This window comes from Taudactylus pleione, unplaced genomic scaffold (assembly GCF_031769625.1).
Source record: "Taudactylus pleione unplaced genomic scaffold, aTauple2 ptg000755l, whole genome shotgun sequence".
Lineage (NCBI taxonomy): Eukaryota > Metazoa > Chordata > Amphibia > Anura > Myobatrachidae > Taudactylus > Taudactylus pleione.
The window spans coordinates 692728-981085 of NW_028285157.1; the positions used below are offsets into that span (position 1 = coordinate 692728).

At 43.3% G+C, this 288358-nt stretch overlaps 1 protein-coding gene across 1 annotated transcript; it reads right to left on the bottom strand.

Moving 5' to 3' along the window:
* Window positions 1-20363: 20363 nt before the first annotated feature.
* Window positions 20364-186546, bottom strand: EPS8L3 (EPS8 signaling adaptor L3). The gene is made up of 20 exons (XM_088457304.1): window positions 186489-186546; window positions 133256-133298; window positions 129861-129943; window positions 129692-129756; window positions 129307-129462; window positions 127747-127890; window positions 125414-125490; window positions 104298-104416; window positions 86937-87040; window positions 72104-72179; window positions 71919-71989; window positions 51354-51428; window positions 51134-51282; window positions 49852-49951; window positions 45762-45796; window positions 43658-43748; window positions 28070-28168; window positions 27862-27947; window positions 27590-27722; window positions 20364-20586 (listed from the first exon to the last, which is right to left on the bottom strand). The coding sequence occupies exons 2-20, from the start codon at window positions 133279-133281 to the stop codon at window positions 20581-20583; spliced, it is 1695 nt and encodes a 564-aa protein (XP_088313430.1). The 5' UTR covers window positions 133282-133298; window positions 186489-186546; the 3' UTR covers window positions 20364-20580.
* Between the last annotated feature and the right edge of the window lie 101812 nt (window positions 186547-288358).

Sequence of the window (288358 nt, forward strand, 5' to 3'; positions counted from 1 at the left end):
ATATTTTGAAAGATTTGAAGTTAACAACCCTATTCCCGATACTATTGGTCATCCCGGGGGGTTCGTTGCATCCTTATGTAATTTTGGTAAATGGTATAGTGTTGGGATCTTCAGGTTTTTTATGTTTAAAAACTCAAATTCCTTTTTGTTAATTTTTTGCAGTTGTAGTCCTTCCATTAATTGTTTCTGGAATTTTTCTGTTGGGTCGGAGTTCAATTTCATATATGTTCCTGTATCTCAGCGGTTTTCAACTGGTGTGCCGCGGCACACTAGTGTGCCGTGGCCGGTTGTGAAGTGTGCCGCGGGGCTGTCAGAGCCACCGTGCACATTTTACTGTACTTCAGCATCCCGGGCCGCTGAGCTCCTCTGGGAGACTCAGGCGCGACCGGGTAGTGACCTGCAAAGATGCGGCGGCGTGACATCACAGGTCACGCACGCCGCGTTGTCCACTGCCCTCCAGCCCACTCTGCCAGTCAACGCCCTGCGCCAATCAGCCAGCCCGCGCTCTGTCCAGGCAGGCTCTGCAGCCTGCCTGGAAGCCCGCCGGCATGCGATACTGCTGCAGTGTGAGTGACAAGGGGGAAGAAATGTGGGTTTTGTGGGGACCAGACATTTTTTTCTTCTTCGTGGGTACCAGCCATAGTTTATTTTTTCGTGGGAACCAGTCATGTCATTTTTTTTAGTGAGAACCAGCCATATGTTATCCAGCCATATATTTGCCTATTTAGTGGGGAACAATGTGTTTTGTTTTGTTTTTTGTTTCTGTGGGGCCAGCCATAGATTTCTTTTTCTGTGGGGAGCAATTCTGTGGGTTGCAATGTGGTATAGTTGTTTTTTTTGTGGGGAGCAATGTGTTTTTTTTTTTCTGTTAGGCCAGCCAATGGAATTGTTTTATTCTTGTGGGGGCCAATGTAGTGTGTTTTTTATTCTTGTGGGGGCCAATGTAGTGTGTTTTGTTCCTGTGGGAACTAATGTAGTGTGTTTTTTCATAGTCCGCGCACACCGCATCGCCGGATAGTGTGCCTTGGCAATTTTAAAATCTTGTGTAGTGTGCCGCGAGTTAAAAAAGGTTGAAAATCACTGCTGTATCTGATAGAAGTTTTTCTGTTTCCTGTTCATATTTTTCTTTGTCCAAGATGACCACTCCTCCCCCTTTGTCTGCGGGTTTAATTATTATTGTTTTATCTTGCTTGAGTTCTTTAAGGGCCTTCCTTTCTTGATTTGTGAAATTGTAAAATGATTTGATTCTTTCTGGTAATTCATTGATATCTTTTTCTACCAATCTTTGGAAATTCTCAATATTTGCTCCTTTAATGTATGATGGATAAAACGTAGACGAAGGTTTAAAGGGAGTATGATGATATTCCTTACTCTGAAAAGTTGCTTCTCTTGTGACAGGATCCTTTGCATAATATTTTTTGATACAAAGCTTCCTAATAAACTTCTGCGTGTCAATATACAGTTCGAATTTATTTATAGAAGAGTATGGTGCAAATTTTAGTCCTTTGTTTAAAACACTAATTTGATCTGTAGTTAGAATCTTTTTGCTCAAATTAAAAATTGTTGTGTCTTCCACATTTTTTGTTAGATTTATTTTTTTGTTCCGGCTGCCACCTCGTGTGCCTCTTTTCTTTCTGGTGGTGTGTTGCTCCTTCTTTTCTTGTGGACTATTGTGAATGAGTCTGGGGGTTTGTCTGATCCCTGTATAAGATCTAAAAAATAATTTTCATCTTCCGAATCTTCTAAGAAATTTCTTTTCTGTGTTTGTTTCTGATTCCTTTGTGTGGGTATTGTATGTTCTCTCTTTTGAAATTTTGTCCAATTCTTTTGAAATTTTTTTTTTTCCATTTTCCAATTTTATAAGCTCAATGTTCTCTTCCTTATCTCTTATAAATTTTCTTTGCTTCTAACCCACAATATAATTCTCTATTTTCTCAATTTTCTCATTTGTCATCCTGATTAAATTTATGTAGTCATCCATATTTTGCAAAGGTTCACATTTTTTTCTATTTTTTCTATGTTTTCATTTATTTTTTCAAGAGATTTTTTCTTTCCTCAATAATTAGCTGAATCAATCTATTGGAACACTCATCCAAAATATTGTTCCATTTTTTGGAAAAGTCAATCTGAATAGGATCAAAGGTGGGATTCTTTTGGAGTCTTCATCCTCTCGGAATGAACAGGAAACAGAAAAACTTCTATCAGATACAGGAACATATATGAAATTGAACTCCGACCCAATAGAGAAATTCCAGAAACAATTAATGGAAAATTTAGAGGAAGGACTACAACTGCAAATAATTAACAAAAAGGAATTTGAGTTTTTAAACATAAAAAACCCAAAGATCCCAACACTATACCATTTACCAAAATTACATAAGGATGCAACGAACCCCCCGGGACGACCAATAGTATCGGGAATAGGGTCGTTCGCTTCTTTGTCTCTCAACCAGTGGCTGCAGGAAGAAATCAATATATTTTGAAAGATTTGAAGTTATCTACGAGACACCATGCATTTACTACAAGCAATTGAAAAAATGGAATGGAAAGAGAACTATTTTTTATGTACCAGTGACGTTAAGTTGCTGTACACGTGCATAGGACATGAAGATGGATGTGAGGCTTCTAGGCATTACTTATCCACACAATCAGACATCAATAATAGTCAAATCAATTTTATTATGGAAAATATAAATTTTATTCTTCAAAAAAACTATTTTTGGTATAACGGAGACTTTTTTCTACAGACAAAGGGAACGGCTATGGGAACATCGTTTGCTCCCAGTTACGCAAATCTATTTGTGGCGTACTGGGAGGATCAAAAAATTTGGAATAATAACACACATCTAAGAAATTTAATTTACTGGTATAGGTACATAGACGACCTTTTTTCATTTGGGGAGGATCAGAAGAAGAATTACAGGAATTCATTAAATATATAAATATGAATACAGTGAATCTTGAATTTGCAACCACTTTATAGTAAAGAAATGGTTGTATATTTGGACCTCAAAATTTTTATAAAAGATCATTACATTCAAACAAGGGGTCATACAAAAAAAGTAAGTGGAAACAATATGCTACTCTACAATAGTAACCATCATCGGAATTGGGTCAACAACATTCCTGGAGGTCAATTGTGCAGGATTAGATGCAATTGTACAGAGCATAACACCTTTTTGGAACAAAGTAAACTACTGAAACAAAAATTTATACAAAAGGGATACAAAGAAGATTTTATACAAAAGAAATAGAAAAAGCATCCAATTTTAACAGACAAGAATTAATTCAATATAAAAACAAAAAAATAACAACAAGGAAGCAACTAATTTTATGACCAGTTTTATCACACAGTTCAATGCAAATCATAAAGTAATAGAGAATATTTTAAATAAACATTGGCATATTTTACTTTTAGACAATGATCTCAAAACACAGATTCCTCAAAAACCCAAAGTAATCTATAGACGAGCAAAAAATCTTAAACAAGAATTAACAAACAGCTATATCCCTGTAGAAAGACAACAACAGGTTTCAAATAAAACAAAGGGATTTCACTTTTGCACACAATGCAAAGGATCAGCAAGAATCAGCAATCAGGGACAAAACCCACAAGTAAATTTGCCTCTAATCAAGATAACAAGAAGTATCAAATTAAAGAGCAACTTACATGCAATACAGAGGGAATGATTTATCTTTTGGAGTGCCCATGTGGGCTCCAATATGTGGGACAAACTAAAATAAAAATAAAAACTAGAATTGCTGAGCACATATACAACATAAGGAAAGGTTTAAAAACACATAGTGTATCCCTACATTTTTCAGAGAAACATAGCAATGACCCATCAGGTCTAAAATTCATTGGTATACAGAAAATTAGGTCCCATTGGAGAGGAGGAAATATAGTAGATACATTAAAAAGAAATGAAACTAAATGGATCTACTCTTTAAAAACGCTCCACCCGCTAGGACTAAATATAGATATAGAACTTAATGTTTTTCTATAAAAAATTGCAAATCAATTTTATTTTTATATTTAGGAAGAATTTTTGACCTTTAAGTACTATTATTATATGTATTTTGTTGCCCTGTCTTGTTTTGTGATGTTTTGCCACTGAATCATATATTTTTTATGAACCATCAGGTTACCGCCAATTTCGGCCATTTTAATGATGACCACTTCCGTTTTTTTATCAATTTTTCAATAAAGTTTTGTCAATATAAGGAAGTAAAGAATGACCAGAATACATCCTTGAAAAAGTACCATGGCAGGTATGAAACGCGTTGGACCCACTATCTAAGTGAAGGCAGAGGAGCGGAACTCGTTGCCGACTGACTCGCTGGCTTGCTGACGTCACTTTGTGCCGCTACATACACCCACCGCCGTCCTTCCAATACATTGCACGCCTATCGGCGGTGCACTGGCAAGAGGAAAATACACGTTGCCAGCACTCAGGATTAAAGACACAGGTAGGGACAGATAGTCTGCTTTGGACTTTGCATCACCATTGCTTACTTGTCTGGACCTGCTTTTTAATATCCCCAAAAGAGCTTAAACATCATTCATATGTTCAATGGTGTGTATTGTGTGTTGGTGTTCATGTTTGTTTGTTTATTTGTTTGTCCATTCCATTTTTAACAGCGCTCATTCTATATGTTAAAAAAAATCATTCTTCGTTTATAATTGAGCTGCTTTCTGTTACATTATTACATACTAAGCGCAGTCCATTAAAACCATATTTCTTTAGGAAGAATATCCAAGTAATAAACCTGTATTAGGTATAATGACTGTATATCATTCTAGTATAAGGCAAAAAGTAAGTTAGTAATCTAAGCAATAATGGTGCAGTAAATGACTGAAAAAACCTGAATGATGGTACAATTGGGGCTTATCACAGGGCTCCTTAGGATAGAAGATTACACACTGAATGAAAGGAGAGGCCGGCCTGTATCAGCAGCTGAATAACTGAGAATAAGTAAACAAAAGCAGCTGCTTCCATACTTACATGCTGCCGAGACACAGCTATGTGTGATGTGTGAGCCTGTCACACTGTATTGTCCCTGTAACTACAGTATCAGCAGCAGAGATCATGATATCCTCCGGAGCAAACCTGGAAGATAGGGGAATGCCAGAACTCCCAGGAGCTGTCTGGCTGCTCTACAAGCACGGCAAACTCTGCAGACAGCCTTCCAGCTTTCAGGCTGCTATTCCCCAACTTCACCAGCAGCGTGTGCAGCTATGTGTGATGTGCACAGTGCTTAATGCAGCTGATCTCTTGTCCCCGGCTCAGAGATAGCAGGGGTGCCGACAAATAAAGTGTACTTCTTTCTCTTGTCAGTGAGTGCTGCCCTCCAGGTGCCGGCGCCCTTAGGCAGCTGCCTAATGGTAGTGCCGGCCCTGCTCTCACCAAATGAATAAACAAGTATTCTGCTACCTCTAATATGCAGAGGTGACTGGTTCCGGCAAATGGGGGCAGTTAGGGAATAGAGATCAGAATAATGTTTCTGAAAAGTATCAGCAATTTGTTTAGTGAGTAAACAAATAGCCCCAGGGAATTCTAAAAACAAGAGTCACCAGGTTTATTGCCCCTTTGAAAATATTTATTGTGGCTCTTCCAAAAGGCTAGCCTTGTCTTATTGGAGAGGAGCTTAAAGCCAGTTCAGTGCCCACCGTGGTATCCAGAGAGGATTTATTAAAGAATGAATCCTAAGAAATAGTGCCTGTATTTGAGCTTCCCCATTTTTTAGTTATAGAAGCGAGTTGTATACGTTTCCCATGGATCACACACATGTGAGACTCCCATAGGGAGCATTTGCTGATATCAGAGGTACTACTGAGGGCTATGTAATCTTCAGTCATTTTATTAATGATGTCTTTATACTGGAATCTGAATTATACCTTCATTAATTTTCCAGGACCAACATTTAGACTTGGTAAATTGTCTGTGGGGTGCAGACTAGAAACACAATAGAGCAGAGGTTCCCAAATTCGGGCCTCAAGGCACCCTAACAGTCCAGGTTTTAAGAATATCCATTATTGACCACAGGTGACATAATTAGTACCTCAGTCAATTTGATTTAACCATCTGTGCTCAACCATGGATATCTCTAACACCTGAACTGTTGGGGAGCCTTGAGGACTGCGTTTTGGAACCTCTGCTACAGAGGGTGCATGCTATATATCCATGTTATCCAGTTCATTCACATGTAATCCCAATATCTTCTTACAGTAACTGTGATGGTGCAATTAAAAGAGAGCATTAACCATAAAATGCAGCATTCAAACCTACTGAAATTAGACCAATGATAGTGACGCACATAAGGTTTCTGAGTATTTGGAACATCCACACCCTACTCCTGTCAGACCATTCTTTTAATTCTTTGTTGAGATGGAGACGTGATCTTTGTCTCCATATGTAGTGGCCGCATTCAGAGCTTAGATCAGGCCGCGATGAAAGGTGCTGCGCATGCTCGGGACACCACCTCATTTGATTTCCTAAAACTGGCATAGGGGGAGCTGCTGATCATGTTTAACTGTAGGAGCTCCTCCTATGGGCTTTATTATTAGTCAGAGTGAGACTGTCTGCTCAAGGCTCTGGCGATGGCACTGGTAAAGGTTGCACTGCGTCACTGATATTGAAAAGCATATTTACTTATTGCCTTGAATTAACTTGATGTGTGACCATGTACATGTGCATATATTCACTATTTCCCATTTCTGTGACTATACTGACTTTGTCATTACAGAGTGTAAGGTGCATATGTTTTATCAATGATCAATGTCTACTTCGACACCTGGGTTGAAGAAATATATAAATATAGCTAATGTTCCAGCTACCAAACAGAAATGTTACAGATTGTCTCTAAATTGTAACAAACTTCTCCATTAATGGATACAACATGAAGCCTCAGCTGAAAATGTCAGCCTATTTCTCAGTCCTCCTTATGAGCCAGAAAGGCATTATATTGCTGGCACATAGAGCAAGTATGGCAACAGTCTGACTGTAAATACCTGCAAAGGAATTCTGGGCCTAATTCAGACCCGCTCACGAGCCCTGAGCGCTCGCAAGCGGGTCGATGGTGCCCTAGTGCGCATGCGCACAATGGAGGGAGCTCCGTCGTGCGCATGCGCGAGACCCAGATAGCGACAGCCAAGCTGTCGCTCCGGGTCTCACACCAAAGGGGGCGTGCTGTCGATGTTGGGAACGCCTACCGTCTGGGTCCGGCCCCACTGACATCACTAGTGATGTCAGTGGGAGTGATTTTGGCTCTGATAGAGCCAAAATCACTCCAGGGCTTGCGGTCACCGAGACCCTACCACAGGGTATCATCGCGACCATCATCATGGACGCTCGCATAAGCTGTGGGTGGTAACCCACAGCTATACGAGCATCCAGGAGGACGCTAAAAAAAAAAAAAAAACACTCTGATTCAGAGCGTGCGCTCGTTCAGAGCATCCGGCTCTGAATCAGGCCCTCAGTTCATGTATAGCTGAAAGTATTTGCAGAAGGAAATTCCTTTGTGATATTCACTAATCTGTTTCCGTTTCCAGCCACAGTTGGTAATCAGCGGGAGCTCCAGTGGTATGACCCTGCCGATGGATAGTACATACCAGACTGTATATACTTTATAAAGAGACGAGCACCTGTAGACTTTGTTGAAGCTGGATAATTGGCTGACACTGAATTAGTTTAAAATTAGATGGGAACGATGCCATCTTGCGAATAGCCACAAAATACCATCTTAAAAATGAGATCTGCACGATGCCATTTTGCGAATGGCCGCCCAGCGCCATTTAAGAGAAACTCATACTTAAGTACATACGGTGATGCTATTATTAGCATCATGTGATCGCATATTTCACCATACCCCATACACACATTAAATATGCACATTAGCAAATGCATAATACCGCGCATGCGAACGCTGTTACGCATCTGCCCCAAGTTAAAAGTCCTCACTACATAAATACAGAAAGTCACTGATACATACAAATGGATCAACCCTGCAAACATGTACCATGGTGAACTCTAACTAGCATCCTTTCCCAAACCCCTCATACTTACACACTGCACACTCACATAAAAGGTTCCATAGCTTCAAAGTGTAATATTCAAGTTTATTCATTTATTACTAATGTTGTGAAATAAAGACTATTTGATATCTATGGTTTAGCACATGACAAGCAAACCGTGTTTGGTGTTGTACTGATCTACTCTGTCTCAACAGCTTTCCGGTGTCATCGGTGAGAAGATCGCAACATGCGTTCGCAACTTATGGACTGTAGAGAGTTAAAACACTAAAATGTACTATGTAATGTTAGCAGCTTAGATTTGCATGCGGCGGGAAAAAAGGAGACTAAAGGCTGTTGGAGGCTCGCCTGTGTCCATTTGAAGTGACCTGTTAAATGTCCTGTAACAGAAGCACCGAGACGGAGAACCAATGGAATCATGCCAAACTTGCCTATTGTATTGCCTCTTTCTGTAAGGGTATATTTGTGCGTTCTGACCCCAATCTGGAGTCTTCTTGCTGATGCTGTTGACGGAGGTTTCTTGTTGATGCTGGTAACTGGTCCCAGAGCGCGTGCGTATGTAATAATTGTACCTTGGGTCTGTATGATTTCTTTGCGCTAAATTGTCTTTAGATCACAGCGTGTAACCTACTGTTTTTATGTTGAATAATAACCTTTGTGCATTGGAAACACATTTCAAAGTCTGAAGGCATTTATTTACTGTATGACTGCGATGCAAATAGCGACAATTGTAGAAGGTATAGGCAGGATTTAGAAGGTATAGGCAAGGCAGGAGCGTATAGAGGTTTAAATCCAGTATCGTTAACTTCAACGTGTTTCTCCGTATTCAGATGGTTTTCTCAAGTAGCAGGTGCATAGATCTCTGCACCTGCTTCTTGAGAAAGCCGTGTGAGTACGGAGAAACTATCTCTATTCAATCACTGGCCCTGATTCAGAGCCGGACTCTCTGACAGAGCGCTCGCTCTGAATCAGGGACTTTCTATTTTTTTTTTTTTTAGAACGGCCTCCTGGCCGCTCGCATAGCTGTGGGTGACCACCCACAGCTATAGCGAGCGGCCAGGAAGATGGTCACGATGGTCAAGTTGATCGCGACCATCAGGCTTGCGACGAGACCCTTGTGGTAGGGTCTCGTTGCCGCAAGCCCCAGAGAGATTTCGGCTCTAACAGAGCTGAAATCTCTCCCACTGACATCACTCGTGATGTCAGTGGGGCCAACCCCCAAATGGAGGTGTTCACATGGGAACGCCTCCATTTAGGCAGCCAATCCCCCAGCCCGCCCACCAAAGGGGGCGTGCTGTCACGCAACATCGACAGCATGCCCCCTTTGGTACGAGACCCGGAGCGACAGATTGCTCGTCGCTATCCGGGTCCCGCGCATGTCCACAACGGAGCCAGCTCAGTCATGCGCATGCACTCTGGGCCACCATCGACCCGGTTGCGAGCGCTCAGCGCTTGTGACCGGGTCTGAATCAGGCCCTCTATTCAATGCACCACTTAATATTGAAGCCACCTCCGTCTTGAGCTATCTGGCTATTCAAGCTACCCTGGGGATTAAATATAGCCACACGGAGACTATGGTCCCCATTTGTTAATGATCACACTTGCAATGCGATCTGGGCATGTCAGTACTGCCCACGATCACATTGTCTGATGCGATCATAGCGCCGGTATGTATTATCCGGCACATGCAGGTAGAGGGGCTCCGAAAGGAGCCCGTCCCTGTGATGTGCCATAGAGCTGCTGGGGCTTCCGTGCATGTGCAGCCCTGATGACTGCACATACATTCCCGCCATTGCCGGGGAAGGGTTCCAGAGGAACATTCCAACTAACTATGTGGAGTGTAGCCCATGGGCCAATATCGAGGACAGCCACAAATATAGGATGACAAATGCTCCCCTATTTCCTTTGGACTGCTGATGCGGCCATACTCCCCAGGAATAACAGCTGTTGCATATAGGAGTGACCACCTAAGTGATTTTGAAACATGTTCCCTCTGTCCTGAAATGCCTATACACTCTGGTATGTGCTATCCATCAGCAGCGGCATACCACCGGAGTTTAGAGACAATGGGCCAAATGTAATAGGGTGTCAGTTTTGGTAAATTGCGAGTTTGGTGCTAAACTCGCAATTTTTCACAACTCTCCAATGTAATAGGGTGTCAGTTCACTAAAACGCATTTTTCAGAGTTACTAAAACTCCCCATTCTCAAACTCGCATCCAGATGTTTTCACATTGAAAACAATCAACTCGCCCAATGTAATAGGCTCGCAAAAAAAAAGATTACCAAAAGTCCCCAAATATTAGACCTGCTTCAGGATAGCGAGTATATCCTGAGCGGGTCAGATTAACCCAGAAACATGCACATATCCATGAGATACGTGCATGTTTCTGTGTGTACTTATGTAAAAGTTTGTAAATGTAAAAAAAAATTACGTGCACCACCTCCCCAAAAGCATAACCAGCACTGGGCTTTATAAAGCCTGTTCTGGTTCTAAAAATACAGGGGCCAAAATGCGTAGGGGGCCCCTGTATATTAAGAACCAGCACAGGGCTTTGTTGAGCTGGTCCTGGTTCTGGAAAATCGGGACAAAATGAGTAGGGGTCCCCTGAAGATTCCAAAACCAGCACCAAAGTCTTTCTAGTGGGGGGGATAATGCCACAGCCAGGGAAAACCTTTCACCGGGGAGTTGGGTATCCCCCCCACTCTTCATGGCACCCCCAGGCCTAGACTGATAGCCCGGGGCTATCCCCGGCACCCTATGGCCGTGGGTGCTGGGTTGATAGTGTTAGTGTAAAATGAAGGTTTCCATATTGTCTTTAGTTGTAGAACCACAAGTACCAGCAAGCCTACCCCGCATGCTGGTATTTGGAGAACCACAAATACCAGCATGCAGGGCATTACGGGCCCGCTGGCACTTGTAGTTCAACAACTAAAGAAATACGTAAATAAACAAACATACACCGTGAAAGTAATTTTAATAAAACATACATGCACACTCACACATACTCACCTAGTATCTGAAGTAATCCATAGGGGTACCTGAAAAAAAAATCCATTCTCACTTTTCCTATGCGTAGATCGCATCCACTTGTCCAAGTAGGCATTCCAGGGATTTTAAAAAAAAAGACATTGCAAAAAAAAACCGATCCATGCCGGACACAGTAAAGGTATGTGTATACACATACCTTTTCTCCACGTAAATGACCTGGGCACACGTGTGCCCAGTCATTGAAGAGGCCACGAGCCAATCAGGGAGCATCTCTACTTCGGAGCAGCTCCCTGATTAGCTGAATGCGGCCAGCCTGTGTGTCCCATAGACTTCAATGGTGAGAAATCCCCATTGAAGTCTATGGTGGGAACCACTACATCGTAGCCACAACGTTAACTCAGGTTAATCTTGTGGTAACATCACTGATACAATGTCGCGATGTAGCGGTTCCCACCATAGACTTCAATGGGGATTTCTCACCATTGAAGTCTATGGGACACACAGGCTGGCCACATTCAGCTAATCGGGGAGCTGCTCCAACGGAGATGCTCCCTGATTGGCTGGCAGCCTCTTCAATGATGGGGCACACGTGTGCCCCGGTCATTTACGCAGAGCAAAGGTATGTGTAATGCCCCGCATGCTGGTATTTGTGGTTCCAGCAAAATATTGCCTGATGCCATCACAGAGATTTCCAACATGTCCTGCACATAAACACAAAAGGCTTGGTCATTTCTCTATGAACACTATGGGAGTGAATGTAATATCCTCTTTTTTTGCACTCTCTTACATTTCCCCTTATGTGTTTGTGATTCGTATAAAGGGAACTGGATTATTTGATTATAATCCCTTCAAACCAAGACCATGATGTTAGCTGCCATGAATTAGGGCAGGGCAGCACAGACGGTGTAATAGTTAGCATTACTGGCTCACAGCACTGAGGTCGTGGGTTTAATTCCCCCTTCGGCCCTAACTGTGTGGAAGTTGTATATTCTCCCTGTGTTTGTGTGGGTTTCCTCCGGGTACAATGGTTTCCTCCCACACTCCAAAAATATACTGGTAGGCTAATTGGCTCTCAACAAATATTAACCCTAGTGTGTGTGTGAGCATGTGGAAGGAACTATAGATTGTAAGCTCCACTGTGGCAGAGACTGATGTGAATGGCCAACTATTCTCTGTAAAGCGCTACGGAATATGTGTGCGTTATATAAATAACTGCTAATATATAAAATGTATATGGCAGATTAGAGGTCATGCATCCACCAGATGGCATTTCTATGGTCGCTAGTTTGCAAGGAGTCATAAAAAGAGAACCTGTAAAAAACATGGTAGATATGTGGCATTTAGATTTTCTGCAAAGTATTAAATGAGTCCTTACAAGGTTCTGTTAAACCATTTAACACTTTATAAATAATGAGTCTTTTAAAATGAATTATTTTTTTTCTCCATTCCAGGCTCTGCCAGATATTGCTACATACATTAAATCGCCCTACTTTAAATACCCAAATTTAAAACCGAACATTATATTGTTGCAGCAAAAAATAATTTTGTATTTTACATTTTTACTTACTAACTTTTTTGAAGATTTTTTACTGCCTTTTCATACTCATCTCTTACTGAACTGTAGAATCAATGTAAAATAAAGGTGCATATAAGTAGCTACAGTAATAGAAGTATGTGTGTCTGAAGCTGCATACACACGTAAAGATTTTCTGTCCAACCATCCAACTAGTTGATTGGTTGGAATGAAAATCTGGTAACGTATGGGAATAACTGATGATCAGCAATTTGCTCCTAACTGCCAGAAAACAGATGAAAATGGTCGTCAGACAAGTTTATTAAACAATTTGTTCAATCAACAGTTTTTGTCCATTTTCGGGCATTTGGGAGCAAATTGCTGATTGTCATTTGCTTTCATACCTTACCAGATTTTCATTCCAACCAATCAACTAGTTGGATGGTTGGACAGAAAATCTTTACGTGTGTATGCAGCTTTAGGGGTATATTTACTAAAGGTCAATTTAAATCAATTTAAAATTGCTGAAAATTGATCAACATCAATGTTGTGTTGGGGTTAAAATTACACATTTACTAATACTTAAAAAAGCAAATGTGTGATTTAGCCCAAGAAACACAACATCAATGTTGATCGATTTTGATTGATTTTCATTGATGTTTAATAAATCAAAATCGATTAAGATGATGTATAGTAAATATACCTCTTAGTGTTTACATATAATATACATGTCTGCTCAGATCATTTTTCCACAACAACCTTTTAGGCTTTTCATTTGAAAGAAAACTGTAATATTTATTATTCAAAATTAATTATCATTCCAATAGAATAGTATATTTATGTGACCTATATTTTATTAAGTATATATTTCTAATTCTATATAAGATGCCCCTTTTCCCCAAATCAGCCTCAAATCATTGTGATGTGCAATCAGAGATGCACTTCTGTATACCACTGTCTTAATTCCCATTTCTTCGCCATTTTGGTGCTTGGTGTGAAGAATAACAGGAATTCTTGCCCATGTCTGCAGCTTTCATGCTTTGAATTGCTGATACATGATTAGCTTATTAAATATTTGCAGTATTGAGCAGGTGTACCAAATGAAATGGACACTGAGTTTATATAAAATGTGTGTAGATATGTATCCTGCTAGGACCAAGCAGGATGAGACTTTCCATGGGGCTATGCATGCTGGGAGGGAGTTCCTGTTTGTGATAAGTTCAGTTACTGATGTTGTTCTAAGTAAATGTGTTATTATGCACCCCTGAGTCCGTGGGGTAGATGTATGATAGCGGCACTTAACGTGCCGCTATAACACTTCCCGCTTCGCCTCTTTACCGAGGCGAAGCAGGAAGCACTACCGATGAGATGTAAGAACATCTCATCGGCCGGAGAGGGGGAGCGTTAACTCCCCCCTCTGGCACTACCCGCTAGAGACCACAGCGCATCAGCCTAGTCCCCGCATGCAGCATGGAGCCGGCAGCAGGGACAGCGCTGTCTCTGCTGTGGGGATAGGCTAGCACCAGGCTGTAGCTGTTGATAATGACAGCTACAGCGGGCCAAACGGTCAGGCAATCTGACCGTTCATACATGGCCCAGGCTATCAGCGCTGCTATCTTGTAGATAGCAGCGCCGATGACGACGGGGCTCATAGTGCCTCTGTCATTTACCGCCCAGACCCCCGATCATACATTGGGGGGAAGTGGTATCAGCACACATACCGCTTCTGGGCTTCATACATCTCCCCCCATGAGTCTTATCTGATATACAACACATCTACATGGTGACAGAAGCAGGATACCATGCATAGGCAAACGCAGGGGGGGTTTCCGGCTGCCTGGAAACCCCTCTCACCAGCCTATACCATGACCACAATAGAAATAGTAATATAATAGAAATGTACTATTGCTGCATGTTCTTCTCAGTATCACAAATGAAATAATTAGCACCACCTGTGGATCTTTTAACATGTATCAGCCAATAATAAATAACCTGTGCAGCAACTATGAGATTTGGAAAACATGCACTGTTAAGTATGTGCTGTTATAGAGCCCATTATGTACATATATGTCCAGGGCAGTGCTAGGTTCATCTGCTGCTCCCTCAGACTTCTGGACTTGCTCTAATACTCTGGAATGGTGCCCACATCTAAAATAAAAACATTCAGCTCAAGCAGGATGGCCCTACTGCTGCATATAATGGCTTACTGTGATCTCTGGTCCTGTATATGCTGGAATTATGATACACAATACACTTTGTATGACACATATTAAAGCTGTATAACTACTAATTCTGCCCTCTTCATGGATTGGCCACATTCACTCTAAAATCAAGCATTTGGAAACCCCCCTCTAGAAATCCTGCGTTTGCCACTGCCATGGCTCAAGGACTCCGCCACATCGACCCCCTCGTGTTTGATGAATCTATCGCTGACAGATGGGTGCAGTTCAGAAGAGAATGGGCTGTGTACCGCATGGCTGGACTGTCCGAAAAATCAAAGCAGGTACAAGCATACACATTGCTTAATATGGCTGGTGCAGAGGCAGTCACTAAAGCAGACACATTCACATATGCAGAGGAGGAAAACAAAGAAGACCCAGATGTATTAATTGCAAAGTTTGATGAGATTTGTATGCCTGTAAAAAATGTCATAATGGACAGAAACACATTCACCTCCACAAACCAGAACACTGGGGAAAATATACTGTCATACGTGTCCACCCTGAAACTAATGGCAAACAAATGTAATTTTGGAGCAAAACTGATGAGCTGATCAGAGACCGTATCGTATGTGGTACCCGTAGTGACGCAGTACGTGCACACTTACTACGAGAAAAAGATCTAACCTTAAACTCCACCATTCACATCTGCATGCTGCATGAGAAATCAGAGCAGGCCACAAAAGAGTTACGGAGGGAGGCTGAAATATGCAGTGTACAGTGCACACAAATGCAATACAGGCCATGCTACAACTGTGGGGGACGCCATGCATTTGCACAGGAGATGTGTTCTGCCTTTAACAAACGCTGCAACCGCTGCAATAAGCTTAACACTTTGCAAAGTGTTGCAGATCCAGACAAACCGTGACACACAATAAACCACAAGTAACACAGGTAGACAGACAGATGCATAAAGTGCATACCAATGAGACAGTATATTGTGAAAGTGTCGATCTAATTGCAAACCAAGGAGAGATTTTCACCAACTTATGTGATAAAAAGAGTGGCAATACATTGAAGATTAAAATTGACACTGGTGCCAAATGCAACGTGATGTCAAAGACTCTGCTGCACAAAACCAGCCCGCAAGCAACAATAGATCACACAGACACTGTAAACTTAGTGGCATAAGGTGGTCATATTATCAAGACTGTAGGCACCACCACCATCGAATATACGTGTGCACCTTTGCTATTCCACATATTAGATAGTGACGTTAGGCCATTGCTTGGACTGCCTGACAACATGCACCTTGGCTTGATACATTTGGGGCCTGAAGTACACATGATACAACAAGACACCCCAGAGTTACGCGACTTCAAGGATTTATTCACATGCTACACCATCGCCAAACTACCCGTCATATACCACATGCATTTAGATGAATCTGTCATCTCTACAGTGTGTGCACCCCAAAGGGTTCCGATCGCCATGAAGGATAAGGTCCTAGCTGAGTTAGAGTGCATGACTGCGCTTGGTGTTATTACCCCTATTGAAGAAGCGACCCAGTGGGTATCTGCAATGGTTGCTGCTATAAAATAAAAATGGGACTGTCAGGATCTACATAGACCCTGTACACCTCAATAAAGCGCTGCTAAGACCCCACCACTCAATGAACAGTAGAACAAGTCATTGCTGACATGCCAGAAGCCAAGGTCTTCAGCATGTTAGATGCGAAATGTGGGTTTTTTTCAAATCCTATTAGACAAAGAATCGTCACTCCTCATGGCTTTTATGACACCAGCTGGGAGATATGTCTTTCTACGCATGCCATACGGATTGAATACTGGCAGTGAAGTGTTTCAACGGTGTATAGAACAACTGTTTGCTGGATACCCCTGTGAGATTATAGTCGATGACATCCTCGTCTGGGGCCGTACTATGCAAGAGCATGACGAGCGTCTACGCCAGGTATTGGACAGAATACGTGCTATTAACTTAAAGGTCAACCCAGATAAGTGCAGATTCAGAGTGGCTGAAGTCCCATACGTGGGTCACCTCCTCACTAACCATGGTGTTAAACCCAACCCGACAAAACAGCAGCCATCCAGGACATGCCTTTGCCTATGGACAATCTTAGCCCCCAACGCTTCTTAGGAATGACTAACTACCTGTCAAAATTAATCCCCACTTACAGTGAGATCACTGCACCTCTGTGGTATCTTCTGCACCAAGATACGGAGTGGTGTTGGTTGGAACAGCACCAGGCCGCGGTATCAAAACTTAAATGCATACTCACCAGCCCTCCTATTCTGCAATACTTCAATGTACGCTTACCGGTGGTGATTTCAGCTGATGCCTCACAGCACGGGCTGGGTGCAGTTTACCTCCAGAACAATGGACCAATTGCTTTTCATTCCAGTGCTCTGATGGACACAGAATCTTGTTATGCGCAAATCAAAAAAGAGCTGTTGGTGTTTGCTTGCCACAAATTCCATGATTTCATCTACGGGCGGCCGGTCACCGTTGAAACTGACCACCCACCGTTCATTACCATCCTGCGAAAGCCCCTGCACATTGCATCTTCCCGTATTCAAAGGATGATGCTCAAATTACAGAGGTACCACCTAGACGTCGTCTATAAGCGTGGAAAAGAGATGTTCGTGGCTGATGCCCTCTCCAGAGCGTTCCTACCCCATTCTGCTCCACTGCAGGTTGATGATGACTATGATGTAATGACTATGCAATTGCTGTCCTCTGACCGAATGGAGGAGCTGCATACAGAATCTTTGGCAGATGAGTTATGTCAACGCCTCTCTCAGGTTATCCTGCGAGGCTGGCCACAGTCTTCCAGGGAGCTACCCCAAGTCTTACGCCCATTCTTTGCCATGCGAGATGAGTTATCACTATCATATGGGACTGTTTTGTGAGATCAGAGATTTGTTATTTGTTACATTGCAAAAGTACTACACCAAGCAACTGCACCAAGGCCACCCTGGTCTGGAGGCCATGAAGCACAGGGCCAGGGAACTGCTCTATTGGTCTACCATGTTTCATGATCTAGAGAAGGAGTCTCTGTTTACAGCCCTTGTGCGGCCCTTCATGTACACCAACCTAAAAAGCCACTGCATCCGCATGACATAAAAGATCTTCCCTGGACTGTCACTGCTGCTGATGTTTTTGAATGGAGGGGTAAGGAGTACCTGGTTCTTGTAAACTCTTACTCAGGATGTTTGAAATCGATCAATTAACCACTGTTACCAGCACCACCATAATTACCAAGCTCAAACAGCACTTTGCCACACATGGAATACCTCAGAAACTCATTACAGACAATGCCACACAGTTCATGAGCAATGAGTTCAAGCTGTTTGTTTGTACTTGGGATTTCACACACATCACCAGCAGTCCACTATATGCCCAATCCAAGGGGACTCACAGAAAGAGCTGTTCGTTCCGCCAAGCATCTGTTAGAGAAATGCGCACGAGACCAGACCGATGTTTGTCTGGCACTCCTTAACTCATGTAACATACCGCGAGATGCATTACCATCCCCTGTCCAATGGTTGTTATCACATCACACCAGAACCCAAATCCCAATTACCAAACAACAATTACAGCTGCAATTACAGACACAAGTGCAGGCAGTACTGGCTGCTCAGTGTATGTCTAATAAAAGGAATTATGACCGTACAGCACACGCTCTCCCTCAGTTAGTCCCAGGACAAGCTATTCGACTACAGACTGCTTGAGGATATGTCAAACTTGCTAGTGTTCTAAAGGAAGCCAACCGGCCCAACAGCTATGGTGTTCAAGCAGATGGAGCTGTGTATGAGCGTAATCATCGTCACCTCCTGAGTGTACCTGGAGAGACTATTACTGTGCCCAATATAACAGTGGACGGCACAAACCCCTCTCACATCACACCAAGCCCGGGGATGTCAGAACCTGTGGCTTCCTCAATTGATAATGAACCACCATCTGACTCAACAGCACCAACAGATATCCCTTGCAATGACCAGGCTCCCATGCCGCACATGTATACCAACAAGTCAGGACGCATATGCAGGCCCAATTCCCGATTCCGGGATTATGTCACATAATCTTCCACACCCATTCTCTCTCCTTTCGTTATTCTCTTTTTATTGTGTTACCTCTTCTCTATCATCTTTATGAAGGAAGGGATGTAAATATGTATCCTGCTAGGACCCAGCAGGATGAGACTTTCCATGGGGCTATGCATGCTGGGAGGGAGTTCCTGTTTGTGCTCAGTTCAGTTACTGATGTTGTTCTATGTAAATGTATTATTCTGCACTCCAGAGTCCATGAGTCTTATCTGATATACAACACATCTACAATGTTCTATAAATACTATCGAATAATATATCAATCTATCTATCCCCCTATCTAATCTATGTGAGGACTCAACAAAACCTAGACATCAGATCACCATGATCAAACAGCACATCTGTCCTTGTCCGAGTGCTGCTGTGTCAAGCTGCACTCAGAGAAGAAGGTTCAGGATATGTGGTGGCAGTCAGTCCTTCAATGAGCTTGCTGCCCTGACTGCTGACACTGTCATGTAATGGAGGCTGGGGGTGGAGGGGCTAGACTTGTATATGTACAATTTCCCTCTGAGGAAATGAATAAGGGAGAGGAAGTGATGGCAGGTTATTTCCATGATCCCGCTGGGAATTATAAGTCTGATACAAATAATGCATTTCTGCTTCCCTGTGTGTTTCATACAAACAATACATTTAGTAAGTTATTAATTGCTTACTATAGAATTGTGGCAGAGCCACAGTAAGAGGTGTTTTCAGGTATGGAAAGACACCATGTAGTGAAATAAAAATTTAGGCCCTGATTCAGAGCCGGACGCTCTGACCAGAGCGCTCGCTCTGAATCAGGGCCCACCTCCATAAATATGGAGCGTCCTCCTGGACGCTCGTATAGCTGTGGGTCACCACCCACAGCATATACGAGCCTGCAGGATGATGGTCGCGATGGTCTTGACCATCGCGACCCTCGCCAGGGCGAGCAGAATCCTGCGGTTGAGTTTCTCAACCGCAAGGCCAGGAGTGATTTTGGCTCTATCAGAGCCAAAATCACTCCCACTGACATCACTAGTGATGTCAGTGGGGCCGGCTTCTGACGGTAGGCGTTCCCTTGGGAACGCCTCCGTCTGGCAGGCACGCCCCCGGCACGACCACCAAAGGGGGCGTGCTGTCAATCAACATCGACAGCACGCCCCCTTTGATCAGACACTACGAGCGAAGGAAAGTCCTTCGCTCGTCGCGTCTCGCGCATGCGCACAACTGAGCTCCCTCCGTCGTTCGCATGCGCAGTGCAGACCATCGACCCACTTGCGAGCGCACAGCCGCTCGCGAGTGGGTCTGAATCAGGCCCTTAGATCCTTACTATATAACATTTTTACTACTTCATTCACAGTTCTGGTGATTAGAGAGGAAAAACTGTACTGCTCTTCTTTCATATGCATTCAGTCCCACATATCACCCTGTCTGTGTACTGACCTAATTCTGGCTTCAGTCTTTGTAATTGTGCACAAAACTAGAGGCTGTTTTGAACTTGTTTTCAATGTGATTATGTGGCAGGATATTTATGTAAATCTAACAAATGTTTACATGCTATACTGAATACTGAGAAGAATGTTTATTAAGAAGTAGATTTGCTGAGTAATCCGCATGGTCTGGATTCCAAACACTAATTATTGCAGTGCCTGTTTATTGAAGTAAATTGTGGATCAATAATAAATTATCACAATCTTTCCATAGATTATACTAATCATGAAAAGCATTCCTTGTTGGAGGTCTTTATCTGATGTTCCATTAGAAAAAGCTGGTGAAGGTACTGAGTCACATCAAGTTTTCATATCTGTAGGGAAAACAAATGAAGAAAACTGAGAAACCATATGATCCATGAAAAAAACTAAACAAAACTGGGTCTATTAGTACATACAGGGAGGGCGGGGGCTGCACATTCTAATCTTAAACATAATAAAAGGTGCTATCATACTGAGACCTCTAGTTCTAATGCAGAAAAAAGGAAAATGCAGGTGCACACTCTAAGCTATGGGTGATCAATAAGCCAGCAGTTTTGCTATTTAGCATCCCTAATACTGGCACATTAAATTAATTTATCTAGGACTTATCTTTAACAGAGCCCCTGTAAATGTGTGTATTGCAATGCAAAGGACCCATACCAATTAAAATCACCTGGGACAGGTGGGAGGAGTGCTAACCCAGGAGAAGGGGTCTCACATTTGAGTGTACATTAAATACTCTCATACACAGTGGGAAAAAAAGGGACGGCTGGGCTGCATATCCTAATCTTAAACATAATAAGAGGTGCTACCATATTGAGACCTGTAGTTCTAATGCAGAAAAAAGAAATGCAGGTGCACACTCTAAGCACTAAGAATTCTGATGATCAAAATATTTATAATAAACTCCAACAATTAACACTTGTTGGAGTTTATTATAAATATTATGGTCATCAGAAATCTTTGTGCTTAGAATGTGCACCTGCATTTTCCTTTTTTCTGTTAGTATATAGCTAATATAAAATACAGGACCTTTGTTATGACAGTGGCCCTGATTCAGAGCCAGATGCTCTGACAGAGCGCTCGCTCTGAATCAGGGCCGTCCCTCTGAATTTAAGAGCGGCCTCCTGGTTGTTCGCATAGCTGTGAGTGACCACCCACAGCTATAGCGAGCGGCCAAAATGATGGTCGTGATGGTCAAGACCATCGCGACCATCGGGCTTGCGACGAGACCCTTGCGGTAGGGTCTCGTTGCCGCAAGCCCTGGAGTGCTTTTGGCTCTATCAGAGCCAAAAGCACTCCCACTGACATCACTAGTGATGTAAGTGGGGCCGGCCCCAGACGGTAGGCATTCCCATCACCATCGACAGCACGCCCCCTTTGGAGCGAGACCCATAACGACGGCTTGGCCATCGTCATTCGGGTCTCGCACATGCGCACGACGGAGCCGCCTCCGTTGTGCGCATGCGCACTTGGCCAACTTCGACCCGCTTGCGAGCGCTCAGCGCTCGCGAGCGGGTCTGAATTAGGCCCAGTGTTACAAAAGTGACTTTACTCAAAATAGTTTCTGTAAGAAATGGAAACTATTTAGTCTACAAATAGTAAATCTACAGTAACTACTATATTTAATCTTTGTGCTTAGAATGTGCACCAGCATTTTCCTTTTTTCTATTAGTATATAGCTAATATAAAATACAGGACCTTTGTTATGACAGTGGCCCTGATTCAGAGCCAGATGCTCTGACAGAGCGCTCGCTCTGAATCAGGGCCGTCCCTCTGAATTTAAGAGCGGCCTCCTGGTTGTTCGCATAGCTGTGAGTGACCACCCACAGCTATAGCGAGCGGCCAAAATGATGGTCGTGATGGTCAAGACCATCGCGACCATCGGGCTTGCGACGAGACCCTTGCGGTAGGGTCTCGTTGCCGCAAGCCCTGGAGTGCTTTTGGATCTATTAGGCCCAGTGTTACAAAAGTGACTTTACTCAAAATAGTTTCTGTAAGAAATGGAAACTATTTAGTCTACAAATAGTACATCTACAGTAACTACTATTATTTAAGATTCAGCTCGTTACCTTGATTGGGGAAATATAAAATGGTAATTTTTTGTGCCCAGGCATTTCAGTGGACCAAAAAAGCCCACACTCCATTGGGGTCATTTAGTAACAGAATGCAAATGTGAAGTAAACCGCAGCAACCAATGAGGAAATTAAATACTGAAATACAGGTAGACTGCAGGTGGTTGATTGATTGCTAAAAGTAATATTTGTAATTTATTAGCATGTTAAGTTGAGTACAAACCTTTGCAATCATCTCACAGATCATAAGATTCACAACCTCTTGGTAAGATATTGTATTGTACACACCCAAGATTATGTTTTATCTGATGCAATCCAGTCACATCTGCTGATCTGGCTTTCTCTTCATCCTAAGGCTAGGTACACACTTATACAATCATACTTTTGATGCAATGTTACCTTCAATTACACTTATGTTCAGAAGTCCAGTTCAAAGTGTTGATTTATGTGTACACACCTTTACATTCTAACTTGTGATCCAGTAAACTCATCTGTCTAAAATATCTGCTGAAAAAAACCCCACACAGGCTGCGCTGCTGTAGGAGGAGTGTGGGCAATTGCATTGGTTAGAAAGCTCAAAAGTGCGTACACACTACAGTTTTTATCCGATATTGTACCATCGAATCGCAAGAGAATTAAACTGCACATAAAACTTGATCCTTTCCCCACCACATCCGCATGCATGGCATTGTCAGTCACATCTTCAGATTGAGAAACATGCAGGGCTGACCTGAAGATGCGACAGACAATGCCATGGAAGCGTGCATAGTGCGTACACATTTGACGATTTTTAACAATTTGTCATTACGATCTGTCAAAATTAAGAAAATCATTCAAACAATCGTCTAATGCAGGGATGGGGAACCTCAGGCCCGGGGTCCTTATCCCCGGATTCATTTGGTCTGGCCCTTGGAGCTTTTGTCTGCTAGCCTCATCTGGCTAGCAGGGTGCCTAGAATGGCACCCTGCAGCCAGAATCTATGCAGCAGTGCCGTCTGGAGCGTCCTGAGGATGCTTCAGATGGTCACACCGCTGCCCTCAAAGCTCCCCGGAGCATACTCAGTATGCTTCGGCACTGCTGTAATCGCGGGCGATTGTGGCCCCGCCCCATGTGACATTACACAGAGGGCGCGTGGCCTGCAACGAGCCCACGAATAATGTCATATATATTAAAATGGCCCTCAGCAAAAAAAAGATTTCCCACCCCTGGTCTAATGTGTACCCACCCTACACCCACTATTCTCACCCTCTTTCCAGAGCCACCTAACAATAGTATATAGTGCAGGCTGGGGTACTACCAGCAAAGGATAGTCAGTGAAAAGTAAAGTTGTATGAACAAACCCCCTAGAGCTACATCTGGCTACATTTGACTCTCTGCCCAGACAGCTACAGTACTTCAAATACTGATTGCCACTTCTCTTAGTAGGCAGGAACTAGTGACATTTGTAGCTGTTTAAGGAAAGAAACTAACTCTGTGCACCACCAAGCTCACAGTTTGGGTTTAACCCTTGAGACATTTTGTTAAGTGTAATAATCAGTTATACTGCAGTATAAAACTGATTTGAAAGTTATTTAGCTCACTGATAGGTTTTAGAATGGTATTGTGAAATGCATTTAGAGATAGCTTATGTATGTTAGATGATAGGGAGTTGGGTAAATTGTGTTACATATAAATTGATGAAGTTGTAATGTTTAATTATCTGTGTTGAATTGTAAAGTGTACTTGCATGTGTATTTAACCTCTTTCTCTGTAGAACGTGTTGACTAACAGGATGCCCACTGCTCTGTTCCTTCAAAATAAAATTGTACACTTTCCAGTCAAGTATTTCTTATCTGAGACTGCGATCCATTTCAAGATCAAGTGTTGACAGGTGAACTTGCCTCTCTGAAAAGGGAGTTACTAACCTGTGAGGTGTCTGAAGGTAAAGTGGGCTCCTGGGTGGGTCATTACACACAGTGGCGTCCCTACCTTGAGATGCACCTGGTGCGGGTAGCGGAGTGTGCCAGGAAAAGGGGGCATGGCTTCGTGCTAAGGGGGCATGGCCTAATGCGTGGAGGTGTGGCCATGCACCTAAACCCCAGTTTAAGTCTCTCCGGGGGTCCGGGAGGTGCGGGCTACCCCCGGGGACCACTGTACTTGTAGTGCCGGCTCCCTTACTGTGACAGGAGCCGAGTGCTGCACATAATTCTACAGGGCAGCACCCGGCACCTGTCACTGATGGGGAGTCTGCACTTTGGTGTCACCCCTTGGCGGGTGACACCCAGGTACGGCCCGCACCTCCCGCCACTGATTACATATAGCTTAAGACTTATGTTTGGGCTTTGAACTACTTATTACATATCTGAATTTTGTGGCATAAACTTCATCATCATTGTCCTAAATCTGACTAGGTTTATAGAGGAGTGTCAGGGTTCAGCCTAGGATCAGCCATCTCTTACCTCCGTGCCGGCTTCCCTTGACTTCTCATTCGGTCAGACGTCTGGTGCAGTGATGGGCGAGGTGCTGAGCATTCTGCCTTAGGTGCTTGCGGACTTCCATGGTTGGCTGTGTGTGTCGGGAATCGGAGTTCCCAGCAAGGGCGCCGCCATGACAGTTCCTATCATGTGACAGTATCCCAACAAATGGTAGCATGGTCTAGGTCAGCTGACACTGTGCTCTAATCATCTGCTACCCCTGGGTATATATCCGGCTCCTGAACTCCAGGAAGTGGCCTAATCAACAATTGTCACTCCTTGTGTGCTAGTAGAGTCTTGTTCCAGGTTCCCTTGGTTTTCTCATGTTCCAGTGTTTCCTCGAGCTACAGTGCGACCAACATCCCTGCCTGTGTGCCTAGTCTCCAGTGTCTCCTTTGAGTAACAGTGCGATCAATATCCCTGCCTGCGTGCCTAGTCTCCAGTGTCTCCTTGTGAGCAACAGTGCAACTTACATCTCTGCCTGTGTATTTGTTCCAGTGCACCCCGTGGTGCAAAAGTTCGTCCGCATGCCATTATCTGTGTCTTCCTCGAGTGCCACTCCGTGGTGCAAAAGTGTGTCCACACACCATTACCTGTGTCTTCCTCGAGTGCCACCACGTGGTGCAAAAGTGCGTCCACACGCCATTACCTGTGATTCCCTCGAGTGCCATCCCGTGGTGCAAAAGTGTGTCCACACGCCACTACCTGTGATTTCTCAAGTACCTGTCAAGTGCCAATTCAAGTGTACCTCTCAAGTGTCAATTCTAGTGTACCTCTCAAGTGGCAACTCTAGTGTACCTCTCAAGTGCCAATTCCAGTGTACCTCAAGTGTCAATTCCTAAGTACCTCTCAAGTACCATCCCTTGGTGTATCTCCTTGTGTAATAGTGCCTTTGTTAGGCACTTCCCCATGGCCACTGATTTTCGAGTCTCTATTCCCACAGGGCTTGGATACCTGGTCAAAGGACCGTGACCTGCCTGCAGGGTGCAGCTAAGCCCATATCCCACTTGGAGGGGTCATTGACGAACACCTCCCTGCAGCAGGTCTTCTCAACATCCAAGACCTGTGGATGAGAAGTTCTGATATCCAGGCCTGTCAACCCAAATTCTTCCTAAACCAAGATCACAACCCCCTCGTAGGGGATTCCAGAACGTCAAACCTGACAAGGACTGTACATTGATTGACATCAATATTGGTAGCATTCAGTAAAGATTCCAAATGTTTGTTATCAATGACTGATCTGTACTGCTGCTAATATTAATGGCAATGCTAAATGATCAGGCTGATTGTGAAATTACCAGTAACATTTTCATGATATCATTTTTATGTCTGTTGTTGACATCTCATCCAACCATGGGCCTGACAGTCCCTACGATCTGCTCACGTCCTTTGTTCCAGCCCCTCCACCTCATACTTCCAACCTCTACAACCTTACCCCATATCCTCATTACCCTCCCACACTGTTTCCTATATGACTTAAATCTATTTGTACCAAACTCTCATCCATCCATGATCTATTAATTTTGTAAATTCCTTAACCTTATTTTTACAGAAATAGCTTATCTCCTCTGACACTACCACTCTCCTTTTGTACAATCTTGTGTAATCAGTCTCTCAGTTATCCCACATTGATGTCCAAATACTACATAAAGCTCAACCAGAGGCCAATTTTTTCACATTAGCTAATTGTTTTGTTTCACCGCTGTTTGCTGAGATAACATATAAATTAATGTGCTAATTTATCATTAAATTCATGTCAGTGCAGTGCATCCAATAAGAGTTTGTCCTGGCAAAGAGTTTTCCCCATTGAAAGCTCCTTCGCTGCTTTCTTATCACAGTGATGAAGGAGGTATTTCTATTCTGCATATTTGGTCATCAGGTCATGCATATGCACACTCCAGGCTGCAGGGGAGGAATCCAAAGATCCCTCTACAAATATAATATGGTAGCTTATAGGCCACAGTAGCTAACTTCAGCTAAACAGTTGGATACATTGGTAAAGACCGCAGTCCCCATATAGACTTATGGATATTGTGGTGCTAAGCTGAATCAATGTAGGATATAGCTGTACTGTATTTCTCCTGTGTTCAGCCTTTATTAAATGGACCCAATACTAAAAAGATGCCTTAACCATGTGAAACAGGCATTTCTGCATGGCTTAATAAATAGGCACTCAAAACAGAAAATATAATGTCCTCTTGTTACTGAGGGGTCTATGTACTAAGCCTTGGAGAGAGAGAAAGTGGAGAGAGATAAAGTACCAACCAATCAGCTCCAAACTGTCACTTTACAGCCTGTGTTTGAAAAATTCCCTACCATGCCCAATCAGACTCCCCCAGAGGCTTCAAATCTTTAAACACTCTCTAAAAATCCAGATCTTGCACTACTTACACCTCCAGTATATTACCAATTCTAGTGCCTCTTCATAATTGTCAGAATATCCACTTGATATCTCAGTTGTTCCTCTTATTTCAGCTGAGAACATAAACTCTCTCATGAGGACCCTCTTTGCCCTTTCTTTTTATGTTTGCATTTATTTTGACTATCTTGAATAGTATGCCCTTATTTTATGCATGCCATATTCTTCCCTACTGTTCGGCACTGTGGAGCACGGTGACACCTTACAAATAATAATAATTAATAAGGATGATAATAATAATAATAATAATAATAATAATAATATCACCACACAGTTGGATGTCAGGTTGAGCTTATATAAGAAAGATATTAGCTATGCAGCCTTAATATATGTAACTGTTGTCAGCATTATGTATAAAAATGTATATTTTTAAAGAACACAATCTCACCCCCAAAGATGCTCGAACTTCATTGAGTTGGTTAAACACTTGACCACCTTCCTCAGGACAGACAGATTTTATGTCCTCTCGGGACAGGTCAAGTAGTTGCTCTCCACTTAGAACACCAAGACACTTCACAGTGCTGTAAATTGGATATTTGGAGGTAAATTAGATATAAATTCATAAGAAAACATTTTACTGAAAATGTAAATTAGTATTTTAGTGCTTAGAAACAAATGAAAACAAAATAGTTGGTAATACAGAGTTTAGAGTTAACTTACATCCTGGAGAAGCCCATGTCCTGTAGCCATGCTGTTACTTCCTCTGGTTTGGATCTTGGCTGAAGTGATGAGAAACGTACTGAATCCTGTCATGCAACAAAATAGGGGGTTATCTTTCTAATAGTCCTTAATTTACATTTATTATTGTAATGTAGACTATTACTTAAACCATGCCATCCTCACTGACCCCAGCCACACTTGGCTATACCTGGTCATTAGTTGAGGTCTCCAGTATGTTACTTGGTACAAATCCTCGCTGCTCATGATCATTTTCAACCATCCACCATTGTCTGCTCTGATCCAATACCTATAGAAAAATATTAAGCAAATTACACTGCTTATATTAAAAGTAACATAAATACTCCTCAGTAATCTATCATGGGGGTTTGTTTATTGTTCACCAATTTATTCTGCATTATTTTACATAATACCATTCGGTGGCTGCTCCCTTATTTACACGATAGTCATATGTGGCTGGTGACTTATCTACACTATAGTCATATGTCATTGCCCCTTATCTACAGTATAGTCATACGTGGCTGGTACCTTATCTACACTATGCTATAGTCATATGTGGCTGGTCCCTTTATTTACACTATAGTCATATGTGGCTGGTCCCCTAATTTACACTATAGTCATATGTGGCTGGTCCTCTATCTACACTATAGTCATATGTCATTGCCTCTTATCTACAGTATAGCCATACGTGGCTGGTACCTTATCTACACTATGCTATAGTCATATGTGGCTGGTCCCTTTATTTACACTATAGTCATATGTGGCTGGTCCCCTAATTTACACTATAGTCATATGTGGCTGGTCCCCTAATTTACACTATAGTCATAAGTGTCTGGTCCCCTTATTTACTTTTCAAATTTCTTTTATTCATCAGAGCAATAATGTAACATATATTTTACAAAAAATAATGGTATATAATAAATAGAATAAAGGCCCATTAAAGGCAATAATATACAAATAGTACAAAGTAAATACATAAAAATGTTGTCTTCGCAAAACAATCAGAGTAATCTAAACATGGCAGGCACCCCCCTCAAAAAAGGGTATTATCCAACAAAATGAAACAAAGAAAAAAAAAAAAGGTCAGGTAGCGCAACAGGCGGATCATCCAATAAAATTCTGTTTTCATACCAAGAAGTATTTCTGAAATATAAATAAATATGGCATCATAATTCCACCGTAGAGGTGTCTATAAAACCTTCCCACAGCTGAAAAAAAACAGCTGTCTTGGTCTCCTTATGTAGTGTGGTCTCCAGCCAGTCCATTTGAAAAACACAAAATAATTTGGCCCAAAATAAAGGAATGGATGGGGGATCTGCATGGGTCCACATCTGCAAAATGCACTTACGAGCCACCGTGGATTTAATCAATAATAGTTTTTTACTATCTCTCCTACCCAAAACAGATGGTGGTAAAATACCCCAAATCACCCATTCTGCTGATAATGGGAGGTAACTAACTAGGCACCTAGATGCAAATCTGTTAACTGATGACCAGAATCCTCGTATAAGGGGACATTCCCACATACAATGTATAAAGTTTGCATCAGAAGTCCCACATTTAGCGGAAACACTAGTATTGGACAGTCCCATCAAGAACCTGCGGTGGGGGGAAAGTTATCCATTATGGTAAATGTTATAGAACGTTTCTCTATACATGCTTGATGAGAGCACTGTTTGAGAATAGAGGAATGAACGTATTAAGCTTTCCATGGTAATATGGGGGAATACTGTACACCAAGTAGATAGCCCCGTAGATATTTTAGAATGGTCTAAAGGAATCTGGAGAATTTTGTAATGAAGAGAAATGACCCCCCCTTCCTCCCATAGGTCTAGCCAATAATAGGTCCAGAGAGTTGGACCAATCTGCTGGAGAGAGAGTACGTATCATGGAACTCACATAGTGCTGTGCCTGATATAGCGCCAAAGAGTGGGATTGAAGCAAACTATATTTATCCACTAATTCCGCCACCCGATAGGGACGGCAGTTCTCAATATCGACCAATTCCCGGACATAAGGAATCCCCATATCTGACCATAATGAGAAAGGCATAGAAGCTTCACCGTTTTCAAACTCAGGATTTAATAATAATGGAAGGAAAAGAGAATGGTGGCAATTTAAATTTCTTTGGTTTCTAGTATAGTGCCAAACTCGCCATGCAACCATCAGTAGGGGATTACTAATAATATTCCCAAATAAGTCCTGTTTATGGGAATGAAGGAACGCCAATATGTATTGATCAGGTATAAAAGACTGGTCCATCTGTGAATCAGTATATAAGTCAGTCTTGTGCATCCAATCCCGTATATACCTCAAGACTCCAGCATGACTATACAATTTTAAATTAGGTAAATTAACCCCTCCATTAGCCTGGGCTTGCTGAAGTTTTATCAAGCCTATATGAAGATGTTTATTCTTCCAAATAAAATCCTGAAATGTTTTATACAAATATTTTTCATCTGCCTGTGAAAGCAAAATCGTCAACATCTGTAAAGAGTAAAGTTATTTAGGGAAGATATCATTTTTAATAAATGAATACTACCCAAATAAGACAACATAAGGTGATGCCATCTGGACAATTAACCCACCACCTCTCGAATAAGTGATCTCATATTGAGATCATATAAGTCCCCAATATAATGTGGTAATTCAATACCCAAATATCTAAGGGAAGTGGGAGCCCATGCCACCGGATATAAATCACCCCAGTGTGGTTTCACTATAGAACCCAACTACAATGCTTCTGATTTATCCGAGTTAATGCTAAAGCCAGAAATTTTAGCAAAATCTGACAGCTTATAAAAAAATGTTGGTAAGGTTTGTTCTGGATCCGAAATATAAAGTAATAAATCATCGGCAAAGGCCTGGATTTTAAGCTCATGAGAACCCACCCGAATACCTTTAAAATCTGGCCAAGATTGAAGGATACGTAGCAATGGATCCAAGGCTATATTAAATAGCACTGGTGATAAGGGACAGCCCTGTCGAGTGCCCCTCGTCATTGTAATGGGGGAACTACAGGTGCCATTAATTATCAAAGTAGTTGTCGGTGCACTATATAAAAACCAAAACAGATCTGAAAAGGTCTACCAAAATCTTGTATCTCGAAAATTTTGAGCAAATGACTCCAAGACACTGTGTCAAATGCCTTTTCCACATCTAAACTCAAAAAATTTAACTAATTCTGGGTCCTTTTAAGGCTTAGGTATAACTATGGTGTAGGCTCCATTAACATTTTGATAGTGTAGGCTACCCTCCAATATATCCTTGTATAGAGTAGTAAGAAATGGGACTAGTTGGGGTTGCAACATCTTATAGTACTCCCCCGAAAATCCATCAGAGCCCAGAGATTTGTTAATATGAAGATTGGAAATAACTTCAAATATCTCCATTTCTGTAATATCTTGAGTCAAAATATTATTTTGGGTAAAAGTAAGTTTCAGTAGCCTCGCCTCATTGAGCAGATCCCAATGTAAACTAGGAAGCACTGGGGGGGCTCTATATAAAGACTCATAATAATCTTGAAATGTAGATACTATATCAGGAGTGGACACCAAGCGGGTGGATGTAGTGGGGTGACGTAATGTCTTAATAGTGTAACGAGTATTGTGTAATTTCGCCATGTTAGCCAATAAACGTCCAGATCTATTGCCCTATCTATAGTAGTGATTTTTCGCATAATCTGTTTGGGTCCTAGCATTGGTCAACAGAAAACGCTCTAGCAATTGACGAAGTTAGTATCAGAGGGGTCAACCTCATAAGTAATATAAGCTGTATGCATAGCACTATGTAAGATATCATATTTACACCGGTATTCCCGTCTCTTCCTAACCTGACAGGCCAATAAATGACCTCTCATTACCGCTTTGGAAGTTTCCCAAAAGAGAACTGAATCCTCCCAATGTTCTAAGTTGTCATCAACAAATTCCATCCATTTGGATTGAGGATACTGTTTAAAGTGATCTGATTGGCCAAGAAAAGACGGGAACCTCCAAAATCCACACGACCTTCCAGAAAACCTAGTTTGGATATCTAAAGAAACCGGAGCGTGATCTGATATGACTATACTATGGATATCACAAGAGTGTACTGAGGGAATCAGTCTATCATCCACCAATAAATAGTCGATTCGGGAAAAGGACCAATGTACTCGAGAGTGCTAAGAATGGGTCCTATCAGTAGGGTTAAGGAGCCGCCATATATAACATAAACCATGAAGCGAAAGTAATAACCCCACACCTCCCAATCCTGATATTGGTAAAGAGGTTGATGATCCAGATCTATCAAGTGCCCTATCAGCTACCCCATTAAAATCTCCCCCCACCAGCAGGTTCAGAGTGGGACGACACAAAAGTATATTGGAGATTGCACGAAAAAATCCAAATTAGGAGAGTTAGGGGCATAGATATTAAGGAGAGTATAAGGTTCAAACTGTAAAAGCACATCCAGCAAAACATATCGGCCCTCCGGGTCACATTCCGAACCATTTATGGAATAGTCTAAGCGTTTATGAAACACTACAACCACTTTGATCCAGGAGCTACATAAACACATGTCATCTGAATGTGCCCAATGTGTCTCCTGTAAAAATGCTATGTTTGATTCTAGGTGTTTAAGGTGTGTAGCCACCCATCTACGTTTGATAGGGGAATTTAGCCCATGCACATTCCAAGAGACCATGCGGATAGAATTATGAACCACAGAGGCCGGGGCAGAGTCAGCAACTGAAGACATTTATGCTAACTAACCCCAATCTATAAAATTAACCCATGCAGATACTATAAACCACCGTGCCATCCACCCATCCCAGCAAGTGGGGAAAAAGCCTAAAAAGCAAAAAGGGGGGTGCCATCTGCCAAATTCAGACAATACAGAATACAGACATTGAAAAAAATTACAATACAATACCATTAAGATACAATTTTGCTCTGAGAAACTCCATTTTCTATTTTCCTCCAAACATACAAACGAAGAAACATGTACATTGATACATATTTCCATAGCACAAAAAAATAAAACAACAACCTGAATGGGAAAAGTCAGAACCCAAAACCTAGGGAATCTGGTATCCCATAACATATTCTATACAGAATAGAACAATATGTGTCCCTCTTTTGTAAACAAAAAACTAGAAATATCAATATATCAGACATTTTACCCCATTGGGGTAACATATCTGGTACTCAGAGAGTGTACGTATGTCTTGGCATTATCAAAATCATCAAACATACGGACTACTCCATCCACAGTAACTTTCAATTTTGCGGGGAATAACAAAACAAACTGAATGTGGTTATCAAAGAGTATTTTACAGAGTGGAGAGAATTCTTTTCTTTTTTGAGACACTGCAGCCGAAAAAGAAACCATGTGGCCGGCGGTAATGCATATCACACCCGTAAGGGTCTATGACCATCAATAACCAGGGACCCTGACGTCTATAGGAGCGAAGTACCAACTCCTTTTCTCTGAAATTTAGATATTTGGCTATTACCAGATGGGGCCTAGAAACATTGGTGGATCTCTCCGGTCCCAATCGGTGTGCTCGTTCAATAATCATAGGAGGAGATGTCTGGGTTATACCTAAGCATTATTAAGACCATTTTGCAAATATTCAATTAGGGTAAATCCCTTCACAGTTTCAGGAATACCCAAAAACTGGAGGTTATTTCGTCAGTTCCTATTCTCCAAATCATCTATCTTATCTAGAAGGGCCTTAATAGTATCCCCTTGTGAGGTGGAGGATGATTGGAGGGCGACACACAGTGTCTTCCACATCGCTTGTGCGTTGTTCCACTGCATCAAGTCTCTTCTCATGAGACTCTATTTGTGAGACCACTGACGTAAGGGTGGAGCTGAATTCTTTAAATTGTTGCTCCATAAGGGGCTTAATGACCAGTAACATTTCCTAGGCCACTGCCGTAGCAGATGGGGCGGCTAAAAGCACAGAGTGCTGAGTGTCCCCACCCGAGGCCAAAATGAGTGACGATGGGGGAGTGATGGAGGGGCCAGGAGAATTAGATGGAGAGGACATCGTGGAAGCAGATTGTTGTACCTGAGAAACAGTGTTCTTAACGAATTTCCTGGTCATAGTGAAATATTTATGCATACACAGAATAACCACAGTAAAAAGAAATATAGATTGTAGAGGGACTACAACAGAAAATCAAAAATAATACATTACGGCATGAAGTACCTTAAAATAGAAAAGTGATCCAAGAATATAGGTAACAATACAAAATATGCAATCTCAGATAATTTGCAACTATTGCCACTAGATGGCAGTAAAATCACATTAAATAATACAAAATATAATCACAGCAGGAATAGTGAGTCCCACATGTAGAGACAGGTAATTGTCCTGAACTATGACATTTCACATTGCCATCGGAAAGTCCAAAAACTTTTCAGGTGTCAATAACAAAAATAATAAAAAAAAAATTCTGTGTTTGTGAATTGTGTGCACTGTGGCTGCACGTGCATCAACAAAGGAGCAGCGCCAAGCGTGCGCCTGTGTCCCATAAGTAAAGGGCTGGCTGGCTCATTTCTTAAAGGGTGGTGTAACCCACAAAGTGCACTAGTCTCCAACAAAAATAAAAAATTATTTTCTGTGTTTGTGTGCGCCTTAGCCGCACGTATATATCAATATAACATAAATGGAGGACCAAATTTTCTCCGATAAAAATAAAATAGGGAAAGATCAAGAACCACTTCCTCCTAGTGCTGAAGCTGCTGCCACTAGTCATGACATAGACGATAACATGCCATCAACGTCGTCTGCCAAGGCCGATGCCCAATGTCATAGTAGAGGGCACATACAATCCCAAATGGCAAAGTTCAGGAAAATGACATTGAAAAAAACATTTAAATCATCTGAAGAGAAACGTAAACTTGCCAATATGCCATTTATGACACGGAGTGGCAAGGAATGGCTAAGGTCTTTCCCTATGTTCATGACTAGTGGTTCAGCTTCACATGACAATGGAAGCCCTCCTCCCACTAAAAAAATCAAAAGAGTTAAGCTGGCAAAAGCACAGCGAAGAACTGTGCATTCTAAGAAGTTATCACAAATCCCCACTGGACGGGAAGAGGTGGCTCTTTCCACCATTTGCACGCCCCCTGCAAGTGCTGAAAGGAGCACCCACAGTCCACTTGCTGATATGCAAATTGAAGATGTCACTGTTGAAGTACAACAGGATGAGGATACTGGTGTAGATGGCGCTGAGGAGGAAGTTGGCGAGGAGGATTCTGATGGTGATGTGGTTTGTTTAAATCAGGCTCCGGGGGAGACAGTTGTTGTCCGTGGGATGAAAAAGCCCATCACGGTCATGCCTGGGCAGAAGACCAAACATTCCACCTCTTTGGTCTGGCAATATTTCTATCCAAATCCGGACAACTGTCTTGCCATATGTAAAGGTGAAATAAGTAGGGGTAGGGACGTTAACCACCTAGGAACATCCTCCCTTATACGGCACCATGCAGCGCGTTCATAAAAAGTTACTGTCAAGTTCAGAAACTTTGGCTAAGACCGTAAGCAGTCCAGGGACACCTAAATCCCGTTGTCCTGTTGTATCCAAGCGCCTGCAAACCACACCGTCAACTCCCTCCTCGTCAATTTCCTCCTTAGTCAGGATCGGAAGAAGTCCTGCAGGCCATGTCACTAGCATGACTGACTCTCCTTTCCGGGATTCCTCCGGAGGATCCTGCATTGCTACGCCTCCTGCTGCCGCTGCTGCTGTTGGTGGGAGTCGTTCATCATCCCAGAGAGGAAGTAGGAACACCACTTTTACTAAACAATTGACCCTCCAACAGTCCTTAGCGAGGAGGATGAAGTACGACAGCAGTCATCCTGAAGCAAAACGTATAACTGAGGCTTTGACTGCTATGTTGGTGTTAGACGTGCGTCCGGTATCCGCCCATTAGTGCAGTGGGATTTAGACAATTGATGGAGGTAGTGTGTCCCCGGTTCCAAATCCCGTCTAGATTCGACGTCACTAGGCAGGCGATACCAAGACTGTACAGAAACGTCAGAAAAAGTGTCCTCAGTGTCCCGAAAAATGCCGTTGTACCCAATGTCCACTTAACCACGGACATATGGACAAGTGGAACAGGGCAGACTAAGGACTATATGACTGTGACAGCCCACTGGGTAGATGTATCACCTTACGCAGCAACAGCAGCAGCGTCACCAGTAGCAGCATCTCAGAAATGCCAGCTCGTTCCAAGGCAGGCTACACTGTGTATCACCGGTTTCAGTAAGAGGCACACCGCCGACAACCTCTTAGAGAAACGCCACCAATATTGTGCGGGCATTACATCTGGGCAAATTCCAGCACGTCCCATGTTTTGCTCACACAATAAACTTGGTGGTGCAGAATTTTCTGAAAAGCAACTGGGGCGTGCAGGAGACGCTTTGGGTGGCCCGAAAAATTTCTGGCCACTTTCGCCATTCAGCGACTGCGTGCCGAAGACTGGAGTGCCAGCAAACCTGCCCCGCCATCACCTGAAGCAAGAGGTTGTGACGCGGTGGAACTCAACCCTCTATATGCTTCAGAGGATGGAGGAGCAGCAAAAAGCCATTCAAGCCTATACATCCACCTATGACATATGCATACCCCCTGTATGCACCTGACTCAAGCGCAGTGGAGAATGATTTCCGTGTTGTGCAAGGTTCTCCAGCCCTTTGAACTTGCCACACGTGAAGTCAGTTCAGACACTGCCAGCTTGAGTCAGGTCATTCCCCTCATCAGGCTTTTGCAAAAGCAGCTGGAGAAAGTGAAGGAGGAGCTAAGACGGAGCGATTCCGCTCGGCATGTGGGACTTGTGGATGAAGCCCTTCATTCGCTTTGCCAGGATTCCAGGGTGGTCAATCTGTTGAAATCAGACCACTACATTTTGGCCACCGTGCTCGATCCTAGGTTTAAAGTCTATGTGGTGTCTCTCTTTCCGGCCGACACAAGCCTGCAGAGGTGCAAAGACCTGCTAGTGAAAACACTGTCAGCTGAAGCAGAACGTGACACGTCAACAGCTCCTTCTTCATTTTCTCCCGCAACTGGGGCTGCCAGGAAAAAACTTAGGTATCCTAAGCAACCCGCTGGCGGTGATGCAGGGCAGGCAGGACCAAGTTTAGACATCTGGTCCGGACTGAAGGACCTGGCAACAATTTCTGACATGTCTACTGTCACTACATATGATACTGTCACTATTGACAGAATGGTGGAGGATTACATCGGTGACAGCATCCAAGTAGGCATGTCAGACAGTCCATACCTGTACTGGCAGGAAAAATAGGCAATTTGGAGGCCCCTGTACAAACTGGCTCTATTTTACCTGAGTTGCCCCCCCTCCTGTGTGTACTCCGAAAGAGTGTTTAGTGCAGCCGGGAACCTTGTCAGCGAAAGGCGTAGGAGGTTGCTTCCACAAAATGTGGAGAAGATGATGTTCATAAAAATGAATTATCAACTCTTCCAGGGAGACCAGCCTCCAGAACGTACAGAGGGACCTGTGGTGGTGGATTCCAGCTGGGAAGAATTAATAATCTGTGAGGATGAGGATGTACACAACACTGAAGAGGGTGAGGAATCGGTGGATGAGGAGGATGAGGACGACATCTTGCCTCCGTAGAGCCAGTTTGTGCAGGGACAGATTAATTGCCAGCTTGTTTTGTGGGGGCCCAAACGAACCAATCATTTCAGCCACAGTTGTGTGGCAGACCCTGGCACTGAAATGATTGGTTTGTTAAAGTGTGCATGTCCTGTTTATACAACATAAGGGTGGGTGGGAGGGCCCAAGGACAATTCCATCTTGCACCTCTTTTTTTTCTTTGCATTATGTACAGTTTGGTGGCCTAGTTTTTCAAACTGCCATCCTGTCTGCCACTGCAGTGTCATTCCTAGATGGGTCACGTGTTTGTGCCGCCCACTCGTGTCGCTTAGCATAGTCATCCAGCTACCTCGGTGCAACCTTTTTGACATAAAAACACTATTGTGAGGTGTGAGGTGTTCAGAATAGACTGGAAATTAGTGGAAATTAAGGTTATTGAGGTTAATAATAGCATAGGAGCAGAAAAACCAACACATTCTGTGATTTTAGCTGTTTTTATGCTTTTTAAAGAAAAAATACAGATCCAAAACACAAAACCCAGAACCCAAAACACAGAAGGGTGGTTTTGGCAAAACCAATCCAGATCCAAAACACGAAGAAAGATCCAGATCCAAAACACAAAACACGAAAAGTAGCCGGTGCACACCCCTAATTTACACTATAGTCATATGTGGCTGGTCCCCATATCTACATTATAGCCATATGTGGCTGATCGCCTTATTTACACTATTAATCATATGTGGCTGGTCCCCTTATCTACATTATAGCCATATGTGGCTGATCCCCTTATTTACACTATAGTCATATGTGGCTGGTCCCCTTATCTACACTATAGCCATATGTGGCTGATCCCCTTATTTACACTATAGACAAATGTGGCTGGTCCCCTTATTTACACTATAGTCATATGTGGCTGGTCCCCTTATTTACACTATAGTCATATGTGGCTGGTCCCCTTATTTACACTATAGTCATATGTGGCTTGTCCTCTTCTTTACACTATAGTCATATGTGGCTTGTCCTCTTCTTTACACTATAGTTATATGTGGCTTGTCCTCTTCTTTACACTATAGTCATATGTGGCTTGTCCTCTTCTTTACACTATAGTCATATGTGGCTGGTCCCCTTATTTACACTATAGTCATATGTGGCTGGTCCCCTTATTTACACTATAGTCATATGTGGCTGGTCACCTTCTTTACACTATAGTCATATGTGGCTTGTCCCCTTCTTTACACTATAGTCATATGTGGCTGGTCCCCTTATTTACACTATAGTCATATGTGGCTGGTCCCCTTATTTACACTATAGTCATATGTGGGTGGTCCCCTTATTTACACTATAGTCATATGTGGCTGGTCCCCTTAATTACACTATAGTCATATGTGGCTGGTCCCCTTATTTACACTATAGTCATATGTGGCTTGTCCTCTTCTTTACACTATAGTCATATGTGGGTGGTCCCCTTATTTACACTATAGTCATATGTGGCTGGTCCCCTTATTTACACTATAGTCATATGTGGCTGGTCCCCTTATTTACACTATAGTCATATGTGGCTTGTCCTCTTCTTTACACTATAGTCATATGTGGCTTGTCCTCTTCTTTACACTATAGTCATATGTGGCTTGTCCTCTTCTTTACACTATAGTCATATGTGGCTTGTCCTCTTCTTTACACTATAGTCATATGTGGCTGGTCCCCTTATTTACACTATAGTCATATGTGGCTGGTCCCCTTATTTACACTATAGTCATATGTGGGTGATCCCCTTATTTACACTATAGTCATATGTGGCTGGTCCCCTTATTTACACTATAGTCATATGTGGCTGGTCCTCTTATTTACACTATAGTCATATGTGGCTGGTCCCCTTATTTACACTATAGTCATATGTGGCTGATCCCCTTATTTACACTATAGTCATATGTGGCTGATCCCCTTATTTACACTATAGTCATATGTGGCTGGTCCCCTTATTTACACTATAGTCATATGTGGCTGGTCCCCTTATTTACACTATAGTCATATGTGGCTGGTCCCCTTATTTACACTATAGTCATATGTGGCTGGTCCCCTTATTTACACTATAGTCATATGTGGCTGGTCCCCTTATTTACACTATAGTCATATGTGGCTTGTCCTCTTCTTTACACTATAGTCATATGTGGGTGGTCCCCTTATTTACACTATAGTCATATGTGGCTGGTCCCCTTATTTACACTATAGTCATATGTGGCTGGTCCCCTTATTTACACTATAGTCATATGTGGCTGGTACCTTATCTACACTATGCTATAGTCATATGTGGCTGGTCCCCTTATTTACACTATAGTCATATGTGGCTGGTCCCCTTATTTACACTATAGTCATATGTGGCTGGTCCCCTTATTTACACTATAGTCATATGTGGCTTGTCCTCTTCTTTACACTATAGTCATATGTGGGTGGTCCCCTTATTTACACTATAGTCATATGTGGGTGGTCCCCTTATTTACACTATAGTCATATGTGGCTGATCCCCTTATTTACACTATAGTCATATGTGGCTGGTCCCCTTATTTACACTATAGTCATATGTGGCTGATCCCCTTATTTACACTATAGTCATATGTGGCTGGTACCCTTATTTACACTATAGTCATATGTGGCTGATCCCCTTATTTACACTATAGTCATATGTGGCTGGTCCCCTTATTTACACTATAGTCATATGTGGCTGGTCCCCTTATTTACACTATAGTCATATGTGGCTGGTCCCCTTATTTACACTATAGTCATATGTGGCTGGTCCCCCTATTTACACTATAGTCATATGTGGCTGGTCCCCCAATTTCACACTGTAGTCATATTTGGCTCCTCCACTGTGCAATATAAGTGCTTGTACCTTTCTTTTATCATGTGTGTCTGGTAAACTTAAGGTAGGTACACACCATATAGATATATCTGCAGATGATGGTCGTTCATACAAACTAAACGACCATCATCTGCATGCTGCAGCAGGACGGGCCAGACTGGGGGCGGGAAGGGGGCATTGCCTAATCGCAGAAGGCGTGGCCACATCCCCTTCAGGGAAAAAAAAACATTTACGAAGCGGCGCTGCGCGCTGGGGAGGTGGGCGCTGTGTGCCCCTCAGCCCAGTGCACAGCCAAAGGGGGGCGCGAACAGCATGATCGCTCTCCCCTTTGGCATAGAAGACTGCTTGGGTTGCTGGTTTAGCAGCCTCGGACATTCTCTCAGTGCAGCCCAGCACACAGCAGTGTGTGCTGGGCTGTTGAGGATGGGGAGCTGTGCCGGACCCGGGTAAATAGTACCTGCTCGCGGCACCCCCCCCTCTCTGCACCCCTGTGTACGCGCGATCGGCTGATCACCCATACACACTTGCCGATGGACAGATATGTCTGCAGACATATCTGTTAATTTGCTGTGCAGCACAGCCAATGCGATCTGTCTGTGATCGACGTTGTTCACAGACATATCGTCTGTACACACTGGCCGACTGGGGCACGATATATTAGCCGATTAATTGACTGGCCAGTGTGTACCCAGCATTACAGTATTACCAGTATTACCAGTAGTTCCACTGTTGAATACAGGCATTACCACCTTTAGCAAGCTATCATGTAGATATCGCTGAGGCAGCTGAGTAATATCTTCTTCAGATCTATAGTAAACATGACCCTCTTAAGTTTTGTTTCATTGCACATGTATTATGATTGTTGGTTGTTATTGAATATTCAATGTATTTTCCCCTGATTATACAGCACTGTAGAATTTGTTGCCACAATATAAGTAAAGAGACACTAAAAACAATACTGCAATAATCAAAAGGAGCACATGACACCCAGACTTTGGATGCAGATGATAGTTTTGTTCTTGAAGTCCAAGGTAACAAAGGTTGCAGCAGAGCAAGAGAATTAAAATTAATATGGATTTCTAACTAGTTTCACACTAAAAGGTAATTATTGCCAAGGTTTAACATGCTGCTTATCAAAAGCACGTTACGCATGGTGCAGTTTGCTGTATTTGTACTTCTATATACACTAATCGCTATTATTATACAGTATATTCACTGAATATGGTTATCAGGTACAGTTTTGTATTTTAAAAACAATTTTAATAAATAATAAATTGCAAGTTAGATATAAATCATTACACCCTTAAAACCATTTGCTTAATCATAGAATAAGATAGTCTGTAACCAACAGGTGTAATCAGCTACAGGGGTAGCTGGGATAGTATCTGCTGGGCCACATCATGATCTGGGGAATCCCCAATTGTACAGTTTAATCATGCATTACTTAAACAAGATAATTGTGTTTATTTCATTAAAAAGGTAATAGTACAGAGATTATAATCAATACTGTATAAACATTTGTAATAATTTAATTGGTGATTCAGGGGTAATTGAGAGGTTGCTAATTGCAATGCATTAACAAAAACTAAATTCTGCCAACTTTATGAAGCCAGTAAGATTTACACCGTTTATATTTATACGAACAGCAGCAATCACAATAAAGAGAATAGGAACTGCAGCCAGCCCCCATAAGACTGAATGCTCTCAGCTGATGGTTAGGGGTGGGACGCAGTCATATAGAACAGGTCTCAACACTCCTTCATTTATTGGCACTGTTCGCCATGTTCACACCCGCTGCAACCTGCCATGCTCATGCAGTGTGTGGCGAGACCTGCATAGACGCTCGCAGTGCAGGATGAGAGTTTCTAATGATAATGGTATGCGCTCTGGGTGAGGGGGTGAAGGAAGTGCAGCACAGGGTACACTGACTGCTGTCCTACTGTAATACAGCTCCGATGTTCGTCCAATACTGGACGCAGGGCGAGGAGTCACATAGAGGAAGCAAAGTTGTGGTGGTGCACATGTGCACTGCATGAGGCTGCACCTATGTAAATGACTCTGAGCTGCCTCTCTAAAGCAACAGGCAGTGTACAGCCCAGCTCTCACAGCCTAGTTCAGTGTTGGCTAACCTTGACACTCCAGCTGTTATGGAACTACATAACCTAGCATGCACTGCTACAGTTTTGCTATTAGGGCATGCTAAAACTGTGGCAGGGCATGCTGGGATATATAGTTCCACAACAGCTGGAGTGTCAAGGTTAGCCAACACTGGCCTAGTTGCCTGCCCATATTATTCAGTATGGAACCAGCTTGAGTTGTATATGCCCCAGCAGTTGTGTTTGGGTGGATTAATAATAGCAATATGTTATTTTGCATGCAGTAATTATGGGTGTGATTAGTATCTGCCAACAAGGCTCCAAATGATGGGTACACAGTAGGACAAAGGAGCGTTCAGCAGTCCAATCCACTGTCTGAGCGGCCGATACAGCTATAGCTATAAATACTTACCAATCAGCTTCTCAATATGTCTGGGCTGACATCACAACTAGATGGCATTTAAATTTGACAACCTGGTTGAAATATCAGTGTCGGCGGTTCCTGCAGCAAGTGTATGGGCAGTTGACGAGTCGTCTGTACACACATGCAGATATATCTGAAAGATATATCGGCATCGGCTGTGCCTCAGGGCTGACCTGATATGTCTGTGAACAACATAATTCACAGACATATCGGGTGTACCCACCTGGCGATGCACTCGCGATATATTGTTCATCAATCTACACACCTGTCGATAGATCGATAGGTGTGTACCCAGCATTAGTTTTATTTAAATTTGGTCTTAATTCCGATGTACAGTATTACACAGCCGCAGGGCTGTGCAAGACTGTACAACTAAAATGCAAATGCAACAACAGGTTTCTGTAGGAAATAGACACCTCTTGCATGCGTCTGGAATCCCAGTGCTGCGTCTGAACAAATTTTGTGGAATGGTCCTGGGCTCCGCCCCCCAAATGCAGCAGAATGTAAATCATGCTGGGGGTAAGAAGGGGCTGCGAGTGATCACACAGGACCTGTTCTGCATATGCACAGATCACAAAACATTGCATTTGTATCTAAACCATTGGGTTTGCGTATAAATCCGGATCAGGCCCCTAGTCTCCAAAATGACAACTGAAATCACGAAGGTGAACTAATCATTTTACTAATCCCTATGCTCAACTCTACAAAAATAAAAAAAATAAAAAATTGGAAGATTCATCCACATCATTCTAGAATTGTTGTCTTGATAGAGCTACAAATGCTTCATAGATCATTTCTTACCTTTACATTGTCTCCTTTCCTCACTGACAGTTCACGGTCATTCCTGGCTTCAAAATCATAAAGGACTTTAATGTGGAGTGGTGAGAAGTGTCTGAACGAGAGATAATTGTGACAGTTGACAACAAAATAATATTAGGAAGTTTTGGGTGCCATTGACTAGTCTTATGCTACAAATTCAAATAACAATTCAACATCTTTTGAGGTGGACTTATGTCAGTTTGTGACATATATATACTGTATGCATTTCCATACTGCGCATGAATACCAAAAAGTATACATTAAATTTGTGGCATTGTAGACTTGTGACCCCTTAGATCCACAGAGAAGGAAGGGTGCAAGACAATCTTAAATTGATTAGAATAAGGGCCTATTCATATAATGGTAGCATGCTCCCTGGAGTTGCGACCTAATAAAACTTGGATCCCTGGATAAGTATCTTAGGAAGCGTATCTTTTGGATATACTGGTGGCCTAGTATAAAGATTAGCTATTATGATGATAAGTGCACATATGAATTCATTATATGATTTTTTTTAAGTGTATCTTCGACTTGTGACTCCTCTTCCCTGGAATAGTGGAATGGGACTAGACTGTGGAGGAGATGCACTAATCCTTGGAGAGTGATAAAGGGGAGAGTGATAAAGTACCAACCATTCAGCTCCTGTCAGTTTAAGGCTGTGTTTGAAAACTGACAGTTAGGAGCTGATTGGTTGGTACATAATCAATCTCCACTTTCACTCCTCAAGGCTTAGTGCATCTCTCCCAATATGCTGAAAAAAGTAACATGCTTGCATAATTATAATATAATTAGGTGAGGACCAGTTGCTAATCTAGAGGGAAGGAAGAAGGAGGGTGATAGGAGCACAGTCCGTCCTTGAGCACAGCAGAATAAGAGGGGTCCAGGATTTTTCATTGCAGCTTAACTCTATGGATGCAACAGGCATCTGGTCCTGCTGGGGGACCACCAAGTGGCTGCTGAGCAATGACAGCAGTGAGTGCAGCAAATCACTTATGAATCATCTCTTTCTGCACATTTCATAACTGATATGCTGCTCGTTGCTCATCAGTCCCTTGGAGTTCCCACGGCAGAGGAGGAGATAGAATCAATCAATAATTCACCCTCCACATCCCCCCCCCCCCAAAAAAAGAAGAAAAGTCTAGTTACCCCCGTGGCAAGGACACTTCAGCAGATATGTCTCTCAATAAGGTACTGGAGTGTTACTACAATAATATACATTGATGATGCTGGTGACCTCTCAGGAGCACTATCTAGCAACTTCTAATTGGCTGTTATCTTTAGCGTGGCAGCTATATTATATCAAGTCGTGGCCATCTATTATCTTCAGAAAAGAAGATTCCTATTTCAGTTTTAAAGGAGTAAACATGACGGTGTTTGGATTTAAATACATTTTATTATTAACTGTCAAGAAGACACTATTCTCTCTTATATATAGGACTCATTATTACATTATTATATTCTGCATAAATAGGGCAATGAGACATGTATTTATTACTTATGCTATCAAGTTACATCTCTATGTTATAGTGGGACCTAAGTATACACACTTGTACGCCTAACCATATATCTTGTGCAAATGCTACTGTTTATCAGATGGTTGCATTGACATGCAACCTAGTCAATATTTACAAGTGCACCTTTTTGTGTGTGTGTGAGTGTGTGGGTGTAGTTTCCTACACACATTCACAGAGCAAATGTGTCAAACTCTAAAGCTGGGTACACACTATACAAAATATTGGCTGATCTTGCGACCCGCAATCACATAGTGTAACTGTATACCCCCTAATCCACCCAATTCATCATATGATGATATGGATGGTGACATTTTCCCATCAGATGGGACAATTTGACAAACAAAGCAGTGTAACTAATTTATGCATGTAACGATTTATCGCACTGTCATATGGCGAATCATACTTTTTGTGGTGATGTGATATATAATTATATCATATTGCCGTGTTGTGATGTGTACCCAGTTTATATGAGCCCCATAGTTTTGTCCCTTAAAGAAGTTGTATTAGCTGTCCATATATGTTGTTCCTTAATTAATACAAAATAATTTGTATTTTGGAATATTTTTACTCACCGGTTAGTAGGCGGTGTCTGACTATTTCTTGCAATCTAGAGTTTGAAAAAAATATATGCTAAAACAAACTTTAAATATTAACACACACAGTTTATATAGTACATTATATTAAAAAGATGTATCTATATTTGAAACTGGATGTATGAAATTAATATACTTATTTATGTGCCATTATAATACTGTATTAGTTCTCTAGGTAATCCAACAAGGATCAATAATCATACAATTCAATACTGTGACGTGTACAGCTATTGGTGAAAGTAAACTTATACTGTATTGTGTCTGATTTTATATTTTTGGTGACATGATGCTCATGTCCTACACAAATTATACATGTATTAATAGTTACTAAGAATTATTTAAGTTACTAAGCAATTAAGACCTATTCCCCCTCTCTGCAGCTTCCTTCTATAATGTCATGTTCAAAGAAAAGATTTGGATGGGATTTCAGTAAGCCTCCTGATGTAAGCCATGTGGGAGTGTTATTTTTTGTGAACTAACGGTCAAAATGCATCCCATTCCCAATAGTGGGAGTAATAACACAGAAAAAGTTTGAGGAAGTGTATAATGTAGCTGTTGCACTGGCTCTATGTCCCTAATGCTTTCTCTAAGGTAATGTAAACTTCATTTAAACATCACAGTGTTGTGTTATTTCAGTTTTACATTTTATGGTAACATGCCTTTCTTCTGTTCGAAGTGATGTGGTGGAAACATTCCCATGGGAACTCACTCCTGAGTAGTTTGGCTGTTGTAACAAATGTGTATTATTTGAAGCCATTCTAGCTTGCAGGAGACTAATTGGTTATGTGTAATCTGTGATGTATGTATTCTCCCAACAAAATACTGAGACGTTAAAAACAGTCAAATGTAAATTAACCCTCTGTCTCAGCTAGGCAGGAGGAGAGTATTCATTCAAATGGCTTGTATTCATATTAGGAGGGCCCTGTGTGGCAGTGGTAGAGTTCTTTGTTAAATTACATTGAAATAAGAGGTTTGGGCGTGATTCAATTGGGCGCTAGGTTTAGCGAGGTGAAAAACCTTGTGCCCAATTATGGATTACCGCGGGTACTGTATGCGCATTCCCGATACCCATGCTATCCAATTTAAAAAAAGTAGTTGCAGGGTTTTCAGAGCTGAAAACCCTGTGGTGGTCTCCACGGTTCCCAGTGGCCATGTTGTCACTGGGGAGGGGGCTGCTGGAAGTCAGTTGCAAGGGGGAATACACTCACTAGGGGGTCACACACACACTTACAAACACTCACATACTCACTCTGCTGCAGAAGACCGGGCTCCCGACGTTGGATGCAGAAGAAACCGCTTAAGGACTAATTAAGCCAATTGGAAACAAATGCTTTATTAGTCCTAAGGGGTGGTGCTGCTGGGGTCCAAGAGCAAGTACCGCTGATTTTTCCTAAAATTAATTATTTTAGGAAAAATCAGACTTGCTCTGGAGGTGTGAGAAATGACAGCGTTCTATTATCTGTCCCCTAATTGAATAGCAAAACCTTGCAGCTGTGGGAAATACCCCGCACCGCAGGGATTTTTAAATTTCCTGTCCGCAATTGGATTCCCTCTTTTGTGTTTTATAGCATTGGAAGATCTGCATTCTTAGAAAGCTCCCGAACCAGTAGAGGTTCCCAAATTCCACCATTAATGTCCACGTTTTAAGGATATCCATGCTTGAGTACAGGTGACTTAAGTAGTATCTCTGTTGATTTGGTTTAACCATCTGAGCTCAAGCATGGATATCCTTAAAACCTGGACAGTTTGCAGAACATAATCTAATTTAGAATGAGGAATTACTCCAGCCAGAAGGTGCATACTTTACAACTTGTGAAAACCATGCTGTAACACGTGGATGTGGGAAAATTTTAAATGGGCAGTTGGCAGATTAATGGGTCTATTTATCAAGCAGTGAAAAGCGTGGAGAAATAGACCAGTGGAGAAGTTGCATAGTTTATTATGGTAATAAAATTTAATTCTATAAAAAACAAGTGTCTTAATATACAAGCTCTCTCAGAGGAACTATAAATGTGACATAAATAAAGTGCATTAGCATAATAAAAAGAGAACCAGTTTGCGAATATATTCTACAAGTAATACCACTGAATTATATGCACCTGCAGCCACTTCTTGAATAGTGGGTGAGTTAATGTATGAAATAGTCAAAACATCCTAAAGCAACAAAGAAATAAAAAAGAAATAAAAATAGCACAAAAAAGAATGAATATAAAACAAGAAATAAAAAAATAATACATTTAAAATACTAGAGCGATAAAGGAAATAAACATAAAATGAAAACAAACATAAATAAAAGGTATCAATATGAATATATACATGTGTAAATAACTGAATATCAAATCTAGTTCCACAAAACTTTTGTATATGCAGTATTTATGGTAGAAAAAAATGATCCATAGAACAGAATGCAATATAGACACAATACTAAATTAAGCAGTATTATACTCTCCAATTCAGATGTCTGGCAATCATCAGAAAGATGAAGATGAACTGTGTCATTCGCATTACAGTACTAATGATGATTTGTGATAAGGGGATTGCTATGATTTGCCAGCAGTCATGTCAACAATCTGTTTGTCAACAGCGTGATGTCGAGCAGAGTATGCTGACATGGTACACAGTATATGTAATATAGTATACAGTATATATAATATACACGATGGTATACGTTCAGGAAGCCAGCGGACGGAATGCCGCCGGCTTCCAGACATTGTTATCCCGACTAGGGACGAATGACAGAAGTCTAAATCTAGACGCCTGTCATTTGACTGATGTCAGGAGACCGGCGCCCGGCATCCCAATCAAGCGGATGCCGGGCGTCGCAGTGGACAGCCGCAGGGGGAAGGGGGATGGTTAGGTTTAGGGCTCCCGGGGGGATTTAGGGTTAGGCACCCTCCCAGGAGATTAGGGTTAGGCTAGGGGGAGGGGGGGGCTAGGGTTAGGCACTCCCGTGGGGAGGTTAGGGTTAGACACCCCCCCGGAGCCTCCTGACGAAGTCCAAGGACGAAACATGTTGGGGCGTGGCCTGGCGTGACCCTCTGTTACTGCTTGACTGGCTGGATTAGATCCTGGAGACGTTCGAGTGAAACACCAGCCTTATTGTTATTTCACTGTTTATGCTTGCGGTGGTATTAGACCGCCTACTTTGGTACGCACGCTGACCTGGAGTCTTTGTTTTTATTAAATAAAACTTTTGTCTGTATTTGATGCACGATGTGGCGCCCCTTTTTTATGCTCTAATATTTCAGATTTCTACCCATTCGGATCTGGGTCTGTGTAAGGGTTAGACGCTGGCTGGTTGCTGTGGCTGCTGGCCTGTGCACTATTAAGATTTCAATTGAAACCAAAAAGTCAGTGTGTCTCTGTGAAATCACTTCAGGACTGTGGTATCCTGTCCTATTTCATTGACTATTTTGTACTAGCGCACAGACTTTTTTTTTTTTTTTTCTATCTATCTTCACTTTAAGTTTTACAGCATTGACTAGAGCTAAAAAAATTCAGATCACCAGTATTATAACTAAATGCGAATGAATGTAGGTGTATAGCATCTTCATTGGTACAGTTTTATTAACTAATAAATAGTTTTTTAACCATACTAATGTGCATCATCATTGATTTTTAGATCTGTTACAAAAGGCACATACGGATTAACACCATAATTACGCAAATAGGTTGAGCGCTGGGTAATTTAAAAGCGAAAATTTGTCCTTCTGTCTTTCTGTACAAATCCACAGTTTACAAGGAACGATCGTGAAATTTTTCACATTTAGACACACATCTATAGATGTATAAGTAACCCCTCCATACCTTCTGAGGAAACCGGGATGGTAATACCCGGAGAAATGCGTCAAGGTCAGAGAGATTATTCTGCACAAGCTCTTTCCTTACATCCCCTCATGCTGACTCTCCTTTTTATAAATCTGCCAGGAGAAAACACTGAGCAGCTTACTCAGTGTCATGTTTTTCATGTTGTAAATGTGCACTCTTATAAAAAGTTTGCTCACAGAAACATTTTTAAAAACACAAGCTGGCATTCAAAAAAAATGATTTCTTTTACACCTCTTCATACCTCTGGTTGGCCACTACTGGGCGCTATCTGCGGAGGAATCCACCCGTCAGAGAACAATGGGGTATATGAGGGTACCATCTTTCCATTGGGCCAGTCAGATCTATATTGAAAAAATAATATACATTGTTAAAGTCAAATAATTGGTTATGATCGTTGTACAATTATTATCTGACAATCTAATCGTCTATTGTCTGATGATGTGTTTCCACAACGCTACTTTGCGTCGCGCAATCCGATGCACTAAACTGCATATTCACAACACACATTCACTGATGCACATAATGCACACACATATAAATGTATATATACTTATATACACGGATGCTCATATGCGTATACACATACTTACACATGGATGCTCATTTGTATATAGTTGCTAATTCAACACACAGAGGCACATATGCGGACGCATATGTGCAAGATGGTTCCCACACATTATAGTTAATCACCAGTGTTATTAAAGGTATTTTTAGATAATAATTATGATGGAATATGTACTTAAACAAGATCTAAGGTTTGGAATATAATGGACATGTCATGTTTGGTATCATACTAAATCCCTGTTTATTTGCAGACTCCCGTTCCTATCGGCAAAGGAGTCGCATCTTGCGTCCGCTGGTTATGGATGATAGGGAGTTATTGCATAGAATGTTAGTATCTACATGCATTGTCGTAGCTAGTATTAACCAGTTGTTTGGCGGGAAACTACACAAAGAGACCGTTGGAGAACTGAGACATGCCCCTGATGACAACGTATGAATCAACCAATGACCAGATTATCCTGAAGCAAGAACCAATGGAAACCTGTCAACTAGTTCCTTTGTTAACATTGAACTCTGTAAGGTATATAAGCAGTGACTCGACCCCAGTGTACAGACATCCTCTTTGATGATCACAGGCTTCTGGATTGATGACTGTATACTGGGACCAGTGCACAAGCGTATGTATCGGTTTGTACTATTTTATTGCTTTTTACTCTAATTGTTAAATCTTTCATTGTGTTACTTTTTCTTTACATAAATAACTTTTTGTGCTTTGGAAACACATGATTGGACTGGAAAGCAATTCTTTCTTAAGCGACTTGCAACGCTAAATAGCGACTATTAGGAATCAATAACATGAAAAATATACCGACTTGAGAACATTTACTTTAGAGTATTTTTATCACTTGAATTTTATGTTTGCTTATAAGACTACCCATTTTAAAATTTCTGTAATTCTGAATATATGTAACAAACGTGTACTCTGACGTGAAATTAGAGTTTGGGTTCTGTGTCATTACCTTGTTCTTAACCACGCTTCCCCCAAACTTTCCCACAGCTGCCTCTCTTTATCTGTCACACACGAGTTCAGTAGCAGTATGGCCTTTTGTGTAAGGAAAGGAGACACCACAGAACTGGGGGTGTTTTTCCCTGGACATTTGGACAGGATCTGTAACAGAGATGCAGTTTATGAAATGACTTAGTGCCAATGTAAAAGCAATTGTGCCCTTTTATCCTTACCCTTGGTAGCAAGTTCAGCAACATGTGAACTAATTCCGCAGCGCTTGGCTGGTACATCTGGTCCTTGACTTTTGCCTGGTGACATAATTCAGAAGTATATTAATTATGGTTTTCATATGTAATCAGGATAGGCCTGTTCTGTTCTAAATGGTAGTATATCACATTTGCTGTAGAACATAGCATATCTACTGTTGTGAATTCTGGAAGCAAGTATGTGTTGGGTAAAGGACACATCATATTGATTTAATGGAATCGGTATGCAATGCCGGTTGTCAGGATGCCTCATGTCAAAATACCGACAGCGGCATCCCGATCGTTGGTATACCGACGAGTTGAGATACTATACTTACTCTCCCCCTAACCCTCCATTCTTGTAACCTAATACTCTCCGTTAGTGCCTAAACCTAAGTCTCCCCCATTGTACCTAAACCCTCCATTGGTGCCTAACGAGCTCAGGGTGAACAGAAACCTCTCATGGTGCCTAACCCTTCCCTCTAGGGGTGCCTAACCCCCCTCCAAACCTAACCCTAACCTGGCTACACTCTCCGCGACTATCCATTAAGATGCCCCCTGGACTTACCTCGTACGGGTTAGGGTCCTTCTGGATTCCGGCGTCAGGATTAAGATAGGTGTCAGTATTTTGATGCCTATCTTAAGTCCCGTGTTGGGCTTCCCCCGTCAAGATTTAGACCGGCGGCATCGCGGCCGCCGGTTTCATGACTACATGCCGTTTTAACTGCTTATTAACAATATTATTGTATTGGGAACAACCAAAAAATAAATGATCTTTCCTCTAGAATTCTAAAGAGGCAGTTTACATGTAATCAAATGTTTATAAACATCCATAGAACAGAATGCAATATAGACACAATACTATATTAAGCAATATTATACTCTCCAATTCAGATGTCTGGCAATCATCAGAAAGATGAAGATGAACTGTGCCATTCGCATTACAGTACTAATGATGATTTGTGATAAGGGGATTGCTATGATTTGCCAACAGTCATGTCGACAATCCGTTTGTCAACAGCGTGATGTTGAGCAGAGAATGTATACAGTATATCGTGTATGATATATATGATTTACACGATATACTGTATGTAAATACATCTTACCACTGTGGGACAGACCGGATTATTTCAATATACAAGAGATCAACCTCTACACATATCTGGTACCAGACCTTTACTGACTCTATTCCATTGGACAATGTTCCCATCCCCTTCCATATCACTATACACGACTGTCCATGTCTCATACTCACATCCATCACACTCCTCCCTCTGTTTGTAGTCTGTCTGGTATCAAGTCCTGTGTTTATGTTAGTATTTAGACAATCACCTTAAAAACACTGTATTTCGATAGTAACATCTGATGATATATATATATATATATATATATATATATATATTAGACAGAAAAACAAAACAGAAATCTATAACCAATGGCGCTGAAAAGTGGAACACTAAGAATGCTTGATGATGTTGATAGATGTCTACACGCAGCTGTTTATGGTTGCAAACCAAAAGGAAACACACACAAAAAAAAACATTAAACAACAGCCCTGTGTACCACCTATAGTCTACATTGAAAATAAAAAATAAAAATGGAAAGTAGAATCCAATACAAAAATTGTGCCAGAAATGAAAAATATTAATGTTAAATAATAACACATACCCCTCTGAGGAAATCCCATTTGGGTAAAAACTAGGGGTGAGCGGGTTCGGATTTCTGAAATCCGAACCCCCCCGAGCCCCCCCGATCCGAGGCAGATCCGAGTCAGGCTCGACTTTTCCCGCCTGACTCGGATCTGAAATCGAGGCAAAACGTCATCATCCCGCCTTCCGAGTCTCGCGGGTTTTGGATCCTATATAAGGTACCCGCGTCGGCGCCATTTTCTCACTCGGCTGTGGACAGTGAAGAGGGAGGGTGGGAGTTAGGGCTGGCTGGGCTGTGTAGTGTAGTGTAGTGCAGAGTAGTGTTGTGTTGTGTTGTGCTGTGCTGTGCTGTGCTGTGCTGCTGTTGTCCACTACTTCAAAGTCCAAAGGGGCTGGCTGTGTTGTGCTGTGCTGCTGTTGTTAATAGGGGCTGTGTCCACTACTTCAAAGTCCATAGGGGCTGGCTGGACTGTGTTGTGCAGTCAGTTCTCCATAGGGGCTGTGTCCACTCCAAAGTCCTGTGCAGTGTCCCAGTCCTAAAGGGGTGCTGTAGTGTTGTCCAGGGGGTGCTCTGTCCATCAAGGGTGCTCCCCCCAAATGCTAAAAAAATAATATTTTTTGTGTGTTTGTGAATTGTGTGCGCAGTAGCCGCACGTGCATCAACAAAGTAGTGCCAAGCGTGCGCCTGTGTCATAAGTATAGGGCCGGCTGGCTTGACCGTTAAAGGGTGCTGTAACCCCCAAAGTACACTCCAGTCCAAACCAAAAAAAAAATTATTTTCTGTGTTTGTGAATTGTGTGCGCAGTAGCCGCACGTGCATCAACAATGTAGTGCCAAGCGTGCGCCTGTGTCATAAGTAAAGGGCCGGCTGGCTTGACCGTTAAAGGGTGCTGTAACCCCCAAAGTACACACCAAACCAAAAAAATTATTTTCTGTGTTTGTGAATTGTGTGCGCAGTAGCCGCACGTGCATCAACAAAGTAGTGCCAAGCGTGCGCCTGTGTCATAAGTAAAGGGCCGGCTGACTTGACCGTTAAAGGGTGCTGTAACCCCCAAAGTACACTCCAGTCCAAACCAAAAAAAAAATTATTTTCTGTGTTTGTGAATTGTGTGCACAGTAGCCGCACGTGCATCAACAAAGTAATGCCAAGCGTGCGCCTGTGTCATAAGTAAAGGGCCGGCTGGCTTGACCGTTAAAGGGTGCTGTAACCCCCAAAGTACACTCCAGTCCAAACCAAAAAAAAAAAAATTTTCTGTGTTTGTGAATTGTGTGCGCAGTAGCCGCACGTGCATCAACAAAGTAGTGCCAAGCGTGCGCCTGTGTCATAAGTAAAGGGCCGGCTGGCTTGACCGTTAAAGGGTGCTGTAACCCCTAAAGTACACTCCAGTCCAAACCAAAAAAAAATTATTTTCTGTGTTTGTGAATTGTGTGCGCAGTAGCCGCACGTGCATCAACAAAGTAGTGCCAAGCGTGCGCCTGTGTCATAAGTAAAGGGCCGGCTGGCTTGACCGTTAAAGGGTGCTGTAACCCCCAAAGTACACTCCAGTCCAAACCAAAAAAAATAATATTTTCTGTGTTTGTGAATTGTGTGCGCAGTAGCCGCATGTGCATCAACAAAGGAGCAGCGCCAAGCGTGCGCCTGAGTCCCATAAGTAAAGACCCGGCAGGCTCATTTCTTAAAGGCTGGTGTAACCCACAAAGTGCACTACTCTCCAGCAAAAATAAAAAAATATTTTCTGTGTTTAGCCGCATGTATATATCAAATCGATATAACATAAATGGAGGACCAAACTTTCTCCGATAAAAATAAAATAGAGAAAGATCAAGAACCACTTCCTCCTAGTGCTGAAGCTGCTGCCACTAGTCATGACATAGATGATAACATGCCATCAACGTCGTCTGCCAAGGCCGATGCCCAATGTCATAATAGAGGGCACATACAATCCCAAATGACAAAGTTCAGGAAAATGACCTTGAAAAAAACATTTAAATCAGCTGAAGAGAAACGTAAACTTGCCAATATGCCATTTACGACACGGAGTGGCAAGGAACGGCTAAGGTCGATCCCTAGTATATTCATGACTAGTGGTTCAGCTTCACATGACGATGGAAGCCCTCCTCCCACTAAAAAATCAAAAGAGTTAAGCTGGCAAAAGCACAGCGAAGAACTGTGCTTTCTAAGAAGATATCACAAATCCCCAAGGAGAGTCCAAGTGTGGTGGCGGTTGCGATGCCTGACCTTCCCAGCACTGGACGGGAAGAGGTGGCTCTTTCCACCATTTGCACGCCCCCTGCAAGTGCTGAAAGGAGCACCCACAGTCCACTTGCTGATATGCAAATTGAAGATGTCACTGTTGAAGTACAACAGGATGAGGATACTGGTGTAGCTGGCGCTGAGGAGGAAGTTGGCGAGGAGGATTCTGATGGTGATGTGGTTTGTTTAAATCAGGCTCCGGGGGAGACAGTTGTTGTCCGTGGGATGAAAAAGCCCATCACGGTCATGCCTGGGCAGAAGACCAAACATTCCACCTCTTTGGTCTGGCAATATTTCTATCCAAATCCGGACAACAACTGTCTTGCCATATGTACCTTATGTAAAGGTGGAATAAGTAGGGGTAGGGATGTTAACCACCTAGGAACATCCTCCCTTATACGGCACCTGCAGCGCGTTCATAATAAGTTACTGTCAAGTTCAGAAACTTTGGCTAAGACCGTAAGCAGTCCAGGGACACCTAAATCCCGTTGTCCTGTTGTATCCAAGCGCCAGCAAACCACACAGTCAACTCCCTCCTCGTCAATTTCCTCCTTAGTCAGGATCGGAAGTAGTCCTGCAGGCCATGTCACTGGCATGACTGACTCTCCTATCGGGGATTCCTCCGGAGGATCCTGCATTGCTACGCCTCCTGCTGCCGCTGCTGCTGTTGCTGCTACTGGGAGTCGTTCATCATCCCAGAGAGGAAGTAGGAACACCACTACTTTTACTAAACAATTGACCCTCCAACAGTCCTTAGCGAGGAGGATGAAGTATGACAGCAGTCATCCTGAAGCAAAACGTATAACTGAGGCCTTGACTGCTATGTTGGTGTTAGACGTGCGTCCGGTATCCGCCATTAGTGCAGTGGGATTTAGACAATTGATGGAGGTAGTGTGTCCCCGGTTCCAAATCCCGTCTAGATTCCACTTCACTAGGCAGGCGATACCGAGACTGTACAGAAACGTCAGAAAAAGTGTCCTCAGTGTCCTGAAAAATGCCGTTGTACCCAATGTCCACTTAACCACGGACATGTGGACAAGTGGAACAGGGCAGACTAAGGACTATATGACTGTGACAGCCCACTGGGTAGATGTATCACCTTACGCAGCAACAGCAGCAGCGTCACCAGTCGCAGCATCTCAGAAACGCTAGCTCGTTCCAAGGCAGGCTACGCTGTGTATCACCGGTTTCAGTAAGAGGCACACCGCCGACAACCTCTTAGAGAAACTGAGGGAAATCATCGCCCAGTGGCTTACCCCACTTAGACTTTCCTGGGGATTTGTGATATCTGACAACGCCACCAATATTGTGCGGGCATTACATCTGGGCAAATTCCAGCACGTCCAATGTTTTGCTCACACAATAAACTTGGTGGTGCAGAATTTTCTGAAAAGCGACAGGGGCGTGCAGGAGACGCTTTGGGTGGCCCGAAAAATTTCGGGCCACTTTCGCCATTCAGCGACTGCGTGCCGAAGACTGGAGCGCCAGCAAACACTCTTGAACCTGCCCCGCCATCACCTGAATCAAGAGGTTGTGACGCGGTGGAACTCAACCCTCTATATGCTTCAGAGGATGGAGGAGCAGCAAAAGGCCATTCAAGCCTATACATCCACCTATGACATAGGCAAAGGAGGGGGTATGCACCTGACTCAAGCGCAGTGGAGAATGATTTCCGTGTTGTGCAAGGTTCTCCAGCCCTTCGAACTTGCCACATGTGAAATCAGTTCAGACACTGCCAGCTTGAGTGAGGTCATTCCCCTCATCAGGCTTTTGCAGAAGCAGCTGGAGAAAGTGAAGGAGGAGCTAAGATGGAGCGATTCCGCTCGGCATGTGGGACTTGTGGATGAAGCCCTTCATTCGCTTTGCCAGGATTCCAGGGTGGTCAATCTGTTGAAATCAGACCACTACATTTTGGCCACCGTGCTCGATCCTAGGTTTAAAGCCTATGTGGTGTCTCTCTTTCCAGCCGACACAAGCCTGCAGAGGTGCAAAGACCTGCTGGTGAACACACTGTCAGCTGAAGCGGAACGTGACACGTCAACAGCTCCTTCTTCATTTTCTCCAGCAACTGGGGCTGCCAGGAAAAAACTTAGGTATCCTAAGCAACCCGCTGGCGGTGATGCAGGGCAGGCAGGACCAAGTTTGGACATCTGGTCCGGACTGAAGGACCAGGCAACAATTTCTGACATGTCTACTGTCACTGCATATGATACTGTCACCATTGACAGAATGGTGGAGGATTACATCGGTGACAGCATCCAAGTAGGCATGTCAGACAGTCCATACTTGTACTGGCAGGAAAAATAGGCAATTTGGAGGCCCCTGTACAAAGGCAAACTGGCTCTATTTTACCTGAGTTGCCCCCCCTCCAGTGTGTACTCCGAAAGAGTGTTTAGTTCAGCCGGGAACCTTGTCAGCGAAAGGCGTAGGAGGTTGCTTCCACAGAATGTGGAGAAGATGATGTTCATCAAAATGAATTATCAGCTCTTCCAGGGAGACCAGCCTCCAGAACGTACAGAGGGACCTGTGGTGGTGGATTCAAGTGGGGACGAGTTAATACTTTGTGAGGATGAGGATGTACACACTGAAGAGGGTGAGGAATCGGTGGATGAGGAGGATGAGGATGACATCTTGCCTCCATAGAGCCAGTTTGTGCAGGGACAGATTAATTGCCAGCTTGTTTTGTGGGGGCCCAAACGAGCCAATCATTTCAGCCACAGTTGTGTGGCAGACCCTGGCGCTGAAATGATTGGTTTGTTAAAGTGTGCATGTCCTGTTTATACAACATAAGGGTGGGTGGGAGGGCCCAAGGACAATTCCATCTTGCACCTCTTTTTTTCCTTTGCATTATGTACAGTTTGGGGCCTAGTTTTTCAAACTGCCATCCTGTTTGCCACTGCAGTATCACGCCTAGATGGGTCACGTGTTTGTGCCGCCCACTCGAGTCGCTTAGCATAGTCATCCAGCTACCTCGGTGCAACCTTTTGGACATAAAAACACTATTGTGAGGTGTGAGGTGTTCAGAATAGACTGGAAATGAGTGAAAATTAAGGTTATTGAGGTTAATAATAGCATAGGAGCAGAAAAACCTACAAATTCTGTGATTTTAGCTGTTTTTATGCTTTTTTAAAAAAAAATACAGATCCAAAACACAAAACCCTGAACCCAAAACACGGAAGGGTGGTTTTGGCAAAACCAATCCAGATCCAAAACACGAAGAAAGATCCAGATCCAAAACCAATACACAAAACACGAAAAGTGGCCGGTGCACACCCCTAGTAAAAACTAGTCAGGGACTCTAACTAGTGCCTTTTATTTGATCACCACCACAAGTCCTGGTCTTGTGACACTTACCTCTACAAGGGCGCATGCAGCGGATGAGTCAAAGTCTGCCATTTGGCTAACTGCACGGAGCAGGGCTGGACAGAGCCTGACCCACAGAGACATCTCTATCTGCCAACACGCTGCTGCGAGACACCAGCACAGCAGACACCATCCAAAAGTTTGTCCATTGAGTTATCTGTCGCAGCACTGTGTAGAGATTGCATCTCGCTTGATTCACGGAACAACACAGACCTGCCAGTCCATCACGCAAAATACATAGATGGCAGCACAGAGGACACCATTTGGCGGCTGAGCATTAGTGCGTCATCAACCACAGTCTAGTATGAAAGTGCATGTTCCTATGTCACAATGGAGCCGACAGACTGCCACACTGTTATCTGGCGACTGAGCAATAGTGCGTCAATTACCGCAAATCAGCACAAGAAAAGTGCATGTCCTTTTGTTACGAGATGGACGGAGTTTGCAGACTGTTACGTTATCTCTATTATGATGTATGAATCGCAGACCTGGCTATGAGACAGATGGAACATGAGGTACGTTGGTGAGTGAGGACACATTGCACAATACACTCACTGTGGGACATTAACTCCATAAAACCTGCACTGAAATTGCTAGTGGAAAATTTTTCTAAATTCCTAAAAACACATTTCTGGACAGTGGTCATCAGTGTTCAGCAGGACACAGTCTGAGAATTATGCTTTAAATTGTTATATCATCTACCTGGATAAGACAATATCTTTGAAAGTCACCTTACTTTCTATTGTGGAACTTTAACAGATTTCAGGCTTGTATGCATGGAGCCATAACAATCTCTGCCCATACATTTAGCACCTATAATCATAGCTGCTACATTAGGTGTATATGGTGATCCAGATTTATATGTCACTAGTTATCATTTATTACAGTGTTTAATGGCTCTTTTTTGATGTTTAGTGTGTTTAGACACATTTTTTGATATGTATATGTACATTTGTTACATTGACCAATGATGTCTGTTTCATATTATTAAACTTGCATTTTTATTCAAGTATCTTTAATGATTTATTATTTAACATTAATATATACAGGGCCGTAGCTAGGGTAGTGCTTCCGGTGCCATCGCACAGGGCACCGCAGGCAGGGGGTGCTGTTTGGGCCTATCAAATGTCTGTTTATTATCATTCTCACTTGTAGCTTCCTCTTATTTCATCCCCAGCATCTCCTGGCCTCCCCTAACTCTTCCCTGGCCCTTCCCCATGATGCCATTCCCCTTTTTTGGGTGCATTATGTCCCTTTGAAAAATGAGGGGGGCGCCAATGCTCTTTATGGCACAGGGCACTTCACTTTAAGTTTTACAGCATAGACTAGAGCTACAAAAATTCAGATCACCAATATTATAACTATAACTGGTAAACGCTAATTAATGTAGGTGTATAGCATTTGTACTGTTTTAGTAACTAATAAATAGTTTGTTTAACCATACTAGTGTGCATAGTCATTGATTTTTTGATCTGTTACAAAAAAGGCACATACGGATTAACACCATAATTACGCAAATACGTTGAGCGCCTGGTAATTTCAAATAAATACATGATAAAGCAACATGTTTAAACTTATACTGCCGACACAGTTACAATAAATTTAACTAACATTAGTTCTGTGTCGGCATAGTGTGCTCAACATTACACTACGGGCAAACGGATTGTCGACATTGTGAATGTCAAAGTTAACCACCTCTCGTGATAAACTACAAAAGTTATTATCTTCTTTATGGAAATGAAAATGGGGCCAATGCACAGTTACGGGTGTAGTAGGTATTACTGGCAAGGGTGAAAATCCTGATCGTCCCTAAGGTAAGTATCGCTAACCTAATTCCGCCCCTAACCCTAACCCTCCCTTTGGGGTGCCTAACCCTAACCTTGCCCCCAAGTGCCTAACCCTAATCCCCCCTCTAAGTGCCTAAACCTAACCCCCCCTTCCCCGCCGCCTAAATCTAAGTCCCCCGGTGAGGTGCCTAACCCCCTAGCCTAACCCTAACCTTCCCAGGGGGTGCCTATCCCTAAGACCCCCCCTGGAGCCCTAAACCTAACCCTCCCCCCCACGGCTGTCTGCCCCGGCGCCCGGCATCACTTCGATTGGGATGCAGGGCATCAGTCTTCCGGCATCTGGTTAATGACAGGCGTCTACATTTAGATGCCTGTCATTAGTACCACGTCGGGGTTAGAACGTCTGGAAGCCGGCGGTCGGGATTTAGACCGTCGGCTTCCAAACTACATCCCACAGTTACATATAATTTAATTTTGTGGACGTTTGGCACTGTACATGCTCCGCAACCAATTGTGTGTGTGAAACTATGGGGGATTCTGAGTCATACGCAATTCAATCGCACTATCACTTATTTATTTTATTTATTTATTATCAGTTATTTATATAGCGCACACATATTCCGCAGCACTTGCAACGATATGGGCATAACATGTTGGTAATGAGGCATCTGCTCTTAGGCTAAAACTGGGTAAACACCGATAGTTATATTGGCCGATCAATTGATTGACCAATATATTGTGTGCCTGTCGGTCAGTGTGTACCAATGATATGTCTGTGAACGACTCTCTGCACCAACGCCGTTTCGATCTCTCCTGGATCTTTCTCCAGTAGAGATTGAAACGGTGTTGTTGCAGAGTCGAGGGATCCTTTCAGGACTTATAAAGGGACTTTATCACTATTACGGATTGAAGGTATGCATGACTCCTTATAACAGGTTTTCAAAGTCAGGACCTTTTTTCACCCATTAAGGGGAGTCATTTTTGCATACTTTTTTTCTTGCATCTTTTCTTGCATCTTCCTACTCCTATTGTGATTTGGACTCTGCTTATGGACTTCATTTATCAGTTCCTGTTTTAAGTGTTTTACACAATTTTTATCCATTTTTGTATTTAATAAAAACTGTTTACATCACCTCAACTACGGGATTTATTACATCGGTAAACTTATTCCTCAGAGAGAGGGTTTACTAGATCTGTCAAAAAAATCTGTTTCTAACATTATTTCAAAACAATACAAGCAATATAACTGAGTATCTGAAATAAAACTGAAATTAGCCACTGTACACAAATTAATCAACAGAATTCAAAATATATTGCCAAAAAGTCCAAGACATCAACAAGTTTTTCCAACATAAAAATGTATGCATGGCACAAAGTTGAGAAAAATATTTGGCAAAATCCTGTGTGTGCAGGAAATTATATAAGAAATGAACAGTATAGAAATCATATCAGTGAAGCGAACAAAAGAAAATGATCCAAGGTGGCAATAAAAATGGCAAACTAACTATATCAATGGATTATACTATAGAGGGGGTGGGGGGAGACAAGTGAGTAAGGGCAACAATACACCACCAAGTTCCATGGCTATCTATAAGCCCAAAACACCCAACGTAGAAAAGATTGGAACCCTTACATATACAGTATCAGTAGAAAGAATTACTAGGAATCCAGGATTATATGGAAACATTCAGTAAGGATCGCTATTGCGATCACAGAGGTGATTACGCACGCAGTCTCACTGTGAAAATATGCTAATAATTACAATCCAAATGCCGTTGCAGTCTAACATAAGGACGCCCACTTTACCTTACACACATCTGTAATACTTAGCAACTCTGCATAACATCGAGTACATTCAGAGCCTCACGCACACTTGCAAAAGGTCTGACCTTACTCAGAAATTGCTAACCTCATCACACGCAGTGAAAGCCCAAGCACTGGCATGCCTGCGTTTTGCCGACCACCCCCCATCACCACCCCCCAAAAGGTCACTTCCTGTCAGTCACCCTGCCATGGGTCTCGGCGTAGTCACTTCAATCGCAGTGTCGTTTGCATATGCATGCGCACAATGCAACAATCGCCCGATTTAGTGCATTATCGCAGTTGCGATTATTAATCAATCAGGCCCCATATGTTTATAGAGACACCGATTGATAGACTCAAACATTTTTAGAATTGCAGTTTGCAAATTGCTAATCAAAAATTCTTTATAGAAAAAAGAAAAGAAAAAAAAAAGCGTTTGACATAAAACTATTGTACTTTCATCTCTATACCTGGAAAGTTTGACAAGTGAAGCTGTGTTTTACAGTGTAAACATACTTAAGAACCACATTCCAAATATGATATACTTTTGTATAGAGAGCAGTTCAGATTACTTGGACTCTGAACTGCTCCGAACTTCAAGGATCTGAGTCAATATGAGCCGCAGCTCGTATCTCCCTGTCTGCCTCAGATCCCTACCCAAGTCAACACCTCTAGATCCCGCCAGCAACCCTGTACCAAGGACACCGACACCGCCCCTGCGTTGCCAACACCACCGGCACCCCTGGACTGCCAACACTGCAACCATCCCAAACTACTGACACCACCAGCACTCCCACAATAAGGACACCCCTGCCACCCCCACATGGCCGATACCACCACCACCCCTGCACTGCTGATACCACCTGCACCCCCACACTGCCGACACCGCTGGCACTGAGGACAATGCCAGCACTGTCTGTTGCAGTAAGTGCACCATTGGTGTATACAACCAGCACTGTATCCAACCCACACTGTATTTGACCTGCATTGCAACCCGCACTGTATCCGATGCGCGCTGTATCCGACCCGCACTGTATGCGATCCTCACTGTATCTGACCCACACTGTATGTGACCCGTACTGTGTCTAACCCACACTGTATCCCCGCACTTTATGCGGCCCGCACTGTATCCTGCACTGTATCCAACCCGCAGGTACGGAACGCTGTTTTTTTGGTTGGGAAGATTTTGGGGAACTGCTCAACAAAAAAGCTGATTGATCACATTAATAATTTGCAAAACATTTTTAAACATAAATAACTGGCATGTATTGAGTGGAAATTACTAAAAATTAATGTTATTGAGGTTAGTAATACTCCACAAACAAAAAAGGCCCAAATTATGTGATTTTAGCTTTTTTTTGTCATTTTTTGTAAAAATTCCAAGACCAAAAGCAGTCACTGCATTTTGGCAAAACCAAAACCGTCCAACAAATTAAAAGCAAAACCAACACCAGCAAAATTGGTCCGGCGCACATATCTACTTTTATACAATCCCAGAAATTAAGGTGAAATGAGGCATTATCTCTGTTACGGTTCTTAAACAATGTTTCACCAGCTACAAATTTCTTTATCAGAGATATACACTGATCAGCCATAACATTGAAACCACTAAAGATGAAGTGAATAATATTGATCATCTTGTTACAATGGCACCTGTCAAGGTGTGGGATATATTAGGCATCAAGTGATCAGTCAGTTATTAAAGTTGATGTGCTGGAAGCAGGAACAATGGACAAGTGTAAGGATCTGAGCGACTTTGACAAGGGCCAAATTGTGATAGCTAGACAACTGGGTCAGAGCATTTCCAAAACAGCAGGTCTTGTGGTGTGTTCCTGGTATGCACCTAGCAAAAGTGGTTCAAGGAAGGACAACCGGTTCATGGGGGTATACAATCGGGAAACCGGCTGCCTTAATACCGTCAGCCGGCTTCCCGACTGTCATATACCGGCGAGGGTGAAATGCCGGGCGTCAGATGTAGATGTAGACACCTGTCATTTCCCCGATGCCGGGAGACAGGCGCCCGGCATCCCGATCGAAGGGATGCCGGGCGCTGCGAGCGGACAGCCGTGGGGGGGAGGGTTAGGTTTAGGGCACCCGGAAGGGACAGGGTTAGGCACCCCCCCGGGATGGTTAGGCTAGGGGGAGGGAGGGTGTCTACCGGGGGGAGGTTAGGCACCCCCCCGGGGGACTTTAGGTTTAGGTAGCGGGGAAGGGGAGTGTTATGGTTAGGCACTTAGAGGGGGGATTAGGGATAGGCACCCCTAAGGAGGGTTAGGTTAGTTTATACTTACCTTAGCAACGATCGGGATTTCCAGTGATGTCGGGCTTCCGCTGCCGGGAACTCTACTTTTGTCAGCCAGGCGCTGCCGGGAATCGAACCGGCGGTTGGCGGTACTTCATACCGATTCCTTCATGGGCGCCCAAGGCTCATTGATGTGCTCGGGTAGTGAAGGCTAGTCTGTCTGATCCAATCCAACAGAAGAGCTGCTGTTGCACAAAATGCAGCTTACTGGCTATGGGGTTGCATAATCGCAGACCGGTCAGAGAGCCCATGCTGTCCCTTGTCTACTGTAGAATTGTCTACAATTGGCATATGAGTGTCAAAACTGGACCATGGAGCAATGTTTGAAGGTGGTCTGGTCTGATGAACCATGTTTTCTTTTACATCATGTGGACGTCCAGGTGTGTGTGAATCGTTTATCTGGAGAAGATGGTAACAGGATGCACTATGGGAAGAAGGCAAGCTGTGGAGGCAGTGTGATGCTCTAGGCAAAGTTCTGCTTTGAAACTTTGGATCCTGGCATTAATGTTTGACATGTGCCACCTATCATTGTTGCAGACCAAGTAAACCCCTGCATCACAATGTAATCCCTGATGGCAGTGGCCTAATGCACACTGCAAACATTGTTCAGGAATGGTTTGGGGATCATGACAAAGAGCTCAAGGTGTTGCCTTTGCCTTCAAATTCCACAGATCTCAATCCGATTGAGCATCTGTGGGATGGACTGCAAAAACAAGTCCAAATCATGGAGGCCCCACCTCACAATTTACAGGACATAAAGGATCTGCTATTAACGTCTTGGTGCCAGATACCACAGGACACCTTCAGTAGTCTTGTGGAGACCATGCCTCAATAGTGCAGCACAAGGGTGACCTACACAATATTAGGTAGGCGGTTTTAATGTTATTTCAATAAACACAGGAGAAAAAAGAAAAAAAGGGTCTATAACTTGGTGCACTTATCCCCTATAAACAAACAAAAATATATTTATCCATGTAATGATGAATTTAAATAAAATATAACTTTTATTGTATATCTTTAAAATAATGGCAAAATATTAAAATGATGTTGTGCCTAACAAATAATACATACAATGATATTATTAAAATTATTTTCCACTAAGGAAAAAGTGCCCTCACATTACCAGCAAATAATTTCTTATAAGGGTTGTTCTACCATTTATTGACTTATTAGGAGATATTTAATTGATTCTCACAGTCTGGTAGATGAAGGGTTATTACCATTTATGTGAATGTATCATATATCTGTGTACATTATAAACTGACATTTAGTATCACTATCTTGATTATCCTGATTATTAGGTGGATTTTATTTCCAACTCACTGTAGTAAGTTCAGGATTTATAATTGTTGCTGTGTAGTTAATGATCCCAGACACTGTCTAATAATTCAGATACACTGTGTCTATGTTAATTCTAACATTGCAGAAAATCCTGCAGTAATGGTGATATCACGGGATCATATAATAGATAAAGTGAAACCCTTATGTCAGTGAAACCTGGGAGTATGAATATTCAAACAGCAAATATGTGTGGAAGATCCTAAAGATCACTGTGCAGCTACATTTTTGCACATAGTGAAATGTGATCTTTTAAATCAGAATGATGGACACTTAGCACTTCTCAATGTCTGTGATGCAGCTGCATCAGTGACCAATGCATATGGTGTTAGTTGATTAACCCATTCAGGGTACAGTAATCAGCTTCCCTTTGTTGTTTCACCATATATGCCATTGAATTATGCAGGAATTGTTTTATAAGATTAGTATTATTAATTAAGCAGGCTATTTCAGCCATTATTTTGCAGATAATTGCAAGTCATTTCACTGTTTAGTGGTTAATATTTATACATATATCTCATGTACATTACTGATTGATCAGCTTACTGTGGTATCTGTGGGTGGGGAGATCCTGTAATAGTCTGCTTCCATTTGCATAGACATACACTCGTGGTGCTCAGAACTGCCTGCTGATATAAATGCCTGCTATGATGTCTGCAGGGAGATTCTATGTAAGCCTGCTACCGTTTACACATAGAAACATTCACATACACTTTTTACATATATAGAAACATGCTGAGGTACAGAGGGCACATGTGCCGATGTACGTTTCGCTCAATTGCTTTTTCAAAGCAAACAGATTTCCAGGAAGACCGGGACTTTTAAACCTCCTCCATCCAATCAGGTAAGTAAACATGGATGTTTGAATTCCTCCTCTTCTGAATTAACCCTTTCAGGGGGATGAGTACTTGGCATATGAATATTTCAGTACTTAGTACTTATTTTGATTTTATGTAAGTTCCACAATAATTTGATGCTTGGTAATTAATTTGATTTTATGTGAATCCATAACTATGTAAATGAATTATTAATTGATTTATGAAAATCATCAATTAATAATATATTAGTTTATTTATTTTTAAAGATATTAATTATTGGTATAACAATATTACCATTTGTATCGATAGGACTAATCTATGATATTGGTACTGATCATTTTAAATAAATGTTATGGCTGATCCTGTATAAGCTCAATTATTAATACCCCTTTCACACTGAAAATTAAAATCCAGAGTAATTCGCTTTTACCAAGTAATTTGCTAAACAACCCTGGTTTTTTGCAATTAAGTCCCTGGTGGACCCTTTCATACAGGGAAAAAATCCAGGTTGTTTAGCAAATTACCAGGTTATACCCCTTTTCCACCTAAATTCCGGGTCTGACCCGGAGTTGGAACAAAGTTCCTATCCGGATCAGACCCGGAATTTTGCCGGCGCTGACTCGGGATATTCCCGAGTCAGCGCCGCTCACACCGCAGTCGGGTCTGCATAGACCCGGCTTTTGCGGAGTGAAAGTGGACGATTGGAGATGAAGTCATCTCCAAGCGCCACTGAAGCCGGACCAATCGGCCGGCTAGCAGCGCACTCCAGGTCTTCGTGCTGTTCCCATAGCAGGGGTTCACGGGCTATGCCCGTGTTAAACCCTGCTAGTTACCTGGGTTGGATTGCCGGGTCACTCGACCCGGCGATCCAACCCTCTGCCCTTTTACACCAGGGAGCTGCCCGGGTTAACCCTTCAAAAACCCGGGTTTTAGCTCTGGTGTAAAAGGGGTATAAATGTGAATTACCCAGGATTTTCATTTTCCTGTGTGCAAGGGGTATAAGACAGAAAATGGCAAAAAACCTGGCATTCAAAATGCCAGGAAAAAGTTTTTTTTTTTGACAATTTCTGTCTGAAAGCGGTATTAGCAGAGTGACAATATATAGTTTTTTATAAAATTTTTGTAGTGCTTGATAGTGAGGTATATATGGAGCTTTCAGGGGTCTATTTACTAAGCAGTGTTAGGAGAAAGAGTGAAAAGTGATAAGAAAGTGATAAGGTGCCAAATCAGCTCCCAACTGTCACTTTTCAAACACAGCCTGTGAGATGACAGTTGGGAGCTGATTGGCTGGCACCTTATCACTTTCTTATAATTTTTCACTCTGTCTCCTAACACTGCTTAGTAAATAGACCCCTCAGTCTTCCGAGGTTTAATAACATGGATCGGGATCATCAGAGCGCAGGACACTATTACACAAGAATCTAATTCTATACTTGTTAGATTTAAGATAATGCAGTAAATCACTAGTAGCATTCGCAGTGTAAGTCATTGCATAATGTCAGACTTACACATCCATATAAAGGGGATACTGAGTCGCACACAAATTTATGGACAGCCACAGAAGTCAGATTTACTACCTTATACTAATGCAAGAGACCCTTCAGCTAACGTGATTTTTCATGCATCTGTAAGCCAGTGCAAGGTACTGTAATTATCTAAACTTAGCATGCATACATATCATTTTTATATAAAAAAATAAATAAAAATATAATATATATATATATATATTTATTGGACACATTTCAAATAAATCTAAAACTAGACACAAATATAAAACACAAAGTGCATTGAACCATTAGATTAATAAGTCCAAATAATTGTACATAGATTTGGTATTAATATTAAAGCAAATAATATACAGATTTTAAATCAATATGTGTATTTATAAAACATGCCTAATGCCTCATGAAAAGAGGCATCAATCAAGAGTCCCATGTTTAATATTCTAAAGAAGAGAATAATTAGAGTGTTCCTAGGGTGCCTGAAGCTTAGCAAAAAGCCTGATCATCAGGCTAAACATTCTGCACATTCAGCCACAGGTTTTGTGGTCAAGGCCCACAAATTAGTTTTGCAAATGAATTGATATGTACTGTATATATAAAAATAGATAATTTTAGTTGGTGTTTGGTATCTACATATAAGCTTTATAAAATAGTGTAATTCAAACCTACTTATAGATACATTTATATAATACAAATAACACTATAAGGTTATCAACCAAAAGTCAACAACTAGCATGAAGAGATTTATAAAGGGTTCTGAATCCAATATGTGATTACAAACCTACTACAATAAAACAATAAACTATAGTAAGTTAAGTTGTAGCACAGGTGAAAGATTTCTTTTAAGGTGTTTTAGATATAATTAAATAAAATCATTAAGGCCTTGAGGTGACATTGTGTCCACAGAGAAGATCCAGAACGCCTCTCTTTTGTACATTAAATTGAATCTGTCACCTCTTTTAGGTGTAGGGGTAATGTGCTCAATACCCTGCACATTCAATACACTGACATCATTATTATGTTGGAGCACAACACACTGGGTAAGAACCTAACATTGAGACTCCATGAAGTTTTCCAACATATTGCACTCCACATTAACGTGTAATTATATATACAAAAAAATAAAACTGCCAATTAATGAAACTTGTAATATGACAAACAGTACCAAATGATGTTGACATGAAATTCATTACTCCGATGATGACTGATTCTTAAAAATGTGGGTGCTAGTCTGTTTCTCTGCTAGCTTTCTTAAAGATTAACTTTGGATGGTCCCCAATGTTGTATTCATTTTCAACAAGTAGAATATACTTTTAATTTGGTTTGAACAAGCACTAAACTTATGAGAAAGGGTGGTGGTTCTTGAAACCACCACCACCACCACCAACAACATTGTGTTTAGGTACCTTCATATGTTTAGGTTTCAAAAGGCTATCTTTATGAGCAGGATGTACTAACCTTGCAGTGTATATCCCACCAGTCACCGCAAAATGACTAATCACATATGTACTAACATATGCGATTAGTATCGCAAAGGACAACTCTTGCGATAAGAGCTGCCCTTTGGGAAGCAGCCGACGCTGGGTCTCCACCCCCTCCTAGCCCCTGGATCTTCCTGCTGGTGACCCGTGCAGGAAGTCCTGGGCTCCTCCTCCTCCTCCCTGCACCCAGAAGATTAGGAGGATAAAGAAGCGGGGGACCCAGGAGGAGCACGGGCCGGCAACCAGGAGACTGAGGTAAGTGGGGGTAATTGCTGGGCGACTGCATTGAAGATAGGGCCGCCGGGGCTTAATACATATGAAAATGCGGTAAGAACCCCGAAAACGGGGTCTTTATCGCATTTTTCCTTTAGTACATCCCGCCCTATATCTTTGTTTAACCTCACTTAGAGGTTAAACAGTCAGTATCTCATTTGGGTATCCTTGTTAATTAATGGCCCTTTGAAATGTTATCTTCCAAGATTTTTTTATGACAATTTGAATAGTTCAACAATTTATTACAGTCTACATCATTTCTGAATGTCATAGTTTGTAATTGATAATCACTTACAGACAGGCAGGGCAATATACACATAGTTCATATGGGAGGTGTGAAGTATATGTAGAAAGACACAAAGGGGCATATTCAATTCGGTGCTAGAACAGCAAAAAATCTCGCACCTGTGGGGTTTTCCCTGCATTTGCAGAATTTTTGCTTTTAGGTGCAAGGTCTTTTAATTTTATGTGCACCTGGAGTTGTTTTTTTTAGCACCTCCAGAGCATGACCATATTTTTAGGAAAAATGGTCAGGAAATGCTCTGGGACCTCGGCGGCACCCCTCCTAAAACTAAATAATCAATTAGTATGTAATTAGCTTAACTAGTGAGTAAATACTCACCTTCTGAAGTGCTGTCTTCTCCCTCCAGAGTCGGGAGAGTGTAAGTATGTTGTCTGAGTGTGTCTAGTAATGTGTAAGTATGTGTAAATATGTGTGTTTGTGTAAGTAATTGTATGTGTGAGTGTCTATGTGACCCCTGGGTGTGTGTGAGCCCTCCCTGGAGGCAGCTGCAGGGAGAACTACATCTCCCAGTAGCCACCTGCCCTCCAAGCAGCACCCTAGTCTTCCAGCAGCCCCCTCAACTCCCAACAGCCCCCTATGTAGTGCAAAGATGGAGGTGAGATGACCGGGAGCCATGGAGACCACTGGAGATCAGTGACGTTGCGGTGAGGTCAATGGCTGGGTAGGCACACATGGAGATGGGATTGAGTGCTGGGAGAATGTCTCCCCCCTACTCATTGTAACCCTCTCCTCACTACACTATGCCTCAGCATCCATTGATTCTCCTACCTGCATCACTGTGTCTTGCATCTGCTGACTGAGCTCTGATCTCTAAACACTGCAGTGCACTTCCATACTCAGAGGCATGCCTCTATTATCTCTCTTTCTGTGCAGCTTAATGCCCGTGGTGTGGCCCTGCCCACAGCTCTGCAAGCAGTGTCTGACTATACAGAAGCAGGGCTGAGCTGTTGCTGCCTCATCTCTTGTCTCCCTGCAGTCCCAGTAAGCTCCACAAGGCTGGTGATTCTAACTATTAATATGATTACAATAAACAAAGTAGATGTTTATAAGTTATAAATATCTTCTCTGTAATATTCTAATCATTTTTACATCACATCTCAGGAGTATGACAGAGGAGGCTCTGCTTCCCCTGCCTACCCTGACTGCATGTTCTGTCGGAGACCAATGACCAGTAAGTAGGATTTTTTTTTTCTCACATCGCAGGGTTCTCAGTGCTGAAAACCCTGCGTGCAACTTTTTCAAATTTAATACCATGGGTATCGGGAGCATGCATGTCCGCTGTATTCCACAATTAGGCGTGAGATTTTTTTGCGGAGAAACCCTTGCTCCGAATTGTATATATCCCAAGGAAGATGGTAATAGTTGACAGTGACTTAGGGGCATATTATTCAATGATCAGGTTTTAGTAATTTCTAATCACCACTACTTGCAGCAATAGGGGAAAAGAGAAAGAGGGGGAGAGACAGAGATGGAAGGGTGAGAGAGGGAGAGGAAGGGGGAGAACGGGGTGGGGAGACGGAATAAGAGAGTGCAAACAGAAAGAGATGAGTGTAAGACAGTAAAAGTGAGGAGAAAAAAAATAGACAGCAACAGAGCGAATGATGGGCCCATAATACTAGTATAAATATATTTCTGTGTATAATAAAATTAGGCAGCCTTTGTTGAGGCTAGTCACTCACCATTAAATTTAAACTGTACTTTATCTTTTGAAAACAATCAATAAATTCTGCTTCTGAAACTGCTGATTTTCCTTTGGATAGAGAGAAGAGCAGGAGAAATTTTATAGGTATCTTTGTTTTCACCTTATTCATTATCAAATCAGTGACTTGCTTGATCATTTATCACTTTTTTGTACTTCACTCACCTCTTTTTTTCTTTTTATCCGAATTGATTTTTTCTACAAAAATCTCAATGTCAGCAAGTGTATGATTTAAAACTTCCTGATGTGAAATAAAATGTATATAAGTAACTATTCATGTTATAGTAACTTCTAAGCAATCACTAACCAATAATTCTGGGACTATCAATTTGCCATCTTTAAGGTAAAATCAAGATCTCTATAACGTTTTGTGTAATCATCACACTGCAAAACTGTATCTGTGTACATACTGTACAATACTCAGCACTCTATTCTTAAGCTGGGTACACACTCAGACAATGTTGGTACGATTTGGCCAATTTAGACAAATCTTAACAACATATTGTGCATATCGTGCAGTGTGTATGCATGATATGCGTGTTCCCATGGTTGCATACAACGTCGCCAGGTTTGATGTGTTGCACATCAAACCTGGCAATATTGCTGCGGCTCGATTCATGTTAATTAAGGACGGAACGAGGGATCATTCCAGCATTCAATACATCATTCTAATATATAACCAAGATCCGATATGTCGCCCTATCGGGTTGACATATCAGCTTGGTACACATCGCTCAGTTTGTACCCAGCTTTATATTGTTTGTAAGAAGAAAATAGAGGTATGCATCATGCTGACTGTATTACTTTTGCAATACAAATGTGTTTTGCTGTAAATCCCATTCTGATGGTCAATATAATAATGGGAAAACGCCATGATTTTATTACAGAAGATCTTTCACATTTCTCATCCTAAATACAATCATGTAGCACAATAAAACGCTCCCATACGTATGTGGATGAACTTGTAAAGAGTTCTAAACCTATGGATTACAACAAAATACAATTGGTTCAGTGACAGTTATGATTTCTCCCATTGCTTTTTCTGATGGTAGACAATAGTACCGAGTACTGGCACTTTTTTTTCGAGAAAGAGGAAGTACTGTACATCTCCTGCCATTGCTAGTATGATTTAACACTGCTGTCTGGAACTTGTATCAACATACTCCTTTGTTCCATCTATTTTATAGACACAACCTTCTGCCAGAGTGCTAGTACCTAATTTTATAGTAGCAGTACCCTTTTTCAGATTAAAAAAACACTGATTGATCCCTAATTTCCTGTTCTGCATAATTGTATTTTATTAAAGGCCAGTTGAGGTCATATACTATAACTTACATCTTACACCTGTGGAGTTCAGGACCACAATTTAGAAGGTACAGCTCTTTTACAAAAGAAAATGTGTTTACAAACTCATGTGCTGGGCAGGGCTGTAGTGAGGGTGTTCCAGTGGAGCATGAGCTCCGGACGCAAAAATGGTCAGAGGGTGCCACCCAGGGTTCCGGAATTCATGGGGCACTGCACAGTATGACGCCCATCTGTTATTTTTATCTTGGTTTGTTTGCTCTATGTCCTAAATAAGCTATGGATCTGAGATCCGTTTCTACATTTCATGCTCCCTTAAGCTGCCCAGATTGCCTCCCTTCCGGCCCTCCCTCCTTCGTGATCATCTTCTGTCCCCTCCCCTTTCCTGTCAGATTGATTACATTCACTTCTCACCTCTTTAAGTCCCTCCCCTCTCTACCCTGTGATCGGCTCTTTGCCCCTGTCCACTCCTTTCTTATTGGCTTCCCTCACCACCCCTCTCCTCTCCTTTCTTATTGGCCTCTGTCACTTCACCTCTATGATGGCACTTTTCTCTCCCCTCTCCTCTTTGATCCCATCCCTCCTTCTCTGCTCACTCTGTGCTTCAATGGGCTTAATAGTTACACATCTGAGGTAAAATCCTAAACTTCAATTATAAGGTATGAGTTTAAAAAAAGTCACTGCTTTGCTATATAAAGTAATGGAGGTGTTCCCATGCATGACCACAAAGTGTTATTTGAAAGGTCTTTTAAAAAATATTAGGAGACCTGAAATAATAATAATAGTGGTAGATAGAACATGATTAGTAGTACTCACATTAATATTGGAGCTATGTATTTTTGCGAAGTAGGAGCATAGCTGAGAAAGGAGATTCCCATAGGTGTTCCCACTCTAGTGAAAGTTGCTTATGGCAGTAATTGCAGTAATAAGCTGTGCATCCTGGTAAATTTCACTCTAGCACAGGAGTGCTGATAGAGGGTTCCAATCAGATCCCTTTCAGTACCCCCGCGACACGTGCGCCCTTCTGCGCATGGTTCTCGGTCATAAACCCTGAAGTCCCTCCATCACTAAGGGTTGCTCTTACCAACAGAACGGTCCTTTACGGTGATAGTTGTGCATACCAGCGTTACCAATGCCGGCATGCATGCGATGAACAGCGGAATGCATCGCATCGTGAGTGTGATGCGTCATACATCCAGCCATAGGTGCTATAAATCAATAAAGCAGTTTCAAAGGAGCTACCCCTTAATATCAGATAATATCACCAAAGCATTCTATTCCTCCAATGGCAGGCTGGTCATACCCCACTGGCACAGTTCAGAACAGGGAGTGTGGGGGGGCGCTCTGACATGCACTTCGTTCGGGCGCCATGGTTCCACACTACTCCTCTGGTGCTGGGACTTGAAATATGAATAACTGTCTTAGCAAAAAATGGATGAATAGCAAAGGACTACGGTTTAATTTCTTAAAGTGCCTTGTTCCCTAGTGATCGGTCCATTAACCCACGTGTAAGGTCTATATATACTGTATATACATAGCAGAAGGAGAAAGTTCTAATCACCATTTTCAAAATTGTAATATTATTGTTACAGGTGTGGATATTTTTGGGGATTTTTTTAAATCTCCTTCAGTAAAATAAAATTTTTTTTTTTCCATATATAACCATACAGTGGGAGGCCAGTTTATTATATGTCAGATGATTATCTGGTCAATTAATTCACGTGACTTATTAGAGGATGTTCAGCTGATTTGTTAGTCATATTTATGTATGCCATCTTGACAGGGCGGGATTAAAGGGGGGGCAACAGGGACAGTTGTCCTGGGGCCCCCACATCTAGAGCGCCCTCACATCTGGGGGGCCCCCACACAGCAGCTGCACCAGAGCAAGCTAGGGCAGTGGTGGATCCAGGGGGGGCGATCAGGGTGAACATCCCCCGTAACACACAGCCGCAGCCCCGCCTACCTACTGATTCTGCATTGAGTTGGCAGGAGCAGTGCAGCTCTCTCGGGTAGGCAGAGTAGAGGCCAGGCACGGACAAGCTGCCTGGCCACGTCAGCCACATACATACAGGCAGGCACTGAACTCAGCTTAGCCAGCTGTCAGACTGAGGCACCCGGCCGGCCAGGGTAGGAGGAGAGGCATAGTTTTTGTAGGTTATCTTTTACTGGTAAGATTCTGAACAGTAAAAGATAAGCTACAAATCCCATGAGGCATTGCAGCAGGATAAGCAGTCAGCAAACACTTGGATGCTTAGCACTGGGCGATGTGTCATGTGTGTCTCCTGTTTGAGCCATGTAATAAATCATCAGATGCAGGGAAGCTTCTAAGAAAGCCAATTAAAGTATAGGACACAAATTTGTGACACTGGGATATATTTCCCACATAATTAGGTCTCATGTTAGTATTTTATACACTGCTACAGGTATCTAGAGTAGACTTTCTGTACAAAGCAGCCATTTTAGAAAACCATGCTTGGGTTTTATCAAGCATGACATAAACCAATACTGACCAAAATTGGGTGATGGGCAAAAAATATATAAGGGGTGTGCCAGTGATGGGCATAAAATTTATATGGGTGAGGGAAGGGGATGATGGGCATAATATAAATAGGGGGGAGGAGAGGGAGTGATGTGTATATAATATATAAAGGGTGAGGGAAAGGAGTGATGGGTATATAATATATAAAGGATTAAGAGAGGGAGTGATGGGCATAAAATATATAAAGGGTTACGGGAAAGGAGTGATGTGCATATAATATATAAAGGGTGAGGAGAGGGAGTGATGGGCATATAATATATAAAGGATGAGGAGAGGGAGTGATGGGCATATATATAAAGGGTGAGGGGAGGGAGTGATGGGCATATAATATATAAAGGATTAGGAGAGGGAGTGATGGGCATAAAATATATAAAGGGTGAGGAAAAGGAGTGATGGGCATATAATATATAAAGGGTGAGGAAAAGGAGTGATGGGCATATAATATATAAAGGATTAGGAGAGGGAGTGATGGGCATAAAATATATAAAAAATTAGGGAAAGGAGTGATGGGCATATAATATATAAAGGGTGAGGGAAAGGAGTGATGGGCATATAATATATAAAGGGTGAGGGTTAGGAGTGATGGGCATATAATATATAGGGGTGTTTTTTATTCAAATAAAATCCTAGACGGAGCGGACATCTTTAGTGGAGGCTCCGGCATCTTTACCCCTAAGAGGTCTACTTTCTGCCCCCTTGTATGACCCCAGATACCACAGCATACCGAGCCTCCCTTGCTGGGACCCTCTGCCAATGAGGAGACGCAATCCCGGAGTTGGGAGGTGCGTGGTAGCTGGCCCCGGGTACTGTGGCCTAGTCCCTGCTCACAAGCCGGGGACTCAATTTACTTCAACTCCCGCCTCCCTTGCCGCGTGTACCGGAGTCGGATATTCCCCTCCACCGCCACATGTATTTTACCTGTGGCTGCCTCTTGACCCCTCACCACGCCGCTCAATTGCGGGGGAGGACGCCGCCGCTCCCTTCTGCTGGTGCAACGCGGCCCTGACCTCCTGCCCTCCACACTTCTCTGGTGAAGAGAGTCAGCGGGTGACACCCAGGCAGTGCTGACTCCTTGGACACCTGTGGATGCCTAAGAGTGGACCTGCACGCAATCTGGTGGCCTGTATTTCCTCTGCAGACAAACTGCCTGGACACACAGTGAGTGACCCTGCCTCCAGCATCACATATTTAACCCTGTACTGGTCAGGACACAGCAACCTTTACTCGGTTCCACTCTTCACTGTATATACACTTTTACCTAGTCTGCTGGGTCCCTCTATTACTCTCCCAAGTGACTATGTTCATATGTACTGCAATTATTACTAATTAGTCTTCTGTACCTAGCCTAGGCTATTGAATTACAAGGCTTCTATTTCCATATCTGTGGATCTGACTCCCTCTAGTGGTGAAGAGGAGTAACTTCACTATGTAAACTACTGATTTCTAACGTCTGCTCCATGCTTACTATGTGACAATATCCTCAGGGGAATGTAACCATTTCTGTCCACTCATTCATGATGATATATTAAAGTGTAATATCCATTTCTGTCTCTTCCTAATGGGAAAACCAAAAAAAGATACACAGAAAAAGGACCCCAGGACGCCACGCCCTAATCCATCCCAAACAAATCTCCGTTCATATCTTTCTATTTCTTAGTTGGCTGATTCTTCTACATTGACCTTGGATTCGATCCCACCAACTCCGACTAATGTGGCTCAATCCCCCTCGCCCAGTGGCTTTCAAGTTCAGATGTCACAACAACGGAGCAAAATTACAGAAGTCCTGACTCATGTCCGCTCACTCCCCTCTAAGCAAGACATCCAGGATCTAGAGTCCAGAATCCAAGACTTGTTCCAATCCCAGATTTTTATAGTGCAGGAAGACGTCAAACAGATGGGATCCCGAGTAGTGGTCCTCGAGGATGAAAAGGATGCAGTAAACGACCAATTGTCAAACCTACACACCTTGGTCTCTCAGCAGTCCTCTAGCATGCAGATCCTCCAGTCTAAACTCGACGACCTTGATAACAGAGGGCGTAGAAACAATATTCGAGTCAGAGGTCTTCCTGAGGATGTCCCACCTTCTGGCCTGCTCGACGCCTTGAATAAAATCTTTGGAAAGTTACTCGAACTTGACCCCAGTGAACCCATCAAGTTTGACCGGGTACATAGAGCACTGCATCCTAGGGGCCTGGCGTCTGAATACCCAAGAGATGTTATATGTAGACTTCATTATTTTTCACAAAAAGAGGATATTGTTTGCAAAATCCGTACCCTAGAGGGAGTGGAGTTTAACGTAACAAATCTGCAAATATTTCCAGACCTCTCCTGGCGTACCCTTCAACAACGTCGACTGGTGAAGCCCTTGACAGAATCTGTTCAAAAACATTACCTCAAATACAGATGGGGTTTTCCTTTTTCTCTTCAAGTATCTCATGCTGGAAAGCTTATATCTCTGCAAACACCATTAGATCTACCGAATATTTGTTCATCTTTGGGCCTAGATGCTGTTGCCCTCCCGGACTGGCAGGCCTTTCTGTTACCATCTCCAACCACTCAGGGTCGGCCCAAGAGAGATCAATGGCATACCATACAGAAACAACAGAAGAAACCAAAATGGAATGAATCTACCACTGACACTGATCCCACCTGAAGCTAGATCATCATATTACTCAGCCCAACTTATTTACTACTGTATTTCTAATGTTGAAATTAATTTTATACGTATATACGAATATCATAGTTGAGGTTTGTTTATATCTAAGACTGTCTATTTGTGTATTCGAGCATCACTGTTTCTTTTCCCTTCCCCTGGAAGAAGTTTGGAATTGGTTTTCCCTTATATTTTCCCTTTTATTGGAAAATATTATTGTTAAATGTTTATATCTTCATATAATGTCGGAGCGGTATATATTCTTTTAGAATTTTTATTTTAATGTATATATTTTTTTTCAAATAGGATGTTTGTGTTACTACCCCCCTGTGTGCCCCTTGCCGCTAATTTTTTCCCGAGAAATGGGAGCCCTGGAGGCACTGTCTTTGTCTGGTAGCATTTTTTTTGTGCTCTATATTACCACATTTTTGTTTATGTATGTGACTGATTTATACTACTGCTATTATATGTCCCCCTTCTCTCCTCTTGTTCTATTTCCTCTTTTTTTCATTTCTCTTTTTTCTATTTTTTATTTTCTGCTGCTTCAATCTAAGTGCCTTGTGATACACAATTTATATTCTAGTCCTCATTCCCCATGGCTGCTCCATTTCGTATAGTATCTATTAATGCAAGAGGATTGAACGTCCCTGAGAAATGAGCCAAAGCACTTCGATCATTCAACTGTGAAGGTGCAGACATGGTGCTTGTACAGGAGACCCACTTTCGTCACTCTTCTACCCCTATGAAGCTAAGTAATCACTGGTACCCTACTGCATTATATTCCAATTTTTCCTTGTCTAAATCTAAAGGTGTTGCCATTTTGTTTGCTAGACTTTTGCCAATTGTGAACCCGGTAGTACACTGTCTGGAGGAGGGGAGGGGTTTATTGGTTAAATGTTCCATTTTCAACCATCTTTTTACTTTTTTCAATATTTACGCCCCTAATCATGGTCAACCTTCCTTCCTCGAGAGGGTTCTGTACAGGGTGGATGATCTTCAACAGCGGACTGATAGTTGGCGGCGATTTTAATTGGGCCCTTGATCCCTCTCAAGATACGTCAACCAGTTCCTCCTCATCCCATATCGATCACTGAGAAAGGTGAGATGCTTATTACATGCTCACCAGCTGTCTAATATCTGGAGGCTGTATCATCCCTCTGACAGGGACTACTCCCATTACTCTAGCTGCCACCAATCCTACTCTAGAATTGACTATATACTTATTAGCCACCGCCATCTCCTTCTGGTCAAGGCTACTTCGATTGGTGTTACTACATGGTCAGATCACGCCCTATTAGTGTTGACCTTTCTCTTGTCTCCTCTAGTCCTACTTTTAGGTTGTGGCATTTTAATGAATCACTGCTGACTGATGACTATTGTAGAGCATAGCTTTTAGAGGTATTAGACGTCTATATTGAGTTTAATGATAATTCTGATACCTCTAATCTTACCATATGGGAGGCGCATAAATGTGTCTTAAGGGGAAAATGTATACAATTGGGCTCTTTTCTAAAGAAACAACGTCTCGGCCAAATAGACTCCCTTTTGAAAAAAATTCATCAATTGGAATCTGTTCATAAATCCTCCCTATCCCCTGATGTTTTTATAGAACTAACTCAAACTCGCTCTGCTTTAAATAAACTTTTATTGGAGAAAGTTAGATACTCTTTCTGGAAGTGTAGATTTCCACTGGGGTAATAAACCTGGGAAAATGTTGGTACATGCTCTTAGGACCCAAAGAATGTGTTTGTTTGTCTCTTCTGTCAAAGACTTAGGAGGCCAAACTCTTCATGATACCGAATCAATAGCGGGAGCCTTTTGTTTGTACTACTCCTCACTTTATAATTTACCAGCCTCTGTGGCATTCCCCGATGCCGACAGGAAGTGTCGAACTATCGAAACTTATCTTTCCAAAGTAGGTTTTCCTAAACTCGATGTTCTGGTCAGAGATGAGTTAGAGACACCATTTACCCTACTGAAACTGGAGGAAGTTATCAAGACCACCCCTTCTGGTAAGAGCCCTGGCCCTGATGACTTTACTATTAATTACTACAAAGCTTTCCGAGACAAATTAGCCCCCTTGCTCCTAAAAGCTTTTAACAATATTTTAGACAATTCACCTTTTCTAAACAATCTATGGAGGCCCATATCACAGTAATTCCTAAAGATGGTAAGGACCCCTTTCTTTGCCCCAGCTACCGACCAATTTCCCTTCTTAATGTTTCTCGCAAATAGACTAAAACATTCCCTACCTTCTCTCATTCATAGTGATCAGGTGGGGTTTGTACCGGGACGCGAAGCCAGAGATAATACCTCCAAGCTTATAGCTCTTATCCACCATATATCCTCAATGGACACCCCAGCAATTCTGCTGTCTACCGACGCTGAAAAGGCATTCGATCGTGTTGATTGGGATTTTATGTCAGGGGTTCTGAGGCAATTGGGATTAGGTCCTGTTTGTCTACAACGTATTCTTGCATTATATAGGTCTCCATCTGCAAAAGTCAGAATTAACGGCTCCCTTTCAAATTCTTTTCCCATAAAGAATGGAACCAGACAGGGATGCCCATTGTCTCCCCTGATTTTTGTGCTTTCTATGGAAGCTCTGGCACAATCTATATTTAGATATATCAGGTTTCAGAGTAGGCAGAGAGGAATATAAATTGGCTCTATTTGCCGACGATTTATTGGCCACAATTACGAACCCTATAGTTTCACTCCCAAATTTATTAGAAGAGTTTAAGACCTTTCTAATTTTAAAATTAACTATTCGAAATCTGTTGCTTTAAATATCACTGCCCCTTCCCAGATGGTAGCTGGTCTCAAATCTTCATTACCCTTTGCCTGGCATACAACTCATTTAAAATATCTTGGTGTTACCCTAACTAGAAACCTTGCACACCTATTTGAATCTAATTGTGTCCCTTTATTAGCCAAACTCCATTCAGATTTACAAATATGGAAAACCAAACCTTTTTCGTGGTTTGGAAGACTAGGTGTGTTAAAGATGAACTTTTTACCTAGTATCCTATACGTCCTGCAAACTCTAACGATCAAACTATCACCTAAGTGGATACTAGATGTCCAAACTTTAATTAGAGATTTCATTTGGAAGGGATGTAGACCCCTTTTGAAATTAGACCTGATGTCCCGTCACAAGGATAGAGGCGGTATTTGCCTTCCAAATATTAAAAGATACCATCAAGCATCCCTCCTACACCACATTTTAGAATGGACTAGATCTGACTCCCCTAAACAATGGATACGTATAGAACAACAAGAACTTGTAATCCCCCTATAAATAGCTCCGTGGCTTCCTGCCCTCCCCAATCACGCATCCCACTATTGGTCCTACATTCTCATGTTGGAAGACCATGAGGAGATCCCCTTCAATATCTGCACCTAACTCCCCTCTAACACTGTTCCTCTATAATGATAGTTTCCCTCTGGGGATGGACCATATTGCCTTCCATTCTTGGATGAGGGAAGGCCTCTTTAGGGTCGGACATTTGTTTAGTGATGGTAATGTATTATCTTTTGCAGAGATATGTGAGCGATGGAAGCTGCAGGCAAATGAATATTGGCACTATTTTCAGGTTTGCCAGTTTTACAGTCCTTGGGAACACCTCAAACTCTGAATAGGGTTTATACTCCATTTGAGCGCCTTTGTGCAGGTCCCACGCCACCCACCCATACTATTTCATTACTTTATAGCTCTCTTTCCTCAGATTCTGGCATCTCCCTCCCCAGCTTCACTGACAAATGGAATCGTGACCTTGATTCCAGTCTAGACGAAACTCAATGGAGAAAAATATTTACACTAGCACATGCTTGCTCCAAGAGTACCTCCATTGTGGAGAGTCAGTACAAACTCATTTCGAGATGGTACAGATGCCCAGATACCCTTTCTAAAATGGGGATTGGTGTATCTAATATATGTTGGCGCTGCTCGAACGCCCCAGGTAACCCTTTCCATATCTGGTGGAAATCCCCACTTCTTCGGCCCTTTTGGTCAGAAGTGATTCGCCTTTCAGCTTTAATTCTTGGTGAACCAGTTCCTACAGATCCCCTGTTCTGGTTATTCCATTTGTCGTCCGGGACCCTCTCGAGGTACAAGAGGTCTTTATTATGTTACTTGAATAATGCAGCAAAGGCTGTTAGCACGGTGAGATGGCGTTCCTCCTCTCCTCCCACGGTTGCTGATTGGTTCACGAGATTGGACTTGTATATGGAAATGGATGATTTGATAACCTTTGCTGATGGCGATTGCGAATCCTTTAGGGATACTTGGTCCTGCTGGATGGACTTTAAGGACTCTGTGTCCTATAGAACCATTCTCTCTAGCTAACCTACACCTGTATAAGTTTTAGCTATCTCCTGCCTAGGCCTTATGTGACCTAACGGTGCCAATATACACATTTAAAAATTGTAGCAGCCTCATTTTTGATTTATACTCCAATCATGCAGCAACTCTTTTTCTTTTCTCTCTTCTTTCTTATATTCCTCCCTTTTTTCTCTCTTTGGATGCTTTTGTATCTTCCCCTCCCCCCTTTTACCTATTTGTTTTGTCTTTCCCCAAAATATTATAGTCTCTAATTAATGTTCCAATATTTAATATCTTTATTTTCGATTATAGAGGTTTCTTTTTCTTTTATTATGATCAGGACTCTTGTTTTTTCTAGGATTTGATCGAAATTTTATTTTGCAAGTTCATTCCAGATTGGTAATTTGGAAATTGTTTTTTCTTTTGTTTGTATTGATTTATGTCTGTATTGACTTGGTATTATTCAATAAAACAATTTGCTATAATATATAGTGGTGAGGGGAAGGAGCAATGGGCATAAAGTATATAGGAGTGAGGAAAGGGAGTGATGGGCATAAAATATATAAGGGTGAAGGGAAGGAGCAATGGGCATAAAGTATATAGGGGTGAGGAGAGGGAGTGATGGGCATAACATATATAAAGGGTGATGGGAGTGAGTGATGGGCATAACATATAGGGGGTGAGAGGAGGGGGTGATGGGCATAAAATACATATTTGATTATTTAGTCACTACATTGTAGAGACAAGGGGGGAGATAAGAGGGCGAGCTGCCTAATGGAGCTGCTGGGGAGAGGGGGCAGAGTGCTTAGAACGGGTCATAAAGACAACGGGATAGAGATGGAAAATTGTAAAGAAAGGGAAATAAAAAAATTAGTAAAAAGATAAATAATGATGTGAGGTCACTGTCTGAAGGTGGGAGGAGCCAAGACTGGTAGTGGGAGGAGAATGGAGTAAAGAGGGGCGGGGTCAGGATTAATTCTTAAACCGCCCCCCCTAAAAGAAAAGTCTGGATCTGCCCCTGGGCTAGGGATGGCCATCGACCATTGATGATTCAAAATCATCAATGGGTTATGGCCGATGTTTTTGACATAGATGGGGGAGAACCAGATGATTTCCCTCCATTGATGTAAAAGCATAATTGAATGTTTGATTTACATTTTTTTTTACCAAGTGCCAGGACATGGGGCATAGCTCCGCCCCCGGCACCCACGAAGCCCACGCCCCCATATTCTAATTGGCCTACGGGCAAGTCAGTCAAAAGACAGGGATGACTATCGGTAGGTGAAACCATTGATGGACATCGAGTGAATAGTTATTTTACCATCAATGGTTACACCACCAATGGCCATCCCTAGAGCAGGCACCATTTTATTAAGCCCCGCCCTCCTCGCAGCATGTTGCCGTGATTCGCATGTCAGTCAGTTGGAGGCAGAGCCAATATGATGCATTTCCTTTAAAATTTTGTCATTTGGTCCCGCCTATTTCCGATTCACCCACAAATTGTGGCATTTTGCTGTGAAGGAGGCAGAGCTTAATAACATGGTGCCAGTCTGCCAGGTCTCGTCACCATGCCATCCACAACCTGCAGTCTGCAGATGCTGCAAGGTAAGTGTGTGTGTGACTTCTGTGTGCATATATGTATGTATGTATGTACTATATATGTGTGTGTAATGTATGTGTGTCACATGCATGTGTGGTGTATATTTGTGTTTTTCCGCGTGAATATATGTATGTAAAGTATGTGTGTATATATGTATGTGTGCATGTAAGTAGTAAGTGCATGTGCGGTGTGTGTATGTATGTGTGTTTATACTGTATATATATATATATATATATATATATATACGTGAATCAAACCCCCCGCCCCTGTAAAAATTCTGCCCCTGCCCCTGCTGACTGTATCCGTGCTGCAGGATGGCTACAGCTTGGAGATGGGGATCCCAGCCACTCAGTGCTCCCCCATATCCCGGCGTGTCGGGGCAGTGTCTAAGCACCTGCCCAAGCACACCCACTACCTGTCTTTCCTGCGTGCCCATGCAGCTCTCCTGCACAAACATATATATGTATATACTTGTAATCAGTGGTCGAAGTGTGCCGGTATACGGTGGCATGATATACCGGCACTTCGATTTGCACTGACCAAGAAGTGTTTGTACAGTGGGTGAGAGGCTTTAACGCTGCTTATGTGGCTCACAAACACTCCGGAGCCCTTGCAGTGCCTGGATTGCCACTGCAGCTGGATGGATCTTTGGTCCCCGCTCCTAGCCTCATCAATAGCACTCCCTCTGTGTGTCCCCTCCCCTCCTCATCAATTGGCTGCTGCTGCTCGACTCCTGCTGAGTTACAGGACAGGGTAGCGATGATCGGAAATGCGTACAGCCGCACACTGCTCCCGCTCCCCTTCTCATCTCCCCTTGTGCCTCCCCCTGCTCCTGGCCCCGTGGGTTGCTGCTGGATGGAAGTCCCTGCTCCTGACCACATCTCCACTCCCTCTGTGCCTAACCTCACCTGCTCTTCACTTTGCTGCTGCTTCTGGCTCCCTCGGGTTGCGAGTTATCGATGGTCGGGACTCCGCTCCCTGCTCCCCTTCTCATCTCCACTACCGCCTTTGGATCCCTCTCTAACTCTGCCACCCACAGACACCATCTTCCAGACAGCCTGCATACCTGGAGCATGTATCCTCAGCTCTGCTGACTGTTATAGAAGCACCTGGTGAGTAATACCAACCAGGGTGCTTATGTGTGTGTGTGTGTTTTTCCTGTGGGGGCCTATATGTGTGTATGTTTTTCCTGTGGGAGGCCTATATGTGTGTGTGTTTTACCTGTGGGAGGCCTATATGTGTGTATGTTTTTCCTGTGGGGGCCTATATGTGTGTGTGTGTTTTTCCTGTGGGGGGCAAATATGTGTATGTGTGTTTCTCCTGTGGGGGGCCTATATGTGTATGTGTGTTTTTCCTGTGGGGGGCCTATATGTGTATGTGTTTTTCCTGTGGGAGGCCTATATGTGTGTGTGTTTTTCCTGTGGGGGATCTATATATGTGTGTGCTTTTCCGGTGGTCTGCCTATATGTGTGTGTGTTTTTCCTGTGGGAGGCCTATATGTGTATGTGTGTTTTTTCTGTGGGGGGGCCTATATGTTTGTGTTTTTTCCTGTGGGAGGCCTATATGTGTATGTGTGTTTTTACCTGTGGGAGGCCTATATGTGTGTTTTTTCCTGTGGGAGGCCTATATGTGTGTTTTTTCCTGTGGGGGGCCTATATGTGTGTATGTTTTTTTTCCTGTGGGGGCCTATTTGTGAGTGTGTTTTTCCTGCGGGGCCTGTGTGTGTGTTTATTCCAGTGGGGGCCTATGTCTGTGTGTGTTTTTTCCTGTGGGTAATGAGTTTATCTTTTTCTTATCGATGACAATGTGCGTGTGTGTTTTTTTTTTCATGTGAAGCCTAAGGGGGCGATTCAAATGTTTTGCCGGCGGCTTTTTTTTTAGACGCCCGACATAGCAATTCAATTGTTGCTCTGTCAGGGCACGATAGCCGCCGGCGCCGGCATTTCTGCACGCACTCAGGAGGGTGTGAGCAGAAATGTGTGTGAAACCCCTTGGTTAGGGCACGCTAACCGCAGTTAGCGCCCTATCCATAATTTTAGAGAGGTTTAGCTGTTTTACACGGCTAAACCTCGTCTCATAGGCGGCGAAGAGGGCGATAATTAATGAGCGCCCAGAACAATTGAATAGCAAACTGGGCGCTCATTAATTATCATGGCTAAAAAACATTTGAATCAACCCCTCTGTGTTTTATTTTTTATGTTCTATGTGCTTGTTTCTTTTTTTTCTTTTAATGTGTGTGTGTTTTTTTTTAAATGTGAATCCTATGAGGGGAATTCAATGTGCATAATGTATAAGAGGTACTACTACTGAACGGCATAATGTGTTTAAGGGATACCAGAGTATGGTGCACTATATTGAATAAAAGGGGCGCGTCTTACGGTCACAGCCCCTACAACTTTAAATTTTCCATACCACCACCTCAAAATTCCCACTTCGACCACTGCTTGTAATACAATTATATTGATAGGGGCCCCCACAAGGTTGTTGCCCCAGGGCTCCCACAAACCTTAATCCGGCCCTGCATCTTGACAGCAGCATGAAGACAAAGGAGACTAGATACATGACACATACTGTACTTACAATATCACGATCTATCTCTGCCACGTTGTCAGGTGATTGGGAGTGGGATGGGGGCTGGAAGGATACAGGCACTGGGTCAAACCTTCTCTGCAAAATAGGAGATTCTACAAAAGAAGACATTATGCAGTCAAATCTATGGTAAAACATTAAGTTATACACAGACATATTTAAGTCCATTGAAAGAAGTGACCCTTTTCTTCAGTTACAGGAATCCATTACCACTTGTTTATATGTGAGCATCAGGAGTCTTGAGAAAGATTCTGCTAGGGGTAGAAATGCATTGGCGTGCTGCTACAGTCAGAGCCATAACTTGACTTTTTGTGCCATGGCACTGGTCACACTACCCTAGTTATGGCTCTGGCTACAGTATAAGCAGCAATTTGAATTATTGTCCTCAGCATTACCAGGACTAAAACTTAGGAACTCTGTGTAAGTTATTTATCTGCCTATGCTGATGACCAAACTCTTTTCTGGAGCAGAAAGACACTGTGGTAGAAGAACATGAAAGAAAACAACAACAGCAGCTGTCACCCCTGTGCAGAGGACGCGTGCAATAAATACAAGTAATACTCAGGATAACTACAGTAGCTCATTAGGCAGGAGATCAATTCCATACAGCAGGTTTGCAATAACTTATAAACTATAAAGGGTCTAGTAAAGTTAATGTGTCAGAAAGGAAAGGGGAATGAAAGAAATGGTGAATTTGGTGGTGTCACAAGCTGCAGTCGTGTTCCATTGGACGGTGGTTCTATCAGGTCAGTTGCTGGGAAACAGAGACGCCACGCTGTTAGCTCATGAAGTCCTCCCTTTATGCAGAGTTGGATTGGTGTTTCCCCCTTTTATATCCTGCTGGAGCGTTGCCCGGGTGCCGGTGATAGCGTACCGCAAGTTTCTGGTTCCGGTGTCTGCATTGTGTTGGTCAAGTGTTCTGAACCTTAGCCTGTCTGTCTCCAGCGTCCAGCTGCTTGTGTCATCTTGGCGGCACAGGTCGCACTCCAGCAACATCCACCGCTTGTGTTAACCCGGCGGCCCCAGTCGCACCAGTGTGTCAACAGTCGCTGGTGTCATCTCAGCGGCACAAGTTGCACTTCTGCGTCATCTGCTATACTGCACAGAGACTGCAACCACTCCTGCCCTCAAGGCTACTACACAGCCCAGTGGCTGCATCTTCTGCCATCCTCCAAGGCTGCTATACCACCCACAGACTAACCACTTCCAGCCCTCAAGGCTGCCACACTGCCCATTGGCTGCATCCTCTAACAACCCTTAAGGCTGATACCAGCCTTCAAGGCTGCTACTCAGCCCAGTGGCTGCATGCTCTACCAGCCCTCAAGGCTGCTACTCAGCCCAGTGGCTGCATCCTCTACCAGCCCTCAAGTTTGCTAATCAGCCCATTGGCTGCATCTTCTACAAGCTCTCAAGGCTGTTTACTCAGCCCAGTGGCTGCATCCTCTACCAGCCCTCAAGGCTGCTACTCAGCCCAGTGGCTGCATCGTCTACCAGCCCTCAAGTTTGCTAATCAGCCCAGTGGCTGCATCCTCTACCAGCCCTCAAGGCTGCTACACCTTTTGACAAGGGGAACCCCTATCATTTTCTTTGCTCAATACTCAGGATTTACTGCTATCCAGTATTGATTCCGCTCTGGGCTTGTGACAATATCACCGGCCATAAATATAAAGTGATTTCTGAGTTGCAGGATTGTCATCATGGAGCCCGGGCAGAACCCAGCTCAAATACTTGCAGCTCAAATCCATGTCTTGACTCAGAAAGTCCACGAACTTTCCCTCCGAGTCGAGGAAACATGAGCAGCACCTGGAATCAAAATTAAATTTGCCAGACCGATTCTCTGGCAGACGTAAGGACTTCCTTAACTTCAGGAAAAGCTGCAGGTTGTATTTTAGACTACGACATAGGTCGACTGGCTCTGAAACTCAACTAGTCAAACCTTCGGTCCATGACACAGGGGCTGAGAACTGCAGAAGACTACTGTACCAAATTCTTTAAGTGGTGGAATGACCCGACACTGCAGTCAATTCCGCTTGGGTCTTTTGGATCTGATTAAAGACATTCTTGTGCAGCACTCGGTGCCGGAGACATTGGATGACCTCATGCATTTAGCTGTCCATATTGACCACCGACTTCATGAACGAAGGATGGAAAAAGAGCTTCCTAACTCTGCTCCTCAGTCACCAGTGTGGGTAACTTCTCCGGACTCAGAGGAACCCATGCAGTTGGGGGCATACCACCTCTCTGCTGAGGAGAAACGGAGAAGACATTCCCAAAGTCTCTGCCTTTACTGTGGAGGAAAAGGACATACCGCCTCTCTTTTTCCAGTCAAATCGGGAAAAGGCAAGTTCTAGGTGTATTGGGAGAGTTACATCTGGGCCTTGCATCTGTCTCTCCTGCTAATTCAGTACTTATCCCCACAATAATTCAGGTGAAAGATCATCGAGTTCCTGTCTCTGCATTCTTGGATAGTAGTGCAGCGGGAAATTTTATGGACATTTCCTTCTTTAACACCTTGGGATTATCATCTGAGCCTTTAACACAACCGCTCTCAGTTGTTGGTCTCAGTGGTGAAGAACTATCCAGGATTGCTATTTTTCTCAAACACCTCACATTCGATTATCCATAGGAGCCTTACATGTCGAGGAAGGTTAAGTTCCTGTTGCTCCAGTGTCCACTTGTACCATTGGTCTTAGGTCTACCATGCCTCAAGAAGCACAACCCCATCATCCATTGGCACACTGTAGAGATTCTCCAATGGGGAAGCACCTGCTCTTCTATCTGCATCACTTCTGAATTGTCCTCCAAGATTCCAGCTCCCTATCGAAATTTGGCAGAAGTCTTTTCGCTCCCATGATTGTGCAATTGACTTGCTTCCTGGAGCAAGGCTTCCAAAAGGCAGATTGTATTCTCTGTCTCTTCTGGAGAGCAAAGCGAATGCAGGGGTATATTCTGGATTCATTGGAAAAAGGCTTAATTCAGCCCTCCAAATATCCATACGGAGCGGAATTCTCTTTTGTGCAGAAGAAGGACGGCTCCCTCCGACCATGCATAGATATCCGGGGGTTTCGGGGGGCCTCCATCTTCACCAAGATTGATCTCAGAGGAGCATATAACCTTGTTCATATCAGGGAAGGTGATGAGTGGAAGATGGCCTTTAACACCCATTCCGGCCATTATGAATATCTAATGATGCCGTTCAGCCTGTACAATGCCCCAGCTGTCTTCCAAGACTTTATCAACAACATGTTGAGAGAATATATTGGAGTGTTCACAGCCATCTATCTTAATGATATTCTGATTTACTCTGTCTCCCTGCAAGAACACTGTCAGCATGTGAGACTGGTGCTACCTAAACTCCTGGAAAATAATTTATATGCAAAACCAGAGAAATATGATTTTGAGATCCAAGAGGTATCATTGCTTGGATACATCATCTCGTCCAGGAGGTTCTCAATGGATCCAGGCAAAGTCAAGGTAATCTTGGACTGGGTTCAAACAACCAATTTGAAAGCTGTACAATGCTTCCTTGGCTTTGCCAATTATTACAGAAGATTTATAAGATCCTTCTCGTCCACTGTCTCTCCTATTGTGGAACTTACAAAGAAAGAAGTTGATGTTGCGAACTGGCCATTCAAAGCTCTTCAAGCTTTCAATTCCTGAAGTCTGCCTTTACTTCTGCTCCAGTTCTCCATCATCCCAATCCGGATCTCCCATTTATTGTAGAGGTGGATGCCTCCGAGATCGGCGTGGGTGCTATACTGTCACAGAAAAATCCTGAGAGTGGTAAATTGCATCCCTGTGCTTTTTCTCCTGGAAGTTTGCCTCAGCAGAGAGTAATTATGATGTGGGGAACCATGAGTTTTTGGCCATAAAGTGGGCATTTGAGGATTGGAGGCACTGGCTGGAAGGAACAAATCATGTTATCATGGTGCTCACCGACCATAAGAACTTGTCTTATAGCGAAACCGCCAAGAGGTTGAATGCCAGACAGGCTCAGTGGGAATTGTTCTTCACTCGCTTCAATTACATAATTTTGTTCCGGCCTGGCTCCAAGAACCTAAAGGCGAATACATTATCTCGTAGCTTTCAGCCTATTCAACCCGCTCACTGTTTTGGATGAAACCATTGTTTCCGCTTCCAACATCCATTTTGCTGTGACCCGAAGTCTTGCGAATCTCATTTGTGCCTGTCAGTCTGAATTCCAGCAGAGATGCCACAAGGGGTCTTATTTGTCCCAGAGAGATTTCGGAGGGCAGTTTTGTTGGACTTTCACTCTTCCAAACCAGTCAGGCATATGGTCATTGCTAAAACAGCCGAGTTACTGTCCCATTCAGTTTTGTGGCAGTCCATGGGTCAAGATGTTCGTGAGTTTGTGTTAGCTTGTGATACCTGTGCTTTAAACAAATCTCCTCGCACTGCACCTCCTGGTCTCCTGATTCCCCTTCCTACTCCTTCTAAGCCCTGGACCCATATTGCCATGGACTGTATTGTGAACCTTCCATCACCCTCCTGTTGTTGACCATTTTATTAAGATGGTTAATTTCATTCCACTCGCCAACCTACCATCTGCTAAAGAAATATCTTCCCTGTTTATTCTACATATTTTCTGACTCTTTGGCTTGCTGGTCGACATCGTGTCCGACCGAGGGACTCAGTTTGTGGCATGGTTTTGGCAGAATTTTTGCTCTGCCTTGGGTAGCAACATCAGCCTGTCTTCCGGGTATCATCCACAGTCAAATGGACAGACGGAATGAGTGATCCAGTCTCTTGAGCAGTACCTCCGATGTTTCATCTACAAGTAAAAGAATGACTGGATGTCTCTTCTCCCTATTGCGGAGTTTGCTTTCAACAAATCCTGACACTTGTCATCTTCTGTTTCACCTTTCTTCTGCAACTCTGGGCTGCAGCCTAGAGTAAACTCCTCTGAGGCAGTCCCTACCAGTATTCCATCCTCTTCATCAGTTTCAAGGATACAGTCAGTTTGGAGAAGGGTTCGCCAATGTCTTATTAATGCATCCTGTCACGTCAAGACTTGGGCAGATAAGCATCGGAGACCATGCAACTTTAAAGTGGGAGATCTTGTTTGGATGTCCTCCAAGAATATTAACATCTGCCAGTGGTCAAAGAAACTGGGTCCCAGGTTTATTGGGCCTTTTAGGATTATGTCCTGGGTCGATCATTTGGCCTTCCATCTTAAGTTACCTACTAACCTCAGGATCAATAATACATTTCACTGTTCATTGCTCAAGCCTGTGTCTTCATCCCTCAGGTTCAGCTCTAGATGGGCAGTAAGACCTTCACCCATCCTTATCCAAGGACATCAAGAATTTGTGGTTGAAAGAATCCTGGATTCCAGAGTCTCATGAGGAGGTCTTCAGTTTCCTGGTCCATTGGAAGGGGTATGGACCAGAAGAGCGGTCCTGGGTTCCTGTGAGATCTTTGAATGCTCCTGCCTTGATGAGAAGATTTTCCAGAATTTTCTGGAGAAACCTGCAGCAAGGGGTTTCTGTTCCCCTCGTCAAGGGGGGGGATACTGTTAAATGCCACAGCCATATTTCTTTGGAAGGTGGTTCTATCAGGCCAGTTGCTGGGAGGCAGAGAATCCATGCTGTCAGCTCATGAAGTCCTCCCTTTAGGCGGTACGTCATCCCTGCTGGAGTGGGACTGGTTTTTCCTCCTTTTTCTGTCCTGTGGGAGCATTGCCCGGGTGCCAGTGATAGCGTTCCACGTGTTTCCAGTTCCGGTGTCTGCATCGTGTTGGTCAAGTATTCTGAACCTTAGCCTGTCTGTTCTGCCACTTGTGTCATCTCTGCGGCACAGGTCACACTCCAGCGACATCCACCACTTGTGTTAACCTGGCGACACTAGCCCTAGTCCAGCGTCCTACTGCTTGTGTCATCTTGGAGGCACAGGTCGCACTCCAGCGACATCCACCACTTGTGTCAACCCGGTGCACCAGTCGCACCACTGCGTCAACAGTTGCTGGTTTCATCTCAGTGGCACAAGTTGCACATCTGCTTCATCTGCTATACTGCTCAGAGACTGCAACCACTCCTGCCCTCAAGGTTGCTACTCAGCCCAGTGGCTGTATCCTCTACCAGCCCTCATCACTGCTACACAGCCCAGTGGCTGCATCTTCTGCCAGCCCTCAAGGCTGCTACTCAACCCAGTGGCTACATCCTCTACCAGCCCTCAAGGCTGCTACTCAGACCAGTAGCTGCATCTTCTACCAGCCCTCGAGGCTGCTACTCAGCCCAGTGGCTGCATCCTCTACCAGCACTCAAGGCTGCTATACGGCCCAGTGGCTACACCTTTCTGCAAGGGGAACCCCTATCATCTTCTTTGCTCAATCCTCAGGCTGTACTACTATCCAGTATTGATTCTGCTCTGGACTCGTGACAGGTGGAACGAGGATATCGGGAAAAGTCTCCTGTATATTGTAAAAAATTGGGCATTGAGAATGTACCCCTAAACAATTAACAAACTGTGTATTTTACTCTAGCTAAGTAGCCAAAACATGAGTGTGCTGCTCTGATTATACCTCTGGAAATGGAATTAATTGATTTTCAGAGCTGTAATGTCTTGTTTGGGAAATATAATTTAAAAAAATTAAAATAGATTCCAAAATATTACAACAAGCACATGGAGTGAACTGCCATCCAAATTTTCAGCAATGAAGAAAGTTGCATTTTCTCTATCTGTTTTTGGCACAAGTTATTATTGTGAGCAAGTTTTTTCAAGACTAGAAAACACACTTAGACCTGGACGCATTATACTTGTATTAACAGTGCACAATTCTGAGGAATGTCTTTGTCTGAAATATAGAGAAATGATACAAGAATGAATTGAGAATATGACGCATGAAGATTAGAACAAATTAGTAAATACCAACATGATGGTCTATCACATGCAATAAATTCTGGATGACACTAGGTTGGTGGTGCACAAAATTTGTGCAATACACATATAGGAAAGTTATTGTGAAGAACAAAAACTAAAGAGAAAGACAAATATGTCTTTGTAGGCACACTCTTAAAACAGTATGTAGAAAAGTTAGAAAGTAGAAAGTTATTAAAACTTAGCATTTAATAAATAAACTTACTAAAAAGAATTCTCTTCAATATTGTGATAAATACAAAATTTCACACTTAGATATTTTAAAAAAATTTCGACATATTGATACTATGATCAATATGAGGAAAAATCATGGTGATACATAATGGTTGTATATCATGCATAAAGAGCCAAAGGTTAAATGAAAATTTTAATCAGCAGATTAGACCCCTTTCTACATCTGACACACTAGTCAGTGTGGAGAAAGGGAAGAGTAGTATACAATGTATAGAAATAATTATATATTATTTGCCATTATTAACCAATGGATATATGCAAGATAAAGAAAATGGTGTACCATGATATTATCTATTAACTGTGTTCTGATGTGAGCTCATTATACTTTACCTGTGTTTCAATACTGTTACTCCTTAACAGCACTGGGAGAGTTAAACTGCAGTTAGCATTACTGTCCACCAAATTGATTTTCAATGTATTATCTATTTTGAATTACTTGTCAATTTATCTTATGTCAGTCAGATTACTTGTTTGCTGTGTGTGTTGTCTCTGTGTCCACTGTGGACTCCAGTAGTAGATACAGGACTAAAGAGATCCATATAATTTAAGTATATATGGTCGCCATTTTCTTTATCTTGCATATATACATTGGTTAATAACGGCAAATAATATATAATTCTTTCTATACATTGTATACTACTCTTCCCTTTCTCCACACTGACTAGTGTGTGTCAGATGTAGAAAGGGGTCTAATCTGCTGATCAAAATTTTCATTTAACCTTTGGCACTTTATGCATGATATACAACCATTATGTATCACCATCATGTTTTCTCATTTTGATCATAGTATCAATATGTCGATATTTATTTAAAATATCTAAGTGAGAAATTTTGTATTTATCACCATATTGAAGAGAATTCTTTTTAATAAATTTATTTATTAAATGCTAAGTTTTAATAACTTTCTACTTATTATTTCTACATACTGTCTTAAGAGCATGTCTTTGTCTCCAGACAAGTTATGATCCAAACATTACAACATACATCTGTATTTAAACTGACTGCGGCTACGGTCCATTAGACTGAGAGACTCCTTATATAAGGACATCTGAATATTTACAAATCATTATGAGTTGTGTGTAGTCACATTAAATATCCGCTGCTGATAGATTATAATCAGTAAACAATTTAAGATCCACCTCCTTCAACTACACTAATCAAAGTGGAACTATAGTTACAATCTTTTTCAATTATGTTTGAAAATTTGTTTAATATTTTTTTTCCATGGAAATTTTTTTTATGTATTTTAGGATTATTTTTGTTGACCGGTCTTGACCATTGCGACCATCACCCTGGTCGCTACCTAAGCTGTGGGTGGTAACCCACAGCTTAGCTTGCAACCAGGAGGCCGCACTAAAAAAAAAAAGTGCCCGCCCTCATTCAGAGAGAGTGATCGCTTCTTGCGACCACCTCTGAATGAGGGCCATTGTGCCCACACTGAATGATTTGTCATTCAGTGAAGGCACCCTCCCTCATCCCCAAACATGCACAACCTGACAATATCGGCAGGTTGGTCTGCATGTTCAGGCGATGCATCACTGGTCATTGCAGGCGTATTCACTGCACAATTAATGAATGATAATGATGTCGTAATTGTTCAATCAGTCATTTTTATCATGTAGTGGATATGTGCCTTAAGACCTCAAGCCTATACTAAGCATTGAAGATTTGCAAGTTTAACTGGAGATTGTTTATTCTACCAAAAAAAAGCTTATATCTTTTTCTGGAGGAGAGTTAACTGGGAGAGCTTAAAAAAGGAAGAGAAACCTGGGGAGGGTATTCATTTTAATTGAAACAAGAGATGACCAGTTTAGTACAATTTGCAAGATCTAGTTTTAGAGTGGAGTCCGAACTTTTAGCAATATTATATATATACCAACTTGAGGGTGATAGTTTTTATTAGCACCCCACTGGAAATATGTATGCCTCACTCTGTGATAAATCCTGGCAGAGGCTGGTTTACGCTCTCTGATCATGGTCTGGACCATATAGCTGGAAAACCATCTCTGTGAAATGTTGTAAGAGCCAAGCCATTAAAGACAGACGTGCCAGATCCGGATGTAGACAGGACCCTGAAAAAACTGGTCTGGTCATAGAGGTAGTTGGAGAGGAACGTCTATGGAGAGACTTTGAAGATCGGAGTACCAATGAATTCATGGCCAAGCCAGAGCTGCCAACAGGACCGCACCCCCTTCTTGCTTGAATTTCTGAAGACTTCGAAGGAAAAGGTAGACCAGAGGAAAGAGGTATGCCAATTAAGGCTATAAAAAGCCTAGTTGGGTGTGGCTTATTACAGCCAGCCCATGTATAGATGTGTCCCTCTGTATCTAGGAGGTGAGTACATTTAACTGCAATGTAATAGTGTGCTGGGCATATATGCTAGTGTAGGGACCTGTAGAAAAACAAGGGGTCCCTTGACGCTGGGCTGCAGGCTCAATGCTTTGATCAAATCATGACAAAATCCCCTTGGTTTTATTTGCTATACATATAGATTTGCAGTATATTATTGTTAGCGCCAATAGCAAAAGTTTTTCAGTTTTGTATAAATTTATGGCAATAATATTGCCACGCTGCTGGTACCATGTATGATATGGGTAAAACCGAGTGCGGACATATTCCTTTTCTGTTTTATGCCAAATGGAAGGCCCACTTCACAGCTAATGCATCCATGAAGGCTGCTTCAGGGTCCCTCATCCTGGCCCTGTACACTGGAAACTTGTGGTTGTGTCGTGAGGCAATGAGTTCCAAGTCCGGTAGACAACATTTGTCCACCAGGAGCTGAAAGACTGCATGCACATTGTGACGGCTGAGGAAATCCGCCTCCCAATTGAGAATCCACGGGATGAACACTGCAGACATGGCTGGGAGATGGCGTTCGGCCCATGTGAGAATGTGGGACACTTCTGCCATTGCTGAGCGACTTTAAGTGCCTCCTTGGTGATTGAGGTAGGCCACTGATGTGGCATTGTCGGACTGTACTTGTACAGGCTTGCCCTGAAGAATATCCTGAGCCAGAGTGAGAACTTTGTAAATGGCTCGGATGTTCCAGGACGTTGATTGGTATGACCAACTCGGCTGGAGTCTATTATCCTGGGAAGGAGTGCTGACCGGTCACTGCACCCCACCCACAGAGGCTTGCATCTGTTGTGAGGAGTGCCCAGTCTGGGATCCAAAAGGGGTGACCCTTGTTTAGGTGGGACATTTGTAGCTACCAGGATAGGGACAGGCAAACCTACAGAGAGAGGCCCATCATCTGGGATCTGAGGAGATGAGGTAGCCTGTTCCACTTGCAGAAGATTAGGTGTTGTAGGAGCCTGGAGTGAAATTGAGTGAACTCCACCATGTCTAAGGTGGACATCATGGATCCCAAGGTCTGCATTGCAGAGTGAATTGACACTCGGTGACTGTGGAGTAATCTGCACACTCAGTGCTGTAATACAGAGATTATGTCTGCAGTCAGGAAGATTCTCTGTGCCTGAGAGTCCAGGAAGGCTCCCAGATTCTATGAGAAGGTGTCAGGGAAGACTTTCTTCAGTTTATCAGCCAACAGTGCGTTTATAGAAAGATAATGGCTACTTGTAGAAGAATTTCTGGGGAGCATGCTAAAAGCAAGATATCGTCCAAGTATAGGAGCAGTCTGATCCCCTGACTATGAAGATAGGCCACCATAACTGCCATGATCTTGGTAAAGACCTGAGGAGCTGTAGGAATCCCTAAAGGGAGTTCTTGAAATTGGTAATGTTGCTGTAGGACAGCAAACTGGAGATACTGCTGAGTAGGTGCTATAAGTACATGTAGGTAAGCGTCCTGAATGTCCAAAGACACCATTAAGATCCTAGGTTCCATAGCTAGGACAATAGAGCATAGGGTTTACATACGAAACCTAGACACCCTGATAAACTTGTTCAGAGACTTGAGGTTGAGAATAGGCCGATGAGTCCCATTGGGCTTTTGAACCAAGAAAAGGATAGAATAATAGCCCTTCCCTCTCTGTGATGAGGGGACCAGAATTATTACCCCTGAGAGCAGTAAGGACCAGAGTGGGAACAGCAGACTGCTTGTTACTCTTGCCTTTGCTAGACATAGCTGCAAGTAGCACACAATCTGGCACAGTGCAGTGAGCAACCCAGATATATGCACAATATGGCACAGTGTAGAGCTCAACACTGATATACAGTATGTGATAGCCCTCACAAATATAGGTAGATGTGAGGTACAATAAACCCCCTATACCTCAGTTTCCAGGGTAATATTAAAAGAAAGGGAAAGGTATAAGCTGAAAATTGTAAAAAAAACTAAACAGACAGCAGCGCTAGCACAAGTCACATACAATACAGAGCATGTAATATAACTGCAGTGGCCCTAAATTCAACTACACAGACCACAGTGGCTGTTAGGGAATTGCGCTGTATAACCCAGCCTTTGAGAGAGGTATACAGGGAGACCGGACCCAGCGTTCCCGGAGACCCGAAAGCAGAAAATGGCTGCCTTTAGTCTCAGAGGGGGAGGAGGAGCAGCTCAGGGGTGGCAAGATCACAGTGGAATTGTGCCCTGAGGTGGGGGAGGGGCTGCAGGGAGAGGACCTTCTCCCCTGTGCTGACATCAGCAACTCTCTTTCGTCGAAGTCCATATGGTCCACAGGGTATTTGCCCTGATGCACATGGCTTCTATGGACTTCTTATCTTGGTCACTTGTTTCCTTCTCTGTGTGAGAGTGTGAGTCTTCAGTGTACTGGTCTTCCTTCTCTCCTATCCTGCTCCTGTCTTGGGCTTTTCAACAAAACTGAGTTGCCCTCAGGCTGTGGGCGGGGTATAGGTTGAAGTTCCGGAGCATCCATGGGACAGGAAAAAGCTTTGCTGTTGGTGTCCAGTCGTCCAAGTACCAACTACACCCCATTGTCTCCCTGTGGAGCTCTATTAACCTTGAAGAAGAAATTTAGTTTTCTATTGATGTCACTGGAATTTAAACTTGTCTTTGAAGAGCTTCTTCATGGTAGGACAGAGAAGGTCTAGATCAGGGGTTCCTAACCATGATCATCAAGGCATACTAACAGTCCAGGTTTTAAGGATAGCCATACTTGAGCACAGGTAACTTAATTATTACCTCAGATATTTTGATTAAACCATCTGGCATCTAGCATGGATATCACTAAAACCAGGACTGTTATGCTGTCCATACACGGGATGATTTTTCACATGATTTGGGCAGTTTCTACAGGTTGGACAGACCAATGTTATGAAAATATGTGTATTTTGTGTCTTCTGTGACCCCGATGCGCGTCACCGCCGTTGTCTAGTTGGATCGCAGATCAAATGGTTTTGCAGAGAGACCTACGATCTTTTGCGTACAACCTGATTCACTTATATGCATCTTATCCTATGATCTTAATGATCAATCGTACACCATTTGGCCACATCTTATGAAGAAATTCATAGCGTTATTGCCAACAAACTATCTAGATGGCCACCTTCAGTTCCAGTTTCCACTACTCCAAATAGGAGTGCTGAGGAAGTTGCCCAAGAAGGAACTTCAGTTCAAGATTGGGGTCCTGTGACAAGAGCTCCCAATTCCAGCTCTGGAAATCAAAAGAGAGTTTTAAAATCTCCCAAAGTCAGTGAGAAGTCTGTACCTGCAGTCTCAGGAGGAGTATCCGATATTCAAACTCCAGCAGGAGTATCCGATGTCTAGACCTCAGCAAGGGTATCCGATGCTTCAGTCCAAGCAGAGATAATTGATGTTTCAGTGCCAGTGGGGGTATCCGATAATTAAATTCCAACAAGAGTATCCAATGCTCCAGTACAAACAGTGGTATCCAAGAGAGGGATTTGATGCTCAAGCCCCATCAGGGGTATCCAATGTTTCTCCTCCAACAAGGGTATCCGATGTTCCAGTACAAACAGTGGTATCCAATGTTTCGGTCCCAGCAAGGGAATCCTTTGTTTTAGCCTCAAGAGTTATATCCGATGTTTCACTCTCAAGAGTTGTGTTCGACTGTTCAACCCCAGGAGGGGTATCCGATGTTCTAACCCCAGTAGGGGCAGCCGATGTTTCAGCCTCAAAAGCAGTGATCGATGTGCCAGCCTCGGAAGGGGTATCTGACTTCCCAGCCCCATAGGGGGCATCCAATTATCTAGCCCCAGGGGGGGCATCTGAGTTTGTAGCCCTAGTAAGGGCATCTGACTTTGTAGCCCCAGAGAGGGCATCTGATTCTGTAGCCCTAGAAAGGGCATCCGACTTTGTAACCCCAGGAGGGTTTTCTGATCTTACAGCTCCAGGAAGGGCATGTGAGCATCCAGCTCCAGGAAAAATGTCTGAGTTGCCAACCCCAGAGAAGGTGTCTGAGTTGCCAACCACAGAGAAGGTGTCTGAGTTGTTAACCCCAGAAGAGGTGCCTGAGTTGCCAGCCCCAGGAGGGATGTCCAGTGCCTCAGCCCCAGGAGTGGTGTCCAGTGCCTCAGCCCCAGGAGGGGTGTCCAGTGCCTCAGCCCCAGGAGGGGTGTCCAGTGCCTCGACCCCAGGAGGGGTGTCCAGTGCCTCAGCCCCAGGGGAGAATTCCAGTGCCAAGATCCCAGGAGGGATTCACAGTGCCATGGATACAGATAAAGATTCCTGTTTGCCACTTCCCAAGAACATCACCATGTGGACTTCTAGTACGGTCCAGACCCAGAAAGGGACATCTAAACTTCCTGTTCCTTTCAGTTCCAATGTGTCCGGTCTTAATCCGGTTTTGACCTGTACAGTTCTTGCCAGTTTAAGTGTCTCCAATCCCAATCTGGTTCTGCCTATTGAGCCAAGTGAGAGCCCTCCATCTCCTGGTTCCAAAAAGGGCTTAGAGTTCTCACAGATCAATTTAATTAATGCTGTAGTGGGCCCTTCACCTGATTCTCTGCTAAGAAGTTCGGTGGATGATCGGCCATCTGTTTATTTCGATGGAGAGTTAGATCAGTTTTACGCCTTGGCACCTCAATATCTTACCGATGTGGATTCCTGACTGTTGCCTTCACTTACTCCCGCCAATGTGGTCAAATATTTCCTTTTGGAAGATCTCTCAGCTTTCACTGAAGCAGTACTGCAAAGGTTTGCTCCAAAAGCATATAGATCAGCACAAGGTCCACAGCCTGCGGTACTGCAAAAGTTTACTCCAAAAGCCTCAAGATCAGCAAAAGGTCCACAGCCTGCGGTATTGAGACTTGGAGTCACTTCCTTGGCCCCTCTCCATGAAGGCTCCTCTGGGTATCCTGGTCCTTTGGATCCATCATCCACTTCTGTTGTTTCCAAGGGAAAAAAAAATTTGACTCAAGAATTGGAATCTGATTCTGATTATGATCCTGTAGCGGATGAAGCACCTTTCCCTGGAGGTCCTATGTTTAGAAAATAAGTTTTTGTTGATCCAGAGATTCAGTCTCTTCTGGGTGGATCAAAACATTCCCAAAAGGGTTAGGAGATTCGTCGAAAGCATTAATTGCCACCATGGATTCTGCTTCTCCAATGAAGAGTATTGTTGATCTTCAGAGATCTTTTCAAGTTTTCTTTTCTCTCAAGTCATAGGGGTGTCCAGAGGCCACCCATTAGGAGGGGGGTAATGTCACATTCTGCACAATTGTGTGACTTACCTTGCCATTTGCTGCAGGTCAGGATTTCTGCCTGACCTTGTTCGGGAACCATGCAGTGACATCACCATCATGTACTATGTCAGCTGATAGCATTCTTGAAGTTAGAGTGCTCCTGCCTCAGCTGACCTCAGCAGCCTATCAGGGACTTGCAGCAGAGTCATATCCCCTGTGAGAACTCCCACTGGTGCCTGAGCAAAGTGTTGCTTCCTAGAGTTCAGTTCTAACCTGTGACTCCTTTGTGCAGAAAATTACCACTGCTATCAGGCTCATTTACCAGACTCCAGCGTACCTGTGATATTCCGTTACTTGTTCCTGACCTTGGCTTTGTTTGTGACCCTGATTTCACCTGACCCCTAGTACTGCATCTGATATCTGGTTTTGACTTTGGCTATTCCCTGTTTATGCCTGCTCCCTGGTACCGTCTAAGTCTGTTTGGTTCTGACCAGGCCTGTCGACTAAGCTATACATCTTCTCCGCTTCATCCGGAGTTTAGGAGCACCTGTATAAGGGAACCTATCCTGAGGGCCGCGATCTGTGTGTCGGATGCAGCCAAGCCCATACCTTCTTGCGAGGGTCCCTGGTGAATACTGCCGGCACATTAGACTCCGTGCCTCAGGCTTAGGTCTAGCCAACTCCCTAATACAGGCCGCATCCATAACCATCCGGGAGTTGTGACATCGAGGTTGAGCAGTGGTTCTCAAACTCTGGGCTAATTCAGAGCCGCTCATAAGCGGCCGCTTGTTCACTCGACAGGATGAAGATCCCAACTGGGGCAGGTAAGTACCCTAACCCTCCATTGTCCCCCCCAACCCACCCTTAGCAGTGGCAAACAGGATTTCTAGAGGGGGTTTCCAAATGCTTGATTTTAGAGCGAGTGTGGCCAGTTCATGTAAAGGGCGTAATTAAGACCTGCGATCACAGGAAGTCATTATATGTGGAAGTAGGGCCATCCTGCCTGAGCTGAATGTTTTTATTTCAGATGTGGGCACCATTCCAGAGCATGGGAGTAAGTCCGGGAGTCTGGGGGAGCACAGAAAAACTTAGCATTGCCCTGAACATATATGTGCATATTGGCCTCGTTATGCACTGGATAGTGTATTATTATTTGGTATTAATAATTGGCCCTATTGATGGTCTATAGCAGTGCACTATTAACTGTGCATGTTTTCCAGATCTCCTAATTGGAGCACAGGTGTATGTATTACTGACTGACACATGTTAAAAGATCCAGAGGAGGTGCTAATTATTTCATTTGTATACTGAGAAGAACATGCAGCACTAGTAAAATTTTATTATATTACATTTTCTATTGTAATCATGGTGTGGGCTGGGGAGGGGAGCTTTCAAGGCAACCGGAACCCCCCTGCATTTGCCTATGCTTAGTGGTGCCTAACCACCCCCCTACTGCCTAACCCTAACCTCCCCCCCGGGGGTGCCAAACTCTAACCCCCTGTTACCTCTCCCTAAATCTAGACCTCCTGGGAGTTGTCTAACCCTAATCTCTCCCTGGGGGTGCCTAGACCTAACCCTCCCCCCTAAGGGTGCCTAACCCTAATCCCCCCCAAACCTAACACTAACCCCGCTAGACTTCCTAATCTTAACCCTTTCCCCCCACAGCTAATGCTAAGGGCGCCCCAGATTTACCTTCGTTCGGGCTGGCGTCCTCGGCATTCCGGCGTTGGGATTAGCATATGTGTCATAATTCCACGCCTATGTTAAATCGCTTGGTGGGATTCCGCTGTCGGGAATGAGACCGGCGGCCATGCGGTCATTATCTAAATCATACTGTGTGTAGCCACCTTAAGGGATAAGTCATTAGCCAACTCGTGCACATCGACCACTACTGGATTTTCTTTAAGACTGTGCAAAGGTTGGCAAACTTGTTTAGAAACAAACCACATGTACTGTAGCTAGCAAAAAGCTTTTAAAAAACTACAACTAGTGCTAAGCTTACACTGGGCAGGATGTACTAAAAACAACATGCGGCAGCTGATAAGTGACGGGATGTATCGCATCCAAAATGTGATGTGTAGTACATCCTGCCCATTGTGAGATAAAATGTCTGTCAGACCGACACACATTTTATCTGACACCATCAGATACCGCACACACCAGTTCATTTTGTTGGGGGGAGTGGGTGTGATAACATCTCTATTTAATTGGCCATGCCCCCCATCTGTACCAGGGCCTGACAGAGCTCTTGATGGCCCTGATCCAGTGAAGTAACAGGGGAAATGTCGGTTGGTTGGCCGCAGCAGCACTTACACTGCATGATGCAGCCAGACAATTATTGGATCTATCGGACATGCTGAACGATTTTAGCATGTCCAACAGACCTATAATTACTGCGACAATACACTGTTCAATTATCGGCCCTTTCAGATGAGTAATGGCTGATCGGGCCGATAATTGAACAGTGTATGCCCAGCATTAACATATTAGATATTACATAATTACCTATTTAAAGACTATAAAAATTAAAATAATTTGATTATAACAATCCTTTATTTTTATAGTGTTTCACATTTTTGGCCTAAATTCTTATCCTCCTTCATAGAAATGACAGTAGTCTTAATGACATTTTATTCTGTACAATAGTCATACAAACCCTGAGGAGATTCTTTATATGAATGCGCTAATTTAGGACTCTCCATTGCTTCCCTGTAGTGACGTAGTGGTCCATGCTCTCTTATATCATTATGCACCATGATGTTCTGAAATTTATCTCTAAAGGAAGAAGAAGGATTAGAATATTGTATTAGAAAAAAGTTACCTGAAAGCTATTGATTCTATAATAAATTAGTAGCAAAACTGTGGAATCAGAAGACAGACAAGAACCAGCCCATCTAAACTACCAACTTTTATTTCTAGAAGCAAAACTGGTCATAAAAAGACTACCTTCTGAGGAAATAGTATCTGCTAAGAAACGCGTTGGAAATGCTCCCTTCTCTCCTAGTTGGATTCTGATTTTCATCCCACAATTAGAATTAGAATCTCCAATACCCCCAGCTAACCACCAGCTGACAACAGCTGATACTCAAACAAATGCTCATCATCAGCTGTCACGTAGCTGTACCATCAGGGATGCTCCAAGCAGGCAGCTCGTAGAGCTTAACCCCAGCTGTGGCTGCTTCATTGCCATAGAGTGGAGACCAGTCACTTCCTATATGGAAACTACAGCTCAGTGGTAACAAGGAGGCTTTGAGCATTGTACCCAGGGCTTAAATTGGTCCTGGAGGGGTGGAGGAACCCATCTCTCCCGCCACCAACTCCCCACCCCCCCCACCACGCTAGTCTGACAGGCCAAAACAAGTGTGAAAACTGTTCTTTCCACCCACACGCACACACACTGTTGTGTATAGGAAACGGCAAAGTGAATGGCTGGGGGCCGCTTTGGGGGCTATGACAGTGTGAAATACATTTTAGATGCTTTTTTAGCACTCCTGCCATCAGCTGAGACTACAATAATAGATCACTTAAAAAGTGTCTGTCTGTGGGACTTCTGTGCATGGACTTGGTGGAGGTGGAACTAGAGGTGACAAAACTCAGTTCCACCCTGTTCCTGCACACTCTAACCCCTGATTGTACCCATGGAACCGAGCTACAGTTACAATTATTGCACCTATTCATACCGTAGAATACAGCTATAAGCCAAGGGAATATGACTGTCCTGTTATTTAACACCTAAAATAGAGCCGCAGGTTAGTGGAGCTGTGACAGCCCTGAATAGTTTTTACTGATTACACCTGTATTCTGTATAGTGGCTGCACTATATCATGAGGGGTTGGGTATGGGATACTGTTAGTCGGGATGCTAGTGGTCAGAATACCGACAGTGGCACCCCTGTCAGTCAGAATCCTGACGCCTGAAGGTAAGTAGCCTAACCCCTAACCCTCCCCCTAACCCTATCCAACTTTCCCCGCAGCTTAACCCTGACTGTGCAGCATGGCCAACCAGAAGATACCGCATGTGACAGCGGGATCGGGCATACACACTTAACGATATATCCAGGGACAGACTGGGGCTGTACATCAGGCCTGGCAGTCCGCCCTGTGCGAGCGTGCTCATGAAGGGGGTGTGATTTAGATAAAAGAGGGGGCGTGTTGTCAGTCACGGGGGTCTGCCCTCGCTGTATGCCCCCTCTCTTCCCTGCTCACTACCGCCACCACTTCCCTCCCCCGAAACTAATAGCATGTATCCAGGTGTTTCAGTTGGATGGCGGGAATACTTCTGCCCTCCACTTTCCGGTCCTGAAACCATCAGCCCTTCTGACAACTGCCTGAAGTGCCAGATGGCCATTCCGGCCCTGGATATATCCCCGATCTGATGTTCCGATTTGACCAGAAATGACAAATCGGGACGATATTGTCTAAGTGTGTACCCAGCATTAGGAGCTGATTGGTTGGTACTTTGGGCCTGATTCAGACCCGCTCGCTGCCGGAGGCAGCTTGCAGGTCTGATAGGCGTGTTTTTTCTTTTTTATTCTTCCTCTAGCCTGCTCGCAAAGCTGTGGATGACCACCCACAGCTTGTGCGAGCGGCCTGGAGATGGTTGCGATAATCGCGACCATCGGAACCTGTGGTAGGGTCTCGGCTCCCGCAAACCCGAGTGGACTTCCTGCTCTAATGCCCACAAACGCGTTTGCCTAACCCCCCCCTCCCTGCCTACAAAACGGGGTGATCTGTCACTCACCATCGACAACCGCCCCATCTTGTAGCGAGCCCCGGAGCGACTGAATTTCAGTCGCTCACTGGGGCTCGTGCATGCGCATGCTGGAGGCGGCCCATGCGCAGGGGGCAAACATCGACCCGCTTGCGAGCGCTGTGCGCTCACGAGCGGGTCTGAATCAGGCCCTTTATCTCCAACCACTTTATCTATCTCCAATGGCCTTATTTATTATTCTTATTTTGCTAAAAAAAATTGGAAAAAGGATGTTTTCACACCCTTTTCACATTATTTTAGTTTCAGTTTTGGAGCATTTCCTATACTTCACCGGCAGCAGGGGCATTTCTAGAGAGGAGGGGGCACGTGTGCAGTCTCCGACACGGGCCCCCTCCTCTTCGCCTGGCGGCCGGCCATGCACTGAGCTGTGCGGGGCCAGCGCCGGAGTTATAGACTCTGGGCACTAGAGTGCGCCCAGAGTCTATAGTGTATGCACAGGTCACCGGGAAAATGGCCACGGCGGACATTTTCCAGTAGTTTTACAGCACCGGATGCCAGCGCCGATGTGGGACTCCGGAGAGGTAAGTAATATTATGGGTGCAGGGTGTGTGGTGCGAGGCCTCATGTATGGTCACACTGTCAGGGTATTTGTTGCGAGAAATACCCTGAAAAGTGTGGAGAGGATTTGCAGGGATAGAGTTTTCTCGCAAGCTCTGTACTTGAATGTGATATTTGATACATCCTTGTGATGTATTCAAATATCGCAATGTGAAAATGGGCGATATTATCATAACCCATCCGCATCTTAGATGTGGATTGTGATAAATAGAGCCCCAAGACTTAGTACATCTACCCCATTGTCTATAAGTGAGTACTCACCTATTAACAAAAATGTATTATATATTGTATTTCAAGTAGCCAATTGAAGTGGGTTTGTTACTTACAGTGTGCATCTATATTTGTGGATATTATGAAATTGGTTTTAATGAATCTATACTAATGCAGGCTTGCCTACCCTCCCGATTTGGCTGGGAGCCCCCCAATTTTCGGGTGCCGCTCCCGGCCCCCCAGAATGGCCAGACAAGCCCCCCGGAAGCCTGCGACCCTCCCGACCTCCCCCCTGAAAAAACTAGAATCCCCCGTAGTGGGGGGGGGCGGTGACGCGAATCGAGCTGAATCTCGTTATCGTGGCCCCGCCCCCTGCTTTTTGGCATTGTGATGAGAGGGCAGGGCCACGATGACGCGATCGTGCAGCCCTGCCCCGGCTCCACCCCCAATGTGACAGCAATGGCCGCCCCCGCCCCCGGCTCCGCCTCCAATGTCACGACAATCACCGGCCCCGCCCCCCACTGTTAGCCGACAATCAGCTCCCTCCCGGAAGGCTGGAGCTGATTGTCAGCAAGTATGCAATATAATAAGAACTTTCCGTCTGTCTGTTCTAAGTTGGCATAAAAACTAATGAACTGATTCTGAACCGATTTTCATGAAAGGTGTAGTAGAACTTTCAAGAACTAACCTGCACTTTGTTACTTTCTATCTGTCATGTTAAAGCTGAGCAATAATAAAAACAAAATTTATTGACATCATCAATGTAAGAGATAGGTGTGGCACCATGTACGGGGCCGGTAAGGGGTGGGGGTCAGAGGTGCTTTGGGCCCACGTTCACTTGATTAGTACAGGCTACATAGCAGTCTGAGCACAGGGCACACAGTGACATTGGTATGAGTGGTGGGTGAAGGTGCTACTGCTACCAGTCTGGTCACGTGGGCCACCCCCACAACAGGGCAATACAACTAGAACACCTTAAATGAAAAAAATGTTGGCAGAAGCAATTTCATTGCGGACGAAGCTGCTGCCAGAATCAAACCAGGATGGGGCAATTATTTTGGACTCCATACAAGATTAAACAGTGGGTGTAAAGTACCAATATTTTTAACACACTTATCAACATCGATTATGTTTATGTGAATGCATTATCTAACAGCCGCATGGTGAATGTCACTTCTATATGTATACAAAACATTTTTTATATCAATATTTAAATACAGATGAGGCACTCAAGACCTAATGATGTGCTTTTAAAATCTCAAAGTGCTGCTGAAGCCAATACTTGTTTTTTTACTTGTTATATGTGATATTACTACTAATCATATGTACTGTATGTATTTTCATTTTTGCTATTACTTATTTTTTAGTGCGGCCTCCTGGTCGCTAGCTAAGCTGTGGGTTACCCCATCGGGGCTTGCGACGAGACCCTAAGGTTGGGTCTCGGCAACTGCAAGCCCCAGGGAGCTTCCTGCTCTGATCGATCAGGAAGCTCCCCACTGGCATCACAGCTGATGTCAGTGCGGCCGCCCACAAAACGGTAGGCGTTCCTTAAGGAATGCCTCCGTTTGTGAAACCACCCCCCGCCATGCCTACAAAACGAGCCAAGCTGTCAATCAACATCGACAGCCGGCCATTTGTAGTGAGCTCCGGAGCGAGAGAGTTTCTCTCTCGCTCTGGGGCTTGCGCGGGCGCAGGACCAAAACATCAACCCAGTTGTGAGCGCTCAGCGCTTGCGACCGGGTCTGAATGAGGTCCTAAGTCCTGCCTGCTGCATGTAGACATTGCAGAGACTATCGAATATGAGAGGAGGAATGACACTTGACATTCATGTTGTTGGGAGGAGGGTGGTTAACTCAGGAAATTTAAGGTTGGCTAAAATTATTTTAAAATTGACGATGGGCCTGATTCATTACGGATTTCTATTGCGATTACGCACACAGATGGTCGATTGTTGCGTACTGCGCAAGCATATGCATCGCAGTGGGTGTACGCGAAGTCACCACTGCGATCACACTGTGATTGCAGAGACCACAAAGACCCATTGCAGAGTGATTGATAGGAAGTAAGCATTTGAGGATGTTGATGGGGGGGGGGGGAGGGGGGAGGCAAAACGCAGGCATGCCTGTCCGTCTGAATGCCATTATAGGGTTGTGTAGGGCCGGACTGGCGGGCACTAGCAAGGGCCGGTTTGACGGAGAGCAGGCTTACCCGGCAGAACAATCTCCAATGCAGCACCACGCTCTGAAATGCGCGGCCTCGTCATGACGCGGCCGGCGCCAAGCCCCATCCGGGCAGATGGATGCTAGTAGCTCCTGCCAACAGTCAACGTGCTGCTTCATCAGTTGCTATGTGCGGCGTCAGTTGCTATGTGTGGCCATGTCAGATTATAGTCACGCCCTAAGGATGGCTCCCACGTCCCGCCTCCCAGCAGCAGTACCCAATGGTGACCGCGGCTGACTAAGGAAGCCCCGCCCCCTTTGATGAAATAATCCGACGATTTGCGGGTGAGTTGGGGGTGGGGCCTTATGCCGTGAAGTGCCCGCCCCTTAGAAAAGCTGGTACCTGAGGTAAGTGTGCTACTGAGGGAGCACACTCCTTTCCTCCCTCTCAATCTCTCTCTCTTCCTCACTCCCTCCACTTCTTTCTCTGTCCCCTACTCCTGTCCCCCTCCCTTCTACCTCCCTTTATCTCACTCTCTGGGCCGTATTCAATTAGGAGTGAAGAGTCCATTACCAGACATTTCGCCGTCTTTGCCGCTTTTTTTCGCAAAAAAGTATCTCGCTCGTCCCCGCGTATCCAATTCCAAATCGGCGGAAACGGGACCCGGCGAAAAGTAATAGAGCTCTCATTTTTGGGGAAATCAACCTGACACCTACCAATAGATGCTCTGACATGGGGGATCACTATGGGTACCCCCGTATTGCCCTGCTGAAGGTATTTGGGGACTTTAAACATGCTCAATAGGTGCTAAATAGTGTCTTTGCATAAGTGGTGAAGAATAATATTTTGAAGGTTTTTTTTGTGAAAATAACAACTCCCATCAAATTTGGGGTGCATGATAATGGGTGCAAGCATGTTTTTAATTGGCTAAAGTGAAGTGTTAAAAAGCGCTAAAAACGCACCTTCTGTAATCAGCTAAAACAAAAAAAAAACATGGGCATACCCCTGAGTCTATTTTGCTAGTTTTTGAATTCGTACCCAGACTTTGAATTTTTTCGCCCACTCTTTCAAAGTGCTTTTTTGAGGTGTCCTTTGAGTTTTTTTCTGCGTTTTTTTACGCATTTAGCGTCAAGGGTGCAGGGTGGTTATTGGAAGTTTGCACCCCAAACCCCAATTCTGCACTTTTTTCCGCCGGGTATTCATAGGCGAAACTTTTCCGTTGGTTACAAGGCGCAAACGTTTCGCACCGGTGAAAAGTCTGACAAATTGAATACGGGGAAAAGTGGAATCGGCGAAAATGACATCATCAGCGAAAAAGTATCGCCGAAACAGACTTTTCGCTTCTAATTCAATACGGCCCTCTGTCTCTCTCCATCTCTCTCACTTTCTCCCCCCTCTCTTATGGTATGTACACATGTAGCGATCTGCCAGTGATACGATATCGCTGGCAGATCGTTATGCACCCTCCCTGGAATGCTGGATGATCAATATCAATCATCCAGCACGCCATCAACTTACCGACGACTATAGCGATATAGCCGCCGGTCCCTATAGTAACTTGTTTGAAATCGAGCAAGTTGACCGGCATACATGCCGAATGGACGATATCGTTTTCGTCCATATGTGGCCGCGCGGTAAGTTGGTAGTAAGTTGGTGGTCCCTATTTAAAAGAACGATTTGAAAGATTATGGTCACAATATCGTTCAAATCGTTCTTTTAAATCGCTACGTGTTTAAGTACCATTACCCTGTCTCCCTCCCTGTCCCTTCCTCCCTTTCTCTCTTCCCCTCCCTGTCTCTCTCCCTCCTCCCTTTCCCTCTCTTAAGGGTTTATTTGATATCAATTATCGGGGATACTTAACATTCTAGCGCTACGCGAGTGCTGGAGCAATTCATCATTGCTCCAGCGCGGAGACAGCTGATCTGAAGATCAGCTGTCTCCCCAAAGTATTTCACTGCTCCTTTCAGAGGAGACAAGTGCACATGTGTGATCTACGGATCACACATGCATACAAGAGCGTATATGGGGATAGCGGGCCATTCCAAGAGAGGATATATCTGTGATACTGTATATCCTGCTTTACCTTCTTGATGAATGGCCCAAAAACCTAATTTCTTCAATTGCAGGTGAAAATGTTCATTTTCCTCTGCTTTTGTAAAAATTAAGTGACAATGAATAGGCCGCTATGTATCTCACTCCCTGTCCCTCTCTCTCTCTCCCTCTACCCCCTTCTCTCTCTCTCTGTCTGTCTCTCTCCCTTCCCCATTTCTTCTACCTGGCAATTTATTGATAGGGCCAACCCTCAACTTAGTTGCCTCGGGGCCCCCAGAAGTCTTAATCTGGCCCTGGGCCACGTCATTACTTAGTATGAGATGCGCAGCAGGGGCCGGGCCCGGGAGTAATCTGAGAGGAATGGCTGGACGACATTTCACAGCTCATGTGAGCTGCCAGCAGGATTGCCCGGCGGCACCATGCTGAGGACATGGTGGAGTCCCTAGAGTGTCACGTGCGGCTGAGGTGATGTCATGATGCAGCCGGCCGATGGGTGAAAAGCGTGGCAAGGGCAGGCGAGAAGCTGACTGGATGGACTGGATGCCATCTTCGGACACCTCATGATCTGCTGACAGATGCCATCTGCAGGTGCCAGGGTATTACTTTGAGTGGCATAATGTGTTATAAAGGGCATTATTGTGTGTGTGTCATAATGTATAAGGGGCATTACTCTGTAGCATAATGTATAAGGGGCAATACTACTATTGAATGGCACAATTTATAAGGTGCACTTCTACTGTGTGGCATAATGTGAATGGGCTCTGGGTGGCATAATGTGATTGGGCTCTACTGTGTGGTGTAATGTGAATAAGGGACACTACTGTGTGACGTAACATGAAAAAGGGACACTAACGTAACGTGATAAAGAGACACTACAGTGTGATGTAACATGAAAAATAAACACTACTGTGTGACGTAATGTGAATATGGGACACTACTGTGCAGTGTGGTGTGACAAAGGGACACTACCGTGTGGTGTACTATGACTAAGGGACACTACTGTGTGACATAATGTGACTATGGGGAACTACTGTGTGACGTAATGTGAAAAAGGGACACTACTTTGTCACATTATGTGAAAAAGGGGCACTACTGTGTGATGTAACATGAAAAAGGGACACAACTGTGTGACGTAACATGAATATGGGACACTACTGTGCAGCGTAGTGTGAGAAAGGGACACTACCGTGTGGTGTAATGTAACTAGGGACACTACTGTGTGACATAACGTGACTATGGGACAATACTGTGTGACATAACATGAAAAAGGGACACTACTGTGTGACATAATGTGAAAAATGGGTACTACTGTGTGATGTAACATGAAAAAGGGGCACTACTGTCTGACTTAGGGGGGTATTCAATTAGGCTGTGAAAAGTCGGAATCGGTGATAATTTTTCACAGATGACATCATTTTTGCCTATTTGAATTAACCCTGTATTCAGTTTCAAAGACTTTTCGCTGGTGCGAAAAGTCTTTGTAAAAAAACGTGGATAAGTTTTCATCATGTTTCACATGGCAAAAAAAGTGCAGATTTAGGGTTTAGGGGTGCAGTTTAAAACAATAGCCTGCACTCCTTGGAATGTCGTTTAAAAATAAAATGTGTCAAAAAAAAAATCAGGACACCTCAAAAAATTAACTTTTTTTGGGGGTGAAAAATAAATAAATAAGAAAAAACACTTCTAAAATAGACAAATTACATCCACAGGGATTCCCTTAATTGCGGCAGGTGTTTTCTTCATTGCGCAGAGTAGCAGCAGGTGCATTTTAGCAGAATTTTTTAAATTACCTTTAGGGGCTTAAAAATATGCTTACCCCCATTTTCATGTACCCCAAATTTGATAGGAATAGTTATTTTAACAAAAAAAAATATCTGTCCTATTCTTCACCACTTCTTCATAGCCGCAAATATGCACCTTCCGTGGCTATTACAAACCCCGACTTCCTTCTGCAGGCAAAAATAGGGGTACCCATAGTGATCCCCCATGTCTGGACATCTTTAGGGGGGTTCCAGGCACATTTCCCAAAAATTCCCATTTTTTTTCTTAGATCCAAATTCACCGGGTCCCGTTTTCGCTCCTTTGAAATTGAATAAGGGGATAAAGCGGGCACGCGCCCGATACTTTATGCCCAGAAAAGCTCCGCTGTGGAGCGAAAAGTCCAGCACGGACTTTTCGCTCTCAAATTGAATACGTCTCTTAATGTGAATAAGGGACACTAATGTGCGGTGTAATGTAATGAAGGGGCACTACTGTGCGGCGTAATTTCTTAAGATTGTAAACTCTCACGAGCAGGGCCCTCTTCCCTCATGTGCTTCTCATACTTTCTTTCATTACATTACTTCTTACTCCTCAAAAGAGCTCTAACAATTGATTGCTGACTCCCTGGCTGCTTATTTTGAGTGCTACTGTGTGGCATAATTTGAATTGGGGCTACTACTATGTGGTTACGCACCTTCCCATCGAGACCACATCTGGATTTTTTGTTGCATACCTTAGGCACGCGCTCTCCCTGCTTCACCTGTGGATTGCGGCACAAACTCTCTTTTGTTAAAATGTGTAGTTACAGCTCTGCTTTGGTGTGCACAGATGTGTCCTCTGCGTTCAGCACCCCTGCCCTAAAAATTTCCTACAGTGAACACTATCTAATCCTGTACAACTACTAAGCTAGGGATTGGTCATTTGGGAAAATGCCTTCCCTTTTCTTTGAGTGTGACCTACACCAGTAATGTCTGACTATGACACATGTTTGGGACCTGCAGGATGAGCTCTGTTGTAGGTATTACATGTTTAATACAGAGAATGATGTGTACTTGTATATTGTTCTAATATTAATTATATTTGTAAGAGCATATACTAAGTGAGAGGGGCCAGGAATAGTAAGGGGAGGAGTCTATGGCAGGAGCCAGATGCTGTCGCGAGTTGGGACTGTGTGCTCTTTAAATGCCAGGGCCTATTTTTAGTCTCAATCCGGCCCTGTAGGGAGGTGATTATTTTAGGAATTATATAGGGGAGAGTCATTTGACTGCCTGTTTCACAGTCTAAATAGGTAATTCCTTTTCTTAGAGGAGCAGGAATCCTAATTTGTCACTGTTCATTGGTGTTATATCTAGAATCGCAGGGCCGGACTGGCCATCGGGCAGGAGCCAGATGCTGTCACAAGTTGGGCCTGTGTGCTCTTTAAATGCCGGGACCTATTTTTAGTCCCAGTCCGGCCCTGGGGGTGTGCATAAATTAGCCACTGCGATGGCATACGCAGTTTGAGCTCTAACTGCATGCGATGAGGTTAGCTATTTATGAATAAGATCAGATCTATTTTAAGTTGGCGTGATGGGCAGATGTTACTTGATGTTCCTGATACATACTCAGGATTGCAAAGTATTACGGATGTGCAACAGCAGTAGCGGGCATCTTTATGCTGGCTTTGCGATTGCAGTCATTAGCATATTTTCGCAGCGGGTCTGCATGCGTAATTGCAGCTGCGATCGCAATAGAGATCTGTAATGAATCAGGCTCTATGTATTGTGTTTCCTAATTCCCATTTTTCTATATTTTTTATTTGTTCTCTAAACCAACATTTCTTAAACTGTATGTTGCGAAACCTTAGTGTGTTGCAAGTTAATCCCTGGTGTGTCAGGATATGTGTGCTGATAATGCTTCTCCCCCATGTATTAAATGGAGATGTGTTTAAAATGAGCACCCCTGTGATTTTTGGCATTTCTATATACAAGATAGTGTGCCGATTTGTAAGGTTAAGTATTAACTGTCAGTGACACTGACCATTCCGGCAGCAGCAGCTATCGATTTTGATGCTCTCGTTGCCGCATTTACAGCACTGGTCCTGGCTGCGGCAGCTACTGGGCTCCAGGCTGTGCATGGGAGATCTTGCGATGCTTGCGAGATCTCACACACTTGTGGCATCACGCTAGAACTCTGACACTTTCCCTGTGCCAAAGTGTTTACATGGAGCTACAGGGGTTAACAGTCCCCCGGTGTTTGATGACATCAGCAGAGAGTACCCGGGAGACATTAGGACCCATAGGATGCAAGTGGCAGTGCATGGACAGTGAGAGGAGAAAGTCAGGTGATTGGCTTCTCCCTGGTGGTGAGATTGGCGGATCCTAGAGAGTAGGAGTGAGGTGAGTGAGAGAGCTCTGTGGGGGCTGGATCTTGTGCTCCGTGTGGTGAAGTGAACCTGATTGAGACCGCATGAACTGCACTGAAGAGACGAGTGACGTAGAGAGAATCACCCGGTAACTGCTAGATCCAGTCAGTGGCAGTGCAGACCGAGCGAGTGAGGCAGATGAAGGGCAACTGGAGGGACAACAGCATGAGTGCGGTAAGCCACACACAGTGAGCCTAGAAATGGCCGCTGAGGTAACGGCGTGGAAAAAGAACACTGTAAGTGATTGGCCCAGCTGCCGCCATCCAGAGTTAGATCACAGGTCCCTGTAGTAGCGGGGAGAACCGCTCGTCTATTACACGGTTTCCCAGCAGCCATAGTCACAGGCCACTGAAGAGACTGAGGGGTCTAATTATCAAGCAGTGAAAAGTGTGGAGAAGTGAACTAGTGGAGAAGTTGCCTATAGCAACCAATAAGCTCCTACCTATTATTTTATAGATACTTGATAAATGCTACTTGAAAGCTGATTGGTTGCTATGGGCAACTTCTCCACTGGTTCACTTCTCCACACTTTTCACTGTTTAATAAATAGACCCTTTACTATCTCTGCCTGTCAGTTCCAGACAGTAAGCCAATTGAGGAGTGTCACTCTCACTTCCAGACACTTTAAGGTGTCTATTTACTAAGCAGTGTTACGCGACAGAGTGAAAAGTGATAAGGTGCCAGCCAATCCGCTCCTAACTGCCATCTCACAGGCTGTGTTTGAAAAATGACAGTTAGGAGCTGATTGGCTGGCACCTTATCACTTTTCACTCTGTCTCCTAACACTGCTTAGTAAATAGACCCCTTAGTCAGCTCCTCAAATCAGCTCAGTGGAAGGGAGAAAGGCAGTGATAGCGACAATACATCACAGTGTTACCCCCAAAAAGGGGTCTGTTAGTCTTTACTGTGCTTTTCAATTCCACTACAGGATTCCTAACAACCAGGTCATCCCAGCCTGTTGTAGCATCCATGCCCAGCCAGGGAAACCTGATAGCAATACAATTGTACTTTACTTCCTACTACAGTCAGCCGCAGGAGAGTGTATACTGCACCTTGCAGTTAGCAAAAGGGGACTGTATTACCAATAATCCTCAATAGGGAGGCAGTACAGCCACACATATTCACCCCCTGGTGGACATTCTGCATACTGAGTGGCTTATGCAAAGCCCTTCCCAAAAGGAACTGAAACTGAGTTCTTGTAATTTAATGTCATATATTATTGTGAAAATACCACTGAAATTGCTGTAATTGTAACTAGTGATATTGCTAGGATAATTGAGACAAGTTTCATACAGATATCATATATAGTATATTATAGCCAGTTAATGGAGGGATGTAGTTATTAGACCAGCTGACATGATGTCTAAGGTCCAAATCCCGACTATACGTGCCCGACACTGGACTTAAGATAGGCATCAAAATACCAACGCCTATCTTAATCCCAACACCGGAAGCCCGACCCCCATCATCCCGATCGTTAAGAGCCTGGTAAGTATACTACTTAGCCTGAAGATGGGAGGGTTAGGTTTAGGGACCCCGGGGGGACCTAAGGTTAGGCGCCCCCTGGGGAAGGTTAGGGTTAGGCATGGGGAAGGGGGTTTAGGGTTAGGCGCCACTAGGGGGAGGCTAGGCTTAGGCATGCCCCCGGGAGGGTTAGGTTTGGGGTGCGGGAAGGGGGGCTTAGGTTTCGGCACCCCCGGGGGGAGTTATGGTTAGGCACCCCCCAGGAGTTTTATGGTTAGGCACCACTAAGGGAGGGTTATGGGACGGGGAGGGTTATGGGGGGGGAGGGTTAGGGTACTTTACAGCCGGCGTTGGGATGTTCCCCTTTTGGGCTGCCATAGTTGGGATTCAAACCGGCGGCTAAAAAGCCGTCGGTATTTCAATCCCATTCCATTAGTGGTTAGTGATCACTGCTTGCTAGTAAGATTATTGTAAGAAGTTTTTTGAATACATTCTTTTCTTGTAATCTAAGAACAGTGACCTCTTGCACTGACTAAATAAAATTCCAGTCACTGTCCACATCTCTCTGCCTAAGCATACAGGGGGACCGGAAGCTGAAGTGACCAAGAACACTGAAGAGACTTGGTGCAACAGGCCATTGGGGGTAAGACAGGTACGACCAACGCACCAGCACATATACATAATCTGTTAAGAAGCTGTTATACACTCCCACTGGAGCTGGCCGAGAGGTGAGACAGCACAGCAGTACTAGCCTGATGTGCTGTGTGGTCTATCAGGGACTGCTAGAGGGAGGAGTTTTCACTCCCCCACTCTGGTAGAAGAGATGTTACCACATCTAGTCGGTACTGCATCCTGCTTCGCCTCAGTAAAGAAGCAGGAAGATCTATGCGTGCCTCTATAATACATCTGCCCATGGGCGTAACTGCAAGTGCAAGGAGTGCAGCTGCTACGGGGCCCAGAGCTAGGGGGTTAGGCTTAGGGTAATCATCCTTGCCAAAGTTACATGTGTTACTGTATATAATTTTTTGTCTATTGGATTAAAAAGAATGGGAGGGGTGTTTGGTATGTAAAGAACCACTGTTAGTGTGTGCTTTGGGTACAATAAGGTTCATTTACATTTATATCTATAAAATTTTGTGTCACGTATGTGGATGTCACTCTTTGGTGTGTGAAGGTAGAAAACTGTTTGAGAATCACTGTTCTAGACTGTTAGTGGTAGCTGTAATATATTGCATAAAGCCACAGTCATATGTGGGGAAAAACGGATGTAGTCAATTTACCGACAGCCTAGATGCCAGCCATCAGAATCTCGATGTCGAAAGCCTGACTGCCGGTATAAAGAACGAAGGTGGGTGGAGACAGGTTAGGTGATAGCTGCCGGGGGGGGTTAGGTTTAGGCACCCCTGGGGGGACTTAGGGCTAGGCATCACCGGGGGGGATAGGGTTAGGCACCCTCCCCCGAGAGGGTTAGGTTTATGGTGCGGGAAGGGGGGGTTAGGGTTAGGCACGGCATTCAGTCAGGAATCCGGCAGACCTAATCCCGACAGGCAGCTTCCCGACTGCTTAATCCTGATGAGGGTTAAATGACCGGCGTCTAGACGCCTGCCATTTTACTGACGCTGGGAGACCGGCGCCCGGCATCTTGATCGAAGTGATGCCGGGTGCCACAGCGGACAGCCGCGGTGGGGGGGGGTTTAGGTTTAGGGCTTCCGGGGGGGACTTAGGGTTAGGCACCCCCCCGGGAGGTTAGGGTTAGGCTAGGGGAAGGAGGGGTTAGGGTTAGGCAGCCCCTCCCCGGGGACTTAGGTTTAGACGGCGGGGAAGGGGGGGTTAGGTTTAGGCACTTAGAGGGGGGATTAGGGTTAAGCACTGGAGGGGAAGGTTAGGGTTAGGCACCCTAAAGGAGAGTTAGGGTTAGGGTGGGGGAATAGGTTAGTGAATACTTACCTGGAGATGACTGGGATTTTCATCCTGTTTGGGTAGCCGCTGTCGGGATTTGAACCACCGGCCAGGCACTGGGGGGGAGGTTAAGGATAGGCACCACTAAGGGAGGTTTAGGGTCAGGGGGGAAGAGGGGTAGGGTTAATATACTTATGACCCCCTGTTTGGATTTTCAGCTTTCGGCATGCCGTTATCCAACCCAGGACAAAAATATACACAAATAGTACACATTCCGACAGAGGTGCAACTAGAAACGTGCAAATTTTGATGGAGCTTCTAATGTTTCTAAGGAGGACGTTCCTTCAATCCTCTGACATAGATAACTGGGCTGGAGCTGCTCTGCACTTCCTTTTCAGAAAACAAGGGAACATGAGAGTTTTATTCCCCTCTGGGTGTAATATCTCACTCAGGAGTAGATGTATGAATCAGTAAAAAGAGTGGAGAAGTGTGCCAGTGGAGAAATTACCTATAGCAACCAATCAGCTCCTACATATTATTTTATAGAATGTACTTGATAAATGCAACCTCAAAACTGATTGGTTGCCATGGGCAACTTCAGGGTACAGGGTATCCTGACCACACAGCCATGTGAGCTATTTGCAGCTTCATTCACTTTGAAAAACTGGATTTCCCAAACTTGGATGCTTTTTAACCCATTCACAGGGTCTCCCAACTGATAAACACTGGCCTGGTGGCATTATTACTAGTAAGACATCCAGATCAGCTCTCACAATATTTGCTGAAACCATATGTGTCACAAGCTGCCACAGTGTGAATGCAAGGCAAGACGAACGCCAGGTGAGGATACGCTGAAACTCCTCCTACCTCCTATCCATCATTCCGGGAGTGATCTGGATTGGCTCCTCCATCTATTTTCCTCCTGGTGCAAACGCTTCTCTGATGCTGGTGTTAGCATTTTCGTGATTTCCGGTTCTAACATTGGGCCTGATTCAGAGCCGCTCGTAAGTGGCCGCTCATTCGCTCCGAGCAATGTTTGCCCAACTGCGCATGCGTACGGATCGCAATACGCATGCGCGAACCAGTCAGTGCGGCCGAAAATCGTTTGTTCGCTAAATAGCGAATGCCTGCTATTTTGAGTGACAGAATGAGGCATATGTGGGTGGTAACAGGGGAAGGTGCTTGAAAACGGGGAGTGGAGATCCGAACGCAGGCGTGCTTAAAGGTCAAAAAGGGCGTTTTATGGGTGTGTATAATTAAAACAGCAGCGTCATTGACCACGTCACTGGGTTATTTTATAGTCAGGACTGCTCGCAAGATTGTGGTAGCAAAAACCAACCACAAGAATAGCGAGCAGTTCATACGCTGGTCGATGTACTCGATTAATCTAATAAATAGCGAACGGTTCATTTGAATAGCCACCCCTATTTTCTGGACGAACGACCGCAAATAGCGTCCGGCTCTGAATCAGGCCCTTTGTCTCCTGTTCTCCTGTCTATATTGTTATACTGCTGTTTGTGTCATCCAGGTGGCACGGTTCGCATACCATCTACCTGTCGTTTGTGTCATCTTGGCGGCACGGTCTGCATATCTGTCCTCTGCTGTTCGTGTCATCCAGGCGGCACGGACAGTACTCTGTGTCCAGAGTACGCAGCCCAGCATACGCTGCTTGTGTAAACCCGGTCGCACAAGCTGCACTCCAGCGTCAGCTGCTTGTGTCAACCCAGTGGCACAGGTCGCACTCCAGCGTCAGCTGCTTGTGTCCACCTAGTGGCATAGGCCACACTCCAGCATCAACTGCTTGTGTCCACCTGGTGGCACAGGCCGCACTCCAGCGTCAGCTGCTTGTGTCAACCTAGTGGCATAGGCCACACTCCAGCATCAGCTGCTTGTGTCAACCTAGCGGCACAGGCCGCACTCCAGCGTCAGCTGCTTGTGTCAACCCAATGGCATAGATCACACTCCAGCATCAGCTGCTTGTGTCAACCCGGCAGCACAGGCGGCACTCCAGCGTCCAAAGTACGCAATCCTGCATACCAACACCTGTGTCTATTCAGCGGCACTCATCTTTAATCTGCCAGATCTAGCCAAGCCATACTAGCCCACGACGCTGCTACACGGTCCAAAGGCCATATCTCTTCCTACGGCCCTTGCCACAGCCAGCCAAGGCATACCAGCCCTCAATTCTTCTAAATCCCCAGTGGGAGTGGGGTTTTCCTTTGTCCAGAAGAAGGATGGATCCCTCCAACCTTGCATTGACTACCGTGGACTGAATAAGATCACAGTCAAGAATGCCTATCCCTTGCCACTCATCTCCATTCTCTTTGTCCAACTGCATGAGGCTTCCATCTTTTCAAAAATTGATCTTAGAGGTGCATATAACCTCATTCGCATCGGAGAAGGAGACGCGTGGAAGACAGCATTTAACCCTCATTCGGGACATTTTGAATATCTTGTTATGCCGTTCGGCCTCTCCAAAGCCCCCAGCCGTATTTCAAGATTTCATTAATGAGGTGTTAAGGGATTTCTTGGGAATCTTTGCAGTGGTCTATTTAGATGACATCCTCACCTATTCTAAATCCGTGGATGAACACCTTAGATATGTGAAGCAGATCTTTGATGTGAAGGAGGTCTCATTCTTGGGTTACGCTCTTTGCAAGGTTTCTCCATGGACCCCAGCAAGGTAAAGGCCATCCTGGACTGGGAACAACCCACTATGCTGAAGGCCATCCAGCGGTTTCTGGGTTTTGCAAATTACTATTGCAAATTCGTTAAATCCTTCTCCTCAATAGTCTTGCCCATCGTTGAATTAATGAAGAAAGGAGCTGAGGTCGCTAATTGGTCGTCTGGGTCCATTTAAGCCTTTAACACTCTGAAGGCAGCTTTTGTGTCTGCTCTTGTCCAATCCAGCGTTTCCATTCATCATTGAGGTCGACGCATCTGAGATTGGAGTGGGCGCTATTCTTTCGCAGAAGGATATCAAAGATGGCAAACTTCATCCATGTGCTTTCTTTTCCCGCAACTATGACATTGGCAACCGAGAGCTTTTGGCTATTAAATGGGCCTTTGAGGACTGGAGGCATTGGTTAGATGGGGCTAACCATGTAGTGATGGTTCTGATGGACAGCAAAATCTGGCCTACATTGAAACAGCAAAGAGGTTGAATGCAAGGTAGGCTCGCTGGGCCATATTGTTCACCCGTTTCAATTATGTGATCTCGTTCCGACCTGGGTCTAAGAATATAAAGACGGGTGCCCTTTCTCGAAGCTTCTCCGTCAGTCATCCTCCAAGGGCCTCAGAAGAGACCATCATTCCAGCTTCCAGGATCCATTTTGCTATGACCAGGACCCTGGCAGATTCTTTCAGGGCTTGTCAGACTGAAGCTCCTCTTGAGAAACTGTCAGGTGTGCTCTTTGTCCCTGAGAGACTTTGCAAAGCTGTGTTGATGGATTTTCACTCTTCCAAGCATTTCTAGAACTTTGGAACTTCTGTCTCGTTCTGTTAGGTGGCAGTCCATGTCTCAAAACACTTGTGAGTTTGTTTTGGCCTTTGATGTCTGTTCTATAAATAAGACTCTATGGACTACTCCTTCTGTTCTGCTGTGTCCTCTGCCTATGCCCTCTAAGCCGTGGACCCATATTGAGATGGACTTTTTTTGTTGACCTACCTGTGTCTTCCCATTGTTCTGTCATTTTGACCATCGTGGACTGGTTCTCCAAAGTGGTGCATTTTATTCCCCCTGTCAAGTTACCATCTGCTAAAGAATTGACAGCACTATTTTTACAGCATGTCTTCAGGCTTCATGGGCTTCCAGTAGACATTGTCTCGCATCGCAGGACACAATTTGTTGCCTGGTTTTGGAGATGTTTCTGTGCTGATTTGGGTATCAACGTGTGCTTGTCCTCGGGCTATCATCCACAGTCCAATGGTCAGAAGGAGCGGGCCGATCAGTCCTTGGAACAGTACCTCCGCTGTTTCGTTTCGAAGTGTCAAGACAACTGAGTTCCACTTCTGCCCTTTGCGGAATTTGCATATAACTCCTGTCATTATGCTTCCTCCGTCTCACCTTTTTACTGTCATTTTGGGACGCACCCTAGGTGTAATTCCTTTGAATCCTTGAAACCAGAAATCCCTCATCTTCCATTTGAAGGCTATGATCAATCTGGAGGAAGGTGCACCATTCTCTCTTTCAAGCATCTGGTCAGTCCAAGGTGTGGGCTGACAAGCGTTGTAGGCCCTGTAATTTTAAAGTGGGAGACTTGGTCTGGCTGTCCTCCAGGAACATTAATCTACACCAAATGTCACAAAAGCTGGGCCCCAAATTCATCGGTCCATTTCAAATCATTGCACAAGTCAATCCTAAGGCATTTTGGCAGAAATTACCAAGTACCCTTAGGAACAATAGTACTTGACATTGTTCTCTCCTGAAGTCGGTGTTATTTTCTTCCAAATTTACCCCTAGGTGTTCAGTCAGGCCTCCACCAGTGCTCATCCAGGGGCACCAGGAGTTTGTGGTGGAGAAGATCCTTGACTCCAGAATTTCTCATGGATGTCTGCAGTTTCTTTTCCACTGGACGGGGTATGAACCGGAGGAGTGCTCCTGGGTGCTGGAAAGGTCTTTGCATGCTCCTATCCAGAAAAGAAGATTCAATGAGAACTTTCTGTCACAAGCCGCCGCAGTGCGAAGTTCTCCTGTCTATATTGTTATACTGCTGTTTGTGTCATCCAGGCGGGACAGTTTGCATACCGTCTACCTGCCGTTTGTGTCATCTTAGCGTCATGGTCGACATATCTGTCCTCTGCCTTTCATGTCATCCAGGCAGCATGAACAGTACTCTGTGTCCAGAGTATGCAGCCCAGCATATGCTACTGGTGTCAACCTGGTGGTACAGGCCGCACTCCAGCATCAGCGGCTTGTGTCAAACCGGTGGCACAGGCCGTGCTCCAGCATCAGCTGCTTGTGTCAACTTGGTGGCACAGGCCGCACTTCTTCGTCTGCTGCTTGTGTCAACCCGGCGGCACAGGCCGCACTCCAGCGTCCAAAGTATGCAATCCTGCATACCAATGCCTGTGTCTCTCCAGCGGCACTTATCTTTCATCTGCCATATCTAGCCAAGCCATACCAGCCCACAAGGCTGCTACATGGCCCAAAGGCCACATATCATCATATGGCCCACAGGCCACAGCTAGCCAATGCATACTAACCTTCAAGGCTGCTACATGGCCCAAAGGCCGCATCTTGCCTTACGGCCCACAGGCCCATCAAGCCAAGGAATATCAGCTCTCAAAGCTGCTTCATAACTGCATCTAGCCAAGACATACCAGCCCTCAAGGCTGTTGCAGGACTATAGCCTCAAGAGTCACACCCGTGGCTTAACAATATGTTCAGGAAAGAAAAGCCTCAAGTATTACGATGCATCTTTTTAATTTATTTACATGCCAGGTAGGCAAGTGTTTATTATTAGTTTTGCAGAATTGGACAGCTACTTTACTTGCATAAATGCCATCTTGCTCACATTATCAGTAGTAAACAAAAACTGTACAATATGCTTACTTTGTCACCTTTTGTGCATAGACGCCTTGGATAGATGGATTTAGTTAGTGGTCCCCAACGTGATCTTAAATTTATGTGATGAGGGATAGCGGTAGACTTCAGTTTCACAATTGGGAGAATAATAAAATTAATTATGTTTATAATTGTTTTATGTGTCTAGTTTTGCATAGTTTTGTAAAACAACATACTTGTGAATGTGGTATCTCTGACGACTGGATAAAATTCAACTAGGCAATGCAGATTCTACTTTTCAGTATAGTAAAACTTTTTGGTGGCTAGCATAAAATATAGACTACCATACTTTTGGTCAATATAAAATATGGAACCTAAATTTGTGGATAGTTTTCAATACAAAAAAACATTATAGTACTAACTAGTATTCACTGCTAGGAATGAACATTGATGGTTAAAAACTATCAATGGTTTGCGACTGATGTCAATGGTCTAGCCATCAATGGCTTTCTGTCCTCAATGGTAGAGAAGGCAGAAATGCTTTTTACTTTCTTTCTATGCAAAGGAATGGAGCATAGCTCCACCCCATTGGTACCTTCATGTCCAGCCCCTTCTGTGATTGGATTGCCATTAAGCCCACCCTATTCAGTTCTAGTCCTTTCCCTAACTGGCCCACTGCCCACATTAAGAATGTTCATCGATGGGTGAAACCATTGGTTTCATGCCAAGGATGCAAAGCACCGATGGCATATTTAATGACCACTTCAGTGACCATCCCTACTCACTGTTATCAGGTCAGATTGATTTTTTTAAGGGAAGAAGTGTGAGTAGCTGTTAACAACTAGTACTAAAACTTGTTCAAATATGCACACAAAAGAAAAAAGAAAAGAAAGAAAGAAATGTTTTGATATGGTGCACTTAATTGGTGTAATTAAAATTTAACTAATTCATGTAGCTTAGTTTATTGCAGTACTAAGAATATTCTTACCTCAAGTTATCTTTACTTTGTTGTTTTTCTTTCCATTGTGTAATGGCCTTCTCCAGATTTCTGTGTAGAATGTTAGCCTAAAAAGCGGGAGACTTAGTGAGGTGGCTGACAAGTGTGGTAAAGTATTGCTCATATAAGATATAGGGCCTGTGTCAGAAGTGTACGCATGGGATATGTTCAATATAGCGGCACATGGGATTCCGGCACTCAGAATGCCGGCGCTGGAATACTGACACCTGTCAGAATCCCGGCATCCCAACCACTGGAATCTCGAAGGTAAGTAGCAGAGTTAGGGGGAGGGTTAGGGTTAGGCATTAGGGTTAGGCACTAGGGGGAGGGTTAGGTTTAGGGTGCGGGGAGATAAGGTTTAGGGTGTGGGGAGCAGGCCCGGTGACAGTGAGTTCTAAGGAGACACCCATACCGGGCCCCGAGGACTGGACGGGCACTGGCACAAAACAGTGCTGCAGCCGGCGTGCCACAGCAGCTGGGACCCATAGCAACCACCCAGCCCGTAGTCCCCTGTAGCCTGGCCCGGGCAGCGCTGGCTCTTCAGGGTGGCTCAGCTGCTGCCCGGGTCGAGCCTGACCTTTAATTGAGCAACACGGTGGCGTGACATCATTGGTCATGTTGCCGCACATCAGACAGGCAGCACCACTGTGGGGATAGAATTCAAGTGGATAGATCCCCTAATGGTACAGCCTGAGAAATAGGTGCTGAGGTTGGAAGAAGTAGGAAGTGGATAGGGGCTGTGGGCAGCAGAATGTGATGGGGGCTGGGGGGAAGAATGTGAGATGGGCTGGGAGCAAAGAAAGGTGACATGGGCTGGGGGCAGAGTAAGGTGAGCTGGGCTGGGGCAGAGGAAGTTGAGATAGGCTGAGGGCAGAGGAAGTTAAGATGGGCTGGGGGGCATAGGAAGGTGATGGGGGCTGGGGATAGAGGTAGATGAAGGGGCAGAGGAAGGTGATGGGGGTAGAAGATGACAGGCAGGGGCAGAGGAAGGTGATGGGGCAGAAGGTGACATGGGCTGGGGGCAAAGGAAGGTGGTGGTGGCTGGGGATGGAGGAAGATGAAGGGGCAGAAGGTGACACAGGCTGGAGGCAGAGGAATGTGATAGGGCTGGGGAAAAGTGAAGGGGTAGAGGAAGATTATGGGGGCAGAGAAAGGTGATAGGGGCTGCTGGCAGAGAAAGGTGATGGCGGCTAGGAATGGAGGAAGGTGAAGGGGGCAGAGGAAGGTTGATGGGGCTGGGACAATAGGTGATGAGAGCTGGGGATGGTTAGATGAGAGGCTGAATTTGAGGAAGGTGAGGAGTACTGTGGATGGATGGTCACAGACACCATCCCTCCTACCCCTGAGACATCCACAGCACTGTAATCAAGAAGACCTTGCAAGAGACGGCAGACAAGAACTACAGCCTGCATCGTTAGTGACAGAGAGACAGTGTGGTAAGTCAAAGTGTATTTTTACTTTATTTAAAGTCTGGCATATCTTTCAGTTAACATTCTCATGCTTCACATATCATACATGCATGGGAGGGATGTGCGGGATCGGGGGTTGTGGTGAGAATGTGGGGCCCCCAGAGACTTCAGTGTACCAGGCCCCAAGATTTATGTTGCCGGCCCTGGCAGGGAGAGGGAGGTAAGGTTTAGGGTGCGAGGATGGAGAGGTTAGGTTTAGGGTGCGGGGAGGGAGAGGTTTGGTTTAGGGTGCAGGGAGGGGGTGGTTAGGTTTAGGCACTAGAAGGGGAGTTAGGTTTAGGCATGGGAAGGGAGGGTTAGAATACCGACCAACAGGTGTTGGTATACTAACCTTGTCGGGATGCCAGCGACAGGATTTTAAACGCCGGGATCCCAAATGCTGGCATCCCGTACCCACTGCTGATGTCGGATGCATGTAGAAGTGTATTAAAACTGTAATTGTCATTACTGGACAGTGACAGGGAAGTGCCTGAGCATATGAATGGAGATGGTCTATCTTATGGGTGTGTTATGGGAGTGTCGTGGGCGTGTCGGTAAAAGTGGTTGCGGTAAATATGCTCATCCGCTCACATAGGAGGCCATACTTGGACGGAGAAACTGCCATAGACCAGGTGCAAGTTACGATGGTATGTCCGATGGTGCGTCTAAAGATGCACCAATCGGTATTACAGTGTGTGCGGAAGCAGACAGCGGACATAACATTCCTTGCACATTAGAGCGCACGGATGTATACAAGGGAAGGACTTTGTAGCGGCATTAGCATAAAGTCGCAGGCAACAGCCAATAGACACTGCTGCAGGTGCTTCTGCATTCACCTCTAAATCCGCTCCATTGTCTTATACTGTAATTACTTACTGGCTGTTCATCACACTGAAAGAGTAAAACATTGGTGTGCCCTGGTTTCTGCACTGTAACTGCAAGTATAGAATTATAAGGGGGACGTCCCAACACTGAGCGACAGCTCTCTATATCTTCCAAGGCGACACTTTCCAGGCTGTCCTGTAAAATATAAGTCATATATTATTATTATTATTATTATTATTATAATAATATTCTTTCTATATCTCTTTATGGTGTGTAAAACAAGGTTTCTCTGGTATCAGATATAGGACCTCATTCAGACCCGCTCGCAAGCGCTATGCGCACACAAGCGGATCGATGGTGAGCTTACACTGTGCGTGCGCAAGCCCCGGAGCGACTGCCAAATGCACTCGCTCCGGGGCTCGCTACAAAAGGGGTGGCTGTCAATGTTGATTGACAGATCGCCCCATTTTGTAGGCGGGGTGGGGGGGTGGCCAGACAAACGGAGGCATTCCTGAAGGAATGCCTGCCATTTGTAGGCAGCCCTACTGACATCACCAGTGATGTCAGTAGGGAGCTTCCTGCTCTTTTAGAGCAGGAAGCTACCTGGGGCTTGCCGTAGACGAGACCCTACCACAAGGGTCTCATCGCAAGCCCCGATGGTCGCGATGGTCCCACAGCTTAGCGAGTGGCCAGGAGGCTGCCTTTCAAAAGAAAAGCGGCCACCCTTATTCAGAGCGAGCGCTCGCTTTTTGTGAGCGGCTCTGAATGAGGTCCATATTCCCTAGTAGCATGATAGTGATGCTATAATGAATAAGGGGCCTGTCACATATTGGAATTGTGCAAATATGAAAACAGATAAATATAAACAAAATTGCTGCTATTCAAACCTTTTATTAATGCTTGAAGCACCGAAGTTGTTTTAGAATGCATTATAAAAGAAGAATAAAACATATTTTTAATGTAGACATGTTAATGTGTTGCTGTCTTTGAATCTGTTATATCTGAATATTTTTGAGGTTGACCTTTGCAGTGGCAAACACAGGATTTCTAGAGGGGGGTTTCCAAATGCTTGATTTTAGAGCGAGTGTGGCCAGTTCATGAAGAGGGCGTAATTAAGACCTGCGATCACAGGAAGTCATTATATGTGGAAGTAGGGCCATCCTGCCTGAGCTGAATGTTTTTATTTCAGATGTGGGCACCATTCCAGAGCATGGGAGTAAGTCCGGGAGTCTGGGGGAGCACAGAAAAACTTAGCACTGCCCTGGACATATATGTGCATATTGGCCTCGTTATGCACTGGATAGTGTATTATTATTTGGTATTAATAATTGGCCCTATTGATGGTCTATAGCAGTGCACTATTAACTGTGCATGTTTTCCAGATCTCCTAATTGGAGCACAGGTGTATGTATTACTGACTGACACATGTTAAAAGATCCAGAGGAGGTGCTAATTATTTCATTTGTATACTGAGAAGAACATGCAGCACTAGTAAAATGTTATTATATTAATATAATATGATTAACACACAAATATATAGAGTATATTTCCCTTTAATGTACGTGTGTAAATGTCGTATTACAGAGATAATAAATAAAATACATGTCTCACCCGAGACTCCAGGTCAGTCAGTAGCAATTCTTCGTCTTGTACCTGGAGAATTAATTCCTGTCCCCACACTTTACCCTCTGCGTCCAGCACGTGCAGATGTTTCAGACAGTCATCAACGTTCTTCAGCTTATTACCTAGGTCACATGTAACCAGGTGCTGGGTATACAAAGTGACAACAATGAAATAAAAGTTTTGACAGACTGCTGAAACTGTAGGGGATGTAATTGTGAGATCATGGTTATGGATATTAAATGTTTTATGACCAATCCACATTTTAAAATTTTTCTGAATTCCATTATGAAATGCTAATTATATTCAAATAAGCAACTTCCAGAGGAGAATAATTCCATTATGAAATGCTAATTATATTCAAATAAGCCCTTACCTCTACACGATGATGAAGATTGCTCTCAGCCTTGGTCAGATCCTGAGCATATTGCTTCCTTTGCACTAAAACATTTACAGAGCAAACAATGTAAGAGAAATTCTAATATACTTAGAAGCAATTAAAAATAATTTGGAAAGATGGGGATAAGTGTAATGATGTCACTTACAATAGATGGTTTTTGCACTTGGTCTGCTACTAGTACCAATATTGCTGAGTCTGGAGGATTCCACATGCTGTTCTAAGACGCCACTAAAAACATGGAACCAAATGGTACATATTAAACACAGAAGGTCACGTGTGTTACCTGGCTAATGCAGTATTGCTACATTGTAGCATCCAAGATTTCATAGCAAATCACTTACCATAACTTTAAAATCTGTCTACCCATCTATTATATATAGCCACATTGGTTAATATGTACTGTATGAGCATTCTGCAGGTCACATACAGAGTAAGATACATGTATATACTTATCTCTCAAACTTACTTGGGAGCTTTTTGGCTTATCCCTTTGCATAGGGCTTCCCAACCACGGTCCTTAAGGCATACTAACAGTCCAGGTCTTAGGATAGCCATACTTGAGCACAGGTGTCTTAATTAGTACTGTAGTTATGTGGATTTAACCATCTGTGCTCCAGCATGGATATCATGGAAACCTGGATTAGTGTGCCTTGAGGACCGAGATGTGCCAGTTTCTGGAAGTCCTTAATTTCACTTTAAAATGAGTTAAAATCACTACATACAGTACTGTCCAATCACCTATGATAAGGACATTGCTTCTTATAAGGAGTAGCTCAGAATGACTCGGCCATTTCTATTGTCGCTCAAAATGAAAATAAGGCTTCATTATACGTTTGTATATTTGTGATATACTATGTAGGAGTCATTCTAATCTTCAGAGATAGCTGGGAACTGAGTGGTTGCTTTTTGTACTTAAGCCTCCCTTGCTGAGAAAACAAATATAAGTTTATATACTGTATATATAAGTGCCACGTCTTCTACAGTACTATTTGTTCTTGCTGGACTTTTGTCCAAGAGTCAGGAGATAACCAAGATATTCACTGAGTGAAAGCCTTTGAGCAATTTTGTGCTGAACTTCATATTTTCATCAAAAGTAGTAGCATAATTATCAGGCTTGCCTACCCTCCCGATTTGGTCAGGAGCATTCCGAATATCAGGTGCCTCTCCCGACCCCCCGGAAAGGCAGGCAAGCCTCACAGCTGCCGTCTGCTCCCCTGGACTACTACTAGAAACCCCCACAGCGGGGGGACCAGATGATATGATTCGCGCTGAATTGTGTCATTGTGGCTCCGCCTCCTGCTTCACAATGCCTTTATTTTTGGGATTGTGAAGAAGGGGGGGCTACAATAACGCGATTGTGCAGTCATGCCCCTGACCCCACACCCAACAAATAGTCATTGCTTGGCCATGCCCATCGCAGTATGCAGGCATTCAGCTTCCTCCCAGAAGGAAGCATGTGCAGAACGAAACAATCATCCGATGGCGGGCGTAATCGCAGTAGCGTACGGTAGTGAATAAGGTCCAGAGTCCTCTGTTCCTTTCTCATAATTTGATAGGCGTGTAAGGGGCATGTGACAAAAAAGTGCCAGTTCTCTACCCGAAAATAAACATTTCAAAATGCTTTCCCTGATATGCTAATTATAACAATTACAGTAAGAACTATTTTCTAAAAATATTATTATTTTAGGTTACTTTTAGTGTCACCATTTGGCAAGTAGACATGGCTGCCCTAGACTGTTGCAATGGTTTTGTATAAAGTGACCTGTTAACAGGGTCGCCAAGAGAAAGGAGAGCAGGTAATGATTACCTGGGCCCTGGCCTGTTGGAAAGGCGTATCAGTGATTCGAGACAGCTGTTGAGGCGGACAAATGCCCCCTTTGCAGTGCACACTTTTTGTTTACATAGTGTTTTTTCCCTAGATCTGTGTGAAGTGTGTTGAATGTCTCCACGGTACTGCCCATGCGAATCAGATTCTAGGAGGAGGATTTCTTTGTACTTCTCTCATTTGTTTCTGTCCATTTGTGGAGATTAAACATACTTATTATCTTTGGAAAGTTAAGCTCTAGACTCTACTTAGTGCAGGAAGGTGTCTGCAGTATTAGTGTTTTGCTTTTACTGCATGATATCAAGGTTGTGGAGTCCATTTACCACTCACCTCTGTTCTCCCCACTCTCCACTCACCCCTGTTTTCCCTACTCTGCCCTCACTGTTGATCACATCACTCACCATATTCTCCCCCACACTTGTTTTAGCAAAAGTTAAAACATTATGCTTTTTGACAATGTCTAAATAGGTAAAACATTACGGGTGGGATGAACTAAGCATTGCATTGCTGATTAGGTACATCCCGCCACGTATCAAGTACATACCGGCATTAATAACGCAGACATGTACCTAGAAATGCACAAAGGACACCTCTCTCAATAAGACCTGTACTTTGCGATAGACAGACTACCGAGATTATGACCCAGATGTTCCTCTGGCGTCCTTCTGCGGAAGGGGATACTGAGAGGAATCCCTCTCAGTACAGAATGTGAAAAGAAGCCCATAGGCTTCTATTGGGCAACGCTATCGCAAGATGGCACTGCCCATTGGGTCGAAGCTCTGGAATGAATTGCATTCTGGAGCTTGGTACATGTGGAAAATGGGCCTGATTCAGACCCACTCACGAGCGGCTGTCCGCTCGCAAGTGGGTCGATGTTCTGGACTGAGCATGCGCACGACGGAGGGAGCTCCGTCGTGCGCATGCGCCAGACGCGACGAGCGAAGGAAAGTCCTTCGCTCGTTGTGTCTGATCAAAGGGGGCGTGCTGTCGATGTTGATTGACAGCACGCCCCCTTTGGTGGGCGTGCCTCCCTGACGGGGGCGTTCCCACGGGGACGCCTCCCGTCAGAAGCCGGGCCACTGACATCACTAGTGATGTCAGTGGGAGTGATTTTGGCTCTGATAGAGCCAAAATCACTCCGGAGCTTGCGGTTGAAAACCTCAACCGCAGGCTCCGGCACGCAGATTCGATGGTCGCGATGGTCACGACCATCGCGGCCATCAAAATGCACGCTCGTATAGCCTGTGGGTGGTGACCCACAGCTATACGAGCGTCCAGGAGGACGCTCCATTTTCATGGAGGGCGGCCCTCATTCAGAGCGTGCGCTCTGCTCAGAGCGTACGGCTCTGAATGAGGGCCAATGTCTCCAAAATCTAAAAATGTCAGTTTTCAGATTTTTGGATGCATTTTCCTTTTATTGCATTCTTCCCCAAGGGCATTAACCTTAGACATATACATTTGGCTTTCGTCATGTACTGTGTATACAGTACATGCTTGTTCCTTCAGGAATCCCACCAACTAGTATATGAGATAACTACTATCAGAAATGGTCAATGGGGCATAATGGTCCTATCCCCAGTGTGGAATACACTCCCTTTAAGTGCTATTTGACATTATTACACAGAGTAGTAAGTACAACACATTTATTTATTAACATTTATGCACCAGCATATTCCACTGAATATATTTACCTTTCAATTAAGAGTAATACTTACTCTATTGCATTCAAGTACTCATCCATGTTTATTGTGTGTAACCCTGAAAAACAATGAAGATTACCATTATATAAGTCAGTGACATCATAACTTTGCACAATGACATCGGCACTTTAAACAAAGCACCTGTATGAACACAAAATATGTTATACTTCTGCTTGTCCCCTGTTTGTCCCTATAGAATGAAATAAATGTTTTTGAAAAAATACTTTCAATAGTTCCTGCTCACTGGGGGCAGTGCAACTGTGAAAATGTACATTTCTTATGGAATTGGAATGTGTTTTATGGGCTATCTATCATGGGCCAGATGGTGGGACACAGGCTTCGATAGGAACCCATCCCAATTATGAGTAAAAAGCAATGATAGCTAACTCTGACATTTTACTTCTGCATTTGGATCTGGCAGCACAACTGTACATGCATGGCATGTGTAATGGAAATGGTTGTGATGGGCAGCAGGAAACTACTGTACATAAAAATTAGCCTTCCTGACAATCAAAGTAGGCATTCTTGACACACCCTTGTCCTGTTCTTTATAAAGGAGCCCTGTGTTTTGCAGGCTGATTATTTCCTATCTAATGTGGGGGCTGGCCACACCCCCTTAGGAGAATGGCCACACCTCTTAAGCATGGGCCCCTACCACTGCATTCCCTGGTGGGCCCTTCATGACCCAGTCCGACACTGAGGCCAGCCCCCCTGTGGCCATCTTTTGACAGCATTAACTAATAGATCTTTGGTAATTAGCCAGATTTAGTACAACACCTGAAACAGGCTTTTATGGATAATCATAAATACAGGTATATGAGTATATTGCGGCCACTTCTCACATGGATATCATGGCAATTCTGACATGCAGTGGACATTGCAGAATATTATCCCACTTATAGGGATGTTATAGCATGCCACATATAATTGGTCCCAATTAAATGCATTTTTTGATTTGCTATTTTTGGATTTGCATATATTCTATGACTTATTTGTGAGAGATTTTCTATTTATTAATATCCATTTTTGTCTCGCCATTACACGCGCAGGTGTACCAATAACACTATTCATTTCAATAATTAACACACTGAGACGTTTTTTCATTTTTTATATTTCACTGGAGAGATTATTATATATACAATTTTAATATTGTTTAATAAAAGTTAAATTTTATCACATTTTTTGTTACTGCGCCAACCAAGGGACATTTCTGTCTTCTTTTTTATTTTTCTTCCATGTTGTATCTTGTCCTTGGCAGCACGCCCTAGATGTCGCATAAATATTGAATTTATTACTCTTCATATTGGGGTTTCACACTTATTTTTAAATAAATATTTACTGGTGCAGAAGCTTTCACCAGATTCCTTTCCTTCTATTCTAATGTGTTCTGCACACCCCCAGTGTGAAAAAAACAAACATATTTTTTCTGTGTGCGTGTTAGCCACCAGTGAAAAGTTAAAAACATTTTTTGTGTGCATGTTAGCCACACCACCAGTGAAAAAAATAAAAACAATTTTTTGTGTCTACACCACCAGTGTGAAATAAACAAACATTTTTTTTCTGTATGCGTGTTAGCCACAACTGTCATCAGCGTAGGTGCACAGAGGTGCTGTACTACTGTCTATCAAGGGGCTGCTGCCTCTTTCAGGGGTTCACCCCCAGTGTGAAAAAAACAAACAATTTTTGGTGTGTGCGTGTTAGCCTGCCACACCACTGGTGAAAAAATAAAAACTATTTTTGTGTGATTGTTAGCCACACCACCAGTGAAAAAATAAAAAAAATATTTGGTTGTGTGCGTTAGTCACAACTGAGCTGCACTATAAATGCTAGTTGACACTGCTGTAAGATTGCAGTGAGTATGGAAGATAGTCACATGACAGGAGAGCAGGATCCACATACCAGTCTTGTACTGTAGCTGGCGGCAGCAGTCATGATTACGATGCAAGGCCATCAATGTCATCTATGAAGGCCAATGCCCCAGGGCTTAAGTGAGGCCATGTAAAAAAATCAACTTTTACCCTGTTAAATAAAAAAAAACTAAAGCTAAGTTAGCTTTAGAGAAACAAAAAATTGGCAATATGCCATTACTACACGAAGTGGCAAGGAAAGGATAAGGCATTGGGCCTGTATTTATGACTGACGGTTCTAATGATAATATAAGCCCCTCTGCTTGTAGGAGAAAACATTTTTAAATTGTTAATATGAGTAAGACACCGGAACCAACTGTATGCTCAGAATAATCACAAATCACTGAGGAGAGTCCAAGTGTGTCCGCGGTTGCCATGTGTGAGCCTGACCTTTCTAATACTGTACTTGAAGAGAATCATCCTTCCACCATTTGTGTGCTTTCTGACATAGAAATCGAGGATGCTTCTGTGGAATTGCACGAGGAGGATGAGGAGGATATTTATCTAGTTGGCGATAACAACAATGATGATGAGGATGTTGGTGATGATGAGCATGTTGATGGTGAGGATGTTTGTGTAAAAACTGTAAATCAAGCAACAGTTGTTGCCCATGGTGGAAAAATCCCATTGTTGCCATGCCTGGGCAAAGGACCAAAAAAATCCACTTCTCATGTGGAATCATTTCCACCCAACTCTGGACAACCTTTGCCAAGCCATTTGTGACCATTACCAAGTAACAGTGAGTAGAGGTAAGGACGTTAATCATCTTGGCACATCCTCCTTTTTACATCACTTGCAGCGCATGCATCAAATCGGAAAGGGTATTGAAACTTTTGGGACAAAAAAACAAACAACAATCAGTCCAGTGTCAGCAAGCTGCTCCTTTCTATCTGGATCCAAGTGCCTGCAATATCCACCACCAACACCTGTATCATCATCAATATCCTCATTCATGATCAGAAGTAGTCCTGCATCCAATATCATAAGGACTGACTCCTCTCCTATCTGTTGTTCCTCAGAAGGATCCTTGAGTGTTATGCCTGTTGCTGTTGCTATAAGTGGATCTTCATCCCAGAAGGGGACCAGGAAGAAGACTACTTTAATAGTTCAAGAAGTTCAACCAAACAATTGATGGTCACACAGTCCTTTGCATTGGCGAACAAGTATAACAGCAAACACCCAGCTGCACAGCGGATTACTGATGCCATAACAGCTATGCTGGTATTAGATGTGCATCCAGTATCTGCCAATAATGCAAGGGTTTTACCCAGTTAATGGTGGTCCTGCATCCCCGCTACAATGTGCCTTCTAGATTCCACTTCTCTAGAATAGCTATTCCAAATCTGTACAAGAGCATTAAAAAAAATCTTATTAATGTCCTCTGAATTGCCATTGTGCTCACTGTCCACTTAACCACATATATGTGGACAAGTGGGACAGGACAAACTAAAGATTACATGTCTATGGCAGCCCACTTTATAGGTGTATTGCCTCAAACTGTGCAAACAGCAGCAGCATCTAACAAATGCCAGCTCATTCAGAGGCAGGCTACTCTGTGCACCACCGGTTTCACTAAGAGGCATACTGCTGTGAACATCTTAGAAAAGCTCAAGGAAATAATTGGAAAATGGCTTACCCAACTTGGACTCTCCTCGGGATTTGTGATTCCTGACAATGCCGCCAATATTGTACAAGCATTACATGTGGGCGAATTTGATCACATCCCATGTTTTGCTCACACAAATAATCTGGTGGTGCAACATTTTAAAAAATGACAGGGGCGTGCAGGAGATGGACTTGGTGGCCCAAAAAATGTCTGGATATTTTCGACATTCAGCAACTGTGTGTCGAAGAGTGCAGCACCAGCAAGAACTGTTGAATTTGCCCTGCCATCAGCTGAAGCAAGAGGTAGTAACTAGGTGGAATTCTACCCTCTATATGCATCAGCAGATGGAGGAGCAGAAAAAGGCCATCCAAGGCTACTCTATGGCCTATTACAAAGGAAAAGGAGCGGGAATGCACCTTAGTCAAGTGCAGTGATGAATAATTTCAGTGTTGTGCAAGTTTCTCAAACCCTTTGAACTTGCCACATGTGAAGTTAGTTCAGACACTGCCAGCTTGAGTCAGGTCATTACCCTAATCAGACTTTTGCAAAAGCAGCTGGAAAAACTGAAGGAGGAGCTGAAACAGAGTGATTCTGCTAAGTATGTGGGACTTGTAGATAAAGCCCTTCATTCGATTTGACAGGATCCAAGGGTCATCAATCTCTTGAAATCAGATCACTATATTTTGTCTATCACACTTGATCTTAGGTTTAAGTCATACCTTGTATCTTTCCAACAGACATAAATCTGAAAAGATGCAAAGATCTGGTGGTGAAAATATTGTCAGCTCAAGCGGAACGTGACATGGCAGCATCTCCTCCTTCAGTTTCTACAGCTGCCAGGTAACAACTAAAGAGTCCCACTGCTGGTGGTGATGCAGATCAGTCAGCAAAATCTAATGACATCTGGTTGGGTCTGAAAGAACTGCCTACAATAAGTGACATGTCTACCATGACTTTGTCTGATATGGTTACCGTTCAGAGAATGGTGGATTACTATTTTAGGGACAGCATCAAAATAGGCATGCCAGACAGTCTGTTTCACTACTGGCAGGAAAAAGGCAATTTGGAGTCCCTTACACAAACTGGCTTTGCTGTACTTAAGTTTCCCACCCTCCAGTGTGTACTCTGAAAGAGTTTTCAGCGCAGCCGGGAACCTTGTCAGTGATCGTCGTAGGAGGTTACTTCCCCAAAATAGGGAAAATATGATGTTCATCAAAATTAATTACAAATTCCACGAGGAAGATCTTTACCAGCACTTAAGTCCAAAAAATACAGAAGCGTCTAACTCTATAATTGTGGATTCCAGTGGGGATGAATTAATATTGTGTGAAGAGGAGGAGGATGCACACACTGATGGGGATAACAATGATGATGACGACATCTAATCTAATGTATTCTAAAGCCAGTTTTTGTACGGGATCATTACCACCAATGTCCACTGCGCATTGGCAGCTTGTTTTGTGGGGGGTCCAAACAAACCAATCATTTCAGCCACAAGTGGCAGTCCATGTCGCTGAAGTGATTGGTTTGTTAAACTGTGAATGTCCTGTTTCATATATACAACATAAGGGTGGGTTGGAGGGCCCAAGGACTATTCCATCTTGCACCTTTTTCCTTTCCATTATGTGTTGGTTGGGGCATAGCTGCCTGACATTTTAATGTTATGGTTTATGAATGTCCAGAAATTGTAATGGCCACAGACAGCATCTCCTGCAAGCCCCTTTCATTTTTTTGAAAGAAAATTCTGGACCAATTTCTGCTTGTGTCAACCCAACGGCACAAGTCGCACAACAGTGACATTCAGCCAAGAGTTCTCAGCAATTAAGGCTGCTACATGGCCCAAAGGCTGCATCCTGCTTCACGGCCCAAAGGCCACCTGTCGTCACTCCTCATCAGCCCTCAAGGTTGTAAAGGCTGCAACTTGCCAAGTGTTCCATGTCTCAAGGCTGTTGCAGGACTAATCATAGCTCTGTATTCCACTACTACTCAACCCGGACGCTGCATCAACAATTAACTATCAACTATCAATTCTTCAGCCAGGGACTGCACCAATTATCATTTCTTCAGCCAGGGGCTGCACCAATTATCAATTCTTCAGCCAGGGGCTGCACCAATTATGATTCTTCAGCCAGGGGCTGCAACAATTATCAATTCTTCAGCCAGGGGCTGCACCAATTATCAAGTATCAACTCTTAATTCAGTCAGTGGCTGCACCAACTATCAACTATCAATTCTTCAATCCTCAAGGCTTACCCCAGCCATCATCTTTGCACAGTCTTCAACTCTATTGATCAATCAGCTTTGAGCCAGCTAGCTGGATGCAACCTTTTGGCCATTTAGCTAGATGAAAAAATCAATTTTGTGAGCTGTGAGGTGGACAAAATTGACTGGAAATGAATGGAAATAAATACTGGAGGAACAAAAAAAGACCCATTGTATGTGATTTTAGCTGTTTTTATGATTTTTTTAAGAAAAAATCCAGGTCCAAAACCAAAACTGAAAAACAAAACACGGAGGTGAGGTTTTGGCAAAACCAATCCAGATCCAAAACCAGGGGAGATCCAAAACCAAAACACAGGGGTCAGTGTACATCTCTAGTTTACACATACAGTACCCTTCCTCCGCGCAAATGACTGGGACATAACTAGGGTATATGGAGCCCAGGGCATAAATGGAGCCCCCTCCCCCCCTATGTGTGCGTGCCAAAGGTGCATGCAATGAAAAATGGGCATGGTCACTTGCCACAAGGGGCATGTCCACTGAAAAATGGGGCATGTATGCATGACACACACCCCTTTATCATCACTCTGGGAACATTCCTTTCCATTGCATATACACATTCATGAGTAGTAGTGCCCCTCTTGCAATGCCCACTGTAGTAGTGTCCCTTATGAAATGTCCCCAGTAGCAGTGCCCCATGTAGTAGTGCCCTTTATACATTACCCGCAGTAGTGCATCCTTATACTCTTCCCCCTATGCAGTGCCCCTTATAGAGTCCCCCTATGCAGTGCCTCCTTTCATGATCCCCCTTATGCAAGCCCCCAGTAGTGCCCCTTATACAACACCCACAGTAGTAGCCCCCCTTATGCAGGCCCCCAGTAGTGAACCCCCTTATGCAGGCTCCTAGTAGTGCCCCTTATACAGTGCCCCAGTAGTGGTCCCCCTTATGAAGGCCCCCAGCAGAGCCCCTTATACAGTGCCCCAGTAGTGATCCCCCCTATGATGTGCCCCTTATACAGTGCCCCCCCTTATACAGTGCCCCAGTAGTAGTCCTCCCTATGCTGTGCCCCATATATAGTGACCCCAGTCCTCCCTATGCAGTGATTCCCAGTAGTAGTTCCCTCTGCAGTGTCCCCTGTAGTTCCCCTTATATTGTGCACTCACTAGTGGTCCCCCCTATGCAGTGCCCCTTATATAATGCCCCAAGTAGTAGTCCCCCCCATAAGCATTACCCCCAGTAGTGGTCCCCCCGATGCAGTGCATCCATTTGTGCCCCCAGTAGTCCCCCCCAGAAATGCCACAGACACACGTGGCAACGTTTGTTACTGTGTAGTGTGGACCGCACTCTGTGCGATCTGCTGTATACTGACTACCCGTTTCCTGGACCGTGGCCAGCGGCCCCCTGCAAAGCCTGTCTGATGGTGTCCAGGGCACCAGTCCCGCTCGACCCCCTTTAGTTATGCCACTGGACCGGGACCCACTTGTGCCCAGTCATTGCAGGAGCCACCAGCCAATCAGTGGGCACCTCTGTGTGCCTGTCTCCTCCATCTGTCTCCTCCATAGGATGAGGTGAGTATGGATTTTTTTTTCAGGTACCCATGGATGCTACTTGGAGAAGTGGATGTGATTGACTACAGGGATGCTAAGTGAGTATGTGAGATAGTGATTGTGTGTGCATGTATGTTGTAATAAAATTGTACTATAATGGTGTGTGTGTTGTTTTTTAAATATTTATTTTGCAGTAGAACTACAGGTACCAGTGGGCCTTTAATGCCCTGCATGCTGGTACTTGTGGCTCTCTAAGTACCAGCATGCGGGGAGGCTTGCTGGGACCTGTATTATTGCAAAAGACAATATTTACACTTCTATCTTTTACACCACACACTTACACTACCAACCCTGCATCCACCGGCAAGGGGTGCCTAGGATAGCCACGAGCTATAAGCCCAGGCCTGGGGTGCCCTGTACAGGTTTCCCTTGCTGTTGATTTACCCCCCTCCCCACACTAGAAAAAGTTTGGTGCTGGTTATGGAAATTAAATAAAATTATATTAAATCAACAGGCTTTTCATAGCACGGTGCTGGTTCCTAGAATACAGAGGCCCCCTACACATTTTGTCCCCTGTATTTTAAAAACCAGCACAAGCTGTACGGAGCCTGGGGCTGGTTATGCTTCTGTGGAGGGGGTGCATGTCATTTAACCATTTAACTGACAATTTTTTTTCCCAAATTGTCATTTTTTTATGATTGAATTAGGACAAGAACATCTTTTTAAAACTTATCCAACATGATTTTATACATTTTTTTAACACAGTATACCATAAAAAATAGCAATTTTCATTTTATAATTTAATGATAGCTATTGACAGGTGTACAACTGATTGTCAATGAGGCTACCATCGATAAAAACATGTATTGATTATTTGAGAATGCAGCCACCAATGTATCCTTAACATCGGTTGGGGGCTTCCATCGATGTGCAGCATTGGTGCCCGTCTGCGTTGGTAAAACCACTTAGATTTTGATCACAGACCATCTATGGTTTGCAAACCTTCAATGGTCAGTGGCCATCCCTAGTGTGTGTATATATATATATATATATATATATATATATATATATAATAAGGGCACAGTCGTGCCCTTATATTAAGGCTGAATAAAAAAAATGGAATTCCCCCATAGAGAACTACTGAGGAGGGGGCATGGTGTTTAAGGGGCTACACCTCAAAAACTGTTGGAGTTACTGAGCTGAAATTTGGCGCAGGCGGGTAGAACGGTTGCACGGTGCTGCATGCCAAATTTTAGGGCAGAAGCATAAAATTAGGATTTGGGAGTAATCTAAATTTCCGTCAGTTTTTTCTGCTGTTCTCTATGGGGGATTTTTGGGAAGGCATAACTCAGGGTAGGAGGTGAATTTAGACTTGTGCTTTGTTTTATTAGGTAGCTATTCTTCCAGGGTATGTGATTTTTGGGTTTAGGCAATTGAGAAAGTTGCAGTTTTTTAACTTGCATAATGAATCCACCATTGTAGTGATAGGAAGTTTCAACTTGTTCTGCAGCCTCAGTAGGAGCCTCCAGCAGGTGTACTCACTGTGGCTTCACTTGGGTGCACCAAAACGGCTGGGCAGTGTGGGCGGCAGTGGTGGTGGGCTCGGTGGAAGAAAGCAGCCATTAGCTGCGGCCGAGAGCTGGGGGCGGTGGGGGGGTAGTGGGCATTAGCTGTGGCCGGGACATGGGGACAGTAGCAGGCATTAGTGGCGGCAGTGCGGGCAGCAGCACCCAGGGGAGGTAACAGCAGACAGATACAGGCTTAGATTTGAAGTAACCATGATACCTGCATCTGTGTATAAATAAATAAACACAGAAGCAGGGACAGGCTCAGTGAGACTCATCTGTGCTTCTGTGTTTAAAAAAAAAAAGAAAACTTGTGTAGAAAAAAAAATGGCGTGGCCCCCTCCAAAAAAAACCCAACCACAACCAGCACAAGGATTTTCAGAACCAGTCCTGGTTGCCAAAATACGGGGGGACAAATGATGTCGGGGTCCCCTGTATTCAGCGCACCCAGCACTGGGCTCTCAGCCGGCCCTGGTTCTGGAAATACAGGGGGAAAAAAATGGGTACACACACACATATACATATATATATATATTAGGGGTGAGCGGGTTCGGATTTCTGAAATCCGAACCCCCCCGAGCACCCTCGATCCGAGGCTGATCCGAGTCAGGCTCGACTTTTCCCGCCTGACTCGGATCTGAAATCGAGGCAAAACGTCATCATCCCGCCTTCCGAGTCTCGCGGGTTTTGGATCCTATATAAGGTACCCGCGTCGGCACCATTTTCTCACTCGGCTGTGGACAGTGAAGAGAGAGGGTGGGAGTTAGGGCTGGCTGGGCTGTGTAGAGTAGTGTAGTTCAGAGTAGTGTTGTACTGTGCTGCGCTGTGCTGCTGTTGTCCACTACTTCAAAGTCCATAGGGGCTGGCTGTGTTGTGCTGTGCTGCTGTTGTTAATAGGGGCTGTGTCCACTACTTCAAAGTCCATAGGGGCTGGCTGGACTGTGTTGTGCAGTCAGTTCTCCATAGGGGCTGTGTCCACTCCAAAGTCCTGTGCAGTGTCCTAGTCCTAAAGGGGTGCTGTAGTGTTGTCCATCAGGGGTGCTCCCCCCAAGTGCTAAAAAAATAATATTTTTTGTGTGTTTGTGAATTGTGAGCGCAGTAGCCGCACGTGCATCAACAAAGTAGTGCCAAGCGTGCGCCTGTGTCATAAGTAAAGGGCCAGCTGGCTTGACCGTTAAAGGGTGCTGTAAACCCCAAAGTACACTCCAGCCCAAGCCAAAAAAAAAATTATTTTCTGTGCTTGTGAAGTGTGTGCGCAGTAGCCGCACGTGCATCAACAAAGTAGTGGCAAGCGTGCGCCTGTGTCATAAGTAAAGGGCCGGCTGGCTTGACCGTTAAAGGGTGCTGTAACCCCCAAAGTACACTCCAAACCAAAAAAAAATTATTTTCTGTGTTTGTGAATTGTGTGCGCAGTAGCCGCACGTGCTTCAACAAAGTAGTGCCAAGCGTGCGCCTGTGTCATAAGTAAAGGGCCGGCTGGCTTGACCATTAAAGGGTGCTGTAACCCCCAAAGTACACTCCAGTCCAAACCCCCCCCAAAAATATTTTCTGTGTTTGTGAATTGTGTGCGCAGTAGCCGCACGTGCATCAACAAAGTGGTGCCAAGCGTGCGCCTGTGTCATAAGTAAAGGGCCGGCTGGCTTGACCGTTAAAGGGTGCTGTAACCCCCAAAGTACACTCCAGTCCAAACCAAAAAAAAAATTATTTTCTGTGTTTGTGAATTGTGTGCGCAGTAGCCGCACGTGCATCAACAAAGTAGTGCCAAGCGTGCGCCTGTGTCATAAGTAAAGGGCCGGCTGGCTTGACCGTTAAAGGGTGCTGTAACCCCCAAAGTACACTCCAGTCCAAACCAAAAAAAAAAATATTTTCTGTGTTTGTGAATTGTGTGCGCAGTAGCCGCACGTGCATCAACAAAGTAGTGCCAAGCGTGCGCCTGTGTCATAAGTAAAGGGCCGGCTGGCTTGACCGTTAAAGGGTGCTGTAACCCCAAAGTACACTCCAAACCAAATAACAAAATATTTTTTCTGTGTTTGTGAATTGTGTGCGCAGTAGCCGCACGTGCATCAACAAAGTAGTGCCAAGCGTGCGCCTGTGTCATAAGTAAAGGGTCGGCTGGCTTGACCGTTAAAGGGTGCTGTAACCCCCAAAGTACACTCCAGTCCAAACCAAAAAAAAAATTATTTTCTGTGTTTGTGAATTGTGTGCGCAGTAGCCGCACGTGCATCAACAAAGTAGTGCCAAGCGTGCGCCTGTGTCATAAGTAAAGGGCCGGCTGGCTTGACCGTTAAAGGGTGCTGTAACCCCCAAAGTACACTCCAAACCAAAAAAAAAATATTTTCTGTGTTTGTGAATTGTGTGCGCAGTAGCCGCACGTGCATCAACAAAGTAGTGCCAAGCGTGCGCCTGTGTCATAATTAAAGGGCCAGCTGGCTTGACCATTAAAGGGTGCTGTAACCCCCAAAGTACACTCCAGTCCAAACCAAAAAATAAATTATTTTCTGTGTTTGTGAATTGTGTGCGCAGTAGCCGCACGTGCATCAACAAAGTAGTGCCAAGCGTGCGCCTGTGTCATAAGTAAAGGGCCGGCTGGCTTGACCGTTAAAGGGTGCTGTAACCCCCAAAGTACACTCCAGTCCAAACCAAAAAAAAAATTATTTTCTGTGTTTGTTAATTGTGTGCGCAGTAGCCACACGTGCATCAACAAAGTAGTGCCAAGCGTGCGCCTGTGTCATAAGTAAAGGGCCAGCTGGCTTGACCGTTAAAGGGTGCTGTAACCCCCAAAGTACACTCCAAACCAAAAAAAAATATATTTTCTGTGTTTGTGACTTGTGTGCACTGTGGCTGCACGTGCATCAACAAAGGAACAACGCTAAGCGTGCGCCTGTGTCCCATAAGTAAAGAGCCGGCTGGCTCATTTCTTAAAGGGTGGTGTAACCCACAAAGTGTACTACTCTCCAGCAAAAATAAAAAATATTTTCTGTGTTTGTGTGCGCTTTAGCCGCACGTATATATCAATATAACATAAATGGAGGACCAAACTTTCTCCGATAAAAATAAAATAGGGAAAGATCAAGAACCACTTCATCCTAGTGCTATTGCTGCTGCTGGGAGTTGTTCATCATCCCAGAGAGGAAGTAGGAACATCACTACTTTTACTAAACAATTGACCCTCAAACAGTCCCTAGCGATGAGGATGAAGTACGACAGCAGTCATCCTGAAGCAAAATGTATAACTGAGGCCTTGACTGCTATGTTGGTGTTAGACGTGCGTCCGGTATCCGCCATTAGTGCAGTGGGATTTAGACAATTGATGGAGGTAGTGTGTCCCCGGTTCCAAATCCCGTCTAGATTCCACCTGCATCCTCAAAGCAGCAGCGACAAGCGTGCGTCTGTCTGTTAAAGGGTGGTGACACCCTCAAAGTGTGCTACACAAACAATAAAAATATTGTTCTTTTTTTTTCTGTCTTTGTGAAATGTGTGGGCTGTAGCCGCACTTGCATCCTCAAAGCAGCAGCGACAAGCGTGCGTCTGTCTGTTAAAGGGTGGTGTAACCCTCAAAGTGCTCCAAAAAATAAAAAACTATTTTTTTAATGTGTTTGTGACTTGTGGGCGATGTAGCCGCACGTGCATCAACATAGTAGCAGCGCCAAGCGTGCGCCTGTGACATAAGTCAAGGGCTGGTTTGGACATCTGATCCGGACTGAAGGACGTGCCAACAATTTCTGACAAGTCTACTGTCACTGCATATGATACTGTCCTCAAAGCAGCAGCGACAAGCGTGCATCTGTCTGTTAAAGGGTGGTGACACCCTCAAAGTGTGCTACACAAACAATAAAAATATTGTTCTTTTTTTTTCTGTCTTTGTGAAATGTGTGGGCTGTAGCCGCACTTGCATCCTCAAAGCAGCAGCGACAAGCGTGCGTCTGTCTGTTAAAGGGTGGTGTAACTCTCAAAGTGCTCCATAAAATAAAAAACTATTTTTTTAATGTGTTTGTGACTTGTGTGCGATGTAGCCGCACTTGCATCCTCAAAGCAGCAGCGACAAGCATGCGTCTGTCTGTTAAAGGGTGGTGACACCCTCAAAGTGTGCTACACAAACAATAAAAATATTCTTCTTTTTTCTGTCTTTGTGAATTGTGTGGGCTGTTGCCGCACTTGCATCCTCAAAGCAGCAGCGACAAGCGTGCATCTGTCTGTTAAAGGATTACATCGGTGACAGCATCCAAGTAGGCATGTCAGACAGTCCGTACCTGTACTGGCAGGAAAAAGAAGCAATTTGGAGGTCCCTGTACAAACTGGCTCTATTTTACCTGAGTTGCCCCCCCTCCAGTGTAACTCTCAAAGTGCTCCATAAAATAAAAAACTATTTTTTTAATGTGTTTGTGACTTGTGTGCGATGTAGCCGCACTTGCATCCTCAAAGCAGCAGCGACAAGCATGCGTCTGTCTGTTAAAGGGTGGTGACACCCTCAAAGTGTGCTACACAAACAATAAAAATATTGTTCTTTTTTTTTCGGTCTTTGTGAAATGTGTGGGCTGTAGCCGCACCTGCATCCTTAAAGCAGCAGCGACAAGCGTGCGTCTGTCTGTTAAAGGGTGGTGACACCCTCAAAGTGTGCTACACAAACAATAAAAATATTGTTCTTTTTTTTTCTGTCTTTGTGAATTGTGTGGGCTGTTGCCGCACTTGCATCCTCAAAGCAGCAGCGACAAGCGTGCATCTGTCTGTTAAAGGATTACATCGGTGACAGCATCCAAGTAGGCATGTCAGACAGTCCGTACCTGTACTGGCAGGAAAAAGAAGCAATTTGGAGGTCCCTGTACAAACTGGCTCTATTTTACCTGAGTTGCCCCCCCTCCAGTGTGTACTCCGAAAGAGTGTTTAGTGGAGCCGGGAACCTTGTCAGCGAAAGGCGTAGGAGGTTGCTTCCACAAAATGTGGAGAAGATGATGTTCATAAAATGAATTATCAACTCTTCCAGGGAGACCAGCCTCCAGAACGTACAGAGGGACCTGTGGTTCCAGCGGGGACAAATTAATAATCTGTGAGGATGAGGATGTACACACTGAAGAGGGTGAGGAATCGGTGGATGAGGAGGATGAGGATGACATCTTGCCTCCGTAGAGCCAGTTTGTGCAGTTACAGATTAATTGCCAGCTTGTTTTGTGGGGGCCCAAACGAACCAATCATTTCAGCCACAGTTGTGTGGCAGACCCTGGCGCTGAAATGATTGGTTTGTTAAAGTGTGCATGTCCTGTTTATACAACATAAGGGTGGGTGGGAGGGCCCAAGGACAATTCCATCTTGCACCTCTTTTTTTTCTTTGCATTATGTACAGTTTGGGGCCTAGTTTTTCAAACTGCCATCCTGTCTGCCACTGCAGTTTCACGCCTAGATGGGTCACGTGTTTGTGCCGCCTACTCGTGTCGCTTAGCATAGTCATCCAGCTACCTCGGTGCAACCTTTTGGACATAAAAACACTATTGTGAGGTGTGAGGTGTTCAGAATAGACTGGAAATGAGTGGAAATTAAGGTTATTGAGGTTAATAATAGCATAGGAGCAGAAAAACCTACAAATTCTGTGATTTTAGCTGTTTTTATGCTTTTTTAAAAAAAAATACAGATCCAAAACACAAAACCCAGAACCTAAAACACGGAAGGGTGGTTTTGGCAAAACCAATCCAGATCCAAAACACGAAGAAAGATCCAGATCCAAAACCAAAACACAAAACACGAAAAGTTACCGGTGCACACCCCTAATATATATAGATATATATACATACATATACTGTGTGTGTATATATATACATACATACTTGCTCCTAGTCAATTGAAAGTTAAAACGCACAAAAATGTGAATCCTTGGGATAGCCAAAGAAAAGGCTTTTTTAAGTGTGGCCACTGCAATATTTGTAGATATATACACCCAAATAATAAGTCTTTTATGAATTTTGATGATTCAAAAAATGTCTTGATAAAAGAGTATATGAATTGTACAACTACATTTGTAATCTATATCTCAGAGTTGAAATATATCAGTAAAATAAAATGACCATTAAAAATGAGGATACAAGAGCACGTGCGCAGTATTAAGAACAAACTGGATAAACACAGTGTCCCCAGACATTTTAAACTGTTCCACAATTCTGATATAAAATGGTTTTAAATTTAAAGCTATAGATCATGTGGTAATTTGGGAACGAAGAGGTGATCTAGATAATAGATTATCTAAATGTGAAATGTTTTGGATATATTCACTGAACACCCTGGTTACCATTGGATTAAACGATAATTATGAAATTTCTCCATTTTTAGAATAGAAGTCTTTTATCTGGGTCTTTTTATTTATTTTGCAATTATTGTTCTAATTATTTTAGATGCATTTTTAGATATTTATATTTTCACTTTTATTCTAATTTATACAATAGGTGAATACACTGTTTATATGCATTTTTAATGTTGTCTAATCTTATTTTATATTATTGCCCATTTCTTATCTTTTACATTTTCTGATTTTTGCTGCTATAACCATGTGTTTTTATTTATCATTATAGTTCAGTACCTATTAGATATACCTTTAACTGTTCCATGACTTAATAGATGGATATCCATAGAATGGATATGTGATTACATGTATATGGCGATTACATATGGCTTTCATAGTAAAAAAAACTATAGCAAAATGGTGACTAGGAAACACTAGAGGGAAACTAGAGGGAAAACCACAACAAAATGGTCGCCGCCAGTTATGCGTGGACCCCGCCGGAGCTACACGCGGTAACTTGAGCTGATGGCATCGTGACCAATTCAGCTTATCCAGTGCGCCAGCGAGCTCTTACAGGGTTCCACTTACACTGGGGCTATAAACATGAGTCAACGGAACCTTAAAAGCCATATCCGGCAGTTGAAACGCACTTCTGGGTCACTTCCAAATATTGTTTAGTGTATATAATATAGGTAACTGTTATGATTGTTTGTTATCCTCCTGATGAAGTCCAGAGAAATTTAAATGGACGAAACGTGTTGAGGCTACATGTGGTGACTGACTTTATCCTCCATCAGTGGATGCTGTGATGTGACAACATATGTTCACAGATAAGCTTTTAAAATTATTTGATGATGTACAGGCATTTTACTTTGTCCTGATTGTTGATTAAAATTGTTATGTTTAAGTGTTACACTATGGTCCTCTTTTTTCTTTAATGTATTCATAGTTTCATACTATGGCTGGTGCTATATGATATGAGATATCCAGCTGGATTGAGAGAGTGGAACCTGAGGATGTACATTGGTTGTTCATGCTGATAAAGTAGTGGTGAATTCCACCCTATAAGGTACACCTCCAACACACAGAGGGTGATTACCTGGTGAAGGGTACCTCGGATCTGTACAATATTGCACTAGGAGGCGCAATTTTTCCACTTTTGTATTTTATAGGATTTGAAGCTGTTGGAAGTACAGTTGATGGGAGAAGGGGCTGCCACCCTTAAAGCCTGGGCAGTGCTTCACTTGAGATATAAACTATAAGTGACTTGCTTATGAGGACTTAGTGCCGTATACCACCTATTTATTTACACATATATATATGTATATACATATGTGGCAGAAGAGTCGGAGCTGCTGCTGGCTGGAAGCAATGAGAAGGATGTGGGGTTGTCCACGGCCAGGAGGCGTTAGCTGCGCTTCTACGTTGCAGCCGAATGGAGGTGCTAATGGCTGGGCATAGCAGCAGCCACGGTCGGCTTCCTGGAGTCAGGCAGGGGGAGGCTGGCTTCCCGATCACTGCTGACCTCAGTGATTGGAACATGGCAGCAGCCGTGGCAACCAGGATCCACGGCTGCTGCTTTCTACAGGGGTGATGCATGCCCTTCAGCCGCACCTGTCAGGGGGAGGCTGGCGTCCCAATCACTACTGGCCACAGTAATTGAGACACGGCAGCAGCCGCGGATACCAGGAGCCATGGCTGCTGCTTCTATGGAAGTAATGGTCGCCCTTGTAGCCTCACTGTTAGTGGGGTACCGCTGTGTCCTGATCACTATGGCCAGCAGTGATCGGGACACAAAGGAGGGGGAGCTGGGTTTGCAGAGGGAGCAGGAGGTTCCTTTGATATAGATGGCTGCAGGTAGATTAGCTTCCCGCAGCCACCTTGTGGGTGTTACTGACTGGTCGCATCAGATGCAACCATGTAAGGGAAAGCTCAGCCTGCTGTGGTCGCATCTGATGGCAAGTGGTTAAAAAAAATAAAAAGTATTTTCATATGTACACACAGAAACATGCACGTATCTCATGGATATGTGCATGTTTCTATGTTACTCTGACCTGCCTAGGATAAACTCGCTATCCTGAAGCTGGTCTATTGTTTTTGCAATTTGTCAGGCAGTGATATGTGCGAGTGAAGTGACGCGGTTAGCAATTTCTGAGTAAGAGCAGACCTGTTGTAATTGTGCGTGATGGGCCGACGTTACACGATGTTCCCGATGTTTACAAAGGATTGCAATGTATTACAGATGTGCGAAAGCAGTAGTGGGTATCTCTGTGCTGGCTTTGGGGCCTCTCTATAACAGCTTTGCAATTAGCATATTTTTGCAATAGACCTGTGTGCGTAATTGCAGCTGCCATCACAATAGCGATCTGTAATGAATCATACCCATGGTCAGGATAATTAACATATCACTTTCCATAAAATACTCTTAAACCATATTCCTAGAAGTGCATAGTCTAGTCACCCAGCGTGCAGCCACACTCTACCCACACTACTCATTGCCGAAAAGGGTCCGTGGCGCGGCATATAAAACTTTAGTGCTGAGTACACATTTACAATGGGTGCCTAGAGCCTATACATTTCAAATATGGCGGAGCGGCATGGGGTTAACCCCTTGAGTGCCATGGCCGCCATTAACCATGTGTGGCCGGCCTCCAGCCACAATGATCCACAGTACTTTCAGCTGTTCAATATTGTAATCAGCTGTCCATTTTATCAGTAATCTCAGACAGGCTAGGCTGCTGCACATGTGCTGCCTGCTGTGGACTCAGATAGATGATCTCTAGAGTGCCTCAGGCAGGAGGAGAGGGCCTCTTAGAGTCCTCAGGCCATGGCTCTCCCCATCACCCTCTGCTTCTCCATGTCACTCTCTCTCCATCACTTTCTGCCTCACCCCTTCATCCTCTGCCTCTCCCTGTCACCCTCTGCCTTTCCCTGTCATTCTGTCCCTATCTGCCTCTCCCAATCACACTCTGCCTCTCCCTGTCACTCTCTGCCTCTATCTATCACCATCTGCCTCTGCCCATCACCCTTTGTTCATCACCCTCGGCCTCTACCTGTTACCCTCTGCATCTGCCCGTCACCCTCTACCTTTCACCATCTGCTTCTACCTGTCACTCACTGCCTGGCTGCACTCACCCTCTGCTTCTCCCTGACACTCTCTGCCTGACCCCATTAAACTCTCTGCCTGTCACCTTCTGCCTCTCCCAATCACCCTCTGCCTCTCCCTTTCACCCTTTGTTTGTAGCAGGGTTGCCTACCTTTAACATTCTCTTCCCGGGAGAAGCCCGGGTAAGAGATGCAGCAGGGGGCCGACGGGGGCGGGGCTTGACGATTCGCATCATTAAGCCCCGCCCCCTCACGGTAAAATTGCCACGATTGGGCACAATTTACATAGGGGGCGGGGCCAAATGCTGTGATTCATGCAGAATCACAGCTTAAGCCCCGCCCCCTTAACGGAGACCCGCGATTGCCGCGGGTATTCTCCTAATTCTGCCCACTTCACTAGGAAGTGGGCAGAATGCGGGAGAAATGCCTACCCTTCCGGGGGTGCGGGGGGTTACCCGGAAAATCGGGAGCCTCCCGCGAAAACCGGGAGGGTAGGCATGTATGGACTTTGTAGCCATCTGCATTGTAACAGCAGCAGGAATTGCTAGACTGAACCTGCAGTCACAAACACTGTGCAGGAGACATGCTGACAGCAATGTTAGTGAATGCACACAATGGCTTGAACTAACCAGGGGTGGGGCAAGATGGTGGTGGTGAGAGAAAACAGAAAAAAAATAGCCAGCACACGCCACGCATTACATCTAGTATGACACAGGGTAGTTTCCTTTTTTGAGGCTGCTAGTTTCACAGACACTGCAGACTTAGCAGCAGGCTTCTATTAGGCAACACCATCTATAGCTGGCGTTGCCTATCTGGTCCAAGCTCCATACAATAATTGCATTTAAAACTCAGAAAACTATTTTTTTTGTGGTTTGAGCGCATTTTTCAGTATAGTGCATATCACCCATAGTGTCCCCAACACATACTATACCACACTGAAGTGTCCCCAGTTCATAATATGCCACATTGTAGTGCTTACAGTTCATACTTTGCAACATTACAGTGTTTTATTTCATACTGTATTCTGTAACATTACAGTGCCCAGTTCAGATTATGCTACATTACAGTGCGCCCTTAACATTATAACATGCATTGCAAACAGGGCTGGATTAAGGATTGTGGGGGCCCCGGGGCAACTAAATTGTGGGGGCCCCATAGAAAAAAAGTAAAATGCAGGATTTAGAGTGGGGGAGATTTTATATATATATATATATATATATATATATATACACACAGTATATATATATTATAGATAGATAAATAAATTGAGATATATATATTAATAGATAAAGATAGAGCTATAGATACAGTAAAGAGAGAGCGGGGGGAGTGGGAGAAAGGGACAAGGAGGGAGGGAGAGAGAGAGAGAGAGTGATGGGGTGGGAGTGAGACAGAGAGGGATGGGGAGGGAGACAAAGAGGGAAATAGAGGAAGGGAGAGAGAGGGAGGAGGGGACAGAGGGGGAGAGAGATGGAGGAAGGGAGCTCGCACACTAACCTCTTTCAGCTGCAGCAGGCAACCCAGCAACCGTTCTGATGGGGCAGGCACTTCACTGCATTAAGCCCCTCCCCCTACTCGTGCACCTGCAAATCGCGGCATTGTCAACAAGGGGGCGGGACGTCCATACAGCCACTGTCGGGTGAAACAGTGGCAGTGAGGCTGTGATGCTGCTGGGACCGGAAGCTGGCCAGGGTGAGTGGCCAGGTTCCAATCATTATTGTCATCAGTGTGGGGGCCCCAAAGGTGTGGGGGCCACTGGACGATCGCCCCGCTCACCCCTCCTATAATCCGGCCCTGATTGCAAACACCAGTCACTGAAAATAGAATGTCACCCCATGCAAGCCAGGCAGTGGGCCAGACCCAATTGCTTATAAGGCACTTCCAGGAACTTGGTAGACAATAAGTAGCCCATTAAGTTACAATTAAGTATAGGAATAAAAGACAGCAATTATAATGTGATAAAAACTTAAGTAATGCTGGCCATACACGCTGCAGTTATCGGGACGATCGCCGCGATAATTGTAGCGTGGGGGGGCGACTGAGGGTTAAATATTGCTCGGTCGGGCATGCTGGATTGTCCAGCATGCCCGTCCGATACGATATTTACCCGGTAACTGTCAGCCGCATCGGGAACAACGGGAATTTTCGGGAAATATTCTAGGGACCCCCCCTAAAGATGTGTAGACATGGGGGATCACTATGGGTCCCCCATTTATAACTACTGAATGAAGTCGTGGTTTATAATTGCCGCGGCAAGTGCATAAATGTGACTTTGAAGAAAGTGATGCAGAAGAGCATTTAGAATTTTTTGGGGGCGAAAATAACTATGCCCAGCAAATTTGGGGTACTTGAAAATGGGGGTCAGCATATTTTATAGTTGCTAAAGTGCAAATTCTTTTGTCCCTCCCCTGTGAGGGAACAAAAATATGACAGAGCCTGGCAGATTTTTGCTTGAAAAAAATCTGTTGGTTGTGTTAAAATATCTGTCAGTGTGTGGGCAAGATATCTGTTGCTTTTAAATTGGTCTGTCGGTCAGACAGATATTTTTATCTGACAGTGTATGGCCAGCATTACTAGCGTGATCTCGTGAATAGTATATTGTGATTGATGTGGTGTTTGCATTCTATTCCTGCATGGCTGACATATGGGAATCAGTAGGTGGTAATTGATATGTGGTGGGTAATGTGAGGGAAGAGATATATTACAAAAAAAAAGAAAAGTTATATAATATCTCTAATTGTAAATATTTCTGATATACAGTGACATATAAGAAACCTAACATTCACTAACAAATCAAGGGAGGAGAATAGACTGATAATAGCAGTGGAGGAAGAGGACCCAGAGAGATCAGTGATCGCGGGGTCTGTGAGGCGTCAGTCTTGCAGGAGAGCAGTACATTAATAACCACCTGGCGGGATGTTCAGCAGCAGGATATGCCACTCAATTTGGATATGTATTTTTTTTTTAAACAGAAAAAGCTGCTAAAATTACATAATTTTGACCTGTTACCATGCAGTCCAATACCTGCATTTGGTTTTTGAATATGAGTTATGAACAGCTGGAAGATCTGAACTGGGACTCAGTTCAATTTGTACTTGATTCCGTACTCGGACTTGGTTTGACTCGTAACCAGTGGCGGATTTTGCATAGGGGCTGCGAGGCTGTAGCCCTCCCAGCAAAATCCACCACCTCATTGTAGTCATTACAGTCCGTGACTGCACTGGCTACACTGTGACTGACAGTGGCTTCCTATTGGTAGTGCCCCCTGCCAGTCACATACACAACAGGCAGCCCCAGGGGGAGGTGTCTCCTCCCCCTGGGACTACCATTCCGGCACTGCTATTAGCGGAGAGTGGCTTCCAGGAGGAAGCCGCTACTCTGACTTTCTGCCAGCCCTAACCAGTTCCTTGGGACTGCAGACAATGCCAGTGACATGCGCGACTCCCCGACATGTGCTTGTCCCGACGCCTGACAGATCGATTGCGTAGGTGCAGAGACCAGGCCAGGAGGAGGAGGCAGGACCGCAGTAGTCGGTGAGTGACCCTGTCGTTTTAAGCGGGGTCAGCCCCCCTCATCAAAGAAGTCAAATTCGGTTCTTGACGGTTCTCTCTGACGGTTCTAGTTGGAATGGGATGGTCGCACGCAGGCAAAATTCAATGAGAGTGTTTTTATGCAAATGCTGCTATGTAGAACCAGACACAAGTGAAGATATGCCTGTATGGCGGCGTAGCTATTGCACATAGTTTAGGGCAGGCGCTCACAGATGATGACAATTAGCAGCAAACCAGACACACATGCAGAGACTGTAGCATTTTCCAGATGTGTTCATCTCTGCATATACAGTAGGTGAATACAAGCACTTCTTCTGTACACCCTGCTTTTGAGCAATGTATGCCCAATGTACTTGCAATTCTCCATCAGGTACTAGGAGGTGTATTCAATTAGGGGTGAACAGTACTAATGTGACTAGGTTGAAATGACAGTAACAGAACCCTGAATTGCCATAATATGGTTCTGATTTGTACCTAAATTGCTCATTTTAAATTGCAGCCGATAGGTGTGCATATTTAAATACGTGATTTAGGGGCTAGCGTTAATGTAGCTGCAGGGTGGTTTCTAGAGAGGAGGGGGCCCGTGTGCAGTCTCCTCTCTATCCCGCGGCCGGCAGCACACTGAGCTGGGCGCGGTCAGTGCCTGAGTTATAGACTCTGGGCACTAGAGTGCGCCAAGAGTCTATAGAGGATGCACTGGTCACCGGGAAAATGGCTGCAACAGCCATTTTCCCTGTACTGCGCATGCGCAAACGATGGGAAAATTGCAGCGGCGGCCATTTTCCAGTCATTTTTACAGCGCCGGACCCACGCGCTGACGTGGGACTCCGGACAGATAAGTAATTCTATGGGTGCAGGGTGTGCGGTGCGGGGTCCCCACGGAACAAGGGGCCCGTGTTCCCCGCTCACCCTGCACCCATTATAGAAATGCCCCAGTGCAACTGATATGCACACTGCCTTGCTGGCACCGTTAGCATTGTCCCTAACTGAATCTGCCCCTAAGGGGTAAATTTACTAAGAATCAGGTTCGCCTTATCACCGGAATGTTTTATTAAGCAGCGTGCTGGATTATAGGCCTGATTCAGAGCTGGACGCTCTGACCAGAGCGCTCGCTCTGAATCAGTGCCCTCCTACCTAAAAATGGAGCGGCCTCCTGGCCGCTTGCATAGCTGTGGGTGACCACCCACAGCATATGCAAGCGGCCAAAAAGATGGTTGCGATGGTCAAGACCATCGTGACCATCGGGCTTGTGACGAGACCCTGCGGTAGGGTCTCGGTAACCTCAAGCCCTGGAGTGATTTTGGCTCTATCAGCCAAAATCACTCCCACTAACATCACTAGTGATGTCAGTGGGGCCGGACCCAGACGGTAGGCGTTCCCATGGGAACGCCTCCATCTGGCAGCCACGCCCCCGGCATGCCCACCAAAGGGGGCATGCTGTCAGTCACCATTGACAGCACGCCCCCTTTGGTGCGAGTCCCGGAGCGACAGCTTCTCTGTCACTGTCCGGGTCTCGCGCATGCGCACGACGGAGCTCCCTCCGTCGTGTGCATGCGCATTGGGGTAACATCGAACCGCTTGCGAGCGTCCTGCGCTCGCGAGCGGGTCGGAATGACCCCCTATATTCCATGATTCGATGGTGATAGTCATCGGTTTCAGATGTGTGAGAGATCAGTTGATTTGCCAAATTTACCATAGACTCTGCTAACAAATAGAAGCATGAATACGCTGACAGTTGGCAATGGATTCAAAGCACTGCACAGACCAGTATGATCTGTGCAGAGTTGTAAACGTGTAAATAAAGGGTTGGTATCAAAAAGCATAACCAGACCCAGACCTCTGAGTCTAGTCTGGTACTGGAAAATCAGGGGAAAAATTGGCATGATGTCCCCCCCATTTTCCATTAACCAGTGGGGGGGACTTATACTATATATAGCAGAGAGACACAGAGGAGGGAATTCCCCTACAATAATGTAAAACAAGCCCCAAAGTGGTCATCCCAGGTCTGGAAATCCTTGGAAAGAAAAAAAAATAGAGCCCATGACTCTTCCTTACACCCCTGGCGGGGGGCATTCTCAGCCAATTAGAGGACAGTTTCTATGGCAGCTTCCACTGATTTTCAGAGAGCGTCTAATGCTCAGCCAATCAGCGCTTCACCATTGTGTAGTGCAGAGTCCCACGTGGGAACTGTCATACTGGGTCTGTACATATTGTAAATAATGTATAGTGTTTTACCTAGACCCTGGACTACAGTACTACATGAACAGGGGACTAAGCAAGTCAAAGGAGTAGGTAAGTGTGAAATGTGAGTGTGGCTTTTTTAAATAAAGGTTTAACACAGTCATTATTTTAATATTTCTTCACAGGAGGACTACAAGTGCCAGGAGACCCAGAATGTCTGGATATGCTGTCACTTGTGGCTCTACAGGTGTCGACATGCCGGGACAGGCTTGCTGGGACCTGCAGTCTCACTGTAAAAAACAATATTACTTTTTATATTTTACACCATTACCCCCGCACCCATCAGATCCAGTAGTGCAGGGAAGAGGTTGTTGCTTTTTAGGGGGGGACACCATTTTATTTTTGGGGTTGGTCCCCAACTTCTGAGGATTTCCATTGTGGGCTGACCAGTTTGGGGCTGGTTTTCCATTATTGCAGGTAAATCCCATACTGACTGTCTCCCTGCTATAGTGTAAACCCTTTGGCTGGTTCAGCCCAGTGCTGGTTACTGAAAAAATGCTGTTTTTCCTGGAGATGAGCGGGTTTGGATATCAGAGATCCGAACCCACCCGAACTTAGTGATCCGAGCTGATATCCGAGTCGGCTTGGGTTATCCCGCCTGACCCAGATCTCAAAGTGAGGCAAAACGTCATCATCCCGCTGTCCGATTCTCACAGGTTTTGGATTGTATAAAGGCTCCCTGTGCTCGCTGCCATTTTCATTCCAGCTGTGGAGACTGAGTGAAGAGGACGCAAGTGAGTGCCTGTGCTGCTGCTGTGCATAGGGGCTGGCGGCTGTGCATAGGGGGTTGTCAACTTGTCATAGGGCTCGCTGTTGTCCAATGTCCATAGGAACTGGCTGCTGGGCTGGGCTGTGCTGTGCCTGTTGTCCATAAGGGCTGTGTTGACTCATACTAGGAGCTGTGCTGCACACAGAAGAGGGGGGGCTTCAGTGGCTCCTGTGTCACTGCAGTCCATAAAGGGGTGCTGCTGTGTTGTCCAGGAGGTGCTCTGTCCATCAGGGGTGCTCTTCACCCCCAGTGTAAAAAAAAGAAATAAAAATTACTAAGTTTTTTTTTTCTGTGTGTGAGTGTGCCTTAGCCACACTTATTATCAACAACGTAGCTGCACAGGGGTGATGCCTGCATCTTTTATCAAGGGGCTGCTGCCTCGTTTATGGGTGCTCTTCCCCCCAAGTGCCAAAATTTTTTTAAATAAATCAAATAATCATTAATCAATCAATAAGTATTTTTATATGTTTGTGTGTGTGCATTAGCCACACTTAATATCAGCAACGTAGCTGTACAGGGGTGCTGCCTGTGTTGTTTATCAAGGGGCTGCTGCCTCATTCTGGGGTGCTCCCCCAAGTGCCAAAAAAAATGAATAGATCAAATAATCATTATCAATCACTATTATTTTTCTGTGTGTGTGCGCATTAGCCACAATTATTATCAGCAACGTAGCTACACAGGGGTGCTGCCTGTGTCATTTATCAAGGGGCTGCTGCCTCATTTAAGTGTACCCCCCCAAGTGCCAAATTAAGTATTAATAAATCAAATAATCAATAATCAATAAGAGTTTTTTTTCTGTGTGTGTGCATTAGCTACACTTATAATCAGCACCACAGAGGTGCTGCCTGTGTTGTTTATAAAGGGGCTGCTTCCTCATTCATGGTTGTTCTCCCCCAGTTTTAAAAATATTTTTTTTGTGTGTGTGGTTGTGTGCATTAGCCGCAACTCAGCTGAGCTATAATTGCTTGGTGACACTGCTGTAAGACTGCAGTGAGTAATGAGGACAGTCACATGACAGGAGAGCAGGATCCAAATACCAGTCTTGTAGCTGCTGGCAGCAGTCATGATGACGATGCAAAGCTGTCAACGTAATTTCTGAAGGCCGATGCCCCAGGCCTTAAGTCAGGCCATGTAAAATCAACTTTTACCTGTTAAAGAAAAAAAATCTAGAGCTAAGGCCCTCATTCAGAGCCGGACGCTCTGAGCAGAGCGCACGCTCTGAATGAGGGCCATCCTCCATAATTATGGAGTGTCCTCCTGGACGCTCGTATAGCTGTGGGTCACCACCCACAGCCTATACGAGCGTGCAGGTTGATGGCCGCGATGGTTTTGACCATCGCGACCATCGCCACTGCGAGCCGGAGCCTGCGGTTGAGTTTCTCAACCGCAAGGCCCGGAGTGATTTTGGCTCTATCAGCCAAAATCACTCCCACTGACATCACTAGTGATGTCAGTGGGCCGGCTTCTGACGGTAGGCGTTCCCTTGGGAACGCCCCCGTCTGGGAGGCACGCCCCCGGCACGCCCACCAAAGGGGGCGTGCTGTCAATCAACATCGACAGCACGCTCCCTTTGATCAGACACAACGAGCGAAGGAAAGTCCTTAGCTCGTCGCGTCTGGCGCATGTGCACGACGGAGCTCCCGCCGTCGTGCGCATGCACAGTGCACACCATCGACCCACTTGCGAGTGGACAGCCGCTCGCGAGTGGGTCTGAATCAGGCCCTAAGTTAGCTTTTGAAAAACAAAAAATTGTCAATATGCCATTCACTACACAAAGTGGCAAGTGGCCTTGGCCTTTATTTATGACTGGTGGTTCTAGTTGTGATGATTTAAGCTCTTCTGCTTTTAGGAGAGGTACAAAAAAAATTAAAATTGTTAAGATGAGTAAGACACCGGAACCAACTGTGTGCTCCGAAAAGTCACAGATCCCTGAGGAAAGTCCAAGTGTCTCCGCGGTTGCCATGTGTGAGCCTGACCTTTCTAATACTGTACTTGAATAGGATCCTCCTTCCACCATTTGTGTGCCCTCTGCAAATGTGGGGATGAGCAGAACAAGTCAACATGCTGACGTAGAAATCGACGATGCTTTTGTGGAATTGCACCAGGAGGATGAGGAGGATATTTATGTAGTTGGCAATAACAAAAAGTATGATGAGGATGTTGATGATGATGAGCATGTTGATGGTGAGGATGTTTGTGTAAAAACTGTAAGTCAGACAACAGTTGTTGCCCATGGTGGGAAAAATCCCATTGTTGCCATGCCTGGGCAAAGGACCAAAAATTCGACTTTTCATGCCATTTGTAACCATTGCCATGTAACAGTGAGTAGAGGTAGGGACCTTAACAATCTAGGAACCTCCTCCCTGTTACGTCACTTGCAGCACATTCACCAAATTAGAAAGAGTATTTGAAATTCTGAAACTTTGGGGACCAAAAAACAGACAACAATCAGTCCAGTGTCACCTAGGTGCTCCCTACTATCTGGATCCAAGTGCCTGTAATCTCCACAACCAACACCTGCATCATCATCAACATCCTCAATCGTGATTGGAATTAGTCATTCATCCAATTTCATAAGCATGAGTGACTCCTCTCCTATCCGTGATTCCTCAGAAGAATCCTTGAGTGCTACGCCTGTTGCTGCTGCTGGGGGTGGATCTTTATCTCAGAAAGGGACCAAGAAGACCACTAATAGTAGTAATTTAAAAAAACCAATTGACTATTAAACAGTCCTGTGATAGAGAAAGTAAGTATAACAGCTGTCACCCAGTTTCACAGCTGATCACTGACACCATGATGGCTGTGCTAGTATTAGATAGTGAAATAATAGAAAATGAGGATGATAGTTTGGAGGAAGTGCAAAAGGAGGATGAGGGTGAAATTTGTGTCCTATCTGATGCTAATGAGTATGTTGATGATAAAGATGTTGTTTGTGTAAATCAGCCACCAGTGGCAGCAGTTCTTGCTCATGATAAAAAGAAAGCCAGAAAAATCACGTCTTGGGTGTGGAATTATTTTAATCTAAATTCTGACAACAGTTGTGAAGGCATCTGTTCCATTTGTAAAGCCAAAGTTAACAGAGGAAGGGACGTTAACCATCTAGGCACCTCCTCCCTGTTACATCATTTGCAGCGAGTTCATGCAATTTGTTTAACATAATTATAATAGTTTGTAAATTAATAACAAGCAGTCCAGTATCAGCTACCTGCAGTTTGGACCAGCACATGCAATCTCCACCACCAACACCCTCATCATCAACCTCCTCCTTAATAATTGAAGGTAGTCCTTCCAAAATATGTTTTGTGGGGCCCATACAAACCAAGGAGTTCAGCCAAAAATATGTCAGTCCTAGTCGCTAAAGTGATTGGTTTGTTAAACTGTGCATGTCCTTTTTAATATATCACATAAGAGTGGGTGGGAGGATAATTCCATCTTGCACCTCTTTTCTTTACATTTTGCACAATTTGGGGCATTGCCGGCTGACATTATTATAGTTTATTAAACTGCCATCCTGTCTGCCACTACTGTGTGGCAATGTTTCATAGATATCCTATATTTTTTTTAAACTGCCGTGCGTTTGTGCTGCTGCTCTGTTGCTTACTTTAGCCAGCCAGCTAGCTGCAGCCTTTGGCCTATATTGGTGAAAAATAGTGAAATCAATATTGGGAGCTGTGAGGTGGCTAAAATGAATGGAAATGCCTGAAAATGATTGATATTAAAGTTAATAATACTGTAGGAACAAAATCAGGCCCAAATTATGTGGTTTTAGCTGTTTATATAACTTTTGGGAAAAAATACAGAATGCCGTTTGTGGGTGATGATGGGCGGTGGTTGGATGAATGCAGGCGTGCCTGTGCATTGGGACGCCGTTTTAGGGGTGCCCATAATTAAGCCACTGTAGTGATGGACACTTTGATGAGGCTCCGTGCACACAGGAAGTTGCGAGGTCTGGTCAACCACTATTATGCAAATGTGGTTGATGGTTCTCGATATTACCGATGTTTACGCTATCTTGCATACTGATCAGGCTTTGAGTAAAGGGAGATGGGCGGCTTAATATAGGGCTGGACATCTGCATCTTGTGCTGCTGTCTCCGTGCATATGCATTGATTGGCATTTTCTTGCAGCGGATGGGTGCGTGCATTCTCTCCTTTGCATTCCTTGCTGAAGCAGACCCTTTATGCGGAGATATAGCGGGTCTGCAGGCAGGTAAAGTCAGGGAAGTTACGTAATGGTACAATATCCAATGGAAAGAGGATATTATGGAGGGGCCAAAGATTTAATATAAACGATGGTCACTCCTGCCTGGGATGGCAGGAGTGCTGATGGTGGAATCTGGTGCAGAAATCCCAAATGGTCAATATAATCGGACTGTGGGTAATACTGATACTGATGCTGGGCGATTATAAGGTGAGCACCAGAGGAGACTAGGGACCTCATTCAGAGTCGGTAGTTGCGGCCGCACGGCCGTACGATCAACGACCGCAAAATTCGACCGTACGGCAGGGCGATTGTAAACAAAGTGACGCCCATTCGTTAGCACTGCACCTCCTCTAGCTACCGACTGATCTGAATGAACGATCGAGTCAATCGTAGTCAGGCGCTGTCAGTCGCTGTATGATAATTATGTTCTGACGTTTGCGGCCGTATGTGCTGTTTTGATGGTCACATGTCATGTTTACATGGACTATCGATCAGCTTGTTATTAGCTTGTTGGCAATAATCTAATTAAGTGTTTAACTCTTGCTGTTATTTCAAACGAGTTTTTTCTCATGTGTCAATAAACTTTATTGTTCATTTCGTGGTTGTTTTCTCCGTTCTTATTTTTTCACACAATTTTATAAACAAAGTAAGGTTTATGAACTGTGAATGTCCGTTTGCTATTTGTGTTAACTTTATAAATGCATGTGCATTTTGCGTTAGGATCATTTGCACTCTTATGTTTGCAAATGCACACTGCGTGTTGTAGCCAATCAAATGTGACCTTATTTTTCGGACACATGATTAAAGGATTGGCCAATAGTGTTTTTTTTGAGGAAAGTGAAAATATTTTAGCCAATCATCTTTTTTGTACCCCATGTATATTTCATGTTTTCTGTAAATCGCCCATTGCCATCATGACAGCCGCAGCGTTTACCAGGAGAGAGTTGCTTGACCTGGTAAAAATCATGGACAGGCGTATTACCCAGGCTGTGCCGCCCATTTCGAATCACACAAAGCGGGCGGCCTATGCGGAGGTGAGGCGAGCCCTCCGATCAGCAGGGTATAGGAGAAACATTGCCCAATTAGAGCGGCGCTGGTCGGACCTGGGCCGCCGGTCGCCTGCGCTCCTCAGGAATTTGCGGGCGCAAATACGCAGACGTAAGTGTGCGTTTGTTTAAAAGTATTAATTAGTGGACTGTTAAAAATGTATGTTCCTTTGCCAATTATTTTAGTCAATGTTAAAACACCCTCCAGTATGTTGTCCCTATTGTACAGAATGTGTACTTGTATTGTGTAACCAAAATTCTAAACTTTATTTTTTGTATTTTATGTTTACATTTTAGAAGCCCAGCGGAGACAGAGAAGGGCACGCCGAGTGCAAAGACAAGCTACTGTCAACCAGCAGCCCTCACCTGCGTCTCCTCAACCCAGCCCTCCCTCCCTCCCCACCACCATACTCCCCCAGTAACCCTCCCTCCCTCTTCCAATCCTCCCCAAGTCTTCCTCCCTCCCCTGCCCACTCATCCCAAATGTCGCAAATCTCCCCTCCCTGTGATCTTTCCTGCTCCATTTCCCCTTCAACCATTCCCCCCACTTCCGAATATTCTCCCTCACCCGAAGGATCTCCGGCACCATCTGTTGCTGTGTCGGAACACTCTCAGGGTATGTTTTTTTTTATTTAATTTTTTGGAGTGTTGTTGTTATCCATGTATTTGTTCAAATTTCTGACCTTTTTTTGTTGTTTTGAAAATTTGCTGTATGGGGTTCAACATCATTGCGCAGTAATGCTGTTTTTCAGACTTACAACCTTATGTTTATTGGCTGGCCCTTTTTTTGATTTGTGGACCTCAAAAATATACTGTAGGTTTATTGGTTTTTCAAAAATGTTTTGGAGTTTGAGGAAATAATGATTAAATTTGGATTAGTATTTTACAATGTAAAAAAACCTGTCACCAAACTTGGCAAGATGCTAGGAACCAGACTACCCTTGTTGATGTTGTGTACACTGTGTTTAAAATGTACTAATGTACTTAGGCAAAGTGATGTTTTACATAGCAAAAAAAACTATTCTATTTTTGGTTTATCAACAACATTCTAGGAGTGAATACATGCATTGTGTTTTAAGGATATGGCCATCATGACTTAAGAATACACGTCCCATTATTTGTAACATCATCATAGTGGATTTTGGCTTATGCCACATAGTTAGGGTTTCAAATTAGTTGAACAACAGAAAAGTAGAACCTATTAATAATGTTGTGTGTCTGATACTTTCAAACACACCGTAACATAAGTGTGTTTAAACACTAGTTGGTACATTGAATAATGTGTAATGTTCAAATGTTTCTAATTGTAATGAAGTATTTAATCCTAATAAAGCTGAAACGTCTCTGGTTTTTTTTTTGTGAAAAACAAATAAAAATTTTTTATATTCCAGACTCAGAGGAGGTAGTGCCTGCTCCTGAGGTCAGGTCTGGGTCCAGCACAGATGGAGACTCTGCAGGGGAGAATCCAAGTACTCCATCTGGGGACCCTGTGGAGTCTACACCAGGGCAACCATTAGACCGAGCAGTGCCTTTCCTCACCAGGTTGGTCTCCCAAACTCAGGATAACACATGTGTTCTTCTGAGGATGGAGACCACTCTGGTGAGGGTGGCTGTGGCCCTGGAGACCATTGCTGGGGCCCTAGATCGTTTGGCCAATACCCAGGAGCAGGCCAACCCATGATGGAGCGAGACTGCCTTCCTCCCAGGACCACCACCTCTGGCAGCCCAACAGCCACACCTGCAAGTATGGAGAGCCCTATGCCTATGCCAGAGGAAATCCCATCTACCTCAGGCCAGGCCAGTCGGCGTGTTACATGCCAGTCGGCTGTCCGTAGCTGCCCTCTTCCTCCAAGCCGGCCCAAATGACGCAAGTAGCCCTGGATATCTCCGCCCTCACCTGTTGTCCAGTCCCCATATTTCCTGTCACCAATGTCTCAAGCTCTTTTTTTTTTCGACAAAAAATGTTTTTTGTTTTCATTATTTTAATTATATACAAATTTTGCCTAAACAATTATTCTTTACATTGTGATGAAAGGCAAATTTCACAAAAATAAAAAAATGTCATACCAAAAATGTCTATCTTTAACTATATCAATGTATACAAGGTTTAAACAGTGTGGTATCTGAAAAGGCTGCTACGCAAAACACAATGCTAGATGTTTTAAAAACTGTTTTATCCAAAAACTGTTTAAAAAGCACAAAGAAACATTTGTGTTCCGAATTCCCTAATGCACACGCAAGTGAAATGAGTTACACGGTAATTAGCAGTGTTAATAGTTACAATGCAGGAATCTTAGCTACTTGGTTTGTGTGGTTCCAAATCGAAACATCGCAGGGAACATCAGATTAACGATTGTACTGTTGTGGCTTACGGACGCTTCTTGCCTACCTTAGGCTGGACGATCAGCCTGTTCGTAGAGTGACGTTTTCATGCATCCGCAATTCTTGGTCGTACGAAGCAGGTAATTTATGCACTCCCCTAAAATGCCTGGAAACGCTGAAGAATGCCTCAGTTTCCAGACCACCACCCCCGTATACTCCCACAAACGGTCTTTCCTGTCAATCAACTTTAGCAATCCACTTACGTGTCGGAAGCCCTACGACCGACAGTATTTGTGATCGGTAGAGCTCGTACGCAAATGTGCACTGCTAGCCGTGCACAGGCGCAGAAAGAAAAACATCGTATGCATACGACCATGCGGCCGCAACAACCGACTCTGAATGAGGTCCAAGATGCTGAATATACTGATTAAATGCTAGCTTCTACTGTTGTCCAAACTCTGTATTCCTACCTGCCCAGATTAAATCAAACAATTCACCTTGAAAATGTTTTAATGTTTTTTGTGGAAATATGAATAAGATGTGTCTGCCAAAGATAAAGCAACTGGAGCAAAACAGTCATTTTTACTGCAGCCACACGACCAAAGCAGGATATAAAATGTTTGTCCCAAGCTGACAGATCTGATTTAAGTGAGGCAAATATGATTTATTGTGGTATTTGAGTTTATGGGGCTGCCATCTAATGAGTAGAAAACTTGATAGAGAGCAAATTCTGTCAATGGAATGTTTAAATCTAATATCTTGGATTTGTCTGTATTGACTTTGTAATGAAAAAGCTGCCCATAGCTATTTAATTCTTCTAATAGACTTGGGAAAGAGAATCGTTGGTTAGTAAGGGTTAGAATCATATCATCTGCAAATAGTGCAATTTTATGGTCTGTCTGTATAACCTACAGTGATACCTGAGATGTTACTATTAAGTCTGATTCTAGCTGCTAATGGCTCCATCACAAAAACAAACAGGAGGGGAAAAGAGGCAGCCCTGATGAGTGCCATTCCTTATGGAAAAGGATTCAGAAGAGAGACCATTCACTAGAACTGATGCAAAGGGGTTATGATATATTGATAAAATACCCTCATAGAAAGCTCCCTCAAATCCCATACAGTCAAGGGTTTATTGTATAAATGGCAAGCCACCCTGTCAGAAGCTTTTTCAGTGTCTACAGCCACCAACAGGGTCAATAAAGATTGTTCTTGTGCGAGATTTGTGAGGTTGATATGGTGCCAATTATTGTTGGCAGCATATCTGTGATAAAACCCACTTGGTCCAGGCGGATTAAAGATCGCAATATAGGTGCCAAGCAGTTAGCAAGAATCTTTTCAAAAAGTTTGATATTTACATTTAAAAGTGATATTGGTCTATAGTTACCCTTGTCCATTTTGGTTTAAGGATAACAATTATGTTGGCCCTTATTGTGGCATCATCAAGCAAATTGCTCTAAAACAGAGAGTTAAATAATAGTCGAAGCATGAGAAGGGGAGGGCTCTGTGAATTTTTTATATAAAGGGCTGTAAACCCATTTGGGCCTGGGGCAACGGATCAGCGAAGCTGTTTGCCTCAGTAATTTCCTCCTCTTTAATGGAGGTGTTAAGGGAGCTTACATGGGCTGTAGTGAGTTTAGGCAGTGAGCAGGAATTTAACTACTGATGAATAGTATCTGTAGTGTGTCAGATTGTGTAGAGATTCATAACAATTCTGAAACTTTGGCCATCTTCATAGGTTTATGAGTGATGGAATAATCTAAACATTTCAAGGCGTGAATACTATTATGTGTACATTTACCGTAACCAAGATATTTCAGGGGTTAAAAGCTGTATTTAATAGAGAGTCGTTGTTAGGTTTTTGTTTTGCCAAATCTGCCTTCTCGTGTTTTGTTTTTGGATCTGTATTTTTTTCAAAAATTTATCAAAACAGCTAAAATCACATAAGTTGGTCCTGATTTTATTCCTAAAGTATTATTACTGGCAGTTTAATAAACTATATGACCCCATAGTAACCAAGAAGGTTTTTATTAATCAAGAACTAGATCAGAAGCCCAAGGGAGATGGAATATGTACAGTATGTAGTGGAAGGCAGGGAAAGGAAGGAAGGATTGATTGGTAAGTTCATTTACTTATTGGATTCCAAAAATTTTAGCACTGGGGCATTTAGGGCAGTATTTATCAATCAATGATTCGTTGGCTGTTTTATGGATTTTCTCTCCTTAGTTGATATTTTAAACATGCTACATGTTTCAATATTGGGGCTAATTCAGCATTGCATGCAGTTCTGATTCATTATTAGGTTTTTGTTTTGCCAAATCTGCCCTTTCTTGTTTTGGTTTTGGATCTGTATTTTTTTTTCAAAAATGTATAAAAACAGCTAAAATCACATAATTTGGCCTGATTTTATTCCTAAAGTATTATTAATGTCAATAACATTCATTTCCAGTAAAAAATTTTAACACCTCACGGCTCAGAATATTGTTTTCATCCAGTTTAGGCCAAAAGGTTGCAGCAAACTAGCTGGCAGACTAAACTAAGAGACAGCAGTGGGCAGCACAAACATGTGGCAATTTAACTTCCAACAAGGCACATCTAGAAAACAGAGTGGCATTGCAGTGGCAGGCAGGATGGCAGTTTAATAAACTATATGACACCATAGAAACCAAGAATGTTTTTATTAATAAAGAACTAGATCAGAATCCCAAGGGAGATGGAGTATGTACAGTATGTAGTGGAAGGCAGGGAAATAAAGGATTAATTGGTAAGTTAATTTAATTATTTTATTCCAAAAATTTTAATTAGCACTGGGGCATTTAGGGCTATATCTATCAATGATTCATTGGCTGTTTTATGGATTTTTCTCTCCTCAGTTGCTAGTTTAAACATGCTACATCTTTTGATTTTGGGGCTAATTCAGCAGTGCACGCAAGTGCACTGCTGAATGCAAATTCCTGATTATAGGAAACTGCACATGCGCAGGACCTATTCTGCGAGTGTGCAGAATGGGCCCTGCTAACATGCACACTAGCCTTTGAATGCCTCTGCCCATTTTCTGTGGGTGGCCAGCCCAGAGACTGCATGGATGTACCCAGTCTGCTTGGGCTCGCAAGCTGGTCAGCCTGAGTGCCATCCACCAATGGTCGTAGTGCTAGGATTGCAAATGCAGCAGGGGGTGTCATACACCTCCTGCAGCATTTGCATGAATGCAAGGATCATATTGCAAATCTGCCTGCGTGCAGCTTTGCAATAGCGATCCTTGTTGAATCAAGCCTATAGGCTTTACACATGCTAATTTGAATTAATTAATCAATCAATTGATCATTCTGGCGTTCTTTTCTCTCCTCCGTTGCTGCAAAATAGTTCTTTTAAAACAATTAAAAAGGACACACACAGTTTATCAAACCAAGCACTTCAGTGACAGGTTTGTCAAACCAAGCACTTCAGTGACAGTGGCTAAAGTGCTTGATTTGTTTGGGCCCCCACAAAACAAGCTACAAATGGGCAGCCAACAGTGCTGGCAATGATGTCTACACACACAAGATGTCTACACGCAAGATGTCATCATCATTATCATCATCATCCTCACCTTTATCAGTGTGTACATCATCTTCACACATTAATTATTCTTCCTTGCTGGAATCCACCATTATAGGTGTCTCTGTACTTTGACATAATTGCCGGTAAAGGTCTTTCTCATGGAATTTATAGTTCATTTTGATGAACATCACCTTTTCCACATTTTGAAGAAGTAGACTCTTACTCCCATTGCTGATAACGTTCACAGCTGTACTGAAAACTCTTTTCAAGTACACACTGGAGCACGGGCAGCTTATGTAAAGCAAAGCCAGTTTGTGCAAGGGCCTCCATATTGTCATATTTTCCTCTCAGTAGTCAAAGGACTGACTGACATGCCCATTTGTATGTGGTGATTAAAATAATCCACCATTCTTTAAATGGTGACCATATCATAATGTGTTATGGTAGAGGTGTTACTAATTTTTGGCAATTCTTTTAGATTCAACCATCAAAATGTTGTATTGACTCATCTGCATCACCAGTGGGTCTCTTGGGAAAGCTCAGTTTGTTTTTTTGGCAGCACCAGTTGCTGGAGAAACTGAAGGAAGAGACGTCATTATGTCATGTGCCACTTGAGCTGACAACTTGCTCACCAGAAGCGTTTTGCATCTATTAAGATCTGTGTCAGTTGGAAGGAAAGATACAACATATTACTTTAACCTAGGATCAAACATGGTTGTCAAAATGAAGTGATTGAAATTTCAGATTTTGAAAACCATTGGATCCTGCTGAAGTGAATAAGGGACTTGATCTACAAGTCTGACATACTTGGCAGAATCACTTTGTTTCATCTCCTCCTTCAGTTTCTTGAGCTTCTTTTCAAAAAGTTTAATTGGGGGAATTACCTGACTCAAGTTGGCAGTGTCTGAACTCACTTCATAGGTGATTACTTTGAAGGGTTTAGCACCTTGCACAACACAGAAAGTATTGTCCACTGTGCTGGACTAAGGTACATGCCCCCTCCTCTACATATGTAATGGTTTGTTGTGTAAGTTTGGATGGCTGTTTGCTGTTCCTCCATCTGTTGAAGCATATAAAGGGTGGAATACTGCCTTGTTACTTATAGAGAGTAGCCTGCCTTCGAATGAGCTGGCGTTTAGTGCTACCTACTGCTGCTGCTCAAGTTGTCTATCACAGTTATGTAATTTTTTATTTGCCCTGTACTTTCAGTCCGCATATCTGTGGTTAAGTGGACAGTGGGTACAATTGGCATTTTGTAGGCCAATAATTAAAATAAATTAACATCCTGGTACAGGCAAGGAATTGCTAGCAAAATGGAATCAAGATTGAAATTGGTAGCAGGGACACAGGACCTCAATTAACTTTATAAAACCTGGTGCATTAATGGCAGATTTTGGATGCAGATCTAATACTAGCATAGCTGTGATGGCATCAGTGAACCACTGTGCGGCTGGGTGACAGCTGTCATACTTGCTTACTCTTGCAAAAGATCATTTAACAGTCAATTGTATTTTAAACTACTACCTATCAGTATTCTTCGTTTCCTTCTGGGATGAAGATCCATCCCCAGCAGTAGCAGCAGCAGGACTAGTGCTCAAAGACTCTACTGAGGAATTCTGGATTGGGGAGGACTCAGCCTTAGCAAATTGGATGTAGGACTACCTATGATCATTATTGAGGGTAGTAATGGTGTTGGTGGAAAAGATTGCAGGTGTGGGGATCTAGCTAAGAGAAGGGAGCTAGCTGATGCTGGACTGCTTACTGTTATTTTTATAGCATCTGTTTCTGATTTTGCCAAAAACTTTTTATAATCACGCTGCAAATGATGTAACAGGGAGGAGGATCCTAGATGGTTAAGGTACCTATCTCTACTTACTGTGGCTTTTTCTGCAGATGACTTGACAATTGTCAGGATTTGGGTAAAAATAATTCTACATATAAGAGGTGGATTTTTTAATCTAATGCCCAGGCATGACAACGGCTTTCTTCTTATCATGAGCAAGAATTGCTTCCACTGGTGTCTCATTTACACAAACAACATCCTTATCATCAACATCCTCATCTTCAACATCTTTATTATTGCCGGTGTTAGCTACACAAATATCCGCCTCAGCTAGTTGCACTTCCACAGTAGCATCCTCAATTTCTAGGTCAACATCTTCTTGACTTGTGCTGCCCATCCCCACATTTGCAGAGGGTGCACAAATGGTGAAAGGTTGCTTCCCTACTAGCACATTATTAGAAAGGCTTATAAAAAGCACTCGCAGACACAACAGAGCTGATCTTAACAATTTGGGATCCTAGGCAAGATTTTGGCTGGTGCCCCCTAGCAGATAATCCCACCACCAAGCTTTATGTTTCTACATGGACACCAAATATAATACATTGGAAAAAAGGGACAGGTTTTAGGGGAAAGTCCCTTATACCCCTCCATAGAAGGCATTCAATAGGGCCTATTTTCCATTAATAGCACAGAACCCCAGGTTCTCCCCTGCATAGCACCCATCAACCCTCACTCAGCAAAGCACCCCTTATCCAGCACCCCTCTTCCAGCACAGCACCCCTCACTGCACAGCACCCATCATCCCACACCCAGCACAGCACCCATCATCCCTCACTCAGCAAAGCACCCCTCATCCAGCACCCCTCTTGCAGCACAGCACAGCACCCCTCATTGCACAGCACCCATCATCCCTCACCCAGCACAGCACCTCTCATCCAGCACCCCTCTCCCAGCACAGGAAGTTAGTAACCCTCTCCTAGCACAGTAGCCCTCACCCAGCAGCACATCACAGATCTCAGCAGCAGCAACCATCACCCATCATTTATATTATATGCTGAGCTGATTTAAGACTCTTAAGAGGTACAACAGGAAGCCCCTACAATTATGCTGGGTCCTTGCTGTGCATAGTAGCTGCACTGGACTTTGTGGCTGCAGTCAGTGCAGCCTGCTAGAGGTGGAGACATGAGGCATGACTCATTAGCTCCATGAAGGCTCATGGGAGGAGTTGCTGTGACTGGCATCTGCATGAGCAGCAGCCCTTTTGTAGCCATTTTAACCCTTTCTAGAAATATAATATGGTTGGCGAAAGATCCCCTTCAGTAAATGTACCAAAATGTCATCATTTACTATCCACGTGGACATCTATTGGGAACAAAAACTTGTGGCGAGTGAAGTTTCTAGTGTTGGTCTCCAGATACCACATTTTGGAGAAAATAGTGCTCTAATGGCATGGAACCACACATTTGCCCTCACTCGATATCACATTTAGGTACATTAACTGAAGGGGATCTATACAATATAATACGTATCAAGGGCTTACTTCATAAATAAATTCATATGTATAAAATATGAAATTCATATATGAGTTAAATAATTAATTTAATATATATTCATATTTTGTAAATGTTATTTATTTGATGTAAAGTTTTGTACACATATAGAAATGTATAATGTGTATGTATTTACAGCTTATAGTGAAGTTTGTTGGAAAATAGAGTAGGAGTTGTTAGTGGCAGTATTAACTAAGGGGGGAAGATTCTGGAGTGCAGCTAAGCAGCTCATGCTCAGAGTGGGAGGACAGGGTCTTCCAGGTGTATGTACAGAAGCTCCCAGCTGCAGTTGACAGACTGTGGTTCCCCACTACCTAAGCCACCATCGGCAATTGAGCTGTGCTATTTACAATAGCGGTAGCCAGGAGCTCTGGAGAAAGAAACCAGCGCAGTTGGAGCCAGCTTGCAGGGTTGCACACAAGGTAGCCACCACCAGTGTGTTTTTGGTGACCTGATCTGCTGATGGCCCTAGGCATTCCCCCAATAGGCATTCCAGATGCCCCTAGGCATTTGCCAGAATGCCTATACCTAGGGCCTGCTCTGAGACACACTCAGACTCTCCTCAGGGGTTTGTGATGTTTCTGAACCCAGTTTATTTTACTACCTAAGTGGGTTTTTTTCAGCACTGATTTTCCGGTTTTAATTTTTTTGACACCTCTTCTAGACTCAGAGTGAGATGGTCTTGCATCGTCATATGAGGCAGAAGAAGATGCCTGACTGATAGCAGTTGCAGAACCACCACTCAGAAATAAAGGACAAGGCTTGAGCCTTTCCTTGCCACTGTGTGTGGTGTACGGCATTTTAGCGATTTTATGTTTTTCTGCATGTAGCTTTAACTTTATTAGAGGTGTTTTTCCTTTAGTAATGTCATATAATGTTTTGATTTTAGAAGCCCTGATTGAAACCCTCTATGCCCTTGAGCATCGGCTTTAGTAGATGACGTTGAAGGACTAGTATCATCATGACTGGTGGCAGAAGCTGCAGCGCTGGCATTTGGTTACTGCTCCTCTACTGATCTCTACTGATCATGATACATATCGATGAACAACATAAGTTGTACAAGAAAACAGCAACTTTTTTCACTGATGACAACTCACACTGCAGAGTCACACAGTGCTTATATTTATGAATGCAGTGCAGCACCTACAGCACACACAGGTTGCACAAAAACAACAACTGTATTTTCTATTTTTTTGTCACTAATGACAACTCACACTGCGGAGTCAAACAGTGCTTATATCTATGAATGCAGTGCAGCACCTGCAGCACACACAAGTTGTAAAAAAAAAACCAACAACATTTTTTTTATCACTAATGACAACTCACACTTCGGAGATACACATTGCTTATTTTAATGAATGCAGTGTGGCACCTACAACACACACAAGTTGTTAAAAAAACAACATTTTTTTCACTAATGACAACAGTTGCGGGAATGCACTGTGCACTAAAAAAGGGTTAATACTGCCCTATATTAGGAGGAGCTCTAGGCTGCAATGTACTAGGCAGTGGGCACAAAGTGACAAAAAACACCACTGTGCAGTGCATCAAGGATTAATGCTGCCCTATATGGTGCTCTGGGCTGCAATGTAGGCACTAGGCATGGCAGTAACAAAAAAGGCTTAATGTTGCACTGCATGCAGTTGTGCACCAAAGTTAATGCTGCAGTGCTGCAATGCTAAGTTACTTACAGGCAGCACCAGTGTGACACTGACCATAGTAATATGCACTATGAAAATAAAAAACAACGTTTTGCTAACTGCATACATAATAAAACTAGGTCAGCCAGTATTACTATAGGGTGCCACTGCCCATCAAACAGAATGCCTGAAAGTGAAAGACCAGACCGACCCCTAACTCCTCCTATAACAGCATCCAACACGTCCATCGTCTGCTATGAAATTATGTCTGAATGACAGAAGGAGGGACTTATATAGGATCCAAAACAGGAAAATTACTTTTTGCCTAGTTTTGGGATCCAAATCAGGTGGGACTCGGATCCAGTTGGAATAACAAAGTTCGGGTGGGTCTGGTTTTCTCAAAATTTAACCCGCTCGTCTCTAGTATTTAGGTGTCTCAACTTAGAAGCTAGCTTCTGTGCATCTGCACAGTACTGCCACACTCTACACAAAAATGGTGCCAGCTGCACATGAAAAAGTAGTCGAGCAGTGATGTCATCAGGGCAGATGACCCTGGCTCCTAGTACCCAGCATGTATAGTAGAGAGAGTAGACAGTGCCGGAGCGCACTGCCCTCTAACATGTATTCCCTTAGTTGAGCAGTATTGAACAGCTGCAATCATTGACAATGTTACATAATGAGACTGGTTGGACTATGCTTACTGGACAGTGGGTGGATAAACAGAAACCAGTGGAATAGATAAATATAGGCCTGCATCAGAGATGGATGCAAATCCTGTCGCAACTGCTATTCCGTACACAGCAGACTTGCAAAAATATGCTAATGACTTAGTTGATGTCTTATGTACTGTGGCTTACAAACAAAACAGAAACATCGGTCACACATCGAACTACTGAGTAAGCATTTGTAGTGCTCTCCGAAGACACCAGGCCTCTCCAGCTGTGAACGAATTTGCAGAGGTTCACTAGAGCATGTCCAAAAAACAGTCCCAACATGCCAGTCATTTTTCTAACCACCATTCGCTACCTCCCCCAAATGCTGACTACCTGTCACTCTCTTTACTTATAAATGCTCTCTGCGACCACTGTGGCTAATCCATCGCTGCACTAGTGCAGCGCAACTTTAACGCATGGACAGTGGCAAAAAAAACGCTCCTCTGAATCCAGCATTGACATTGCGTCCATCTGTGAATCAGGCCCAGTATTATTAAACCTGAGAGAGATAAGATCCAGTGTATCTTTGTATGTCATATTGTGAAGTGCTGCATATGTGTGGGTTTCTCAGAGGGTTGAGGGTGCCAGTCTCCAAGACTGTGTGCACCAGACAAGTTCTAGTTTGGAATTTGGATTTGCTAGGTTCCACTGCACACCCCCACCCTGCACATTAGAAGGAGGATCCTCATTGATAAGTCACAAAACTTCAGAAATGTGTTAGAGTTGAAGAGGGGGAGAGAATACAGGGGAGCAAGAGCAGGAAAGATGTGATGGGAATGGTAGAGAGTGAAGGGATTAAAGAGGAGCAAGCAGGGTTCGATAGGGTATACATTTAAATTAGAGATGTGCGGGTTCCATTTTACTCGGATTTACTTGGTTATTTTCACCAAAATTAACGCAAGTCCGGATTAGTTTGGAATTATTTTATTGGCTATTCAAAACAAATGATAGCAGTTAGCCAATAAAATGCCGCTTTTGAGATCAGAACATATCCAAGCAAATCTGAGTAAAACCGAATCTGCACATCTATATACGCCGATATACCGACGCCGGAATCCCACTGCCCAGCAAAATGCCGACATCAAGATCAGGATGCCGGCGTCAGCATCCCGAATGTCGGAATGCCGAATGAAGGATCCAAGTAAGTATTAGAATTTTTCTGTGGATGGGGGGGTTAGGTATAGGGACCCCCGGGGGATGATTAGGGATAGGCACCTCCCAGGGAGTGTTAGACTATGGGGAGGGGTGGTAAGGGTTTGGCACCACCGGGGAGGGTTAGGCTTAGGGTGCGCAAAGGGGGGGTTAGGCTTAGGGACCACCGGGGGGAGCTTAGAGTTCGGCACCTCCCGGGGTTAGGCACCAGCAAGGGAGGGTTAGGGGGGCAAACTTTGTGTGATGCAACATAATTTACAATTATGCTGTACAGTATGTCCAATTGATTCATCCAGATTGTGTATTCAATCTGTCTCCTATATAAACCTACTTTGAGTTAGTCGAAGCACCCCTCCTGATGATGTCCTATGATGAAACCTGTTGGCTGGGTGGCCTGAATTAATTCTGCATGTGTATAGAAACCTGTTGTTCCTGGGCAAATTGTGTCTACTCTAGAATGTGGATATATTTTACAGATTTATTATAGTTATATACTTATTTAATTCTACTAAAAGTTGAATGTCCTGCACCATGGAGCCACTACTGTATCTATCTGTGAGTTGTTTAGATGTTCTTTTTTCCCATGGGTAAGTGAAACTGGACATTACAGTAGATACATACCTCTTTTATAAATATTTGCAGCAGAACGCAGTTGCTGAAATACTTTATTGAGTTCATGGAACTTTTACATTTGGAATTGTATATTATTTTTTATATATACTGTATATTAATTTATAAACAACATTTAATTTAATTCATTTGGAAAACATCACAAAAGTTAATTTGTACTTGTATTTTGTATTTGTGTCTGTATCTAATTATATTTTACATGGCATATGCAACTTTTGCATTTATTATGTAACAATGGCAAGACACTATTCTTTCGGTTGTGTTATAAAATGTCGCCGTTCACTATGTCGACACCAGAATGCTAAGATGGTCTGAATGTTGATATGAAGGCTACATTGACTGTGAAATGTCAACATTCACAATATCAACATTGACAGAATGTCAACGCATTCAGCAAATTTTAGCAGTCAAAATATAATCCTAACCATAGCCTAAACCTAATACTAAAATGGACTATCAACATTGTGCCTGTTGACATTCATAATGTCGTCATAATGTAAATTTCGACATCGTCGACATAACAGCCATATTGATATTCCGAGCAGGTTTGTGTTGACATTCTGAATGTCGGCAGTCTAACTACATACAGTACCATTGTTTCTTATGTATATGACATTTCACTACAATATTATTATTATTATTATTATTATTATTATTACCAGTTATTTATAAAGTGCACACATATTCCGCAGCGCTTTACAGAGAATATTTGCTTATTCATTTTTAAGGGGTATATTCACTAAAGTGGAGATTTTGCCCATAGCAGCTCGAGATGTGCGCCGACACTTCGTGTTTTGGTTTTGGTTTTAGATATGGATTCATCTTCATGTTTTGCTTTTGCAAAACCACCCTCAAGTGTTTTGCTTTTGGATTCAGATAAAAATCAATAAACATCAATTAAAAATCGATAAAGATCATAAAAATCAATTAAAACAGCTAAAGTTTCTGAATCCAAAACTCGAGTTTGGTTTTTAAATCCGAATTCTGAACTGGCAACAGGGACTCAGAACCTGATTCAGACCGCTCGCTAAGATGCGTATGCTCGTAGCTGGCTGATTTTTGCATTCTGCACATGCGTACGCATCGCAGTGCGCGTGCAGGGAACCAGTGCTAGAGATCGGGAAGAGATTGCTAGTTGCACATAGACTGCCCAGCAGAGTGAGTCACAGGAGAAGCCATTTGTGGGTGGTGACAGGGGCTGGCCACTATACGTGGGAGTGGAGATGCGAACGCAGGCATGCTTGAGCGTCTCAATGTAATTTCAGAGGCATGCATAGTTATGAGGCAGTGTCATTGTACACGTCACCTGGCTGGTTTTGACACTCGCAGTGCTTGTGGCAGGGTATAGTCAACCTCAAGCGCTGCGTTCGCTTCTGAGGGTATCCGATGTACCAATTTTTGCATACACATCCTGGAGATGACGTGCGCAAGTGGGCATCTTAAGACAGGCTTGTGGGCATCTGCATACACTGAGAGATCACACACAAAGACATATGGTTTCATTCAGACCCGGTCGCAAGCGCTTATGCGCTCGAAACCGGGTCGATGGTTAGCCCTGCGCACGTGCAGCAGCCGCACTGCGCGTGCGCAACCCCCGAAGCGAGAGAGAAACTCTCTCGCTCCGGAGCTCACTACAAAAGGGGCGGCTGTCGATGTTGATTGACAGCTAGCCCCGTTTTGTAGGCGGGCCGGGGGGATGGTTTTCCTTAAGGAACACCTACCATTATGTGGGCAGCCGCATTGACATCATCAGTGATGTCAATGGGGAGTTTCCTGCTCGATCAGAGCAGGAAGCTCCCTGGGGCATGCGGCTGCCGAGACCCAACCTTAGGGTCTCGTCGCAAGCCCCGATGGTCGCGATGGTGTTCACCATCGTGACCATCAACCTGGTCAGTCGCTAAGCTGTGGGTGGTAACCCACAGCTTAGCTAGCGAACAGGAGGCTGCACTAAAAAAAAGGAAGCGGCCGCCCTCATTCAGAGAGAGCGATCACTTCTTGCGACCGCCTCTGAATGAGGGCCATAGTGGGCTAATAGTGGGCTAATGCATTGTCATGTGATCAGCTGCCTGCTGAAATTTGCATTTGCTGGGTGCAAGCATACGCGTCTAGCTAGCATGTCTGAATCGGGCCCTCAGTTCAAAACAGGTCACAAAAGTGAATCCGAATCATGACCTGGTTCTACTTGGAACCCCTAAATGCTAAATAAATGTAGAATCTGAATGGGCAACATCTCCACTTCTAAAAACTTGCACTTTATTCAGGGCCGGATTAACGGGGAGAAGACAGGGGCAGTCGTCCATGGACCCCCACACATTAACGGCCCCCACAACCACCTGGGTTAAAGTCAGCCGGATTGAGAGACGGAACCAGTTCCGTGTCGCCGGCCCACCTAACCCCGGTTCCGCAGGGAGGCTCTATTTGCCGGGCACCCGCTGAGATTTTGTTACCAGCGGGTGCCCGGCTCCCTCCCTATAGTGGCAGTCAGAGCCGGAGGCTAGATCTCACCCCTGTGCTCCAGCTTCCGGCTCCCGCAGTGCACTATGGGAGAGATGTTATGATATCTCTCCCATAATTCAGAGGAGCAGCCAGGTGGACCGGATGGCAGCGGACATGGGAGCGGGGCTTAGGGTAAGTATTACTTTTTTTTGTGTGCAAGCAGCTTCATTGTAGGGGGCACTACTACTGGGGGCACTACTGCTGGGGGCATTACTCAGGGGGAATTACTATTGGGGCTCTACTAAAGGGGACGTTACTGGTTGGGGCATTTATACAGGTGGCACTACTACAGGGAGCATTACTACTGGGACATTACTATTGGAGGCACTGCCATTGGGGGAATTACTATTGCTACAGGGGGCATGACTTCTGGGGGCACTACTAAAGTGGGCATTGCATAGGGAGCACTGCATAAGGGGCACTACTCCTAGGGGCACTACTACTGGGTGCACTGCATAAAGGGCACCACTACTGTGGGCTCTGCAAAAAAGGCACTACCACTGTGGGCACTGTCACTACTGGGGCACTGCATAAGAGGCACTACCACTACTGGGGGCAATGCAAAAGGGGCACTACTGGGGCACTGCATAAGGGGCACTACCACTACTGGGGGCACTGCATAGAGTGCACCACTACTGGGGGCATTGCATTGGGGGCACTGCATAAGGGGCACCACTACTGAGGGAATTGCATAAGAGGCACTACCACTACTGGGGGCATTGCATAAGGGGCACTGCATAAGGGGCACTACTACTACTGGGGGCATTGCATAAGGGGCACCACTACTGGGGGTACTGCATAAGGGGCACTACCACTACTGGGGCATTGCATAAGGGGCACCACTACTGGGGGCACTGCATAAGGGGCACTACCACTACTGGGCACACTGCATAAGGAGCTCTGCATATGGGTCACCACTACTGGGGGCATTGCATAAGGGACACTACTGCTGTGGGCATTGTGTAAGAGGCACTACAACTGTGGGCATTATGTGTATTAGGGACACTACTACTGTGGGCATTGTGTATAAGGGGCACTACTGTGAGCATTGTGTAAAGGGGGCACTACTCTGTGTCATAACATGAATAAGGGGCACTAGTACTAAGTGATGTAATGTGAATCAGGGACATTGTGTGGTGTAATGTGGATAAGATTGTGCAACTTGTGAGTAATATTTCCTGTGGGTGCCTATATGTGTGTTTTTTTTCCTGTGGATGTATATTGTGGTTTTTTTTCTTGTGTGTGCTTGAAGTTTGATTTATCTGGGAGTGCTAAAGGGATTATGTCACTCACCCTTTCAGTATTTAACAAACAGCACTAAGCTTAGCTTATCGCTGTTTGTCAATGTACCACTTACGAGCGATACGATCCACATTGCACATACCCCCATTTCATCCATATTAAATAGGGGCCCCCACATGTTTTTTGCCCAGGGGCCCCCACAGACATTAATCCTGCCCTGACTTTAGTAAATATACCCCTACATTTGTATCTAAATAGGAAAATGTAATTTTGTTTGGTAGCTATCACAGAGGGTAAGTATGCACACTTATTACTTCTGAGGTAACCTGGTGTCTATGTTGCATATGTTAGTTGTACACATCTAAATAAGCAGATGCAATATACTGCTTTTCCACCTCTGTCCCAGGAATGGTTTGAGAATAGGAATACAGGGGGTCATTCAGACCCGCTCGCGAGCGCAGGATGCTCGCAAGCGGGTCGATGTTGCCCCACTGTGCATGCGCACGACGGAGGGAGCTCCATCGTTCACATGCGCGAGACCCGGATAGCGACAGGCTCTCCATCGCTCTGGGTCTCGCACCAAAGGGGGTGTGCTGTCGATGTTGATTGACAGCACGCCCCCTTTGGTGGGCGTGCCGGGGGCGTGCATGCCAGACGGAGGCGTTCCCATGGGAACGCCTACCGTCTGAAGCCAGCCCCACTGACATCACTAGTGATGTCAGTTGGAGTGATTTTGGCTCTGATAGAGCCAAAATCACTCCAGGGCTTGCGGCAGCGAGACCCTACCGCAGGGTCTCCATCGCAAGCCCGATGGTCGCGATGATCTTGACCATCGCGACCATCATCATGGACGCTCGCATAGCTGTGGGTGACCAGGAGGTCAGGTCCAGGAGGACGCTCCATTTTCATGGAGGAGGGCCCTGATTCAGAGCGAGCGCTCTGGTCAGAGCGTTCTGCTCTGAATCAGGCCCACAGTTCCAAAACGGGTCAGACCCCTTTTCGACTGTGGCGCCGATCTGGGTTATTCACGGATCAGTGCAGTGGAACACTTCTCCCGGCTTGACATCAAGCACCGAGAAACACAGAAGTCCCCATGCTGTAGACGAGACCTGGGTTGGATGACCTGGGTTACCCGTGTACACTGCAGGGTTACAAGGGTTGTTCCCATTTTAAACCCTGCAAGCTACCTGGGATGGATTGCCGGGACACTCAACCTTGAAATCCAACCCTTTCCCCTTTTACACCTAGCAGCAACCTGGGGTAACCCTGCAATAACCCAGTTTTTAGCTGTGATATTAAAGGGGTACCACTATTAGCAAACTGGAGCATTGGGCGTTTTCCTGTAATTGTTACTGTAACCTCCTGGTAACACTTGCTTTTGGCATACTTGCCTTCTTCTTAAAAAGCTTTTCAGGTAGATTTCGAAAGGAACACCTATGAGCGCGTGGTAAAGTAGGTGTACTGCTACATCTGAGAGGTGTGTCATAAAATTGATTGACATCCAAATGTAAATAATCCCAAAGCAGTTAGTAAGTTCAACTTGTTGACGAAAACACACTGATACTTGTCAGAAAGTCATGTAGTCATATGGATCATTGTGCCTTCTACCCAATGCAGGGAATGATACTAATGATCCCATTTGAATGTATGCATCTATTTTTTTTATATATAACAGCTACATGATGGTGGTAAGGTGCAATCAGGGAGATTGCTAGACTCTTCAGGGAGTCAGGGATATTGCTACTCTTCCAGGGAGTCTCTTTTACAATCAGGGAGAATTGGCAAGTATGGCCTATAGCAATAAATAACTTGTTCTGGGCTCAGCAGTGTTGTGCTTAGAAGGAACCTTTAAACCCCTCTCCATTCTAAGAGGCATATTTAATAAATATATTTTGTGGGAGATCCCATTAAAAGACCCATTCATGGGGGATCCCCACTAAATCTAAGCATCCTTAGGATGTAGCAAGGAGGGACCATGGCAGATAGCTCCAACATCTGCTGCGGCCCCTTCACCATATATGCCTACTTTTGAAAAAGCATTTCAGGGAGATTTTGACAGCAACACCTATGAGCGCGGAGGTACAGTGGGCGTGTACTGCTACATCTGAGAGGCGTGTCATAAAATTGACTTACATCCAAATGTAAACGATTCCCAAAGTTGTTAGCAAGATCTATTTGTTGATGAAAACATACTGATACTTTTCATAAAATGCATGTAGCCATTGTGCCTTATAACTAATACAGGGAAATGATACTAATGATCCCATTTCAATGTATATATCTAATATAATATGGGGTAAGGTGCAATCAAGGAGATTGCTAGGGGGTAAATTTATTAAGATGGGAGTTCTATTAAGAAGTGATGTTGCCCATAGCAACCAATCAGATTCTACTTCTCATTTATCTAGCACCTTCTAGAAGATAATACCTGGAATCTGATTGGTTTTTATGGGCAGCATCACTTCTTAATAGAACTCCCATCTTAGTAAATTTGCCCCCTAGACTCTTCAGGGAGTCAGGGAGATTGCTACTATTTAAGGGAGTCTCCCTGACAATCAGGGAGGGTTAGCAAGTATGCAAGGCCTGGAAAGCCCATACCCAAGAGCAAAATGATAGCAATAGTTACACTAAGAATCCACTGCAGTACAGTATAACTCTCCTGGCCAACGGAAACAGTGGAAAATGGTTTCTAGAGGCACAGGAGCCTTCATATTAGGGGACTATGGGCCTGATTCAGAGCTGGACGCTCTGAACGCTCCTACCTGTTTTAGGAGCGTCCTCATGGACGCTCGCATAACTGTGGGTTACCACTCACAGCTTATGCGAGCGTCCATGATGATGGTCGCGATGGTCAAGACCATCGCGACCATCGGGCTTGCGATGGAGACCCTGCGGTAGGGTCTCGCTGCCGCAAGCCCTGGAGTGATTTTGGCTCTATCAGAGCCAAAATCACTCCCACTGACATCACTAGTGATGTCAGTGGGGCCGGCTTCAGACGGTAGGCGTTCCCATGGGAATGCCTCCGTCTGGCAGGCACGCCCCCGGCACGCCCACCAAAGGGGGCGTGCTGTCAATCAACATCGACAGCACGCCCCCTTTGGTGCCAGACCCGGAGTGATGGAGAGCCTGTCGCTCACCGGGTCACACGCATGCGCACGACGGAGCTCCCTCCATCGTGCGCATGCGCAGTTGGGGAACATCGACCCACTTGCGAGCGTACTGCCGCTCACAAGAGGGTCTGAATGACCCCCTATGGTCAGAGGAAGTTTAAGAGAGGAGAGGGCTTGTGTACAGGAGAGGAGAGGTCCTTTGTACAGGCTCTGTGCTGGCCCACTGCTGTCTGGAAGCACAGTGCCAAAGTCTAATTGCACAAGCGCAGATCTCCGGGAACATGGCTGCTGTTCTGCAGTGCTGGCCAAGAAAGCACACTGGAGAGGTAAGTCTAATTACGGGTACAGAATGTGCATGTGTGGGCCCCCTGGACCCAGAGGCCCATGTACATCGCACACACTGCACCCATTTAAGATGCGCCAATGACTCTTGTGCACTGCACACCGTGCACCCATTGTAAATACTCCACTATCACCGAGGGTAATATAAACTTGCTACCATTTCTTATTGTGATCCATTGCAACTAATAGCTTAACAGACACTTCAAGGACTCATTCACATCATCTGCTTTGTTTGTGCTTTTCATTATTATTAAATGCATAAAAAGTGCATTATATGTAAGACATATCAGGGTAAATGGTGTTGTTCCCACAAAAGTTTTAAAGCAATATTTAAAAAGTTTAGAATGTGGTGCAACCTATTTCCTATGTGCTAATGTGTAGTACCAGTACAATGGAATGCATTGATAAAAAGTGCAATGCAGGAAAAGCACATAAAAACATTAAATATATATCATTTAAAACACATCTACACCTTGGGCCAAATGTAATAGGATGAGAGTTTAAAAAATGTGAGAAAAAACTCTCACCCTGTTACATTTGGCCTCTTGTATTAGTTCAATAGTGTTTTACCAATGTTCTTTGTATACCTGTGAACATAGAATTCTGACTTTTAAATCTCAAAATTCAGATTTGGATTGAAGATGTTTTGATCCAGAAATTGTATTATTATTATTACTGTTATTATTATTATTATTATTATTATTGTTATTATTATTACTATTATTATTATTATTATTACTGTTATTATTATTATTATTATTATTACTGTTATTATTGTAAACCCAGAGTTCATTCATACAGAATATTGGTTTGTTATGAGTGTCATGAGTTATTTGGAAGGATCGCGGGTAGTGCAATGCATTGAAGTGTCTTAAGGAGCGTACACACTAGACCATATGCTCCCTGAGCGATATCGTCTAGTGTGTCCCCGGCAGGATGTGCTCAATGTTGTTCATGACATTGAGCACGCCCGCTGAACGATATCGTTAACGATATCATTCAGCGCTGGGCTCTCTTCCCCATTCCCCAACATGCAGCAACCTGACAATATCGTCAGGTTGGCCTGCATGTTTACCCGATGAACAATAATGACGAACGACCCGCGGGAACGCGCATCGTTGTTATCGTTCATCATTTTGGTGTTAAAAATGGACGATAAAGTGGACGACTGAATGATAACGATATTGTTATTGTTCAGTCATCCACTTTAATCGCCCAGTGTGTACGCACCTTAAATTGTTCATATCCCTACATGTTGCCTTTATTTGGTTATGTCAGGGGTATGCTGGGAAATATAAACACAGCTTTAGTGTGGTGCTGATGCACATGTGAATAGTGCACTGTATTTGGGTTTTCCTTTATATATTGCATTAATGTTGATGTCCTTGGATAAGGACAAGTGCTACCACTAGGTAAATCTAGATGCATGCCTTGGGTACTAGGGTATAGGGGTGCCTAAAACACTAATGAAGTGACATATTATCATTAATTATATATCTTGTGACTATGGATCCTCTTAGCTGCGTACCATTGGCTGACGGAAGGGAATTAGAGTGTTGGTTTTCCATATTTATTGTGACATGTGTGGCTCTTCGCAATGATGTCACAGCTCACCTCCACACTCTCAAGAATATAACATGCTGTCACCACTCTGCACTATTTAATAAGTAGGGGTTTGGCTCTGCGGCAGGACATCCTGGGTGCTCAAAACTCTGGCACCCATCTTGCTTTGGATCCTGTTCAGTCATCACTACAGAGGATATATATCACTAAGTAATACCACTGTAGGTTACTTTTTTCTGTGGCAAACCAAATGATTTTCTATGTAAAGCTATAACGATAGTCAGTGCATTTGGAGGCCCTTTTTGGGTTGCATTCCCTACTTATTGTCATGATTTGAGTGGCTCTGCATTCTACTTTCTCAGGAGAATGCTACAGTGCACATTATGTAATTAAATAGGGAGCAAAGTATAGTTTTTCATCTAGCGTTTCCTAATTTTGATTATTAAAAAATGAGAGTGACAGTCACTGAGTTTTGGAGGTTGCATCTTTCATTGCTTTTATTTTTTTTTGTTTTATTTTGCTAAATTATCTGAAGTCAGGAGAAATCAATGGTATCTGACATTTGGTGATGGAAAACAGTTTGACGTGTGTGGTATAAAAAGTCCACAATCAGAATGTTGACATGGACATAATATTGACATTGCCAGAATTTCGACATCTGAAATCAGCATTTTTCCATTGACTTGTCAACTAACCCTAATCGCAACCTAACCCTAACCTCAACCAAACCCTGACCTAATCCTAACCACAACCTAACCACAACCGCGACCTAACCCTAAAAGTGTCTGTCGAAAATCTGTCAGTGTCGACATTGTAGACATTCTGAATTGTGACATTCAGACCATGTCAACATTCTTGTGTCGGCATCCTGAGTGTCAGCATGCTGAACGGATACCCTGTATAACTATACCATATGTGTGACAACTCACAGATATGTCAATGTGATTTGAATAATGAGTAGTTAATATTGAAAAACCATCCTACTGAATGATCTGAGTGTGAGAGGATGAGAGTATAAAGTAAAAAAGGAATGTATTAATGTTGAAGGGAAGGTAGATTTATGATGTTGGATATGAGTATTCTCTTACAGCTAGATAATATCCTATATGAAGCCCAATGAAAATGATAGCTGTGGTTACCTTGTGTGGTCCAGATAGATTGTCCTCCGTCAGTCAGTCTATCCAACACGCAGCAATCAGATTAAACTATGGTGGGATTTGTTTTTGTTGCAATTATGCTGCTTTTAGACAGGAACACTATTGTATTGAAAATCACCCACTGGTCTGAATATCTTCCAGGACACACTCCCTCTGACCTTTGCCCAGGGCATACTCTTCCAGGTATTTACCTAACCATGCTAATGGAAATTACAGCCTGTTGTTACAGCACTTCCCCCTTACTTGTTCTCCTATGTCACCTATCCACTGTTCTAAGCAAACACTGTTAGCCCTACAGTACACTGTCAATTACACAAAAATGCCATACGTCCTTATCTGTTCCTCTATTAGTCCATTCCTTGCCAACTGGTCCCTTTATTAGCCAAGTAGTGCATTGTGAAAAGTCTTCTTGTGTCAGCAGTCTTTTCTTATATGCTATGACCCAACAGTTTGCTGTTTTTCCTGTACTGTCTTCAATACTTTTTTAGCAAGTGCTCAGATAGTGTCACCATTCCCAGGGTGTCTGTTGAACTTTGACTGTGATTAAAGCTTGGCAAGAACAATAATGCAATTTCTTGTTAACAAATTTATTATTGAACAACCTACATTGAGACTTTCTGTTAATTATTCACCAATACAGTAAATAATAAATAGGCTAGTTAAGACAACTCATATTGTGTACACTTTAATCTGTGCATATATGCCTCATTTACAAAACTTGCACTTTGACCGTGGCATTTAAAGGCTGAAGAAAGAGTGAGCAATGTAATGAGAAAATCATTATTTGCTAGTTAGGTTGCCTGTCATAGTTATGTTGTTACAGCATGAGATAAATAATGGGAAAGGAATCCTTGTAATGAGAAGCCACTGCCACTGAAGCCAGTGCATAGACTGACTGGCTTACTGGGGGTGGCAGATTTTATTCAGCCCCTAGGTAAAATTTGCATTTAGTGGTAACTGCCAATCTGCGATTTAGGTCAGCGTCAGCAGAACAAGGAATCGTGGCTAAGGTGTATGGGATTCTCACGGCTTCGGCCCAAAATGTATTGTTGAGATTTTAATCATTCAGCATAGCTCGCCTTTTCTCAATCAGCATAGCTCGCCTTTTCCCAATCGTCTTTTCCCAATCAGCATAGCTCGCCTTTCCCCAATCAGCATAGCTTGCCTTTTCCCAATTGTCATTTCCCATTCAGCATAGCTCGTCTTTTCCCAATCAGCTAACGATACTGGATCAGAACCTCTATACACTCCTTCCTATACCTTCTAATATCCTGCCTATACCTTCTAATATCCTGCCTATACCTTCTAAGGATGACACTAATTTGCGTACACAGTCATACGGTAAATAAAGACTTAAGACCTGGAATCTGTGGTTCCAAAGCACAAAGTATTATTCAAGTAAAAGTACAGTCAGTTACACGCTATTGATCCAGACACAATTCGGTGCAAAGGAATTATACAGACCCAAGTACAGTAAACATGCACATCGCTTCCGGACCAGATGTTAGGCATCAGCAAGAAACCCCTCGTCTATCAGCATTCAGTACGAACACTAAAGACCCAGTGTTGGAGCACACATATTTATACCCCCCAGGAATAGACAACACTATAGAGAAGTTTGTTGCTGATGGTATTGGTTCCCAAGGGGGATACATCTGTTACAGAGCATTTAACAGGCTGATTCAAATAGACACAATCCAACCTCCAACAACTGAGGGTCCCTAGATTCCCGCCACATGCAACATGCTAACAGTTATTCATATCATATACATTTTGTTGCTTGAAGCCTCTGCGGTCCATAAGTTGAGAATGCATGATGCGATCTCCCCACCGTTAATACCGGAATACTGTGGAAAGAGAACACATCAGTACAAAACCAAACACGGCTTACTTATCATGTATAAAACCTTAGTTACCAAACAATCTTTATTTCATAGCATTTATACTAAATGAACAAACTTAAATCTTATACCTTAGAGCTTATGAAACCTTGTATGTAGATATGTAATGTGTGAGTATGCGGGGTTTGATATAAGGATGCTAGTTAACTTGGTGCGGATGCGTGCGCATTTAGCTACTAAATGGTGTTTTATCTTAAGCATTCGCTAATATGCGACTAGTTAACAGCGCAATTGTGCGTATTACTGTGTGTGTGAGAAATGAGGAAAGATGCAATCGCATGGTGCTAATAGTAATCTCGCCATATATACTTTATTCTGAGTTTATCTAAAATGGTGCTGGGGCGGCCATTCGCAAAATGGTGTCTTGCGATTTAATTTCCAAGATGGCGTTTTGCGGCCAGTCGCAAGATGGCGTCACCGCGATTCAATTTTAAACTGATCTTGTCTCAGCCAATTATCCAGCTTTGACAGTCCACCCTTTGATAGCAAACAACATGCTATCACAATCTGATTTTAAAATACATATTTAGGGTTACATTTATATACTATTTTGTGTTATTATGGGATGGCACAAGGTGGTTCTTAATCCATCAATAATGTGTCTCTGGGTGGGGACATAAAACTACTATTATACGCACACCGCGGATCTTGGAAGATCATGTGAAAGGTGTGTGCACCAGTCTTATAAAAGCAGTCTTGAAGGGGAATTTAGACTTTACATTATCTAATGTGTTTTTTTTTTTAAAAAATAACATTTCAATAATACATTCTGTGCATGTCTAAATATAATACATTAAATGATGGTATTTCCTAGTTCAGGGTTGTAATGCAGTTCTATATTTGCCTCAGTATTCATATTGTCATTACTGACCACCATCATAGTTTCGTTCTTGCATTTTACTCTATTTTTACATTTTCCACACTTCAACACAATAGGAACACACCGGACGCATATGCCAATTATTATGATGACAATTAGTATAAGGATCAAGAATTTGCCTATGCTAGCGATCACTTCCTGGACCCATTCCCCTAGACCTGAGAATCATTTTACTATGTTCAGCCATGAAACCCATCCTTCTATCTTTTCCCCTACTTCAGCCACTGAAGCGTCTTATGAAACTCCCATTTTAGCTGCAGAATTTCATCCATCTTTTGGTCTATCACCTCCTTGGGGTCGCTAGTATCATTGGTGATGTAGGTGCAACATTTTACTCCAAACTGGGTGGCTAACGTTACGCAATACCCTCCAGTAACAGCAGTTAAATAATTCAACACTAGCCTGTGTTGCACCAGTTCTTACTTGTACGCTTGCAATTCTCTCCCTGTATACCTGAATGTGTCATCGTACATCTCGGTGATATTATCTATCAATTTAGCAAGTTCCTGAATATACCTAAAATTTAATGTACCCCGAGCAATCCTGGTGGGATCCAATGCGACTAAAACTTGAAAGCCAGTTGTCTCACTGATTAACTGAGTGGCTTTATGCACATCACCAGGTATCATATTTCTTTTGCCTCTGTGTTCATATTGTGTGTGAAGATATGGTGATGGTGTGTTTTTATGTATACCAAGCATTTCAACATGTGTGAGGGTCATAACTTCTGGGACTACTCTTCCCAGGTAACACAAACCTTTGGAACTTGGGGAGAGCCATTTATACGCTTTTCTTCCACATATGAAATATACATTATCAGGGAGAACATAAGGAATGGTATGCATCATTATCATTAAGCACATTTCCCTTGCAAACAATCCTATTTCTGGGTCTTCCATCTGGTACATGCAAGTTTCTGGCTGTATTATTTTAGCACAATAACCATTTGGCACCTTACCAATAATTTCTTTGGTGGAACTCGATGTATACCGATACCTAAAATGTTTCTCACCAGATTTAATTGAGCATAACAGATCATGGTTCATGGGCTCATTATCAGCTCTTTGTGAGAAGGTCATCATCTGATTATTTCCCGTCACTTCCCAACTGCTGGGTTTATTGGGGTTGGTTATGTTTAAACACAAAAGTGATCTATCTACTTGGAATTGATACAGTTTTAAATGAGGTGGTTTGGATGAGAGGAACTTTCCATCCAATGTTTTCCCTTTCTGTAATTCTAAAATTTCCGTGATATTCAGCGGAAATGGCACCAACCCTACATTATGCTGTCCCTGTGGCACATGTGAACACACCCAGCAATCAGTTTGATTTAACACTTTGCCTACCATTCTATGATAATCCTCTAAAGGATACCCACCGCAGTATGGGTTATATTTAGGTTGGCACCGTTGGATACAGTTGTCATCAACTAGGGACCCACATAGTTCACAAATACAGGAATCTTCAGACGATAAACCTCCACACCGTTCCCGAGTATCCGGAATGACAGATCTTTTAACAATAACTGTACTAAGATTGGTCAGACACTCCCCTGATTGGCATTGCACTCCTCCTGACTCCACTCCATCAGCACTGCCATCAGCTCCCATTTCCTCGATTGGTCTCCCATCACAGAAACTGGATATTCCCGAACCGACCAAGATGGTGAACACTCTAAAAGAGAATATGAAAATGAACACAGCAGGCCCGTCCATTGTCACAACAAGACCTGCAAGTTTCTTTTAGTTCAGGTATCTTACTACAACCTTATCAATCCTCCCTGAACAAGCTCGCGAGTGACAGGTCCACGCTATCAGCTTTGTCTCCGACTTGTTTCTCCACCGGTTGATTGACCTTTTTGCAGTAAATGGAATGGACCCAGGTATCTCTCTCGGCCACCTTCAAAGATGTAGTACTTGTCAGCAGCATCTGGTACGGACCTTCCACTGATCAGTCAAACAACCTGAACGCAAGAAATTTCTGATCATAACATATTCTCCTGGTTCAACATCATGACAGTTAGTTTCAGGCATATCATTAGACAACAATTTCAGTTTCTGCTGCTGTTGCTTTAACTGCTTACTCATTGATATAAGATACTTTACAGTTACCTCGTTGTTACCCTTAAGGTCTTCCTGTGGACTTATAATCAAATGAGGTTGTCTACCGAACAGTATTTCAAATGGGGACAGATTTAGAGGGGTCTAGGAGTGGTCCTTATGCTATGTAGGACCAAAGGCAACGCTTCTGGCCATCCTAGTCCAGTCTCTGCCATGATTTTACTTAACTTATTTTTAATAGTCCCATTCATCCTCTCTACCTTGGCACTGGCTTGCGGTCGGTAGGGGGTATGAAGTCGGCTATTAATACCCATCAGCTTACACATATTTTGAAAAACATCACCTGTGAAATGAGTACCCCCGTCACTCTCAATGATTTTAGGGATACTGTACCTGCATACAAATTCCTGAACTATTTTCTTGCCAGTAAATGCAGCAGTATTAGTGGCCGCTGGGTAGGCCTCAACCCAGTTAGAAAATACGTCAGTGCACACTAATACATACTTAAGGTTCCTGCAGGGTGGTAATTGGATGAAATCAATTTGTATCACCTGGAAAGGTCCATCAGTCGGTGGAATGTGGGACGGTTTGGTAGGGATTGCTTTCCCTATGTTTTTCCTCAAGCAGGTCAGACAGGACATTGCTATCTTTTCTGCTTGTGAAGAAAAGCCTGGTGCGCACCAGTATGCTCTCACCAACTTGCACATACCTTGTTTGCCCAGATGAGTCAGACCATGCGCTGCCTCAGCCAGGCTGGGGTAATATGCCTTAGGGGCTACTGGCTTACCTTGTCCGTCCTTCCAGAGCCCGGAGGACTCTTGCCCACATCCCTTGGACTTCCAAATGGATCTTTCCTGAATTGAACACAAATTTTGCATCTCAATTAATTTCAGCATATCAATTGTTTGGAAACACATAATTTTTTCAGTTGGAGAAAACATTTTTAACCCTGCTGCCCATTTTGCAGCTTCATCTGTTGTTGCCCAGTGACACCGGATCATCCTCACATGTATGGGCTTTGCATTTAATTACTGCCACAGCTTTGGGCAGTTGGATTACTTCTAAAAGATGTTTTATGTGTTGGGAATGTGCAACTGGTGTGCCTGCTGCTGCATAAACTTTCTCAGACGCCATAGAGCCCCAAAATCGCGCACCACCCCGACCGCATACCTCGAGTCAGCGTAAATGTTAGCAGATTTGCCTGCTGCCAGTTCACACGCTCTAGTTAGTGCTACTAACTCTGCCACCTGGGCTGAGTGAGGAGGACCAAGAGGCTTAGCTTCTATGAAGTCTGTGTCATTTACAACAGCATAAACTGTACATAATTAACCTGTGTCTGTTTGTCTATGACAACTCCCATCTGTATAAAAAGTCACATCCACATTCTCTAAAGGTGTGTCATGTATGTCAGGTCTAGCAGTAAAGGTCTGATTCAGATATGTCATACAATCGTGCGTATCATTATGTCTGCTGAACTCACATCCCGCCAGCAACTCCTCTCCTTCCACCCTTTGTACATCATGTTGTACATATGGTAAATACATTGCTGGATTCAGCGTGCTGCAACGTTTAACAGTAATGTTTGCAGGTGCGATTAGTGCTAGTTCCCATTTGGTAAACCTAGCCAAAGATATGTGTCTGGTTTGAGCTGAGTTCAACAGAGCAGATACAGCATGGGGAGTGTAGACAATCATATCATGACCCAATGCCACGTCCTCACTTTTACTCACCAATAGAGCGGTAGCTGCTACACTTCTCAAACAGGTGGGGAGTGATCTCGCCACAGTGTCCAATTGGGCACTGTAGTATGCTACGGGCCTACTGGCATCACCATGTTTTTGTGTAAGGACACCTGCAGCACAACAATCGGCTTCCGTACAATACAAATGAAAAGGTTTTTCATAATCAGGTATTCCCAATGCAGGAGCTTTTGTCAGACTATCCTTAAGATTAAGGAAAGCCTGCTCTGATTCCTCTGTGTGTACGACACGATCGGGCTTTGAGGAAGAGACTAATTCCTGTAAAGGTAAGGCCAAAATAGAGAAAACCTGGGATCCACATTTTACAGTATCCACACATTCCCAAGAAGGTACGAATTTGCTGTTGATTCTGCGGCAGTTCATGTTTTGTATGGCCTGGATTCTATCCATTGTAAGATGTCGTAAACCCTGGGTTAGGCAGTGTCCCAAATATTTTACTCTGGATTGGCACGGCTGTAGTTTGTCCTTAGTCACCTTGTGTCCTGTATGCGAGAGATGAAGTAACAAAAGTTTAGTATCATTTAAACATGACATAAACGAGTCAGAACATAGCAATAAATCATCCACATATTGAATTAGAACAGATCCATTGGCAGATTGAAAAGATTGTAAATAGTCTTGCAATGCCTGGGAGAAGATACTGGGGCTGTCTATGAAACCTTGGGGTAACCGTGTCCATATGTATTGTAAACCTCTGTATGTAAATGCGACTAGATACTGACAGCCAGGGTGGAGAGGTACAGAGAAGAAAGCAGAACAGAGGTCAATGACAGTGAAATGGGTTGCATTTGGTGGGATTTGCATCCGAATGACAGCTGGATTTGGCTCTATAGGGAATTGACTCTCTACCACCTTATTAACACCTCTAAGGTCTTGTACCAGCCTATAACCCCTCCCACCACTCTTTTTCACTGGAAAAATGGGACTGTTGGCTATACTAGCTGTACGAACTAAAATTCCCTGTTGCAATAATCGCTCAATTATTGGAAAAAACCCTAATTCTACCTCCTGTTTTAGTGGGTACTGGGGAATTTTTGGAGCTTGCCTACCGCCTTTTAAATTTACCATTACAGGGCTTATGTTTGCCATTAATCCAGTGTCCTGTCCATCCTTAGTCCAAAGGGAATCTGGAATTTGGGACAACATTTCATCTACCTGGGATGGATTTTCATTTAAACTTGTAGAGTGATACATTATCCTTTGGGGAGTGTTCAATATATACCACACCTCCTGTGCAACTCTCTCTGGGATATCTAAATATACACCATCAGGGGTGCAGTATATAACACATCCCATCTTACATAACAAGTCTCTATCCAGCAGGTTAGTAGGAACTGCAGCAGCCAGGAGGAAAGAATGCCTGGTATGCAACGGCCCAATAGTAACCTCTGTGGACTTTGTTAAAGGATAATGTTCCACTTTACCTGTTACATCCATTGTTGGTACTGTCTCATTGGTCACCTGTAAATTAACGGGAGATTTTATCACTGACCTGGTCACCCCTGTGTCTACAAGAAAAGGATATTCAGTACCAGCTATATCAACCATCATGACCGGTTCTTCCCTAGTACTTCCCGTTAACCTGACTATCTGTAGACTACAGGTATGACCTGACCCCTAGCATTGGCTACCATTCTCCAATAAAGCATTTATGGCCACAATTGGAGCTGGTGCCTGTTGGACATTTGCTGGTCTCTGTGCATATCCCTTATGGGGATATCCAGGTCTTCCCTGACTTGGGGTTCCTTCTCTTTTTACTGTACAGTTTCTACTTAAGTGTCCTGTTTGTTTACAGTTAAAACATGTTTGTGGATCGGGTGAAGACATGTGTTGTTGTGAGGTTTGAGCAGAGGGTAAAGGTGGTGGATATGGGTAAGGATAGGCAGGGTAAGGGTGTTGTGGGGGATATGAAGCTTATGAGTAGTATGGGACCTGTGGCTGTATCGGGTTAGTGGGATAGAGCTGTGATTTTTGTTGCGTAGGGTTAGTGAGGACATATACTTGTTCAGATGTAAGTGTGTGTGCAGGTGCAAGTGTGTCTGTTGGCTGTGATATTACCGTCATTCCCTCCAGAGCTTGGATACTGACAGCCATTAGGTTTTCACTCTGGGCTTCTCTCTTCTTTGAGATGTTTTTATCATGTTCAATGGCGGTTTCTATGAGGGTATCTATTGTGAGTCCCGGCCAGCCAGGCTGTGAGGTCTCTTTCAGACCGTCCACGAGTACCGTGACTATCATTCCCCTGTGGTGAGTGCTATCTTTAATATCTTCTATCCCAGTGTACTGGGTGTTAGCCTGCAGAGCCCGGTCGCAATAATCTTCTGCAGTTTCACTTTCCTTTTGCTTAATGGTGAAAATCTTGTTCCAGTTAACTACTACTGGAAAATATATACCCAATTGAGTTACAATGCGGGAAATGTTACCTTGGTTTACTTGGTCTATTAAGGGAACATCACCATCCAATACACAATTCATGATAAATTTTGTCACGTCAGTATTGCGTGGTAGACAGGCCCTTAACACCACGCGCCAATCTTTATTAGTGGGCTCATGTGAACTACCCAAATTTCTCAAAAATCTTTGACATTTGGCTAGTTCCTTTTCGGGATTGGGGAAATCATTTATGATGGAATTTAGTTCTGCTCTTGTCCAAGGACAATGCATTACTACTTCCCTCGTGGGATCTACACCGTTCGCATTTGCATTTCCATTTGGAACGGTTATTGTCGGAATGGGATGCAGACCGGAAACGCTGCTACCTTTGACCTGGTTACCTGGCTGGGGGTTTAATCTGCTACTGCTACGTATGGTATGAACAACTTCCTCTACGGGTGCAGAGGGTGTTAACACTTCCCTTGCTGTTACCGATGGAGTTGGCGGCACCACTCGTGATTGTGGTGATGCAGCATCTATCATTTGCACAGCATGGGAAATGGCAGACATTACAATAGGCTCATCATCCACATCATAAACATTTTCTTTATGGTTGCTTAAGAGAGGGGGTACAAATTGCTTGTTACATTTTTATGAGTATTTTTGGTAACTGTACTTGCACCTCCATCCACATAAGGTGGGGGAGGTGAGCGTGAACTGCTGGCAATACTCTCCACAACGCCACCTTGCCGCACATGTGCGCCATTTTGCGGCTCGCCCGTATTGCAATATAGCATCGTGGATGTATTCTCTGGCAATGTGCTCGCGACGCTAGTTTGCATTGCTTGCACATTTTTAAGCCACACATCCCCTTTATGCTGCCACAGTTTTAAATATTCATAATATTTAACCTTTTTCTCTCGGGAGCGCATCAGACTGATGTGATCCCGGACATTATCTAATACATTTTTATCAAAACTACCAATTCTGGGAAACGGTCTCACACTCTTCATCGTCATTTTAAACCATACATCACAATACCTTATCGCTTAAGTACCGTACTTAGTATGCATAATACGATGAGCCGATCCGATCGGTGCCTCCATTAGCAGCACATCATTGTCTAACATCTCTACTGTTTGCGCGGCTCCCATTCTGAGACAAACTCCTATGCTTTTCAAAGAAGATTTAAACTGGTGAAAGACAATCAAGATACTTTCACTTACCTGTGGATGATTTAAGTCGGCGGCACCCACACACCTGGATAAGATTTGAAAAAGGCAACTTCCCCACCCGGATAAGATTTAGTAAGGCAACTTCCACACCTATGGAAGTTTGTATGTCGGCTACTTCCATGCACCTCTCTACAACAATGACAACATGTACACCTGCTACTGTGTATAGAACGGTTAAGCTGATTACCGAGCGACTAGCACTTAGCCCTTAAAGGTCATACAGTACCTTTAACTGTAGGGAACAAACTACCCCTCCCAACAAAACACTCACTGTTACAAACTTTTTCCTGCGCAGAAAAATACACATTAACCCAGATATTGATAACAATTGAAAAAATGTAAACCTCAACGGATTTATTTAAACATGTGACAGCACAACCAGAAGTACGTATACGCTATTGTGCGACCAGTCGCATACACAATAATGTGACTACCACACAACCGTATGACAACCTTTAGCTACGTACACAAAAGTGCATCTTTGCTGTGCGCAAACCTGCGACTCAACCGCGTACTCAATACTGCGGCACCCCTGTAAACGTAAGGTTCTATCAACAGAGGTAGACAAACTTTTTCCTCTCTTGTCCCTGGATTCTAGTCAGCTTCCTTGATTCATACGGAAATGGATAGCGATCTTTCAGCACAAAGCGGTTGCAGGTAAACCCTGCATGTGGCCACTCCACCCTTTGCTGAAATATCGATAGACATATGTACCATGTGAGCAGGTAAGTGACTTCACTACGAGCCCCCATCTAACGATTCTGGAATAGAACCTCTATACACTCCTTCCTATACATTCTAATATCCTGCCTATACCTTCAAAGGATGACACTAATTTGCGTACGCAGTCATACGGTAAATAAAGACTTAAGACCTGGAATCTGTGGTTCCAAAGCAAAAAGTATTATTCAAGTAAAAGTCGAATCAGTTACACGCTATTGCTCCAGACACAATTCGGTGCAAAGGAATTATACAGACCCAAGTACAGTATACATACGCAGCGCTTCCGGACCAGATGTTAGGCATCAGCAAGAAACCCCTCGTCTATCAGCATTCAGCACGAACAATAAAGACCCAGTGTTGGAGCACACATATTTATACCCCCCAGGAATAGACAACACTATAGAGAAGTTTGTTACTGATGCTATTGGTTCCCAAGGGGGATGCATCTGTTACAGAGCATTTAACAGGCTGATTCAAATAGACACAACCCAGCCTTCAACAACTGAGGGTCCCTAGATTCCCGCCACAGGCAACATCCTAACAGTTATTCATATCATATACATTTTGTTGCTTGAAGCCTCTGCGGTCCATAAGTTGAGAATGCATGATGCGATCTCCCCACCGATAATACCGGAATACTGTGGGAAGAGTATGCATCAGTACAAAACCAAACACGGCTTACTTATCATATATAAAACCTTAGTTACCAAACAATCTTTATTTCATAGCATTTTTACTAAATGAGCAAACTTAAATCTTTTACCTTAGAGCTTATGAAACCTTGTATGTAGATATGTAATGTGTGAGTATGCGGGGTTTGATATAAGGATGCTAGTTAACTTGGTGCGGATGCGTGTGCATTTAGCTACTAAACGTTGTTTTATCTTATGCATTCGCTAATATGTGACTAGTTAACAGCGCAATTATGCGTATTACTGTGTGTGTGAGAAATGAGGAAAGAAGCAATCGCATGGTGCTAATAGTAATCTCGCCATATGTACTTAATTGTGAGTTTATCTAAAAGGGCGCTGGGTCGGCCATTCGCAAAATGGCATCTTGCGATTTCATTTCCAAGATGGTGACTTGCGGCCAGCTGCAAAATGGTGTCGCCGCGATTCAATTTTAAACTGATCTTGTCTCAGCCAATTATCCAGCTTCGACACAGCATAGCTCACCTTTTCCCAACCAGCATAGCTCGCCTTTTCTCAATCAGCATAGTTTGCCTTTTCCCAATCATCTTTTCCCCGTCAGCAAAGCTCACTTTTTCTCAATAAGCATAGCTCACCTTTTCTCAATCTGCATAGCGCGCCTTCTCCCAATCGCATTTTCCCAATCAGCATAGCTCGCCCTCTTTTCCCAATCAGCATAGCTCACCTTTTCTCAATCAGCATAGTTCGCCTTTTCTCAATCAGCATAGCTCGCCTTTTCCCAATCGTCTTTTCCCAATCAGCAAAGCTCGCCTTTTCCTAATCAGCAATTCTTGCCTTTTCTCAATCAGCATAGCTCGCCTTTTCCCAATCAGCATAGCTCACCTTTTCTCAATCAGCATAGCTTACCTTTTCTCAATCTACATAGCGCACCTTTTCCCAATCGTCTTTTCCCAATCAACATAGCCCGCTTTTACCCAATTGGGTTTTCCCAATTAGCATAGCTTGCCTTTTCTCAATCAGCATAGCTCGCCTTTTCCCAATCAGCATAGCTCTCCTTTTCCCAATCGTCTTTTCCCAATCAGCATAGCTCGCCTTTTCTCAATCAGCATAGCTCGCCTTTTCTCAATCACAATAGCTCGCCTTTTCCCAATCAGCATAGTTCGCCTTTTCCCAATTGACTTTGACCAATCAGCAAACTTGACTTTTCTCTAACAGTATAGCATGCCTTTTCCCAATCAGCATAGCTCGACTTTTCTCAATCATCTTTTCCTAATCAGCATAGCTCGTCTTTTCCCAATCAGCAAAGCTCGCCTTTTCCTAATCAGCAATTCTTGCCTTTTCTCAATCAGCATAGCTCGCCTTTTCCCAATCAGCATAGCTCACCTTTTCTCAATCAGCATAGCTTACCTTTTCTCAATCTACATAGCGCACCTTTTCCCAATCGTCTTTTCCCAATCAACATAGCCCGCTTTTACCCAATTGGGTTTTCCCAATTAGCATAGCTTGCCTTTTCTCAATCAGCATAGCTCGCCTTTTCCCAATCAGCATAGCTCTCCTTTTCCCAATCGTCTTTTCCCAATCAGCATAGCTCGCCTTTTCTCAATCAGCATAGCTCGCCTTTTCTCAATCACAATAGCTCGCCTTTTCCCAATCAGCATAGTTCGCCTTTTCCCAATTGACTTTGACCAATCAGCAAACTTGACTTTTCTCAAACAGTATAGCATGCCTTTTCCCAATCAGCATAGCTCGACTTTTCTCAATCGTCTTTTCCTAATCAGCATAGCTCGTCTTTTCCCAATCAGCAAAGCTCGCCTTTTCCTAATCAGCAATTCTTGCCTTTTCTCAAACAGCATAGCTCGCCTTTTCCCAATCAGCATAGCTCACCTTTTCTCAATCAGCATAGCTTACCTTTTCTCAATCTACATAGCGCACCTTTTCACAATCGTCTTTTCCCAATCAACATAGCCCGCTTTTACCCAATTGGGTTTTCCCAATCAGCATAGCTCGCCTTTTCTCAATCAGCATAGCTCGCCTTTTCCCAATCGTCTTTTCCCAATCAGCATAGCTCGCCTTTTCTCAATCAGCATAGCTCGCCTTTTCTCAATCACAATAGCTCGCCTTTTCCCAATCAGCATAGTTCGCCTTTTCCCAATTGACTTTGACCAATCAGCAAACTTGACTTTTCTCAAACAGTATAGCATGCCTTTTTCCCAATCAGCATAGCTCGACTTTTCTCAATCGTCTTTTCCTAATCAGCATAGCTCGTCTTTTCCCAATCAGCATAGCTCGCCTTTTCTCAATCAACATAGCTTGCCTTTTCACAAATAGCTTTTCTCGTAGCACACTTTTTCCCAAACAGCATAGCTTGACTTTTCCCTATCAGCATAGCTCACCATTTTTACTGTCACCATAGCTTGCCTTTCCCAATCAACAAAGCTCGCCATTTCCCAATTGTCTTTTCCCTATCAGCATAGCTCATCTTTTCCCAATCAGCATAGCTTGCCTTTTCTCAAACAACAAAGCTCACCTTTTCTAAATCAGCTTTTCTCTCTGCATAGTGCGCCTTCTCCCAATCGTCATTTCCCAATCAGCATAGCTCGCCTTTACCTAATTGACTTTTCCCAATCAGCATAGCTCGCCTTTTATCAATCAGCATAGCTCGCCTTTTCCCAATCATCTTTTCCCAGTCAGCATAGCTCACCTTTTCTCAATAAGCATAGCTCGCCTTTTCTCAATCTGCATGCATAGTGCGCCTTCTCCCAATCATCTTTTCCCAATCAGCATAGCTCACCTTTTCTCGATCAGCATAGCTTGCCTTTTCTCAATCAGCATAGCTCGCCTTTGCCATATCGTCTTTTCCCAATCAGCATAGCTCACCTTTTCTCAATCAGCATAACTAGCCTTTTCTCAATCTACATAGCGTGCCTTTTCCCAATCGTGTTTTGCCAATCAACATAGCTTGCCTTTACGCAATTGGGTTTTCCCAATCAGTATAGCTCGCCATTTCTCAATCAGCATAGCTCGCCTTTTCCCAATCAGCATACCTCTCCTTTTCCCAATTGTCTTTTCCAAATCAGCATAGCTCACCTTTTCTCAATCAGCATAGCTCGCCTTTTCTCAATCAGCATAGTTTGCCTTTTCCCTATCATCTTTTCCCAATCAGCATAGCTCAATTTTTCTCAATAAGCATAGCTCGCCTTTTCTCAATCTGCATAGCGCGCCTTCTCCCAATCGTGTTTTCCCAGTCAGCATAGCTCGCCCTTACTCAATTGTCTTTTCCCAATCAGCATAGCACACCTTTTCTCAATCAGCATAGCTCGCATTTTCTCTATCAGCATAGCTCGCCTTTTCCCAATCGTCTTTTCCCAATCAGCAAAGCTCGTCTTTTCCCAATCAGCAATTCATACCTTTTCTCATTCAGCATAGCTCGCCTTTTCTCAATAAGCATAGCTCACCGTTCCTCAATCTGCATAGTGCGCCTTCTCCCAATCGTCATTTCCCAATCAGCATAGCTCGCCTTTACCTAATTGTCTTTTCCCAATCAGCATAGCTCACCTTTTCTCAATCAGCATAGCTCGCCTTTTCTCAATCAGCATAGTTTGCCTTTTCCAATCATATTTTCCCAGTCAGCATAGCTCACCTTTTCTCAATAAGCATAGCTCGCCTTTTCTCAATCTGCATAGCGCGCCTTCTCCCAATTGTCTTTTCCCAATCAGCATATCTCGCCCTTACACAATTGTCTTTTCCCAATCATTATAGCTCGCCTTTTCCCAATCAGCATAGCTCTCCTTTTCCCAATCGTCTTTTCCCAATCACCATAGCTCGCCTTTTCTCAATCAACATAGCTCGACTTTTCACAAATAGCTTTTCTCGTAGCTCACCTTTTCCCAAACAGCATAGCTTGACTTTTCCCAATCAGCGAAGCTCACCTTTTTTACAGTCACCATAGCTCGCCTTTTCCCAGTCTGCATAACTCTCCTTTCCCAATCAACAAAGCTCGCCATTTCCCAATTGTCTTTTCCCAATCAGCAAAGCTCATCTTTTCCCAATCAGCATAGCTTGCCTTTTCTCAAACAACAAAGCTCACCTTTTCTAAATCATCTTTCCTCTCAGCTTGCCTTTTCCCAATCAGCATAGCTCGCCTTTTCTCAAACAGCATAGCTCGCCTTTTCCCAATTGTATTTTCCCAATTAGCATAGGTCACCTTTTCACAATCAGCATAGCTTGCCTTTTCCCAATTAGCATTGCTCACCTTTTCTCAATAAGCATAGCTCGCCTTTTCCCAATTGTCTTTTCCCAATCAGCATAGCTCGCCATTTCCCAATTGTCTTTTCCCAATCAGCATAGCTCGCCTTTTCTCAATCAGCATAGCTCGACTTTTCCCAATCATCTTTTCCCAGTCAGCATAGCTCACCTTTTCTCAATAAGCATAGCTCGCCTTTTCTCAATCTGCATAGCGCGCGTTCTCCCAATCGTCTTTTCCCAATCAGCATAGCTCAGCTTTTCTCAATCTGCATAGCTATCCTTTTCTCAATCAACATAGCTCGCCTTTTCCTAATCGTCTTTTCCCAATCAGCATAGCTCACCTTTTCTCAATCAGCATAGCTAGCCTTTTCTCAATCAACATAGCTTGCCTTTACCCAATTGGGTTTTCCCAGTCAGTATAGTTCGCCTTTTCTCAATCAGCTTAGCTCGCCTTTTCCCAATCAGCATACCTCTCCTTTTCCCAATCGTCTTTTCCCAATCAGCATAGCTCACCTTTTCTCAATCAGCATAGCTCGCCTTTTCTCAATCAGCATAGTTTGCCTTTTCCCAATCATCTTTTTCCAATCAGCATAGCTCATCTTTTCTCAATAAGCATAGCTCGCCTTTTCTCAATCTGCATAGCGCGCCTTCTCCCAGTCGTCTTTTCCCAGTCAGCATAGCTCGCCCTTACTCAGTTGTCTTTTCCCAATCAGCATAGCTCATCTTTTCTCAATCAGCATAGCTCGCCTTTTCTCTATCAGCATAGCTCGCCTTTTCCCAATCGTCTTTTCCCAATCAGCAAAGCTCGTCTTTTCCCAATCAGCAATTCTTACCTTTTCTCAATCAGCATAGCTCGCCTTTTCCCAATCAGCATAGCACACCTTTTCTCAATCAGCATAGCTTACCTTTTCTCAATCTACATAGCGCGCCTTTTCCCAATTGTCTGTTCCCAAACAACATAGCTTGCCTTTACCCAATTGGGTATTCCCAATCAGCATAGCTCGCCTTTTCTCAATCAGCATAGCTCGCCTTTTCCCAATCAGCATAGCTCTCCTTTTCCCAATAATCTTTTCCCAATCAGCATAGCTTGCCTCTTCTCAATCAGCATAGCTCGCCTTTTCTCAGTCAATATAGCTTGCCTTTTCCCAATCAACATAGCTCGCCTTTTCTGAATCGTCTTTTCCTAATCAAGATTGCTCGCCTTTTCACCAATAGCTTTTCTCATAGCTCACCTTTTCTCAATAAGCATAGCTCGCCTTTTCTCAATCTGCATAGCGCGCCTTCTCCCAATCGTCTTTTCCCAATCAGCATATCTCGCCCTTACACAATTGTCTTTTCCCAATCATTATAGCTCGCCTTTTCCCAATCAGCATAGCTCTCCTTTTCCCAATCGTCTTTTCCCAATCACCATAGCTCGCCTTTTCTCAATCAACATAGCTCGACTTTACACAAATAGCTTTTCTCGTAGCTCACCTTTTCCCAAACAGCATAGCCTGACTTTTCCCAATCAGCGTAGCTCACCTTTTTTACAGTCACCTTAGCTCGCCTTTTCCCAGTCAGCATAACTCTCCTTTCCCAATCAACAAAGCTCGCCATTTCCCAATTGTCTTTTCCCAATCAGCATAGCTCATCTTTTCCCAATCAGCATAGCTTGCCTTTTCTCAAACAACAAAGCTCACCTTTTCTAAATCATCTTTCCTCTCAGCTTGCCTTTTCCCAATCAGCATAGCTCGCCTTTTCTCAAACAGCATAGCTCGCCTTTCCCAATTGTCTTTTCCCAATTAGCATAGGTCACCTTTTCCCAATCAGCATAGCTTGCCTTTTCCCAATCAGCATAGCTCACCTTTTCTCAATAAGCATAGCTCGCCTTTCCTCAATCAGCATAGCGCGCCTTCTCCCAATTGTCTTTTCCCAATCAGCATAGCTCGCCTTTACCCAATTGTCTTTTCCCAATCAGCATAGCTCGCCTATTCTCAATCAGCATAGCTCGCCTTTTCCTAATCATCTTTTCCCAGTCAGCATAGTTCACCTTTTCTCAATAAGCATAGGTCGCCTTTTCTCAATCTGCATATCGCGCTTTCTCCCAATTGTCTTTTCCCAATCAGCATAGCTCAGCTTTTCTCAATCAGCATAGCTCGACTTTTCCCAATCATCTTTTCCCAGTCAGCATAGCTCACCTTTTCTCAATAAGCACTGCTCACCTTTTCTCAATGTGCATAGCGCGCCTTCTCCCAATCGTCTTTTCCCAATCAGCATAGCTCACCTTTTCTCAATCAGCATAGCTCGCCTTTTCTCAATCAGCATAGCTCGCCTTTTCCCAATCGTCTTTTCCCAATCAGCATTGCTCACCTTTTCTCAATCAGCATAGCTAGCCTTTTCTCAATCTACATAGCGTGCCTTTTCCCAATCGTGTTTTGCCTATCAACATAGCTTGCTTTTACCCAATTGGGTTTTCCCAATCAGTATAGTTCGCCTTTTCTCAATCAGCATAGCTCGCCTTTTCCCAATCAGCATACCTCTCCTTTTCCCAATCGTCTTTTACCAATCAGCATAGCTCGCCTTTTCTCAATTAGCATAGTTTGCCTTTTCCCGATCATCTTTTTCCAATCAGCATAGCTCATCTTTTCTCAATCAGCATAGCTCGCCTTTTCCCAATCAGCATAGCTCTCCTTTTCCCAATCGTCTTTTCCCAATCAGCATAGCTCGCCTTTTCTCAATCAGCATAGCTCGCCTTTTCTCAATCACAATAGCTCGCCTTTTCCCAATCAGCATAGTTCGCCTTTTCCCAATTGACTTTGACCAATCAGCAAACTTGACTTTTCTCAAACAGTATAGCATGCCTTTTCCCAATCAGCATAGCTCGACTTTTCTCAATCGTCTTTTCCTAATCAGCATAGCTCGTCTTTTCCCAATCAGCATAGCTCGCCTTTTCTCAATCCACATAGCTCGCCTTTTCACAAATAGCTTTTCTCGTAGCTCACCTTTTCCCAAACAGCATAGCTTGACTTTTCCCAATCAGCATAGCTCACCATTTTTAATGTCACCATAGCTCGCCTTTCCCAATCAACAAAGCTCGCCATTTCCCAATTGTCTTTTCCCAATCAGCATAGCTCATCTTTTCCCAATCAGCATAGCTTGCCTTTTCTCAAACAACAAAGCTCACCTTTTCTAAATCAGCTTTTCTCTCTGCATAGTGCGCCTTCTCCCAATCGTCATTTCCCAATCAGCATAGCTCACCTTTACCTAATTGACTTTTCCCAATCAGCATAGCTCGCCTTTTATCAATCAGCATAGCTCACCTTTTCCCAATCATCTTTTCCCAGTCAGCATTTTCACCTTTTCTCAATAAGCATAGCTCTCCTTTTCTCAATCTGCATAGTGCGCCTTCTCCCAATCATCTTTTCCCAATCAGCATAGCTCACCTTTTCTCGATCAGCATAGCTTTCCTTTTCTCAATCAGCATAGCTCGCCTTTTCCATATCGTCTTTTCCCAATCAGCATAGCTCACCTTTTCTCAATTAGCATAGCTAGCCTTTTCTCAATCTACTTAGCGTGCCTTTTCCCAATCGTGTTTTGCCAATCAACATAGCTTGCCTTTACCCAATTGGGTTTTCCCAATCAGTATAGCTCGCCTTTTCTCAATCAGCATAGCTCGCCTTTTCCCTATCAGCATACCTCTCCTTTTCCCAATTGTCTTTTCCCAATCAGCATAGCTCACCTTTTCTCAATCAGCATAGCTCGCCTTTTCTCAATCAGCATAGTTTGCCTTTTCCCTATCATCTTTTCCCAATCAGCATAGCTCAATTTTTCTCAATAAGCATAGCTCGCCTTTTCTCAATCTGCATAGCGCGCCTTCTCCCAATCGTGTTTTCCCAGTCAGCATAGCTCTTCCTTACTCAATTGTGTTTTCCCAATCAGCATAGCACACCTTTTCTCAATCAGCATAGCTCGCCTTTTCTCTATCAGCATAGCTCGCCTTTTCCCAATCGTCTTTTCCCAATCAGCAAAGCTCGTCTTTTCCCAATCAGCAATTCATACCTTTTCTCAATCAGCATAGCTCGCCTTTTCTCAATAAGCATAGCTCACCGTTCCTCAATCTGCATAGTGCGCCTTCTCCCAATCGTCATTTCCCAATCAGCATAGCTCGCCTTTACCTAATTGTCTTTTCCCAATCAGCATAGCTCGCCTTTTTTCAATCAGCATAGTTTGCCTTTTCCAATCATATTTTCCCTGTCAGCATAGCTCACCTTTTCTCAATAAGCATAGCTCGCCTTTTCTCAATCTGCATAGCGCGCCTTTTCCCAATCGTCTTTTCCCAATCAGCATATCTCGCCCTTACACAATTGTCTTTTCCCAATCATTATAGCTCGCCTTTTCCCAATCAGCATAGCTCTCCTTTTCCCAATCGTCTTTTCCCAATCACCATAGCTCGCCTTTTCTCAATCAACATAGCTCGACTTTTCACAAATAGCTTTTCTCGTAGCTCACCTTTTCCCAAACAGCATAGCTTGACTTTTCCCAATCAGCGTAGCTCACCTTTTTTACAGTCACCATAGCTCGCCTTTTCCCAATCTGCATAACTCTCCTTTCCCAATCAACAAAGCTCGCCATTTCCCAATTGTCTTTTCCCAATCAGCATAGCTTGCCTTTTCTCAAACAACAAAGCTCACCTTTTCTAAATCATCTTTCCTCTCAGCTTGCCTTTTCCCAATCAGCATAGCTCGCCTTTTCTCAAACAGCATAGCTCGCCTTTTCCCAATTGTATTTTCCCAATTAGCATAGGTCACCTTTTCACAATCAGCATAGCTTGCCTTTTCCCAATTAGCATTGCTCACCTTTTCTCAATAAGCATAGCTCGCCTTTTCCCAATTGTCTTTTCCCAATCAGCATAGCTCGCCATTTCCCAATTGTCTTTTCCCAATCAGCATAGCTCGCCTTTTCTCAATCAGCATAGCTCGACTTTTCCCAATCATCTTTTCCCAGTCAGCATAGCTCACCTTTTCTCAATAAGCATAGCTCGCCTTTTCTCAATCTGCATAGCGCACTTTCTCCCAATCGTCTTTTCCCAATCAGCATAGCTCAGCTTTTCTCAATCTGCATAGCTCGCCTTTTCCCAATCATCTTTTCCAAGTCAGCATAGCTCACCTTTTCTCAATAAGCATTGCTCGCCTTTTCTCAATCTGCATAGCGCGCCTTCTCCCAATCGTCTTTTCCCAATCAGCATAGCTCACCTTTTCTCAATCAGCATAGCTCGCCGTTTCTCAATCAGCATAGCTCGCCTTTTCCTAATCATCTTTTCCCAATCAGCATAGCTCACCTTTTCTCAATCAGCATAGCTAGCCTTTTCTCAATCTACATAGCGTGCCTTTTCCCAATCTTGTTTTGCCTATCAACATAGCTTGCCTTTACCCAATTGGGTTTTCCCAGTCAGTATAGTTCGCCTTTTCTCAATCAGCTTAGCTCGCCTTTTCCCAATCAGCATACCTCTCCTTTTCCCAATCGTCTTTTCCCAATCAGCATAGCTCACCTTTTCTCAATCAGCATAGCTCGCCTTTTCTCAATCAGCATAGTTTGCCTTTTCCCAATCATCTTTTTCCAATCAGCATAGCTCATCTTTTCTCAATAAGCATAGCTCGCCTTTTCTCAATCTGCATAGCGCGCCTTCTCCCAGTCGTCTTTTCCCAGTCAGCATAGCTCGCCCTTACTCAGTTGTCTTTTCCCAATCAGCATAGCTCACCTTTTCTCAATCAGCATAGCTCGCCTTTTCTCTATCAGCATAGCTCGCCTTTTCCCAATCATCTTTTCCCAATCAGCAAAGCTCGTCTTTTCCCAATCAGCAATTCTTACCTTTTCTCAATCAGCATAGCTCGCCTTTTCCCAATCAGCATAGCACACCTTTTCTCAATCAGCATAGCTTACCTTTTCTCAATCTACATAGCGCGCCTTTTCCCAATTGCCTGTTCCCAAACAACATAGCTTGCCTTTACCCAATTGGGTATTCCCAATCAGCATAGCTCGCCTTTTCTCAATCAGCATAGCTCGCCTTTTCCCAATCAGCATAGCTCTCCTTTTCCCAATCATCTTTTCCCAATCAGCATAGCTTGCCTCTTCTCAATCATCATAGCTCGCCGTTTCTCAATCAATATAGCTTGCCTTTTCCCAATCAACATAGCTCGCCTTTTCTGAATCGTCTTTTCCTAATCAAGATTGCTCGCCTTTTCACAAATAGCTTTTCTCATAGCTCACCTTTTCTCAATAAGCATAGCTCGCCTTTTCTCAATCTGCATAGCGCGCCTTCTCCCAATCGTCTTTTCCCAATCAGCATATCTCGCCCTTACACAATTGTCTTTTCCCAATCATTATAGCTCGCCTTTTCCCAATCAGCATAGCTCTCCTTTTCCCAATCGTCTTTTCCCAATCACCATAGCTCGCCTTTTCTCAATCAACATAGCTCGACTTTTCACAAATAGCTTTTCTCGTAGCTCACCTTTTCCCAAACAGCATAGCCTGACTTTTCCCAATCAGCGTAGCTCACCTTTTTTACAGTCACCTTAGCTCGCCTTTTCCAAGTCAGCATGACTCTTCTTTCCCAATCAACAAAGCTCGCCATTTCCCAATTGTCTTTTCACAATCAGCATAGCTCATCTTTTCCCAATCAGCATAGTTCGCCTTTTCTCAATCACAATAGCTCGCCTTTTCCCAATCAGCATAGTTCGCCTTTTCCCAATTGACTTTGACCAATCAGCAAACTTGACTTTTCTCAAACAGTATAGCATGCCTTTTCCCAATCAGCATAGCTCGACTTTTCTCAATCGTCTTTTCCTAATCAGCATAGCTCGTCTTTTCCCAATCAGCATAGCTCGCCTTTTCTCAATCAACATAGCTCGCCTTTTCACAAATAGCTTTTCTCGTAGCTCACCTTTTCCCAAACAGCATAGCTTGACTTTTCCCAATCAGCATAGTTCACCATTTTTAATGTCACCATAGCTCGCCTTTCCCAATCAACAAAGCTCGCCAATTCTCAATTGTCTTTTCCCAATCAGCATAGCTCATCTTTTCCCAATCAGCATAGCTTGCCTTTTCTCAAACAACAAAGCTCACCTTTTCTAAATCAGCTTTTCTCTCTGCATAGTGCGCCTTCTCCCAATCGTCATTTCCCAATCAGCATAGCTCGCCTTTACCTAATTGACTTTTCTCAATCAGCATATCTCGCCTTTTATCAATCAGCATAGCTCGCCTTTTCCCAATCATCTTTTCCCAGTCAGCATTTTCACCTTTTCTCAATAAGCATAGCTCTCCTTTTCTCAATCTGCATAGTGCGCCTTCTCCCAATCATCTTTTCCCAATCAGCATAGCTCAGCTTTTCTCGATCAGCATAGCTTGCCTTTTCTCAATCAGCATAGCTCGCCTTTTCCATATCGTCTTTTCCCAATCAGCATAGCTCACCTTTTCTCAATCAGCATAGCTAGCCTTTTCTCAATCTACATAGCGTGCCTTTTCCCAATCGTGTTTTGCCAATCAACATAGCTTGCCTTTACCCAATTGGGTTTTCCCAATCAGTGTAGATCGCCATTTCTCAATCAGCATAGCTCGCCTTTTCCCTATCAGCATACCTCTCCTTTTCCCAATTGTCTTTTCCCAATCAGCATAGCTCACCTTTTCTCAATCAGCATAGCTCGCCTTTTCTCAATCAGCATAGTTTGCCTTTTCCCTATCATCTTTTCCCAATCAGCATAGCTCAATTTTTCTCAATAAGCATAGCTCGCCTTTTCTCAATCTGCATAGCGCGCCTTCTCCCAATCGTGTTTTCCCAGTCAGCATAGCTCTCCCTTACTCAATTGTGTTTTCCCAATCAGCATAGCACACCTTTTCTCAATCAGCATAGCTCGTCTTTTCTCTATCAGCATAGCTCGCCTTTAACCAATCGTCTTTTCCCAATCAGCAAAGCTCATCTTTTCCCAATCAGCAATTCATGCCTTTTCTCAATCAGCATAGCTCACATTTTCTCAATAAGCATAGCTCACCGTTCCTCAATCTGCATAGTGCGCCTTCTCCCAATCGTCATTTCCCAATCAGCATAGCTCGCCTTTACCTAATTGTCTTTTCCCAATCAGCATAGCTCACCTTTTCTCAATCAGCATAGCTCGCCTTTTCTCAATCAGCAAAGTTTGCCTTTTCCAATCATATTTTCCCAGTCAGCATAGCTCACCTTTTCTCAATAAGCATAGCTCGCCTTTTCTCAATCTGCATAGCGCGCCTTCTCCCAATCGTCTTTTCCCAATCAGCATATCTCGCCCTTACACAATTGTCTTTTCCCAATCATTATAGCTCGCCTTTTCCCAATCAGCATAGCTCTCCTTTTCCCAATCGTCTTTTCCCAATCACCATAGCTCGCCTTTTCTCAATCAACATAGCTCGACTTTTCACAAATAGCTTTTCTCGTAGCTCACCTTTTCCCAAACAGCATAGCTTGACTTTTCCCAATCAGCGTAGCTCACCTTTTTTACAGTCACCATAGCTCGCCTTTTCCCAGTCTGCATAACTCTCCTTTCCCAATCAACAAAGCTCGCAATTTCCCAATTGTCTTTTCCCAATCAGCATAGCTCATCTTTTCCCAATCAGCATAGCTTGCCTTTTCTCAAACAACAAAGCTCACCTTTTCTAAATCATCTTTCCTCTCAGCTTGCCTTTTCCCAATCAGCATAGCTCGCCTTTTCTCAAACAGCATAGCTCGCCTTTTCCCAATTGTCTTTTCCCAATTAGCATAGGTCACCTTTTCACAATCAGCATAGCTTGCCTTTTCCCAATCAGCATTGCTCACCTTTTCTCAATAAGCATAGCTCGCCTTTCCTGAATCTGCATAGCGCGCCTTCTCCCAATTGTCTTTTCCCAGTCAGCATAGCTCGCCTTTACCCAATTGTCTTTTCCCAATCAGCATAGCTCGCCTATTCTCAATCAGCATAGCTCGCCTTTTCCCAATCATCTTTTCCCAGTCAGCATAGTTCACCTTTTCTCAATAAGCATAGCTCGCCTTTTCTCAATCTGCATATCGCGCTTTCTCCCAATTGTCTTTTACCAATCAGCATAGCTCAGCTTTTCTCAATCAGCATAGCTCGCCTTTTCCCAATCATCTTTTCCCAGTCAGCATAGCTCACCTTTTCTCAATAAGCACTGCTCGCCTTTTCTCAATGTGCATAGCGCGCCTTCTCCCAATCGTCTTTTCCCAATCAGCATAGCTCACCTTTTCTCAATCAGCATAGCTCGCCTTTTCTCAATCAGCATAGCTCGCCTTTTCCCAATCATCTTTTCCCAATCAGCATTGCTCACCTTTTCTCAATCAGCATAGCTAGCCTTTTCTCAATCTACATAGCGTGCTTTTTCCCAATCGTGTTTTGCCTATCAACATAGCTTGCTTTTACCCAATTGGGTTTTCCCAATCAGTATAGTTCGCCTTTTCTCAATCAGCATAGCTCGCCTTTTCCCAATCAGCATACCTCTCCTTTTCCCAATCGTCTTTTCCCAATCAGCATAGCTTGCCTTTTCTCAATCAGCATAGTTTGCCTTTTCCCGATCATCTTTTTCCAATCAGCATAGCTCATCTTTTCTCAATCAGCATAGCTCGCCTTTTCCCAATCAGCATAGCTCTCCTTTTCCCAATCGTCTTTTCCCAATCAGCATAGCTCGCCTTTTCTCAATCAGCATAGCTCGCCTTTTCTCAATCACAATAGCTCGCCTTTTCCCAATCAGCATAGTTCGCCTTTTCCCAATTGACTTTGACCAATCAGCAAACTTGACTTTTCTCAAACAGTATAGCATGCCTTTTCCCAATCAGCATAGCTCGACTTTTCTCAATCGTCTTTTCCTAATCAGCATAGCTCGTCTTTTCCCAATCAGCATAGCTCGCCTTTTCTCAATCAACATAGCTCGCCTTTTCACAAATAGCTTTTCTCGTAGCTCACCTTTTCCCAAACAGCATAGCTTGACTTTTCCCAATCAGCATAGGTCACCATTTTTAATGTCACCATAGCTCGCCTTTCCCAATCAACAAAGCTCGCCATTTCCCAATTGTCTTTTCCCAATCAGCATAGCTCATCTTTTCCCAATCAGCATAGCTTGCCTTTTCTCAAACAACAAAGCTCACCTTTTCTAAATCAGCTTTTCTCTCTGCATAGTGCGCCTTCTCCCAATCGTCATTTCCCAATCAGCATAGCTCGCCTTTACCTAATTGACTTTTCCCAATCAGCATAGCTCGCCTTTTATCAATCAGCATAGCTCACCTTTTCCCAATCATCTTTTCCCAGTCAGCATTTTCACCTTTTCTCAATAAGCATAGCACTCCTTTTCTCAATCTGCATAGTGCGCCTTCTCCCAATCATCTTTTCCCAATCAGCATAGCTCACCTTTTCTCGATCAGCATAGCTTGCCTTTTCTCAATCAGCATAGCTCGCCTTTTCCATATCGTCTTTTCCCAATCAGCATAGCTCACCTTTTCTCAATCAGCATAGCTAGCCTTTTCTCAATCTACTTAGCGTGCCTTTTCCCAATCGTGTTTTGCCAATCAACATAGCTTGCCTTTACCCAATTGGGTTTTCCCAATCAGTATAGCTCGCCTTTTCTCAATCAGCATAGCTCGCCTTTTCCCTATCAGCATACCTCTCCTTTTCCCAATTGTCTTTTCCCAATCAGCATAGCTCACCTTTTCTCAATCAGCATAGCTCGCCTTTTCTCAATCAGCATAGTTTGCCTTTTCCCTATCATCTTTTCCCAGTCAGCATAGCTCGCCCTTACTCAATTGTGTTTTCCCAATCAGCATAGCACACCTTTTCTCAATCAGCATAGCTCGCCTTTTCTCTATCAGCATAGCTCGCCTTTTCCCAATCGTCTTTTCCCAATCAGCAAAGCTCATCTTTTCCCAATCAGCAATTCATACCTTTTCTCAATCAGCATAGCTCGCCTTTTCTCAATAAGCATTGCTCACCGTTCCTCAATCTGCATAGTGCGCCTTCTCCCAATCGTCATTTCCCAATCAGCATAGCTCGCCTTTACCTAATAGTCTTTTCCCAATCAGCATAGCTCACCTTTTCTCAATCAGCATAGCTCGCCTTTTCTCAATCTGCATAGCGCGCCTTCTCCCAATCGTCTTTTCCCAATCAGCATATCTCGCCCTTATACAATTGTCTTTTCCGAATCATTATAGCTCGCCTTTTCCCAATCAGCATAGCTCTCCTTTTCCCAATTGTCTTTTCCCAATCACCATAGCTCGCCTTTTCTCAATCAACATAGCTCGACTTTTCACAAATAGCTTTTCTCGTAGCTCACCTTTTCCCAAACAGCATAGCTTGACTTTTCCCAATCAGCGTAGCTCACCTTTTTTACAGTCACCATAGCTCGCCTTTTCCCAGTCTGCATAACTCTCCTTTCCCAATCAACAAAGCTCGCCATTTCCCAATTGTCTTTTCCCAATCAGCATAGCTCATCTTTTCCCAATCAGCATAGCTTGCCTTTTCTCAAACAACAAAGCTCACCTTTTCTAAATCATCTTTCCTCTCAGCTTGCCTTTTCCCAATCAGCATAGCTCGCCTTTTTTCAAACAGCATAGCTCGCCTTTTCCCAATTGTCTTTTCCCAATTAGCATAGGTCACCTTTTCACAATCAGCATAGCTTGCCTTTTCCCAATCAGCATTGCTCACCTTTTCTCAATAAGCATAGCTCGCCTTTCCTCAATCTGCATAGCGCGACTTCTCCCAATTGTCTTTTCCCAATCAGCATAGCTCGCCTTTACCCAATCGTCTTTTCCCAATCAGCATAGCTCACCTTTTCTCAATCAGCATAGCTCGCCTTTTCTCAATCAGCATAGCTCGCCTTTTCCTAATCATCTTTTCCCAATCAGCATAGCTCACCTTTTCTCAATCAGCATAGCTCGCCTTTTCTCAATCTGCATAGCGCGCCTTCTCCCAGTCGTCTTTTCCCAGTCAGCATAGCTCGCCCTTACTCAGTTGTCTTTTCCCAATCAGCATAGCTCACCTTTTCTCAATCTGCATAGCTCGCCTTTTCTCTATCAGCATAGCTCGCCTTTTCCCAATCATCTTTTCCCAATCAGCAAAGCTCGTCTTTTCCCAATCAGCAATTCTTACCTTTTCTCAATCAGCATAGCTCGCCTTTTCCCAATCAGCATAGCACACCTTTTCTCAATCAGCATAGCTTACCTTTTCTCAATCTACATAGCGCGCCTTTTCCCAATTGTCTGTTCCCAAACAACATAGCTTGCCTTTACCCAATTGGGTATTCCCAATCAGCATAGCTCGCCTTTTCTCAATCAGCATAGCTCGCCTTTGCCCAATCAGCATACTCTCCTTTTCCCAATCATCTTTTCCCAATCAGCATAGCTTGCCTCTTCTCAATCAGCATAGCTCGCCTTTTCTCAATCAATATAGCTTGCCTTTTCCCAATCAACATAGCTCGCCTTTTCTGAATCGTCTTTTCCTAATCAAGATTGCTCGCCTTTTCACAAATAGCTTTTCTCATAGCTCACCTTTTCTCAATAAGCATAGCTCGCCTTTTCTCAATCTGCATAGCGCGCCTTCTCCCAATCGTATTTTCCCAATCAGCATATCTCGCCCTTACACAATTGTCTTTTCCCAATCATTATAGCACGCCTTTTCCCAATCAGCATAGCTCTCCTTTTCCCAATCGTCTTTTCCCAATCACCATAGCTCGCCTTTTCTCAATCAACATAGCTCGACTTTTCACAAATAGCTTTTCTCGTATCTCACCTTTTCCCAAACAGCATAGCTTGACTTTTCCCAATCAGCGAAGCTCACCTTTTTTACAGTCACCATTGCTCGCCTTTTCCCAGTCTGCATAACTCTCCTTTCCCAATCAACAAAGCTCGCCATTTCCCAATTGTCTTTTCCCAATCAGCATAGCTCATCTTTTCCCAATCAGCATAGCTTGCCTTTTCTCAAACAACAAAGCTCACCTTTTCTAAATCATCTTTCCTCTCAGCTTGCCTTTTCCCAATCAGCATAGCTCGCCTTTTCTCAAACAGCATAGCTCGCCTTTTCCCAATTGTCTTTTCCCAATTAGCATAGGTCACCTTTTCCCAATCAGCATTGCTCACCTTTTCTCAATAAGCATAGCTCGCCTTTCCTCAATCTGCATAGCGCGTCTTCTCCCAATTGTCTTTTCCCAATCAGCATAGCTCGCCATTACCCAATTGTCTTTTCCCAATCAGCATAGCTCGCCTTTTCTCAATCAGCATAGCTCGCCTTTTCCCAATCATCTTTTCCCAGTCAGCATAGCTCACCTTTTCTCAATAAGCATAGCTCGCCTTTTCTCATCTGCATAGCGCGCTTTCTCCCAATCGTCTTTTCCCAATCAGCATAGCTCAGCTTTTCTCAATCTGCATAGCTCGCCTTTTCCCAATCATCTTTTCCCAGTCAGCATAGCTCACCTTTTCTCAATATGCATTGCTCGCCTTTTCTCAATCTGCATAGCGCGCCTTCTCCCAATCGTCTTTTCCCAATCAGCATAGCTCACCTTTTCTCAATCAGCATAGCTCGCCTTTTCTCAATCAGCATAGCTCGCCTTTTCCTAATCGTCTTTTCCCAATCAGCAAAGCTCACCTTTTCTCAATCAGCATAGCTAGCCTTTTCTCAATCTACATAGCGTGCCTTTTCCCAATCTTGTTTTGCCTATCAACATAGCTTGCCTTTACCCAATTGAGTTTTCCCAGTCAGTATAGTTCGCCTTTTCTCAATCAGCTTAGCTCACCTTTTCCTAATCAGCATACCTCTCCTTTTCCCAATCGTCTTATCCCAATCAGCATAGCTCACCTTTTCTCAATCAGCATAGCTCGCCTTTTCTCAATCAGCATAGTTTGCCTTTTCCCAATCATCTTTTTCCAATCAGCATAGCTCATCTTTTCTCAATAAGCATAGCTCGCCTTTTCTCAATCTGCATAGCGCGCCTTCTCCCAGTCGTCTTTTCCCAGTCAGCATAGCTCACCCTTACTCAGTTGTCTTTTCCCAATCAGCATAGCTCACCTTTTCTCAATCAGCATAGCTCGCCTTTTCTCTATCAGCATAGCTCGCCTTTTCCCAATCACCTTTTCCCAAACAGCATAGCTTGACTTTTCCCAATCAGCAAAGCTCACCTTTTCTCAATCAGCATAGCTAGCCTTTTCTCAATCTACATAGCGTGCCTTTTCCCAATCTTGTTTTGCCTATCAACATAGCTTGCCTTTACCCAATTGAGTTTTCCCAGTCAGTATAGTTCGCCTTTTCTCAATCAGCTTAGCTCACCTTTTCCTAATCAGCATACCTCTCCTTTTCCCAATCGTCTTATCCCAATCAGCATAGCTCACCTTTTCTCAATCAGCATAGCTCGCCTTTTCTCAATCAGCATAGTTTGCCTTTTCCCAATCATCTTTTTCCAATCAGCATAGCTCATCTTTTCTCAATAAGCATAGCTCGCCTTTTCTCAATCTGCATAGCGCGCCTTCTCCCAGTCGTCTTTTCCCAGTCAGCATAGCTCGCCCTTACGCAGTTGTCTTTTCCCAATCAGCGAAGCTCACCTTTTTTACAGTCACCATAGCTCGCCTTTTCCCAGTCTGCATAACTCTACTTTCCCAATCAACAAAGCTCACCATTTCCCAATTGTCTTTTCCCAATCAGCATAGCTCATCTTTTCCCAATCAGCATAGCTTGCCTTTTCTCAAACAACAAAGCTCACCTTTTCTAAATCATCTTTCCTCTCAGCTTGCCTTTTCCCAATCAGCATAGCTCGCCTTTTCTCAAACAGCATAGCTCGCCTTTTCCCAATTGTCTTTTCCCAATTAGCATAGCTTGCCTTTTCCCAATCAGCATTGCTCACCTTTTCTCAATAAGCATAGCTCGCCTTTCCTCAATCTGCATAGCGCGACTTCTCCCAATTGTCTTTTCCCAATCAGCATAGCTCGCCTTTACCCAATTGTCTTTTCCCAATCAGCATAGCTCGCCTTTTCTCAATCAGCATAGCTCGCCTTTTCCCAATCATCTTTTCCCAGTCAGCATAGCTCACCTTTTCTCAATAAGCATAGCTCGTCTTTTCTCAATCTGCATAGCGCGCTTTCTCCCAATCGTCTTTTCCCAATCAGCATAGCTCAGCTTTTCTCAATCTGCATAGCTCGCCTTTTCCCAATCATCTTTTCCCAGTCAGCATAGCTCACCTTTTCTCAATATGCATTGCTCGCCTTTACTCAATCTGCATAGCGCGCCTTCTCCCAATCGTCTTTTCCCAATCAGCATAGCTCACCTTTTCTCAATCAGCATAGCTCGCCTTTTCTCAATCAGCATTGCTCGCCTTTTCCTAATCGTCTTTTCCCAATCAGCAAAGCTCACCTTTTCTCAATCAGCATAGCTAGCCTTTTCTCAATCTACATAGCGTGCCTTTTCCCAATCTTGTTTTGCCTATCAACATAGCTTGCCTTTACCCAATTGGGTTTTCCCAGTCAGTATAGTTCGCCTTTTCTCAATCAGCTTAGCTCGCCTTTTCCCAATCAGCATACCTCTCCTTTTCCCAATCGTCTTTTCCCAATCAGCATAGCTCACCTTTTCTCAATCAGCATAGCTCGCCTTTTCTCAATCAGCATAGTTTGCCTTTTCCCAATCATCTTTTTCCAATCAGCATAGCTCATCTTTTCTCAATAAGCATAGCTCGCCTTTTCTCAATCTGCATAGCGCGCCTTCTCCCAGTCGTCTTTTCCCAGTCAGCATAGCTCGCCCTTACTCAGTTGTCTTTTCCCAATCAGCATAGCTCACCTTTTCTCAATCAGCATAGCTCGCCTTTTCTCTATCAGCATAGCTCGCCTTTTCCCAATCATCTTTTCCCAATCAGCAAAGCTCGTCTTTTCCCAATCAGCAATTCTTACTTTTTCTCAATCAGCATAGCTCGCCTTTTCCCAATCAGCATAGCACACCTTTTCTCAATCAGCATAGCTTACCTTTTCTCAATCTACATAGCGCGCCTTTTCCCAATTGCCTGTTCCCAAACAACATAGCTTGCCTTTACCCAATTGGGTATTCCCAATCAGCATAGCTCGCCTTTTCTCAATCAGCATAGCTCGCCTTTTCCCAATCAGCATAGCTCTCCTTTTCCCAATCATCTTTTCCCAATCAGCATAGCTTGCCTCTTCTCAATCAGCATAGCTCGCCTTTTCTAAATCAATATAGCTTGCCTTTTCCCAATCAACAAAGCTCGCCTTTTCTGAATCGTCTTTTCCTAATCAAGATTGCTCGCCTTTTCACAAATAGCTTTTCTCATAGCTCACCTTTTCTCAATAAGCATAGCTCGCCTTTTCTCAATCTGCATAGCGCGCCTTCTCCCAATCGTCTTTTCCCAATCAGCATATCTCGCCCTTACACAATTGTCTTTTCCCAATCATTATAGCTCGCCTTTTCCCAATCAGCATAGCTCTCCTTTTCCCAATTGTCTTTTCCCAATCACCATAGCTCGCCTTTTCTCAATCAACATAGCTCGACTTTTCACAAATAGCTTTTCTCGTAGCTCACCTTTTCCCAAACAGCATAGCCTGACTTTTCCCACTCAGCGTAGCTCACCTTTTTTACAGTCACCTTAGCTCGCCTTTTCCCAGTCAGCATAACTCTCCTTTCCCAATCAACAAAGCTCGCCATTTCCCAATTGTCTTTTCACAATCAGCATAGCTCATCTTTTCCCAATCAGCATAGCTTGCCTTTTCTCAAACAACAAAGCTCACCTTTTCTAAATCATCTTTCCTCTCAGCTTGCCTTTTCCCAATCAGCATAGCTCGCCTTTTCTCAAACAGCATAGCTCACCTTTCCCAATTGTCTTTTCCCAATTAGCATAGTTCACCTTTTCCCAATCAGCATAGCTTGCCTTTTCCCAATCAGCATTGCTCACCTTTTCTCAATAAGCATAGCTCGCCTTTCCTCAATCTGCATAGCGCTCCTTCTCCCAATTGTCTTTTCCCAATCAGCATAGCTCGCCTTTACCCAATTGTCTTTTCCCAATCAGCATAGCTCGCCTATTCTCAATCAGCATAGCTCGCCTTTTCCCAATCATCTTTTCCCAGTCAGCATAGTTCACCTTTTCTCAATAAGCATAGCTCGCCTTTTCTCAATCTGCATAGCGCGCTTTCTCCCAATTGTCTTTTCCCAATCAGCATAGCACAGCTTTTCTCAATCAGCATAGCTCGCCTTTTCCCAATCATCTTTTCCCAGTCAGCATAGCTCACCTTTTCACAATAAGCACTGCTCGCCTTTTCTCAATGTGCATAGCGCGCCTTCTCCCAATCGTCTTTTCCCAATCAGCATAGCTCACCTTTTCTCAATCAGCATAGCTCGCCTTTTCTCAATCAGCATAGCTCGCCTTTTCCCAATCGTCTTTTCCCAATCAGCATTGCTCACCTTTTCTCAATCAGCATAGCTAGCCTTTTCTCAATCTACATAGCGTGCCTTTTCCCAATCGTGTTTTGCCTATCAACATAGCTTGCTTTTACCCAATTGGGTCTTCCCAATCAGTATAGTTCGCCTTTTCTCAATCAGCATAGCTCGCCTTTTCCCAATCAGCATACCTCTCCTTTTCCCAATCGTCTTTTCCCAATCAGCATAGCTCGAATTTTCTCAATCAGCATAGTTTGCCTTTTCCCGATCATCTTTTTCCAATCAGCATAGCTCATCTTTTCTCAATCAGCATAGCTCGCCTTTTCCCAATCAGCATAGCTCTCCTTTTCCCAATCGTCTTTTCCCAATCAGCATAGCTCGCCTTTTCTCAATCAGCATAGCTCGCCTTTTCTCAATCACAATAGCTCGCCTTTTCCCAATAAGCATAGTTCGCCTTTTCCCAATTGACTTTGATCAATCAGCAAACTTGACTTTTCTCAAACAGTATAGCATGCCTTTTCCCAATCAGCATAGCTCGACTTTTCTCAATCGTCTTTTCCTAATCAGCATAGCTCGTCTTTTCCCAATCAGCATAGCTCGCCTTTTCTCAATCAACAAAGCTCGCCTTTTCACAAATAGCTTTTCTCGTAGCTCACCTTTTCCCAAACAGCATAGCTTGACTTTTCCCAATCAGCATAGTTCACCATTTTTAATGTCACCATAGCTCGCCTTTCCCAATCAACAAAGCTCGCCATTTCCCAATTGTCTTTTCCCAATCAGCATAGCTCATCTTTTCCCAATCAGCATAGCTTGCCTTTTCTCAAACAACAAAGCTCACCTTTTCTAAATCATCTTTCCTCTCAGCTTGCCTTTTCCCAATCAGCATAGCTCGCCATTTCTCAAACAGCATAGCTCGCCTTTTCCCAATTGTCTTTTCCCAATTAGCATAGGTCACCTTTTCACAATCAGCATAGCTTGCCTTTTCCCAATCAGCATTGCTCACCTTTTCTCAATAAGCATAGCTCGCCTTTCCTCAATCTGCATAGCGCGACTTCTCCCAATTGTCTTTTCCCAATCAGCATAGCTCGCCATTACCCAATTGTCTTTTCCAAATCAGCATAGCTCGCCTTTTCTCAATCAGCATAGCTCGCCTTTTCCCAATCATCTTTTCCCAGTCAGCATAGCTCACCTTTTCTCAATAGGCATAGCTCGCCTTTTCTCAATCTGCATAGCGCGCTTTCTCCCAATCGTCTTTTCCCAATCAGCATAGCTCAGCTTTTCTCAATCTGCATAGCTTGCCTTTTCCCAATCATCTTTTCCCAGTCAGCATAGCTCACCTTTTCTCAATAAGCTTTGCTCGCCTTTTCTCAATCTGCATAGCGCGCCTTCTCCCAATCGTCTTTTCCCAATCAGCATAGCTCACCTTTTCTCAATCTGCATAGCTTGCCTTTTCCCAATCATCTTTTCCCAGTCAGCATAGCTCACCTTTTCTCAATAAGCTTTGCTCGCCTTTTCTCAATCTGCATAGCGCGCCTTCTCCCAATCGTCTTTTCCCAATCAGCATAGCTCACCTTTTCTCAATCAGCATAGCTCGCCTTTTCTCAATCAGCATAGCTCGCCTTTTCCTAATCGTCTTTTCCCAATCAGCATAGCTCACCTTTTCTCAATCAGCATAGCTAGCCTTTTCTCAATCTACATAGCGTGCCTTTTCCCAATCTTGTTTTGCCTATCAACATAGCTTGCCTTTACCCAATTGGGTTTTCCCAGTCAGTATAGTTCGCCTTTTCTCAATCAGCTTAGCTCGCCTTTTCCCAATCAGCATACCTCTCCTTTTCCCAATCGTCTTTTCCCAATCAGCATAGCTCACCTTTTCTCAATCAGCATAGCTCGCCTTTTCTCAATCAGCATAGTTTGCCTTTTCCCAATCATCTTTTTCCAATCAGCATAGCTCATCTTTTCTCAATAAGCATAGCTCGCCTTTTCTCAATCTGCATAGCGCGCCTTCTCCCAGTCGTCTTTTCCCAGTCAGCATAGCTCGCCCTTACTCAGTTGTCTTTTCCCAATCAGCATAGCTCACCTTTTCTCAATCTGCATAGCTCGCCTTTTCTCTATCAGCATAGCTCGCCTTTTCCCAATCATCTTTTCCCAATCAGCAAAGCTCGTCTTTTCCCAATCAGCAATTCTTACCTTTTCTCAATCAGCATAGCTCGCCTTTTCCCAATCAGCATAGCACACCTTTTCTCAATCAGCATAGCTTACCTTTTCTCAATCTACATAGCGCGCCTTTTCCCAATTGCCTGTTCCCAAACAACATAGCTTGCCTTTACCCAATTGGGTATTCCCAATCAGCATAGCTCGCCTTTTCTCAATCAGCATAGCTTGCCTTTTCCCAATCAGCATAGCTCTCCTTTTCCCAATCATCTTTTCCCAATCAGCATAGCTTGCCTCTTCTCAATCATCATAGCTCGCCGTTTCTCAATCAATATAGCTTGCCTTTTCCCAATCAACATAGCTCGCCTTTTCTGAATCGTCTTTTCCTAATCAAGATTGCTCGCCTTTTCACAAATAGCTTTTCTCATAGCTCACCTTTTCTCAATAAGCATAGCTCACCTTTTCTCAATCTGCATAGCGCGCCTTCTCCCAATCGTCTTTTCCCAATCAGCATATCTCGCCCTTACACAATTGTCTTTTCCCAATCATTATAGCTCGCCTTTTCCCAATCAGCATAGCTCTCCTTTTCCCAATCGTCTTTTCCCAATCACCATAGCTCGCCTTTTCTCAATCAACATAGCTCGACTTTTCACAAATAGCTTTTCTCGTAGCTCACCTTTTCCCAAACAGCATAGCCTGACTTTTCCCAATCAGCGTAGCTCACCTTTTTTACAGTCACCTTAGCTCGCCTTTTCCAAGTCAGCATGACTCTTCTTTCCCAATCAACAAAGCTCGCCATTTCCCAATTGTCTTTTCACAATCAGCATAGCTCATCTTTTCCCAATCAGCATACTTCGCCTTTTCTCAATCACAATAGCTCGCCTTTTCCCAATCAGCATAGTTCGCCTTTTCCCAATTGACTTTGACCAATCAGCAAATTTGACTTTTCTCAAACAGTATAGCATGCCTTTTCCCAATCAGCATAGCTCGACTTTTCTCAATCGTCTTTTCCTAATCAGCATAGCTCGTCTTTTCCCAATCAGCATAGCTCGCCTTTTCTCAATCAACATAGCTCGCCTTTTCACAAATAGCTTTTCTCGTAGCTCACCTTTTCCCAAACAGCATAGCTTGACTTTTCCCAATCAGCATAGTTCACCATTTTTAATGTCACCATAGCTCGCCTTTCCCAATCAACAAAGCTCGCCAATTCTCAATTGTCTTTTCCCAATCAGCATAGCTCATCTTTTCCCAATCAGCATAGCTTGCCTTTTCTCAAACAACAAAGCTCACCTTTTCTAAATCAGCTTTTCTCTCTGCATAGTGCGCCTTCTCCCAATCGTCATTTCCCAATCAGCATAGCTCGCCTTTACCTAATTGACTTTTCTCAATCAGCATATCTCGCCTTTTATCAATCAGCATAGCTCGCCTTTTCCCAATCATCTTTTCCCAGTCAGCATTTTCACCTTTTCTCAATAAGCATAGCTCTCCTTTTCTCAATCTGCATAGTGCGCCTTCTCCCAATCATCTTTTCCCAATCAGCATAGCTCAGCTTTTCTCGATCAGCATAGCTTGCCTTTTCTCAATCAGCATAGCTCGCCTTTTCCATATCGTCTTTTCCCAATCAGCATAGCTCACCTTTTCTCAATCAGCATAGCTAGCCTTTTCTCAATCTACATAGCGTGCCTTTTCCCAATCGTGTTTTGCCAATCAACATAGCTTGCCTTTACCCAATTGGGTTTTCCCAATCAGTGTAGATCGCCATTTCTCAATCAGCATAGCTCGCCTTTTCCCTATCAGCATACCTCTCCTTTTCCCAATTGTCTTTTCCCAATCAGCATAGCTCACCTTTTCTCAATCAGCATAGCTCGCCTTTTCTCAATCAGCATAGTTTGCCTTTTCCCTATCATCTTTTCCCAATCAGCATAGCTCAATTTTTCTCAATAAGCATAGCTCGCCTTTTCTCAATCTGCATAGCGCGCCTTCTCCCTATCGTGTTTTCCCAGTCAGCATAGCTCTCCCTTACTCAATTGTGTTTTCCCAATCAGCATAGCACACCTTTTCTCAATCAGCATAGCTCGTCTTTTCTCTATCAGCATAGCTCGCCTTTAACCAATCGTCTTTTCCCAATCAGCAAAGCTCATCTTTTCCCAATCAGCAATTCATGCCTTTTCTCAATCAGCATAGCTCACATTTTCTCAATAAGCATAGCTCACCGTTCCTCAATCTGCATAGTGCGCCTTCTCCCAATCGTCATTTCCCAATCAGCATAGCTCGCCTTTACCTAATTGTCTTTTCCCAATCAGCATAGCTCACCTTTTCTCAATCAGCATAGCTCGCCTTTTCTCAATCAGCAAAGTTTGCCTTTTCCAATCATATTTTCCCAGTCAGCATAGCTCACCTTTTCTCAATAAGCATAGCTCGCCTTTTCTCAATCTGCATAGCGCGCCTTCTCCCAATCGTCTTTTCCCAATCAGCATATCTCGCCCTTACACAATTGTCTTTTCCCAATCATTATAGCTCGCCTTTTCCCAATCAGCATAGCTCTCCTTTTCCCAATCGTCTTTTCCCAATCACCATAGCTCGCCTTTTCTCAATCAACATAGCTCGACTTTTCACAAATAGCTTTTCTCGTAGCTCACCTTTTCCCAAACAGCATAGCTTGACTTTTCCCAATCAGCGTAGCTCACCTTTTTTACAGTCACCATAGCTCGCCTTTTCCCAGTCTGCATAACTCTCCTTTCCCAATCAACAAAGCTCGCAATTTCCCAATTGTCTTTTCCCAATCAGCATAGCTCATCTTTTCCCAATCAGCATAGCTTGCCTTTTCTCAAACAACAAAGCTCACCTTTTCTAAATCATCTTTCCTCTCAGCTTGCCTTTTCCCAATCAGCATAGCTCGCCTTTTCTCAAACAGCATAGCTCGCCTTTTCCCAATTGTCTTTTCCCAATTAGCATAGGTCACCTTTTCACAATCAGCATAGCTTGCCTTTTCCCAATCAGCATTGCTCACCTTTTCTCAATAAGCATAGCTCGCCTTTCCTGAATCTGCATAGCGCGCCTTCTCCCAATTGTCTTTTCCCAGTCAGCATAGCTCGCCTTTACCCAATTGTCTTTTCCCAATCAGCATAGCTCGCCTATTCTCAATCAGCATAGCTCGCCTTTTCCCAATCATCTTTTCCCAGTCAGCATAGTTCACCTTTTCTCAATAAGCATAGCTCGCCTTTTCTCAATCTGCATATCGCGCTTTCTCCCAATTGTCTTTTACCAATCAGCATAGCTCAGCTTTTCTCAATCAGCATAGCTCGCCTTTTCCCAATCATCTTTTCCCAGTCAGCATAGCTCACCTTTTCTCAATAAGCACTGCTCGCCTTTTCTCAATGTGCATAGCGCGCCTTCTCCCAATCGTCTTTTCCCAATCAGCATAGCTCACCTTTTCTCAATCAGCATAGCTCGCCTTTTCTCAATCAGCATAGCTCGCCTTTTCCCAATCATCTTTTCCCAATCAGCATTGCTCACCTTTTCTCAATCAGCATAGCTAGCCTTTTCTCAATCTACATAGCGTGCTTTTTCCCAATCGTGTTTTGCCTATCAACATAGCTTGCTTTTACCCAATTGGGTTTTCCCAATCAGTATAGTTCGCCTTTTCTCAATCAGCATAGCTCGCCTTTTCCCAATCAGCATACCTCTCCTTTTCCCAATCGTCTTTTCCCAATCAGCATAGCTTGCCTTTTCTCAATCAGCATAGTTTGCCTTTTCCCGATCATCTTTTTCCAATCAGCATAGCTCATCTTTTCTCAATCAGCATAGCTCGCCTTTTCCCAATCAGCATAGCTCTCCTTTTCCCAATCGTCTTTTCCCAATCAGCATAGCTCGCCTTTTCTCAATCAGCATAGCTCGCCTTTTCTCAATCACACTAGCTCGCCTTTTCCCAATCAGCATAGTTCGCCTTTTCCCAATTGACTTTGACCAATCAGCAAACTTGACTTTTCTCAAACAGTATAGCATGCCTTTTCCCAATCAGCATAGCTCGACTTTTCTCAATCGTCTTTTCCTAATCAGCATAGCTCGTCTTTTCCCAATCAGCATAGCTCGCCTTTTCTCAATCAACATAGCTCGCCTTTTCACAAATAGCTTTTCTCGTAGCTCACCTTTTCCCAAACAGCATAGCTTGACTTTTCCCAATCAGCATAGGTCACCATTTTTAATGTCACCATAGCTCGCCTTTCCCAATCAACAAAGCTCGCCATTTCCCAATTGTCTTTTCCCAATCAGCATAGCTCATCTTTTCCCAATCAGCATAGCTTGCCTTTTCTCAAACAACAAAGCTCACCTTTTCTAAATCAGCTTTTCTCTCTGCATAGTGCGCCTTCTCCCAATCGTCATTTCCCAATCAGCATAGCTCGCCTTTACCTAATTGACTTTTCCCAATCAGCATAGCTCGCCTTTTATCAATCAGCATAGCTCACCTTTTCCCAATCATCTTTTCCCAGTCAGCATTTTCACCTTTTCTCAATAAGCATAGCACTCCTTTTCTCAATCTGCATAGTGCGCCTTCTCCCAATCATCTTTTCCCAATCAGCATAGCTCACCTTTTCTCGATCAGCATAGCTTGCCTTTTCTCAATCAGCATAGCTCGCCTTTTCCATATCGTCTTTTCCCAATCAGCATAGCTCACCTTTTCTCAATCAGCATAGCTAGCCTTTTCTCAATCTACTTAGCGTGCCTTTTCCCAATCGTGTTTTGCCAATCAACATAGCTTGCCTTTACCCAATTGGGTTTTCCCAATCAGTATAGCTCGCCTTTTCTCAATCAGCATAGCTCGCCTTTTCCCTATCAGCATACCTCTCCTTTTCCCAATTGTCTTTTCCCAATCAGCATAGCTCACCTTTTCTCAATCAGCATAGCTCGCCTTTTCTCAATCAGCATAGTTTGCCTTTTCCCTATCATCTTTTCCCAATCAGCATAGCTCAATTTTTCTCAATAAGCATAGCTCGCCTTTTCTCAATCTGCATAGCGCGCCTTCTCCCAATCGTGTTTTCCCAGTCAGCATAGCTCGCCCTTACTCAATTGTGTTTTCCCAATCAGCATAGCACACCTTTTCTCAATCAGCATAGCTCGCCTTTTCTCTATCAGCATAGCTCGCCTTTTCCCAATCGTCTTTTCCCAATCAGCAAAGCTCATCTTTTCCCAATCAGCAATTCATACCTTTTCTCAATCAGCATAGCTCGCCTTTTCTCAATAAGCATTGCTCACCATTCCTCAATCTGCATAGTGCGCCTTCTCCCAATCGTCATTTCCCAATCAGCATAGCTCGCCTTTACCTAATAGTCTTTTCCCAATCAGCATAGCTCACCTTTTCTCAATCAGCATAGCTCGCCTTTTCTCAATCTGCATAGCGCGCCTTCTCCCAATCGTCTTTTCCCAATCAGCATATCTCGCCCTTATACAATTGTCTTTTCCGAATCATTATAGCTCGCCTTTTCCCAATCAGCATAGCTCTCCTTTTCCCAATTGTCTTTTCCCAATCACCATAGCTCGCCTTTTCTCAATCAACATAGCTCGACTTTTCACAAATAGCTTTTCTCGTAGCTCACCTTTTCCCAAACAGCATAGCTTGACTTTTCCCAATCAGCGTAGCTCACCTTTTTTACAGTCACCATAGCTCGCCTTTTCCCAGTCTGCATAACTCTCCTTTCCCAATCAACAAAGCTCGCCATTTCCCAATTGTCTTTTCCCAATCAGCATAGCTCATCTTTTCCCAATCAGCATAGCTTGCCTTTTCTCAAACAACAAAGCTCACCTTTTCTAAATCATCTTTCCTCTCAGCTTGCCTTTTCCCAATCAGCATAGCTCGCCTTTTTTCAAACAGCATAGCTCGCCTTTCCCAATTGTCTTTTCCCAATTAGCATAGGTCACCTTTTCACAATCAGCATAGCTTGCCTTTTCCCAATCAGCATTGCTCACCTTTTCTCAATAAGCATAGCTCGCCTTTCCTCAATCTGCATAGCGCGACTTCTCCCAATTGTCTTTTCCCAATCAGCATAGCTCGCCTTTACCCAATCGTCTTTTCCCAATCAGCATAGCTCACCTTTTCTCAATCAGCATAGCTCGCCTTTTCTCAATCAGCATAGCTCGCCTTTTCCTAATCATCTTTTCCCAATCAGCATAGCTCACCTTTTCTCAATCAGCATAGCTCGCCTTTTCTCAATCTGCATAGCGCGCCTTCTCCCAGTCGTCTTTTCCCAGTCAGCATAGCTCGCCCTTACTCAGTTGTCTTTTCCCAATCAGCATAGCTCACCTTTTCTCAATCTGCATAGCTCGCCTTTTCTCTATCAGCATAGCTCGCCTTTTCCCAATCATCTTTTCCCAATCAGCAAAGCTCGTCTTTTCCCAATCAGCAATTCTTACCTTTTCTCAATCAGCATAGCTCGCCTTTTCCCAATCAGCATAGCACACCTTTTCTCAATCAGCATAGCTTACCTTTTCTCAATCTACATAGCGCGCCTTTTCCCAATTGTCTGTTCCCAAACAACATAGCTTGCCTTTACCCAATTGGGTATTCCCAATCAGCATAGCTCGCCTTTTCTCAATCAGCATAGCTCGCCTTTGCCCAATCAGCATACTCTCCTTTTCCCAATCATCTTTTCCCAATCAGCATAGCTTGCCTCTTCTCAATCAGCATAGCTCGCCTTTTCTCAATCAATATAGCTTGCCTTTTCCCAATCAACATAGCTCGCCTTTTCTGAATCGTCTTTTCCTAATCAAGATTGCTCGCCTTTTCACAAATAGCTTTTCTCATAGCTCACCTTTTCTCAATAAGCATAGCTCGCCTTTTCTCAATCTGCATAGCGCGCCTTCTCCCAATCGTCTTTTCCCAATCAGCATATCTCGCCCTTACACAATTGTCTTTTCCCAATCATTATAGCACGCCTTTTCCCAATCAGCATAGCTCTCCTTTTCCCAATCGTCTTTTCCCAATCACCATAGCTCGCCTTTTCTCAATCAACATAGCTCGACTTTTCACAAATAGCTTTTCTCGTATCTCACCTTTTCCCAAACAGCATAGCTTGACTTTTCCCAATCAGCGAAGCTCACCTTTTTACAGTCACCATTGCTCGCCTTTTCCCAGTCTGCATAACTCTCCTTTCCCAATCAACAAAGCTCGCCATTTCCCAATTGTCTTTTCCCAATCAGCATAGCTCATCTTTTCCCAATCAGCATAGCTTGCCTTTTCTCAAACAACAAAGCTCACCTTTTCTAAATCATCTTTCCTCTCAGCTTGCCTTTTCCCAATCAGCATAGCTCGCCTTTTCTCAAACAGCATAGCTCGCCTTTTCCCAATTGTCTTTTCCCAATTAGCATAGGTCACCTTTTCCCAATCAGCATTGCTCACCTTTTCTCAATAAGCATAGCTCGCCTTTCCTCAATCTGCATAGCGCGTCTTCTCCCAATTGTCTTTTCCCAATCAGCATAGCTCGCCTTTACCCAATTGTCTTTTCCCAATCAGCATAGCTCGCCTTTTCTCAATCAGCATAGCTCGCCTTTTCCCAATCATCTTTTCCCAGTCAGCATAGCTCACCTTTTCTCAATAAGCATAGCTCGCCTTTTCTCATCTGCATAGCGCGCTTTCTCCCAATCGTCTTTTCCCAATCAGCATAGCTCAGCTTTTCTCAATCTGCATAGCTCGCCTTTTCCCAATCATCTTTTCCCAGTCAGCATAGCTCACCTTTTCTCAATATGCATTGCTCGCCTTTTCTCAATCTGCATAGCGCGCCTTCTCCCAATCGTCTTTTCCCAATCAGCATAGCTCACCTTTTCTCAATCAGCATAGCTCGCCTTTTCTCAATCAGCATAGCTCGCCTTTTCCTAATCGTCTTTTCCCAATCAGCAAAGCTCACCTTTTCTCAATCAGCATAGCTAGCCTTTTCTCAATCTACATAGCGTGCCTTTTCCCAATCTTGTTTTGCCTATCAACATAGCTTGCCTTTACCCAATTGAGTTTTCCCAGTCAGTATAGTTCGCCTTTTCTCAATCAGCTTAGCTCACCTTTTCCTAATCAGCATACCTCTCCTTTTCCCAATCGTCTTATCCCAATCAGCATAGCTCACCTTTTCTCAATCAGCATAGCTCGCCTTTTCTCAATCAGCATAGTTTGCCTTTTCCCAATCATCTTTTTCCAATCAGCATAGCTCATCTTTTCTCAATAAGCATAGCTCGCCTTTTCTCAATCTGCATAGCGCGCCTTCTCCCAGTCGTCTTTTCCCAGTCAGCATAGCTCGCCCTTACTCAGTTGTCTTTTCCCAATCAGCATAGCTCACCTTTTCTCAATCAGCATAGCTCGCCTTTTCTCTATCAGCATAGCTCGCCTTTTCCCAATCACCTTTTCCCAAACAGCATAGCTTGACTTTTCCCAATCAGCGAAGCTCACCTTTTTTACAGTCACCATAGCTCGCCTTTTCCCAGTCTGCATAACTCTCCTTTCCCAATCAACAAAGCTCACCATTTCCCAATTGTCTTTTCCCAATCAGCATAGCTCATCTTTTCCCAATCAGCATAGCTTGCATTTTCTCAAACAACAAAGCTCACCTTTTCTAAATCATCTTTCCTCTCAGCTTGCCTTTTCCCAATCAGCATAGCTCGCCTTTTCTCAAACAGCATAGCTCGCCTTTTCCCAATTGTCTTTTCCCAATTAGCATAGCTTGCCTTTTCCCAATCAGCATTGCTCACCTTTTCTCAATAAGCATAGCTCGCCTTTCCTCAATCTGCATAGCGCGACTTCTCCCAATTGTCTTTTCCCAATCAGCATAGCTCGCCTTTACCCAATTGTCTTTTCCCAATCAGCATAGCTCGCCTTTTCTCAATCAGCATAGCTCGCCTTTTCCCAATCATCTTTTCCCAGTCAGCATAGCTCACCTTTTCTCAATAAGCATAGCTCGCCTTTTCTCAATCTGCATAGCGCGCTTTCTCCCAATCGTCTTTTCCCAATCAGCATAGCTCAGCTTTTCTCAATCTGCATAGCTCGCCTTTTCCCAATCATCTTTTCCCAGTCAGCATAGCTCACCTTTTCTCAATATGCATTGCTCGCCTTTTCTCAATCTGCATAGCGCGCCTTCTCCCAATCGTCTTTTCCCAATCAGCATAGCTCACCTTTTCTCAATCAGCATAGCTCGCCTTTTCTCAATCAGCATTGCTCGCCTTTTCCTAATCGTCTTTTCCCAATCAGCAAAGCTCACCTTTTCTCAATCAGCATAGCTAGCCTTTTCTCAATCTACATAGCGTGCCTTTTCCCAATCTTGTTTTGCCTATCAACATAGCTTGCCTTTACCCAATTGGGTTTTCCCAGTCAGTATAGTTCGCCTTTTCTCAATCAGCTTAGCTCGCCTTTTCCCAATCAGCATACCTCTCCTTTTCCCAATCGTCTTTTCCCAATCAGCATAGCTCACCTTTTCTCAATCAGCATAGCTCGCCTTTTCTCAATCAGCATAGTTTGCCTTTTCCCAATCATCTTTTTCCAATCAGCATAGCTCATCTTTTCTCAATAAGCATAGCTCGCCTTTTCTCAATCTGCATAGCGCGCCTTCTCCCAGTCGTCTTTTCCCAGTCAGCATAGCTCGCCCTTACTCAGTTGTCTTTTCCCAATCAGCATAGCTCACCTTTTCTCAATCAGCATAGCTCGCCTTTTCTCTATCAGCATAGCTCGCCTTTTCCCAATCATCTTTTCCCAATCAGCAAAGCTCGTCTTTTCCCAATCAGCAATTCTTACTTTTTCTCAATCAGCATAGCTCGCCTTTTCCCAATCAGCATAGCACACCTTTTCTCAATCAGCATAGCTTACCTTTTCTCAATCTACATAGCGCGCCTTTTCCCAATTGCCTGTTCCCAAACAACATAGCTTGCCTTTACCCAATTGGGTATTCCCAATCAGCATAGCTCGCCTTTTCTCAATCAGCATAGCTCGCCTTTTCCCAATCAGCATAGCTCTCCTTTTCCCAATCATCTTTTCCCAATCAGCATAGCTTGCCTCTTCTCAATCAGCATAGCTCGCCTTTTCTCAATCAATATAGCTTGCCTTTTCCCAATCAACATAGCTCGCCTTTTCTGAATCGTCTTTTCCTAATCAAGATTGCTCGCCTTTTCACAAATAGCTTTTCTCATAGCTCACCTTTTCTCAATAAGCATAGCTCGCCTTTTCTCAATCTGCATAGCGCGCCTTCTCCCAATCGTCTTTTCCCAATCAGCATATCTCGCCCTTACACAATTGTCTTTTCCCAATCATTATAGCTCGCCTTTTCCCAATCAGCATAGCTCTCCTTTTCCCAATTGTCTTTTCCCAATCACCATAGCTCGCCTTTTCTCAATCAACATAGCTCGACTTTTCACAAATAGCTTTTCTCGTAGCTCACCTTTTCCCAAACAGCATAGCCTGACTTTTCCCAATCAGCGTAGCTCACCTTTTTTACAGTCACCTTAGCTCGCCTTTTCCCAGTCAGCATAACTCTCCTTTCCCAATCAACAAAGCTCGCCATTTCCCAATTGTCTTTTCACAATCAGCATAGCTCATCTTTTCCCAATCAGCATAGCTTGCCTTTTCTCAAACAACAAAGCTCACCTTTTCTAAATCATCTTTCCTCTCAGCTTGCCTTTTCCCAATCAGCATAGCTCGCCTTTTCTCAAACAGCATAGTTCACCTTTCCCAATTGTCTTTTCCCAATTAGCATAGTTCACCTTTTCCCAATCAGCATAGCTTGCCTTTTCCCAATCAGCATAGCTCACCTTTTCTCAATAAGCATAGCTCGCCTTTCCTCAATCTGCATAGCGCGCCTTCTCCCAATTGTCTTTTCCCAATCAGCATAGCTCGCCTTTACCCAATTGTCTTTTCCCAATCAGCATAGCTCGCCTATTCTCAATCAGCATAGCTCGCCTTTTCCCAATCATCTTTTCCCAGTCAGCATAGTTCACCTTTTCTCAATAAGCATAGCTCGCCTTTTCTCAATCTGCATAGCGCGCTTTCTCCCAATTGTCTTTTCCCAATCAGCATAGCACAGCTTTTCTCAATCAGCATAGCTCGCCTTTTCCCAATCATCTTTTCCCAGTCAGCATAGCTCACCTTTTCACAATAAGCACTGCTCGCCTTTTCTCAATGTGCATAGCGCGCCTTCTCCCAATCGTCTTTTCCCAATCAGCATAGCTCACCTTTTCTCAATCAGCATAGCTCGCCTTTTCTCAATCAGCATAGCTCGCCTTTTCCCAATCGTCTTTTCCCAATCAGCATTGCTCACCTTTTCTCAATCAGCATAGCTAGCCTTTTCTCAATCTACATAGCGTGCCTTTTCCCAATCTTGTTTTGCCTATCAACATAGCTTGCCTTTACCCAATTGGGTTTTCCCAGTCAGTATAGTTCGCCTTTTCTCAATCAGCTTAGCTCGCCTTTTCCCAATCAGCATACCTCTCCTTTTCCCAATCGTCTTTTCCCAATCAGCATAGCTCACCTTTTCTCAATCAGCATAGCTCGCCTTTTCTCAATCAGCATAGGTTGCCTTTTCCCAATCATCTTTTTCCAATCAGCATAGCTCATCTTTTCTCAATAAGCATAGCTCGCCTTTTCTCAATCTGCATAGCGCGCCTTCTCCCAGTCGTCTTTTCCCAGTCAGCATAGCTCGCCCTTACTCAGTTGTCTTTTCCCAATCAGCATAGCTCACCTTTTCTCAATCAGCATAGCTCGCCTTTTCTCTATCAGCATAGCTCGCCTTTTCCCAATCATCTTTTCCCAATCAGCAAAGCTCGTCTTTTCCCAATCAGCAATTCTTACCTTTTCTCAATCAGCATAGCTCGCCTTTTCCCAATCAGCATAGCACACCTTTTCTCAATCAGCATAGCTTACCTTTTCTCAATCTACATAGCGCGCCTTTTCCCAATTGCCTGTTCCCAAACAACATAGCTTGCCTTTACCCAATTGGGTATTCCCAATCAGCATAGCTCGCCTTTTCTCAATCAGCATAGCTCGCCTTTTCCCAATCAGCATAGCTCTCCTTTTCCCAATCATCTTTTCCCAATCAGCATAGCTTGCCTCTTCTCAATCATCATAGCTCGCCGTTTCTCAATCAATATAGCTTGCCTTTTCCCAATCAACATAGCTCGCCTTTTCTGAATCGTCTTTTCCTAATCAAGATTGCTCGCCTTTTCACAAATAGCTTTTCTCATAGCTCACCTTTTCTCAATAAGCATAGCTCGCCTTTTCTCAATCTGCATAGCGCGCCTTCTCCCAATCGTCTTTTCCCAATCAGCATATCTCGCCCTTACACAATTGTCTTTTCCCAATCATTATAGCTCGCCTTTTCCCAATCAGCATAGCTCTCCTTTTCCCAATCGTCTTTTCCCAATCACCATAGCTCGCCTTTTCTCAATCAACATAGCTCGACTTTTCACAAATAGCTTTTCTCGTAGCTCACCTTTTCCCAAACAGCATAGCCTGACTTTTCCCAATCAGCGTAGCTCACCTTTTTTACAGTCACCTTAGCTCGCCTTTTCCAAGTCAGCATGACTCTTCTTTCCCAATCAACAAAGCTCGCCATTTCCCAATTGTCTTTTCACAATCAGCATAGCTCATCTTTTCCCAATCAGCATAGTTCGCCTTTTCTCAATCACAATAGCTCGCCTTTTCCCAATCAGCATAGTTCGCCTTTTCCCAATTGACTTTGACCAATCAGCAAACTTGACTTTTCTCAAACAGTATAGCATGCCTTTTCCCAATCAGCATAGCTCGACTTTTCTCAATCGTCTTTTCCTAATCAGCATAGCTCGTCTTTTCCCAATCAGCATAGCTCGCCTTTTCTCAATCAACATAGCTCGCCTTTTCACAAATAGCTTTTCTCGTAGCTCACCTTTTCCCAAACAGCATAGCTTGACTTTTCCCAATCAGCATAGTTCACCATTTTTAATGTCACCATAGCTCGCCTTTCCCAATCAACAGAGCTCGCCAATTCTCAATTGTCTTTTCCCAATCAGCATAGCTCATCTTTTCCCAATCAGCATAGCTTGCCTTTTCTCAAACAACAAAGCTCACCTTTTCTAAATCAGCTTTTCTCTCTGCATAGTGCGCCTTCTCCCAATCGTCATTTCCCAATCAGCATAGCTCGCCTTTACCTAATTGACTTTTCTCAATCAGCATATCTCGCCTTTTATCAATCAGCATAGCTCGCCTTTTCCCAATCATCTTTTCCCAGTCAGCATTTTCACCTTTTCTCAATAAGCATAGCTCTCCTTTTCTCAATCTGCATAGTGCGCCTTCTCCCAATCATCTTTTCCCAATCAGCATAGCTCAGCTTTTCTCGATCAGCATAGCTTGCCTTTTCTCAATCAGCATAGCTCGCCTTTTCCATATCGTCTTTTCCCAATCAGCATAGCTCACCTTTTCTCAATCAGCATAGCTAGCCTTTTCTCAATCTACATAGCGTACCTTTTCCCAATCGTGTTTTGCCAATCAACATAGCTTGCCTTTACCCAATTGGGTTTTCCCAATCAGTGTAGATCGCCATTTCTCAATCAGCATAGCTCGCCTTTTCCCTATCAGCATACCTCTCCTTTTCCCAATTGTCTTTTCCCAATCAGCATAGCTCACCTTTTCTCAATCAGCATAGCTCGTCTTTTCTCAATCAGCATAGTTTGCCTTTTCCCTATCATCTTTTCCCAATCAGCATAGCTCAATTTTTCTCAATAAGCATAGCTCGCCTTTTCTCAATCTGCATAGCGCGCCTTCTCCCAATCGTGTTTTCCCAGTCAGCATAGCTCTCCCTTACTCAATTGTGTTTTCCCAATCAGCATAGCACACCTTTTCTCAATCAGCATAGCTCGTCTTTTCTCTATCAGCATAGCTCGCCTTTAACCAATCGTCTTTTCCCAATCAGCAAAGCTCATCTTTTCCCAATCAGCAATTCATGCCTTTTCTCAATCAGCATAGCTCACATTTTCTCAATAAGCATAGCTCACCGTTCCTCAATCTGCATAGTGCGCCTTCTCCCAATCGTCATTTCCCAATCAGCATAGCTCGCCTTTACCTAATTGTCTTTTCCCAATCAGCATAGCTCACCTTTTCTCAATCAGCATAGCTCGCCTTTTCTCAATCAGCAAAGTTTGCCTTTTCCAATCATATTTTCCCAGTCAGCATAGCTCACCTTTTCTCAATAAGCATAGCTCGCCTTTTCTCAATCTGCATAGCGCGCCTTCTCCCAATCGTCTTTTCCCAATCAGCATATCTCGCCCTTACACAATTGTCTTTTCCCAATCATTATAGCTCGCCTTTTCCCAATCAGCATAGCTCTCCTTTTCCCAATCGTCTTTTCCCAATCACCATAGCTCGCCTTTTCTCAATCAACATAGCTCGACTTTTCACAAATAGCTTTTCTCGTAGCTCACCTTTTCCCAAACAGCATAGCTTGACTTTTCCCAATCAGCGTAGCTCACCTTTTTTACAGTCACCATAGCTCGCCTTTTCCCAGTCTGCATAACTCTCCTTTCCCAATCAACAAAGCTCGCAATTTCCCAATTGTCTTTTCCCAATCAGCATAGCTCATCTTTTCCCAATCAGCATAGCTTGCCTTTTCTCAAACAACAAAGCTCACCTTTTCTAAATCATCTTTCCTCTCAGCTTGCCTTTTCCCAATCAGCATAGCTCGCCTTTTCTCAAACAGCATAGCTCGCCTTTTCCCAATTGTCTTTTCCCAATTAGCATAGGTCACCTTTTCACAATCAGCATAGCTTGCCTTTTCCCAATCAGCATTGCTCACCTTTTCTCAATAAGCATAGCTCGCCTTTCCTGAATCTGCATAGCGCGCCTTCTCCCAATTGTCTTTTCCCAGTCAGCATAGCTCGCCTTTACCCAATTGTCTTTTCCCAATCAGCATAGCTCGCCTATTCTCAATCAGCATAGCTCGCCTTTTCCCAATCATCTTTTCCCAGTCAGCATAGTTCACCTTTTCTCAATAAGCATAGCTCGCCTTTTCTCAATCTGCATATCGCGCTTTCTCCCAATTGTCTTTTACCAATCAGCATAGCTCAGCTTTTCTCAATCAGCATAGCTCGCCTTTTCCCAATCATCTTTTCCCAGTCAGCATAGCTCACCTTTTCTCAATAAGCACTGCTCGCCTTTTCTCAATGTGCATAGCGCGCCTTCTCCCAATCGTCTTTTCCCAATCAGCATAGCTCACCTTTTCTCAATCAGCATAGCTCGCCTTTTCTCAATCAGCATAGCTCGCCTTTTCCCAATCATCTTTTCCCAATCAGCATTGCTCACCTTTTCTCAATCAGCATAGCTAGCCTTTTCTCAATCTACATAGCGTGCTTTTTCCCAATCGTGTTTTGCCTATCAACATAGCTTGCTTTTACCCAATTGGGTTTTCCCAATCAGTATAGTTCGCCTTTTCTCAATCAGCATAGCTCGCCTTTTCCCAATCAGCATACCTCTCCTTTTCCCAATCGTCTTTTCCCAATCAGCATAGCTTGCCTTTTCTCAATCAGCATAGTTTGCCTTTTCCCGATCATCTTTTTCCAATCAGCATAGCTCATCTTTTCTCAATCAGCATAGCTCGCCTTTTCCCAATCAGCATAGCTCTCCTTTTCCCAATCGTCTTTTCCCAATCAGCATAGCTCGCCTTTTCTCAATCAGCATAGCTCGCCTTTTCTCAATCACAATAGCTCGCCTTTTCCCAATCAGCATAGTTCGCCTTTTCCCAATTGACTTTGACCAATCAGCAAACTTGACTTTTCTCAAACAGTATAGCATGCCTTTTCCCAATCAGCATAGCTCGACTTTTCTCAATCGTCTTTTCCTAATCAGCATAGCTCGTCTTTTCCCAATCAGCATAGCTCGCCTTTTCTCAATCAACATAGCTCGCCTTTTCACAAATAGCTTTTCTCGTAGCTCACCTTTTCCCAAACAGCATAGCTTGACTTTTCCCAATCAGCATAGGTCACCATTTTTAATGTCACCATAGCTCGCCTTTCCCAATCAACAAAGCTCGCCATTTCCCAATTGTCTTTTCCCAATCAGCATAGCTCATCTTTTCCCAATCAGCATAGCTTGCCTTTTCTCAAACAACAAAGCTCACCTTTTCTAAATCAGCTTTTCTCTCTGCATAGTGCGCCTTCTCCCAATCGTCATTTCCCAATCAGCATAGCTCGCCTTTACCTAATTGACTTTTCCCAATCAGCATAGCTCGCCTTTTATCAATCAGCATAGCTCACCTTTTCCCAATCATCTTTTCCCAGTCAGCATTTTCACCTTTTCTCAATAAGCATAGCACTCCTTTTCTCAATCTGCATAGTGCGCCTTCTCCCAATCATCTTTTCCCAATCAGCATAGCTCACCTTTTCTCGATCAGCATAGCTTGCCTTTTCTCAATCAGCATAGCTCGCCTTTTCCATATCGTCTTTTCCCAATCAGCATAGCTCACCTTTTCTCAATCAGCATAGCTCGCCTTTTCTCAATCAGCATAGTTTGCCTTTTCCCAATCATCATTTTCCATTCAGCATAGCTCATTTTTTCTCAATAAGCATAGCTCGCCTTTTCTCAATCTGCATAGCGCGCCTTCTCCCAGTCGTCTTTTCCCAGTCAGCATAGCTCGCCCTTACTCAGTTGTCTTTTCCCAATCAGCATAGCTCACCTTTTCTCAATCTGCATAGCTCGCCTTTTCTCTATCAGCATAGCTCGCCTTTTCCCAATCGTCTTTTACCAATCAGCAAAGCTCGTCTTTTCCCAATCAGCAATTCTTTCCTTTTCTCTATCAGCATAGCTCGCCTTTTCCCAATCAGCATAGCACACCTTTTCTCAATCAGCATAGCTTACCTTTTCTCAATCTACATAGCGCGCCTTTTCCCAATTGTCTGTTCCCAAACAACATAGCTTGCCTTTACCCAATTGGGTATTCCCAATCAGCATAGCTCGCCTTTTCTCAATCAGCATAGCTCGCCTTTGCCCAATCAGCATAGCTCTCCTTTTCCCAATCATCTTTTCCCAATCAGCATAGCTTGCCTCTTCTCAATCAGCATAGCTCACCTTTTCTCAATCAATATAGCTTGCCTTTTCCCAATCAACATAGCTCGCCTTTTCTGAATCGTCTTTTCCTAATCAAGATTGCTCGCCTTTTCACAAATAGCTTTTCTCATAGCTCACCTTTTCTCAATAAGCATAGCTCGCCTTTTCTCAATCTGCATAGCGCGCCTTCTCCCAATCGTCTTTTCCCAATCAGCATATCTCGCCCTTACACAATTGTCTTTTCCCAATCATTATAGCTCGCCTTTTCCCAATCAGCATAGCTCTCCTTTTCCCAATCGTCTTTTCCCAATCACCATAGCTCGCCTTTTCTCAATCAACATAGCTCGACTTTTCACAAATAGGTTTTCTCGTAGCTCACCTTTTCCCAAACAGCATAGCCTGACTTTTCCCAATCAGCGTAGCTCACCTTTTTTACAGTCACCTTAGCTCGCCTTTTCCCAGTCAGCATAACTCTCCTTTCCCAATCAACAAAGCTCGCCATTTCCCAATTGTCTTTTCACAATCAGCATAGCTCATCTTTTCCCAATAAGCATAGCTTGCCTTTTCTCAAACAACAAAGCTCACCTTTTCTAAATCATCTTTCCTCTCAGCTTGCCTTTTCCCAATCAGCATAGCTCGCCTTTTCTCAAACAGCATAGCTCGCCTTTCCCAATTGTCTTTTCCCAATTAGCATAGGTCACCTTTTCCCAATCAGCATAGCTTGCCTTTTCCCAATCAGCATAGCTCACCTTTTCTCAATAAGCATAGCTCGCCTTTCCTCAATCTGCATAGCGCGCCTTCTCCAAATTGTCTTTTCCCAATCAGCATAGCTCGCCTTTACCCAATTGTCTTTTCCCAATCAGCATAGCTCGCCTATTCTCAATCAGCATAGCTCGCCTTTTCCCAAACATCTTTTCCCAGTCAGCATAGTTCACCTTTTCTCAATAAGCATAGCTCGCCTTTTCTCAATCTGCATAGCGCGCTTTCTCCCAATCGTCTTTTCCCAATCAGCATAGCTCAGCTTTTCTCAATCAGCATAGCTCGCCTTTTCCCAATCATCTTTTCCCAGTCAGCATAGCTCACCTTTTCTCAATAAGCACTGCTCGCCTTTTCTCAATGTGCATAACGCGCCTTCTACCAATCGTCTTTTCCCAATCAGCATAGCTCACCTTTTCTCAATCAGCATAGCTCGCCTTTTCCCAATTGTCTTTTCCCAATCAGCATAGCTCACCTTTTCTCAATCAGCATAGCTAGCCTTTTCTCAATCTACATAGCGTGCCTTTTCCCAATCGTGTTTTGCCTATCAACATAGCTTGCCTTTACCCAATTGGGTTTTCCCAATCAGTATTGTTCACCTTTTCTCAATTAGCATAGCTCGCCTTTTCCCAATCAGCATACCTCTCCTTTTCCCAATCGTCTTTTCCCAATCAGCATAGCTCGCCTTTTCTCAATCAGCATAGTTTGCCTTTTCCCGATCATCTTTTTCCAATCAGCATAGCTCATCTTTTCTCAATAAGCATAGCTTGCCTTTTCTCAATCTGCATGGCGTGCCTTCTCCCAATCATCTTTTCCAGTCAGCATAGCTCGCCCTTACTCAATTGTCTTTTCCCAATCAGCATAGCTCACCTTTTCTCAATCAGCATAGCTCGCCTTTTCTCTATCAGCATAGCTCGCCTTTTCCCAATCGTCTTTTCCCAATCAGTAAAGCTCGTCTTTTCCCAATCAGCAATTCTTACCTTTTCTCAATTAGCATAGCTCGCCTTTTCCCAATCAGCATAGCACACCTTTTCTCAATCAGCATAGCTTACCTTTTCTCAATCTACATAGCGCGCCTTTTCCCAATTGTCTGTTCCCAATCAACATAGCTTGCCTTTACCCAATTGGTTATTCCCAATCAGCATAGCTCGCCTTTTCTCAATCAGCATAGCTCGCCTTTTCCCAATCAGCATAGCTCTCCTTTTCCCAATCATCTTTTCCCAATCAGCATAGCTTGCCTCTTCTCAATCAGCATAGCTCGCCTTTTCTCAATCAATATAGCTTGCCTTTTCCCAATCAACATAGCTCGCCTTTTCTGAATCGTCTTTTCCTAATCAAGATTGCTCGCCTTTTCACAAATAGCTTTTTTCATAGCTCACCTTTTCCCAAACAGCATAGCTTGACTTTTCCCAATCAGTGTAGCTCACTTTTTTTACAGTCACCATAGCTCGCCTTTTCCCAATCAGCATAGCTCGCCTTTTCCCAATCAACAAAGCTCGCCTTTTCTGAATTGTCTTTTCCCAATCAGCATAGCTCTTCTCAGTCTGCATAGCGCGCCTTCTCCCAATTGTCTTTTCCTAATCATTATAAGCTCTTCTTTACCCAAATGTCTTTTCCCAATCAGCAAAGCTCGCCTTTTCTCAATCAGCATAGCTCGCCTTTTCCCAATCATCTTTTCCCAATCAGCATAGATCTCCTTTTCCCAGTCAGCATAGCTTGCCTTTTCTCAATGAACAAAGCTCAGCTTTTCTCAATCAGCATAGCTCGCCTTTTCTCTATCAGCATAGCTCGCCTTTTCCCAATCATCTTTTCCCAATCAGCAAAGCTCGTCTTTTCCCAATCAACAATTCTTACCTTTTCTCAATCAGCATAGCTCGCCTTTTCCCAATCAGCATAGCACACCTTTTCTCAATCAGCATAGCTTACCTTTTCTCAATCTACATAGCGCGCCTTTTCCCAATTGTCTGTTCCCAATCAACATAGCTTGCCTTTACCCAATTGGTTATTCCCAATCAGCATAGCTCGTCTTTTCTCAATCAGCATAGCTCGCCTTTTCCCAATCAGCATAGCTCTTCTTTTCCCAATCATCTTTTCCCAATCAGCATAGATCTCCTTTTCCCAGTCAGCATAGCTTGCCTTTTCTCAATCAACAAAGCTCAGCTTTTCTCAATCAGCTTTTCTCTCAGCTTGCCTTTTCTCAATCAGCATAGCTCGCCTTTTTCTAATTGTCTTTTCCCAATTATATATATACAAGAGGAATAGAAAGAACTATTCCACTTGAGGGTGCACGATATCATAGATTAACTAAGACACAGATGTAAAAAATCATTAATATTTAATAATATAATATAAAAGTACCTAGTTCTTGGCTAGGCTTGCATGAAACCATACACCACACAATTCCAATAATACATATATATATATAATTATAATGGAACAATATCCTGATATATCCCCACTTAACTATTGATTAACAATAACGTGCCTAGAAACCACTAGAGCAAGCAGCCGATCATATTCTTTCACAATCTCACTCTAGGTAGCAATGCTACAATGCTGCAAGGATTGTTCATATATCCTATCCAATATCAATTGATGATCTCTTATTCATTTATGGAATGAGGAATAGAACCTCTTAAGTGGCTTCTTCTTGTGGAAAAAAACAAAAAAGCAGTTGGGTATAATGGTATCAACTACTCCGATGTAATAGAGCTCTCACTGGCCGTATCCCGTTTTCAATCCGACATCAGTCTTCACCGCTGTTAGCGCAACACCCGCCGTATTTTGCCAAGGAGTAATGGATATTTACTATCATTCATAAGTCATGTATCGCCCCATATGGAATAATAATGGGCGTTCTCACAGTCTTGTATCAAACACTCCTGGCTGGCTCCGATGTTTAATCTTTTTAGCGTATAGCGTGTATAAAGGGAATCGCATCCAGCATCCGAGTCTCCACGAATACCATCCGGTAAGTATCCACAGATATGCCAGGGGTCAGGACTGGTCCAAACAATGTCCCTATAAATGTCCTTGACGCGTTTCTCTGCCTGATTCAAATGGAAAGAAACTGCCATTTGAATCAGGCAGAGAAATGCTTGCCTTTTCCTAATCAATTTTTCCAAATCAGCAAAGCTTGCCTTTTCTCAATCAGCATAGATCACCTATTCTCAATCAGTATAGCTCGCCTTTTCACAATCAGCATAGCTCGCCTTTTCTCAATCGTCTTTTCTAAATCAGCATAACTCATCTTTTCGCAATCAGCATAGCTCGCCTTTTCCCAAATCAGCATAGCTCGCCTTTTCCCAATCAGCATAGCTCGCCTTTTCCCAGTCAGCATAGCTCACCTTTTCCCAGTCAGCATATCTCGCCTTTTCCCGAAAAGTATAGCTCAACTTTTCCCAATCATCATAGCTCACCTTTTTTCAATCAGCATAGCTCGCCTTTTCTCAATCAGCATAGCTTGCCTTTTTTCAATCAGCATAGCTCACCTTTTCCCAATTATCTTATCCCAATTAGCATAGCTCATCTTTTCCCAATGAGCATAGCTAGCCTTTTCTCAATCAGCATAGCTCGCCTTTTCTCAATCTGCATAGCACACCTTTTCCCAATCAGCATAACTCGCCTTTACCCAACTGTCTTTTCCCAATCAGCATGGCTCGCCTTTTCTCAATCAGTATAGCTCACCTTTTCCCAATTGTCTTTTCTCAATCAAAATAGCTCGCCTTTTACGAATCGACTTTTTCCAATCATCATAGCTCACCTTTTTTCTATCAGCATAGCTCACCTTTTCTCAATCAGCATAGCTTGCCTTTTTTCAATCAGCATAGCTCACCTTTTCCCAATTATCTTTTCCCAATTAGCATAGCTCATCTTTTCCCAATGAGCATAGCTAGCCTTTTCTCAATCAGCATAGCTCGCCTTTTCTCAATCTGCATAGCACACCTTTTCCCAATCAGCATAACTCGCCTTTACCCAACTGTCTTTTCCCAATCAGCATGGCTCGCCTTTTCTCAATCAGTATAGCTCACCATTTCCCAATTGTCTTTTCTCAATCAAAATAGCTCGCCTTTTACGAATCGACTTTTTCCAATCATCATAGCTCACCTTTTTTCAATCAGCATAGCTCGCCTTTTCTCAATCAGCATAGCTTGCCTTTTTTCAATCAGCATAGCTCACCTTTTCCCAATCATCTTTTCCCAATTAGCATAGCTCACCTTTTCCCAATGAGCATAGCTAGCCTTTTCTCAATCAGCATAGCTCGCCTTTTCTCAATCTGCATAGCGCACTTTTTCCCAATCAGCATATTTCGCCTTTACCCAACTGTATTTTCCCAATCAGCATAGCTCACCTTTTCTCAATCAGTATAGCTCACCTTTTCCCAATTGTCTTTTCCCAATCAGCATAGCTCGCCTTTTCTAAATAAGCATAGCTCTGATTTTTGCCAATCATCTTTCCCCAATGAGCATAGCTTGCCTTTTCCCAATGAGCATAGCTCGCCTTTTCTCAACCAGCATAGCTCGCCTTTTCTCAATTTGCATAGCGCACCTTTTCCCAATCAGCATATTTCGCCTTTACCCAATTGTCTTTTCCCAATCAGCATAGCTTGCTTTTTCTCAATCAGTATAGCTCACCTTTTCCAATTGTCTTTTCCCAATCAGCATATGTCGCCTTTTCTCAATAAGCATAGCTCTGCTTTTTGCCAATCATCTTTTCCCAATGAGCATAGCTCGCCTTTTCCCAATGAGCATAGCTCGCCTTTTCTCAACCAGCTTAGCTCGCCTTTTCTCAATCTGCATAGCGTGCCTTTTCCCAATCGTCTTTTCCCAATCAGCATAACTCCCCTTTACCCAATTGTCTTGAGCATAGCTCGCCTTTTCTCAACCAGCATATATCGCCTTTTCTCAACCAGTATAGCTCGCCTTTTCCCAATCAGCATAGCTTGCATTCTTCCAATCACCATAGCTCACCTTTTTTCCAGTCACCATAGCTCGCCTTTTCCCAATCAGCAAAGCTCGCCTTTTCCCAATCAACAAAGCTCGCCATTTCCGATTTGTCTTTTCCCTATCAGCATAGCTCTTCTTTATCAAATCAGCATAGCTTGCCTTTTCTCAATCAGCTTTTCTCTCAGCTTGCCTTTTCCCAATCAGAATAGGTCGCCTTTTCTCAAATAGCATAGCTTGACTTTTTCCCAATTGTTTTTTCCAATTAGCATAGCTCACCTTTTCCCAATCAGCATAGCTCGCCTTTTATCAATCAGCATAGCTCAAATTTTCCCTATCATCTTTTCCCAATCAGCATAGCTCGCCTTTTCCCAATCATCTTTTCCCAATTAGCATAGCTCGCCTTTTCACAATTGTGTTTTCACAATCAGCACAGCACACTTTTTCTCAATCATCATAGCTTGCCTTTCTCAATCTGCATAGCTCGCCTTTTCCCTAATAAGCATAGATCGCCTTTTCACAATCGTTTTTTCCCATTCAGCATAGCTTGACTTTTATCAGTCAGCATAGCTTGCTTTTTCCCAGTCATCTTTTCCCAATCAGGACAGCTCGACTTTACCCAATTGTCTTTTCCCAATCATCATAGCTTGCCTTTTCCCAATCAGCTTTTCTCATAGCTCGCCTTTTCCCAATCAGCATAACTCGCCTTTTCCCAATCAGCATAGCTCACCTTTTCCCAGTCAGCATAGCTCTCTTTTTTCCAATCAATATAGCTCGACTTTTCCCAATCAGCATAGATCATCTTTTCCCAATCAGCATAGCTCTTATTTTCCCAATCAGCATAGCTTGCCATTTCTCAATCAACAAAGCTCGCCTTTTCTCAATAAGCTTTTCTCATAGCTCGCCTTTTACCAATCAGCATTGCTCACCTTTTCCCAATCAGCAAAACTCGCCTTTTGCCAATCAACATTACTCGCCTTTTCCTTATCAGCATAGCTCGTTTTATCCCAATCATTTTTCCCCCAAGTAGGATAGCTCGTCTATTCCCAATCAGCATAGCTCGTTATTCCTCAATCAGCATAGCTCAGCTTTAACCAATCGCCCTTAACCAATCAGCATAGCTTGATTTTACCCAATTGTCTTTTCCCAATCATCATAGCTCGCCTTTTCTCAATCAGCTATTCTCATAGCTCACCTTTTCACAATCAGCATAGTTCACCTTTTCCCAATCATCACAACTCACCTTTTCCCAGTCAGCATAGCTAGCCTTTTCCCAATCAGTATAGCTCATCTTTTCCCAATAAGCATTGGTCTTCTTTCCTCAATCAGCATAGCTTGCCTTCTCCCAGTCGACTTTTTCCAATCATCATAGCTCACCTTTTCTCAATCAGCATAGCTCACCTTTTCTCAATCATCAGAGTTCGCCATTTCTCAATCATATTAACCCAGTTAGCATAGCTTACTATTTCCCAATGAGCATAGCTTGCCTTTTCTCAGTCAGCATAGCTCGCCTTTACCCAATTGTCTTTTCCCAATCAGCATAGCTCGCTTTTCTCAATCAGCATAGCTCGCTTTTTCTCAATCTGTATAGCTCACCTTTTCACAATTGTCTTTTCCCAATCAGCATAGCTTGTCTTTTCCCAATCAGCATAGCTTGCCTTTTCTCAATCAACAAAGCTCACCTTTTCTCAATCAGCTTTTCTCTCAGCTCACCTTTTCTCAAACAGCATAGCTCGCCTTTTCCCAATCAGCATAGCTTGCCTTTTCCCAATCTGCATAGCTCACCTTTTCTCAATAAGCATAGCTCGCCTTTTCTCAGTCTGCATAGCGCGCCTTATCCCAATTGTCTTTTCCTAATCATTATAAGCTCTTCTTTACCCAAATGTATTTTCCCAATAAGCACAGCTCGCCTTTTCTCAATCAGCATAGCTCACCTTTGTCCAATCATCTTTTCCCAATCAGCATAGATCTCCTTTTCCCAATCAGCATAGCTTTCCCTTTCTCAATGAACAAAGCTCACCTTTTCTCAATCAGCGTTTCTCTCAGCTTGCCTTTTCCCAATCAGCATAGCTCACCTTTTCTCAAACAGCATAGCTCGCCTTTTCCCAATTGTCTTTTCCCATTTAGCATAGCTCAGCTTTTCCCAAGCATCAAAGCTTGCCTTTTCCCAATCAGCATAGCTCACCTTTTCTCATTAAGCATAGCTCGCCTTTTCTCAGTCTGCATAGCGTGCCTTCTCCCAATCGTCTTTTCCCAATCATGATAAGCTCTTCTTCACCCAAATGTCTTTTCCCAATCAGCACAGCTCGCCTTTTCTCAATCAGCATAGCTCGCCTGTAACCAATTGTCTTTTCCCAATCAGCATAGCTCACTTTTCTCAATCAGCATAGCTCACTTTTTCTCAATCAGTATAGCTCACCTTTTCCCAATTGTCTTTTCCCAATAAGCATAGCTCGTCTTTTCCCAATCAGCATAGCTTGCATTTTCTCAATCTACAAAGCTCACCTTTTCTCAATCAGCTTTACTCTCAACTTGCCTTTTCCCAATCAGCATAGCTCACCTTTTTTGAACAGCTTAGCTCACCTTTTCCCAATTTTCTTTTCCTAATTAGCATAGCTCGCCTTTTCCCAATCAGTGTAGCTCGCCTTTTCCCAATCAGCATAGCTCTTCTTTTCCCAATCAGCATAGCTTGTATTTTCTTAATCAGCACAGCTCGCCTTTTATCAATCAGCTTTTCTCATAGCTCACCTTTTCCCAATCTGCATAGCTCACAATTTCCCAATCAGCAAAACTCGACTATTTACAATCAGCATAACTCGCCTTTTCACAATCAGCATAGCTCGCTTTATCCCAATCATTTTTTCCCAATTAGCATAGCTCGTCTTTTCCCAATCAGCATAACTCGCATTTTCCCAATCATTTTCTCCCAATCAGCATAGCTTGACTTTACCCAATTGTCTTTTCCCAATCATAATAGCTCGCCTTTTCTCAACCAACTATTCTCATAGCTCGCCTTTTCCCACTCAGCATAGCTTGCTTTTTCCCAATCAGCGTAGCTCACCTATTTTCCAGTAACCATGGCTTGCCTTTTGCCAATCAGTATAGCTCGCCTTTTCCCAATCGTCTTTTTCCAATCAGCATAGCTCACCCATTCTCAATCAGCATAGCTCGCCTTTTCTCAATCTGCATAGTGCGCCTTTTCCCAATCTACATAGCTCGCCTTTTTCCAATCAACTTTTCCCAATCAGCATAGCTCGCCTATTCTCAATCAGAATAGCTCGCCTTCTCGCAATCAGCCTAGCTTATCTTTTCTCAATCGTCTTTTCCCAATCAGCATAGGTTGCCTTAACCCAGTTGTCTTTTTGCAGTCAGCAAAGCTTTCCCTTTCCCAAGTAGAATAGCTCGCCTTTTCCCAATCTACATAGCTCACCATTTCTCAATCGTCTTTTCTCAATCAGCATAGCTCACCTTTTCCCAATCAGCATAGCTCGCCTTTTCTCAATCATCAAAACTCGCCTTTTCTCAATCAGTACAGCTCACCTTTTCCCAATAAGCAAAGCACGCTTTTTTCCAATCATCTTTTCTATCAGCATAGCTCAAATTTTCCCATTCAGCCTAACTCGCCTTTTCTCAATCAACAAAGCTTGCCTTTTCTCAATCATCTTTTTCCAATCATCATAGCTCACCTTTTCTCAATCAGCATAGCTAGCCTTTTCTCAAACAGAATAGCTTGCCTTTTCTCAGTCTGCATAGCGCACCTTTTCCCAATCGTCTTTTCCCAATCAGCATAACTCTCCTTTACCCAATTGTCTTTACCCAATCATAATAGTTTGCCTTTTCTCAATAAGCATATCTCGCTTTTTCTAATTCAGTATAGCTCACATTTTCCCAATTGTCTTTTCCCAATCCGCAAAGGTCGCCTTTTCTCAATAAGCATAGCTCTGCTTTTTGCCAATCATCTTTTCCCAATGAGCATAGCTCCCCTTTTCACAATGAGCATAGCTCGCCTTTTCACAAACAACATAGCTCACCTTTTCTCAATCTGCGTAGCACACTTTTTCCCAATCGTCTTTTCCCAATCAGCTTAACTCACCTTTACCCAAATGTCTTTTCCCAATCAGCATAGCTCGCCTTTTCTCAATCAGCATTGCGTGACTTTTCCCAATCGTCTTTTCCCAATCAGCATAGCTTGCCTTTACCCAATTGTGTTTTCCCAATCAGAAATGCTCGCCTTTTCCCAATCGACTTTTCCAAAACAGCAAAATTTGCCTTTTCTCAATCAGCATAGATCGCCTTTTCTCAATTAGTATAGCTCGCCTTTTCCTTATCAGCATAGCTCGCTTTTTCTCAATCATCTTTTCCCATTTAGCATAGCTCACCTTTTCCCATTGAGCATAGCTCGCCTTTTCCTAATTGTCTTTTCCCAATCAGCATAGCTTGCCTTTTCTCAGTCAGCATAGCTCACCTTTTACCAATTGTCTTTCCCAATCAGCATAGTTCGACTTTTCTCAATCTGCATATCGTGACTTTTCCCAATCGTCTTTTCCCAATCAGCATAGCTCACCCTTTCTCAATCAGCATAGATTGCCTTTTCTCAATCAGTATAGCTCGCCTTTTCCCTATCAGCATAGCTCGCCTTTTCTCACTTGTCTTTTCCTAATCAGCATAGCTCGTCTTTTCGCAATCAGCATAGCTCGCCCTTTCTCAAGCAGTATAGCTCGCCTTTTCTCAATCAGCATAGCTCACCTTTTCCAAATCATCTTTTACCAATTAGCATAGCTCACCTTTTCCCAATGGGCATAGCTCGCCTTTTCCCAATTGTCTTTTCCCAGTCAGCATAGCTCGCCTTTTCTCAATCAGCATAGCTCGCCTTTTACCAATCGTCTTTCCCAATCAGCATAGTTCGACTCTTCTCAATCTGCATAGCGTGACTTTTCCCAATCGTCTTTTCCCAATCAGCATAGCTTGACTTTTCCCAATCAGCATAGCTCGCCTTTTCTCAAACAGCATAGCTTGTCTTTTTCCCAATTGTTTTTTCCCAATTAGCATAGCTCACCTTTTCCCAATCAGCATAGCTTGCCTTTTCCGAATCAGCATAGCTCGCCTTTTCTCAATCAGCATAGCTCACCTTTTCCCTATCATCTTTTCCCAATCTGCATAGCTCGCCTTTTTCCAATCATCTTTTCCCAATCAGCATAGCTCGCCTTTTCCCAATTTTCTTTTCCCAATCAGCACAGCACACTTTTTTTCAATCATCATAGCTTGCCTTTTCTCAATCTGCATAGCTCGCCTTTTCCCAAATAAGCATAGATCGCCTTTTCACAATCGTTTTTTCCCATTCAGCATAGCTTGACTTTTATCAGTCAGCATAGCTTACTTTTTCCCAATCATCTTTTCCCAATCAGCACAGCTCGACTTTAACCAATTGTCTTTTCCCAATCAGCATAGCTTGCCTTTTCCCAATCAGCTTTTCTCATAGCTCACCTTTTCCCAATCAGCATTTCTCGCCTTTTCCCAATCAGCATAGCTCACCTTTTCCCAGTCAGCATAGCTCTCTTTTTCCAATCAATATAGCTCGCCTTTTCCCAATCAGCATAGCTCAACTTTTCCCAATCAGCATAGCTCAACTTTTCTCAATCAGCTGTTCTCATAGCTCGCCTTTTCCCAATCAGCATAGCTCACCTTTTCCCAATCAGCAAAACTCACCTTTTGCCAATCAACATTACTCGCCTTTTCCTTATCAGCATAGCTCGTTTTATCCCAATCATTTTTCCCCAAGTAGGATAGCTCGTCTATTCCCAATCAGCATAGCTTGTTATTCCTCAATTAGCATAGCTCAGCTTTTACCAATCGTCCTTAACCAATCAGCATAGCTCTATTTTACCCAATTGTCTTTTCCCAATCATCATAGCTCGCCTTTTCTCAATCAGCTATTCTCATAGCTTGCCTTTTCCCAATCAGCATAGTTCACCTTTTCCCAATTATAATATCTCACCTTTTCCCAGTCAGCATAGCTCGCCTTTTCCCAATCAGTATAGCTCGCCTTTTCCTAATCAGCATAGCTCATCTTTTCCCAAAAAGCATAGATCTTCTTTCCTCAATCAGCATAGCTCGCCTTTTCCCTGTCGACTTTTTCCAATCATCACAGCTCACCTTTTCTCAATCAGCATAGCTCTCCTTTTCTCAATCAGCAGAGCTCGCCTTTTCTCAATCATCTTTTCCTAGTTAGCATAGCTCACTATTTCCCAATGAGTATAGCTTGCCTTTTCTCAATCAGCATAGCTCGCCTTTACCCAATTGTCTTTTCCCAATCAGCATAGCTCGCTTTTCTCAATCAGCATAGCTCGCTTTTTCTCAATCAGTATAGCTCACCTTTTACCAATTGTCTTTTCCCAATCAGCATAGCTTGTCTTTTCCCAATCAGCATAGCTTGCCTTTTTTCAATCAACAAAGCTCACCTTTTCTCAATCAGCTTTTCTCTCAGCTTGCCTTTTCCCAATCAGCTTAGCTCACCTTTTCTCAAACAGCATAGCTCACCTTTTCCCAATTGTCTTTTCCCAATCAGCATAGCTCACCTTTTCTCAATCAGCATAGCTCGCCTTTTCTCAATCAGCATAGCTCACCTTTTCCCAATCGTCTTTTCCCAATCAGCATAGCTCTCCTATTCTCAATCAGCATAGCTAGCCTTTTCTCAATCTACATAGCGTGCCTTTTCCCAATCGTGTTTTGCCTATCAACATAGCTTGCCTTTACCCAATTGGGTTTTCCCAATCAGTATAGTTCGCCTTTTCTCAATCAGCATAGCTCGCCTTTTCCCAATCAGCATACCTCTCCTTTTCCCAATCGTCTTTTCCCAATCAGCATAGCTCACCTTCTCTCAATCAGCATTGCTCGCCTTTTCTCAATCAGCATAGTTTGCCTTTTCCCACTCATCTTTTTCCAATCAGCATAGCTCATCTTTTCTCAATAAGCATAGCTCGCCTTTTCTCAATCTGCATAGCGCGCCTTCTCCCAATCATCTTTTCCAGACAGCATAGCTCGCCCTTACTCAATTGTCTTTTCCCAATCAGCATAGCTCACCTTTTCTCAATCAGCATAGCTCGCCTTTTTTCTATCAGCATAGCTCACCTTTTCCCAATCGTCTTTTCCCAATCAGAAAAACTCGTCTTTTCCCAATCAGCAATTCTTACCTTTTCTCAATCAGCATAGCTCGCCTTTTCCCAATCAGCATAGCACACCTTTTCTCAATCAGCATAGCTTACCTTTTCTCAATCTACATAGCGCGCCTTTTCCCAATTGTCTGTTCCCAATCAACATAGCTTGCCTTTACCCAATTGGTTATTCCCAATCAGCATAGCTCGCCTTTTCTCAATCAGCATAGCTCGCCTTTTCCCAATCAGCATAGCTCTCCTTTTCCCAATCATCTTTTCCCAATCATCATAGCTTGCCTCTTCTCAATCAGCATAGCTCGCCTTTTCTCAATCAATATAGCTTGCCTTTTCCCAATCAACATAGCTCGCCTTTTCTGAATCGTCTTTTCCTAATCAAGATTGCTCGCCTTTTCACAAATAGCTTTTTTTATAGTTCACCTTTTCCCAAACAACATAGCTTGACTTTTTCCAATCAGCGTAGCTCACTTTTTTTACAGTCACCATAGCTCGCCTTTTCCCAATCAGCATAGCTCGCCTTTTCCCAATCAACAAAGCTCGCCTTTTCTGAATTGTCTTTTCCCAATCAACAAAGCTCGCCTTTTCTGAATTGTCTTTTCCCAATCAGCATAGCTCTTCTCAGTCTGCATAGCGCGCCTTCTCCCAATTGTCTTTTCCTAATCATTATAAGCTCTTCTTTACCCAAATGCCTTTTCTCAATCAGCATAGCTCGCCTTTTCCCAATCATCTTTTCCCAATCAGCACAGCTCGCCTTTTCTCAATCAGCATAGCTCGCCTTTTCCCAATCATCTTTTCCCAATCAGCATAGATCTCCTTTTCCCAGTCAGCATAGCTTGCCTTTTCTCAATCAAAAAAGCTCAGCTTTTCTCAATCAGCTTTTCTCTCAGCTTGCCTTTTCTCAATCAGCATAGCTCGCCTTTTTCTAACTGTCTTTTCCCAATTATATATATACAAGAGGAATAGAAAAAACTATTCCACTTGAGGGTGCACGATATCATAGATTAACTAAGACACAGATGTAAAAAATCATTAATATTTAATAATATAATATAAAAGTACCTAGTTCTTGGCTAGGCTTGCATGAAACCATACACCACACAATTCCAATAATACATATATATATATAATTATAATGGAACAATATCCTGATATATCCCCACTTAACTATTGATAAACAATAACGTGCCTAGAAACCACTAGAGCAAGCAGCCGATCATATTCTTTCACAATCTCACTCTAGGTAGCAATGCTACAATGCTGCAAGGATTGTTCATATATCCTATCCAATATCAATTGATGATCTCTTATTCATTTATGGAATGAGGAATAGAACCTCTTAAGTGGCTTCTTCTTGTGGAAAAAAACAAAAAAGCAGTTGGGTATAATGGTATCATGTAATAGAGCTCTCACTGGCTGTATCCCATTTTCAATCCGACATCAGTCTTCACCGCTGTTAGTGCAACACCCGCCGTATTTTGCCAAGGAGTAATGGATATTTACTATCATTCATAAGTCATGTATCGCCCCATATGGAATAATAATGGGCATACTCACAGTCTTGTATCAAACACTCCTGGCTGGCTCCGGTGTTTAATCTTTTTAGCGTATAGCGTGTATAAAGGGAATCGCATCCAGCATCCGAGTCTCCACGAATACCATCCGGTAAGTATCCACAGATATGCCAGGGGTCAGGACTGGTCCAAACAATGTCCCTATAAATGTCCTTGACGCGTTTCTCTGCCTGATTCAAATGGAAAGAAACTGCCATTTGAATCAGGCACAGAAATGCTTGCCTTTTCCTAATCGATTTTTCCAAATCAGCAAAGCTTGCCTTTTCTCAATCAGCATAGATCACCTATTCTCAATCAGTATAGCTCGCCTTTTCACAATCAGCATAGCTCGCTTTTTCTCAATCGTCTTTTCTAAATCAGCATAACTCATCTTTTCGCAATCAGCATAGCTCGCCCTTTCTCAAACAGTATAGCTCGCCTTTTCCCAATCAGCATAGCTCGCCTTTTCTCAATTATCTTTTTTCAATCAGCATAGCTCGCCTTTTCCCAAATCAGCATAGCTCGCCTTTTCCCAATCAGCATAGCTCGCATTTTCCCAATCAGCATAGCTCACCTTTTCCCAGTCAGCATATCTCGCCTTTTCCCGAAAAGTATAGCTCAACTTTTCCCAATCATCATAGCTCACCTTTTTTCAATCAGCATAGCTCGACATTTCTCAATCAGCATAGCTTGCCTTTTTTCAATCAGCATAGCTCACCTTTTCCCAATTATCTTTTCCCAATTAGCATAGCTCATCTTTTCCCAATGAGCATAGCTAGCCTTTTCTCAATTAGCATAGCTCGCCTTTTCTCAATCTGCATAGCACACCTTTTCCCAATCAGCATAACTTGCCTTTACCCAACTGTCTTTTCCCAATCAGCATGGCTCGCCTTTTCTCAATCAGTATAGCTCACCTTTTCCCAATTGTCTTTTCTCAATCAAAATAGCTCGCCTTTTACGAATCGACTTTTTCCAATCATCATAGCTCACCTTTTTTCAATCAGCATAGCTCGCCTTTTCTCAATCAGCATAGCTTGCCTATTTTCAATCAGCATAGCTCACCTTTTCCCAGTTATCTTTTCCCAATTAGCATAGCTCATCTTTTCCCAATGAGCATAGCTAGCCTTTTCTCAATCAGCATAGCTCGCCTTTTCTCAATCTGCATAGCACACCATTTCCCAATCAGCATAACTCGCCTTTACCCAACTGTCTTTTCCCAATCAGCATGGCTCGCCGTTTCTCAATCAGTATAGCTCACCTTTTCCCAATTGTCTTTTCTCAATCAAAATAGCTCGCCTTTTACGAATCGACTTTTTCCAATCATCATAGCTCACCTTTTTTCAATCAGCATAGCTCGCCTTTTCTAAATCAGCTTAGCTTGCCTTTTTTCAATCAGCATAGCTCACCTTTTCCCAATCATCTTTTCCCAATTAGCATAGCTCACCTTTTCCCAATGAGCATAGCTAGCCTTTTCTCAATCAGCATAGCTCGCCTTTTCTCAATCTGCATAGCGCACTTTTTCCCAATCAGCATAACTCGCCTTTACCCAACTGTATTTTCCCAATCAGCATAGCTCTCCTTTTCTCAATCAGTATAGCTCACCTTTTCCCAATTGTCTTTTCCCAATCAGCTTAGCTCGCCTTTTCTCAATAAGCATAGCTCTGCTTTTTGCCAATCATCTTTCCCCAATGAGCATAGCTTGCCTTTTCCCAATGAGCATAGCTCGCCTTTTCTCAACCAGCATAGCTCGCCTTTTCTCAATTTGCATAGCGCACCTTTTCCCAATCAGCATATTTCGCCTTTACCCAATTGTCTTTTCCCAATCAGCATAGCTTTCTTTTTCTCAATCAGTATAGCTCACCTTTTCCAATTGTCTTTTCCCAATCAGCATAGCTCGCCTTTTCTCAATAAGCATAGCTCTGCTTTTTGCCAATCATCTTTTCCCAATGAGCATAGCTCGCCTTTTCCCAATGAGCATAGCTCGCCTTTTCTCAACCAGCTTAGCTCGCCTTTTCTCAATCTGCATAGCGTGCCTTTTCCAAATCGTCTTTTCCCAATCAGCATAACTCCCCTTTACCCAATTGTCTTGTGCATAGCTCGCCTTTTCTCAACCAGCATATATCGCCTTTTCTCAACCAGTATAGCTCGCCTTTTCCCAATCAGCATAGCTTGCCTTCTTCCAATCACCATAGCTCACCTTTTTTCCAGTCACCATAGCTCGCCTTTTCCCAATCAGCAAAGCTCGCCTTTTCCCAATCAACAAAGCTCGCCATTTCCGATTTGTCTTTTCCCTATCAGCATAGCTCTTCTTTATCAAATCAGCATAGCTTGCCTTTTCTCAATCAGCTTTTCTCTCAGCTTGCCTTTTCCCAATCAGAATAGGTTGCCTTTTCTCAAATAGCATAGCTTGACTTTTTCCCAATTGTTTTATCCCAATTAGCATAGCTCACCTTTTCCCAATCAGCATAGCTCGCCTTTTCTCAATCAGCATAGCTCACCTTTTCCCTATCATCTTTTCCCAATCAGCATAACTCGCCTTTTCCCAATCATCTTTTCCCAATTAGCATAGCTCGCCTTTTCCCAATTGTGTTTTCACAATCAGCACAGCACACTTTTTCTCAATCATCATAGCTTGCCTTTCTCAATCTGCATAGCTCGCCTTTTCCCTAATAAGCATAGATCGCCTTTTCACAATCGTTTTTTCCCATTAAGCATAGCTTGACTTTTATCAGTCAGCATAGCTTGCTTTTTCCCAGTCATCTTTTCCCAATCAGGACAGCTCGACTTTACAAAATTGTCTTCTCCCAATCATCATAGCTTGCCTTTTCCCAATCAGCTTTTTTCATAGCTCACCTTTTCCCAATCAGCATAACTCGGCTTTTCCGAATCAGCATAGCTCACCTTTTCCCAGTCAGCATAGCTCTCTTTTTTCCAATCAATATAGCTCGACTTTTCCCAATCAGCATAGATCATCTTTTCCCAATCAGCATAGCTCTTATTTTCCCAATCAGCATAGCTTGCCATTTCTCAATCAACAAAGCTCGCCTTTTCTCAATAAGTTTTTCTCATAGCTCGCCTTTTACCAATCAGCATTGCTCACCTTTTCCCAATCAGCAAAACTCGCCTTTTGCCAATCAACATTACTCGCCTTTTCCTTATCAGCATAGCTCGTTTTATCCCAATCATTTTTCCCCCAAGTAGGATAGCTCGTCTATTCCCAATCAGCATAGCTCGTTATTCCTCAATCAGCATAGCTCAGCTTTAACCAATCGCCCTTAACCAATCAGCATAGCTCGATTTTACCCAATTGTCTTTTCCCAATCATCATAGCTCGCCTTTTCTCAATCAGCTATTCTCATAGCTCGCCTTTTCACAATCAGCATAGTTCTCCTTTTCCCAATCATCACAGCTCACCTTTTCCCAGTCAGCATAGCTAGCCTTTTCCCAATCAGTATAGCTCATCTTTTCCCAATAAGCCTAGGTCTTCTTTCCTCAATCAGCATAGCTTGCCTTCTCCCAGTCGACTTTTTCCAATCATCATAGCTCACCTTTTCTCAATCAGCATAGCTCGCTTTTCTCAATCAGCATAGCTCGCTTTTTCTCAATCTGTATAGCTCACCTTTTCACAATTGTCTTTTCCCAATCAGCAAAGCTTGTCTTTTCCCAATCAGCATAGCTTGATTTTTCTCAATCAACAAAGCTCACCTTTTCTCAATCAGCTTTTCTCTCAGCTCACCTTTTCTCAAACAGCATAGCTCGCCTTTTCCCAATCAGCATAGCTCACCTTTTCTCAATAAGCACAGCTTGCCTTTTCTCAATCAGCATAGCTCGCCTTTGTCCAATCATCTTTTCCCAATCAGCATAGATCTCCTTTTCCCAATCAGCATAGCTTTCCCTTTCTCAATGAACAAAGCTCACCTTTTCTCAATCAGCGTTTCTCTCAGCTTGCCTTTTCCCAATCAGCATAGCTCACCTTTTCTCAAACAGCATAGCTCGCCTTTTCCCAATTGTCTTTTCCCATTTAGCATAGCTCAGCTTTTCCCAAGCATCAAAGCTTGCCTTTTCCCAATCAGCATAGCTCACCTTTTCTCATTAAGCATAGCTCGCCTCTTCTCAGTCTGCATAGCGCGCCTTCTCCCAATTGTCTTTTCCCAATCATGATAAGCTCTTCTTCACCCAAATGTCTTTTCCCAATCAGCACAGCTCGCCTTTTCTCAATCAGCATAGCTCGCCTGTACCCAATTGTCTTTTCCCAATCAGCATAGCTCACTTTTCTCAATCAGCATAGCTCACTTTTTCTCAATCAGTATAGCTCACCTTTTCCCAATTGTCTTTTCCCAATAAGCATAGCTCGTCTTTTCCCAATCAGCATAGCTTGCATTTTCTCAATCTAAAAAGCTCACCTTTTCTCAATCAGCTTTACTCTCAACTTGCCTTTTCCCAATCAGCATAGCTCACCTTTTTTCAACAGCTTAGCTCACCTTTTCCCAATTTTCTTTTCCTAATTAGCATAGCTCGCCTTTTCCCAATCAGTGTAGCTCGCCTTTTCCCAATCAGCATAGCTCTTCTTTTCCCAATCAGCATAGCTTGCATTTTCTCAATCAGCACAGCTCGCCTTTTATCAATCAGCTTTTCTCATAGCTCACCTTTTCCCAATCTGCATAGCTCACAATTTCCCAATCAGCAAAACTCGACTATTTACAATCAGCATAACTCGCCTTTTCACAATCAGCATAGCTCGCTTTATCCCAATCATTTTTTCCCAATTAGCATAGCTCGTCTTTTCCCAATCAGCATAACTCGCATTTTCCCAATCATTTTCTCCCAATCAGCATAGCTTGACTTTACCCAATTGTCTTTTCCCAATCATCATAGCTCGCCTTTTCTCAATCACCTATTCTCATAGCTCGCCTTTTCCCCCTCAGCATAGCTTGCTTTTTCCCAATCAGCGTAGCTCACCTATTTTCCAGTAACCATGGCTTGCCTTTTGCCAATCAGTATAGCTCGCCTTTTCCCAATCGTCTTTTTCCAATCAGCATAACTCACCCATTCTCAATCAGCATAGCTCGCCTTTTCTCAATCTGCATAGTGCGCCTTTTCCCAATCTACATAGCTCGCCTTTTTCCAATCAACTTTTCCCAATCAGCATAGCTCGCCTATTCTCAATCAGAATAGCTCGCCTTCTCGCAATCAGCCTAGCTTATCTTTTCTCAATCGTCTTTTCCCAATCAGCATAGGTTGCCTTAACCCAGTTGTCTTTTTGCAGTCAGCATAGCTCGCCCTTTCCCAAGTAGAATAGTTCGCCTTTTCCCAATCTACATAGCTCACCATTTCTCAATCGTCTTTTCTCAATCAGCATAGCTCACCTTTTCCCAATCAGCATAGCTCGCCTTTTCTCAATCATCAAAACTCGCCTTTTCTCAATCAGTACAGCTCACCTTTTCCCAATAAGCAAAGCACGCTTTTTTCCAATCATCTTTTCTATCAGCATAGCTCAAATTTTCCCATTTAGCCTAACTCGCCTTTTCTCAATCAACAAAGCTTGCCTTTTCTCAATCATCTTTTTCCAATCATCATAGCTCACCTTTTCTCAATCAGCATAGCTAGCCTTTTCTCAAACAGAATAGCTTGCCTTTTCTCAGTCTGCATAGCGCACCTTTTCCCAATCGTCTTTTCCCAATCAGCATAACTCACCTTTACCCAATTGTCTTTACCCAATCATAATAGTTCGCCTTTTCTCAATAAGCATATCTCGCTTTTTCTAATTCAGTATAGCTCACATTTTCCCAATTGTCTTTTCCCAATCCGCAAAGGTCGCCTTTTCTCAATAAGCATAGCTCTGCTTTTTGCCAATCATCTTTTCCCAATGAGCATAGCTCCCCTTTTCACAATGAGCATAGCTCGCCTTTTCACAAACAACATAGCTCACCTTTTCTCAATCTGCGTAGCACACTTTTTCCCAATCGTCTTTTCCCAATCAGCTTAACTCACCTTTACCCAAATGTCTTTTCCCAATCAGCATAGCTTGCCTTTTCTCAATCAGCATTGCGTGACTTTTCCCAATCATCTTTTCCCAATCAGCATAGCTTGCCTTTACCCAATTGTGTTTTCCCAATCAGAAATGCTCGCCTTTTCCCAATCGACTTTTCCAAAACAGCAAAACTTGCCTTTTCTCAATCAGCATAGATCGCCTTTTCTCAATTAGTATAGCTCGCCTTTTCCTTATCAGCATAGCTCGCTTTTTCTCAATCATCTTTTCCCATTTAGCATAGCTCACCTTTTCCCATTGAGCATAGCTCGCCTTTTCCTAATTGTCTTTTCCCAATCAGCATAGCTTGCCTTTTCTCAGTCAGCATAGCTCACCTTTTACCAATCGTCTTTCCCAATCAGCATAGTTCGACTTTTCTCAATCTGCATATCGTGACTTTTCCCAATCGTCTTTTCCCAATCAGCATAGCTCACCCTTTCTCAATCAGCATAGATTGCCTTTTCTCAATCAGTATAGCTCGCCTTTTCCCTATCAGCATAGCTCGCCTTTTCTCAATTGTCTTTTCCTAATCAGCATAGCTCGTCTTTTCGCAATCAGCATAGCTCGCCCTTTCTCAAGCAGTATAGCTCGCCTTTTCTCAATCAGCATAGCTCACCTTTTCCAAATCATCTTTTACCAATTAGCATAGCTCACCTTTTCCCAATGGGCATAGCTCGCCTTTTCCCAATTGTCTTTTCCCAGTCAGCATAGCTCGCCTTTTCTCAATCAGCATAGCTCGCCTTTTACCAATCGTCTTTCCCAATCAGCATAGTTCGACTCTTCTCAATCTGCATAGCGTGACTTTTCCCAATCGTCTTTTCCCAATCAGCATAGCTTGCCTTTTCCCAATCAGCATAGCTCGCCTTTTCTCAAACAGCATAGCTTGTCTTTTTCCCAATTGTTTTTTCCCAATTAGCATAGCTCACCTTTTCCCAATCAGCATAGCTTGCCTTTTCCGAATCAGCATAGCTCGCCTTTTCTCAATCAGCATAGCTCACCTTTATCCTATCATCTTTTCCCAATCAGCATAGCTCGCCTTTTTCCAATCATCTTTTCCCAATCAGCATAGCTCGCCTTTTCCCAATTGTCTTTTCCCAATCAGCACAGCACACTTTTTTTCAATCATCATAGCTTGCCTTTTCTCAATCTGCATAGCTCGCCTTTTCCCAAATAAGCATAGATCGCCTTTTCACAATCATTTTTTCCCATTCAGCATAGCTTGACTTTTATCAGTCAGCATAGCTTACTTTTTCCCAATCTTCTTTTCCCAATCAGCACAGCTCGACTTTAACCAATTGTCTTTTCCGAATCAGCATAGCTTGCCTTTTCCCAATCAGCTTTTCTCATAGCTCACCTTTTCCCAATCAGCATTTCTCACCTTTTCCCAATCAGCATAGCTCACCTTTTCCCAGTCAGCATAGCTCTCTTTTTCCAATCAATATAGCTCGCCTTTTCCCAATCAGCATAGCTCAACTTTTCCCAATCAGCATAGCTCAACTTTTCTCAATCAGCTGTTCTCATAGCTCGCCTTTTCCCAATCAGCATAGCTCACCTTTTCCCAATCAGCATAGATTGCCTTTTCTCAATCAGTATAGCTCGCCTTTTCCCTATCAGCATAGCTCGCCTTTTCTCAATTGTCTTTTCCTAATCAGCATAGCTCGTCTTTTCGCAATCAGCATAGCTCGCCCTTTCTCAAGCAGTATAGCTCGCCTTTTCTCAATCAGCATAGCTCACCTTTTCCAAATCATCTTTTACCAATTAGCATAGCTCACCTTTTCCCAATGGGCATAGCTCGCCTTTTCCCAATTGTCTTTTCCCAGTCAGCATAGCTCGCCCTTTCTCAATCAGCATAGATTGCCTTTTCTCAATCAGTATAGCTCGCCTTTTCCCTATCAGCATAGCTCGCCTTTTCTCAATTGTCTTTTCCTAATCAGCATAGCTCGTCTTTTCGCAATCAGCATAGCTCGCCCTTTCTCAAGCAGTATAGCTCGCCTTTTCTCAATCAGCATAGCTCACCTTTTCCAAATCATCTTTTACCAATTAGCATAGCTCACCTTTTCCCAATGGGCATAGCTCGCCTTTTCCCAATTGTCTTTTCCCAGTCAGCATAGCTCGCCTTTTCTCAATCAGCATAGCTCGCCTTTTACCAATCGTCTTTCCCAATCAGCATAGTTCGACTCTTCTCAATCTGCATAGCGTGACTTTTCCCAATCGTCTTTTCCCAATCAGCATAGCTTGCCTTTTCCCAATCAGCATAGCTCGCCTTTTCTCAAACAGCATAGCTTGTCTTTTTCCCAATTGTTTTTTCCCAATTAGCATAGCTCACCTTTTCCCAATCAGCATAGCTTGCCTTTTCCGAATCAGCATAGCTCGCCTTTTCTCAATCAGCATAGCTCACCTTTATCCTATCATCTTTTCCCAATCAGCATAGCTCGCCTTTTTCCAATCATCTATTCCCAATCAGCATAGCTCGCCTTTTCCCAATTGTCTTTTCCCAATCAGCACAGCACACTTTTTTTCAATCATCATAGCTTGCCTTTTCTCAATCTGCATAGCTCGCCTTTTCCCAAATAAGCATAGATCGCCTTTTCACAATCATTTTTTCCCATTCAGCATAGCTTGACTTTTATCAGTCAGCATAGCTTACTTTTTCCCAATCTTCTTTTCCCAATCAGCACAGCTCGACTTTAACCAATTGTCTTTTCCGAATCAGCATAGCTTGCCTTTTCCCAATCAGCTTTTCTCATAGCTCACCTTTTCCCAATCAGCATTTCTCACCTTTTCCCAATCAGCATAGCTCACCTTTTCCCAGTCAGCATAGCTCTCTTTTTCCAATCAATATAGCTCGCCTTTTCCCAATCAGCATAGCTCAACTTTTCCCAATCAGCATAGCTCAACTTTTCTCAATCAGCTGTTCTCATAGCTCGCCTTTTCCCAATCAGCATAGCTCACCTTTTCCCAATCAGCAAAACTCACCTTTTGCCAATTAACATTACTCGCCTTTTCCTTATCAGCATAGCTCGTTTTATCCCAATCATTTTTCCCCAAGTAGGATAGCTCGTCTATTCCCAATCAGCATAGCTTGTTATTCCTCAATCAGCATAGCTCAGCTTTTACCAATCGTCCTTAACCAATCAGCATAGCTCTATTTTACCCAATTGTCTTTTCCCAATCATCATAGCTCGCCTTTTCTCAATCAGCTATTCTCATAGCTTGCCTTTTCCCAATCAGCATAGTTCACCTTTTCCCAATTATCATATCTCACCTTTTCCCAGTCAGCATAGCTCGCCTTTTCCCAATCAGTATAGCTCGCCTTTTCCTAATCAGCATAGCTCATCTTTTCCCAAAAAGCATAGGTCTTCTTTCCTCAATCAGCATAGCTCGCCTTTTCCCTGTCGACTTTTTCCAATCATCACAGCTCACCTTTTCTCAATCAGCATAGCTCTCCTTTTCTCAATCAGCAGAGCTCGCCTTTTCTCAATCATCTTTTCCTAGTTAGCATAGCTCACTATTTCCCAATGAGTATAGCTTGCCTTTTCTCAATCAGCATAGCTCACCTTTTACCAATTGTCTTTTCCCAATCAGCATAGCTTGTCTTTTCCCAATCAGCATAGCTTGCCTTTTCTCAATCAACAAAGCTCACCTTTTCTCAATCAGATTTTCTCTCAGCTTGCCTTTTCCCAATCAGCAAAACTCACCTTTTGCCAATCAACATTACTCACCTTTTCCTTATCAGCATAGCTCGTTTTATCCCAATCATTTTTCCCCAAGTAGGATAGCTCGTCTATTCCCAATCAGCATAGCTTGTTATTCCTCAATCAGCATAGCTCAGCTTTTACCAATCGTCCTTAACCAATCAGCATAGCTCTATTTTACCCAATTGTCTTTTCCCAATCATCATAGCTCGCCTTTTCTCAATCAGCTATTCTCATAGCTTGCCTTTTCCCAATCAGCATAGTTCACCTTTTCCCAATTATCATATCTCACCTTTTCCCAGTCAGCATAGCTCGCCTTTTCCCAAACAGTATAGCTCGCCTTTTCCTAATCAGCATAGCTCATCTTTTCCCAAAAAGCATAGGTCTTCTTTCCTCAATCAGCATAGCTCGCCTTTTCCCTGTCGACTTTTTCCAATCATCACAGCTCACCTTTTCTCAATCAGCATAGCTCTCCTTTTCTCAATCAGCAGAGCTCGCCTTTTCTCAATCATCTTTTCCTAGTTAGCATAGCTCACTATTTCCCAATGAGTATAGCTTGCCATTTCTCAATCAGCATAGCACACCTTTTACCAATTGTCTTTTCCCAAGCAGCATAGCTTGTCTTTTGTCAATCAGCATAGCTTGCCTTTTCTCAATCAACAAAGCTCACCTTTTCTCAATCAGATTTTCTCTCAGCTTGCCTTTTCCCAATCAGCTTAGCTCACCTTTTCTCAAACAGCATAGCTCGCCTTTTCCCAATTGTCTTTTCCCAATTAGCATAGCTCACCTTTTCCCAATCAGCATAGCTTGGCTTTTCCCAATCAGCATAGCTCACCTTTTCTCAATAAGCATAGCTCGCCTTTTCTCAGTCTGCATAGCGCGCCTTCTCCCAATTGTCTTTTCCTAATCATTATAAGCTCTTCTTTACCCAAATTTCTTTTCCCAATCAGCACAGCTCACCTTTTCTCAATCAGCATATCTCGCCTTTTCCCAATCATCTTTTCCGAATCAGCATAGATCTTTTTTTCCCAATCAGCATAGCTTTCCCTTAATCAATGAACAAAGCTCACCTTTTCTCAATCAGCTTTTCTCTCAGCTCGCCTTTTCCCAATCAGCATAGCTCACCTTTTCCCAATCAGCAAAACTTGACTATTGCCAATCAACATTACTCACCTTTTACATATTAGCATAGCTCGTTTTATCCCAATCATTTTTCCCCAAGTAGGATAGCTCGTCTATTCCCAATCAGCATAGCTCATTATAACTCAATCAGCTTAGCTCAGCTTTTACCAATCATCCTTAAACAATCAGCATAGCTCGAGTTTACCCAATTGTCTTTTCCCAATCATCATAGCTCGCATTTTCTCAATCAGCTATTCTCATAGCTCGCCTTTTCACAATCAGCATAGCTCTCCTTTTCTCAATCAGCAGAGCTCGCCTTTTCTCAATCATCTTTTCCTAGTTAGCATAGCTCACTATTTCCCAATGAGTATAGCTTGCCTTTTCTCAATCAGCATAGCTCACCTTTTACCAATTGTCTTTTCCCAATCAGCATAGCTTGTCTTTTCCCAATCAGCATAGCTTGCCTTTTCTCAATCAACAAAGCTCACCTTTTCTCAATCAGATTTTCTCTCAGCTTGCCTTTTCCCAATCAGCAAAACTCACCTTTTGCCAATCAACATTACTCACCTTTTCCTTATCAGCATAGCTCGTTTTATCCCAATCATTTTTCCCCAAGTAGGATAGCTCGTCTATTCCCAATCAGCATAGCTTGTTATTCCTCAATCAGCATAGCTCAGCTTTTACCAATCGTCCTTAACCAATCAGCATAGCTCTATTTTACCCAATTGTCTTTTCCCAATCATCATAGCTCGCCTTTTCTCAATCAGCTATTCTCATAGCTTGCCTTTTCCCAATCAGCATAGTTCACCTTTTCCCAATTATCATATCTCACCTTTTCCCAGTCAGCATAGCTCGCCTTTTCCCAATCAGTATAGCTCGCCTTTTCCTAATCAGCATAGCTCATCTTTTCCCAAAAAGCATAGGTCTTCTTTCCTCAATCAGCATAGCTCGCCTTTTCCCTGTCGACTTTTTCCAATCATCACAGCTCACCTTTTCTCAATCAGCATAGCTCTCCTTTTCTCAATCAGCAGAGCTCGCCTTTTCTCAATCATCTTTTCCTAGTTAGCATAGCTCACTATTTCCCAATGAGTATAGCTTGCCTTTTCTCAATCAGCATAGCTCACCTTTTACCAATTGTCTTTTCCCAATCAGCATAGCTTGTCTTTTCCCAATCAGCATAGCTTGCCTTTTCTCAATCAACAAAGCTCACCTTTTCTCAATCAGATTTTCTCTCAGCTTGCCTTTTCCCAATCAGCAAAACTCACCTTTTGCCAATCAACATTACTCACCTTTTCCTTATCAGCATAGCTCGTTTTATCCCAATCATTTTTCCCCAAGTAGGATAGCTCGTCTATTCCCAATCAGCATAGCTTGTTATTCCTCAATCAGCATAGCTCAGCTTTTACCAATCGTCCTTAACCAATCAGCATAGCTCTATTTTACCCAATTGTCTTTTCCCAATCATCATAGCTCGCCTTTTCTCAATCAGCTATTCTCATAGCTTGCCTTTTCCCAATCAGCATAGTTCACCTTTTCCCAATTATCATATCTCACCTTTTCCCAGTCAGCATAGCTCGCCTTTTCCCAAACAGTATAGCTCGCCTTTTCCTAATCAGCATAGCTCATCTTTTCCCAAAAAGCATAGGTCTTCTTTCCTCAATCAGCATAGCTCGCCTTTTCCCTGTCGACTTTTTCCAATCATCACAGCTCACCTTTTCTCAATCAGCATAGCTCTCCTTTTCTCAATCAGCAGAGCTCGCCTTTTCTCAATCATCTTTTCCTAGTTAGCATAGCTCACTATTTCCCAATGAGTATAGCTTGCCATTTCTCAATCAGCATAGCACACCTTTTACCAATTGTCTTTTCCCAATCAGCATAGCTTGTCTTTTGTCAATCAGCATAGCTTGCCTTTTCTCAATCAACAAAGCTCACCTTTTCTCAATCAGATTTTCTCTCAGCTTGCCTTTTCCCAATCAGCTTAGCTCACCTTTTCTCAAACAGCATAGCTCGCCTTTTCCCAATTGTCTTTTCCCAATTAGCATAGCTCACCTTTTCCCAATCAGCATAGCTTGGCTTTTCCCAATCAGCATAGCTCACCTTTTCTCAATAAGCATAGCTCGCCTTTTCTCAGTCTGCATAGCGCGCCTTCTCCCAATTGTCTTTTCCTAATCATTATAAGCTCTTCTTTACCCAAATTTCTTTTCCCAATCAGCACAGCTCACCTTTTCTCAATCAGCATATCTCGCCTTTTCCCAATCATCTTTTCCGAATCAGCATAGATCTTTTTTTCCCAATCAGCATAGCTTTCCCTTAATCAATGAACAAAGCTCACCTTTTCTCAATCAGCTTTTCTCTCAGCTCGCCTTTTCCCAATCAGCATAGCTCACCTTTTCCCAATCAGCAAAACTTGACTATTGCCAATCAACATTACTCGCCTTTTACTTATTAGCATAGCTCGTTTTATCCCAATCATTTTTCCCCAAGTAGGATAGCTCGTCTATTCCCAATCAGCATAGCTCATTATAACTCAATCAGCTTAGCTCAGCTTTTACCAATCATCCTTAAACAATCAGCATAGCTCGAGTTTACCCAATTGTCTTTTCCCAATCATCATAGCTCGCATTTTCTCAATCAGCTATTCTCATAGCTCGCCTTTTCACAATCAGCATAGCTCTCCTTTTCTCAATCAGCAGAGCTCGCCTTTTCTCAATCATCTTTTCCTAGTTAGCATAGCTCACTATTTCCCAATGAGTATAGCTTGCCTTTTCTCAATCAGCATAGCTCACCTTTTACCAATTGTCTTTTCCCAATCAGCATAGCTTGTCTTTTCCCAATCAGCATAGCTTGCCTTTTCTCAATCAACAAAGCTCACCTTTTCTCAATCAGATTTTCTCTCAGCTTGCCTTTTCCCAATCAGCAAAACTCACCTTTTGCCAATCAACTATTCTCACCTTTTCCTTATCAGCATAGCTCGTTTTATCCCAATCATTTTTCCCCAAGTAGGATAGCTCGTCTATTCCCAATCAGCATAGCTTGTTATTCCTCAATCAGCATAGCTCAGCTTTTACCAATCGTCCTTAACCAATCAGCATAGCTCTATTTTACCCAATTGTCTTTTCCCAATCATCATAGCTCGCCTTTTCTCAATCAGCTATTCTCATAGCTTGCCTTTTCCCAATCAGCATAGTTCACCTTTTCCCAATTATCATATCTCACCTTTTCCCAGTCAGCATAGCTCGCCTTTTCCCAATCAGTATAGCTCGCCTTTTCCTAATCAGCATAGCTCATCTTTTCCCAAAAAGCATAGGTCTTCTTTCCTCAATCAGCATAGCTCGCCTTTTCCCTGTCGACTTTTTCCAATCATCACAGCTCACCTTTTCTCAATCAGCATAGCTCTCCTTTTCTCAATCAGCAGAGCTCGCCTTTTCTCAATCATCTTTTCCTAGTTAGCATAGCTCACTATTTCCCAATGAGTATAGCTTGCCTTTTCTCAATCAGCATAGCTCACCTTTTACCAATTGTCTTTTCCCAATCAGCATAGCTTGTCTTTTCCCAATCAGCATAGCTTGCCTTTTCTCAATCAACAAAGCTCACCTTTTCTCAATCAGATTTTCTCTCAGCTTGCCTTTTCCCAATCAGCAAAACTCACCTTTTGCCAATCAACATTACTCACCTTTTCCTTATCAGCATAGCTCGTTTTATCCCAATCATTTTTCCCCAAGTAGGATAGCTCGTCTATTCCCAATCAGCATAGCTTGTTATTCCTCAATCAGCATAGCTCAGCTTTTACCAATCGTCCTTAACCAATCAGCATAGCTCTATTTTACCCAATTGTCTTTTCCCAATCATCATAGCTCGCCTTTTCTCAATCAGCTATTCTCATAGCTTGCCTTTTCCCAATCAGCATAGTTCACCTTTTCCCAATTATCATATCTCACCTTTTCCCAGTCAGCATAGCTCGCCTTTTCCCAAACAGTATAGCTCGCCTTTTCCTAATCAGCATAGCTCATCTTTTCCCAAAAAGCATAGGTCTTCTTTCCTCAATCAGCATAGCTCGCCTTTTCCCTGTCGACTTTTTCCAATCATCACAGCTCACCTTTTCTCAATCAGCATAGCTCTCCTTTTCTCAATCAGCAGAGCTCGCCTTTTCTCAATCATCTTTTCCTAGTTAGCATAGCTCACTATTTCCCAATGAGTATAGCTTGCCATTTCTCAATCAGCATAGCACACCTTTTACCAATTGTCTTTTCCCAAGCAGCATAGCTTGTCTTTTGTCAATCAGCATAGCTTGCCTTTTCTCAATCAACAAAGCTCACCTTTTCTCAATCAGATTTTCTCTCAGCTTGCCTTTTCCCAATCAGCTTAGCTCACCTTTTCTCAAACAGCATAGCTCGCCTTTTCCCAATTGTCTTTTCCCAATTAGCATAGCTCACCTTTTCCCAATCAGCATAGCTTGGCTTTTCCCAATCAGCATAGCTCACCTTTTCTCAATAAGCATAGCTCGCCTTTTCTCAGTCTGCATAGCGCGCCTTCTCCCAATTGTCTTTTCCTAATCATTATAAGCTCTTCTTTACCCAAATTTCTTTTCCCAATCAGCACAGCTCACCTTTTCTCAATCAGCATATCTCGCCTTTTCCCAATCATCTTTTCCGAATCAGCATAGATCTTTTTTTCCCAATCAGCATAGCTTTCCCTTAATCAATGAACAAAGCTCACCTTTTCTCAATCAGCTTTTCTCTCAGCTCGCCTTTTCCCAATCAGCATAGCTCACCTTTTCCCAATCAGCAAAACTTGACTATTGCCAATCAACATTACTCACCTTTTACATATTAGCATAGCTCGTTTTATCCCAATCATTTTTCCCCAAGTAGGATAGCTCGTCTATTCCCAATCAGCATAGCTCATTATAACTCAATCAGCTTAGCTCAGCTTTTACCAATCATCCTTAAACAATCAGCATAGCTCGAGTTTACCCAATTGTCTTTTCCCAATCATCATAGCTCGCATTTTCTCAATCAGCTATTCTCATAGCTCGCCTTTTCACAATCAGCATAGCTCTCCTTTTCTCAATCAGCAGAGCTCGCCTTTTCTCAATCATCTTTTCCTAGTTAGCATAGCTCACTATTTCCCAATGAGTATAGCTTGCCTTTTCTCAATCAGCATAGCTCACCTTTTACCAATTGTCTTTTCCCAATCAGCATAGCTTGTCTTTTCCCAATCAGCATAGCTTGCCTTTTCTCAATCAACAAAGCTCACCTTTTCTCAATCAGATTTTCTCTCAGCTTGCCTTTTCCCAATCAGCAAAACTCACCTTTTGCCAATCAACATTACTCACCTTTTCCTTATCAGCATAGCTCGTTTTATCCCAATCATTTTTCCCCAAGTAGGATAGCTCGTCTATTCCCAATCAGCATAGCTTGTTATTCCTCAATCAGCATAGCTCAGCTTTTACCAATCGTCCTTAACCAATCAGCATAGCTCTATTTTACCCAATTGTCTTTTCCCAATCATCATAGCTCGCCTTTTCTCAATCAGCTATTCTCATAGCTTGCCTTTTCCCAATCAGCATAGTTCACCTTTTCCCAATTATCATATCTCACCTTTTCCCAGTCAGCATAGCTCGCCTTTTCCCAATCAGTATAGCTCGCCTTTTCCTAATCAGCATAGCTCATCTTTTCCCAAAAAGCATAGGTCTTCTTTCCTCAATCAGCATAGCTCGCCTTTTCCCTGTCGACTTTTTCCAATCATCACAGCTCACCTTTTCTCAATCAGCATAGCTCTCCTTTTCTCAATCAGCAGAGCTCGCCTTTTCTCAATCATCTTTTCCTAGTTAGCATAGCTCACTATTTCCCAATGAGTATAGCTTGCCTTTTCTCAATCAGCATAGCTCACCTTTTACCAATTGTCTTTTCCCAATCAGCATAGCTTGTCTTTTCCCAATCAGCATAGCTTGCCTTTTCTCAATCAACAAAGCTCACCTTTTCTCAATCAGATTTTCTCTCAGCTTGCCTTTTCCCAATCAGCAAAACTCACCTTTTGCCAATCAACATTACTCACCTTTTCCTTATCAGCATAGCTCGTTTTATCCCAATCATTTTTCCCCAAGTAGGATAGCTCGTCTATTCCCAATCAGCATAGCTTGTTATTCCTCAATCAGCATAGCTCAGCTTTTACCAATCGTCCTTAACCAATCAGCATAGCTCTATTTTACCCAATTGTCTTTTCCCAATCATCATAGCTCGCCTTTTCTCAATCAGCTATTCTCATAGCTTGCCTTTTCCCAATCAGCATAGTTCACCTTTTCCCAATTATCATATCTCACCTTTTCCCAGTCAGCATAGCTCGCCTTTTCCCAAACAGTATAGCTCGCCTTTTCCTAATCAGCATAGCTCATCTTTTCCCAAAAAGCATAGGTCTTCTTTCCTCAATCAGCATAGCTCGCCTTTTCCCTGTCGACTTTTTCCAATCATCACAGCTCACCTTTTCTCAATCAGCATAGCTCTCCTTTTCTCAATCAGCAGAGCTCGCCTTTTCTCAATCATCTTTTCCTAGTTAGCATAGCTCACTATTTCCCAATGAGTATAGCTTGCCATTTCTCAATCAGCATAGCACACCTTTTACCAATTGTCTTTTCCCAATCAGCATAGCTTGTCTTTTGTCAATCAGCATAGCTTGCCTTTTCTCAATCAACAAAGCTCACCTTTTCTCAATCAGATTTTCTCTCAGCTTGCCTTTTCCCAATCAGCTTAGCTCACCTTTTCTCAAACAGCATAGCTCGCCTTTTCCCAATTGTCTTTTCCCAATTAGCATAGCTCACCTTTTCCCAATCAGCATAGCTTGGCTTTTCCCAATCAGCATAGCTCACCTTTTCTCAATAAGCATAGCTCGCCTTTTCTCAGTCTGCATAGCGCGCCTTCTCCCAATTGTCTTTTCCTAATCATTATAAGCTCTTCTTTACCCAAATTTCTTTTCCCAATCAGCACAGCTCACCTTTTCTCAATCAGCATATCTCGCCTTTTCCCAATCATCTTTTCCGAATCAGCATAGATCTTTTTTTCCCAATCAGCATAGCTTTCCCTTAATCAATGAACAAAGCTCACCTTTTCTCAATCAGCTTTTCTCTCAGCTCGCCTTTTCCCAATCAGCATAGCTCACCTTTTCCCAATCAGCAAAACTTGACTATTGCCAATCAACATTACTCGCCTTTTACTTATTAGCATAGCTCGTTTTATCCCAATCATTTTTCCCCAAGTAGGATAGCTCGTCTATTCCCAATCAGCATAGCTCATTATAACTCAATCAGCTTAGCTCAGCTTTTACCAATCATCCTTAAACAATCAGCATAGCTCGAGTTTACCCAATTGTCTTTTCCCAATCATCATAGCTCGCATTTTCTCAATCAGCTATTCTCATAGCTCGCCTTTTCACAATCAGCATAGCTCTCCTTTTCTCAATCAGCAGAGCTCGCCTTTTCTCAATCATCTTTTCCTAGTTAGCATAGCTCACTATTTCCCAATGAGTATAGCTTGCCTTTTCTCAATCAGCATAGCTCACCTTTTACCAATTGTCTTTTCCCAATCAGCATAGCTTGTCTTTTCCCAATCAGCATAGCTTGCCTTTTCTCAATCAACAAAGCTCACCTTTTCTCAATCAGATTTTCTCTCAGCTTGCCTTTTCCCAATCAGCAAAACTCACCTTTTGCCAATCAACTATTCTCACCTTTTCCTTATCAGCATAGCTCGTTTTATCCCAATCATTTTTCCCCAAGTAGGATAGCTCGTCTATTCCCAATCAGCATAGCTTGTTATTCCTCAATCAGCATAGCTCAGCTTTTACCAATCGTCCTTAACCAATCAGCATAGCTCTATTTTACCCAATTGTCTTTTCCCAATCATCATAGCTCGCCTTTTCTCAATCAGCTATTCTCATAGCTTGCCTTTTCCCAATCAGCATAGTTCACCTTTTCCCAATTATCATATCTCACCTTTTCCCAGTCAGCATAGCTCGCCTTTTCCCAATCAGTATAGCTCGCCTTTTCCTAATCAGCATAGCTCATCTTTTCCCAAAAAGCATAGGTCTTCTTTCCTCAATCAGCATAGCTCGCCTTTTCCCTGTCGACTTTTTCCAATCATCACAGCTCACCTTTTCTCAATCAGCATAGCTCTCCTTTTCTCAATCAGCAGAGCTCGCCTTTTCTCAATCATCTTTTCCTAGTTAGCATAGCTCACTATTTTCCAATGAGTATAGCTTGCCTTTTCTCAATCAGCATAGCTCACCTTTTACCAATTGTCTTTTCCCAATCAGCATAGCTTGTCTTTTCCCAATCAGCATAGCTTGCCTTTTCTCAATCAACAAAGCTCACCTTTTCTCAATCAGATTTTCTCTCAGCTTGCCTTTTCCCAATCAGCAAAACTCACCTTTTGCCAATCAACATTACTCACCTTTTCCTTATCAGCATAGCTCGTTTTATCCCAATCATTTTTCCCCAAGTAGGATAGCTCGTCTATTCCCAATCAGCATAGCTTGTTATTCCTCAATCAGCATAGCTCAGCTTTTACCAATCGTCCTTAACCAATCAGCATAGCTCTATTTTACCCAATTGTCTTTTCCCAATCATCATAGCTCGCCTTTTCTCAATCAGCTATTCTCATAGCTTGCCTTTTCCCAATCAGCATAGTTCACCTTTTCCCAATTATCATATCTCACCTTTTCCCAGTCAGCATAGCTCGCCTTTTCCCAAACAGTATAGCTCGCCTTTTCCTAATCAGCATAGCTCATCTTTTCCCAAAAAGCATAGGTCTTCTTTCCTCAATCAGCATAGCTCGCCTTTTCCCTGTCGACTTTTTCCAATCATCACAGCTCACCTTTTCTCAATCAGCATAGCTCTCCTTTTCTCAATCAGCAGAGCTCGCCTTTTCTCAAATATCTTTTCCTAGTTAGCATAGCTCACTATTTCCCAATGAGTATAGCTTGCCATTTCTCAATCAGCATAGCACACCTTTTACCAATTGTCTTTTCCCAATCAGCATAGCTTGTCTTTTGTCAATCAGCATAGCTTGCCTTTTCTCAATCAACAAAGCTCACCTTTTCTCAATCAGATTTTCTCTCAGCTTGCCTTTTCCCAATCAGCTTAGCTCACCTTTTCTCAAACAGCATAGCTCGCCTTTTCCCAATTGTCTTTTCCCAATTAGCATAGCTCACCTTTTCCCAATCAGCATAGCTTGGCTTTTCCCAATCAGCATAGCTCACCTTTTCTCAATAAGCATAGCTCGCCTTTTCTCAGTCTGCATAGCGCGCCTTCTCCCAATTGTCTTTTCCTAATCATTATAAGCTCTTCTTTACCCAAATTTCTTTTCCCAATCAGCACAGCTCACCTTTTCTCAATCAGCATATCTCGCCTTTTCCCAATCATCTTTTCCGAATCAGCATAGATCTTTTTTTCCCAATCAGCATAGCTTTCCCTTAATCAATGAACAAAGCTCACCTTTTCTCAATCAGCTTTTCTCTCAGCTCGCCTTTTCCCAATCAGCATAGCTCACCTTTTCCCAATCAGCAAAACTTGACTATTGCCAATCAACATTACGCGCCTTTTACTTATTAGCATAGCTCGTTTTATCCCAATCATTTTTCCCCAAGTAGGATAGCTCGTCTATTCCCAATCAGCATAGCTCATTATAACTCAATCAGCTTAGCTCAGCTTTTACCAATCATCCTTAAACAATCAGCATAGCTCAAGTTTACCCAATTGTCTTTTCCCAATCATCATAGCTCGCATTTTCTCAATCAGCTATTCTCATAGCTCGCCTTTTCACAATCAGCATAGCTCTCCTTTTCTCAATCAGCAGAGCTCGCCTTTTCTCAATCATCTTTTCCTAGTTAGCATAGCTCACTATTTCCCAATGAGTATAGCTTGCCTTTTCTCAATCAGCATAGCTCACCTTTTACCAATTGTCTTTTCCCAATCAGCATAGCTTGTCTTTTCCCAATCAGCATAGCTTGCCTTTTCTCAATCAACAAAGCTCACCTTTTCTCAATCAGATTTTCTCTCAGCTTGCCTTTTCCCAATCAGCAAAACTCACCTTTTGCCAATCAACATTACTCACCTTTTCCTTATCAGCATAGCTCGTTTTATCCCAATCATTTTTCCCCAAATAGGATAGCTCGTCTATTCCCAATCAGCATAGCTTGTTATTCCTCAATCAGCATAGCTCAGTTTTTACCAATCGTCCTTAACCAATCAGCATAGCTCTATTTTACCCAATTGTCTTTTCCCAATCATCATAGCTCGCCTTTTCTCAATCAGCTATTCTCATAGCTTGCCTTTTCCCAATCAGCATAGTTCACCTTTTCCCAATTATCATATCTCACCTTTTCCCAGTCAGCATAGCTCGCCTTTTCCCAATCAGTATAGCTCGCCTTTTCCTAATCAGCATAGCTCATCTTTTCCCAAAAAGCATAGGTCTTCTTTCCTCAATCAGCATAGCTCGCCTTTTCACAAACAACATAGCTCACCTTTTCTCAATCTGCGTAGCACACTTTTTCCCAATCGTCTTTTCCCAATCAGCTTAACTCACCTTTACCCAAATGTCTTTTCCCAATCAGCATAGCTTGCCTTTTCTCAATCAGCATTGCGTGACTTTTCCCAATCGTCTTTTCCCAATCAGCATAGCTTGCCTTTACCCAATTGTGTTTTCCCAATCAGAAATGCTCGGCTTTTCCCAATCGACTTTTCCAAAACAGCAAAACTTGCCTTTTCTCAATCAGCATAGATCGCCTTTTCTCAATTAGTATAGCTCGCCTTTTCCTTATCAGCATAGCTCGCTTTTTCTCAATCATCTTTTCCCATTTAGCATAGCTCACCTTTTCCCATTGAGCATAGCTCGCCTTTTCCTAATTGTCTTTTCCCAATCAGCATAGCTTGCCTTTTCTCAGTCAGCATAGCTCACCTTTTACCAATCGTCTTTCCCAATCAGCATAGTTCGACTTTTCTCAATCTGCATATCGTGACTTTTCCCAATCGTCTTTTCCCAATCAGCATAGCTCACCCTTTCTCAATCAGCATAGATTGCCTTTTCTCAATCAGTATAGCTCGCCTTTTCCCTATCAGCATAGCTCGCCTTTTCTCAATTGTCTTTTCCTAATCAGCATAGCTCGTCTTTTCGCAATCAGCATAGCTCGCCCTTTCTCAAGCAGTATAGCTCGCCTTTTCTCAATCAGAATAGCTCACCTTTTCCAAATCATCTTTTACCAATTAGCATAGCTCACCTTTTCCCAATGGGCATAGCTCGCCTTTTCCCAATTGTCTTTTCCCAGTCAGCATAGCTCGCCTTTTCTCAATCAGCATAGCTCGCCTTTTACCAATCGTCTTTCCCAATCAGCATAGTTCGACTCTTCTCAATCTGCATAGCGTGACTTTTCCCAATCGTCTTTTCCCAATCAGCATAGCTTGCCTTTTCCCAATCAGCATAGCTCGCCTTTTCTCAAACAGCATAGCTTGTCTTTTTCCCAATTGTTTTTTCCCAATTAGCATAGCTCACCTTTTCCCAATCAGCATAGCTTGCCTTTTCCGAATCAGCATAGCTCGCCTTTTCTCAATCAGCATAGCTCACCTTTATCCTATCATCTTTTCCCAATCAGCATAGCTCGCCTTTTTCCAATCATCTTTTCCCAATCAGCATAGCTCGCCTTTTCCCAATTGTCTTTTCCCAATCAGCACAGCACACTTTTTTTCAATCATCATAGCTTGCCTTTTCTCAATCTGCATAGCTCGCCTTTTCCCAAATAAGCATAGATCGCCTTTTCACAATCATTTTTTCCCATTCAGCATAGCTTGACTTTTATCAGTCAGCATAGCTTACTTTTTCCCAATCATCTTTTCCCAATCAGCACAGCTCGACTTTAACCAATTGTCTTTTCCCAATCAGCATAGCTTGCCTTTTCCCAATCAGCTTTTCTCATAGCTCACCTTTTCCCAATCAGCATTTCTCACCTTTTCCCAATCAGCATAGCTCACCTTTTCCCAGTCAGCATAGCTCTCTTTTTCCAATCAATATAGCTCGCCTTTTCCCAATCAGCATAGCTCAACTTTTCCCAATCAGCATAGCTCAACTTTTCTCAATCAGCTGTTCTCATAGCTCGCCTTTTCCCAATCAGCATAGCTCACCTTTTCCCAATCAGCAAAACTCACCTTTTGCCAATCAACATTACTCGCCTTTTCCTTATCAGCATAGCTCGTTTTATCCCAATCATTTTTCCCCAAGTAGGATAGCTCGTCTATTCCCAATCAGCATAGCTTGTTATTCCTCAATCAGCATAGCTCAGCTTTTACCAATCGTCCTTAACCAATCAGCATAGCTCTATTTTACCCAATTGTCTTTTCCCAATCATCATAGCTCGCCTTTTCTCAATCAGCTATTCTCATAGCTTGCCTTTTCCCAATCAGCATAGTTCACCTTTTCCCAATTATCATATCTCACCTTTTCCCAGTCAGCATAGCTCGCCTTTTCCCAATCAGTATAGCTCGCCTTTTCCTAATCAGCATAGCTCATCTTTTCCCAAAAAGCATAGGTCTTCTTTCCTCAATCAGCATAGCTCGCCTTTTCCCTGTCGACTTTTTCCAATCATCACAGCTCACCTTTTCTCAATCAGCATAGCTCTCCTTTTCTCAATCAGCAGAGCTCGCCTTTTCTCAATCATCTTTTCCTAGTTAGCATAGCTCACTATTTCCCAATGAGTATAGCTTGCCTTTTCTCAATCAGCATAGCTCACCTTTTACCAATTGTCTTTTCCCAATCAGCATAGCTTGTCTTTTCCCAATCAGCATAGCTTGCCTTTTCTCAATCAACAAAGCTCACCTTTTCTCAATCAGATTTTCTCTCAGCTTGCCTTTTCCCAATCAGCAAAACTCACCTTTTGCCAATCAACATTACTCACCTTTTCCTTATCAGCATAGCTCGTTTTATCCCAATCATTTTTCCCCAAGTAGGATAGCTCGTCTATTCCCAATCAGCATAGCTTGTTATTCCTCAATCAGCATAGCTCAGCTTTTACCAATCGTCCTTAACCAATCAGCATAGCTCTATTTTACCCAATTGTCTTTTCCCAATCATCATAGCTCGCCTTTTCTCAATCAGCTATTCTCATAGCTTGCCTTTTCCCAATCAGCATAGTTCACCTTTTCCCAATTATCATATCTCACCTTTTCCCAGTCAGCATAGCTCGCCTTTTCCCAAACAGTATAGCTCGCCTTTTCCTAATCAGCATAGCTCATCTTTTCCCAAAAAGCATAGGTCTTCTTTCCTCAATCAGCATAGCTCGCCTTTTCCCTGTCGACTTTTTCCAATCATCACAGCTCACCTTTTCTCAATCAGCATAGCTCTCCTTTTCTCAATCAGCAGAGCTCGCCTTTTCTCAATCATCTTTTCCTAGTTAGCATAGCTCACTATTTCCCAATGAGTATAGCTTGCCATTTCTCAATCAGCATAGCACACCTTTTACCAATTGTCTTTTCCCAATCAGCATAGCTTGTCTTTTGTCAATCAGCATAGCTTGCCTTTTCTCAATCAACAAAGCTCACCTTTTCTCAATCAGATTTTCTCTCAGCTTGCCTTTTCCCAATCAGCTTAGCTCACCTTTTCTCAAACAGCATAGCTCGCCTTTTCCCAATTGTCTTTTCCCAATTAGCATAGCTCACCTTTTCCCAATCAGCATAGCTTGGCTTTTCCCAATCAGCATAGCTCACCTTTTCTCAATAAGCATAGCTCGCCTTTTCTCAGTCTGCATAGCGCGCCTTCTCCCAATTGTCTTTTCCTAATCATTATAAGCTCTTCTTTACCCAAATTTCTTTTCCCAATCAGCACAGCTCACCTTTTCTCAATCAGCATATCTCGCCTTTTCCCAATCATCTTTTCCGAATCAGCATAGATCTTTTTTTCCCAATCAGCATAGCTTTCCCTTAATCAATGAACAAAGCTCACCTTTTCTCAATCAGCTTTTCTCTCAGCTCGCCTTTTCCCAATCAGCATAGCTCACCTTTTCCCAATCAGCAAAACTTGACTATTGCCAATCAACATTACTCGCCTTTTACTTATTAGCATAGCTCGTTTTATCCCAATCATTTTTCCCCAAGTAGGATAGCTCGTCTATTCCCAATCAGCATAGCTCATTATAACTCAATCAGCTTAGCTCAGCTTTTACCAATCATCCTTAAACAATCAGCATAGCTCGAGTTTACCCAATTGTCTTTTCCCAATCATCATAGCTCGCATTTTCTCAATCAGCTATTCTCATAGCTCGCCTTTTCACAATCAGCATAGCTCTCCTTTTCTCAATCAGCAGAGCTCGCCTTTTCTCAATCATCTTTTCCTAGTTAGCATAGCTCACTATTTCCCAATGAGTATAGCTTGCCTTTTCTCAATCAGCATAGCTCACCTTTTACCAATTGTCTTTTCCCAATCAGCATAGCTTGTCTTTTCCCAATCAGCATAGCTTGCCTTTTCTCAATCAACAAAGCTCACCTTTTCTCAATCAGATTTTCTCTCAGCTTGCCTTTTCCCAATCAGCAAAACTCACCTTTTGCCAATCAACTATACTCACCTTTTCCTTATCAGCATAGCTCGTTTTATCCCAATCATTTTTCCCCAAGTAGGATAGCTCGTCTATTCCCAATCAGCATAGCTTGTTATTCCTCAATCAGCATAGCTCAGCTTTTACCAATCGTCCTTAACCAATCAGCATAGCTCTATTTTACCCAATTGTCTTTTCCCAATCATCATAGCTCGCCTTTTCTCAATCAGCTATTCTCATAGCTTGCCTTTTCCCAATCAGCATAGTTCACCTTTTCCCAATTATCATATCTCACCTTTTCCCAGTCAGCATAGCTCGCCTTTTCCCAATCAGTATAGCTCGCCTTTTCCTAATCAGCATAGCTCATCTTTTCCCAAAAAGCATAGGTCTTCTTTCCTCAATCAGCATAGCTCGCCTTTTCCCTGTCGACTTTTTCCAATCATCACAGCTCACCTTTTCTCAATCAGCATAGCTCTCCTTTTCTCAATCAGCAGAGCTCGCCTTTTCTCAATCATCTTTTCCTAGTTAGCATAGCTCACTATTTCCCAATGAGTATAGCTTGCCTTTTCTCAATCAGCATAGCTCACCTTTTACCAATTGTCTTTTCCCAATCAGCATAGCTTGTCTTTTCCCAATCAGCATAGCTTGCCTTTTCTCAATCAACAAAGCTCACCTTTTCTCAATCAGATTTTCTCTCAGCTTGCCTTTTCCCAATCAGCAAAACTCACCTTTTGCCAATCAACATTACTCACCTTTTCCTTATCAGCATAGCTCGTTTTATCCCAATCATTTTTCCCCAAGTAGGATAGCTCGTCTATTCCCAATCAGCATAGCTTGTTATTCCTCAATCAGCATAGCTCAGCTTTTACCAATCGTCCTTAACCAATCAGCATAGCTCTATTTTACCCAATTGTCTTTTCCCAATCATCATAGCTCGCCTTTTCTCAATCAGCTATTCTCATAGCTTGCCTTTTCCCAATCAGCATAGTTCACCTTTTCCCAATTATCATATCTCACCTTTTCCCAGTCAGCATAGCTCGCCTTTTCCCAAACAGTATAGCTCGCCTTTTCCTAATCAGCATAGCTCATCTTTTCCCAAAAAGCATAGGTCTTCTTTCCTCAATCAGCATAGCTCGCCTTTTCCCTGTCGACTTTTTCCAATCATCACAGCTCACCTTTTCTCAATCAGCATAGCTCTCCTTTTCTCAATCAGCAGAGCTCGCCTTTTCTCAAATATCTTTTCCTAGTTAGCATAGCTCACTATTTCCCAATGAGTATAGCTTGCCATTTCTCAATCAGCATAGCACACCTTTTACCAATTGTCTTTTCCCAATCAGCATAGCTTGTCTTTTGTCAATCAGCATAGCTTGCCTTTTCTCAATCAACAAAGCTCACCTTTTCTCAATCAGATTTTCTCTCAGCTTGCCTTTTCCCAATCAGCTTAGCTCACCTTTTCTCAAACAGCATAGCTCGCCTTTTCCCAATTGTCTTTTCCCAATTAGCATAGCTCACCTTTTCCCAATCAGCATAGCTTGGCTTTTCCCAATCAGCATAGCTCACCTTTTCTCAATAAGCATAGCTCGCCTTTTCTCAGTCTGCATAGCGCGCCTTCTCCCAATTGTCTTTTCCTAATCATTATAAGCTCTTCTTTACCCAAATTTCTTTTCCCAATCAGCACAGCTCACCTTTTCTCAATCAGCATATCTCGCCTTTTCCCAATCATCTTTTCCGAATCAGCATAGATCTTTTTTTCCCAATCAGCATAGCTTTCCCTTAATCAATGAACAAAGCTCACCTTTTCTCAATCAGCTTTTCTCTCAGCTCGCCTTTTCCCAATCAGCATAGCTCACCTTTTCCCAATCAGCAAAACTTGACTATTGCCAATCAACATTACTCGCCTTTTACTTATTAGCATAGCTCGTTTTATCCCAATCATTTTTCCCCAAGTAGGATAGCTCGTCTATTCCCAATCAGCATAGTTCATTATAACTCAATCAGCTTAGCTCAGCTTTTACCAATCATCCTTAAACAATCAGCATAGCTCAAGTTTACCCAATTGTCTTTTCCCAATCATCATAGCTCGCATTTTCTCAATCAGCTATTCTCATAGCTCGCCTTTTCACAATCAGCATAGCTCTCCTTTTCTCAATCAGCAGAGCTCGCCTTTTCTCAATCATCTTTTCCTAGTTAGCATAGCTCACTATTTCCCAATGAGTATAGCTTGCCTTTTCTCAATCAGCATAGCTCACCTTTTACCAATTGTCTTTTCCCAATCAGCATAGCTTGTCTTTTCCCAATCAGCATAGCTTGCCTTTTCTCAATCAACAAAGCTCACCTTTTCTCAATCAGATTTTCTCTCAGCTTGCCTTTTCCCAATCAGCAAAACTCACCTTTTGCCAATCAACATTACTCACCTTTTCCTTATCAGCATAGCTCGTTTTATCCCAATCATTTTTCCCCAAATAGGATAGCTCGTCTATTCCCAATCAGCATAGCTTGTTATTCCTCAATCAGCATAGCTCAGTTTTTACCAATCGTCCTTAACCAATCAGCATAGCTCTATTTTACCCAATTGTCTTTTCCCAATCATCATAGCTCGCCTTTTCTCAATCAGCTATTCTCATAGCTTGCCTTTTCCCAATCAGCATAGTTCACCTTTTCCCAATTATCATATCTCACCTTTTCCCAGTCAGCATAGCTCGCCTTTTCCCAATCAGTATAGCTCGCCTTTTCCTAATCAGCATAGCTCATCTTTTCCCAAAAAGCATAGGTCTTCTTTCCTCAATCAGCATAGCTCGCCTTTTCACAAACAACATAGCTCACCTTTTCTCAATCTGCGTAGCACACTTTTTCCCAATCGTCTTTTCCCAATCAGCTTAACTCACCTTTACCCAAATGTCTTTTCCCAATCAGCATAGCTTGCCTTTTCTCAATCAGCATTGCGTGACTTTTCCCAATCGTCTTTTCCCAATCAGCATAGCTTGCCTTTACCCAATTGTGTTTTCCCAATCAGAAATGCTCGCCTTTTCCCAATCGACTTTTCCAAAACAGCAAAACTTGCCTTTTCTCAATCAGCATAGATCGCCTTTTCTCAATTAGTATAGCTCGCCTTTTCCTTATCAGCATAGCTCGCTTTTTCTCAATCATCTTTTCCCATTTAGCATAGCTCACCTTTTCCCATTGAGCATAGCTCGCCTTTTCCTAATTGTCTTTTCCCAATCAGCATAGCTTGCCTTTTCTCAGTCAGCATAGCTCACCTTTTACCAATCGTCTTTCCCAATCAGCATAGTTCGACTTTTCTCAATCTGCATATCGTGACTTTTCCCAATCGTCTTTTCCCAATCAGCATAGCTCACCCTTTCTCAATCAGCATAGATTGCCTTTTCTCAATCAGTATAGCTCGCCTTTTCCCTATCAGCATAGCTCGCCTTTTCTCAATTGTCTTTTCCTAATCAGCATAGCTCGTCTTTTCGCAATCAGCATAGCTCGCCCTTTCTCAAGCAGTATAGCTCGCCTTTTCTCAATCAGAATAGCTCACCTTTTCCAAATCATCTTTTACCAATTAGCATAGCTCACCTTTTCCCAATGGGCATAGCTCGCCTTTTCCCAATTGTCTTTTCCCAGTCAGCATAGCTCGCCTTTTCTCAATCAGCATAGCTCGCCTTTTACCAATCGTCTTTCCCAATCAGCATAGTTCGACTCTTCTCAATCTGCATAGCGTGACTTTTCCCAATCGTCTTTTCCCAATCAGCATAGCTTGCCTTTTCCCAATCAGCATAGCTCGCCTTTTCTCAAACAGCATAGCTTGTCTTTTTCCCAATTGATTTTTCCCAATTAGCATAGCTCACCTTTTCCCAATCAGCATAGCTTGCCTTTTCCGAATCAGCATAGCTCGCCTTTTCTCAATCAGCATAGCTCACCTTTATCCTATCATCTTTTCCCAATCAGCATAGCTCGCCTTTTTCCAATCATCTTTTCCCAATCAGCATAGCTCGCCTTTTCCCAATTGTCTTTTCCCAATCAGCACAGCACACTTTTTTTCAATCATCATAGCTTGCCTTTTCTCAATCTGCATAGCTCGCCTTTTCCCAAATAAGCATAGATCGCCTTTTCACAATCATTTTTTCCCATTCAGCATAGCTTGACTTTTATCAGTCAGCATAGCTTACTTTTTCCCAATCATCTTTTCCCAATCAGCACAGCTCGACTTTAACCAATTGTCTTTTCCCAATCAGCATAGCTTGCCTTTTCCCAATCAGCTTTTCTCATAGCTCACCTTTTCCCAATCAGCATTTCTCACCTTTTCCCAATCAGCATAGCTCACCTTTTCCCAGTCAGCATAGCTCTCTTTTTCCAATCAATATAGCTCGCCTTTTCCCAATCAGCATAGCTCAACTTTTCCCAATCAGCATAGCTCAACTTTTCTCAATCAGCTGTTCTCATAGCTCGCCTTTTCCCAATCAGCATAGCTCACCTTTTCCCAATCAGCAAAACTCACCTTTTGCCAATCAACATTACTCGCCTTTTCCTTATCAGCATAGCTCGTTTTATCCCAATCATTTTTCCCCAAGTAGGATAGCTCGTCTATTCCCAATCAGCATAGCTTGTTATTCCTCAATCAGCATAGCTCAGCTTTTACCAATCGTCCTTAACCAATCAGCATAGCTCTATTTTACCCAATTGTCTTTTCCCAATCATCATAGCTCGCCTTTTCTCAATCAGCTATTCTCATAGCTTGCCTTTTCCCAATCAGCATAGTTCACCTTTTCCCAATTATCATATCTCACCTTTTCCCAGTCAGCATAGCTCGCCTTTTCCCAATCAGTATAGCTCGCCTTTTCCTAATCAGCATAGCTCATCTTTTCCCAAAAAGCATAGGTCTTCTTTCCTCAATCAGCATAGCTCGCCTTTTCCCTGTCGACTTTTTCCAATCATCACAGCTCACCTTTTCTCAATCAGCATAGCTCTCCTTTTCTCAATCAGCAGAGCTCGCCTTTTCTCAATCATCTTTTCCTAGTTAGCATAGCTCACTATTTCCCAATGAGTATAGCTTGCCTTTTCTCAATCAGCATAGCTCACCTTTTACCAATTGTCTTTTCCCAATCAGCATAGCTTGTCTTTTCCCAATCAGCATAGCTTGCCTTTTCTCAATCAACAAAGCTCACCTTTTCTCAATCAGATTTTCTCTCAGCTTGCCTTTTCCCAATCAGCAAAACTCACCTTTTGCCAATCAACATTACTCACCTTTTCCTTATCAGCATAGCTCGTTTTATCCCAATCATTTTTCCCCAAGTAGGATAGCTCGTCTATTCCCAATCAGCATAGCTTGTTATTCCTCAATCAGCATAGCTCAGCTTTTACCAATCGTCCTTAACCAATCAGCATAGCTCTATTTTACCCAATTGTCTTTTCCCAATCATCATAGCTCGCCTTTTCTCAATCAGCTATTCTCATAGCTTGCCTTTTCCCAATCAGCATAGTTCACCTTTTCCCAATTATCATATCTCACCTTTTCCCAGTCAGCATAGCTCGCCTTTTCCCAAACAGTATAGCTCGCCTTTTCCTAATCAGCATAGCTCATCTTTTCCCAAAAAGCATAGGTCTTCTTTCCTCAATCAGCATAGCTCGCCTTTTCCCTGTCGACTTTTTCCAATCATCACAGCTCACCTTTTCTCAATCAGCATAGCTCTCCTTTTCTCAATCAGCAGAGCTCGCCTTTTCTCAATCATCTTTTCCTAGTTAGCATAGCTCACTATTTCCCAATGAGTATAGCTTGCCATTTCTCAATCAGCATAGCACACCTTTTACCAATTGTCTTTTCCCAAGCAGCATAGCTTGTCTTTTGTCAATCAGCATAGCTTGCCTTTTCTCAATCAACAAAGCTCACCTTTTCTCAATCAGATTTTCTCTCAGCTTGCCTTTTCCCAATCAGCTTAGCTCACCTTTTCTCAAACAGCATAGCTCGCCTTTTCCCAATTGTCTTTTCCCAATTAGCATAGCTCACCTTTTCCCAATTAGCATAGCTTGGCTTTTCCCAATCAGCATAGCTCACCTTTTCTCAATAAGCATAGCTCGCCTTTTCTCAGTCTGCATAGCGCGCCTTCTCCCAATTGTCTTTTCCTAATCATTATAAGCTCTTCTTTACCCAAATTTCTTTTCCCAATCAGCACAGCTCACCTTTTCTCAATCAGCATATCTCGCCTTTTCCCAATCATCTTTTCCGAATCAGCATAGATCTTTTTTTCCCAATCAGCATAGCTTTCCCTTAATCAATGAACAAAGCTCACCTTTTCTCAATCAGCTTTTCTCTCAGCTCGCCTTTTCCCAATCAGCATAGCTCACCTTTTCCCAATCAGCAAAACTTGACTATTGCCAATCAACATTACTTGCCTTTTACTTATTAGCATAGCTCGTTTTATCCCAATCATTTTTCCCCAAGTAGGATAGCTCGTCTATTCCCAATCAGCATAGCTCATTATAACTCAATCAGCTTAGCTCAGCTTTTACCAATCATCCTTAAACAATCAGCATAGCTCGAGTTTACCCAATTGTCTTTTCCCAATCATCATAGCTCGCATTTTCTCAATCAGCTATTCTCATAGCTCGCCTTTTCACAATCAGCATAGCTCTCCTTTTCTCAATCAGCAGAGCTCGCCTTTTCTCAATCATCTTTTCCTAGTTAGCATAGCTCACTATTTCCCAATGAGTATAGCTTGCCTTTTCTCAATCAGCATAGCTCACCTTTTACCAATTGTCTTTTCCCAATCAGCATAGCTTGTCTTTTCCCAATCAGCATAGCTTGCCTTTTCTCAATCAACAAAGCTCACCTTTTCTCAATCAGATTTTCTCTCAGCTTGCCTTTTCCCAATCAGCAAAACTCACCTTTTGCCAATCAACATTACTCACCTTTTCCTTATCAGCATAGCTCGTTTTATCCCAATCATTTTTCCCCAAGTAGGATAGCTCGTCTATTCCCAATCAGCATAGCTTGTTATTCCTCAATCAGCATAGCTCAGCTTTTACCAATCGTCCTTAACCAATCAGCATAGCTCTATTTTACCCAATTGTCTTTTCCCAATCATCATAGCTCGCCTTTTCTCAATCAGCTATTCTCATAGCTTGCCTTTTCCCAATCAGCATAGTTCACCTTTTCCCAATTATCATATCTCACCTTTTCCCAGTCAGCATAGCTCGCCTTTTCCCAATCAGTATAGCTCGCCTTTTCCTAATCAGCATAGCTCATCTTTTCCCAAAAAGCATAGGTCTTCTTTCCTCAATCAGCATAGCTCGCCTTTTCCCTGTCGACTTTTTCCAATCATCACAGCTCACCTTTTCTCAATCAGCATAGCTCTCCTTTTCTCAATCAGCAGAGCTCGCCTTTTCTCAATCATCTTTTCCTAGTTAGCATAGCTCACTATTTCCCAATGAGTATAGCTTGCCTTTTCTCAATCAGCATAGCTCACCTTTTACCAATTGTCTTTTCCCAATCAGCATAGCTTGTCTTTTCCCAATCAGCATAGCTTGCCTTTTCTCAATCAACAAAGCTCACCTTTTCTCAATCAGATTTTCTCTCAGCTTGCCTTTTCCCAATCAGCAAAACTCACCTTTTGCCAATCAACATTACTCACCTTTTCCTTATCAGCATAGCTCGTTTTATCCCAATCATTTTTCCCCAAGTAGGATAGCTCGTCTATTCCCAATCAGCATAGCTTGTTATTCCTCAATCAGCATAGCTCAGCTTTTACCAATCGTCCTTAACCAATCAGCATAGCTCTATTTTACCCAATTGTCTTTTCCCAATCATCATAGCTCGCCTTTTCTCAATCAGCTATTCTCATAGCTTGCCTTTTCCCAATCAGCATAGTTCACCTTTTCCCAATTATCATATCTCACCTTTTCCCAGTCAGCATAGCTCGCCTTTTCCCAAACAGTATAGCTCGCCTTTTCCTAATCAGCATAGCTCATCTTTTCCCAAAAAGCATAGGTCTTCTTTCCTCAATCAGCATAGCTCGCCTTTTCCCTGTCGACTTTTTCCAATCATCACAGCTCACCTTTTCTCAATCAGCATAGCTCTCCTTTTCTCAATCAGCAGAGCTCGCCTTTTCTCAATCATCTTTTCCTAGTTAGCATAGCTCACTATTTCCCAATGAGTATAGCTTGCCATTTCTCAATCAGCATAGCACACCTTTTACCAATTGTCTTTTCCCAATCAGCATAGCTTGTCTTTTGTCAATCAGCATAGCTTGCCTTTTCTCAATCAACAAAGCTCACCTTTTCTCAATCAGATTTTCTCTCAGCTTGCCTTTTCCCAATCAGCTTAGCTCACCTTTTCTCAAACAGCATAGCTCGCCTTTTCCCAATTGTCTTTTCCCAATTAGCATAGCTCACCTTTTCCCAATCAGCATAGCTTGGCTTTTCCCAATCAGCATAGCTCACCTTTTCTCAATAAGCATAGCTCGCCTTTTCTCAGTCTGCATAGCGCGCCTTCTCCCAATTGTCTTTTCCTAATCATTATAAGCTCTTCTTTACCCAAATTTCTTTTCCCAATCAGCACAGCTCACCTTTTCTCAATCAGCATATCTCGCCTTTTCCCAATCATCTTTTCCGAATCAGCATAGATCTTTTTTTCCCAATCAGCATAGCTTTCCCTTAATCAATGAACAAAGCTCACCTTTTCTCAATCAGCTTTTCTCTCAGCTCGCCTTTTCCCAATCAGCATAGCTCACCTTTTCCCAATCAGCAAAACTTGACTATTGCCAATCAACATTACTCGCCTTTTACTTATTAGCATAGCTCGTTTTATCCCAATCATTTTTCCCCAAGTAGGATAGCTCGTCTATTCCCAATCAGCATAGCTCATTATAACTCAATCAGCTTAGCTCAGCTTTTACCAATCATCCTTAAACAATCAGCATAGCTCGAGTTTACCCAATTGTCTTTTCCCAATCATCATAGCTCGCATTTTCTCAATCAGCTATTCTCATAGCTCGCCTTTTCACAATCAGCATAGCTCTCCTTTTCTCAATCAGCAGAGCTCGCCTTTTCTCAATCATCTTTTCCTAGTTAGCATAGCTCACTATTTCCCAATGAGTATAGCTTGCCTTTTCTCAATCAGCATAGCTCACCTTTTACCAATTGTCTTTTCCCAATCAGCATAGCTTGTCTTTTCCCAATCAGCATAGCTTGCCTTTTCTCAATCAACAAAGCTCACCTTTTCTCAATCAGATTTTCTCTCAGCTTGCCTTTTCCCAATCAGCAAAACTCACCTTTTGCCAATCAACATTACTCACCTTTTCCTTATCAGCATAGCTCGTTTTATCCCAATCATTTTTCCCCAAGTAGGATAGCTCGTCTATTCCCAATCAGCATAGCTTGTTATTCCTCAATCAGCATAGCTCAGCTTTTACCAATCGTCCTTAACCAATCAGCATAGCTCTATTTTACCCAATTGTCTTTTCCCAATCATCATAGCTCGCCTTTTCTCAATCAGCTATTCTCATAGCTTGCCTTTTCCCAATCAGCATAGTTCACCTTTTCCCAATTATCATATCTCACCTTTTCCCAGTCAGCATAGCTCGCCTTTTCCCAAACAGTATAGCTCGCCTTTTCCTAATC

Bases quoted from the DNA above. Each gene is read 5' to 3' on its own strand.
- EPS8L3 (XM_088457304.1), bottom strand. From the start codon at position 133,281: ATGGATGAGTACTTGAATGCAATAGA. The intron at 129,944-133,255 runs GTAAGTATTACT...CCATGTTTTTAG, and splicing joins GAGTACTTGAATGCAATAGA to TGGCGTCTTAGAACAGCATG. The intron at 129,757-129,860 runs GTAAGTGACATC...TAAATGTTTTAG, and splicing joins AAGTGCAAAAACCATCTATT to TGCAAAGGAAGCAATATGCT.